The 272,005-nt window shown below is 36.5% G+C and overlaps 4 protein-coding genes and 3 pseudogenes across 6 annotated transcripts; 5 read left to right on the top strand and 2 right to left on the bottom strand.

The window, feature by feature from the left end:
* Positions 1-8,358: 8,358 nt before the first annotated feature.
* On the top strand, positions 8,359-9,397 carry LOC118536629 (cyclin-I pseudogene; annotated as a pseudogene).
* Positions 9,398-12,532: 3,135 nt separating this feature from the next.
* On the top strand, positions 12,533-34,397 carry CRISP1 (cysteine rich secretory protein 1). Its single transcript, XM_036093574.2, has 7 exons — positions 12,533-12,598; positions 17,728-17,865; positions 21,900-21,990; positions 23,130-23,278; positions 26,497-26,594; positions 28,834-28,922; positions 34,270-34,397. The coding sequence occupies exons 1-7, from the start codon at positions 12,533-12,535 to the stop codon at positions 34,395-34,397; spliced, it is 759 nt and encodes a 252-aa protein (XP_035949467.2).
* A 26,524-nt stretch (positions 34,398-60,921) lies between these two features.
* LOC118536626 (cysteine-rich secretory protein 2-like) lies at positions 60,922-170,768 on the top strand. 3 transcript variants are annotated; one of them, XM_036093569.2, is made up of 9 exons: positions 60,922-61,008; positions 143,301-143,337; positions 151,467-151,537; positions 154,792-154,908; positions 155,690-155,777; positions 162,099-162,244; positions 162,667-162,764; positions 165,513-165,601; positions 170,086-170,768. In XM_036093569.2, the coding sequence occupies exons 2-9, from the start codon at positions 143,310-143,312 to the stop codon at positions 170,211-170,213; spliced, it is 765 nt and encodes a 254-aa protein (XP_035949462.1). In that variant the 5' UTR covers positions 60,922-61,008; positions 143,301-143,309; the 3' UTR covers positions 170,214-170,768. The 3 variants fall into 3 exon arrangements, with proteins under 3 accessions (XP_035949462.1, XP_077911382.1, XP_077911381.1); XM_078055255.1 differs by lacking the exons at positions 60,922-61,008; positions 143,301-143,337 and adding exons at positions 144,273-144,302; positions 147,863-147,947; XM_078055256.1 differs by lacking the exon at positions 60,922-61,008 and having other exon boundaries at positions 151,437-151,537.
* LOC118536631 (mediator of RNA polymerase II transcription subunit 28 pseudogene) lies at positions 84,510-85,129 on the bottom strand (annotated as a pseudogene).
* PGK2 (phosphoglycerate kinase 2) lies at positions 103,031-104,284 on the top strand. Its single transcript, XM_036093567.2, has one exon. The coding sequence runs from the start codon at positions 103,031-103,033 to the stop codon at positions 104,282-104,284; it is 1,254 nt and encodes a 417-aa protein (XP_035949460.1).
* Positions 170,769-185,902: 15,134 nt separating the features above from the next.
* CRISP2 (cysteine rich secretory protein 2) lies at positions 185,903-206,429 on the top strand. The gene is made up of 9 exons (XM_036093566.2): positions 185,903-186,002; positions 188,294-188,330; positions 190,474-190,544; positions 195,476-195,592; positions 196,435-196,522; positions 200,477-200,622; positions 201,044-201,141; positions 203,796-203,884; positions 205,997-206,429. Exons 3-9 carry the CDS (start codon positions 190,476-190,478, stop codon positions 206,122-206,124), a joined length of 735 nt encoding a protein of 244 aa, XP_035949459.2. The 5' UTR covers positions 185,903-186,002; positions 188,294-188,330; positions 190,474-190,475; the 3' UTR covers positions 206,125-206,429.
* A 46,693-nt stretch (positions 206,430-253,122) lies between these two features.
* Positions 253,123-254,273, bottom strand: LOC144378925 (mediator of RNA polymerase II transcription subunit 7-like; annotated as a pseudogene).
* Between the last annotated feature and the right edge of the window lie 17,732 nt (positions 254,274-272,005).

A 272,005-nucleotide genomic window follows, 5' to 3' on the forward strand; every position in this document is an offset into this window, starting at 1 on the left:
CATATTTGAAGCTGGTTAGCAACTCTATATGAAGACATCAGTGATATAAATACGGACAGCATTGTGTTGGGTAAAGCAATGCCAGGAATTGACAGGACCAGCAGATAAAACCAAAGCAATTAAGTTTCCATAAACACTTGCCATTGAATCAACACTCTTCTTTATAAATAACAGTGTAGCAAGACATAAATGACAAATTATACATTTCCAATATATAAACCATGCTGGTTTGATGAAGCAGCAGAATTGTTTTCCAGCTTTCTTTTTACAATGTGAGAGAAAAAAAAAGTTGCTCAGTCATTTGTGAGCTTTACTTCAAAGTCATGTGAAATTTTCTGTCTGCAAAATGTTAAAGGATTTATAGATGAGCTCTGGCATGCTTCCAGCTTAATACCATCTCCCATCAACAGCAACAGAAATATTCTTATGGCCACAGTGAGCAATTTTTGAATGATGTTTAGTCCTCCTTTTCTGCAGACTGTTTTCCAAGTAGTCATTATGAACTCTTTGGCGAGACCAGAAAATTCTGTCTCAAGAGCCTCCAATCTCTTTTATTTTTTATTTCATAACTCCCACTTCAACACATAACACAAAATAACTCATGACTACCCACTTTTTACCTTATTTTGTTCTCTGTAGATATTCAGCTGACCTTTCTCAGAAAAGATCTGAGGAAAACATTATTATTAAATAATAATGTCTCCTTTCTTCTAGAGAACAAAGGCAAAATCCACAATGGGGAGAAAAGAGAAAAAAGAAAAAGATACCAGTCAATCATGTAGATAGAGACTTCAGTATAAATGGCCACACACTCATAAATACAGACATTTCCCAAGTTTTCAGAATAATAAATCAAAAACATCTGATTATACCTAGTTTCAGAGTGGTTTTTCTACAATCGTAGATGATTTCTGCCTGTGCCATCCTTCTTTGCTGTTAAAGTCCTATTTATTTATTGTCATCTAGCTCAAATATCTGAAGCATTTCATATTTTACTATTTAGTATGTAGTATAATATGACTTATTATATCCAGACTTTTCAGTTAGTTGTTTCCACATAAATTCTGGGCAAACTTCTAATAGAATGCTCCCATATTGCTGGTGGTTTTCCTATTGAACAAGAAGTTCCTGAAGAAAACAGGTTATCTTTTCATCCACAGAATCTCAAAGTGCCTGGCATTTATAGTGCAGTTGCCATAAACACACTGAATGTACCACATGCAGGGGCTAGAGTGCAAACTTCATAAGATTGTGCAGTTTAAATTCGGTTATTCTATGTGCCCTCAGTATTTACAAGAAGGCGTGATTACTAGTAATACCTCAATAAATATGTATTGAATGATTCCATGTGTGCATGTAATAAGGCTGATAAATTGCCTCCCTTACTGGGCCATGGGGCCACTTTCCTTTTCAGTGTTCTTGTTATCTGATTGTAACTCCACTGAATCATGCAGCTGATCTTTGCAACTTGTTCAGCATGTGGAAATTTAAGACTGGTGAGGTCCACTGATGACGTTGTCCGGATCCTAAACTAGAAATGCATCCACAATCATGACTTGCAATCTTTTCACAGTCTTTAGATTTGTTCTGATTATTATGCACTCATGCCCTTTGCCTGCTGTAAATTCCTGGATCTCTTGTAAGCATTTTCTTTGAACTGACTTCCTCGTAGAGCAAATCTTCCCTGCAGAGTATTGTTTGAAGGCAAGAGCACACCACAGAGCCAAATATCTGGTTCTCGTTCAGGACACTGAATTTTACAAACTGTGTGAACTTGGGTAAGTTGTATAATGTTTTATGCGTCAGTTTACTTATTTGAAAAGTGAAGTTAATGATAAATGAGTACCTAATGCTATTGTCACAATGTTAAATAAGAGATTATATACGGTCTTACCTTAACACCATCCATTATAACCTAAAAGTAAATGCTTGTTATTTCCGTGCTTTTAATAAGGGAATTAATAAACTTAGACATACATTCAAATGTAAGGTTATATTAATAATTTAGATCATTCTCATAAACTTCTTGTAGTAGGGTGAAGAAAAACTATTTTTCATGTAGGTCCGATTACCATGTGGTTACATAGATTCTAAAGTACCAAGATAGGTATCTTCTATTTCAGAAATTATATGACACTGCTACCAAAATAACCAGCCAGTCATACTCAGGCAGGCAGTGGCCCTCTCTCTCTCTTCTAATTGAAGGCAGGCTAGTTTCAGATTTTACTTTGGGGAGTCACCAGGCATTTCCTGGGTTGTCATAAATCAGGTAAGTATATACATGAATCTGTATGTGTATTCCACTATATTACTTTGGTCCATATCTGTACTTGGGCCTCTAGTACTTTGTCTTAATTACTACAGCATTATAGTAAATCTTAATATCTGATAGTATAAATCCTCCAGTTTGTCTTCAATATTTTCATCAGTGTTGAATCAAGCTTTTAGAAGAAAATAGCTTCATGACTAAAGACTTTGGGATGATGAAAATTTCTTAAATAGGATCTCTCTTTTTCTCACATGTGTGTGCATGTGCACACACACACACATGCACACACACGAACCATAAAGAAGAAAAAACAAACTGGACAGATTTAAATTGAGAACTTTTGTTTAACAAAAGATACAATTAAGAGTTCAAAAAATAAGCCACAGACTAAAAGAAGATATTTGCAACACATACATTTGGCAAATACTTCATATCAAGAACATATAGAGAATTCTTACAAATCAATCATAATAATAATAAAAAAGACAGTCAACCTAATTATAACAGCAGGCAAAAGATTTGACAGAGACTTCACAAAAGATAATATAAAAATGATATCAAAGTTGCTGATAAACATAAAAATGTGTTCACAGTGAATATTGTTCTCAATGGGGAAAAACTGAGAGCTTTTCCCCTCAGGTCAGGAACACAACAGGGATGCCCATTCTCACCACTGTTGTTCAACATAGTACTAGAAGTCCTAGCCTCAGCAATCAGACAACAAAAAGAAATAAAAAGCATTCAAATTGGCAAAGAAGTCAACTCTCACACTTCCCAGATGACAGGACACTTTATGTGGAAAACCCAAATACTCCACCCCAAAATTGCTAGAACTCTTACAGCAATTCAGCAAAGTGGGAGGATGTAAAACCAATGCACAGAAATCAGTTGCATTGGGGCGCCTGGGTGGCTCAGTTGGTTAAGCGTCTGCCTTCGGCTCAGGTCGTGATCCTGGAGTCCCAGGTTCGAATCCCATATCGGGCTCCCCGCTCAGCGGGAGTCTGCTTCTCCCTCTGACCCTCCCCCTCTCATGCTCTCTCTCTCTCAAATAAATAAATAAAATCTTAAAAAAAAAAAGAAATCAGTTGCATTTCTATACACTAACAATGAGACTGAAGAAAGAGAAATTAAGGAATCGATCCCATTTACAAGTGCACCAAAACCCATAAGGCACCTAGGAATAAATCTAACCAAAGAGGTAAAGGATCTGTACTCTAAAAACTACAGAACACTTATGAAAGAAATTGAGGAAGACACAAAGAGATGGAAAAACATTCCATGCTCATGGATTGGAAGACTAAATATTGTGAAAATGTCTATGCTACCCAGAGCAATCTACACATTCAGTGCAGTCCTTATCAAAATACCATCGACGTTTTTTCACAGAGCAGGAACAAATAATCCTAAAATTTGTGTGGAACAAGAAAAGACATTGAATAGCCAGAATAATGTTGAAAAAGAAAAGCAAAGCTGGTGGCATCACAATTCCAGACTTCAAGCTCTATTACAAAGCTGTGATCATCAAGACAGTATGGTACTGGCACAAAAACAGACACCTAGATCAATGGACCAGAATGGAGAGCCCAGAAATGGACCCTCAACTCTATGGTCAACTAATCTTCAACAAAGCAGGAAAGAATATCCAATGGAAAAAAGATAGTCACTTCAATAAATGGTGCTGGGAAAATTGGACAGCAAAATGCAGAAGAAAGAAACTGGACCATTCTCTTACACCATACACACAGATAAATTCAAAATGGATGAAAGACCTCAATGTGAGACAGGAATCCATCAAAATCCTAGAAGAGAACACAGGCAGCAACCTCTTTGACCTCGGCCTCAGTAACTTCTTTCTAGACATGTCTCCAAAGGCAACAAAAGCAAAAATGAACTATTGCGACTTCATCAAGATAAAAAGCTTCTGCACAGCAAAGGAAACAGTCAATAAAACTAAAAGGCAACCTATGGAATGGGAAAAGATATTTGCAAATGACATATCAATAAAGGGCTAGTATCCAAGATCTATAAAGAACTTATCAAATTCAACACCCCAAAAACAAATAATTCAGTCAAGAAATTGACAGAAGTCATGAACAGACATTTCTCCAAAGAAGATATACAAGTGGCCAACAGACACATGAAAAAATGCTCATCACTTGTCATCAGGGAAATACAAATCAAAACTACAATGAGATACCACCTCATACCAGTCAGAATGGCTAAAATTAACATGATAGGAAACAACAAATGTTGGCGAGGATGTGGAGAAAGGGGAACTCTCTTACACTATTGTTGGGAATGCAAGCTGGTACAGCCACTCTGGAAAACAGCATGGAGGTTCCTCAAGATGTTAAAAATGATCTACCCTACAACTCAGCAACTGCATTACTAGGTATTTACCCCAAAGATACAGATGTAATGAAATATATATATACACAATGGAATATTACTTAGCCATCAGAAATGATGAATACTTACTGTTTACATGGACATAGATGGAACTGGAGGATATTACGCTAAGTGAAATAAATCAATCGGAGAAAGACAATTATCATATGGTTTCACTCATATGTGGAATATAAGAAATAGTGCAGAGGACCATAGGGAAGGGAGGGAAAACTGGATGGGAAGAAATCAGAGAGAGAGACAAACCATGAGAGACTCTTAACTATGGGAAACAAACTGAGGGTTGCTGAAGGGGAGGTGGGTGGGTGGATGGGGTATTTGGGTGATGGGCATTAAGGAGGGCACTGGATGGGATGCGCAGTGGGTATTATATGCAACTGATGAATTGTTGAACACTACATCTGAAACTAATGCTGTACTATGTGTTGGGGAGTTTAATTTCAATAATAAAAAAAAGTATTGCAAGGTGCGGGGGTGGGGGGCGCCTGGGTGGCTCAGTTGGTTAAGCATCTACATTTGGCTCAGGTCTTGATCTCAGGGTTCTGGGATCAAGCCCTGCATCAGGCTTTCTGCTCAGTGGCAAGTCTGCTTCTCCCTCTCCCTCTGTGATCCCTCTCACTTTCTCTCTCTCAAATAAATAAATAAAAATCTTTTAAAAATAAGTAAATAAATAAACAAAACAAAAAACTGTGTTCAATATCATTAGTAATTAGACAAATACAAATTAAAAGCTCTGAAAAAATACCATTACAAAACCATAATGGATAATTTTTAAAAAGGGTTAAAATACTGAGTATGGATGAGGATATAAAGTAGACGGAAGTATAAAAGTATAAATTTCTAGAACTCCTTTGGAAAAATATTTGATAGTACCTACTAAAAGGAAAACACATGTATACCATACAACCCAATAATTTCACTATTGGGTATCTATCAAAAAAAAAAAGTGAATAATAATATGCACCAAAAGACCCATGGACAAAATGTTTATATAAGTTTTACTCATAAATAGATCTAAACTGAAAATAAATGAAATGTTCATCAATAATAGAATAGGTAAACACATTATATTGTCTATATACAGTAGAATACTGCATAGGTGTTAACAAAAATAAACTTTCCATGCAACATGAATGAATCTCATAGGCATAATATTAAGGGGAAGAGGTTAAACACCAAAAATACAAATGCTACCCATATGAAATTTCAAATGGATAAAATTAACCCCCAGTTATGGAAATCAGAATGGTTTTTACTCTTGGGACTTACTGACTGAACGGAGGAATGAAGCATCCTCTTGGTTGTTCTGGTTGTGGTTGCACACGTATATACATATTCATAAATTTATCAATTTGTATACTTAAAATTTATGGACTTTAGTAAATATAATTTTTACTTTAGTAATTTTTTTTAAATTGACAAATTCACAGAGGCAAAGAAGTAAAAAAGACTGATGATATATTCCTTATAGAATTTATTCTTATGACTTTTTTGGTTCAGTCAAAGAAGGGACTTCATGTAAATGTTTTCTGGGAAGGTCTTGGTCTAACCAGTTAATATGTGAGAATGTCTTCCCAAGGGCATGCTAGAAGGCAATAATCAATCCTCAGTCTTCTCCTTCATTCTTGATCTTTCCTCCTGCTAAATATTAACTTGTAAATATCCGTGTTCTGCTCATATATTAAGATGAAATACAATCGAAAAACAGAAATGTAAGGAAAATAAATTTAAGTAATCAGTGCATCAAGTTTCTGGTATTATTATCTGAATGTATTTTAAGAGCTTTGGCTTAGAATTGCCTATTGCATGTGAAATTATTGTGATAAATAAGTACTGATACTGAAGTCAGTGAGGTGATATTTCTACTGCTCCCATAATACTTCTGTTCAGAAAAGCTGCCCTTCCCTGAGTATATGCATCTATAATTCCTTGGTTAAAATGACCTATTTGGTTTCTAGGTTTGCAGTCCCCCAAGCAATGGAGAATCATTCAGACCATTCTGGAGGTTTAGCTCTGGTCCAGGCCTTGGGACCAATTCTGTTCTAATTCTCTAGTGAAGATGCCTCAGTCTGGGTCCCCAGAACCTCTCACCCTGGACCCACTTATTTTTCCACCCCTACAGCCTCTACTCTACCTCTGAGTCATGCTCTCCAATGCTAACCTCTATGTCTGCACCTTTGTGTAGGATTACTTCTGCAGGATTCCCTGTTTGCCCAAATCTCTGCCTATTGCCTGTTATTTTCATCCCTTCAACATGACCCTCAAACTCTATCTCTGAGGACTAGCCCAGACCCCAAAGTCTGTACTTCATAATAATTCTTGGCCAACAGAGATACCTTCATAATAACCTGGATTCAATCCTCATTCAAAAATGCTTAACATACTACTGTTGCCCAAGTGTTAACCTTTACTTTCATGTTTTGATTCAGTTGCTCCAAGTGTATGCTTGACTCTTAAATAAACAAAGGTATCCTCCTATTTTCCTTATAGCCTCTGTTCTCTGAGGAGTTTTTGGTTGAGTGTGCACATTTTACCTGTTCATAAACCTCAAGCCAAAACTTGGACTCAAAGAGCTGAGGGTTCTATTTTAGCACTTACCCTCCAGCTTAGTTGTCCTTAACTTTGAGTTTGTCCTTAGTTTGCCCTTAACTCTGCTAAGTAAAATAAGTCAATAAATAAATGGAAGATATTTAACACAGAGCCACCAAGGAGCTTTAGCTAGTTATTAATAAATTATATGCTACTGAAAAAAAAATCAAAGTTCTTTGGAGGAGCCAAAAATGCTAGGGTAACTATAATCCCCATTGACAGTAATTGTCCTGTAATCATTCTCAAGAGTTGCGATAGTTACTTGGTGATTGTTTTCAATTCTTGCATAGAATACAAATCCTAGCATTAAATCATCACTACACAGGATTGTATCAAATTCGTTATGCATCTTATGTCATAAAATAATGATTTTTTACCCGTTTATGACAGAAGAAAGATATTATATTTGTATGTAAAATTTCCAGGGTGTATTTATATATTTACAATAATATGGGCAGTACTGTATGTTTTCAAAGGACTTCTACCAGAATTAATTAGATTCCATTTATAAAATATGATATGCTTTTAAACTTGGATTATGAAGCCCATTAAGCAGATTACAGCATTTTGAAAAAAAAAATTAAACACTAAAGATCTGATTGTGTTATATATTCCTGATATGCCATTTGTATCTCCAACATATTGGACTTCATTCTAAACAAAAGGAAGTTGATTTTCAGAGAACTTGTGTATTTGCTAGCATCATAGATAATAGGACAACCTAGGATAAAACGGTAGTGTTTTAACTCCAGGATCACTATGAGTTTTATTATATCGCACTATAATGAATTAACAGATTATGTGCATGTACATGTGAATGTGTGTGTGTCTGAATTAACCAATTATTTCAACTGTACAAAAACTAATTCATTTATTAAATATTTATTAAACACTATTATATATCAGGTACACTTAGAAATAAAATTACATTTATGTCATCTTAAGAAAAAGTCTAAAGATTTCAATTGATTTCAATTTTGAAGCACAAATCCTATAGTTATTCATGAAAAAAATCCTAAAAATGGCTTGGTGTTTGTGTTAAAATATGCATAAGTAATAATAATGATGAAGTACACTATAATAATTGAAATTAAATGTCTACAAATCAGAATGTTTCTCCATCCCAGAGAGATGAAGTGATTCAGTGGCTGGCCAAACTCAAGTACCAATTCAGCCTTTACCCAGAAACATTTGCTCTGGCTAGCAGTCTTTTGGGCAGGTTTTTAGCTACTGTAAAGGCCCATCCAAAATACTTGAGTTGTATTGCAATCAGCTGTTTTTTCCTAGCTGCCAAGACTGTTGAGGAGGATGAGAGAATTCCAGTACTGATGGCTTGGCAAGAGACAGTTTCTGTGGATGTTCTTCACCTGAAATTCTGAGGATGGAGATGATTATTCTGGATAAGTTGAATTGGGATCTCCACACAGCTACACCATTGGATTTTCTTCACATTTTCCATGCCATTGCAGTGTCAACTAGGCCTCAGATACTTTTCAGTTTGCCCAAACTGAGCCCCTCTCAACATTTGGCAGGCCTTACCAAGCAACTCCTTCACTGGATGGCCTGCAACCAACTTCTCCAATTCACAGGATCCATGCTTGCTCTGGCCATGGTTAGTTTGGAAATGGAGAAACTTATTCCTGAGTGGCTTCCTCTTACAACTGAACTGCTTCAGAAAGCACAGATGGAGAGCTCCCCGCTGATCCACTGTCAGGAGCTTGTGGTGCATCACCTTTCTTCTCTGCGGTCTTCCCTGCCTCTAAATTCCGTTTATGTCTACCGTCCCCTCAAGCACACCCTGGTGACCTGTGACAAAGGAGTGTTCAGATTACATCCCTCCTCTGTTGCAGGCCCAGATTTAGATTTCTCCAAGGACAACAGCAAACCGGAAGTGCCGGTCAGAGGTGCGGCAGCCTTCTGCCATCAGCCGCCAGCTGCCCGTGGGTGCAAGCATACCTCTGCTAATCGCGAAGTGGAGGAGATGGAAGTGGATGACTTCTATGATGGACTCAAATGGCTCTGTAATGAAGATAATGCTTCGGAAAATGTGGGTTCTGTATGTGGCACTGATTTATCAAGGCAAGAGGGCATGCTTCCCCTTGTCCACCTTTGCAGCCAGTTTCTGTCATGTAGCTTCCAGTGTTACCTTCAAGTGCAAACTAAGGTAGACTACTCTGGGAATGGGAACATGGGAAAACCAGGAAAGGCTATATACAGGTGAATACCTTAGCAGGCCAATTTGAAGTGAGCCAGAAAAAAAGCCCGTTTACTTGTGTGGCAAATTATAATCAACATTATTTAAGCATTTAAAGACCAAAAAAAGTGTGAAATTCAAAAGATCCAAATTTTTTTTAAAGTAAAAAAAAATTTTGTAGTGTTTGTCAGTTCCACCCTTTTCTCTGCTAAAATGCAATCGAGATTGACCCATCTCAAAGATTCATATTCAGTGTTTTTTTTAAAGTTCCAAAATTCATAGCTGGCACACACTCTGACTCCAGCATCCTGATTTAATTTTCCTTGTTTTTGCTTGCTTCTTTATTGAATACTTAATGAACTTTATGCATGTGGATCTATAGCCTGACTTCCACTGATTAGGAAACCCTCAAAATCATTTTTTAGCAATTTAGTGAATAAATTATTTCAGTGTGACAGCCATGTTTAATCCAGGATTCAGATTAATCCAAAAAGGGTACTTCAGAATTGCCCCATATGAATGAGAGGTGGTAATAGAAAAAGGACTGGCATTACCACATTGATTTTGTGTTTGTCTCATTTCAATTCTTGGAGGTTGGAAACAAAATTATTGTTTTCATTTTTGTTTATCTTAAATTGGAACTTAAAAGTGGCATGTAATTAGGACACTCTGAGATTTGTTGAAAGCATTTTTGACTTTTGTATAAAAGAATTTGTGTTAGGTATATCCAGGTGCTCACCAAAGAAACATGTAACAACTAAGGTTTTGGTTTTTTTTGTTTTGTTTTTGGTAACTGATCAGTTTTCACTCATTTATAATCAGTAGGAGAGACTGTCTAGATGTTGGGGCAGCTCTATGATTGGGGTCTGTAACGTGTAATAACTGAATTCAGTACCCTAGATTTATGTGAAGCTATTAGTATTTTCTTGATGAAAGTTATTTACCCTACCTGTATTTCTCTTAATGACTGATGGCTCCTGAGCTCCCTGTGCAGTCTGAAGAAGGTATTGCAGTCAGAACCATGTACTGATAAAAGCCTCTGGTAGCAATAAAAGTTGTCCTTAAAAAAAAAAAAAAGAAATTCTGGGAAAAATAGGATAAAATATTTTATATAAATTATTTGTTTAGGTGTAAATTTAAGTACTAAATTTGGATATAAGGAAAAAAAATACTTGAAAGACAAAATCTAAATTTTTAGTGCCAGTTGTTTGATTCATGTGAAATAGGTAACTCTTTCTATTTCTTAAACCTTTTATAACAGATTTTTTGAGGTATAATTAAGGTACATGTTAGTGTATACTCAGGAAAGCATTGTAACCATTAAGGCAATGAACATACACACCATCACCCCATATTTCCGGTCAGAAAGTGCAACAACAGAGGTTATAGACAGCTTCATAATGGGGAGGAACTTGAATAACAACACTTCAGTGTGAATGGGTATAAATATTAATGTGTGTATGATAAATATATATATCAATCTACTATATTGCAGAAGCTCTTTTTTATTTTATTTTTTTCTTCAGTTAACTCAGATGGAAAATATCTGTTTTACTGGATTTTTTGAGGATTAAGGAAAAGAATGGAATTCATATTTCATCATCTATGTTGCTATAGTACTATAAATCTGAAGGTTTGGGGGTATGTGACATTTTGGAAGGAGAAAGAAAGGAAGGGAAAGAAAGAGTTGAAAAAAAAAAGTGATAAAGAAGAGATTGTTTGCATGTTCATGTTTCCTGAAAGAATTGATTTACAGAATTGCCCTCTTTGGCAGTGGGCAGGAGAAGCTTGAGAGCAACGGCAAATCACATTACGTGTATTATTCAGCACTAGTCATTTAACCAGTTCTTTGAAATTTTTCTTTAAAATAAGAACTAAACTGTTGGCTTTTAATGCTTTCCACTCAGCCGGGATGAATTCAGAAATAAGCATGGCAGATTGTTAAAAGAAGGTGCTAACCAAATTTAATAACCTATACTTAATAAATTGAATACCCTAGAGTCAGCAACCTTATCAAACAGAAATAAAGGAGAGGGTATATTAGCTCTGATTTGCCTGACTCACAATGACAACCATTCTTAGCAGAGTGATCATATATACAGAATATCTCTAAGTCATGTATATAAATTACTAGGGCTATGATCACATGTCTTCTCTATAGGCAATAGAGAACTCAGATATAATCTTGTGTTTTTATATAAGTTTTCTGTTGCTACTGTAACAAATTGCTATAAACTTAGTGTCTTAAAACAACACAAATTTATTGTCTTATAGTTCTGGAGGTCAAAAGTCCAAATGGATCTCACTGAGTGGGCTAAAATCAAGATTCAACAAGGAGGCACCAGAGGAGAATCCATTTCCTTGCTTTTTCCTACTTCCAGAGATTGCCCACATTCTTTGGCTCATGTTCCCTTCTCTGTCTTCAAAGTCAGCAATGATAGGTCCAGTTTTGCTCATGATCCTTCACTGACATTGGTTCCCTTTTCCACATTTAAGTACCCTTATGAACTTGCATGGATGATCCAGGATAATCTCCCTTTATTTTTTTACTTTTTTAAAGATGTATTTATTTTAGAGAGAGAGTGTGTGTGTGTGCGTGTGCATGGGAGTCAGGGGAGGGAGAGAGAGAATCTTAAGCAGACTCCCCACTGAGCATGGAGCCCAAAGTAGTGCTCTATCTCAGGACCCTGAGATCATGACCTAAGCCGAAATCAAGAGTCAGACACTTAACCAACTGAGCCACCCAGGTGCCCCAATCTCCCTACTTTGAAGCCAGCTGATTAGCAATTTGAATTCCATCTGCTACCTTAATTCTCTTTTGTCATGTAATGTAACATATTCAAAGGTTCTGGTGATTAAGACATGAAATCTATCTTTCTTCCAATTACAGTTCTGTCTTCCTTTGTTGGTTCCACTGACTAACATATTCAACTTTGTTTTGATCCTGCAGGTCTCTTTTTGCAGAAAATGTAAATATATATGCAAAAGAGGTTTGAAAACAGGGTTATAATAAAACAGGGTTATAATAATCCCAGGAGTTGATAATAATCTAAATTTATGTTTTCTTTTCAGGGATGACAATGAAATACTTCTTGTATTTGGCCGCTGCTGTTGGTTTCCTGCCTATTTTGATTATAAGAGTATGTGAGGATTGTATGTTTCATAATTACTTTCCGGAAAAAGATAAGAGCTACCCCTGTAGAACTCATTTTGTTACAGACACTGTTGTGAGGACTCAATGCCAGTTACTCACCTTGGTCTCACCATAGGCTCTAGTAGGCGAGTACTATTCTTAATTTCACATTGCAGAGAAAAGAACCAAAGCATAGGGAGGTGAAGTCATGTGGCCAATGTCAGATAACTGGGAAGTGGCAGACCCTGGAAGTAAACCTAACCAGTTTGGCTCCCTGGGCTTATGCCAATTTCATTATAGCTCCTCAGGATAATTCAAAAAGCTGAGAATGTAGAGCAGGAATTACTAAGCTCCAAACACAAATTCATTGCATAAAATTTAAACATGAATCCTAGTTAAAGGAAATAATAAACTGTTACTATTTGTCCAATAAAAATAAACAGTATGATATATTCTCTTTTTAGATTCCAGGTAGAAAGCAAATGGACTAATGACTAGGCTTGAATCTTATTTTAATCTCCCCTTCAGTGTTACAGTTTACTGAGCTACTAGGCATCTAATTGGACAGAAATCACTTTTTACTGACATATAGAATTTTCCATGAGAATCTAGTAGATGTTACACAAAAAGATCTTTGAAGGAAAAGTACAGGGAGTTGCGATCAGGTAATAACAGGATTTGATCTTGTCTGAGGTAATTAGAGACTTCTCTGGTAAGGAGGACATGATAGATCTGAGATCTGAAGGATAAACTGGAATCACTTGGTAGAACAAGCTGACAGAGTATACTAATGAAGAGACAGGCTTGGGCAAATATTCTAAGGCAGAATAAAAACAGGCTCATTGCAATGATTAAAAGAAAATCATTGAGACCAAAGAAGAGAAAAGTAAGGGAGCATATCTTAAATAGAGGGTGAGAGGTCAGCAGGGTCTTCACAGGCCTTGTAAAAAATATAGTTTTTATTTCTAAGAAATTGTTGAAAGACTTTTAACAGGAAAGGGACTCCATTGTGTCAGTGTTTTGAAATGTTTACTCTGGTGGATGACTGGAGAATGGATTGTAAAAGACTGGATGGGGAGTGGGAGGGGAGAAATAGAGGTGAAAGGGTGTTTTGAAGGCTGGGAGGTCAGTAGGAGGCCAGGCTATAGCCATAGTCAGTCCAGGTGAAGAAAGAGAAGTCTGAGAGTTCAGAGAAAAATGAAGAGAATGTGTTGTCCCTTACACGGAAAGACTATTTCTACACTGAGAGTTTAGTCAGGGGAGTTGGCAGCCAATAGATCAAGTAGAATGAAGACACTAAAAAAATATTGAATTTACAAATTAAGCTTGTTAGTGACCTTAATAGGAGTTGTTTCAAAGTAAAGTATCTCAACTTCAGAATTACTTACATTTTGTTATGGAATAATTCTTTGTCAAGAGGGTCTGTCCTGAGCCTTTTTAGGATGATTAACAAAAATCACTGGCCTCTATCAACAAGATGGCAGAGCATGCCCTCCAACTCATTCATGACAACCAGAAATTTTTCTAGACATTGTTTAATGCCTGGGGAAAGAAGGGGGGACTTAAGGAAGGGGTATATCATTCCTGGTATAGAACCCTTGTTTTAGTGGAATAAATGGGGGAAAGGTGAATGAAGACTCTATTGCTTAAAGGGTGGGAAATTATAGACATCCAGTACTGGCAACATTTTTAGGAATTTTGATAGGAAAGGAAAGTATAAAGCACAATGATTGAATGGGGAACTGAAATAAATGAAAAGTTTTGTTTGTTTATTTTAAGTTACAAGCAACATGATTATGAATAAATATCAGTGGGAAGGACAAAAGAATTGGTTGAAGATACAATGGAAAGATAATGAGTAATGTGAGATTTGGGGAAATGTGGAAGAGAATGGAATAATGGAATAAATAACAGAATGGGAGAAATAGCTTTTGAAAGAATGACCTGTTTTTAATTTTTTGAGGAACCCTCATACTATTTTCCATTATGGATTTACCATTTTACATTCCCACCAACAGTATATCAGGGTTCCCTTTTCTCTACATCCTTGCAACACTTGAAATCTTGTTTTTAATAATAGCCATCCTAACAGGTATGAAGTGATATATCATTGTGGTTTTGATTTTCATTTCCCTGATGATTAATGAGGTTAAGCACCTTTTCATATACCTGTTGGTCATTTATATGTCTTTTTTGGAAAAATGACTGTTTAGGTTCTTTGTGTATTTTTAAATCAGCTTATTTGTTTTGTTTTGCTTTTGCTCGTAGGTTATACAAGTTCCTTCTATATTTTGGATATTAATTGCTTATCAGATATATAGCTTAAAATGTTTTTCCATTCATTAAGTTGCCTTTTCATCTTTTTGATTATTTCCTTTGTTGTGCAGAAATTTTTTAGTTTGATACAATCCTACCTGCTTATTTTTTCTTTTATCGTCTGTGCTTGCCAAGACCAATGTCAAGGAACTTTTTACTTATGTTTTCTTCTAAGAGTTTTATGATTTTAGGTCTCATATTTAAGTCTGTAATCCATTTCAAGTTGATTTTAATGTATGGTGTGATATAAGGGTCTAATTTCATTCTTTTGCATGTGGACATCCAGTTTTAAATCCAGGGTAAATCCAGGGTAAATCTTATGTTAAATGCTTTTACAAGATACACAAAATAATAACAATAGTAACAGTAAAGGGGGCAGGAGGAAACTTTGAGAGGTGATTGCTATGTTTGTGTTCTTTTGTTTGTTTGTCTTGATGGTGGAGATGGTTTCACAAGTGTATACTTACCAAACTCATTGAATTGTATACATTAAACATGTATAGATTTTACATGTCAATTATACCTCAATAAAATGGTTTAAAAAAACCAGGAAAGTATGATCTGTTCAGTAGTACCACAAGAGATAAGGAGTAAAGAATGAGAACAAATAGAGGCAGATAGGTAGACTGACCAAGAGAAGCTGAAATAGCTGCCTCTTTACTGAGGAAAGTAGGACATACCAGATTCTATTGAGAGAGGTCAATGTGATTGGGGTAGAGTGCACAAGTTCTGCAATAACATTATGAAGAAAGACAAAGTGAATTAACCAGGTAAATTAGTAGAATTGATGAACAAATTAAAGCACTATTTGAGATTAGACATCAGGATTTTGGATGATACCAATATCTGGGATTTTGTGGAGTATTTTTCTGCTAATGTTCATCTGACTCTGTGCGGGCAGGGAAATTTTTGGTCCCACCCAAAGTGGGGGGGTTCCTAAATGACGATGGGGGGAAAGGATTCAATATTTTAGCAAGAAAGTTGTTGAAATAAGAGAACATGAATAGAAAAGAAAGAAAAGACAAGAGAGGGAAAATAGAGAAAATGAAGAATGAGCTAAAAGACTAGATTGTGTTGAAAATAGTCAGAGTGATTGACCTTAACAATCTGGAAGAGCAGGAAATCCTGATCAGGCAGGGAAAAGTTTGACCAGATGATTTGGCATTTGGAGTGATTATGAGATATAGACTGTGACCATCATCGTGGAGACTAAAGAGACTTGGAGGAGAGGTCTAAAAGAGGAAGAATTCAAGGGCCTGAGATATCAGATGTTTGGAACCATCCATGTGAATGCTGAAGTCCTTTGAGCTGACTGCAGAAGTTGGGGTGGACAGGATGAATTTGTTTCAGAAGGCCCTTGAGAGCTTGTTGGAGGCCCAGTTTCAGGGCACCTGGATGGCTCAATCAGTTAAACATCTGCTTTAGGCTCAGGTCATGATCTCAGGGTCCTGGGATCAAGCCCCTCATGGGGCTCCCTGTTCAGCAGAGAGTCTGCTTCTCCTTCATCCTCTGCCTCTCCCTGCCCCAGCTCGTGCTCTCTCTATCTCCCCTAAATAAATAAATAAATAAATAAATAAATAAATCTTAAAAAAAAAAAACAAAACCCAGAAGGCCCAAATTAAATGAATGAGAGGAATTGATAGGAAAACATTATCAGAAAATGAATGTTCAGAAATGAGATGGTAGAGCAATATGTCTTGAGTTTTACTGGAGCAGAGTTCAGAGGAGCAAGGAAAATTAATTTGGCTATGATAAAGGAATTCTGGTGGCTCCCCACCTCTCCTCTAGCCTAGACAAGAGCTACCTGAAGTATGGAGGAAAATAGCACCACATGAGTGGGCTTTTGAGGAAATGATGTCCACAGGGGACAGTCTCTGGAGGGGTCTTCTGGATTCCATATCTAGGCCTTTGCCCCATTCCTATTTTATGTTGATATAAAATAAATGAAATAACTACTAAATTTGAGCAAGGTATGGTGTTGGATCCTATCCATTCAGAAATTGCTAATAGTCCTGTGGTACTTGAGGAATAAAGAGATACTACTCAAATTATACTACATATGTTTTGCCACTTTTTAAACAAAAGGAATGAAGTACATGTGATAGATAATACACACACAGAAGAAGCCGCTCTTTATAGCAATTAATGCTAACCTAAAATATTAAAGCTGTTTAGTTTCTTCTTAGTTGCAAGATAAATTAAAAGAATAGTCATTAATTCTGGATTGTAGCTGATTTTAATTATATGTTATACTTACATATATGTATACAAATGCTAATGTTTTTTCATAAGCATAAGACGAAAAGGTAGAATCTGAGTTGAAGACACTGGAGGCTTTGTATTCAATAATTAATATCTTAGATTAGACACATCCTTTAGACAGCATTCAAGTGCAAGTGGTTTATTTAAGAAGCAAAGAGAACACTTGCAGGAAGTAGGGTGGGATAGGAGCCAAGGAAGAGAAGTCAGTCAATAAAGGTGTGATATCAAGATATCTTCCACTATGGTTTATATTGCCTGATAAAAAGTACTTTAACATGGCCCAAAGTACCAATCATAAATTTGAAAAAACCCAATCACAGGATATCCAGGGCATTATGCTATACACTTGTATAATGTCAGATGACATTCAGAAACCCACAAGACTAGCACTGGAGAAATGGAAACTAATCTATTGAGCAATTGTTAATTTTAAAATGCTGTAGATCATTGTCTATTCAATATAAACTACAAATTCATATTGCTATAGGTCTGCAAGTAATATACATGATGAATTACACATCAAAGAAGTAAGACTAATTAATAATTTTCTGATCACAGGCAAAACCAGCTCCAGTTCCATATGTTCCATATAATACACTCCTCACTGAATTGGCAACTGTCCAAGAAGAAATCGTTACTGTACATAACACCCTCAGGAGAGGAGTAGTTCCATCAGCCAGAAACATGCTGAAGATGGTAAGATTAATTAAACAGCAACAACAACGATGTTAATAATAGTAATAGTGTTTACTGAGTTTTTATTAAGTCCTCTTCACTTTCAGTATACTAAAAGTTTGGTCTTCCCAAACAAACCTATGACTTAGCAGAAAAATGGAGGCATAGGGGTACCTGGGGTGGCTCAGTCAGTTAAGCATCTGCATTCAGCTTAGTTCATGATCCCAGGTTCCCGGGTTAGAGCCCTGAATTAGGCTCCCTGCTCAGCGGAGTCTGCTTCTCCCTCTCCCTCTGTGTCTCTGTGCTCTCTCTCTCTCTCTCTCTCTCAAATAAATAAATAAATCTTAAAAAAAAAAAAAAAGAGAAAGAAATGGAAGCACGGAGGAGGCAAGGAACTTTCCCAAAATCAGTTATTAAATGACAGAGCCACAATTCCAACTCAGACAGTCTAATTTCATTCATAATGTACCCTAGGACAGTGCTTCTCAATCTTGAACAAACTGCTTGAAAAACTTGGTAAAACACAGATTCCTGGGCCCCACTCTCTGAGATGCTGATTTGGAAAGTCTGGGGTGGAGAGCCCTGCAAGCTCCCAGCTGAAGCTGAAGCTGCCAGCCAGTGTTGTCAGCATAGCGAGCTTTAAGTTATAGAGGCAATTCATAACTGTCTTCATTGGGCAGCAGCCCAGAGGCTAGGCACTCATCTGGGAATCGAGATGTCCAGATTCTAAGTCAGGTGGTGCTGCCAGATAAGCCAATATTGTCAAACCTATTTCCCAGTTCCCTTGCATCCCATAAAAAGAGAATTGTCTTTCCACTATAAACCTGGTGTGTGTGCACACTAGGTGCTATAAAAAAACAAATTTGGGGCAGTCTCAGATGTACCAGGTGATTAGCTGTGTATGTATTATCTCCCAGAAGTATCACTCAGGTTTTTGTGTAAACTTATCCTGGTCCCTTTAACCTTGGACTGGTCTAGAGTGCAAGAATTAGAAATAGCGCTGGCTCTGGAGAATGATTCTAAGGGACAGCTTCCTCATACAAATGACAAAGGGTGGGAAGCAAGTGAATAAAAACATTATTTTGAAATTTATCTCTTGGTCAGCTTAAAATAGAAAATGTTGTTTAAACAACACAATAAAAATCAGTAGCTGTCATAGGCCTTCTTGCATTGAGTGTTGTGCCTGAAATGTAGATTGTACTTACTGTTGACAGGCACTCTTTTAGAACTTTATTACATTAACTCATTTAAATCAACAGTTCGGTGATGCAGATAATACTGTCTTCTCCATTTTACAGATAATGAATCTGCACCTCAGAGAAATTAGTTAAAATCCAAAGTAATAAGTACTGAATAAGTGCAGATTCAAATGCAAATGGCACAGCTCCAGGCAGCTGCTCTTCACTATATACCTCCCTTAGTACAAATAGGGTCCAAACTCACTGGACTCCAATAGGGTCTAAACTAACTTGGTTTCCAAAAGAGCAAACACATTTAGCTAGGAGGTTCTAAAGAAATTTTAGAGTAAATGGAAAATACAGCCTCTGATTCAGAGATTTTATTATTGTGGGTTAAAGGCAAATACAAAGGGAATTTTAGAACGTAATGTAAGAATGAATACATTCAAGTGCTAAAGTGTAAAGGTACGAGAGATCAACAAGACTATAAATTAGGTGACCGGTAAGACTGAATCATATTTTCAAAGGAATATGAGAGTTGAGCTGTTCCATAAACAATGCATTGGATGTGGCTAGAAAGGAACTGATAGAGTTACAGCAGGGCTGAAGGGCCAATCACAGCTGTCAGGCAGAGATTTTCTGAAAAAGTTTCCATGCATAAGGTTAGAAACCGATTAAATGGAACCATGTATTAAAGCCAGAATTCATAGCTTTGGTGTAATAACCATGAATACTCACTTGTGATTTTAATCATGGATCTATCACACACAAAAAAAAAGGAGCATCTTACCAATATGAATCAGAGGTAATATCCCAGACAGCTTCCTCAAAGAGGTCTGAACCACAGACTGTATGTAATGAATGTTGCAGGTAGTTTATGCGACAAGATAAGCATACTCAGATGGAGATTAGCACGCACAATGTTTATTGGAGAACAATCCCCAGATTGACACCTACCTGTGGAGGTAGAGAGAGAAGCAGCAGTGGACATATGGAAAAGTTGGATTATGATGTAGTCACAACAGAGGGCTCAGATAATTCTGGAAGCTGTACAACTAAGACAACCCTTTGAAGCTGTCCTGAGTAGGAGGGAAGTGGCTTGGAATTTACAGTTCCCACATTGACCAGATGTTGGGTATGGATTACCCCAGGGAGGGGATTATGCTCCTGGATGCAGGACAATTTTTAGAAAGGACATACAGTAGAGCTGTCAGTGGACATGACTCTCAGCTTAAGAGGAAATAAGTGCTTCAGTTCAGAAAGTGACCTGGTAGTACATCACAGCATACACAACAAGCAATGAGCTGTAAATTACCCAGATAAATTCTAGTCCTAATCACTTGGTAACCCGGTCATAATAGGCATGGTTTTTTTACTAAGGTTTTTTTTACAATGATGATATTCCCACTGCCAGGAGATCCTATGTCCTAACGGGATGTGTTGTATCATCTCTACTACCTCGGGTAGATGTATCCACTACTAAAATACAACTTTTCTTGCATAAAACAATCAAACCTTACAAAACCATGTTTTGTTTTGTTTTTTTTTAAGGTAGACAATTTTTTTATTATGTTATGTTAATCACCATACACTACATAATTAGTTTTTGAAATGAAATCTTGCCATTTGCAATGACGTGGATGAAACTGGAGGGTATTATGCTGAGTAAAACCATGTTTTTGCTTTGAGCCTAGGTTAATGACTTACTTAATTCATCTCAAGGTTTAGTAAATTCCTTCAACCTGAAGGGCAATTCTGTAAAACTAACACAGATGGAAGCATACACATATAACAGTTAAACTTCTTTGCCACCAAGAAAAATGTTGAAAATCTAAGTCAGGTGTCATCCAAAACTTATTCTAAAGAGTAAGTGAATGATTTATGTCAAAACCTGTAGTAAAAAATGAAGTCTACAACTTTTGTTGGTGATGTGTTGCATTCAGATATTGGGAGTCTTTTAAGTGGATGTACACAGTGTAAGGATTAAAGAGTGTTAGGGAGAACATTTGTCAAATCCCATAATTAGTGATATAGACTTTCTGCCTCCTTTCAACTTACTTGGAGATACACCTGACAAAATGCTTCAACTCAGCACAATTGACACACATTAAGAGTTAAGAGCACACATTCTGAAGACAGAATAACCTGGATTCTAATTCTTTCTTGGCTATTTATTGGTTGTGTTATCCTGAGAAATTATGCAACATCTCTGTGCCTCAGTTTCCCCATTTGCAAATGGGGATAATAATAGTACTTCCCTTGTAGGGTTGCTCTGAATCAAAATGAGAAAATATACATACAGAACTGGTAACATACCCTGGCATGTGGTTATTAGCTACTATTTTTTAGTATTATTTATAATTTTAGATGGAGATGTGTGACACTGTACATAGCCATTATTTATTGAGCACATAGTATAAGATTTGTCATGTCACAATTGTATTGCATGAATTACTACATTAAAACTTTAGAACAAACTATTAGGCATGAATGATGGGTCACATTTCATAGATGAAGAACATATTCAAAAAGATTAAATAATGTGTCAGAGATAAAACTACTAATAAATAATGGAATGGATTTCTAACCCTGATCTGTTTTACTGAAAGCATTTACTTGAACCTTTCACACTTCTGAGAGAGAAGCTACATCTGAACATTATTACCAAATTTTGATTTTGTTAATTCAAGGGCTAACACAGTGAATCAAAAGTTTTGTCTTCCTTTTCCAACCAGAATATTTAATATTATTGTTTAAATTGTTAGCTTATAAAATTGAGGATATTGCTAGCTTTGGATTTTTAGAAACAATAAACTAGAATATTATCATGGAAATGCCAATAAGACCACGTGCTTATATTTTACTCTTCCACTGTAGGATTGGAGTGAAGAAGCTGCACAAAATGCCAGAATGTTGTCAAAGCAGTGTGAATTAAGAGAGAGCAACTCAATTAAGAGACGAATTACAAGTAGGTATACATCTGAATGACTCACCTCTGTACTCAAAAGTCCTTAGGAATTGTTAAGTAACCTGACAAGGGTAAGTTAAGTCATTCAGTCTATGATATGGCCCCATAAATGACAGTGGATGGTGGCCTACCACACTGTTTTCTTATTATTAATTTTTAAATTTGGATATTCAAATTTCAAATTCCAACTGCTGATCATCAGAAATAAGAATCATTAACATAACAATAAAAAATTAAAAAAATAAGAATCAAAGTTCTCAATATTACAGAATAGTTGAGTAATACAGTGATAACTGGATGGAGAGCTGGATAGCTAGAAGCTTTCCACTCTATGTAGTTATTTTAGCTACACACAATATCACCCTAGGGATATCTTTGGCTTTGAAATACTAATACAGTTGAGAGGTGAGTTCTATTCAACTCTACTGAGCTATACATGAGAACAAATTTAGGTGCTCATAAATAAGTCCATCTCATGGCATATATATTAGGTGGATCACAGCTAGTTTCCAGAAAATCTATTAGTACTTCCTATACAAGTAGACATTATTAACATTTATGAGATGCTTGTTTATTACAAAATAGTTTTAAAATACTAATGAAACTTCCATATTTACAGATTATTGGGCATTTTTGCCCAATGTTTTGACCCATGAATTAGCAGTGTGAGTCTTTCCTGCCCCAGAGAAAGGTAGATCACTCCTAAATTTCATTTTTGACCAAGAACCCATATCACAAGTGGATGGCTAAATGAGCAAATGTTTATTTCAAGGTCCTTGCATAAGGAATACCTCTGTGGCTGTTTGCCAGTCATGGGTCCTGTTACAACCCATTGGCTACTTGGATTGGTTTCACCCTTCTCAACAGCTCAGAAGTGGCAGAGACTGAAATGTTGATCTGATTTCCAAGCTTGTACATCATCTCCTACTGTCAACTTCTCACCAAACCTAAGTACCACAAGTTCACTCATCAATGAAAAAGATGATTGCCAGCAGAGATACAGCTGAGTTTGTTTTCTTTTATAAGACATTGCTTGGATGACCAGTGGAATATTTGTAAGATGAAAATGAGGAAAATATCCTTGTAATATATTTCGAAGTTTCTTCAAGTATGACTCAGACTTTTTTTCTCCCTTTCAGATACTTTTTGTGGAGAAAATATGCATTTGACAACTTATCCTATCTCATGGTCAAATGTAATTAAAATCTGGTACAATGAATCTAAATATTTCAAGTACGGGGAATGGACATCAACGGATGATGACATAACATTTGAGCATTACACTCAGGTAACCTGCGTACTTGCAAATATACACATTGTTTAAATGACTATAAGCATGTGTGGAAAATAGGTGACTGAGAAAATTATTCTACCCACTTTTCGCAAACTTACACTTGACCCACTGAGTTCCTATTATAATTTGAAACATAAGGAAATGTGATTCCCTCAACAGATAGCTTAGAGAAGCTGCTTAACTGTTTAGTCTCCTTTTTTATACATTTGGACTTTTGGGAATTAACAAAATCATAAAACATCAATGTCACTTATAAATTACATTTCTAATATGTGTAAAGAATGAAAATAATAGTACCTTGGGGCGCCTGGGTGGCTCAGATGGTTAAGCGTCTGCCTTCGGCTCAGGTCATGATTCCAGGGTCCTGGGATCGAGCCCCATGTCGGGCTCCTGGCTCAGCAGGGAGCCTGCTTCTCCCTCTCCCACTGTCTACCCCCCGCTCATGCTCTCTCTCTCTCTGTATCTCTGTGTCTCAAATGAATAAATAAAATCTTTAAAAAAAAAAAAAGAAAAGAAAATAATAGTACCTTATAATACAGAGAATCCTCTTCTTCCTAGTTTATTTTTATTATGGTAAAATTATATGTATATATGTATATATGTGTAAAATATATACATATATTATTTTTATTTATCATATATAATTATTTTCATATATATAACACATAATAACTATTTGGATATGCACATATGAATATATTTTATAAAATTTTCCATTTTAATCATTTTAAAATTATGTAGTTCAGTAGCATTAACTGCATTCAAATTGTTATGAAGCAATCACTACCATACATCTTCACAACTTTTCACCTTCCCAAACTCTGTACCCATTAAACAATGACTTCCCATTTCCCCCCCTCCCCAGCCTCTGGCAAGCACCATTCTAGTTTCTTTATCTATGAATTTGATTACTCTAGATACCTCATATAACTGGAATCATACAATTTTTGTCCTTTTGTGTCTGCCTTATTTCACATAGCATTATATCCTCATCTGATGTTCATCCATGTTGTAGCACGTGCCATAATTTTACTCCTTCTTAAGGCTGAATAATATTCCATTGTATGTGTATATCACCTGTTTTTTATCCATTCATTCACTGATGTGTATTTAGGTTGTTTCTACTTTTGGATATTGATAATAATGCTGCTATGAACATTGGTGTGCAAATATCTGTTCATATCCTGCTTTCAATTCTTTTGAGAAATGGAATTTCTGGATCACATGGTAATCGTATGTTGAATTATTTGAGGAACTGGCATACTGTCTTCCACAACAGCTGCATTATTTAACATTCCCAGCAGCAATGAAATTTCTGATTTCTTCACATCTGTGCTGTATTGGTCTGCTTGGACTTCTATAACAAAGTACCACAGGCTGGATGGACTAAACAACAAACTTATTTTCTCACAGTTTTGGAGGCTGGAAGTCTATGAACTTCTGCAGCATAGTTGGTTTCTGTGAGAGCTCTCTTTCTGCCTTCTTTTCATTATGTCCTTGCACAGACTTTCCTTTCCTTTTGTCTGTGCGGGCTTGCAGAGAAAGAGCGAAAGAGAGTGAGAGCATGAGTGTCAGCACTCTGGTGCCTTTTCTTATAAGGACATGAGCGCCATCAGATCATGGTCCCACCCTTAGAACTTCATTTAACCTAAATTACTTCTGTAGAGGTTCCATCTCCAGTTAGAGTTGCTGGGTTATATCAGATTATTTGGGTTTTTGTTGCTGAGTTGTAAGAGTTCTTTATATATTCTGGATATCTATGCTTTAGCAGGTATATGATTCCACATATAAGTGAGATCATTAATTCCTATTACATAGACTGCCTATTCACTCTGATGATAGTATCCTATGATGCACAAAGGTTTTAAATTTTGATAGAGTCCAATTTATCTATTTTTTTTTCCTTTTCTGTCTGTGCTTTTGGTGTCATATCCAAGAAATCACTGCCAAATTCAATATCATGAAGTTTTTTCCTTATGTTTCCTTCTAAGAGTTTTTTTATGGTTTTAGCTCTTACACTTAGGTATTTAATCCATTTTGAGTTAATTTTTTATATGGTGGAAGGTAGGACCCAATTTCATTTATTTGCATGTAGATATCTAGTTTTTCCAACTTTACTTGTGGTAAGGCAGTCCTGTCCCCACTGAATCATCTTGGCATCCTTGTTGAAAATCATTTGACCATATATGTGAAGGTTTATTTCTGGACTCTATTTTATTTCTCAGGTTTATATGTCTAATGTTATGCCAGTACCACTGTTTTAATTACTGTAGCTTTGTGGTAAGGTTTGATATTAGAAAGCATAAGACTTCCAACTTCTGTCTGCTTTTTCAAGACTGCCTATTTAAAAATCATAGACTTAATCATTTATGGGTAGCAATGCAGATATTCTAAGTAAAAGACTAGCAAATAGCATTCTGATTTTAAAGTTGACACCCTTGGACAAAAAGGATATGTTCTAGGAATCCAAGAATGTTATAACATCAGACTATTTATTCATATAATTTGCCTTATCAAACAATCAGAGGATAAAAATAGAATGATCACCCATGGAGCTAAAAATCTGACAAATTTGTGATATCAATTCCAACCTTATATTTCTTTCAGATAAAGGTAGTCTAGACCCACTATTTACATCCAAGACCATTAGGGCCATCACACTCAGATAGTAACTTAATATTTCCTCTTCCAAACACTTAAAAAAATTATTATCCAATTCCCACGATACACCTATGAGGTAGAAGATAGTATTATTTTATCCCATTTTACAAATAAAAAAATAAAATTTCAAAACGTAAACTGGTAAATACCATACAACCAGGAAGTGGTAGAGATAGAATTTGAAACCAAGATGTTTGGTCTCAAAGGCCAACTCTACTCTATGCCGTGCTTCTGCTCTGATGATTAAGTAAAGCTCCTCCCATGGTTTGATTTTGATATAATCACCAACAAGCCTTCATCATGTTACCTGATTTTCTATATAGATTTGATAATAGAGTGAGCCAGGATTAAGGATGGCCAATAAGTGTGCATATGTATGTGTGCTATCCAGACACATGGAAATCTTTCTGTTTCTATGACGTCCTAATAAGCCATGCTCAAAGCATCCTAAAAGCAAACATGTTTATTTTCAACCATGGATAACAATATTCGTATTGTAATCATTTAGCAAAAGTCAAATTATTAATAAAATAATCTCTTTATCATTACAGATTGTTTGGGCCACTTCTTACCTCATTGGCTGTGGAATATCATCATGTGACAAAAGATTGTCAACTCAGTATCTCTATGTTTGTCACTATTGTCATGAGTATGTATTATACAGTTTGGTTTCACAAAGCCTTTAGAAATATATCCCTCTTACATAATCCAGTTTCTCAAACAATATAAAAGAAAGCTCAAATAAATATTTCATTTCAGTTAAGCAGAACTTTAGGGATAAAATGTCATTTAGCCAATACCTAAAAACATTACACACACACAATTTTATTTACATCATATTTTAAAAATAAATTTATATTTATATTTCATTAATAGAATGTCCAAATTCAAAGCTATTACCAGTAGTCTTGCTCTGTGTTATTGATTAGCATAAGCAAAAAAACAACGATATTTACTTCAACAATCTAGAGTATATTTAGAATGCAAGGGCAGAAATATAGTGGAGTATCAAGAATAAACAAATGGAAAAATTGAAGTGTTCTTGTTAGTCTAACTATTGGTATATGCCTTTTCTTTAGAAATTAAATTTACATGTTATCAAGGTGTGAGTAACAACTCTTAGAAGAGATAATCTGATTGCTTCAGTGAAAGGCAGGTGGACTCCTTTGCCCTACCAACTGCAATTGCTCTTTAAGCAAGATCAATTTCAGACAAAGATGATTGTAGGAGTCCACAGGAGCACACTGTGTGGCTCCAGTGGTAATCATGAGAAATTAGAGATTGTTCAAAACTTGATATACTCCTCTAATAGTTCACTACAAATGCCTGTTTAAATATACTCTGCTAAGGAAAGTTAATGAGTGGTTTGCATTTGTCTCCTTCAGCTAGCCATACTTAAATAGTTGAATATGCAAATTTTCCATCATACTATGAGCTCCAAGCATGGTGTTTAACTGCTATCCCCCATTATTTTGTGTTGCAAAATAAAAAATGTTCAATATGAACCAGTGAAAATTATTTATCTGTTAATAGGCTACAATATTTATACTTTAAATGAGGCCTCGAATATCAGTGTAGATTCAATAGATATATTTATATAAGAGCTCTATATATGACTTATTTTCTGATCTTATCATTACTTGATTTCAGTAGTTAATATTTGTTATGATTTTATCTATATAATTAGTACTGAAGACAGTAAGATCTCTTTGCATCTATAACACATCCATTGTACTAAATCTTTCAGGGGCTGGTAGTGGTTTCTGGTGAACTGACAATTACACAAAAGTAAAACACATAGAGCTGTGATAGAGAATATTCTGCAGCAAAGATTAGGCCAAGAGTCTGACAAAAGCCCTTACTGAATTAAGTAATAAGTTTCTTCTTTAAAGTGAAATTTTGGGGCACCTGGCTGGCTCAGTTGGTAGACCAGGTGACTCTTGATCTCCGGTTCATGAGTTCAAGCCCCACATTGGGCATAAAGCTTACTTTAAAAAAGAAATGGAAAAAAAAAATAAAATGAAATTCTAACAATTCACATATGAAAAGGAAAAATATCAACTAGAATGCTATTTTAACCAGAACATTTACTTTATTTTTCAAGCATATGAAGTAAGAATCAGTTATAATCCACATTGTTTTCTTAGATATCTGCAGGTAAAACTGTCTTCTCTGAATTTCGTATTAGCTTAGAACTAGAAATTCTCATCTACTCTCTCTCCCCCAAATCTACCACTTTAGATTTAGCCATACTGAGGAATTTTCATCTTTTATAATGCTCCATGTGTTTCTACACAAGAGTAACATGCATCAAGTTTCTCATGATACTGTGCAAGATGAATAGAACACCTCCAATTTGACTCACTTAAAATATTCTTAACATATCCTTTTACATGACTGCTTACCAAGTCCTTATGGGTATAAATAAAGAAAAATAACAAATTATAAATCCCTCTAAAGCTCTTCTGCTTGTTAAGACTTGACTGTTCATAGGTTCCAGTCTTGTTAGAACTTAACTGTCTGAATAGGGTAAATTCTTTCAAAATGTTCTTAGGACCCCACAGTTGCCTGATAAATTGTGATCATTGCAAGTCTAGAAATCTTAAACCTATCTTAAAGATAGCACGGTGATGGGTATTAAGGAGGGCACATATTGCATGGAGCACTGGGTGTTATATGCAAATAATGAATCATGGAACACTACATCAAAAACTAATGATGTACTGTATGGTGACTAACATAACATAAAAAAAGATTATCATCATTATCTAGAAGTGGTTTTCAAAAATTGTTTTCAAAGTTGATTATAAATGGTAAGTAAAATTTTATATGCATTGTCCAAGCATCAATTTTATTACATCACCTTTTCCTTTGTTCTTTTTCTTAAGGGGAAATGATCCTGCCAAAAGGGATAAACCTTATAATGCAGGAAGTCCATGTGGGGACTGTCCAAATGACTGTGAAAATAAACTTTGCAGTAAGTTTTGCATTCATTTTGCTTAATGTAGACCATTGACCCAGGAGCCATGTGTCCTTCAAATTAAGGATTTGACAATATTGCACTTTTCTATAACTTTTTTCTGAATCATCACCCAGAAAAAATCAACATTATTTCTTATTTCCCCTCCCTGAGTGACCAAGAAGATAATTGATTAAATCTATTGGAACGGATATTAGAATGTCTAGGCCTAAACTCAAGCCCCTCCCCCCTGCCGTAAAGTTTAATGACTTAATAGGGAAAACCCAGATAAGATGTTAATATAACTATACATTTTTCTCTGCTCTATAAAAAAGTTTCTGGGCTCTCTTATTGCAACCTTGAAATTAGTGTTCTTGGCTTCTTGCTGCTCCATAACTCTCTTACCTGTCTGACCACTTATTAGGGCATGTAATTTCTTACGGAGTAATCCTTATTCTCCCATGTTCCTACTGACACATCAAAAGATATTAGTTGATGGTCACACTGTCCCCTTACAGCATTTCCTTTTATTTCTTAAATAAACCTTACCTACAATGTAGTATTAACCAAATGGGTTCCAATTACATGGTCATTCCCTTAGATAGCAAAAGTTCCTTTTCCTAGAGCCTCCTGAAAACATAGCTCCTAATCCCTGAGTGTAATGTTGATAAGATAATTTTCAACAAGTTTTAGAGAAATAACTAACCCAGGAAAAATACCCTTTAACTTCAGACTTGGAAGATCAGAAGACTTATTTTCCTACACCTAACCAAGTCACTCTGTTTACTCTTAAAGTAAGGAAAATAGATTCTCTTTTTCAAAATCCCTCTCTTTCTAAGTAGAGAAATAGAGAGATATTCTTTTTTCTAAGTCTCATTTATTCTTTCTCTTTTTTTCTCCTTTTTCTCTTACTTTCAACCTCACTTTGTGCATACCATTTCTGAAAAGAAATTGTAGTTGGAGAAAAATAAAATATCTACTAATTACCTATGCTGGGTGGATGGGGTAGGTTTTTTTAATCCAAGATATAAAAGCAATGTTTATAATGCATAAAAAATGTAATTGAAGTAAAATGAGAGTAGGAAAGAGAAAGTATTACTCAAGAAGATTAAATCTATGCCATAAAAGATGCTTATCTTAAACTCTTTGCTCACCTATAAATGCACGAGAAGATGAGAAATATTAAAGAAAGATAGATTGGGCCACACTGGAATGGAAACAATGCTTAAAATATAAGACCTGGATATACAGATATAAGCAGTTTAGTGTAATTCAAATAAATCTTATAAAAACAAAATTCATATTATAAAATAGGGGAAATTATATATATTAATATAATTTATATACTATAATAGCAGTAAAAGTACTTCTAAGAGGGAAATTCATAGCAATAAATACCTATAATAGCAACAACAACAAAAAAGAGCTCAAAACAACTTAACTTTATTCTTCAACTACAAAGTGAGCAAACTAAGCTCCAAGTTGGTAGAAGGAGGAAAATAACAAAAATCAAAGTGAAAATAAATAAAATAAAGACTGAAAAGAAGATGAAAAAGATCAATGAAAGGAAGAGCTTTCATTAAAAGACAAACATAGAAAAATCTTTAACTTTAGCCACACTTACCAGAAGAACAAGAAGAAGAAAAAGAAGAAGAACAAGAAGAAGGAAGAGGAGGAGGAGGAGAAGAAGAAGAAGAAGAAAAGAAGAAAGAAGAAGAAGAAAGAAGAAGAAGAAGAAGAAGAAGAAGAAGAAGAAGAAGAAGAAGAAGAAGAAGAAGAAGAAAGAAAAGAAAATAGAAGATTCAAATAATTACAATTTGAAATTAAAGAGAAGACATTACACCTGATACCCACAAACAAAAAAGGGCATAAGAGTCTGCTATGAAAAATTGTATAGCAACAAATTGGACAACTAATTTGAAGAAATTATTGAAGGAATTTATCCTATTTATACATACAACTTACAAAACTAAACTTAAAAAAACATACAACTTACAAAGACTAAATTATGAAGAAATAAACATACAGCTCACCAAGACTGAATCATGAATAAATGGAAAATCTGAACAGACTAAGTAGTAGTAAGGAGATTGCATCAATAATCAAAACTCTCCCAACTAAGAAAAACCCAGAACCAGATAGCTTCACTGGTGAATTCTACCAAACATTTAAAGAATTAATACTAATACTTCTAAAACTCTGCCAAAAAAATAGAAGATAAGTGAACACTTCCAAACTCATTTTATGAGGCCAGCATTACCCTGATACTAATATCAGATGACACTGCAATAAAAAAAAAAATTACAGGCCATTATATCTGATGAACATAGATGCAAAAATCTCAGTGAAAGTTAGCAAACCAACTGCAACAATACATTGAAAAGATCATACACCACAATGAAGTGCGATTAATGCTAGGGATGCAGGAATGGCTCAACGTCCACAAATCAGACAATTTGAAGAATAAAAATCATATAGTCATCCAAATAGATACAGAAAAAGCATTTGACAATATCTGACATTCTTTCATGATAAAAAATGTCAAATTGGGTTCACAGGTATAATGTTACCTCAACATTATAAAGGCCAGATATGAGAAGCCCACAACAAGCATCATATTCAGTGGTTAAAAGTGAAAAGCTTTTCCTCTAAGACCATGAACAAGACAAGAATGCCTACCTTTTTTCCCCTTCCTGCTATCTTTTTTTTTTTTTTTAACATATAACATATTATTTGTTTCAGAGGTACAGGTCTGTGATTCAACAGTCTTACAAATGAAGGGGAGGAAATCGGAGGGGCAGATGAACCATGGGAGACTATGGACTCTGAGAAACAAACTGAGGGTTCTAGAGGGGAGGGGGGTGAGGGGATGGGTTAGCCTGGTGATGGGTATTAAAGAGGGCATGTAATGAATGGAGTACTGGGTGTTATACGCAAACAATGGATCATGGAACACTACATCAAAAAGTAATGATGTAATGTATGGTGATTAACATAACATAATAAAATTTAAAAAAAAAGAATGCCTACCTTTACCACTTTAATTCAACATAGTACTGGAAGTCTTAGAGTAATTAGACAAGAGAAAGAAATACAAGTAATTAAAATCAGAAAGGAAGAAGTAAAACAGTATCTACTTGCAGATGACATGATAATATATATAAAATACCATAAAGACTCCATCAGATCAGGGTGCCTGGATGGCTCAGTCAGTTAAATGTCTGCCTTCAGCTCAGGTCATGATCCCAGGATCCTGGGATTGAGCCCCACATTGGGCTCCCTGCTCAGCGGGAAGCCTGCTTCTCCCTTTCCTACTCCCCTTGTTTGTGTTCCCTCTCTCACTGTCTCTCTCTCTCTGTCAAATAAATAAATAAAATCTTTAAAAAAATTAAAAAAATAAAGACTCCACCAGAAAACTATTGGAATTAATAACTGAATTCAGTAAAATTGCAGGATACAAAATCAATATACAAAAATCAGTTATTTTTATATACTACCAACAAACTATCAGAAAAAGAAATTTTTTAAAATCCTATTTATAATTGCATCAAAAAAGAATGAAATACCTAAGAATAAATTTCACCAAGGAAGTGAAAGATCTATATAATGAAAATTATAAGATATTGGTGAAAAATATTGAAGATACAAATAAATGGAAATATATTCCATGCTCATGGATTGGAAGAATTAATATTTTTTTGAATTTCCATACTACCCAAAGATATCTACAGATTCAGTGCAATTACTATCAAAATTCCAATGGCATTTTTCATAGAACTAGAACAAATAATCCTAAAATTTGTATGGAATAACAAAAGATAGCCAAAGCAACCTTGAAAAAGAAGAATAAAGCTAGTGGTATCATGCTTCCTGATTTCAAACTATATACAAAGCTATATATAGTAATCAAAACAGTATGGTATTAGCATAAAAACAGGCACATAGATCAATGGAACAGAATGGCTAAATGAACATTATATATATATATTATATATATAATATATTTATATATATAATTTTTAAAAAAGAATGGAGAGCCCAGAAATAAACCAATACATATAGGGTCAATTAATTTATAACAAAGAAGCCAAATGCCAAATACATACAAAGGGAAAAGACAGTCTCTTCAGTAAATGGTGCTGGGAAAACTAGACAGACAGCCACATGCAAAAGAACGAAACAGGAATCATATATCACACCACACACAAAAATCAACTCAAATGGATTAAAGACTTGAACGTAAAACCTGAAACCATAAAACTCCTAGAAGAAAACATGGGGCAAACTCCTTATATCAGTCTTGGCAATGATTTTTTGGATTTGACACTGAAATCAAAAATAGCAAAAGCAAAAATAAACAAGTGAGACTGCATCTAACTAAAAAGCTGCACAGAAGGGAAAACCATCAACAAAATGAAAAGACAACCCATTAAATGAGAGAAAATATTTGCAAATCATATGTCTGATAAGGCGTTAATCTCCAAAATACATAAAGAACTTATAAAGCTGAATAAAAAAAATCCAATTAGAAAACTGGCAGAGGAACTAAACTGATATTTTTCCAAAGAAGATATCCATATAGCCAACAGGTACATGAAAAGATGCTTAATATCACTGATCATCAGGGAAATGCAGGGATATACTGCATACCTGTTAGAACGTCTAAAATCAAAAAGACAAGAGATCATAAGTGGGGGCAAGGGTGTGGTGAAAAGGAAACCCTTATGCAATGTTCATGGGAATGTAAATGGGTGCAGTCACTATAGGAAGCCGTATGGAGGCTACTCAAAAAATTAAAAATATAGCAGTTATATGATCCAGCAATTTTTCTTCTAGATAGCTATCTGAAGAAAACAAAAACATTAACTCAAGAAGATACTTACAATAGCTTAGGCATGGAAACAACCTAAGGGTCCATTGACCGATGAATGGATAAAGAAAGAATATATATATATATATATATAATGTACACTGTTCAGCTATAAAACAAATGGAAATCTTATCATTTATGACAACATGGATGTATATATATATATGTATATATATATGTATATATATATAATGTACACTGTTCAGCTATAAAACAAATGGAAATCTTATCATTTATGACAACATGGATGGTTCTTGAAGGTAGTATTCTAAGTGAAATAAGTCGGGCATAGACAAACACCATATGATGTCAGTTATATGTGGAATCTAAAAAAACCAAACTCACAGATACAGAAAACAGATTGGTAAATTTCAGAGGCACTGGGGAGGGTGGGGAGGGGATAATTCCATTGATGTCTTTAGGAGAGATTATCTCTTTCTTCAGTAATGGTGAATTTTCGAGATAATACTGTGTAAACATGCTTTTTCCTTCCAGCTAACCCCTGCCTCTACTATGATGAATACAGTAACTGTAAGACACAAAAACGAAGTTTTGGGTGCAGATCCCAGTCAGTTCAACAGTTCTGCAAAGCCAGTTGCCTCTGTGACAAGGAGATAAAATAATCTTTGTTATTTGCAACTATAATGTGCTGTTGGGGAAATGTCTGCTGGATTACATCTTTTACCTTACTTTGTTTCAGTAGCTTCTGCTAAGTTTCATTTGGTTTTAATTACACCTGAGATCCTAAATTTTACTAATCATATATGGGCATCTGTAGATTTACATCAATGCTACCCACTCCTGTCCTGATCCTTCCTGAAGCAGGTTGACAAAATTCAACTGACGGTATAACTGGCCACTTTGACAATAACCTCTGCTAGAGGAGGGTCTTTTTCCCTGTTAACTCCTTCCCCTGCTTTCCCATGTCTCCAACCTTCCTGATGTTGTCTTCCCTGTCCAACTAACATGGACTGTAATTCTTTATTCCATAACTTTACTTCTATTTTAAATTGGTCATTAAAATAATCCACAAAGCAAACGAAGAGTCAGTATTATTACTTGCAAGGCAAAGTGCTTAATTGGAGGAGGTTTAAATGTCTCATTGTTTCATTATTACATCTATAAACATTTGTAAAGTGGGGGGGAAATTTGTTTCCTTACTTTAACAAAATATGTACTCAGCACTGATTACATACAAAATGTAATGCGTAAATAGAGGATATTGTCTCCCGTATTTCAAATGAAGACATAAATATTTAGTGAATCTGAATATTAAAGAAATCTGGTGAAGTGTATGATGACACAGAGATCCCAGTACCTGTTGTTTTGTTTTCAGTTTCAGGTTTTTCTTCCCCTCATAATTGTGCTCTTTCTTTCTAAAAGTTTATGTAAAAGAAAATTCTCTAGGTTCTCATCAGTTGTCATATCATGTACAAGAAAGAAGCAGTGGAGGGGTGCATGGGTGCCACCGTCAGGTGAGCACTGGCCTCCTTGTTTTCAGCTCAGGTTGTGACCTTGGGTCTGTGGGATTGAGCCCACGTCAGGTTCCACACGCAGCAGGGAGTCTGCTTGAGAGTCACTGTCCCTCTCCCTCTGCCCCTTCCACTCATGTTCTCTCTCTCTCTAAAATAAATAAATAAATCTTAAAAAAATAGAAAGGAAGGAAGGAAGGACAGAAAGAAGGAAGGAAGGAAGAAAGAAAGAAAGGGAAACCAAGTTTTTACTTCAAGGATGAAAATTGTTTGTGTAACCCCCCCAAAAATTTCATATGCTAAGTATCTCCAAGGAAAGGTGACACAAATTATAATGCAACTTTTTGAATGCTTCATAACATTACTCCCATGACCAAAGCTTATCAGGAGGGTTTGTGCACACAGCAACACAAGCATAGAAAGAAATCTCATGCTAAGTTCAGAGTCACTGTCAGGGGAAGTGTCATGATTAGACTCAAGAGCTGGAACACACTGCTCCATTAAAAGTGTGTGTGTGCGTGTGTGTGTGTGTGTGTGTGTGTGTGTGTGTGTACATATACTAATACATGTCCACAAGACCTGTGAAGCAAAGACAGTAAGTAAAGAGCAGCTCTGACGACAGATCTGATTAAGTTGTAGGGTTCACAGTGGAAAACAAATGGGCACAAAAATGGATCCAGATTACAGGGAAACGTGAAGAAAAGCCAGACTGAATAACTTTTATTTGATACCAGGAGCAAAGATAACACACCCCTGATTCTCAATGATAAGAGCTCTATAATAAAAACTAGGCTCTATGCAGATTTATACGGGGGCATGGATGATAGAATGATCCAAGATGCGCAGACTGACAACTGGCGTAGATTAGAGGTCATTGTGAATTTTCAAAATGTGCTCAAGCCGTAAGCAGTTGGGACAGCATTGTCGTGATCTTCTTTCCCCTAACGTAGAAAGGTGTCACTGTTCCTTCACCAGCGAGCATACAGAGATCCTGGGGCAGTTCAGGGATCGTATACCCTGAACCTTTGAATAATAGGGGGATGTGGTATGTCTTCTCCTCTTAGATTAGCCTGTAATTCTCTCAGTTTTCCCAATATATTAAGAAATGGAAGGAAAATTATTAAACCTAATTAAGAGATCTGATAAACTGGTAGAGAATATAAAAAACTTATAACAAATATGTATAAAAAAATAAAAATATGCCTGTCATTATGGCTGGAAGTACTTAACAAAGAATGAACAGAGAATTAAAAGATAAAGACTGTGACACTGATTTTTTAAATTTTCAAAAAAATATGATCAGCCATGTTACTTTTATGTTTTTCTATTAAAATTTATATTTAAATTTATTAGGTAGTTCAGCAAGGAAGCCAGATAAAAATTCAGCAATCAAGAAAGGTGTTCTAATACATAGGCAATATCTCCATCAATGTTTCTTTTTAATAATTTATACTTTACCTACATTTGTATCTCATTCACTATGCAATCTTTCGAGTTTTCATCTCAACTATTTTTTTTATTTCCATTATCTCCAAGTGGTTACGATTTATAAACACTTGATTAGTCACTTTTCATTTTGTTTTTTTCTCTAATGATATTTGTTGTGTTTGTTTTAAATGTGTACTGACTTTTTAATAATTCAGTTTTCTGAGCAAATGCTCCATTGTTATCTTTCTCCCACAGTACTGAAGATAACTCAGATATACTGAAATTTTCCCCATGAATATATTTGTTAGCTTGTTAAGTCTGCAAAGATCAGATCGGGTTTTTGTCCTCAATTTTTTCGTGGTGTGTTGTGGTAGAGTTAGTAAAAGACATTTATTCTGAGAGGCTTTATGTTACAGTCAATGGTCATCTGCCCCCCACCCCCACCGCCGCCGCCATCCCTCCAAATAGACATTTTCCATCCACAATATAACATCTCTTCTGCTCTATTCCATAACTTCTCTTCCTGGCTGCAACACTTTTAATTAAAAAGGACCAGAGGCTGCCAGAGCTAAGTATATTTGTTGTTCTAGGTTCACTCTCCCTGCCCCAGGCATTGTTTCAACACTCAACATCACTCTGTAATTGGCAAAGGAAGAGCAACACATATTTAAAATCTATCTTTAGGACACTCATGGCTAGGGTACAGGTTTCTTCTTTCTCCTTTAATTTTGCAATTTCCTTTCATTTGACACCTTATTTTGCTGACTGCTCTGACCTAAATTCCAGGTTTGGTTAGTACTGATTCCATCAAAGTTCACACCCCTTCCAACTGCTACCCCAATTAAGCCAATCAGTCATGGGCTTGATCTTACAGGGCGTGAGGTAGGGAGAAACAATGTAACAGTTCTCTTCAGAAACCCATCTCTTCTCCTTGGTCTTCCAACTTCTAATACTGAGGCCATGTCTTTGTGACCCCTAAGAAAACAAAAGGATCCAACCATCTTAGGATCCATCAACATTACATCTGTTTTATAACTGCAAAAACAGGCTCTCAAAATTCCTGCCTTGTTTTTGTCATCTCTAGGACTAGAGGAGGGACAGAGAACAAGCATGTATTGTTTAAGTTTCTAATTTATAAGAAACTTTGTGTTATCTGGCCACTTTTTGCAGCCTATATATTCTTAGAGGGTATTTCTGTTAAGGTGGTTAGAGTTAATTTTCCTTGTCCCCTTCTTAATCTAAAAATTCTCAGTCTTACTTAATGCTGGAGATGCAAAGACACACAGTCTGATTCTTTGTCTTTCCTTTCACTAGACCTTATACAGACCACAACTCTCTCCTCCCACATCTTTACCTCTCCTCTATGGCAGTGTTATATTCAACATGTTATAATGGATGAATCCACATTTTATATCACAGTGGGAAAATCAGTCAATTGGATACAATTATTTTTAGATAAGTTCATGTCTGAACCAACTGTTGATGTCAGATAGGGGGTTCCCTCACATACAACACCAAGCAATTCTAAGACACTATGTTGTCTCAACTCAATTTTGCCACTATCGATTCGAATTAGTATCAGATTCCCCAGGTTAAGGGTTCAGTCCTGGAAGCCTGCCCCTCACCCCCAACTTCAGTTGCCAGAGGCAAGCCCTTGTCTGTTACCTGTGCTTCTGATCTACAAGCTACAGATTAGAGGTTCCAATGCCTTCTCCTTAGGTTTGATTAATTGCTAGAGCCTCATAGAACTTAGGAAAACACTTAATGTTTCAACAGCCAGATGAAGAGATACATAGGGCAAGGTCCTGGACAAAGTAGCTTCTGTCCTCATGGAACATGGGCCCTTGGCTCAGTGACACACGAGTGTTCAGGTTCTCTAAGCCTGGAAGTGCTTCAAAAGAGAAAGACTGAAAAGCTTTCCCTTTTGGGTTTTTATGGAGGCTTCATGAAAGAGTCATGATTGTGGCCATTGGCTTACTCAACCTTCAGTCCCTGTCCCTTCCCTGGAGGTCTGGGGATGGGACTGAAAGTTCCAACCTTCTAATCACAGGGTTGGTCCTACAGGCAGCCAGACCTCTGGAGGGTGCTTTCCAAAGGAAACCTCATTAACATAACAAAAGACACCTTTATCACTCCCAACACTTAGAAATTCCAAGGGTTTTGGGAACTGTGAACCAGAAACAAGGATGAACACCAAATATGTGTTTATCATAAATAAATTTTTATAATAAGTAAATACATTTCTTATTATACATTATAAAATTTATTATAATAAAGAATAATAAACAGCTATTTAATGAGAAAACATTTTTTACACTATGCAGACCTCTAGAAGATAAAGCATATCTATGATAGTGATGGAAAGATGTGTTTTATGAAAACTCAGTGAGAAATTGCCTCAGTGACATTTTTCTGTTTCTTATGGGAAGTTGTAAACCCTTCATTAATAAAAATTTATGCAAGAAAATAAGACTCCTGGGTGTGGATATTACAAGACATTTATACAGGCATGTTGAATTTGATTTCAAGTTTTTTTAAAGTTTACTTATTTTTTAAAATAATCACCACACCTAGTGTGGGGCTTGAACCCACAACCCTGAGATCAAGAGTTACAGGCTCTTCCAACTGAGCCAGCCAGGCACCTTGATTTCAAGTTTTGATTAACCAATTTATTACCTTGTCTTATGATAAAAAAAAAATGTTTAAAGCTACATTTTGAAAAATCTAAGTGTTTGAAGTATCATTAGAAAAATAACTTACTGTTTATTTGAACTTTATAGCTTCTAATCACTGTTTTGTTAACATTTTAATTAAAGGCTCACTTTTGAAATATTTCATTGAAACAAATATTTTTAGAACATATTTAGAACATTATTCATGTTTTCTGCAGCTACAATTTGGACTTTTAAGTGAATACTAAGCGCAAATGTAATCTCAGCAACCCAACGATTCTCTCATGGGTTTAGGTGGACCTGGAGATGATTTGTCCTGTTTATTTTTAAATGATTCTTGTTTACATCAATTTAATAAAATTCACATTCCCATTCAAGTTCTCACATCATGAACTTGTCCTATTTCATGCTTACCTAAGTTAATAACTATTAATAGAGTTTAGTAGGAACTCAGTATTGAAAGACCCTAAGAAAATATATATTTGTGGTTTGGATGGTTTAGTCATTTTATTTTGTCCCTCTACCTGATATCCTTTGGAGTCACTAACAAAACAACAACAGTCAATATTTGAAATATAAAAATGTGAAAATACTAAGTTGTCTTAATCTTTATGTGGGAGTGCTATGTTAGAGGTAAAGATAAATAGATGAAGAAATCAATAGAATACTAGGAGTCTACAGTTGGGTAAAATCATCTAACACAAAGTCTATTTTATAATAAATATGGTGACTTATTTATTGAATACTGCACTGAAAATAAGAAACAGAATGTTTGGGCACAAAATGGTAGTAAATGTATCATTTATTTAACCTTGTGATCACATGGCTGACTGGGAGTCACCGTGGCTGCCCAGCATCAGGAGAGATTATCATAGACAATATCATTAGCTCCAGAAAGGTCAAAATTCAAAATCAAAAGTACAGTTTCTACTTCATGCATTTTAGTTTTGCACCATCGAAGAGTCAAGAAAAACTGTAAGTTGAACCATCATAAATTGGGAACTCTCTGTAGTTTCCCTTTAAATTTTCCCTGTCTTCCAATGGAAGTGGGGAGCTGAAACATTTTGTGAACAGAAGTCAAAAGAGCCATGCCCATCTAGATTGAATGCAAATATTTCCCAACTCCTCATCAAATTTTTCTTTCAATTTGTTTCATTCGGCTGCAGTCTTTGATCAAACAGTAGTTTGTGTAATGATATTGACAGGAATGTGGTTTCCTCCTATGTACCTATTCTGTGTGGCAGAGTCAGGCAGGGGCTCCTACACCAAAGACTTTTCACTCAAGAACTGACACATGTGCAGGTAAGAACTCAGGGATTGTTATGTCAAAGACTCTAGAAAGGCATGTGGCCATGCTTGTGTGGGCTACATCATGATATGCTAGTTGGAAATTTCCATATTGAGAGATTCTGAGAAAATAGAACAAAAAGAGCTAACTGACCTTGGGGGGATCTGGGAGTGAAAAGATGCTCTGGGTAGGGGATGGGGTCTGGAAGCATCACAGAAGGGGTGCTTTGCAAGGGCTAGGAATTGTCTGCCCTGAGAATTCCTTCTCCTTAACCAAGTTTCTTCAGCTTCAAAGTCTTTGGTTCCCCAGAAACAAAAAAAGATTATAAAACAGCATATTTATATCTTTTCTATCTTGAAAACGAATACTCTTCCTCTTTCAGTGCTTGGTTTTGTTTTGTTTTTGACTTGTTAGCATTTCTTTCTGAAAGCATAGAATGTACAAATTAATATAATAGTAATAAAGTAGAAATCATTTCAATTGATTTTTTAAAAATATTATTTGGCGAAGATGCCAATGCTACCTAGAGCAATCTACACATTCAAAGCAATCCCCATCAAAATACCATCCACTTTTTTCAAAGAAATGGAACAAATAATCCTAAAATTTGTATGGAACCAGAAAAGACCCCGAATAGCCAGAGGAATGTTGAAAAAGAAAAGCAAAGCTGGCGGCATCACAATTCCGGACTTCAAGTTCTATGACAAAGCTGTCATCATCAAGACAGTATGGTACTGGCACAAAAACAGACACATAGATCAGTGGAACAGAATAGAGAGCCCAGAAATGGACCCTCAACTCTATGGTCAACTCATCTTGATAAAGCAGGAAAGAATGTCCAATGGAAAAAAGACAGTCTCTTCAACAAATGGTGTTGGGAAAATTGGACAGCCACATGCAGAAGAATGAAACTGGACCATTTCCTTACACCACACACAAAAATAGACTCCAAATGGTTGAAAGACCTCAATGTGAGACAGGAGTCCATCAAAATCCTAAAGGAGAACACAGGCAGCAACCTCTTCGACCTCAGCCGCAGCAACTTCTTCCTAGAAACATCGCCAAAGGCAAGGGAAGCAAGGGCAAAAATGAACTATTGGGACTTCATCAAGATAAAAAGCTTTTGCACAGCAAAGGAAATAGTCAACAAAACCAAAAGACAACCGACAGAATGGGAGAAGATATTTGCAAATGACATATCAGATAAAGGGATAGTATCCAAAATCTATAAAGAACTTCTTAAACTCAACACCCAAAGAACAAATGATCCAATCAAGAAATAGGCAGAAGAGGGCGCCTGGGTGGCTCAGTTGGTTAAGCAACTGCCTTCGGCTCAGGTCATGATCCTGGAGTCCCAGGATCGAGTCCCGCATCGGGCTCCCTGCTCGGCAGGGAGTCTGCTTCTCCCTCTGACCCTCCTCCCTCTCATGCTCTCTGTCTCTCATTCTCTCTCAAATAAATAAATAAAATCTTTAAAAAAAAAAAAAAAAAAAAGAAATAGGCAGAAGACATGAACAGCCATTTTTCGAAAGAAAACATCCAAATGGCCAACAGACACATGAAAAAATGCTCAACATGGCTTGGCATCAAGGAAATCCAAATCAAAACCTCAATGAGATACCACTTCACACAAGTCAGAATGGCTAAAATTAACAAGTCAGGAAATGACAGATGTTGGCAGGGATGCGGAGAAAGGGGAACCCTGCTTCAATGTTGGTGGGAATGCAAGCTGGTGCAGCCATTCTGGAAAACAGTATGGACGTTCCTCAAAAAGTTGAAAATAGAGCTACCATACGATCCAGCAATTACACTACTGGGTATTTACCCCAAAGATACAAATGTAGGGATCCGAAGGGGTATGTGCACCCTGATGTTTATAGCAGCAATGTCCACAATAGCCAAACTGTGGAAAGAGCCAAGATGTCCATCGACAGATGAATGGATAAAGAAGATGTGGTATATATATACAATGGAATATTATGCAACCATCAAAAGGAATGAAATCTTGCCATTTGCAACAACGTGGATGGAACTGGAGGGTGTTATGCTGAGCGAAATAAGTCAATCAGAGAAAGACATGTATCCTATGACCTCACTGATATGAGGAATTCTTAATCTCAGGAAACAAACTGAGGGTTGCTGGAGTGGTGGGGGATGGGAGGGATGGGGTGGCTGGGTGATAGACATTGGGGAGGGTATGTGCAATGGTGAGTGCTGTGAATTGTGCAAGACTGTTGAATCACAGATCTGTACCTCTGAAACAAATAATACAATATATGTTAAAAAAAAAACAAAGAAGAAGATAGCAGGAGGGGAAGAATGAAGGGGGGAAATCAGAGGGGGAGACGAACCATTAGAAACGATGGACCCTGAAAAACAAAATGAGGGTTCTAAAGGGAAGGGGGGTGGGAGGATGGGTTAGACTGGTGATGGGTATTAAAGAGGGCACGTTCTGCATGGAGCACTGAGTGTTATACACAAACAATGAATCATGGAACACTACATCAAAAACTAATGATGTAATGTATGGTGATTAACATAACAATAAAAATTTAAAAAAATATTACTTGGTAAATGATAGTCATTTAGTTACTTTTTGTCCTTTGGTACTGTAACAGACATAGAATTTTGAAATCAGTTAATTTTGAACATTTTGTACTTTATTCTAATCATGAGAAAGTGGATTTCCAGAAAATTTGTTATTTATCAATATCACAAATAATAGGAGAACTTAAGTCAGACTTCCGGTATAAATCTGTCCAGGATTAGTATTATTTTTATTATATTACACTTCATTGGGTTAATAGGTTATTTGAGTTGTTATTAACTGCAATGAATTAATTATTATATATTATTTAAACATTTAGTCATATATATCATATACATATATACTTTGTCTTTTGCATAACAAATTAATAATAAGGGAAACGTGGGTGGTTTGAAAAAACATGAGGAAACGTTTTATATGCATTGCATTTTCATTGGGTGAACAAACAAGCAAAGTATTGAACATATACTTAACAAAAATAGACTTGAAGGATATCAATTAACTGTCAACATGCATTTTGTTGGATGCTGAAAATACTGGTGAGTGTTATTGATATTTTAAACCTTTTATTAACACCTTTTTTTTGTTTAAATTTACATATAATAAAATTCACATGTTAAAAAGTACATTTTGAAGAGTTTTAATAGATGTGTGTATCATAAAAATATCATAACTACCAAGATAATCAATATATGGGAGCACCTGGGTCTCTCAGTTGGTTAAGCATCCGACTTTTGATCTCAGGGTCCTGGGATCGAGCCCCAAGTCGAGCTCCAAGTTCAGCGGAAGTCTGTTTGTGATTCATTCCCTCTCCCTCTGCCCCTCCTGACACTCTCTCTCTCCCTCAAATAAATAAATAAATCTTAATAAACAAAAAAAAGATAATCAACATATTTATCATTCAAATGTTTTCTTGGTCTTTTATTTCATCAGTTCTTCCCTCAGCTATGCCGAGAAAATCACAGAGCAGCTTTCTCTCCTGTACATTCATCAGAATTTTCAGATTTATGTAAGTGGAATTATATGTGCCTTATTTATCCTACTTTTTTACTAAAAAAATCAGATTTATGGGTGCCTGGGTGGCTCAGTGGGTTAAGCACCCAACTCTTGGTTTTGGCTCAGGTCATGATCTCAGGATCGTGGGATCGAGCCCTACATTGGCCTCTTATCTTAATCTGCTGATGAAGGAACCAAGGCAGAAAGAAGCTAAGTCATGTATCCAAGGTCACACAACTTTAGCAGTCTGGCTCTATGGATCCATGCCTATTTAATAGAGCTCCTCTGGCTAACACAAACATGCTGAAAAACTCAGAAACTACTTCATTACAACTGGTCCATGAATTTTCCATGTCTCAATGGACAAAAAATACTTCACTTTTTTCTTTCCTGAGAGGATAAGTATTTATCAGGTAAGTATATAATCCAGTGTAGATACATGATTTGGGATTATGACAGGAACTTTTTAATCAAATTTAAATATAAAATGGAAAATTATCCCAGATGGGGAGGGGTGTGACAGGCTGTTAGCAATGGCATCAACCTATGAACCTTGACTCTCACTACTCATTGAAGTCAAGAACATCAGCAATGACAAGGCAGAAGCAAAATGCTAAAAAGAATACTAAAGAAAATAACCTTAATAATTTGTGAAAATTCAATAATAACATTCACTTTGAATACTCTAAGGTTTGCTATAAAAAAAGACATTTTTATCATTTACAAAAGTGTGTTATCTGTTTTGTTGTACATTTATTTTATAATTTTTAATTGTGATAAAACTGTATAACATAAATATTTTAATTATATAGTTCTCCAGTGTGAAGTATATTCACATTATTGTGCAACAGCTCCATAGAACATTTCATCCTATTAAAATTGAAGCTATATACCCATTGAAAAAACACTGTCTTCATTTTGAAATCCAAACAAAAATTTTGGATTATTGTTTCTACATTGGCTTTCATATTTAGGCTTCAAAACATATATTTTTTTCTTCCATTTTTTTTCTTTTATTATGTTATGTTAATCACCATACATTACATCAATAGTTTTTGATGTAGTGTTCCATGATTCATTGTTTGCATATAACACCCAGTGCTCCATTCAATACGTGCCCTCTTTAATACCCATCACCAGGCTAACCCATTCCCCCACCCCCCCAGAGCCCTCAGTTTGTTTCTCAGAGTCCATAGTCTCCCATGGTTCTTCTCCCCCTTCCATTTCCCCCTGTTCATTTTTCCCTTCCTACTATCTTCTTCTTTTTTTTAACATATTATGTATTATTTGTTTCAGAGGTACAGGTCTGTGATTCAACAGTCTTACACAATTCACAGCACTCACCATTGCACATACCCTCCCCAATGTCTATCACCCAGCCACCCCATCCCTCCCATCCCCCACCACTCCAGCAACCCTCAGTTTGTTTCCTGAGATTAAGAATTCCTCATATCAGTGAGGTCATAGGATACATGTCTTTCTCTGATTGACTTATTTCGCTCAGCATAACACCCTCCAGTTCCATCCACGTCACTGCAAAAGGCAAGATTTCATTCCTTTAGATGGTTGCATAATATTCCATTGTATATATATACCACATCTTCTTTATCCATTCATCTGTTGATGGACATTTTGGCTCTTTCCATAGTTTGGCTATTGTGGACATTGCTGCTATAAACATCGGGGTGCACGTACCCCTTCGGATCCCTATATTTGTATCTTTGGGATAAATACCCAGTAGTACAATTGCTGGGTCGTAGGGTAGCTCTATTTTCAACTTTTTGAGGAACCTCCATACTGTTTTCCAGAGTGACTGCACCAGCTTGCATTCCCACCAACATTGAAGCAGGGTTGCCCTTTCTCTGCATCCCCGCCAACATCTGTCATTTCCTGACTTGTTAATTTTAGCCATTCTAACTTGTGTGAAGTGGTATCTCATTGAGGTTTTGATTTGGATTTCCTTGATGCCGAGCAATGTTGAGCACTTTTTCATGTGTCTGTTGGCCATTTGGATGTTTTCTTTGGAAAAATGGCTGTTCATGTCTTCTGCCCATTTCTTGATTGGATCATTTGTTCTTTGGGTGTTGAGTTTAAGAAGTTCTTTATAGATTTTGGATACTAACCCTTTAGCTGATATGTCATTTTCAAATATCTTCTCCCGTTCTGTTGGTTGTCTTTTGGTTTTGTGGACTGTTTCTTTTGCTGTGCAAAAGCTTTTTATCTTGATGAAGTCCCAATAGTTCATTTTTGCCCTTGCTTCCCTTGCCTTTGGTGATGTTTCTAGGAAGAAGTTGCTGTGGCTGAGGTCGAAGAGGTTGCTGCCTGTGTTCTCCTCTAGGATTTTGATGGACTCCTGTCTCACATTGAGGTCTTTCAACCATTTGGAGTCTATTTTTGTGTGTGGTGTAAGGAAATGGTCCAGTTTCATTCTTCTGCATGTGGCTGTCCAATTTTCCCAACACCATTTGTTGAAGAGACTGTCTTTTTTCCATTGGACATTCTTTCCTGCTTTGTCGAAGATGAGTTGACCATAGAGTTGAGGGTCCATTTCTGGGCTCTCTATTCTGTTCCATTGATCTATGTGTCTGTTTTTGTGCCAGTACCATACTGTCTTGATGATGACAGCGTTGTCATAGAACTTGAAGTCCAGAATTGTGATGCCACCAGCTTTGCTTTTCTTTTTCAACATTCCTCTGGCTATTCGGGGTCTTTTCTAGTTGCATACAAATTTCAGGATTATTTGTTCCATTCTTTGAAAAAAGTTGATGGTATTTTGATAGGGATTGCATTGAATGTGTAGATTGCTCTAGGTAGCATTGACATCTTCACAATATTTGTTCTTCCAATCCATGAGCATGGAATGTTTTTTCCATTTCTTTGTGTCTTCCTCAATTTCTTTCATGAGTATTTTATAGTTTTCTGAGTCCAGATTCTTTGCCTCTTTGGATAGATTTATTCCTAGGTATCTTATGGGTTTTGGTGCAATTGTCAATGGGATCGACTCCTTAATTTCTCTTTCTTCTGTCTTGCTGTTGGTGTATAGGAATGCCACTGATTTCTGTGCATTGATTTTATATCCTGCGACTTTCCTGAATTACTGTATGAGTTCTAGCAGTTTTGGGGTGGAGTCTTTTGGGTTTTCCACATAAAGTATCATATCATCTGCAAAGAGTGAGAGTTTGCCTTCTTCTTTGCCCATTCAGATGCTTTTTATTTCTTTTTGTTGTCTGATTGCTGTGGGTAGGACTTCTCGTACTATGTTGAATAGCAGTGGTGATAGTGGACATCCCTGCCGTGTTCCTGACCTTAGGGGAAAAGCTCTCAGTTTTTGCCCATTGAGAATGATATTCGCTGTGGGGTTTTCATAGATGGCTTTTATGATATTGAGGTATGTACCCTCTTTCCCTACACTCTGAAGAGTTTTGATCAAGAAAGGATGCTGTACTTTGTCAAATGCTTTTTCTGCATCTATTGAGAGGATCATATGGTTCTTGTTCTTTCTTTTATTAATGTATAGAATCACATTGATTGATTTGTGGTTGTTGAACCAATCTTGCAGCCCAGGAATAAATCCCACTTGGTCGTGGTGAATAATCCTTTTAATGTACTGTTTGATCTTATTGGCTAGTATTTTGGTGAGAATTTTTTGCATCCATGTTCATCAGGGATATTGGTCTGTAATTCTCCTTTTTGATGGAGTCTTTGTCTGGTTTTGGGATCAAGGTAATGGTAGCCTCAATGGAAGTTTTCCTTCCATTTCTATTTTTTGGAACAGTTTCAGAAGAATAGGTATTAATTCTTTAAATGTTTGGTAGAATTCCCCTGGGAAACCATCTGGCCCTGAGCTCTTGTGTGTTGGGAGATTTTTGATTACTGCTTGAATTTCCTTAGTGGTTATAGGTCTGTTCAGGTTTTCTATTTGTTCCTGATTCAGTTTTGGCAGTTTATACATCTCTAGGAATGCATCCATTTCTTCCAGATTATCCAATTTGCTGGCATATAGTTGCTCATAATATGTTCTTATAATTGTATTTCTTTGGTGTTGGTTGTGATCTCCTCTTTCATTCATGATTTTATTTATTTGGGTCATTTCTCTTTTCTTTTTGATAAGTCTGGCCAGGGGTTTATCAGTCTTGTTAATTCTTTCAAAGAACAAGCTCCTAGTTTTGTTGATCTGTTCTACTGTTCTTTTGGTTTCTATTTCATTGATTTCTGCTCTGATCTTTATTATTTCTCTTCTCCTGCTGGGTTTAGGCTTTATTTGCTGTTCTTTCTCCAGCTCCTTTAGGTGTAGGGTTAGGTTGTGTATCGAGACCTTTCTTGTTTCTTGAGAAAGGCTTGTATTGCTATATACTTTCCTCTTAGGACTGCCTTTGCTGTATCCCAAAGATTTTGAACAGTTGTGTTTTCATTTTCATTGGTTTCCATGAATTTTTTTTAATTCTTCTTTAATTTCCTGGTTGACCCATTCATTCTTTAGTGGGATGCTCTTTAGCCTCCACATAGTTGAGTTCTTTCCAACTTTCCTCTTGTGATTGAGTTCTAGTTTCAAAGCACTGTGGTCTGAAAATACGCAGGGAATGATCCCAATCTTTTGGTACTGGTTGAGACCTGATTTGTGACCTAGGATGTGATCTATTCTGGAGAATGTTCCATGGGCACTAGAGAAGAATGTGTATTCTGTTGCTTTGGGATGGAATGTTCTGAATATAACTGTGAAGTCCATTTGGTCCAGTGTGTCATTTAAAGTTTTTATTTCTTTGTTGATCTTTTGCTTAGATGATCTGTCCATTTCAATGAGGGCGGTGTTAAAGTCTCCTACTATTATTGTATTGTTTTTTATGTGTTTCTTTGATTTTGTTATTAATTGGCTTGTATAATTGGGTACTCCCATGTTAGGGGCATAGATATTTACAATTGTTAGATCTTCTTGTTGGATAGACCCTTTAAGTAGGATATAGTGTCCTTCCTCATCTCTTATTCTAGTCTTTGGTTTAAAATCTAATTTGTCTGATATAAGGATTGCCACCCCAGCTTTCTTTTGGTGTCCATTAGCATGCTAAATGGTTTTCCACCCCCTCACTTTCAATCTGGAGGTGTCTTTTGGTCTAAAATGAGTCTCTTGCAGACAGCATATCGATGGGTCTTGTTTTTTTATCCAATCTGGTAACCTGTGTCTTTTGATTGGGGCATTTAGCCCATTTCCATTCAGGATAACTATTGAAAGATATGAATTTAGTACCATTGTATTGCCTGTAAGGTGACTGTTACTGTATATTGTCTCTGTTCCTTTCTGGTCTATGTTACTTTTAAGCTCTCTTTTTGCTTAGAGGACCCCTTTCAATATGTCATGTAGGGCTGGTTTCATGTTTGTAAATTCCTTTCGTTTTTGTTTGTCTGGGAAGCTTTTTTTCTCTCCTTCTATTTTCAATGACAGCCTAGGTGGATATAGTATTCTTGGCTGCCTGTTTTTCTCATTTAGTGCTCTGAATATATCATGCCAGTCCTTTCTGCCCTGCCAGGTCTCGGTGGATAGGTCTGTTGCCAATCTAATGTTTCTACCATTGTAGGTTACAGATCTTTTGTCCTGAGTTGCTTTCAGGATTTTCTCTTTGTCTCTGAGACTCGTAAGTTTTACTATTAGATGTTGGAGTGTTGACCTATTTTTATTGATTTTGAGAGGGGTTCTCTGTGCCTCCTGGATTTTGATGCCTGTTTCCTTCCCCAAATTAGGGAAGTTCTCTGCTATAATTTGCTCCAATATACCATCTGCCCCTCTCTCTTTCTTCTTCTTCTGGGATGCGAATTATTCTAACATTGTTTTGTCTTATGTTATCATTTATCTCTCGAATTCTCCCCTTGTGATCCAGTAGTTATTTATCTCTCTTTTTCTCAGCTTCTTTATTCTCCATCATTTGGTCTTCTATATCACGAATTCTCTCTTCTGCCTCATTTTTCCTAGAAGTTAGAGCCTCCATTTTTTATTGCATCTCATTAATAACCTTTTTGATTTCAACTTGCTTAAATTTTAGTTCTTTTATTTCTCCAGGAAGGGTTTCTCTAGTATCTTCCATGCTTTTTTCAAGCCCAGCTAGTATCTTTATAATCGTCATTCTGAACTCTAGTTCTGACATCTTACTAATGTCCATATTGATTGGGTCCCTGGCAGCTGGTACTGCCTCTTGTTCTTTTTTTTTTTTTTTGAGGTCATTTTTTCCATCTTGTCATTTTGTCCAGAGGAGAATAGATGAATGGGAGAACAAAATGCTAACAGGGTAACAACGACCCCATAAAAATATACACTAAACCAATCAGAAGAGACCTGAGACCAGGGGAAAAGAAATGGAAAGAAAGGAAAAAGAAAAAGATTTAAAAAAAAGAATATGATCAAATATGATCAGGCTGGTGAATATATCAGTGCCACACACTAGATTTTGGGCATATTTTGGTCTGTTAGAAGAAACTGCCTCCCAAAATTTTAAAGAAAGAAAAGCTTATATATGCACAAAAAATAAGGGTAAATACAATGAAGGGATGGAATATGACTGTAAAGATGAAAATTATAAAAGATTTTATAAAAGGAATTGATAAGATAAGAAGTTGGTTGAAAAAAGAAAGAAGAGAAATTTAAAAAAGGGGGGGAGGGCAGAATGTGATCAGGCAGGAGACTAGAACAAAGCCATACACTAGAGATTTAGGTATATTTTGGTCTGTTGGAAGAAACTGTATCCCAAAATTTTAAAGAGAGAACAACTTATATATATACCAAAAATAAGGTTAACTACTATGAAGGGATAGAATATGACTCTTCCAGAAAGTGGTCACTTTTCTGTTCAGAGAGTTGCTGCTATTCTTTTCTTCCATCTCCTGTTGAGTTTGTAGGTGTTCAAGATGGTTTGATCCCTATCTAGCTGAATTCCTGGGACCAGACGAAATTTAGGTCTCCTACTCCTCTACCATCTTGCTCCTCCCCTCTCAAAACATATTTTTAAGAGAAGCTGCAGTCAATAGTTTTTTGGGTTTTTTTTTTAAGACTTTATTTATTTATTTATTTATTTGAGAGACAGAGAGAGAGCATGAGTGGGGGCGGGGCAGAGGCAGACGGAGAAGCAGGAAGAGAAGCAGGTGGAGAAGCAGGCTCCCACTGAGCAGGGAACCTGATACAGGGCTCGATCCCAGGACCATGGGATTATGACCTGAGCCAAAGGCAGACACTTAACCAACTGAGCCACCCAGGTGCCCTGCAGTCAGTAGTTTTAATAGAGAAATGGGTGGTATTCATATTTTCAAATGCCAAATAAAAAAGAATAAAGTAGAAAGTAGTTTAATTCTCTGAATGAAAGAAATCCACCATGTGTTAGGTCATCGGGTAGATTTCAAGGATTCCATCATTCATCCCTATTCCTAAAAGAGGTGGCTGGTAGAATTCTTGGCCGATGCCCCAAATCTTACAGTAATTGGAACAGGAGCCCTTGATTATGCATCTTGCTTCCAAAGAAGAAACAGAGGCCCAGAGGAGGTAAATGACTTCCCCGAAATTATACAGTAAGTAAAAGACAGAGCATTAATTCCAACTCAGACAGACTAGCTATATTCTTGATGAACCCTAGGACTGTGTTTCTCAAGCTTGAGTGTGTTTTAGAATCAGCTGAAGAACTTTGTAAAGCATAGGGTCCTGGGCCCCACCCTCTGAGGTTCTGGTTCAAGAGATCTGGGATGGAGACCACACCAAGGTCCCAGCTGATCCTGATGCTGCCAGTTAGTATCATCAATATAGCCAACTTTAAGTTATAGAGGTGTTTCATAGCTGTCTTCATTGGCAGATAAATATTGGCAAATCTCTATCCCAGTTTCTTTGTATCCCATACAATGAGAGAGAAATGGTCTTTTCACTGTAAACCTGCTGTGTGAGCAGAATAGGTGCTATAAAATAGAACACTTCAGGAAGCCTCAGGTGCATGAGGTTGATAAGACTACATTTATTTATCTCCTAGAAGTATCACTCAGGTTTTGGGGATCCTAAAGCTGGTTCCTTAACCCTAGACTGTCCTAAACTAAGAACGGTTAAAAATAGTGCAGGCTCTAGATGGTGACTGTAAGAGACAGCTTCCTCCCACAAATGACAAAGGGTAGAAAGCAAGTAAATAGAAAAATATTTCAAAGTTTGTTTCTTGGTTATCTTAAAAGCCAATATGTTATTAAGGGGCACCTGGGTGGCTCAGTCACTCTAGTATCTGACTCTTGATTTTTAGCTCAGGTCATGATCTCAGGGTCTTGAGATCAAGCCCAGTGTCGGGTTCTCCATGCTAGGTGTGGCTTAAGATTTTCTCTCTCTCTCTCACTCTGCCCCTCCCCCTGGCGCTCTCTCTTATTCTTCAATAATCCTGTAGGGTAGATAATATTATTGTCTCCATTTTACAGATTATAAATCTAGGGTTCAGATTTGCAACAATCGTGAATGTGGGTTTTCCCGAAGAAAGGTTTACTATCATATATATGGGCAATTTTTAGAGAAAATAGACAGGAGAGCTGTCTGTTGTCAGGACTCCCAGTTGCTGGGGAATAAATTTTTCAGTGCAGAAAAGGACTTGCGTAATACATCACAGCATGCATGGATGCAATCATTCTTGAGTTAGCCAGAAATTCAGATCTAAGCACTAGATCACCTGGTCATAACAGACAAGATTTCTTTACTAATGAGTGCATTTGTATAATTATTGCCAGGAGATCCTATCCCTGGATGGGGTGTGTTCTGTCATCTCTACTTTTCAGTTACATATAGCCTCGACAGAAATGTGTCTTTTTGTATGAAATAATTAAAAGCTGCAAAACCATGTTATTACTCTGTGCAGGGCTATTGAGATATTAATTCATCTCATGATTTATAATATTCAATACCATGAAGGGTAATCCTGGAAATGAGCACAAGATGGCAGCATATACATATGATAGCTACATTTTTATTTGCCACCAAGGAAAATAATGAAACTGTTAGATGAATATCCTAAACTTATTCTAAAGAGTAGATGGATGACTTACAAAAAAGCTTATAGTAAAACAACCTCCACACTTTGTTGGCAGTCTGTTGCAGTCCTTCAAAGGGACATACACAATGAGGGAACAAGAGTGTTAGGGAGATTATTTGTCTCACACCTTCTGATAGAGAGGTTCTACCTTTCATCTTACCTATAGAATAGTTGCTGCTGACACTCACCTGATAACATATGTGCCCCAGTTTCCTCCTTTGCAAATGAGGATAATAATATTAGCACTTCCCTTGTAGAGAAGCTGTGAGGATAAAGTAAAAGCAAATATATATCGAATCTGTAACAGATCCTGGTATGTTGTATTAGCTATTAATTTTTTATTACACACAATTTTCCAATGAGATGCTTGATACTGCACTTAATTTTAATCTAAACTGTTATTTATTAATTGTGCAGGTAGTACAAGATTTAGCATATCAGAACTGTATCACACAGGGTAACTCATTAAATATTTGGAAAAAATTGGGGGTGTGAAAAATGGGTCACATTTATAGATGCAGAAACTGAGATACAAAGAGACTAAATATTAACATGTCTGAGGTAAAACTGTTATAAATTACCAAATTTTGATTTTGTGAGTCAATCGCTGATACACTAAATTGAAATGTTGGCCTTCTTCTTCCAACCAGAATATTTAAGAATAATATCATTATTTGATGTTATTTTTATTTGCCACCAAGGAAAATAATCAAACTCTGTCAGATGAATATACAGTTGAAGATACAGATGTCCCCTCTGTTTGAGTTTTACACCACTTCACTTGTGTAAAAGACCTACATTAGTACCTGTTTTCACTAACTGAAAGAAATCCAGAAGATTTTTGCTTTTACAGAAAAAAAGTAAAAATAGCATTCGGTATTCATTTTGTATTAACCCTTTATGAGGCAGAGCCCACCCCAAGCAGTGAGAGTAACACTTCCAAGCTCCTTCCCAGGAAGAAACCCAGCATCCTAGCATCAAGCTCCCATAGCTCTGTTCTCTGAGCATCTGGGCTTTATCTCTGTTTATTTTGTGCATCCATTAGCAGATGCATCCTAACGTAGCAGAAAATCCTAAGAGAGGTTATTTTTTAGGTCTGGGGCTGGTCAAAAATTTTCCACAAAATTAATAGTAATGCTTCCTCCCTTTACACCATTCTGGCTTATGAAAGATTTCATAGAAACTTTCTGCTTTCAGAAATTGGGGGAAACCTGTATTGCTAGCACTGGATTTTTTTGGGGGGGAGCCCCTAGAATCTTTTGGAAATTTTAATATGACTGTGTGCTTGGTTCTTACTCTTTTACTGTAGAGTCCAGTGAAAATGCACAAACTTCCAGAATGTTGTCAAAGCAGTGTGGACTCACAGAGAACAACACAAAGGAGTGGCAGACTATTAGTAGGTGTATGTATGTCGTTTGAGCCAAGTCTGTGCTCAGAAATCACAGGAATTGAGTCACATGGCAATGATGATGTCAGCCATCCAGTCTGTATTGGTCTTTGCACCCATTCGTGACGGTGAATGTGACAGTGAATGTGACCACTGTTTCAATGTGTTTTTTTTTTTTTCCTTTATTTAAATCTGGGTATTTAAATCTTACAGATCTCGATCACCAAGAGAAAAGAATCTAAAAGAAAAAACTGAAAGTTGTAGAACACTTGAGTAATGCAATGATGACAAGATTGATGACAGATAGATGGTAGGTTTCCACTCTGGGTAACGTTCTCAGCTGCCCGCCATATCACTGCAGGGATTTCTTTTGCTTTGGAAATTGTGTGATATGCAACCATACTAAGCTGGCTATAAGAACAGCTTTCAGTGTTGTAAAATGAGCCCAGCTCATAGCAACATGAAGATCATATAAAAACAGGTGTTTGCTGCACATCATCAGTTTTTGATGTAGTGTTCAACGATTCATTAGTTGCGTATAACACCCAGGGCTCAGCACCACATGTGCCCTCCTTAATACCCATCACCCTGTTACCCCATCCCCCCACCCCTCTGGCTTCTGTAACTCTCAGTTTGTTTCCTGGAGTCCAGAGTCTCTCATGGTAGGCCCCTCCCCCTGGAAGAACAGGTGAATGATAAACACAAAAGAATTTTTTATATTGTATACTTTAACATAGGTCACATGTGAAGTGTTACTTTAAAATTTACTGTTGTATATAGGACATGCATGTCTTTCCCACTCCCTCATTTACTCACCTTATAAATACATAGCAGAAAAAAAAAAAAAAAAAGAGCTCTTACAGAACTTTAGAAAGTAGCATTATGTGCAGAAGCCAGAAGATTGATGTTTTTATAAGCACCAGGTTATTAAACCTTCCCACTGGGTAACAGTAATAAGACATAGCATTATCAACATTTCACCACTCCAGAATTTCAGCAGAAATATGATACTCCAAACCTCCCCAAAGCAAAATGCCTAGAGTCTGGATAAAAATGGACTCAACCTTAGTAAACCTTGAATCCACTTCCTGCTTTGTGGTTAACAGAAATGGTTAGGCTGTGTTTCCTTTCATCCATCTGTTTTTTTAAAACTGCATGTGTGGATATTTAACTATGCAAAATATCTCTGTTTATAACTGATATTAAGTGTATCTATAGAAAATTACATGCCTGATTATACAAACACTATTATAAATTCTATGATTTTTTAAGCTGTACAACTGTTGCCTTGATACGTGGTGTTTTTATTTTTTTCACATTTTTCCTGGTAATTCCGTCCTTCACCATTTAAATATTGAATACATTTACAGAAAAAAGTTTACTACTAAAATAACAAACATTGATGAAGTGGTTATTTTATATACTTTATTGGAAAAAATTTGGTATATACAGCAAGGGGAAACAGAAAACAATATCCCACAAATATAGAGAACTCAATACCCCTCACTCAAGACTTGACATAATATATAGAGAAAATAGTGTCAGTACAAAGTATATAACACTGTCAGTTGTCCAAACACATTGGACATTTGTTAGATCTCTTACCAACATCAGCAGAAAACATGATGCTGCTTTGTCATATGCCAACTTGAATAGACTGAAATACACTTCCAGTAGTGGTCATTCTTATGAATTTCTGGCTATTTGGGGACATGAAGATGATTCCTGTGCCAGATTTGGAAGGCAGAAGTGAAGAGGGAGAGATTTTGTAGCTCTGGGATGTTGTTGCTGATCCTCTGAGTCAACTTGTTAGGCAGAAGCAGCGAGTGTGGGGTGCCTGGGTGGCTTAGTTGGTTAAGCATCTGCCTTTGGCTCAGGTCATGATCCCAGGGAGCCTGCTTCTCCCATTCCCCCTGCTTGTGCGCGCTCTCTCTCTGTGTGTCAAATAAATAAATAAAATCTTTAAAAGAAGAAGAAGCAGCAGCAGCAAGTGGATGGCAAAATGCTCCATCTTCCACTGGATCTTCCTTCAACTTCTACAGTATCTGGGGTGGGTAGGCATAATTAACTCCAAGATGAAGGGTCTCAGTTCTGCCAGGCATCTGTAACACCATATGAGAGATAACAAGAACAGACATGATTTTGTGTCCATCCTGGTGGGTTTTCAGATCCTGATGCTGGCTCCAGTTTGTCCTGGATCTCTCTCACTCTTTAATCCATAGTTCTTCCCAACTGCCTCTCCAGTGGCCTTAATCTCCAGCAGGAGTTTTGAAGAATAAGCCTTACAGAATGAATCTTACAGCTAAAATTCAACCTTACAGCTGAAACCTTAGTCATCTTCCATAATTGTGTAAGATCAAATACCTGCAACAAATCTATCTATATATGGCTCTTTAAAAAAAAAAAAAAAAAAAAGCCCTCACTGGTATAGTACACACTTTTTTTCAGTATTGTCAGGGAGGAAGATCTTCTTCTCCCCTGTGGCCCTTCTAGCTGGACTTAGAATCAAATTAACATGAGACAGACTAACAGGAGAAAATCAAATTTAATAGGGGTACATACAGGGAATCCACACAAACATGGAATTCCAAAGACAGTGAAGGGATGTGAAGTTTATAGGAGCTAAGGAGAGGGGTAGAGCCTAAGGATACAAAGGGGAGAAGTTTCATTGGCAAGAAGGTGAAAGATGTTTTGAAAATCAAAGGTCGACCTATTATGCAGTTTCTTAAGTAAAGAGAGGAGTCTCTGATTTAGGCAGTTGAGGGGAGGCAAAGAGCTTTTCCTGCACCGACTGGGTTTTGTTTATATTTAACTCAAAATAATCCTACAGTACACAGAGATACTTATCAAGATGAAACAAATTCTGGTCCCTATAAGAAATTTGTTTTAAAGCTAATTCAAAGTTTACAAAGTACACTGATATCTAATATAAAACAAATTAAAATCAATTACACAAACGTATCTGGAACATTCTCAAATTTTTGTAATCTAAGCGGTGGATGCACATCTAAAAACTCATGGAGCCTAGGAGAATTCTAATAGAAAATTAGGAAGCATTTTTAATGAAATAAAAATATGTATATAACATTCAAATATCTGCAGGATAAAGTTAAAGAAGAGCCTATGTGGGCATTTATAAGATTAAATGCCTACATAAGAAAAGGATGAAATTATTATAATTATACTTCTAAGTAATCAAGACAGTATGGTATTTGCATCACGATAAAGAGATAATCAATGGAACCGAAGAGAGTCCAGAAATAGATGTAGATATAAATAATCAATTTATTTTCAACCTCATTGCCCTTAGTGGGGAAAGCACAGATCCTCAACAGAGGAGTTTAGGATATGCGCTTCTATAACAAAATTGAACTTTGATCCATATATGGAAAATTATTAAATTAACTCAAAATGATTGCTTGGTATAAATGTAACATGTGAAACTCTAAAATGTCTGGAAGGAAACAAAATAATACTTGTAACCTTTGGTAGGCAAAGATTTCTTAGAATCAATGCCAAGAACAAGATTTATTTTTAAAAAATTGATAATTTACTCTTTATCAAAATTAGAAGTGTTTGATTTTGGAAAGGCAGTATTAAATAACAGAAACACAGTTCAAAAATGTTATAAATTAATTCAAAATTCATGTGTAATACTGGAACTGTATCCAGATTTATATAAAAATTCTAACACATCAACAAGAAGACAAAAAAATATTATAATTTGCAAAGTTTTGAACAGACAATTCACCAAAGAAGATATATACGTGAAAAAAAAAAAACAAAACAGGAAAAGATGTTTTACAGCACTCACCATTAGAGAAATCCACATTAAAATCAAAACAAGATACAACTACACACCCATTAGAATGACAAATTAAGAAGACCACATGCCCATGAGAATGTGGAGTAACTAGAACTCCCATGCTTTGCTGATGGAAATGTTAAAAATGGTACAACCCCTTTCAAAAAAAATTTGGCAGCTTCTTAGAAGTTAAAAATTAACCAGCCATAGGACTTGACTCCACTCTTAATGTATTTAATGAAGAGAAATGAAATCATAGTCCATGCAAAGATTTTTACAGGAAATGTTCATAGCATTTTTATTCTATTGGCCCAAAACTACAAATCATTCAACTGTCTATCAACAGGTGAATAAGAGCCTTCAAATTTTCTACAAAATACAAATTTTCAGAGTTTTGAGATTTCTTTTAGTTTAATTGAAGAAGGATTTGAAAAATTTCTTGGTACCCAGTACTGTACTGGAAGCAAGGATAAGGACAAAACATCAGCCTGTCAAAACTCACTACAGAGCTATTGTTTGGGATTAAAATTGGGGTTACAATAGCGATGTAGCTAAGGCCATGAGTCTCGCCAAGAGTACAACATTGAAAGTGAATAACAAAAAAGCAAGCATGATTATCTACCCAGGTACACCTCGGGGATACTGTGGGTTTGGTTTCAGACCACTGTAATGAAGTAAATATAGCAACAAAGTGAATCAAATGATTTATTTGGTTTCCCAGTGCACATAAAAGTTATGTTTACACTCTAGTCTATTAAGTGTGCAATAGCATTATGTCTAAAAAAAAGTACAGATCTTAATTTTAAAATATTTTATTGCTAAAAATGCTATCCATCATCTGAGCTTTCAGCAAGTCATAATCACTGATCACAGATTACCATACCAAATATAATAATAATTAAAAAGTTTGAAATATTGCATGATTATCAAAATGTGACACAGAGACACAAAGTGAGCAAACGCTGTTGGCAAAATGGCACTGATAAGACTTGCTCGACACAGAGTTGTCACAAACCTTCAATGTGTAAAAAACATAATATTTGAGAAGCAAAATGAAGAGAAGCCCACTAAAAAATAAGCTTGTATGCAGAATACCAATTAGAATAAAAATGAACATGCTTACCACTGCATAATTATAACATACTCCATCAAAAGAGAGTGGTTCAAATAAATTTTTCATAAAATATCAGCAGAAGCAAGAAATGAGTATGAAGAGATTTGACAAGACAGGCATTAAATTCATATAGGATTGATTTTCATACATTTGTAGGCATTTTACATACTCACAGTTGTCTTACTTCACCTTGTGACTATATGAAATGTATGAAACATAATTCCATCTGTGATTACATTTCCTGACACCTTTCAATTTTCCTAGTTTTTAAAATATTGATCTCATAGGTCCAAAGGAAAACAGTATTGTCTTAACCAGAAATTTACTTTTTTCTGAGGATGTAGGGAAAGAAAAATTATGTTATAAAAATGATGATACATTTACTAGTGTCTGTTCTCAAGTTCTTGCATGGGGTATCAATCTGGAACTACATAAGCAATTCACCGTCATGTTACCTAGTGCTCTATGCATATTCTTAACCTAAATAATGGCTTTTCAAATATTCGTGACAGAAGAGAAAATTAACTTTCTGAAAAATAGCAGTAGCTAACAGTCTCTAGAGAGTTAATAGTGCCTTCTGTGGGTCTCTCCTGATCAGATGGGGGGCCTCCAAATGTGGGGATACAATTGGGCGGAAGCCAGTGGCGCGGGCGGCAAAAAAAAAAAAAAAAAATCACCTGAGGCAGAACAAAGGAGATAGAAGTTTATTGAATACACTGCAGGGGAGGGGTGGGCAGGACAGCAGAGGACAGGCTGTCTGTCTTGAGGCAGTGGTTTGGGGCTGTTTTTAAAGGGGGAAGGTGAGGCAGTGTGGGGATGTACGGAACTTTCCCTTTCTTGGTAACTGTGGTTAAGTAGCCCTTCGCTCAGTTAGAGCCTGTGGATACTGTGAGGCGGGTCGCCTGCTGAGCCCGTCTGTATTCAGCCAGGGGGCGCTATGAGCCCTTTTGCTTTGCTCCACATTCCATTGTTCAAGCCTGTTGTCTTAAAATGGGCTCTACACCTTCAACCCTTTTAAGACTGAATCTGTCGTCCAAAAAATCCCAAATTAACACATCCACAAATTTTCAACTTGGGAATATAAAAGAGGGAAACAACTACAAAAGGGTAAAGCAGATTCTTCATCTCATGAAGAATGAAAATTGTTGAAACGTAGTTTCTCAGACTGACTCTTGATGGCAGTATTTTCAGGGGCTAAATATTTTTAAGAGTGTCCCTTTAATCTTTGCCTGTCATTCAATGGAAGTGGGGAGCAGAAACATTTTGTGAACAGAAGAAGTCAAAATGTCCATCTAGATTGAATGCAAATATTTCCCAACTCCTCATCAAATTTCTCTTTCAGTTTGTTTTGCTTGGCTGCAGTCTTTGATCAAACAGTAGTTTGTGTAATGATATTGACAGGAATGTGGTTTCCTCCTATATATCTGTTCTGTGTGGCAGAGCCAGGCGGGGGCTCCAGCACCAAAGCCTTTTCACTCAAGAACAGACACATGTGCAGGTAAGAACTGAGGGATTGTAATGTCAAAGAGACCGTAGAAGGGCATATGGCCGTGCTTGTATGGGCCACATCATGATATGTTAGTTGGAAATTTCCGTATTGACAGAATTTGAGAAAATGGAACAAAAGAGCTAACTGACCTTGGGGGGATCTGGGAGTGAAAAGATGCTCTGGGTAGGGGATGAGCTCTGGAGGCATCACAGAAGGGGTGCTTTGTAAGGGCTAGGAATTGTCTGCCCTGAGAATTCCTTCTCCTTAACCAAGTTTCTTCAGCTTCAAAGTCTTTGGTTCCCCAGAAACAAAAAAAGATTATAAAAGGCATATTTATATCTTTTCTATCTTGAAAATGAATACTCTTCCTCTTTTGGTGCTTGGTTTTGTTTTGTTTTTGACTTGTTAGCATTCCTTTCTGAAAGCATAGAATGTACAAATTAATAATAATAGTAATAAAGTAGAAATCATTTCAATTGTTTTTTTTTTTTACATATTACTTGGTAAATGATAGTCATTTAGGTACTTTTTGTTCTTTGGTACTGTAACAGACAGAGTTTTGAAATCAGTTAATTTTGAACATTTCATACTTTATTCTAAATATGAGGAAGTTGATTTCTAGAAAACTTATGACTTATCAGTGTCATAGATAATAAGAAAACTCAAGCCAAACCTCTAGTATTTTAAATCCAAGATTCGTATTATTATTATATCACAACTGCATTGAGCGATAGTTTTATAAATATACGTGTATATACACATGCACATATCTATATGTATTTATACATATCTATACATGTATTATAGAGTCTAATTTGTTTTTGTTAAGTTTTACCTATAGTTGGTGAACTTTACGTGTTATAGTTAGATCTATGATGAATTTCTTTTTTTTTTTTTTCAAGTTTATTTTCATGCTTTGCAAAGTAAGGGATGGTGTATGACTAACCAATTGTTTCAGCTTCATTTGTTGAAAAGATAGTCCTTCCTTCATTGAATTTCCTTAATATCTGTTTTGAAAATCAATTGCCAAATATGTGTTCATCTATTACTGGACTCTGTATTTTGATTCATTTATCTATACAACTATTTTTATTCCAATAGCACACTTTCTTGTTTACACATCTTTATAATAAGTCTTGAAGTCAAGTAGTATAAGACCTCCAACTTTATTCTTTTATGTCAAAATTATCTTATCTTACTCATCCTTTGTTTTTCAATAGAAATTTTAAAATCAGGTTACCAATTTCTAAAAAGGAAGTACTCTCCTAACATTGGGATTATTGGTGGTGTTGCATTGAAAATATGCATGTATTAGTGCAATATTGAGTTTTACCTTCCATGATAGCTCATCTTCATTTAGGTCTACTTCAGTATCTCATAACAATATCTTATTGTTATCAGAGTACAGGTCTTGAATGTCTTTTGTTAAATTTATTAATAAGAATTTCATATTTTTATGCTATAATAGTTGGATTATAAAATTTCAATTTCTGATGGGTTGGTGCAAATATGTAGAAATACCATAAATTTTGTATATTGGTATATATTTTGTAACCTCTCTAAAATCGCTTATTAATTTTAGTTGCTTTTGTATACACTCTTTATAGGATTTTTTTTATAGATGATCATTTTATCTGCCAGTAGGTGTTTAACCTTTACATTTTCTATGTCTGTGCTTCCTACCCCTCAGTTTTATTGAGATTTAATTGACATATAACATTGTATGACTTTAAGGTGTACAACATAATTAGTTGATATGTATGTGCATATTTCATATACATATTTTTTCTTTTTCAAGTTTTTATTTAAATTGCAGTTCATTAACATACAGTGAAATATTAGTTTCAGGAGTAGAATTTAATGATTCATCACTTACATACAACACCCAGTGCTCATCACAAGTGCCCTCCTTAATACCCATCACCCATTTAGCCCACCCCCCACCCACTTCCCTCCATCAACCCTCAGTTTGTTCTCTATAGTTAAGAGTTTCCTGGTTTGCAGCTCTTTTTTTTCTCCTATGTTGATCCGTTTTGTTTCTTAAATTCCACATATGAGTAAAATCATATTTTATATATATATATATTTATAAATATATATTCACCACAATAAATTTAGTTAGCAACGATCACCTCACATAGTTATAAAGAACCAATCATTAGTTTAAAAACCCTGTTCACAGAATGTCCAGTGCATTATGCTTTGGACCAGTATAATGCCAGACAGATTCAGAAATTCTCAAAACTAGTACTGGAGAAATGAAAACTAATATACTGAGAAAATACTATAAATAAAATCTTAAAAAAAAAAAACAAAACGGAGCGCCTGGGTGGCTCAGTCGTTAAGCGTCTGCCTTCAGCTCAGGTCATGATCCCAGGGTCTTGGGATCAAGCCCTGCATTGGGCTCCCTGCTCAGTGGAGAGCCTGCTTCTCCCTTTCTCACTCCCCCTGTTTGTGTTCCTTCTCTTGCTGTGTCTCTCTCTGTCAAATAAATAAATGAAATCTTAAAAGAAAAACTATATATTACTATTTGTTCATTTTAAACTATGAATCCAAATTGCTTATAGGAATCCAAATTCTATATTTAATGTGATAAATTCTGTCTGAAGGAAGACTAATTAGCAATTTTCTGGTAACAGGCAAAATAACCAGAGACCTATATGATACATTGTCCACTGATTCACCAGTTGTCCAAGCAGAAAGTGCTACCCTACATAATATTGTCAAGAAAGAAATAGTTCCATCAGCCAGCAACATGCTGAAGATGGTAATCTTAATTAAACAGCAACAATGATGCAAATAATAGTAATAGTGTTTACTGACTTTTCAAGTTGTAAGCACTTTTAATATACCAAAAGTTTGGTTTTCGTAAACCTATAATGTAGCAGAAGACATGGAAGCACAGAGGTGGTAAACAACTTTCCCCAAATCACATAGTTATTAAATGACAGAGCAACAATTCCAAATCAGACAGTCTAACTGCATTCATAATGTACCCTAGGACAGTGCTTCTCAATCTCGAATGTACTAAGAATTGCTTGAAGAACTTGGTAAAACACAGATTCCTGGGCCCCACTCTCTGAGATCCTGATTGGAATGTCTGGGGTGGAGACTCCTGCAAGCTCCCAGCTGGAGCTGAAGCTGCCGGCCAGTATTGTCAGCATAGCGAGCTTTAAGTTATAGAGGCAATTCATAACTGTCTTCATTGGGCAGCAGCCCAGAGGCTAGGCACTCATCTGGGAATCGAGATGTCCAGATTCTAAGTCAGGTGGTGCTGCCAGATAAGCCAATATTGTCAAACCTATTTCCCAGTTCCCTTGCATCCCATAAAAAGAGAATTGTCTTTCCACTATAAACCTGGTGTGTGTGCATACTAGGTGCTATAAAACAAAACAAATTTAGGGCAGTCTCAAGTGTACGAGGTGATTAGCTGCGTATTATCTCCCAGAAGTATCACTCAGGTTTTTGGGCAACTTTATCCTGGTTCCTTTAACTCTGCATTGGCCTAGAGTAACAAGGGTTAGAAATAGTGCAGGCTTCTGGAGAGTGATTCTAAGGCACAGCCTCCTCATGCAAATGATGAAGAGGGGAGCAGGTGAACAGAAAAATGATTTTGAAATTTATCTCTTGAACGTCTCTGTGTAAAGTGTTACTGGAACAAAACATTTAAACTCAGTAGCTATCATAGGCCTTCTTGCATTGCGAGTGTTGTAGCAGACACACATACGGTGCTTACTATCGACACTCTTCTAGAACCTTCTTACACTAACTCATTTAACTTCTTCAGTAACCCTATAATGTAGATAATAACATCTTTATTTTAAAGATTATAAATCTGAACCTCAGGGCGCCTGGGTGGCTCAGTTGGTTAAGCGACTGCCTTCGGCTCAGGTCATGATCCTGGAGTCCCGGGATCGAGTCCCGCATCGGGCTCCCTGCTCAGCGGGGGGTCTGCTTCTCCCTCTGACCCTCTTCTCCTTCTGACCCTCTTCCTTCTCGTGCTCTCTGTCTCTCATTCTCTCTCTCTCAAATAAATAAATAAAATCTTTAAAAAAAAAATCTGAACCTCAGAGAAATTAGGTAGCTTATTTGAAGTTATAAGTACTGGAACCCACATACAAATGCAAATGGGCCAATTCCCAGTACCTGCTCTTGACTATTTACCCCCCTTAGAAAAAACAGGCCCCAAGCCCCTTGGTTTCTAGATGAGCAAATAAGTATGACTAGGAGGTGCTTAACAAGTAAAAGAGTGAATGGACAGTATAGCTGCTGATTTCAAAAATTTGAATGTTGGGGATTAAAGACAAATACCAAAATAAATAAATAAATAAATGAATTGATTAAATGCTAAACTGCAAAGGAATGAGATGGATGAGATGATACATTGTGTACTGGTAAAACTAAGTAACATATCAAAGGGAATATGGGAGTTGAGCTGGTCCATAAACAAGGTATATAGGACATGGATGCAAAATAATCAAATTAGCAGCAGCAAATTAAAGGAACAAGAATAAGTTTGAAGAGATAAACACAAATGCCAGGCAGAGTTCTTCAAATGAAAAAAAAAAAAAAAAAGGTCAAATCCACAGGATTAGAAAATGTGAAAATAGAACCACCTGTTAAAGCCAGATTTCATGGTTTACTGCAACAACAATGAATACTCACTTGTGATGAACCACAAAAAAAGGAGTATCATACGGACATTAATAAGAGGTAATGTCCTACAGAGCTTCTTCCAAGTTGTCTGAACTGCAAATAAAGATAATGAGTGTTGCAGTTAGTTTGCCTGATAAAATAAAAGACTCTGACATAGAAATTAGCATGCAGGATGTTTATGGGGGGAAGATCTCCAGATTTACACCTCCCTGTGTAGGTAAAGAAAAAAGCAAAACTGGCCATGCAGAGAAGTTGAGTTATGATGTAGTCACAACACAGTCTTAAAGAATCTCAGGGGAAGCAGTAAAACTCAGTCTCTACATACACACACACACACACACACACACACACACGCAGTTTATTATTTATGTAAAATCTAACTTTACACATCAAGGAACTAGAAAAAGGAAAACAAACTAAGCCCAAAGTTTGCAGAAGGAAGAAAATAATAAAGATTAGAGCAGAAATAAGTGAAAGAGTGAGCAGGAAAATAAGAGAAAAGATTAAAAAAACTAATAGTTGTTTCTTTGAAAATATAAACAAAATTGACAAACCCAGTCAACAAAATTATAAGCGAAAGAGGATACCACAGAAATACCACAGAAATAAAAAAGAATCATGAGACTACTATGGATAATTACATGCCAAAAAACTGGACAATCTAGAAGAAATGGATAAATTCGTAGAAACATACAACCTATCAAGACTGAATCAGGAAGAAATAGAAAATCTAAACAGGTTAATTGCTAGTAAAGAAATTGACTTGGTAAGCAAAAACCCCCCAACAAAGAAAAGCCCAGGGCCATATGGATTTGCTGATGAATTTACCAAATACTTAAAGAAGAATTAATGCTAATCCTTCTTAAATTATGCAAAAACAAACAAACAAAACAGAAGACAACCTAAAGAGGAAGGAACACTCCCAAACTCATTTTACCAGGTCAGCATTACCCTGATCCCAAAGCCAGATGTGGACACTACAAGAAAAGAGAACTGCAGGTCAATATCCCTGATGGATACCATGCAAAAGTTTTCAATATAACACTAGCAAACCAAATTTGGCAACGCATTAAAAGTATCATACATGTGGTCAAGTGGGATTCATCCCGGTGACGCAAGCATGAGTCAACATACGCAAATGAATAAATGTGATACATCGACACCAATAGAATGAAAGATAAAAATAATATGATATTATTACAACAAATTAGGAGAGAAGAAACATACCTTAACATAATAAAGGTGATATATGACAAACCCATAGCTAACATTTTACTCAGTGGTGAAAGGTTGGCAGCTTTTCTTTCTTTTAAGATCAGAAAAAAGACAAGGGCGCCCACTCTCACGACTCCTATTCAAAGTAGTGTTGGAAGTCACCTGGAGCAATCAAGAGAGAAAAAAGAAAATAAAAGGTATCGGAATTGGAAAGGAAGATGTAGAATTGTCTCTATTTGGAGATGACATTATTTTATATATAGAAAATCCTAAAGACTCCACCAAAACACTGTTGGGTCTAATCACTGAATTCGGTAAAATTAAGGATATAAAATTAACATTAAAAAATCAGTAGCATTTTTGTGCACTAACAATGAACTATCTGAAAAAGAAATAAAGGAAACTATCCTATTTACAATAGCATCAAAAACAGTTCAAGACAAGACTTCGGAATAAATTTAACCTAATAATAATAAATAATAATAATAAATTTTCTCTATGCTGAAAACTACAAGACATTGATGAAAGAAATTGAGGAAGACACAAGTAAATGGAAAGGTATCCTGTGATCGTGTGTTAGAAGAATAAATATTGTTAAAATATCCATATTACCCAAAGCCATCTATAGATTCAATGGCATTTTTTATAGAAGTAGAAAACATTCTACAATTAGTATGGAATCACAGAAGACCATGAACAGCCAAAACAATCCTGAGAAAGAAGAATAAAGCATTTCCTGGTTTCAAACTGCTACTATATTATAAAGCTACAGGAACCAACCAGGTGGTGTTGGCGTAAAAGAAGACACATAGACCAATGGAACAGAATAAAGAGGCTGTGGCCTGGGTGGCTCAGTTGGTTGAGCGACCGACTCTTGGTTTCAGCTCAGGTCATGATCTCAGGGTATCGAGCCTGTCAGGCTCCACACTCAGAGGGAGTCTGTTTGAGATTCTTTCCCTCTGCCCTTCCCCCTGCTCTCTCTTTCAAATAAATAAATAAATCTTAAAAAAAATAAAAAGAGTAAAGAGGCTAGCTATATACCCAAGCATTTGGGTCAATTAATATTTGACAAAGGGACAAGGACACTCAATGGAGAAAAGACAATCTCTTCAACAAATGGTGCTATTCACCAATAAAAAAATGAAACTTGACCACTGTCTTATGCCACTCACAAATATGAACTCAAAATGAATGAAAAACTTAAATATAAGACCTGAAACAATAAAACTCTTAGAAGAAATCAGGGAAACTTGACATGGGTCTTAACAATGATATTTGGACGTGATACGCCCAGCAACAAAATAAAAAATAAACAAGTAGGACTACATCAAGCTACAAAGCTTCTGCACAGCAAAAGAAATGATCAACAAAATGAAACGGAAAAATATTTACAAATAATATGTCTAATAAAAAGCTATTATCCAAAGTATACAAAGAACTCATAACACTGCTATAGCAAAAAAAAAAAAAAAAACAACTCATTAAAAAAATGAGCAGAGAATCTGAGTAGATGTTTTTCCAAAAAACACATGTAGAAGAACAACAAGCACATAAAAAGATGTTCAACATCACTAACCATCAGGGAAATGCAAACCACTACCACAATCAAATACCACCTTATACATGTTAGAATGGCTATAATCAAAAAGACGAAAGAGTACAAATTCTGGTGAAGATCTGAAGAAAAGGCAACCCGTATGCACAGTCGGTGGGAATGTAAATTGCTAGAGCTACTATTTGAAACAAATAGAGGTTCCTCTAAAAATTTAAATAGAACTACCATATGATCCAGCAATTCTTCTGAATATATATCTGAAGGAAAAGAACATGCACCTCCATTTCATTGCAACATTATTTCCAATAGCCAAGACATGGAGAAAACCTAAGCATCCATCTATAGCTGAATGGATTAAAAATGTATGGTATATATATACACCTAGAATACTATTCAGTCATAAAAAGAAGGAAATCGTGTCATTTGTGACAACATGGATGGGCCTTGAGGGCATTATGCTAAGTGTCATTAAGTCTGACAAAGAAAGACAAATACTGTCATATCTCACTTATATATAGAATCTAAAAAAACAGACAAAACAAATTCATAGAGAAAGAAATCAGAGTTGTGGTTACCAGAGGCTGGGAAGGGGTTGGGAGATTGGAGGAAGGTGGTCAAAAGATACAGACTTCGAGTACTGGGGATGCCATCCACAACTGAGGACGATAGTTAGCACTGCTGTTGGTATATTTGAAAGTTGCTGGGGAAGTGGGTTCTAAAAGTTCTCATCACAAGGAAAAAGATTTTAACCAGATGTGAAGATGAATGTTAACTGCACTTATTGTGGTGACATTCTATAAAGTATGTATGTCAAGTCATTGTGTGGTACATCTTAAACTGGTATAGAGTTGTGTGTCCATTTGGGCCTTAATAAAACCAGGGGAAAAATCTATATATATGATCTGGCATTTACAGTTACCACATCTACCAGTTCTTGAATAGAGAGTTTATGGACATGAATAAGGGCGATTTTTAGAGAAAACAGATAGTAGAGCTGTCTGTGGTCAGGACTTCCAGCCGCTGGGGGGGAGTAAGTCTTTCAATGCAGAAAGGGACCTACGTAATACATCACAGCGTGCATGGATGCAGTCATCCCTGAATTAGCCAGATAAATTTCAGATCTAAATACCTGGTCATAGCAGGCAAGATTTCTTTACCAATGAGTGCATTACTATTATCATTGCCAGGAGATCCCCTACCCGGATTGGGTGGTTGCATAGTTTTGATAGAATATGTATCTTTGCTATTAAATAATTAAAAGCTGCAACATTTTTTTTTTCCTCTGTGCCAGGCTATTACTTAATTCAACTCATGGTTCAGAAAATTCATTCACATGAAGGATAATTCTGGAAAATGACCACAAGATGGCAACATGTACATATGATAGTTAAACTTCTTTAGGAAACCAAAGAAAATTAAACTCAGACTAATAGCCTAAAATTATTCTAAAGAGTAGCTGAATGATTTCATAAAAACTTAAAATAAAAAAACAAAAAAAAACTTCCAACACTTTATTGGCAGTCTGTTGCAGTCCTTCAAGAGGACTTACATAATGAAGGGATGGGAGTGTGAGGGAGATTATTTGCCCCACACCCTCTGATAGAGAGGTGGTTTACCCTCATCTTACCTGTAGAATCACTACTGCTGACCTCCACCTGATAACAGATCTGTGCCTTGGTTTCCTCGTTTGCAATTAGGGATAATAATACTAGTGCCTCCTTGTAGAGAAGCTTGTGAGGATAAAGGGAAAATATATACTGAATCCATAACAGATCCTGCTATGTGGTGTTAGCTATTAATTTTTATTATTCATAATTTGTAATCGAGATTCCTGACACCGTATTTGCTTCTAATCTAAGTTGTCATTTGCTAATTGTGCATGTGGTAAAAGATTCAACATATCACATTTGTATTGCATGGCATATTAAATCTTTGGAACAAACTTTGGATGTGAATAATGGGACATATCTATAGATGCAGAAACTGGATACAAAGAGATGAATTAAATGTGTCTGAGGTAGGGGTGCCTGGGTGGTTCTGTTGTTAAGCATCTGCCTTTGGCTCCGGTCATGATCCCAGGGTCCTGGGATCGAACCCCACATCGGGCTCCCTTGCTCAGTGGAAAGCCTGCTTCTCCCTCTCCCACTCCCCCTGCTTGTGTTCCCTCTCTCGCTATGTCTCTCTCCATCAGATAAATAAATAAAGTCTTTAAGAATAAATAAATAAATAAATAAATAAATAAATAAATAAATAAATGTGTCCAAGCTAAAACTGCTAATAAATGCCTGGGCTGGGTTTCTAACTCTGCTCTGATTGACTGAAATCGTTTCTGTCACCTCTGTGCTGTATCTGAACATTATCACCAAATTTCAATTTTGTGAATTCAATGGATGATACATTAAATTGAAATATTTTTCTTCCTCTTCCAACCAAAATATTTAAGAATAATCTCATTATTTAAAATTTTGGGGCGCCTGGGTGGCTCAGTCAGTTAAGCATCTGCCTTCGGCTCGGGTCATGATCCCGGGGTCCTGGGATCGAGCCCCACATCAGGCTCTCTGCTCATCAGGAAGCCTGCTTCTCCCTCTCCCTCTGCCTTCCGCTCCCCCTGCTTGTGTTCTCTTTCTCTATCAAATAAATAAATAAAATTTTTAAAATAAATAAATAAATAAATAAAAAATAAAATTTTGGTTTACACAACCCTAAGAATGGGTCATGTGGAGCAGAAACAATTTAAAATGTAACACCTGGATATGTAGATGCAGTCAGTTTAGTATATGTGAAATAAAATTTATGAAAACAACATTCCTACATAAAAAATTGTGGAAATTATGTAAGTTAAAAGTAAATGATAAAAGAGACACATTAAAACACCTTAGAGAGCAAAGAAAAAAAATTGTTACTTATAAAGAAAAAAAAAAACTCATTTGACATTAGATTTTTCCAGAATACTACATAGCAGAAGATATTGGATGAATGATGGATAACTGACTTAAAAAAAAAAAAAGTGATGTCTGTGTGTGACTGTCCATGGGAAAGAGCCAGGATAGGAAAACACTGTAATGTTAAAGACACACCCGCAGTATATTATTAGTGCCAGACAAGCATCAGTTGCTTTTGAGAGTCAGGAAGTCACAGGTTAGAATGAGAAAGATTTTGTAAGTAAACAGAATTGCAAAGGGTGTGATTATTTGAGGACAATGGAACAGCACAAGGTCGACCAACTTAAGATGCACGGAAGGCTGAGGGAATATTGAAGATACTGATGTGGGGATAGTGAACGCTAGAAATGTTTGCTCCAATTTTAAGATTTTGAGATGAATCATTAATCCAGTCCTACTTATTTTTATATTTCTTTACTCATTTCAATTCAATATTTGGATAAAAGGAGATTCTGTGGCATCACAAAAGTAAGAAACACTTCTCTCCCATTCTGTGTCATACAAGCAATACAGTCCATGGATAGACTATTCATTGGTTGTATTGGATCTATTGATTGTATTTGGTTTATCCTTTATTGGTCTATCCATTGATTGTATTGATATTTTGAATAATCGTGAAGAGAGTCATCAGGCATATTAACATCAGAAGAACATTTATATTCATCCCTAGGACGCTATAAGTAGGATAGTACTTTACAACTGAAATATTTAATAATTGGAACTCATTACAAAAAACTTAACAAACTCGTAATAATTTGTTCTTAGAAATTAAATACATGTACAATAGGAAATCTTAACTCACTTCTGTATTATCAGGTGCTGTGATTGTTTTCAGCTAACAATGTTAACATTTGGTTATGGAAAGTTACAGCCCAGTTTCATACTGTATAAAAATTGCAGGTGTTGTAAGAGAAAACTCTCACAGTATGTGATCTTTGCAAATCAAGCTCTTCTCTCCTTTCCAATTGCTTTCAGAAAATTCTGAAATACTGAAGTCGCATATCAACTTTAATGATGGTACCAGTGGTATGAATATAGACATAGTATATTGGAAAAGATAATCTCAAAAGTGGTAGGATGCCACACACACACACACACACACACACACACACACACACACACACACACAAATGTCTTCCTTATAATCAAAACCAAGGCAATATTTTTAGCAAACAATATCTAATTATATCTTTTATATGCAGATATTGATATGACCACATGTGAATCATCTTGAATTTTTTTAAAAGATTTTATTTATTTGAGAGATAGCAAGAGAGATAGTGAGAGAGAGCACCAAAGGAAGAGAGGAGCAGAGGGAGAGGGAGAAGCAGAGCAGGGAGCCCAACGCGGGGCTTGGACCCAGGACCCTGAGAACATGACCTGAGCCGAAGACAGCCGCTTAACCAACTGAGCCACCCAGGTGCCTCATATTTTGTATGTTTTTCAAGTGAATTTTATATTTAAATTTATTGGATAGTTCATCAAGGAAACCATATGAAAAGATGGTTTTTCCTATGGCCTAATGTTGGTTTCCCAAAAAATTCATATGTTGAAATCTTAATGACAAATGCGATGGTGTTAGGAGATTGGATTTGAGGAGATGATTATGTCATGAGGGCAGACTGTTCAAGAAATGGAATTAATGCCCAATAGAAACTTACCTTGCAAATTCCATCATGTGAAAACATAGCAAGAAGTCAGCAGTCTGAGAACCAGATGTCCTTCACCAGGACCCAATAAAGCACACTGTGATCTTGGACTTCCAGACTCAAGAACTGTGAGAAATAGTTTTCTGTTATTTATAAGCCATCAGTCTGTGGTATTTTATTATAGCAATCCAAACAGACCAGGGCAGTATTCCAATAAATAGGCAAAAGCTACAAGGAAATATTTTTAAAATTTAGTTATATACCATTTACTGCATAAAAATTCTAAAAATTGTGATTGTTACTTAGATAGACAATGGTCTTTCTAAGATTTGTGTCCTTCTTCCTTCATATTGTTCATTGATTTGTTCTAAAAGTATAATTTTTTCCTGGTGAAAGAATCTACCCAGAGTTTGTTTTGTTTTTGTGTTGTTTTGTTTGTTTGTTAAAACAGTCGCAACAGAAATATTTTAACTTTTTCATTACTTAAAGTATCTTTATTTTATTCTCTCATTTAAATTGCAAATAAAAGACATAAAGTTTTGTTTAAAGTGTTCTTTTCCAAGGAGTGCCTGAGTGGTTCAGTCAGTTAAGTGTCTGACTCTTGATTTCAGTTCAGGTCATGATCCCAGGGTTGTGAGATCGAGCCCTATGTTGGACTCTGCCCTTAGCGCGGAGTCTGCTTGAGATTCTCTGTTTCCCTCTCCCTCTGCCCCTCCTCCCCCCACCCCCGCTTGCTCCCTAAATAAATAAATAAATAAATAAATAAATAAAATCTTTTAAAAATTAAAAATAAATAAAATGTACTTTTCCTTAAGTACCTTAAAGATATTTCCCCATTTCTCTCGGGGCGCCTGGGTGGCTCAGATGGTTAAGCGTCTGCCTTCAGCTCAGGTCATGATCCCAGGGTCCTGGGATTGAGCCCCGCATCCAGCTCCCTGCTTGGCAGGGAGCCTGCTTCTCCCTCTCCCTCTACTGTTCCCCCTGCTTGTGCTCTCTCGCTCTCTCTCTATATATATCAAATAAATAAATAAAATCTTTAAAAAAAAAGATATTTCCCCATTTCCTTATTTTTATTTTGAAAAGTTAGTTATCGATTTCAATCTATCCTATCATGTGATTTGCTTTTCCATTACGGAAATTTTAAACATTTTCTTCCTCCATTTGATTTTGTTTAAATTCACTATACTGTTTCTAAGTATGTGTTTATTTTAATTCATAGTTATTTTGCATGGTATATTATAAGCTCTTTTAATTTAAGAGCATATGTCACTCTTTTATTATATATTATTTTCTCCAATACTTTATCATATTTATTTATACCTTCTCTATTTCTATGACCTTCTACAATGGATATTGACACTCCCTTTAGTTTCATATCTTAACTTTGTTCTCATCTCTCTAACACTTGGTCCCTTTCTAATTCATTCTGAGTTTCTCCACCAATATATCTACTCACTAATTCATTCCTGACTGATTTTTATATCTCATTTACTATGTAACCCCCTTCTTTTAAGTTTCTCATTTCAACAGTTTTTTTTTTATTCCCAGTATCTCCAACTAGTTATGTTTTATAATCACTTGATTGTCATTTAGATTTTCATTATACTTATTTCCCTTAAAGGTATGTGTTGAGTTCATTTTAAACTTGTATTGACTTTTTAATACTTCAGCTTCTTTTAGTGTATTTTGTATTTTGTCACTTTATTGTCTTTCTCTCATTATACAGGGGATACTCAGATATATTGAATTTTCCCTAGGAATATACTTGTTAATTTAGTTACTTATATCTCCAGGGATCAGAAGACTTTATCCTGACTTTATTTTTTGTAGTGTGATTGGTGGAGTTGGAAAAAGACCTTCATTCTGACAAGCTTTATGTTACAGTCGATGGTCATCTATTCCCTACCTTCTGTCCCCACAAATGGAAATTCCCTGTCCTCAAAATTACCTTTCTGCAGCTCTATCTCACAACTTCTCTTCCTGGCTGACTTCATCTCTTTTAATTGCCAAGGATTGGAGGCTGCCAGAACTAAGTATATTTGTTTTTCTGAGTTCTTGGCTCTCCACCCTACCTGCCTCCAGCATTGTCTCAGCATTATCCATAACTAGCAAAGGAAGACCAGCACATATTTAGAATCTATCTCTAGGACACTCTTCTTAGGATTAGGGTACATGTTTCTTCTTTCTGCTTTAAGTTTTTGCAGTTTCTTTTCATTTGGTGCCTTATTTTGATGACTGCTCTGACCTAAATTCTAAACCTAATCAGCATGAATTTCATCAAACTTCACACTTCTTCCAGCTGTTACCCCAGTTAAGCCCATCCTTTCTCAGTCACTGGCTTGACCTCCACAGGATGTGAGGGGGAGAGAAACAATGTAACAATAATCCTATACAGCAGCCCATTTCCTCTCCTTGGAGTTTCAACATCTCCTGCTCAGGCCATGTTTTTGTGCCCCGCCCCCAAAAGGGATCCAACCATCTTAGGATCCATTTACATTACACCTGTTTTACTGCAAAACACTGCCAAAAAAACGGCTCTCTTAAAATTCCTGTCTCATTTCTGTCATCTCCAGAGCTAGATGAAGAACAGAGAACAAGCATCTATTGCTTGTTTCTCCATCTTATAAGGAATTTGGTGTGTCTGACCATGTTTTGGAGTGTATATCGTTTTAAGGGATATTCCTGTTCAGGTTATCAGAATTAATTATCCTTGTCTCCTTCATGGTCTAGCTAGTAACTCTCCTCAGTTCCTCTACTTAATGCTACAGACACAAAGACAAACATTCTCATTCTTTGTCTTTCGATTAGCTAGATGTTATGTTTTGCAGACCTCTAGAGGATATAACATAATTGTGTTGAAAGATGAAAAGATTTGTTTTGTGAGAAGTCAGTGACTAATTGCCCTAGGCACAGTCTTCTATTTCCTATCGGAAGTTGTAAACTCTGCAGTAATAAAATTCAAGTAAGAAAATGAGATTCCTGAGTGTGTATATTAGAAGACAATTATGCAGGCTTTTTTTTTTTTTTTAAAGATTTTACTTATTTATTTGATGGGGGGCGGGCACAAACAGGGGGAGCGGCAGGCAGAGGGAGAGGGAGAAGCACGTTCCCCACTGAGCAGAGAGCCCGATGCAGGGCTGGATCCCAGGACCCTGGGATCATGACCTGACCTAAAGGCAGACGCTTAACAGACTGAGCCACCCAGGTGCCCCTATGCAGTCATTTAGAAGGTGTTTTCAAGTTTTGATAACTAATATATTACTTTACTTCATGACAAAAACAATCTTAAAGCTAAATTTAAAAAATCTTACTAATTGAAGTATCATTAGAAAAATAACTGTTAGTATGAATTTGAACTCTTTAGATCCTTACTTTTTTAAAGATTTAATTGAAGGGATCACTTTGAAACACAAATCAAAAAGTTTAGATCACAATTTTCTTTATTCTGGGGATGAATCTACATGTCGGACTCTTAAGTGAATATGAAACACAATCTAATCTCAGCAACACAGTGATTCTTCCTTAGGATTATTTGAGCTGGAGATGTTTTGTCTTATTTATTTTTAAATGATTCTTGTTTACATCAATTTACTAAAATTAAAATCCCCATCTTAGTCTTCATATTATGGGTTTGTCCCATTCCATGCTTACCTGAGTTAGTAACTAATAAGAGAGTTCAGTAAGAATTTAGTGTGCAAAGATCCTATAGAAAATATGTATTTGTGATCTGGGTGATTTAGTCATTTAGTTTTGTCCCTGTAGTTATCTGAGGCCCTTTGCACTCATTAAGAAAACAAAAACAGCTCAGGCACCAAATTTCAAACCTGAAAATAATAGAAATCATCAGTGCAATGTCATAAATTATGTTGGACCTTTCCCTGGTTTCCTCTTTGCTTTTGGGAGGTCATGATTAACTGATCTGTACTGACAGTGGGGAAATGTGTCCTTGTGGTTTGATGTCTAACAGGTGAGTGCCTCACAGTCCTCAGTTCAAATTCCAACTCTGCCACTTCTGGAATGTACCCTTGGGAAATTGCTTATCCTCCGTAAATCTCATCTCTCTCAGCTGTAGGAAGGGACAGTGGACAGATTGCAGCAGTTTCAGTGTGAGGATTAGATGAGAGCTCACATGTTAAACTGCTCTTATGGTGCCTAGAACATCAAAGTTGCTCAATAAATGATAGTTGTTGGTATAAACATTTTTTTTTAAAGAAAATAGTCTATATTTGGCAAAAATTAAACAATACTAAATTGCCTTAAAATTAATTTGTCCTAATATTTATGCAATAGAAGTATGTTAGTGAAAAGCATAAATAGATAAATCAAAAAATATTTGGAAGATAAAACTGGTACTTTAAAATGTTTGCATTGTTCATCTATCCACAGTGTTACTGTATGATTCTTCCAGCTTGTTAAAATTAGTTCTGCTTGAATAATCAAGAAAGAAGTTTGCATCACCAAGTTTTTACCTTTAATAACAATAATAAAAGCTCATGGAAAATTTTTATAATGCAAGATTAGTAGCTCATGGGTAGTTTCCTAATAGAGATTATTGCTTCATAAAAAGGAAATGTTAATATTTAATAAGCAATTGATTCATTTTGTTCATAAAGCAAATGATTAAATTTGCTTATAGGCATATAGATTATTGGTCATTTCCACACCCAGGCCCTGTACATAGCATAATGGAATGCACATTCCATAAAAATTTTCAACAGAAATGTGAATTGAAGCTAACCTGCACTAAATTTTCAACCACTTACTAATTGGACAGATAATAGATTATTTCCATTTCTTATGTCCTATTTCAAAGTTGATTTTTATGCTATTTTTTAAAATGAACCCTCTCTGGTACAAATACTATTTTTCGGTACACACAGATATTTATTAAGATAGAATATATCCTGGTCCTTCTAAGACATCTCAGTGTTTCAAAACTAATTCACAGCACACAAAGTATACTGATCTCTGACGGTGGAAATAGATTATAAATCAATTACAGAAATATATCTGGAACATTTTCAATTTTTTTTGAAACTAAATAACTCACAACTAAATAACTCATGAAACCTGAGACGACAATGGAAAATTAAGAAACTACTTGCACTAAATGAAAATAAAAACAAATATTCAATAATTTTGGATAAAATTAAAGCAGTGCTTACTTGGAAATTTATGTTACTAAATGCCTATGTTAGAAAAGAAGGAAGTTCTTATTTTGTAATTCTAGGTAATCAAGACAATATAGTATTTTCATCAAGATAAACAGTCCATGGGACACCTGGGTGGCTCAGTCATTAAGCGTCTGCTTTTGGCTCAGGTCATGATCCTGGGGTCCTGGGATGGATCCCTACATCGGGCTCCCTGCTCCGCGGGAAGCTTGCTTCTCCCTCTTGCTCTTCCCCCTGCTCGTGTTCCCTCTTTCGCTGTTCTCTCTCTGTCAAATAAATAAATAAAATCTTAAAAAAAAAAAAAAAGATAAACAGAGTCCAGAAGAGACAGACATAGACATAAGTGATCAATTTATTTTCAACAAAGTTGCAGAACATTCCACTGAAAAAAGAAAGCCCTTCAACAAATAATGTTGTGACAGTTTGGTATCCACGTGCATAAAAACTGAATTTTGATCCATACATTGAAACTTATACAAAAGTTAACTCAAAATGGATCTTTGACATAAATGTAACATCTAAAATATCTGGAAGAGACAAGCAAAAATATTTGTGACAGTTGGTAGGCAAAATTCTCTTAGAGTCAATGAAAAATAAAGTTCATAAGTGAAAAAGATTGATAATTTGGCCTTTTGTCAAAATTAGGAATATGTATTTGATATCGAAAAGATACTGTTAAGCAACAAAAACACAATTCCAAAACTTGTAGAAATTACTTCAAAATTGCATATGTGATACTGGAATTGTATCCAGATTTACATAAAAATTCTGACAACAACAAAAAGACCAAAAATATATATATAATTTGCAAAGTTTTGAACAAATGCTTCACCACAGAAGACACAGACAGGAAAAAAAACACATAAAAAAGATGTTCAGCATCATTTATTATTAGAGAATTCCAAATTAAATGATGAGTTACAACTATAACCCATTCGAACAAAAATTAAGAAGACTAAGTGTCTGCAAGAAAGAATAGCAATTGGAACTCGAATGCACTGCTGGTGAAAATGTTAAATGGTGCACCATAATTGAAAACAGTTGGTAAGTCTTAGAAGTAAAAAAATTAACCACCAACAGACTTGTCCATTCCACTCCTAATAATTTAACCAAGAAAAATGAAATCATACATCCATACAAAGATTTGCACGTGAATGTTCATGACAACTTTTTAAAAAGCCAGAAACTACTCTAAATACATCAACAGGTGAATAAGAGCCATCTGATTTTCTAAGTAATATAAATAATTAGAAGTAAGTTTCCCCTCTGTTCAGTTGAACAAGAATTTGAAAAATTACTAGCTACACCTAGCTGTGATTGGGAAGCATGGGTAAGAATACATCAGCTGGTCAAAAAATAGCCATAGAGCCCCTGTTTGTGACTACAGTTGGAGATGCAATAGAAGTGTTGCCACAGCCAGGAAATCTTTGAGTGTCTCCTAGATTAGGGTGTAGAAAGTGAGTAACAGAAAAGTAAGCATGACAGTCTATATTCGGAACAATGATTAGAATAAAAATCAACCTATTATCACTGCAAAGTTGTGACACACCCCACCAAAACAGAATGACTTAAATAAATTGTTGTTAGAACATTAGCAGAAGCTGGAGTTGAACTTGCATAAACAATATGTAGTAATGTTATCTAATTCCCTATGCATGCTCTTATCCTAAAATAATAGTTTTTCAAACAATTGTAAAACATAATTATATGTGTATGTAAAACTTGCAGATACCTAGATTCTTCCCAATAATAGAGAAAGTACTATATGGTGTCAAATAAATTCCTTTTGAAATAATTAGAGCTCATTTATAAGATATATTTTAAATTACCTGTGGATTCTTAAATTCATTAAGCAGAATAAACTTTCTAAAAAATAATGCCAATAGATAACTCTCTTTAGAGAGTTAGTGGTTTTTCCTAATCCTTGGACACTGAATCCATCTATATTCCATAAAATTCCATATTAACTTATCTGCAGATTTCCAGTTTGGGAATGTATTTCCAGATTGATATCCTATACAAGAATTTGAGAGGAGACAAAAGAAATTTTATTATTATCTCTATAAAATAATTTTTCCTTTCCCTACATACTCAAATAAATTCAATTTGAGAATAATTTCTGTTTAAAGCAACATTGTTTTCCTTTTGACCTACTCCTTGAAGTTTTAGCTCTAGCAAAATCTTTATTTGTAATTGATGAGTATCAATATTAAAAAATAGCAAAATTAAAAGGTGTCAGGAAATGTAATTGTGGATATTCTCATACATTTCATAGTCACAAAGAGAACTGACAGAACTCTGTCAATTTATTTATTGTAAAATCTCTACAAATCGATGAAAATTAGTCCTGCATGAATTAATGGAATGTGTTTTCCTTCTTTATCAAGTCTCTTTGTACTCATTTATTGCTTGACTTCTGTGCTCTGTCTTCTCTTCTCTTTAGGGACAGAATGTGCTCCCCTCATGCTTTTTAATTATTCAAATTCATGATGTGAGGCAGAAATCCAGGTGGCCTCGATTACTAAAGATTTGTATTGCCTGCCCTAGAGAAGCAGCTCAATACCTGAGCTGTCCAATGCTGATGTTTAATGTGGCAAGGACCAGAGATGAATGAACTTTCCTGGGTTTTCCTAAACTGCTTTAATCTCCTTGGTGTGGAAAGTTCGGATAAGGGTTGAGGCGTTTTTGAGAGGAGAAACACAAAATACAATGCAGAGGAAGGCAGGCACGACCATCAGTAGGACCCCCTTTGATTTCCACATATTTTGGGTCCCTCTGAACTAGAATTCATGGCCACTCTACTGTAAGGAACTGAGATCCAGGAGGGGGCTGGGTTTGGAGTGGATGTGTGAGTAAGGGGTACGCAAGTGTAGATGTGGGGGAAAATGTGGAGGCTCAGAGCAGTGAATTAGCAATGTGACCTTCTTTGTCCCAGGGCAAGGCAGATCACTCCTGAATACCAGGCTTGATCAAGAGCCCACACCATGAATGAATGGCTAAATGAACAAATGTTTATCTCAAGGTCCTTGCATGATGAACACCTCTGTGTGGTTGCTTTAAGGCACCAACCCTGTTACAACCCATAGGCTTCTCTGATTTGCTTTCACCCTTCTCCATCAGCCTATTTTAACACTAGAATTGTATCTTTTCTTTTGATAACTGACTTCATTTAACCCATCTCATATATTCAATTCAGATTTAATTAACTCAGGCAAATCAGATTTAGTTAGCTGCTGTTAATAAAATTAAAGTTTATCTCTTTAAGAAGATGTGTCTTTTCTTAGTGACCGTGGCTCTTTAAAGACAATGTTGTATAACCATGCTAATTTCCTTCAGTTAGCTCCTGCACTCATGGTAATGAAGTCATCAGCTATCATGAAAAAATACAAGGTCTTGAATGCAGTCACATGATGGTTGAACAATTCTGCAAATTTACTTATTTTACTGAGATAAAATAGCTTATTGATCATGTACTGTGTTGTGAAGATGGAGAGATGCTTATTGGATCATATCTTTTACCTTATTTTGCTTCAATAGCACATACTGAAGTTTATTGGTTTTAATGGTAGCGGGAATCCTAATTTATAGCAATCAATAGGGCCTCAGTTTACTAACATCAATATCACCTATTCCGGTCTCAATACAGCCTGAACTAACATTGTTGTAACCTTTATCAATGCTAGAGCTAAGGATGGAGTTCAACATAGCCTCATATTTCAATCATGTGATTTATAGCTGTTAAGGTTGACATAATTCAATTGATGGCATAACTGAATCCTTGCACTAAAACTTGTCCTAAAGTAGAGTCTTACTGTGTTTAACTCCCTCTCAAGCTTTCTCATTGTCCCACCATCCCCCAGCCCTGATGTCTGTCTTCCCTACATAGCTAACATTTACTAAGCCTCACTGTTTCATTTACTTCTATTTTAAATCAATCATTAAAGCAACCTATAAAACACAGTCCAGTCTCATTACTTGCAAGATAAATATTAATAAATTGGAAATGGTTTAAACATATCATATATTGATTGTAACTTCTATAAACATATGAGAACAGGAATAAAAAAACATCATATGTACCTAATTTAAAAATATTTATTCAGCAGTGACTACCAACAAAATGTGATGCATATATATGGGAGGTAGTCCCCTTCACTTCAAAAGAATTACAAAACATACACGAACAATATGACATAATATTAAAAATAAGTTCCAAAAGGTATACAGGTAATATAGGATAAGTGCCAGAGCAGCATAAAATTGCTCCTGTTTAGACACTTGGTGAAAATATAACAAGTAGCCTGCAGGATGTAAAGGATGTGACTGGTTCAGGGTGTGAGGGTAATTCACAATCATTTGGTTAAAAAAAAAAAATCTATAATTCTATAGAATTCTATATTTCTATCAAATCTGTGTTCATTTTATAGAAATGTGAATGGCATGGTAAATAAAATTCTTTTCACCGTCATCTAAAAATTAAAATTGACATTTGTTTATTTCCTCAAAAATATTTGTGTTGTGAATGCAATTGAGATCACATAAAAATAGGATGCTTGCTTGCACACAAGGAATTGCCTAAGAAAGGAATTCAAATAAGGAAATAATGAAAAAATCAAGAAATCTAAAATTGCCAATCAGAGCTTCTAATTAGCATGATAGGACCAGGTTAACAACCTTGAAGTCATAGAATGTGAGTAAAAACAACTTCTAAAATGTCTGTTTAACCTATACATTCTGACTGAGGGGATTCATTGGCCTCAGGCTGTGTACCCCCCTCCACATACACACAAACAAAAAAAAGAGTAGTAAGTATTAGGTATAAAAGATAAATAATATGTGGTCTCAGGATATTCAGAGGGGAGCAATGTTTTATGCTCATGAGGGGAAAGAGACAAATACAAATCACTAACACCAGCCCCCCACCGCCCCACCTCCCCCACTCCCCCACCCTAAACCCAGGGAGAACCAATCAAGGTTGGTAGAAAGACAGGAAGTCCTGTGTCCTGGGAGCGCAGCGGAGAGAGTGTTAGGAGGCTTAAGGGACCAGACACCTCCAGGTCAGACAGAACTGTAAATGGATGTCAATGCGTGTGGGGAGGGGCCTTCAAGGCTGAAGAAAACAAGAGTCAGGACACAGGACACAGGACACAAGACACAGTCACAGAGGTAGTGCCAGCTCAGAAGACAGTGGAGTGTCTGTTTTGAATAAAGGGATGTAATCTAAGCCAAGACTGTAAACAAGAAAGAAAAATCTCATCCAATGCGAGCCAGACACAATGCCAGTCTGTATTTCTCAACAGCAGTTCAACAGAGAATCTCATTGGGCTGCATAACAAATAAGAGGGTAAAACATCTTCACAAACACTGAGGCCCACTCCCTACCCTGAGACTCCAGTCCCTTGAATCAATATCATCCGTTAGCAAGCACTTGCCTTAATGGAAAATTCTGCCCCGGAAAAGGAAAACAAATTTGACACAACCGAATAAAACTCAAAACTGAAGGAGACAACCACAACAAGCTTGTATTTCCCCTAGCCTCAGTGGTCGTGCTGCTGAGAACAGGGTCTGTCCTGTTACTTGAACTGATCCTTCATTGCAGAACATAACGCAATACAGCATATCGCTGCTCCTACTACATCCTCTCCTCCAAAAAGTAAATAAACACCCCCAAAATATAAACCTACTCCAAATAAAAGTCAACATCAGTTTAAATATCCTACTGTAATATTACTGCTCTACCCTAGGATATTGTAATCCTCTTCTGGCCTATTTAACATCCTAATTCTGAGTGCTCTGGAAGTATTACAAACATTGTTACACTGGATTCTTCTTGTGGTAGTACAAAGTCTTGAAACTCCACACATTTAACCATTTTTCTACACTACCACTGATGGGCAACTGTCGTAAAAGGCCTACAACCAAAATCCTCATCCTTTGATTCTCAGATCAGATCATACAAAATTTTTTCCCTCAGAGCCATACAACTGAATCTGAAACTGGAAACACAAAAAGATTAAAAGTCATAAAAAAATAAAACAGGAAACACAAAAAGGAATCTGTAAATGGCGTCACACTAACAGTCTAAACTTTGCTAAAGACAAAAAAAATTTTACTTGATTTACCAAAGATACAAGAATTTTCTAAAGTACTCAAAAAATAATGTCTATAAAAATAGGGGGAATTTTTAGGTAGGAGCATCAGATGAAAATCATCTCCCTGTCTGGCAAGGAGTTCTTTAAAAATGTCACGTCTACGTGAACTGATGTTGTCAAAACTGTTTAGGCTGACTCACACATCAGATCGCTTTCAGGCCAGTTTTCATTCAGGTTTGTTTCATAGAGGAAGGGATATTAGTGAACACCTGGTCGAGGTAGACCAAGAGGCCCTGAAAGATTTCAGCTGGATGTCCTCCAGTACCTGCTGCAAATACCTCAGTTTTGTCCAGTGCCTCTGGACCACAGCACCTTTACATTGTAATTCACTCCTTAGTTCTGAGACATCCTGTTTGATAATTGGCTCTGGTTTCTGAACAGATGACCGCAATATTTTGCGTAGGAAAAAACATTGTGTCCATCTTGCAATATCCAGAAATTTCTGGATAGATTCATCAACACCAGTTCAAATTTCTTCCTAATCCATGCCATTGGTACAGTTCTGACTCAGCAGGGAAGCAAAGCAAGCCTCAAAAGATGACTCCACCTCTTCCATCAAGGTACTGTTAGAAGTTCTCGGAGCACCTGGCACAAACTGAAGCAGTGAAACCTGTCTGGGGAGCCCAGGTGGGGAGTCAAGGTGAGGGTCCAGGTGAGGGTCCAGGTGGAGAGTCCAGGTGGGGGTCCAGGTGGGGAATCCAGGTGGGGGTCCAGGTGGCTGCTTGGAGAACATACCACCCAGAGGAGCTGCCTTTTCTGGAATGATGGTACTTTCTATTTTAATTTCCATTCATGATGGCTATGTTTACTAAAGGAATTCTTTTTTTTTTTTTAAAGATTTTATTTATTTATTTGAGAGAGAGAGAATGAGAGAGAGTGAGTACATGAGAGGGGGGAAGGTCAGAGGGAGAAGCAGACTCCCCGCTGAGCAGGGAGCCCTATGCAAGACTCGATCCAGGGACTCCAGGATCATGACCTGAGCCGAAGGCAGTCACGCAACCAACTGAGCCACCCAGGCGCCCTACTAAAGGAATTCTAATTCCCTGTCTTACTATTGGTCTCCAGGGCTAGATGAGGAACAAAGGATTAGCACCTATTGCTTGTATCTCCAATATATAAGAAAATTAGTGATGTCTTGCACACTTTTTAGAACATATATACTCTTAAAGGATATTTCTATTAAGCCAGCTTATCGGAATCAAATAGCCTTGTCCTTTGCCATGAATCTGTGTAATAACTCTCCTCAATTCCTCTAGTTAATGCTGGAAGCACAAAGGCAGACCTTCTCATCATTCCTTTCCTTTCCCTCAAACTCTGTAGATTACAACTCTCTCCTCCTCTCCAACCCAAACCTCTTCTCTTTGTCAGCATTATCTTCAACAATATATGAAACCACATGGAATATTACAGTGCAAAAAATTTTGAAGACATTGGAAATGCATTAATTAAATGTACTTATTTAATGATAAAACATTACAAAAATTATATGACATGGTTTTCATTATGGAGATTGCTACCAGATATAACACAACAGGGATTAAACATCAGCTTTAAAATGATGAAAAGATTCATTTTACAAAAACTGAGTGACTGGTTGCCCTCCTCACCTCTTTCTTTTTTTAATTTCCTGTTGAAAGTTGTGAGCTCTGTAAAATAAAAAGTCAAACATGAAAATGAGACTCTTACATACTGCAAGAACAATGATGCGGGTAGGTAGGAGTTATGCTCCTTTTGATCAACTGACTCTTACATACTGCAAGAACAATGATGCGGGTAGGTAGGAGTTATGCTCCTTTTGATCAACTGATTCATTACTTTATCTTGTAATATCCTCTTAAAGCAAAAATTTTTAAATCTTGCAATAGACATGAATTTGAGCCTTCTAGCTTCTAGGCAATCTTTGGTTAAAATTTTAATTGCAAGGGTCACTTTGAAACACCATTTTGAAGGAAATGTTTTTTAGAACACAATTTTCTTGTTATATTTGGTGACTATCTACAGTTTGGTGCCTTTGGGGAAAGTGCAACCCAACCTAACCTCAGCAAGATATCAGTCCTCTCCTAAGATTTGTTTGAGATGGAGATGTTTTATCTTATTTTATTATGATTCTTATTTACCTAATTTTAATAAAATTATAGTTCCCAATTCCTTACATCATATATATACACACACATTATATACATTATATAATACACACACACACACACACACACACACACACACACACACACCCCTATAATGGAATATTACTCAACCATCAAAAAGGATGAGATCTTGCCATTTACAACAACATGGATGGACCTATAGGGTATTATGGTAAGTGAAATAAGATATAGAAAAACAATTATTATATGATTTCACTTATATGTGGAATCTAAAAACCAAGACAAATAAATGAATAACAAACACATGAAAAGCAGAAATAGACCCATAAATACAGAGAAAAATATGATGATTGCCAGAGGGGAGGGTTAGGGATGGGCAAAGTGGATGATGGGGCATGGGAGATACAGGTTTCCAGTTATGAAATGAATATTCATGGGAATGAAATGTTCAGCAACAAGAATATAGTCAATGGGATTGTAATTGTATGGAGACAGAGGGTACTACACTTCTGGTGAGCATAACATAATGTATACAGTTGTCAAATCACTATGTTGTATACCTGAAACTAATGTAATATTGTGCATCAACTATATTTCAATAAAAGAAACAAATTTAAAAAAATAAAATACAGACTGCTATAGAAGCTTCCTTGTCTAAAATGTAGTCTACAGCTTCCTTAAGATCACTGGTAAAGCACAAATACAAAACAAAATTTTTTCAATTAAGAAAAAATAAAACTGTGATCATCACTTATTTAGAAAATGAGTTTTACTAAAATTTTAAGCTGTACTTAGCTCCACAAATTCATTGCTTTGTTTTAGACTTGAATTTCTCCCTGGTAGAATAAACCTACCCAGAGTTGTTTTTCTTTTTTGAAAAAAGTCAGCCTCACTGATATTAACATTCTGATATTTTTTTAATGACTTAAAATAGCTTTAAGCCTTCTATTTACATTATATGTTAGCTAGATATAAAGGTTTCTGTAAAAAATGGTGAGTTTTTTGTTTATTTTGATAAGTGGGATCTTAATTTCTTTTGCATTTCATCATCTTTTTCCGTTCTAGAAACTTAAAAAAATATATTTTCTTGGTGTGAATGTTGCTAAAATTCAGTATGTTATTTCTAGGATGTGTGTTTGTTTCAAATCTTGGCTATTCTGCATATCATGTTATAACTTCTTTAAACCCAAGATCTTATGTCTTTATTCTATCATAGGATATTCTTTTTTCAAATGTTTTATCACCTTCATACATTTTCTCTCCCTTTATGACTTCTCCGAGATGGATATTGTCACTATTGTTAGTTTCCACACCCCTTGGCTTTGTCCTCACTCTCTTCTTGGTCCTTTTCTAGTACACTGTGTCAACGTTCCTTCACAAATTATCTGATCACTAATTCATTCTTTAGTTACTTGTATGTCTATTTTATTATACAGCCTATCCCTTTGAGTTATGTGCTTCAATTTTTTTCCATATTTAATATATTCCAGTGGTTATGCTTCCTAACTGCTTCATCTTCCTTCATATTTCCATTATTTTAATTTCCCTCAGGTTATTTTCCCATTTATTTTAATCTTGTGTTGAATTAATTTGGCTCCTTAGATATATTGTGCTGTTTGTTACCTTTCTTTCATAAGGGGGGAAGCTCCTCAAATATACTGATTTTTCCCCCTTATAATTGTTTTTATTGCCTTGGTTGCTAATGTCTGTAAGGTGAGCCAAACCTCAGGCACTAACTTCACGTGTGTGTGTGTGTGTGTGCACGCATGCATGCGCGCGCGTGTGTGTGTGCGTGTGTGTTACAAATGGACAAAAATATCAGTTAAGAGACCATGGATGTCATCTATCCTCTAGGAAATATTATAGCTCATCTACTTCAATAAATTCTCCTTTCCCAGATTATTTGTTGAAAGACCTCAGAGCCTGCCAGACTTAAACATAATTGTCCTTGGCTCCACACTTCAGCCTAGACCGGTGTTGGCTTTACATTACTCTACAATTGACACACTTAAAAAAAGAGAGAGAGAGAGATTTAGAACCAATCTTTAAGGCACTGTTTTCATGCTTTTTGTGCACATTTCTTTCTTTCTTTCTTTCTTGCCTTTTCTTTTTATTTTCCTGTTCCTTTTTTGCTTGACACTTTATTTTGCTTAGTTGTGAAACCAAAATTTCAGGACTATCCAGCGCTTATCTTATTAGATAAAGTTCACAAGATGTACCCCTCCCAACTGCTACTCCATCCTGATTGTACTCACTGGTTTGATCTCAACAAGACACAAGGGAAAGAGAAACAGTGCAACAAAAATCCTCTTCAGCAGCCCAGTCTCTCCCTCTGCACTTTGGACTTCCACTGAAAGCCATTTCTTTCTGCACCACCCCTCCCCAAGAAATGCAAGAACTCAACAATCTTGAGCCCTCATAAGACTCCCCTGCACCTGGTGATTACTAGCCCCAGCATCCCACTCCTCCCTTGTCTCATGACTGCTTCCCTGCGTGCCTAGGCATAGGGGAGAGTGCAGGCTGCTTTACCACTTCAAGATATTTGCCATCCCTTTGTACTCCTTTCCCACATTTTGAGGCATCTGTCCTTGCTTTTCTGATAGAAAAACAAAATAAAAGCTATGTGCAGAATTAGCTGTGGCTGCTCTCCCTTGCTGAGGCAGCCCTGCACGGCTGCTCAGATTGGTGTCTGAGAATTTTATTTCAGTGCACCACGATAGGGGATGTCAGTTTGCAAAAAATTCCCAGAAATATATCCTGCACCGGTGAAGTGGTTTTGTCAGAGGAAATCACGTTTCACTGTGGGGGGAAGTTTAGAAAATAAATTTGGGGCTGGGAGAAAAGAAGCTCTGTGTGAGATTGAAGGAGTGAAAATGCCGGGAGGCCTCCCCTGGGGTCTCTTCCACACACTGGCTAGACTTTTTCTTGTTTCTAAAAATACAGACTCCTTGCTATGTACTGTTAACGTCTTCCACAAATAAAACATGGAAAATTCAAGTATTTCAGTGTGTAAGCTAATGAAGCCTGGTAACCTTGGAATGGTATCAACCATTCACTAAATTTCATCTAAGTTATACTACTTTTTGTCACTAAAAAGAAAAAAAAAACCAAAACAAAACTATAAAATACTATCAAAGCCAGAACCATACAGATTTAGAAGTTAAATGATGACAAAATTAAATATGTCCAAGTATTAAATACAATGAACTCTGCATGTTCTGATTCAACATTTCTATTTATTCATAGTAGCTATTTATCTTTAGCAAAGCATGACTTTCCTTAAAAGCGAATCAGCCTAAGAAAATGATGTTTCAGGCTTCACCGGGCACTGTTTCCTTCTTTCAGCCACTCCAGAAATAGGACTCAAGTCTTCTGCTCCATACCTTTCCAGTGCAATTTTTCTTTTAGTTCCAGTTGAAAATGGATAAGGCCTTGGGGCACCTGGGTGGCTCAGTTGGTTAAGCGTCTGCCTTCGACTCAGGTCATGATGCCAGGGTCCTGGGATCGAGCCCCGCATGGGACTCCCTGCTCGGCGGGAAGCCTGCTTCTCCCTCTCCCACTCCCCCTGCTTGTGTTCCTTCTCTCACTGTGTCTCTCTCTGTCAAGTAAATAAATAAAAATCTTTAAAAAAATAAAAGTAAATAAAAAACTTGAAAAAAAGCAAAGAAAATGGATAAGGCCTTAGTAAACATATCAAATCCACTTCCAGCTTCTGAAACTTACATTTAAAGAGCACCAACTGTGTATCTTTCTCATGAAACTACAAACACAATATATTCAACTGTGCAAATCTTCCATGTTTGCCCCTGGGATTTAAGTGTAACTCTAGAAAATTACATAACTGCACACACAGTACTACCATAAATTATAAAACGTATTATAAGCAATCTTAATTTAATTTAAGAAAATTAAAAAAAAAAACTTGTACTCTTTTTGTAGTCCTGTTCTTCACCATGTAATATAAATGTAAATATAAATATTTAATGACTTCAGGAGAAATTACTGATAAACAAAATAGACAACATTAAGAAGTTATTTTATTTTTTAATCATGTAATTTTTCAAATAAACAGTAAAATTGAAGAATTTCACAGAAAATGCCCATATACACAGCACCTAGATTTTATCATTAACATTTTTCTACATATGTTTTACCATGTATCCATCCACATAGCCGTCCTTCTATCCATGCATTACTCCAAGTTATACTTGATGCATTTCAAAGTATTTTGCAGGTTTTTGAGGATTTTTACAAATACATCTGTGTAACCCAAACTATTATTAACATATAGAAATATCATCCCAGAAATTTTCCCCATGTCCCTTCTATTTCCCCTACTTCTACTTCAGAGGCAACTACTCTTGTAATTTTTATTCACTATAGATTAACTTGTTTGTATATCTTCATATGGATGGAATCACACAATACACACTCATTTATGGAAGAATTCTTTTAACACCATGATGCTTTTTGAGTATTGTATGTAGCAGAGTTTGTAAATTTTATTTCTAAGTAGCATTCCAATTTATGACGATTCCTGGCATATTTCAAGTTTTTACATTCCTGTACAAGCCTTTTCATCATCATATATTTTCAGTTATCTTGGATAAATATATTAGATTAGAATTGATGGGTCACAGGGTAGATGTAGGTTTAGTTTCATAAGAAACTGCCAGATCTTTTTTTCAAAATGGTTGTAATCCACTAACACTGTGAGAATCAGTTTCTCCACAGTTTCGCTAATGTTTGATGTTAATGTAATAGTAATAGTTTCTCATTGTGGTTTTATTTTTCACTCTCTTGATGGTTACTGAAATTAAGCACTTTTTCATGTGCTGACCAAATATATATATTATACACACAAACACACACACACACACACACAAAACACACAATCTTATTTGGGAAATGTCTGTTCACATTTTTACCTCTTTTAAAGTTGGAATGTTGTCTTTTTTTTTTTAATTTTAAGTTCATTTTATGTATCTTGGATAATACTGTCATTAGATGCATGTTTTATGAATATGCTTCCCCCAATATATGCTTCCCTATTCATTCTCTTGATGATGAGTTTGATTTAAAATGTTTTTATTTTTTCCTATTTTTTAAAATTTTTATTATGTTATGTTAATCACCATACATTACATCATTAGTTTTTGATGTAGTGTCCCATGATTCATTGTTTGCATATAACACCCAGTGCTCCATTCAATATGTGACCTCTTTAATATTCATCACCAGGCTAACCCATTCCCCCACCCCCCTCCACTCTAGAATCCTCAGTTTGTTTCTCAGAGTCCATAGTCTCTCATGCTTCATCTCCCCCTCCGATTTCCCCCCTTCATTTTTCCCTTCCTACTATCATCTTCTTTTTTTTTTTTTTAACTATAATGTATCATTTGTTTCAGAGGTACAGGTCTGTGATTGAACAGTCTTACACAATTCACAGCGCTCACCATAGCACATACCCTCCCCAATGTCTATCACCCAGCCACCCCATCCCTCCCATCCCCCACCACTCCAGCAACCCTCAGTTTGTTTCCTGGAAATAAGAATTCCTCATATCAGTGAGATCATATGATACATGTCTTTCTCTGATTGACTTATTTCGCTCAGCATAATACCCTCCAGTTCCATCCACGTCATTGCAAATGGAAAGATTTCATTCCTTTTGATGGCTGTATAATATTCCATTGTATGTATATACCACATCTTCTTTATCCATTCATCTGTCGATGGACATCTTGGCTCTGTCCGTAGTTTGGCTATTGCGGACATTGCTGCTATACACATGAGGATGCATGTACCCCTTCACATCACTACATTTGTATCTTTGGGAAATACCCAGTAGTGCAATTGCTGGGTTATAGGGTAGCTCTATTTTCAACTTTTTGAGGAACCTCCATACTGTTTTCCAGAGTGGCTGCACCAACTTGAATTCCCAACAACACTGTAGGAAGGTTCCCCTTTCCCCACATCTTTGCCAACATCTGTCATTTCCTGACTTGTTAATTTTAGCCATTCTGACTGGTGTGAGGGGATATCTCATTGAGGTTTTGATTTGGATTTCCCTGATGCCGAGAGATGTTGAGCACTTTTTCATGTGTCTGTTGGCCATTTGGATGTCTTCTTCGGAAAAATGGCTCTTCATGTCTTCTGCCCATTTCTTGATTGGATCATTTGTTCTTTGGGTGTTGAGCTTAAGAAGTTCTTTATAGATTTTGGATACTAGCCCTTTATCTGATGTGTCATTTGCAAATATCTTCTCCCATTCTGTCGGTTGTCTTTCGGTTTTGTGGACTGTTTCTTTTGCTGTGCAAAAGCTTTTTATCTTGATGAAGTCCCAATAGTTCATTTTTGCCCTTGCTTCCCTTGCCTTTGGCAATGTTTCTAGGAAGAAGTTGCTGTGGCTGAGGTCGAAGAGGTTGCTGCCTGTGTTCTCCTGTAGGATTTTGATGGACTCCTGTCTCACATTGAGGTCTTTCAACCATTTGGAGTCTATTTTTGTGTGTGGTGTAAGGAAATGGTCCAGTTTCATTCTTCTGCATGTGGCTGTCCAATTTTCCCAACAACATTTGTTGAAGAGACTTTTTTCCATTGGACATTCTTTCCTGCTTTGTCGTAGATTAGTTGACCATAGAGTTGCGGGTCCATTTCTGGGCTCTCTAGTCTGTTCCATTGATCTGTGCCTGTTTTTGTGCCAGTACCATACTGTCTTGGTGATGACAGCTTTGTCATAGAACTTGAAGTCCAGAACTGTGATGCCGCCAGCTTTGCTTTTCTTTTTCAACATTCCTTTGGCTATTCGGAGTCTTTTCTGATTCCATACAAATTTTAGGATTATTTGTTCCATTTCTTTGAAAAAAGTGGATGGTATTTTGATAGGGATTGCATTGAATGTGTAGATTGCTCTAGGTAACATTGACATTTTCACAATATTTGTTCTTCCAATCCATGAGTATGGAATGTTTTTACATTTTTCTGTCTCCCTCAATTTCTTTCATGAGTATTTTATAGTTTCCTGAGCCCAGATTCTTTGCCTCTTTGGTTAGATTTATTCCTAGGTATCTTATGGTTTCGGGTGCAATTGTCAATGGGATTGACTCCTTAATTTCTCTTTCTTCTGTCTTGCTGTTGGTGTATAGGAATGCCACTGATTTCTGTGCATTGATTTTATATCCTGCCACTTTACTGAATTCCTGTATGAGTTCTAGCAGTTTTGGGGTGGAGTCTTTTGGGTTTTCCACATAAAGTATCATATCATCTGCAAACAGTGAGAGTTTGACTTCTTCTTTGCCGATTTGGATGCCTTTGATTTCTTTTTGTTGTCTGATTGCTGTGGCTAGGACTTCTAATACTATGTGAATAGCAGTGGTGATAGTGGACATCCCTACCGTGTTCCTGACCTTAGGGGGAAAGCTCTCCGTTTTTCCCCATTGAGAATGATATTCGCTGTGGGTTTTTCATAGATGGCTTTTATGATACTGAGGTATGTACCCTCTATCCCTATACTTGAAGAGTTAATCAAGAAAGGATGTTGTACTTTGTCAAATGCTTTTTCTGCATCTATTGAGAGGATCATATGGTTCTTGTTCTTTCTTTTATTAATGTATTGTATCGCATAGATTGATTGAACCACCCTTGCAGCCGAGGAATAAATCCCACTTGGTCATGGTGAAAAATCATTTTAATGTACTGTTGGATCCTATTGGCTAGTATTTTGGTGAGAATTTTTACAACCATGTTCATCAAGGATATTGGTCTGTAATTCTCCTTTTTGATGGGGTCTTTGTCTGATTTTGGGATCAAGGTAATGCTGGCCTCATTAAATGAGTTTGGAAGTTTTCCTTCCACTTCTATTTTATGGAACAGTTTCAGAAGAATAGGTATTAATTCTTCTTTAAATGTTTGGTAGAATTCCCCTGGGAAGCCATCTGGCCCTGGGCTTTTGTTTGTTGGGAAATTTTTGATTACTGCTTCAATTTCCTTAATGGTTATGGGTCTGTTCAGGTTTTCTATTTGTTCCTGGTTCAGTTTTGGTAGTTTATACATCTCTAGGAATGCATCCATTTTTTCCAGATTATCTAATTTGCTGGCATATAGTTGCTCATAATATGTTCTTATAATTGTTTGTATTTCGTTATTGTTGGTTGTGATCTCTCCTCTTTCATTCATGATTTTATTTGTTTGGGTCATTTCTCTTTTCTTTTTGATAAGCCTGGCCAGGGGTTTATCAATCTTATTAAAACTTTGAAAGAACCAGCTCCTACGTTCGTTGATCTGCTCTACTGTTCTTTTGGTTTCTATTTCATTGATTTCTGCTCTGATCTTTATTATTTATCTTCTCCTGCTGGGTTTAGGCTTTATTTGCTGTTCTTTCTCCAGCTCCTTTAGGTATAGGGTTACGTTGTGTATTTGAGACCTTTCTTGTTTCTTGAGAAAGGCTTGTATTGCTATATACTTTCCTCTTAGGACTGCCTTTGTTGAATGCCAAAGATTTTGAACAGTTGTTTTCATTTTCATTTGTTTCCATGGACTTTTTTAAATTCTTCTTTAATTTACTGGTTGACCCATTCATTCTTTAGTGGGATGCTCTTTAGCCTCCACGTAGTTGAGTTCTTTCCGACCTTCCTCTTGTGAATGAGTTCTAGTTTCAAAGCATTGTGGTCCAAAAATACGCAGGGAATGGTCCCAATCCTTTGGTACCAGTTGAGACCTGATTTGTGACCTAGGATGTGATCTATTCTGGAGAATGTTCCATGCGCACTAGAGAAGAATGTGTATTCTGTTGCTTTGGGATGGAATGATCTGAATATATCTGTGAAGTCCATTTGGTCCAGTGTGTCATTTAAAGTCTTTATTTCCTTGTTGATCTTTTGCTTAGATAATCTGTCCATTTCAATGAGGGCGATGTTAAAGTCTCCTACTATTATTGTATTGTTTTTTATGTGTTTCTTTGATTTTGTTATTAATTGGCTTGTGTAATTGGCTACTCCCATGTTAGGGGCATAGATATTTACAATTGTTAGATCTTCTTGTTGGATAGACCCTTTAAGTAGAATATAGTGCCCTTCTTCATCTCTTATTCCTGTCTTTGGTTTAAAATCTAATTTGTCGGGCGCCTGGGTGGCTCAGTTGGTTAAGCGACTGCCTTCGGCTCAGGTCATGATCCTGGAGTCCTGGGATCGAGTCCCACATCGGGCTCCCTGCTCAGCAGGGGGTCTGCTTCTCCCTCTGCCCTCTTCCCTCTCGTGCTCTCTGTCTCTCATTCTCTCTCTCAAATAAATAAATAAAATCTTTAAAAAATAAATAAATAAAAATAAAAAAATAAAATCTAATTTGTCTGATATAAGGATTGCCACCCCAGCTTTCTTTTGGTGTCCATTAGCATGCTAAGTGGTTTTCCACCCCCTCACTTTCAATCTGGAGGTGTCTTTGGGTCTAAAATGAGTCTCTTGCAGACAGCATATTGATGGGTCTTGTTTTTTTATCCAGTCTGGTAACCTGTGTCTTTTGATTGGGGCACTTAGCCCATTTACATTCAGGGTAACTATTGAAAGATATGAATTTAGTGCCATTGTATTGCCTGCAAGGTGACTGTTACTCTATATTGTCTGTGTTCCTTTCTGGTCTATCTTACTTATAGGCTCTCTCTTTGCTTAGAGGAACTTTTCAATATTTCTTGTAGTACTGGTTTTGTGTTTGCAAATTCCTTTAGTTTTTGTTTGTCCTGGAAGCTTTTTATCTCTCCTTCTATTTTCAATGACAGCCTAGCTGGATATAGTATTCTTGGCTGCATATTTTTCTCATTTAGTGCTCTGAATATATCGTGCCTGTCCTTTCTGGCCTGCCAGGTCTCTGTGGATAGGTCTGTTGCCAATCTAATGTTTCTACCATTGTAGGTTACAGACCTCTTCTCCCGAGCTGCTTTCAGGATTTTCTCTTTGTCTCTGAGACTTGTAAGTTTTACTATTAGATGTCAGGGTGTTGACCTCTTTTTACTGATTTTGAGGGGGGTTCTCTGTGCCTCCTGGATTTTGATGCCTGTTTCCTTCCCCAAATTAGGGAAGTTCTCTGCTATAATTTGCTCCAATATACCTTCTGCCCCTCTTTCTGTTTCTTCTTCTTCTGGGATCCCAATTATTCTAATATTGTTTCATCTAATGGTATCGCTTATCTCTCAAATTCTGCCCTCGTGATCCAGTAGTTGTTTATCTCTCTTTTTCTCAGCTTCTTTATTTTCCATCATTTGGTGTTCTATATCACTAATTCTCTCTTCTGCCTCATTTTTCCTAGAAGTTAGAGCCTCCATTTTTGATTGCACCTCATTAATAGCCTTTTTGATTTCGACTGGGTTAGATTTTGGTTCTTTTATTTCCCCAGAAAGCGTTTCTCTAATATCTTCCATGCTTTTTTCAAGCCCCGCTATTATCTTTATAATCGTCATTCTGAACTCTAGTTCTGACATCTTACTAATGTCTGCATTGATTAGGTCCCTGGCAGCTGGTACTGCCTCTTGTTCTTTTTTTTTTTTAGAGGTGATTTTTTCCATCTTGTCATTTTGTCCAGAGGAGAATAGATGAATGAGAGAACAAAATGCTAACAGGGTAACAACGACCCCAGAAAAATATACACTAAACGAATCAGTACAGACCTGAATCCAGGGGAAAAGAAAGGGAAAGAAAGAAAAAAGAAAAAGAAAAAGAAGAAAAGAAGAAAAGGAAAAAAAAAGAAAAAGAAAAGAAGAAGAAAAAGACAAAAAAGAAAAAAGAAAATGATCAAATATGATCAGGCTGGTGAATAGATCAATGCCACAGACTAGATTTTTGGCATATTTTGGTCTGTTAGAAGAAACCATCTCCCAAAATTTTAAAGAAAGAAAACTTATATATGTACAAATATAAGGTAAATATGATGAGGGGATGAAATATGACTATAAAGATGGAAATTATAAAAGATTTTATAAAAGAAATTGATAAGATAAGAAGTTGGTTGAAAAAAGAAAGAATTAAAAAATTGAAAAAATAAAAAAGAGAGAATGTGATCAGGCAGGAGACTAGACAAAGCCATACACTAAAGATTTAGGGTATATTTTGGTCTGTTAGAAGAAACTGTATCCCAAAATTTTAAAGAGAGAACAACTTATATATATATATACACCAAAAACAGGGTTTACTACAATGAAGGGATAGAATATGAGTCTAAAAATGAAAAATAAGAAAGATTTTTAAAAAAGGGATTGATTAGATATTGGTAGAAAAAGGGAAAAAGAAAAATTCAAAAAAAAATAGAAAAAGAAAATAAGAAGATTAAAAAAATAAACTTTGAAAGACTAAAGAATCAGTGGGAAAAAAGCAATGAATTCCATGTGCTGTATTCCCCTAGTGCTGGAGTTCTGCAGTTCTCATTGATCGGTAAACTTGGTCTTGGCTGGCTGTTCTTGCTGATCTTCTGCGGGAGGGGCCTGTTTCAGTGGTTCTCAAACGTCTTTGCTGGAGGCGGAATTGCCCCACCCTTGCCAGGGTCCATGCTAAGTAATCTGCTTGGGTTTGCTCTCCATAGCCTTTGTTCCCTGCAAGCTTTCCCTCCAACCTTGGAGGATGAGTGTGAAAATGGTGGCCTCCCAATCTCTGCCCCAGAGGAGCTGAGAACTTGGGGCCCCACTCCTCAGTGAGCCCCCAGAGAAAAGCAGTCAATCACTCCTCTCTCCCCAGTTTCAGGCCTCACTCTGTGCTCACCCAGCCTGTGACAGAGCATTTCTATCTCTGGCACACGACCCTATGTGGAGTCTCCAAACCCAGCAGATCCCTGCGGTGCGCTCCCGTCTCGCTCCTCCTGGGGAAGGAAGGGGAGTCTCCCTGGATCTGCCGCTTGTTGGGTCCCCGCTGGAGGAACAGAGGCCCTACTGTGCCGCGGATCACAGTTTATGGCAACCCCGAGCTGAGAGCCCGCTCCTCGGCTCCATCTCTGCAGCCGGTTTCCCCGCTCCAATACCTGGGAGCTGTGCCGCACTCAGGCACCCCTGGTCTTTCTGTGACCCCAGGGTCCTGAGACCACATTGTCCCGGAGAGAGTTCCAGCCCCCCAACCCCCACCCCACCCTCGCTTAGCCACTGGAGCGACATCCCTCAGTGGAGCCGACTTCTAAAAGTTCTGATTTTGTGCTCCCCTGCTCTTTCACTTGTGGGTAGCGGCTGGCTGAGGCCCCCTCCCTCCGCCATCTATCTTCCCGAATATCACCTTAGATTCACTTCTCTGCATGTCCTACCTTCCAGAAAGTGGTCGCTTTTCTGTCCAGAGAGTTGCTGCTATTCTTTTCTTCGATCTCCTGTTGAGTTCATAGGTGTTCAGAATGGTTTGATCCCTATCTAGCTGAATTCCTGGGACCAGACGAAATTTAGGTCTCCTACTCCTCCACCATCTTGCTCCTCCTCCTATTTTTTCCTAATTTTTATGGCAAAATACAGATAGTGTCAAATTTGCCATCTTAACCATTTTTAACTGTACAGTTCAAGTGATATTAAAATACATCCATCATGTTGTACAACCACCACCATCCATCTCCAGACTTCTTTTCATCTTGTAAAACTGAAACTCTGTACCCAGTAAACAATAACTACCCAACCATCTCTTCTTTCAGTCTTTGGCCATCACCATTCTACTTTCTGTCTTTATGATTCTGACAACTCCAGGTACCTCAGGGGAGTGGAACTATACAATATTTGTCTTTCTGTGACTCACCTTTTTCACTTAGCAGAATGTCCTCAAGTTTCATTCATGTTGTAGCATGTGTCAGAATTCCCTTCCTTTTAATTTCATTATATGTACATACCACATTTTATTTATTCATTTACCTATCAATGGACACTTAGGTTGCTTCCATATTTTGACTACTGTGAATAATGCTACTATGAAAATAGATGTACAAATATCTCTTTGAGATCTTATTTTCAATTATCTTGGATATATACCCAGAAGAAGAATTGCTGGATCACATAGAAATTATATGTTTAATTTTTAGAAGAACCACCATACTGTTTTCTGCAGGGGGTGTGTCATTTTGTATTCCCACCAACAGTGTGCAAAAGTTCCATTTTCTCTACATTGTTGCCAACACTTCTCCCTCCTTGCCTCTCCCCCTTCTTTCCTTCCTTCCTTCCTTCCTTCCTTCCTTCCTTTTTCCTTTTTTCCTTTCTTCCTTTGATAGTTGCTCTCCTAATGGGCTAAAGTGGCACTTCATTGTAGTTTTGATGTACATTTCCCTAATGATTAGTGATGTTGAGCATCTCTTTAGGTGCTTATTGACAAAGTGGGTATTCAAGTCTTTGACAATTTTTATAAGGTTGTTTTTTTGTTGTTGAGTTTTAGGAGTTCTATGTATATTCTGGATATTTACCTCTTATCAGATACTTGATTTGCAAATACTGTCTATTTTGTGGATTACATTTTTACTGTGTTACTGTGTGGTAGTGTTTTTTGATGAACAAACTTCTTTAATTTTCGTGAAGTCTAGTTTATTCTTCTTCCTTTTTTGTCTATGACTTTGGTGTCAGATCCAAGAAATTATTGCCAATTTAGTATCATGATACTTTTGCCCCTGTGTTTTCTTCTAAGAGTTTTATAGATTTAAATTTTGCATTTAGGCCTTTGACCCATTTTGAGGTATTTTTTTTTTGTATACAGTGTTAGATAAGGGTCTAACTTGATTCTCTTGCATGTGGATATTCAATTTTCCCAGCATATTTATTGAAAAGATTGTCTTTTCCACATTTAATGGTCTTGATACTCTCGTCAAAAATTACTTGATCATACATGTGAGGGTTTATTTCTGGGATCTCTATCCTAATCCGTTGGCCTATATGTCTGTCTTTATGCCAGTATCACAGTGTTTAGATAACTATAGCTTTGTGGTAATTTTGAAAGGAAGTGCAATTCCTACAGCTCCATTCTTTTCAAAAATTGTTTTGGCTATCTGGGGTCCCTTGCAATTCCATATGAATTTGAAGACAGGTTTTTCTATTTCTGCAAAAACATCCTTGGCATTTTTATAGGGATTGTTTTGAATCTGTAGATAACTTTGGGTAGCACTGACATTTTAATGACATTAGAATTTCTAAACTAAGAACACATAATGTGTTTCCATTTACATTTATTTAAGTCTTTTTAAATTTCTTTCAGCAATGTTTTGTATTTTTTTTTTTTTTTTTGTACAAGTCTTTTACTTCTTTGGTTAAGTTAATTCTCAAGTATTTTATCTTATTGATGCTATTATAAATGCAATTATTTTGCAATTTCCTTTTCTGATTGTTTATCATTAGTGTATAAAAATGCAACAGATTTTTGAGTGTTGACTTTATATCCTGCTACTTTGCTGAATTCATTTTTTTGTTCTAATGGTTTTTTGGTGCAATATTTAGGGTTTTCTGCATCAGAATGATATCCTCTGTAAACAGAGAGAATGATACTTTTTCCTTTCCAATTTAGATAACTTTTATTTCTTTTTATTGTCTAATTTCTCTAGCTAGAACTTCCAGTAAAATACTTAATAAAATGTTATATCAGATATTAGAGAAAAAGCATTCAGTCTTTCATTATTGAGTATGATGTTTGCTGTGAATTTTTCTTTTTTTTTTTTTAAAGATTTTATTTATTTATTTGACAGAGAGAAAGATAGTGAGAGCAGGAACACAAGCAGGGGGAGTGGGAGAGGGAGAAGCAGGCTTCCCGATGAGCAGGCAGCCCGATGTGGGACTCGATCCCAGGACGCTGGGATCATGACCTGAGCCGAAGGCAGATGCTTAATGACTGAGACACACTGTGAATTTTTCACATTTCACTTTTATTATGTTCAGGTGGTTTTCTTTCTATTCCTAGTTTGTTGAATGTTTTTATCATGAAAGGGAGATGAATTTTGTCAAATGCTTTTTTCTGCATCAACTGAGATAATCATGTGTTTTCTTTTCCCTCTTTCTGTTAATGTGGTGTATTACATTGATTGATTTTCATATATTGAACCATCCTTGTGTTCCAGGAATAAATCCCACTTGGTCATGGTGTGTATAATTCTTTTAATATGCTGCTGAATTCTGTTTGCTAGTATTTGGTTGAGGATTTTTGCTTCAATGTTCATAAGAAATATTGATCTGCAGTTTTCTTTTCTTAAATTGCCTTTGTCTGGTTTTGGTATCAGAGTAATCCTGACATCATAGAATGAATTAGAAAGTGCTCCCTTCTCTTCATTTTTTTTTTTAAGTTAGAGAAGAATTGGTATTAGTTGTCTTGTAAATGTTTGGTAGAATTCACCAGTGAAGCCATCAGGTCCAGGGCTTTTCTTTATCAGAAAATTTTTGATTACTGATTCTAACACCTTACTAGTTATAAATCTATTGTTTTTTTGTTTTTTTTTTTTATTTCTTCATGATTCTGTCTTGGTAGGGTTTGTGTTTCTAGGAATTTGTCCATTTCACCTAATATATCTGATTTGTTGCTATGAAATTATTTATAGTACTCTCATAATCATTGTTCTTTCTGTAAAATCAATAGTAATGTCTTCACTTCCATTTCTTATCTTAGTAATTTGAGTCTTTTTTTTGTTAGTCCATTTAGATAGAGGTTTGTCAATTTTGTTGATCTTTTCAAAGAACAAAATTTTTTTTTAATTTTGTCTATTGTTTTTCTATTTTCAATTTCATTTACCACTGTCCTAATCTTTACTATTTCCTTTCTTCTGCAACCTTTGAATTTAGTTTGTTTTTCTTTTTTCTAGTCCCTTAAGTTAGGTTGTTAATTTGAAGTCTTATTTAACTTCATTAGAGCAAGAAATTTCCTCTTTAACATTACATTTGTTTGTGTCCCATAAATTTAATTGTATTATTTGTTTGTATTTTCTTTCTTCTGTAAGCATTTTCTAATTTCTCAGTGGTCTGAGAATAAAATAAAGTCATAAAAACAGGTCATTCCCGCTTACCCTAGAATATATCTAAAGCTAAAGGCTGACACCAAGCTATGTTGTTAACAGAAATATTTATAAAGATAAAAACAGAAGCATACTACGATGCCTCGAATAAACAAGGAGTCATAGAACCATTTTTACAAATCACCTCTTTATTTGGTACTAGTTTTTATATCTTAATATAATTAAGATTTGCCCTGGCTGAGGGTTTTTGTTTTATTTTGTTTCATTTTGTTTTAAGAATAAGAGAAAGTGCCAAAAGAGAGGTGGAAAAAGAGAACCTGCAGGAGCCTTTGCCCTCAGAAACATTCTTATTCCAGGGTTTCTTCACTTCCCCAGCTCTCACTCCAAGCCAGGTACCACCACTCCGGGTTCACACTCAGCACTGGCAGTTTGAATGTGCACGGGCAACACATTCCAAATCCAGATTGACAAGACCATTAACCAATCACAGAGCCAGATTTCCTTTTCCCCTGTGCAATCACGTCTGCCCTATGGAAGACAGTGATGAGAAGAAGGGGGCGGGCCAAGGGGAAAGGCGTTGGAAAGTACCACCTATCCAACCTCCGAGCAACAGTAAAGTGATTCTTCAGCATTGAGATCTAGCTGTCAGCTTCTGTCTTTGTATTGTCAAGATGTCTCTTTCTAAGAAGTTAACTTTGGACAAGCTGGATGTTAAAGGGAAGCGAGTCATCATGAGAGTAGATTTTAACGTTCCCATGAAGAAGAACCAGATTACAAATAACCAGAGAATCAAAGCTTCCATCCCAAGCATCAAGTACTGTCTAGATAATGGAGCCAGGTCAGTAGTTCTTATGAGTCATCTAGGTCGACCTGATGGTGTTCCCATGCCAGATAAATACTCATTAGAGCCTGTTGCTGCTGAGCTCAAATCCTTACTGGGCAAGGATGTTCTGTTTCTAAAGGACTGTGTGGGCCCAGAAGTGGAGAAAGCCTGTGCCAACCCGGCTGCTGGTTCAGTTATCCTACTGGAGAACCTACGCTTTCATGTGGAGGAAGAAGGAAAAGGCCAAGATCCTTCTGGAAATAAGCTTAAAGCTCAACCAGATAAAATAGAAGCCTTCCGAGCATCACTGTCCAAACTAGGGGATGTCTATGTCAATGATGCTTTTGGCACCGCTCACCGGGCCCACAGTTCTATGGTGGGAGTGAATCTGCCCCAGAAAGCATCTGGATTCCTGATGAAAAAAGAGCTGGACTACTTTGCCAAAGCCTTGGAAAACCCAGAGAGACCCTTTCTGGCTATACTTGGTGGAGCCAAAGTGGCAGACAAAATCCAACTTATCCAAAATATGCTGGACAAAGTCAATGAGATGATAATTGGTGGTGGAATGGCTTTTACCTTCCTTAAGGTACTCAACAACATGGAGATTGGTGCATCCCTCTTTGATGAAGAAGGGGCCAAGATTGTCAAAGATATCATGGCTAAAGCCAGTAAGAATGGTGTGAACATTACCTTTCCTGTCGACTTTGTCACTGCTGACAAGTTTGAGGAGAATGCTAAGGTTGGCCAAGCCACCGTAGCATCAGGCATACCTGCTGGCTGGATGGCTTTGGACTGTGGCCCTGAGACCAACAAGAAGAATGCTCAAGTTGTGGCCCAAGCCAAGCTAATTGTGTGGAATGGACCTGTAGGGGTATTTGAATGGGATGCCTTTGCTAAGGGAACAAAAGCCCTCATGGATGAAATTGTGAAAGCCACTTCCAGGGGCTGTATCACCATTATAGGAGGTGGAGACACTGCTACTTGCTGTGCCAAATGGAACACTGAAGATAAAGTCAGCCACGTGAGCACTGGAGGAGGTGCCAGTCTGGAACTCCTGGAAGGTAAAGTCCTTCCTGGAGTGGAAGCCCTCAGCAACCTGTAGTTGACTTTTCCTTTCCACTATTTCCTGTCCATAGGCTTTAATTCAACTTAGTGCTCTACACTGCAACTTGACTTTTGTTATAGTTTACCCCTATACCAAGGCCTAGGCAATGACTAAAGGATCAGTTATCAGGAACTCTTATCATCAATACAACAATGCAACTCATTTTAGTTCTGTCATGCATTTGCCTGCTCTCTTCAAGATCTCAGTTAAACTTGTTGTGATTCATAGGAAGGATATACTCTTACATTGCATATTAAAGTGAGTTGAAGAAGCTTAATCTCTCTCTTTTTTATTTTACTCCAGCTTTGTTATTGTTTTAGTACTTGAAACATGGAAAACAAGACAAAACCCAAGTTGTTGGGGAAGGGTGGGGTAGAAGCTAACGAACATTTAAACAATAGAAGTGCTCAAATAAATCAAGAAAAATAATAATTTCATTTAAGAATTCATGGGTAACAAAGCTCTGCTAAAAGGAAATTTCTTGCTAAATAAGGAAGAAGATAAATGAGAGGTATTTATCAAACTCAAGAAGTTAAAAAAAAGGAAAGAAATTAAACCCAAGAAAGGAATTATGTCTGTGTGTGAATACGCAAGAGCATATACATATGTGTCTGTTAGAATGGGAGCTACAAATTAAATCCAGGCTTTAAATAAAGAAGTAATTATTTTATTTTTAGAGCAGATATTGTTTAATAAATAGATAAAACAACTACTAAATCTTAAAACTGGATTTTGAGATAAACAAAAATATGTATGCGAATAGTCATAAAAAAGAGATATAAAAACTTCTCCATATTTGAAAATAGAATAAGAAAATACTCAAAAATGTAAAAGAAATTAAAACACTTATTGGAAAATATTTTGCCTAGTTCTGTAGACGAAGAGCTGGCATAGGGCAATGCTGTTAAGAGCAAAAATGCACAACTAAAAATCGAGTCTATTACTAAAAGGAAGTGGAGGGGTGATAAATACTGAGGGGATAGCAATGGCTTCTGATAGACTGTCACTCTGGCCCCCCTAGTACCCATGTACAAGTATCCATGTATCCTTCCTACATAAAGAAAGCATCCTTTCTCCAACAGGTATAATCAAATGTCTTATCCAGTTACTGCATCCCACTCAAAATTGGGTATCTCTGGGTGATGCACAATCTTTCCATGTGATCCGATGGGGAGTCCAACAGTCCGGTGAACAGAAAAGTGCAGTCATTTATTTCTCTCCTACCTCTGACACCTTTATGCACTCAATATACAACGGTGGAAAAGAAATAGAAAAGTGGCAATTAAAAACCCTGACCTAAAAAAGTCATTAATTCATTGCAATTATGAAATAAATGGTGCTGGCTCAGAATTTCAAAAGCTCCCTGACCCGACAGTGAAAGAATTTCTGTGGTTAGACTGGCTTTGTTCTCTGGGAGGAAGTTTCTTATTAGTTGTCCTTTTTTGGCCTCCATGTTTGGTCACCTGGGAAATTTTCCTTGTTTCCTCATCTTCCATGCCATCTGTCGAAGCAGATGTTGGGGAGTTGGGCCACATTAGGCCACTGTGCAGCTTCCTTGGCTTCCTCTCTGCTGGGGCAGTGTTAAGAAATCAAGGATTTCTTCATATATCACACAGTTGAAAACCTTGAAGTCCAGGCTAGTGACTTTTCAACTTTCTGAAGAATCAAGATCTCTGTGTAAAGTTCACCCAAAAATGTCTTCTAGTGATGTCTCTTCATCCTCTGACTCTTGCTTTTAATTAATTGGTGGCTTTGCTGGGCTCACTTTCCTTTTCTTCATTTTAAGACCCGTGGCCCTCTAAAAAAGTAGGCAGGACTGGGAAGGCAACACCTATAACTTGATTATTTGCCTGTGGCCTCCTCATATTTTTGGCTGAGAAGTCCAAATGGGAGGCCTTTGAGTAAAACTGTGATAGTCTTTCTTTTGCTGTTTGCGAGATTAAGAGGGTTAGCTTTTCCAACCCTGAGAGAACTCACTTGCCCGGTATATTAGCCAATTTAGGTCTCAGGCACCAAGGAGATTGTCCAATATTTCCTGGATTTCCCCTTTTTTTTGTTGTTGTGGTATTTTGCTTAAAACAGCATGTAACAACCCAAACATACTGATATTCTGCGTCTTTCTAAACACTTTTCCTGTAGCTTTAGGCTCTGTAGGAATGTGTTCTGTCTACTACAGTACCATAAGCAGCAGCTTTACCAAATGCCACAGTAGAAAATGATCAGCACCTCCCAGCCTTCCATGTTACTTTACTCACTTCCTTCCACATGACACCTAAGCGAATGCCATGTTTTATGAGTTGTTTTTTTTTTTAAGGCAGCATCTCACTTACAGGTAGCAATTTCTACATTAGTTAGTCTCTAGACTAGTGGTCTCCACCAGACACAAGTTTTCCTTGTAGAAGGCATTTGCCAAAGAATGGAAACATTTTTGTTAATCACAACTGGGATAAGAAGAGGTGCTATAAGCATCTTGTAGCTATGGCTAAGGAAGCTACAAAACAACCTACAACACACAGCACAACCTTCACAAAAAGAGCATGATCTAGCCCAAAATGTCAACACAGAAGTTTCTTTCTTTCTTATGTGACATTCCAGAGTCATTATGCGTAAGTAGCCACTTCTTGAGCTTATCCAAGGACTCAGGCTAGCAAAATGGCTCTGTTAGCACCAGCACCTGACTTTCATCTCTACAAGCAGGAAGATCTATTCAATCGTTGACATTTTCCAGCCAACTGCAGAGAAAAAAATCCAGAGCAAGCGTCATGTCTTTGAGAAAGAGAACTGTAAGTTCCTATGGCCTGAACTTAGCAATGTGATCATATCTAGCTCACAAGGAATAAGGGTAATGCATTCTTTGACTGGGTGATCATGGGCCCCGTTAAACCTATTACTAAAAAGACAATACAAGGTGAATTTAAGACAGCATCAAACAGAAAGACCTATTACAAAAATCTTACAAGACACCAAAAGATCTTGGAGATCATGTTTTTGTATGTGATTTTTTTAAAGATTTTATTTATTTATTTATTTATTTATTTATTTATTTATTTGAGAGAGCAAGAGAGAGCATAAGCGGGGTGAGGGGCAGAGGGAGAAGCAGGTTTTCTGCTGAGCAGGGACCCCGATGTGGGGCTCAATCCCAGGACTCTGGGATCATGACCTGAGCTGAAGGCAGATGCTTAACTGATTGAGCCACCCAAGCGCCCCTTTTGTACATGATTTAACCTAAGATAAAGAAGAACATTTAGAGAGCAAGTACACTTCATGGGGGGAAAAAAATTATGAAAGAAATTAGAATGAATTAAGAAGATAATAACATAAGACTGAAAATAAGCTGACAAAAGGTAAAAAAAGAGGTGACAAATTCAAGTACTGCTAGTACAAAATATCAAATGGTGTTAGAGCAGTTAAATAAAAGAACTGAAACTGCAGGGAAAAGAATCAGTACCTTGAATTAGAAGATTGAGGGGGTGGAAACTGAATTCAGTGAAGACCTAGAAGGTAAGATATCATTGTGTGTGTGTGAATATATATACACATACTTACATAACACATACATACATATATGACATATATATATATGCACACAAAAATAATATTTTGGGGGCGCCCAGGTGGCTCAGTCAGTTAAGCAGCTGACTCTTGATTTCAGCTCAGGTCATGATCTCAGGGTTGTGAGATCGAGCCCTGCTTCAGGCTCCACACTGACTGTGAAGCCTGCTTGAGATTCCTTCTCTCCCTCTGCCCTGCCCGCCCCCCACCCCTGCTCGCATTCTCTCTTTCTCTCAAAAAAAAAAATATTTTATTTAGTTGTAATTGAAATTTTATTTTATTTTATTGTTTAAACTTATTTTTATTTTTTAAAGCTTAAAAAGTTTTAATATTAGTTTCAGGTATAGAATTTAGTGATTCAACACTTCCATATAGCACCCAGTACTCATCAGAGCAAGTGCATTCTTTAATCCCCATCACCTATTTAACCCATTTTTATAGTCACATTTTGTAATTATATACATTAAAAATACTTAGTTTTCTACTTGTTAAAACCAATTTAAAGAAGACTTAAAATCAAGGTGTTACCACAAGATGGTGGGATTGCCTTGGGTTTTTGGTTCAAACTGAAAATGTGGGACTTACTTGTTTCCTCCAAGGTTGTAATTTGAGTTATTTAACTCACATGCTTGGAGATTACTATTCACTTATTTTCTGTGAATTTTTCATTAAAAAAAACTTATGTAGGGACGCCTGGGTGGCTCAGTCGGTTAAGCGGCTGCCTTCGGCCCAGGTCACGATCCCAGGGTTCTGGGATCGAGTCCCACATCGGGCTCCTTGCTCAGCAGGGAACCTGCTTCTCCCTCTCTCTCCCTCTGCTTGTGCTCTCTCTGTCAAATAAATAAAATCTTAAAAAAAAAAAACTTATGTATAGGTGATTTCAAGCAACATTAGGTAATAAAGCTGTGAAGAAATTTTTTTTTTTTTTAAAGTGGGTACTATATTTCATGGCTTTATGCTTCTGTTAACTATGCTTTTAGGTAATTTCATATTTTAATTAGGTATTAGAAGTCTAGTGATTGTAACAAAGCTTATGTTTCCTAATTCAATGTGTGTTAGTAATAAACCGAGAAAGGTGGAGATGTCTGATAAAAAAGTAAGAGTGAAATAATTGGAAAATGACAAATTAGAAAAGCATATGATTGTATATACAAAAGAGAATATTTTAGTTGGTATCTCTTTACCTTGGAGACCCCAAGATTCCTTTCCCTACTTTGTGGTCTGGAAAATTTCTCTAAACAGTAAACAGGGCAACTGTGGGGTCACCTTCTTTGTTCTTCTCCCTTAAATGTTGTTTCACAGATTCTGCCCGGTTTTCAGTAGTTCAGATGAGAGGGTTTATCTACTCCCTGCTAGTCTGTCTTCATTGGAAGTAAAGTCTGAATCATTTATTTTCAAAGTTTTACACTAATAATCTTTTTAAGATCCAGCTGAGCTGTAGATATGTTAACTTATTTTTAAATTTGTCATCCTTTCTTTTCTAATATTGGTAAGAAAATATTTTTCTTCTTGATCAGAGTCACTTGTTTTTTTTTTTGGAGGGATGTTAAAAATATACTTTATTTTGTAGAGCAGTTTTAGGTTTATAGCAAAATGGAACAGGAAGTGCAGAGTTTCCATGTACCCTTGTCTCCACACACACACAAACTCCCCCACTATCAATATCCAACAACCAACTGGTCCATTTGTTACAATCAATGAACCTACATTCAATGAACTTAAAATCAATGAACCTACACATTATTATTTTCAAAGTTTTATTACATTATGGTTGATTCTTTTTTTTTTTTTAAGATTTTATTTATTTGACAAAGAGAGACACAGCAAGAGAGGGAACAAAAGCCGGGGTACTGGGAGAGGGAGAAGCAGGCTTCCATGGAGCAGGGAGTCTGATATGGGGCTCAATCCCAGGACCCCAGGATCACGACCTGAGCCAAAGGCAGCTGCTTAACTGACTGAGCCACCCAGGCGCCCCCATTAGGGTTCATTCTTGGTGTTGTACATTCTAAGGGTTTTGACAAATGTGTCATCATATGTACCCAACATTATAGTATATCATACTGAATAGTTTCACTGCCCTAAAAATTCTCTGTGTTCTGACCATTCATCTCTCCCCGCCCTCTAACTTCTGGCAAACATTGATCTTTTTACTGCCTCCATAGTTTTGCCTTTTCCAGAATGTCATTGTATATACATACAATCATACATACATACAAGACATACAATACATACAATAATCATGATGTATTGGCTTCTTTCACTTAATGATATGCATTTAAGTTTCCCCCATATCTTCCCATGGCTTGATAGGTCCTTTCTCTTTAGCTTTAAATATATTCTATTGTCTGGATGTATCACAGTTTATTTAACCATTCACCTACTGAAAGACATTTTGGTTGTGTCTCAGTTTTGGCAATTATGAACAAAACTTCTATAAACATCTGTGTGCAGATTTTTGTGTGGAAAGACAGACATGATGTACTAAGTAAAAGGAACTGTGGTGAATAGGCCTTTAGTAATATACTGGTAAGGTGTGGGGGTAGAGGAATTATTCTATAGTCCTATGATTCAATGTCAGTCTTTTACTGAGCCTATGCCCCTGAACTGTTTTGTTTTCAACCCCTTTGGTGGGACAGGATGGCTAGAGGGGACTGGAGTTGGTATATAACTTACTGTATGTGGAGGGCTAGAATAAGTTTAAATTGGGTTTGGGTATTTCCCTTCCCCCAAGTCAGTTAAATTCTGATAAATCTCCAGTAAATTAGGTCTGGTAAAATAGTTTTCTTGAAGGCAGGCTTTATTAAGTGGATCAGAATAATCTATCCTATTTTTGAAATAGCTACTTTCCTTTTACCTCCAGCCAGAAGCCTGAGGGATTTTTCTCCGATCTTTACTGTGAGAACTTGATAAGGCTTCTGGAGTTAAAACACAGAAGTGAGTGTGGGGACTCCTAGCCACTGGGTCCCCCTGAAGTCTTCGTCTTTCAGGCTTGTGTACACTGAGCCTCTGGCAATTCCTGAGGTCCAGTCCCAGTTTTGCTATTGTGGTATTCGTTTCTGTGGAGTTCTTTGCTAGTGGATTTTCACTCTGTCTTCTCTGCCCAGTTTTGGAGGCAGCAGTTTGTCCTGTGGCTTAACATCTCTGACAGATCTATTTTTTTTTTTTTTAAGATTTTATTTATTTATTTGACAGAGACAGAGACAGTGAGAGCAGGAACATAAGCAGGGGGAGTGGGAGAGGGAGAAGCAGGCTTCCCGCTGAGCAGGGAGCCCGATGCGGGGCTCGATCCCAGGACCCTGGAATCATGACCTGAGCCGAAGGCAGATGCTCAACGACTGAGCCACCCAGGCGCCCCATCTCTGACAAATCTAAAAAGAGTTTATTTTTCAGTTTGTTCAGCTTTTTACTTGCATTAGCACAGACTGACAACTTCTAAGTTCTCTCCATGCTGGACAGGAAACTGAAGATTTGGGTTTGTTTTTATTTTTGTTTGCAGATTCAAACATTTTTTAAATTTTTTTATGTATTTTATAGATATTATAGTATGGAATCTATTACAACTAGGGATATGGAAAAATAGGCTCTAAGTCTGCTAAAACTACCCTTCAAACAAAATCCATCCACTGTCAATTTCATGCATGGGATTATTTCGCTCAGGAGATAGCTACCTCCCAGTCCAATATATAACTCACGTGTGGAACCTTGTTATTTCTACAATGCCAGGCTGACCTTGCACCTTAAATTTGAATTGGAATCCCATGATTTTCCCAGATAGTTTCTCTAACGGCATGGGCTATGTGAGCTTTCTTATACGGAAATAAATCACTCCAAGTCCAAATGTTCATACTGAATCTTCCTTGATTGAAACTATAGGCCATTTTTTTTTTCAGTAGGAACCTAAACCAAACCACTGAGTTTGTTTTCATTTTTGTTTAGCTTCTTGGCTGTTGTTCTTGTATTTTTGTTTGTTTGTTTGGTTTGGTTTTCGTTTTGATAAACTAATTCATTATTTTGTCTTAGGATAACAAAATCTACTTAAAATGAAATTGAAAAGAGAAGGAAAGGAAGGTGTGGAAAAGATATGGGTATCCCTGGCTTCACAGAGTATTGGCAAACAACAGTGATGGATTTTCACCAGTTTTTCTGAAGCAGTTTCAATTTATGACAACAACAGCTTTCAAGTGTTTTTCTGGGTTTCTATGAAAGCAGACTGAGGCACAGACAGGCTAACTGAGAAACAGTGGATTTGAGCCTTGTCTGCAATATCAGTTACGTAAAAGCCAGTATCACAGTTATGTTTGCAAAGCCAAAAAGAACAGCAATCTAAACACTTGCCTTTGCCTTTTCCATTACAGCCAATTCGGTTTCCCAAAGGCTGTAGTGTAATTTTAAATCACTACAGGGATGCCCTTTGCGAATGAATTTTTAGTTTTAATTCCTACGGTTTCCTTTAAGGACCACACATGAAGTCCTGATGAGTTGTGCTAGACCCTGGGGCCATGGGCAGCTTCAGGAGTACTTAGACAATAGCACAGGTAACTCAGAGGGAATGAGGGGCAGAGCCACATTATGGGTGCAACCTGTCATGCAGGAGGGAACCAAGCTTGAATTCAAGGGACATAAGCAAAAGCATTGTCTATTAGGAGTAGACATCACTGGTCTCATTACTTATATGGATGTATCATGTGTGTAATAAAAAAAGAAAGTTTTCCTCCTAAAGATTAAAACTATTTGTGCACATTAGATGTGTCCTATACGTAATAACCTTGTTCTGAGGGTGGGTTCATTTACTCACTCACCCATTCAAGTATTCATTCCTCAAACATTTCTTGAGCAACCACTCTGTACTAAACTCAGTATGAGTTTTTGATGTTATAATACGATAGTCAATTCTTCCAAGAATTCACAGATCTATGAGTAGGAGAAAAAATAAGCAAATGCTTTTATTTCATTATGATAAGTGTATTATTTGAGTTACCAAATAATATGCTGATGAGGTGCAACCCCCTTCTTTATGGGATTATGTGGGTAATATGGTTTCCAAAAGACCTTATTAGATTTTATTTTAATAGAATCATACTTTGCTACTTCTGTTAGTCTCCAAATATTCATATGAATTTTCTAATAGAGAAAAACTTTTATCACTAAGGTACTTCTCATTCATACCACATATACCATAATACATCACTTAATATATTTGATTTGCCAAAAGGTACAAGCCCATGCTCCATATACACCTTTTACTCTCACGCAGTTTCTGCTCTGAATCATCAGATTCTTTTTCTATGAGGATAAACTGAGCTTTGCAACCAGGAGGGAAACCTGAGGCCAGGCTCAGAGTCACAGACCTGTACCCGTGCAGTCAGCCACACAGGGCCCCCCTCTCAGAAGAGCCCCATTTTTGCTTTCATGCTCTACCATCTTGTAATTCTTAATACTTTTGGACATGGGGCCTAGCATTTTCATTTTGTACTGAATCCACTTCCCCATCCCCCAAAATTAGGTAGACAGGCATGCTGAAGACTTCTCTCAGCCCAGAGCTGAGCCTAAGAAGCTGAATCTTCAAGTTCTGTCCTTGGATGCCCTCAGGTTCCTCTAACTCTTCAGAATCATACAGAAGCCCTCCTGAAGACTGACTGAAGAGTTAAACCTAGTAAAATGCTTCAGAAGATGCAACCTCCCACCCCACCAAAATAAACCTCGTTTCAAAATACATCTCTACCCAAATATGGTTTCTGAATATGTGTGTGTTTAAATGTTCCAGAAAAAAAATCAGTTTTAGCTTTCATAATGGCTCTGCTCAGCTCTAAAATGTGTTCATGTGGTTCTTTGTTATCTTTACCAAAAAAAGAAGAAAAAAGAGATTAAAGAGAACATGATGCCCTTCAATGTTCCCAAGATGGGTTACTACATTGTCTTATAATAATTCTTCATTTTTCATGTTTTTTACATGCCTGTCCAGAAGTAAGCAGAGCAGGTAGTTGATTCAGAATATTTCTGTCCAAAAGTCCTAGTTAAATTTTGTCTAAATGTTAAGGGTTTTTTTTTTTTTCGCTCTGAAAACATACATGATTCCTTTACTAGAAAGCAATTGACCTAAGTTAAATGTGTTATTTATAGCTGTTGATTACAAAATCGCATTTTTAGAAAAGTAAAAATTACCTAATGACGTTAAAACTAAAATAAGGCACTTACGTTTGCTGAAAGCATTTAATTTTTCTTATTATATTCACAAAGCCCTGAAATTATTTAGATACTGAATTCTTTTTTTTTTTAATTTTATTATGTTATGTTAGTCACCATACAATACATCATTGGTTTTTGATGTGGTGATCCACGATCCATTGTTTTCGTATAACACCCAGTGCTCCATGCAGTATGTGCCCTCCTTAATACCCATCACCGGGCTAACTAATCCCCCCCTCCCCCCTCCCCTCTAAAACCCTGTTTGTTTCTCAGAGTCCATAGTCTCTCATGGTTCATCTCTCCCTCCAATTTCCCCCCCATTTTTCCCTTCCTTCTCCTAATGTCCTCCATGCTATTCCTTATTTCCACAAAGAAGTGAGACCATATGATAATTGACTTTCTCTGCTTGACTTATTTCACTTAGCATAATCTCCTCCAGTCCCACCCATGTTGATGTAAAAGTTGGGTATTCATCCTTTCTGATGGCTGAGTAATATTCCATTGAATATATGGACCACATCTTCTTTATCCATTCATCTGTTGAAGGGCATCTCAGCTCTTTCCACAGTTTGGCTATTGCAAACATTGCTGCTATGAACATTGGGGTGCATATGGCCCTTCTTTTCACTACATCTGTGTCTTTGGGGTAAATACCCAGGAGTGCAATTGCTGGGTCATAGGGTAGCTCTATTTTTAAATTTTTGAGGAACCTCCACACTGTTTTCCAAAGTGGCTGTACCAACTTGCATTCCCACCAACAGTGTAAGAGGGCTCCCTTTTCTCCACAACCTCTCCAACATTTGTTGTTTCTTTCCTTGTCCATTTTGGCCATTCTAACTGGTGTAAGGTGGTATCTCAATGTGGTTTTGATTTGGATTTCCCTGATGGCTAATGATGATGAACATTTTTTCATGTGTCTGTTAGCCATTTGTATGTCTTCAGAGAAGTGTCTTTTCATATCTTCTGCCCATTTTTTGACTTGATTATTTGTTTTTTAGGTGTTGAGTTTGAGAAGTTCTTTATAGATCTTGGATACCAGCCCTTTATCTGTAGTGTCATTTGCAAATATCTTCTCCCATTCTGTGGGTTGCCTCTTTGTTTTGTTGACTGTTTCGTTGCTGTGCAGAAGTTTTTATCTTGATGAAGTCCCAAAAGTTCATTTTTGCTTTTGTTTCACTAGCTTTTGGAGATGTATCTTGAAAGAAATTGCTGTGGCCGATGTCAAAGAGGTTACTGCCTATGTTCTCCTCTAGGATTTGGATGGATTCTTGTCTCACATTGAGGTCTTTCATCCACTTTGAGTTTATCTTTGTGAATGGTGTCAGAGAATGGTCGAGTTTCATTCTTCTGCATGTGGTTGTCTAATTTTCCCAGCACCATTTATTGAAGAGACTGTCTTTTTTCCATTGCATGTTTTTTCCTGCTTTGTCAAAGATTATTTGACCACAGAGTTGAGGGTCCATATCTTGGTTCTCTATTCTGTTCCATTGGTCTATACGTCTGTTTTTGTGCCAGTACCATGCTGTCTTGGTGATCACTGCTTTGTAATATAGCTTGAAATCAGGCAACGTGATGCCCCCAGCTTTGTTTTTCTTTTTCAACATTTCCTTGGCGATTCGGGGTCTTTTCTGATTCCATACAAATTTTAGGATTGTTTGTTCCAGCACTTTGAAAAATGTCATTGGAATTTTGATCGGGATGGCATTGAAGGTATAGATTGCTCTGGGTAGCATAGACATTTTAACAATGTTTATTCCTCCGATCCATGAGCATGGAATATTTTTCCATCTTTTTGTGTCTTCTTCAATTTCTTTCATGAGTGTTCTGTAGTTCCTAGAGTATAGATCCTTTACCTCTTCGGTTAGGTTTATTCCAAGGTATCTTATGGTTTTGGGTGCTATTGTAAATGGAATCATTTCTCTAATTTCTCTTTCTACAGTTGCGTTGTTAGTGTATAAGAAAGCAACTGATTTCTGTGCATTGATTTTGTATCCTGCCACATTACTGAAATGCTGTATGAGTTCTAGTAATTTGGGGGTGGAGTCTTTTGGGTTTTCCACATAAAGTATCATGTCATCTGCAAAAAGAGAGAGTTTGACTTCTTCTTTGCCAATTTGAATACCTTTTATTTCTTTTTGTTGTCTGATTGCTGTTGCTAGGACTTCTAGTACTATGTTGAACAATAGTGGCGAGAGTGGGCATCCTTGACGTGTTCCTGATCTTAAGGGAAAGGCTCTCAGCTTTTCCCCATTGAGGATGATATTTGCTGTGGGTTTTTCATAGATGGATTTTATGAACTTGAGGAATGTTCCCTCTATCCCTATACTCTGAAGAGTTTTAATCAGGAAAGGATGTTGTATTTTGTTGAATGCTTTTTCTGCATCAATCGAGAGGACCCTATGGTTCTTCTCTCTCCTCTTATTAATGTGTTCTATCACATTGATTGATTTGCGAATGTTGAACCCCCCTTGCATCCCGGGGATAAATCCCACTTGGTCGTGGTGGATGATCCTTTTAATGTATTGTTGGATCCTATTAGCTAGGATTTTGTTGAGGATTTTGGAATCCATATTCATCAGGGATATTGGTCTGAAATTCTCCTTTTTGATGGGGTCTTTGCCTGGTTTGGGGATTAAGGTAATGCTGGCCTCATAGAATGAGTTTGGAAGTTTTCCTTCTGTTTCTATTTTTGGAAACAGCTTCAGTAGAATAGGTACTCTTTCTTCTTTGAATGTTTGGTAGAATTCCCCAGGGAATCCATCAGGCCCTGGACTCTTGTTTTTTGGGAGGTTTTTGATCACTGCCTCAATCTCGTTACTGGTTATTGGCCTACTCAGGTTGTCAGTTTCTTCCTGTTTCAGTCTTGGCAGCTTATAGGTTTCCAGGAAGGCCTCCATTTCATCCAGATTGCTCAGTTTCTTGGAATATAGTTGTTGATAATAATTTCTAATAATTGTTTCTATTTCCTTGGTGTTAGTCATGATCTCTCCCCTTTCATTCATAATTTTATTAATTTGGGTCCTTTCTCTTTCCTTTTGGATAAATCTGGCCAGTGGTTTATCGATCTTATTAATTCTTTCAAAGAACCAACTTCTAGTTTCATTGATCTGATCTATTGTGTTTCTGGTTTCTAATTCATTGATTTCTGCTCTAATTTTAATTATTTCTCTTCTAATGCGTGGCTTAGGCATCATTTGTTGCTTTTTCTCTAGTTCTTTGAGGTGTAGAGTTAGTTGGCGAATTCGGGATTTTTCTGTTTTTTTGAGTGGGGCTTGGATGGCTATGTATTTCCCCCTTAGGACCGCCTTTGCAGTATCCCATAGGTTTTGGACTGATGTGTTTTTGTTCTCATTGATTTCCATGAATTGTTTAAGTTCTTCTTTGATTTCCTGGTTGACCCAAACATTCTTGAGCAGAGTGGTCTTTAGCTTCCAAGTGTTTGAACTTCTGCCAAATTTTTTCTTGTGATTGAGTTCCAGTTTTAGAGCATTGTGGTCTGAGAATATGCAGGGAATAATCTCAATCTTTTGGTATCGGTTGAGACCTGATTTGTGACCCAGTATGTGGTCTATTCTGGAGCAAGTTCCATGTGCGCTCGAGAAGAATGAGTATTCTGTTGTTTTAGGGTGGAATGTTCTGTAAATATCTATGAGGTCCATCTGGTCCAATGTATCATTCAAAGCTCTTGTTTCCTTGTGGATTTTCGGCTTAGATGATCTGTCCATTGCTGAGAGTGGAGTATTGAGGTCTCCTATAACTAATGTATTGTTATCAATATGACTCTTTATTTTGGTTAACAGTTGGCTTATGTAGATGGCTGCTCCCATGTTGGGGGCATAGATATTTACAATTGTTAGATCTTCTTGTTGGATAGACCCTTTAAGAATGAAATAGTGTCCTTCTGTGTCTCTAATTACAGACTTTAGTTTAAAATCTAATTTGTCTGATATAACAATTGCTACCCCAGCTTTCTTTTGAGGTCTGTTGGCATGGAAGATGGATCTCCATCCCTTCACTTTCAGTCTGGATGTCTCTTTAGGTTCAAAATGAGTCTCTTGTAGACAGCATATGGATGGGTCCTGTCATTTTATCCAATCTGCAACCCTGTGCCGTTTTATGGGAGCATTTAGGCCATTCACGTTGAGAGTGATTATTGAAAGATATGAATTAATTGTCATCATGTTGCCTGTGAAGACGTTGTTTTTATAGATTGTCCCTGTAAATTTCTGTTGTATATCATTCTTGGGGTCTTTCTCCTTTTATAGAACCCCCCCCTTAATATTTCTTGCAGGGCTGGCTTGGTGGTCACATATTCTTTCAGTTTCTGCTGGTCGTGGAAGGTCTGCATCTCTCCATCCATTCTAAATGAGAGACTTGCCAGATAAAGTATTCTTGGCTGCGTGTTCTTCTCATTTTGTACCCTGAATATGTCTTGCCAGGCCTTTCTGGCTTGCCAGATCTCTGTGGATAGGTCTGACGTTATTCTGATGTTCCTCCCTCTGTACGTAAGGAATCTCTTCCCCCTTACTGCCCTTAAGATGGTTTCCTTGGTTCTAAGATTTGCAAGTTTTACTATTACATGCCAGGGTGTTGGCCTGTTTTCCTTGATCTTGGAAAGGGTCCTCTCTGCCTCTAGGATGCAATGTTTGTTTCATTCCCCAGATTAGGGAAGTTCTCAGCTACGATTTGCTCAAATATATCTTCTAGTCCTCTCTCTTTCTCCACTCCATCCGGGATTCCAATTATTCTGACATTGGAACGCTTCATGGTGTCACTTATTTCTCTGCTTCTATTTTCATGGATTCTAAGTTGTTTTTCCCTGGCCTCCTCTTTTCCCTTTTTATCTATTATATTGTCCTCCAGGTCGCTTATTCGCTCTTCTACCTCAGTTACCCTAGCTGTTAGATTATCTAGATTGGATTGGATCTCATTGATAGCATTTTTAAGTTCTGCCAATTCAGCTTTCATTTCTGCCCTTAGAGACTCTATGTTGCCATTAATTGATTTCTCCATTCTAGCCATTGTCTTCACAATTGCTGGCCTGAATTCCATCTCCGACATCTTGGTTATATCTGCATCCATTTGTAAATCTGCAGCATAAGTCATAATCTCTGAGTCTTTTCTATTTTGGGGGCTCCTCCTCCTAGTCATTCTGTTGATGGGTGTCTGAGGGAATGTATAGAGTCCAAATTATTGACCAGAACCCAAGGAAGATGCACCTGTTTTCTTGGGACCTTAGGGTTGCTGGCCTCTTGTTTTCCCAGCCTGTCTTCTGCGGGAGGGGCCTGCCGCGCTGTTACTCAGTGAACCCTGTTTGGGCGGAGTTGCCCTGCCCCCCTGTGGCGGGGGATGGGCTCAGTGGGAATCAGTCTTTGGGGCTTTTGTTCCTTGGCGGCTTTCCCTGGCGGCTTTCCACGTCTCTTCCTCAAGTCAGAGCAGAAGAGACCGTTTCCAACCCTCTGCTTCAGAGCAGAGAGACCTCAGTCTGTTCTCCAGTGAGCTCTCCAGGCCACACTGTCTCCGTTTCTGTCCGTGCTGCTATAAACTGCAGCGGCCTGGGTTGTGCACCCCTCCGCAGTGCCCCCAGTCCTGCCTCCAGGTCAGGGCACGTCTCTGCCCTTTCTGCTTCTAAAACCGCCAGCCGCTCCCATTTCACGCACAGACGACCCCGCCGCTCTGGGTTTCCACCCCGGGGGCTGCCCTAAAGTCCTTTCCCCGCCCCTACCAGTCTGCGAGTCTGTGCCTGTCCCCAGTGCACGAGGCTGTCACTCACTGGCGGTGTAGGATCCCCATGGCCAGGCTCCCTCCCGCTGCTGTTTATCCTCTGATATCTGCCCACGGAATCAGGGCTCTTCGCTTCGTACCTCGAAACCAACCGCCTGCGATATTCTGCTTGTAGAGATCCAGATCTTCTTACATCTCAGGCTGATTTTGTGGGTGCTCAGAGTGGTCTGGTAGATATCCAGCTCAATTCTGGGGACCAGTTGAAATAGGGTCCCCTACTCCTCCGCCATCTTTCCCCCCAGTCTAGATACTGAATTCTTTAGAAGGATGACTTTTGTCAGTTTGTATCTGAAGCAAGAGAAAAGAAAAAGTATAATCCTTGCAGGTTAATGGAATACTTTTGGTAGGGCAAACTGAATTCGGGTAGTAAAAGAGGGTAGGAAAGGAAGCGGGAGATAGTAGGACTGATCAGGAGTGTAGAAATTGTGACAGAATAATCTGTAGACCCCACTGACCAGTTAGATAGTTATGGGGAAGTAAGCATGAATGGTGATGGAGAATCATTTTGATCAATAAAGAAAATGAGAGTGGTGTGATAAAAAAAAATCATTCTATATTTTAAGAAGCATGCATACATTAATTAGTCTATAATTAGATAAACAACTAATTGCTCAGAAAATCTTCAGTTCTTAGACCAAGCCATCAGCAAATAAAGCCTTTAGGTACGCTACAGAAAAGTATGTCCCATCAGGAGGAAAAAGGCAATATAGATTTTGTAGTGAGAAATGCCCAGTAGTAAGTTCTCCGAAGCTTGGGATTAAAAATACATACATCAAGTAGACTAGAGGCCCCAGATGCATCAAGTAGACTAGAGGCCCCAGATGCATCAAGTAGACTAGAGGCCCCAGATGTATCAAGTAGACTAGAGGCCCCAGATGCATCAAGTAGACTAGAAGCCTCAGATGCATCAAGTAGACTAGAAGCCTCAGATGCATCAAGTAGACTAGAAGCCTCAGATGCATCAAGTAGACTAGAAGCCTCAGATGCATCAAGTAGACTAGAAGCCTCAGATGCATCAAGTAGACTAGAGGCCCCAGATGCATCAAGTAGACTAGAGGCCCCAGATGCATCAAGTAGACTAGAGGCCCCAGATGCATGCTGTTAGAGCAAGGTTCTCAGTGTGTGCTTCCCAGCCAGCAGCAGCAACACCCAGAAACTTGTTAGAAACTTGTTAGAAATGCATATTGCGGGGACATCCACAAGACCTACTGAATCACCACCTCTGGGGGTTGTTGTCTGCTTTAAAAAGTTCTTCAATGTTTTTCTTTCAGTTAAAATTAGAGAACCACTGGTATAGAACAAAGATCACCTTAAAAAGAAATAGAAAAATGGGCAAAAGATGTGGACATTTTACTGTAAAGGGAAAAAGAAATGGCCAATAAACATGTGAAGACATTATAAAAAAAAATGAGGAAACGTTAATATCTAGCTTTAACTATGGCAAAACATTTCACTTCTCTGGGCTTTTTTATTTGAAAAATGATATCTATAAATATTCTGAGATTATTTCTAGCTCCCAAATTATGTCTCTGAAACCCTGATTGGCATACTTGAGACTATTGGCTACAATTTTTATCTATGGCTCTTGCCACATAGGGAAAACTGGCTCAGAAGCTAATAGACAAATGACAGAGGTCTAAATTGAAAGAAAGAAAAAAAAAAAAACCCAAGAACACCAGAACTTTAGCTCTCTGGCTATACATTCCTTTTGCAATTTGACTCTTACTTCCTATATATGAAAGCAGATTTCCCCAAAACTACAGTGTCTTAGAACTTAAAGAAATATAAATAGAATAAAATAGAATGAAATAAATTCAATTACTTGTTGCCTTATTAGAGTCATTTAGATAAAAAAGAAGGTAAATCCAAAGTTTGTGTCTATAGGAGAAAATTGATAGTTCAGAAAAGAGCTGAACATTTAAGGATTTGGTTTGTTTTTGTTTGTTTGTTTAAAGCTATGATTTGGTTGCTAGTGCAGATAGCAAAAAAAAAAAAAATAGAGTGAGGTAGAGGCTTACTTTTCATTGTATACTCTTGTACAGTTTAAATTGCGCATTGAACATTTTTTCAATCAAGAAAATTTATCTACACTTGAGAAGAAAGTGGATTTAATCAGATAGGCCCAGATATTACCCCTGCGAGAAGCTCTACTTCAACATCTGCCAATCCACACAATCAGACAAATGAATCACACCTTTAGGGTGTTTTCTTCTTCATGCAAACCTCTTGTTTTACTCTTTTACATTATTGGAATTCTTTGCTTACACATCCATCTCCTCCAGATCTCGAAGGTCAGAGATTACATTTTACTCAAGGCTCTATTCCAGGGCCTCGCTCAGTATTTAGCACATAGCACATAGGAGGATTTGTTGGTGATCCTGTGCTTTGTAAATTGAAAGTGTAACATGATATTCAAAGACAAACTGTAAAATACAAGCTATAAAATGAGAGCAGAAATGTACCGATGTCCATACTGCTACAAAGCAGGAACTTCATTCTCAAAACCATCAAGTTTCTTTTCCTGTCAAAATAAACTCAATATTCCGTTTAACATAACATGTTACAGAAAAGAAAGCAAGCTAGTCAGGATACAGGGTAATCAATTATTAGAGAAATTACAGAAAGTTGAATTTCTATAGAACCAGTGAGAAGTCTCTATGGACAGTCAGAGGAAGTTGATAATATTCTGCAAGCTTTACCAGGGGGAAGACATAGACATCCTTAACTCCTTGTCTACAAAATGGAAAAGGTATTAGGATATATCAGGGGTGTGTGTGTGTGTGTGTGTGTGTGTTTGTGAAGACTACAGGAGATAGTCTTTCTAAAGTGCTCGCCAGTGTTTGAGAAAAGTTCTAAACACTTATATCATTAAGAGTATGAGGGTGATTTATCTATACTACCACTTTTAGGATTAAGAACATTTTCACGAGATCAGAGTTCCATTGGAAAGAAGAAGTATTTCAAGTATATATTAAATAAATTCAGTCTGATGCCATAAAACATGTCAAACCCTTTGTTTACCTGTAGCCTTGCAATATCCTTGGCCATGTTTGGACTGGATATGTTCTGAAATACACTGAAGTATACTCTCTCAAGCTCCAGTCATCTGCTCAGACTTAACACCTGCTCTGTTTAACAGCTGCTTGGACTGTAAAGGTTCTAACACATCCTGTTCCGTAGGGATGAAAAGGGCCACTATATCACTACTGAAGTTTTGACATACACAGTCTTTTTTTTTTTTTTTTTGGTTTTATTTTTGTCTTTTACATGATACCTTGAAGGTATAGTACAACTTTCATTAATTTGTAGCCAACAGAAGAGCAAGGACTACTATAGTTTAGTAGAGAGCTGCTTACGTGATATCTTGCTGTACATTACTCTCTTTTTACCAGGTTTTGCATGTATTCCAAATAACTTTTTGAAGAGGAGTCTATGTCTTATTCATCTGGACATCTGCAACACATAAAACCTTCTCTGACACACTGTAGGAGCTCAACAAGTTCTTATTAAGTGACTCAACTAATTAAATGACAAATTATAACTGCCCTTCCTTTTCATATGGGTTAGTAATAAATTCAATTTATTGAGAACTTACTTTAACCCCTAGACTAAGCACTTTGTCAGGGGTAAGTCATTTAATCCTTAGAACTATACTGCAAGGTAAAGTTATCCCATTTACAAATAAAAAATGTTAAACAGAGAGAGAATGAGCATCTTGTCTAGGGTTGAGTACTGGAGACTATAATCTGTGCTCCAACCATTATGGAGCACCATCCCATAGGATCTTTATTTAAAAAAAAAAAAAACATTTATTTATTTAGTTAGTTTAAAAAAAAAAAGATTTATTTATTTATTTGAGAGGGGTGGGAAGGAGCAGAGGGAGAGAGAGAATCCTGAAGTGGACTCCCCACTGAGCATGGAGCCTGACCTGGGGTTCTGTCCCAGAACCCTGAGGTCATGACCTAAACTGAAATCAAGAGACACTCAACTGACTGAGCCACCCAGGCGCCCCTCCTAGGATCTTTTTCTCATTCAGGCAGGCTAAAACAATGATCCAGAAAACATTTCAGAAACATAAGAGAAAAAGTTAAGAAGTTATATTCTGGAAACTAATGTAACATCGTTGTCAACTATATTTCAATAAAAAAATAAAAATAAAACATAAAAAGAAGCCATATATATATATATATATATATACACATATATATACGGTTTTCTGATATTTTGCTATTAGTTTTGATAATAACTGATCATTTTGTTTGTATGGCTCCATCAAAAGAAAGGTTTTATTTTTTGTTCTAGGGGGAAAAATTACCTTAAAAGGAAATACCTTTTGAGATTGCTATTACACTTACAATTTTTTGAGAAGGGAGGCTTCTATTTTCTGTGAAAAATATATTTCTTGTTAAAAAAAATTCACAGACTAAGCCCCTTGAGGTTAATAATTTTTTTAAACATCACCACATGAGTGTGAGCAAGAAACTTGTGTGCAAGGTTTTTAATGTAGAAGTACCTGAAACTAATGTAACATTGTGGATTTTTAAACAATATTTATAGTATTTAATGCTTGAGTGTAAATATTGAAGAAAATATAAAATTTTACCTCCACACTTTTCCTTTTGGTGCCTTAATTAAAGAAGGCTTTCCCTGATACCTATAATTCAGATTGCCCTTTTGCTGAGTCCTTAGAGGTTCTGCATCTTGAAGCAACTCACCATTCAAGATGTGCAAGAGATGCTTTGCAGAAACTTTAAGGAAAGAAAATCAGCACAAACTTTCAATCAACACAAAATTGGCAAGAATCTGTAGATACAGTCTCAGAAAGATCATTTTAAGGAAAGAGTACGCACATGGCATTGAAGAATTCCCATAAAACTACCTGGACCTACATTTCTCTTGAAACTATTCATGTAGTCTGTTTTATTTACTGCATTTAGGAAAACACCATTGTCAATGGTCCAAACTGATCTATTTTTATTTCATACATGTGATTATATCCACATGTGTATCAGTAAATGTTAACAAACCACTTATTTAGCTTTAAGGATTTAGATTCAGAAATGATTGCAGAATGGCAGAGAATAAAAGCTATTTAGCAAACAGAACAGTCTTAGACTTAGTGAGCTTAGTGAAGATCTATAGGACCCTCCCAAGTAGAACTAACTAGAGAGAACATTGTGTTCCTCCCTCAAATTATGTTTGAGCAAAGGGTGGGAGGAAGTTCTGTGAGTAGAACTGGCCTAAAAGGGGTAATCAGAGAAAAAGCATAAGTCTTCTCAGAGGAGAAGACAATGGTCTCCTGAGAAATTAGAATTATTCCTCAAAACTGACATAAACTATGCCTCTTAATTTTTTGGAGTGCTAAAATACCCAAAGTAAATAACTAGTTGTCCCCTGGGAGTGTGTCCTGTGGTTCCGAGAACTTCATGATGATTGAGGCTTCCTAGGTTGGAAAGAACATTAGAACTAGTACAGGCTTGATTACATGTTTAGAGGACTAAGAATTTCAAATCTGAAGGTGAGACTTAGCAGAAAATCTTGCCAACAAGACAGAAATTATTTGAAAGGATGTGATCTGGAGTTATTATTTTGCAGAAGATATTCCAAACAAAAATCCATACTTCTACTATCCCACTCAGGGAGGGAGGTCAAACTGAGAAGGTGAGTCAAACTTCGTTCAATATACTGAGATACGGCAGACAGAGCAAAGACGTTAGTGGGAACAACATAATAAAATATCCGGGAAGCCTGAATGATAGGACTAACAGTGAAGTTAGAGCATTTACTCCTAATGTGTCGATATTTGGGTTGTGAACATCTTGGAGGCACCCAGTGGTGTTTCAGAACCCATTCTTGCAGTAACTTATAATAATATAAGCAATTGCTTGTTAGTTTATATTCCAAACTCTTGATACGTGCATATCCATTACAGTATTACATATGTATAGAGTCATTAACGTTGGTATCATTTCGTCCCATTTCTTAGGTATGGAGATAGTCTCTATTTCAGCAGTGGAAAGGAAAACAGTGGAAAGGAAAACACTGTGTTCCTTCCTAAGTCAACCACACTGTTTAAGTACTAGTACAATGATTTTACAGGACCGCAGTATTACACACATCTGAAAACATGTTTATGCTAAACTAGGAAGTACCATTTATGCTTCCTTTCCTTCTTTCTGTACGATTTGCATTATATAACCAAGGCTGGAATGCAGTAGATGGTATAATGTCAATTCTATAGGTTGAGCCAACATTTCTGTCTGCAGAAATGCAGCATACTTAAAAGTATAGGTGTTTGTACCTTCTATTTTTCTATCTAAACAGAAACAAAATAATCTAGAGAAGTAATGCCAGTAGTTCTTTAGAAGACATACCAAACTTGGAAAGTCCCAAAATAATGGCAAAATTCATCCAAGTTCACAAAACACATGGGGAATGCCAGAAAAAAATTTATAAAAGTGTATTTTTTGCAAGAATACGACTTACTATCATACATGGTCAATAATTAATGATTGTGGTTCAAAGAATCACAAGGCTTCCAGGCTGAAGGACATTTTCAACAACTGGGATAAGAATGAGACTAAATAGAGAATCAAATCAGGCAATTATTTGTTTAGATCTTTAGATTGACATATATGAAGAACGTTTTATTTCATTTATTTCCACACAATTTTCAATAACTGGAAATTTTCCTTATCTAAAAGTAGAATAATTAATATCATGAAGAAAATCATATCCTGAAGACAAAACAAATCTTCATTTTTTCTTTTGTGTTCTACCAATGGTTCTTAAAATATTTTCATTTGAGTAAAAACAAATTATGCAAATAACACTTTTTTCTGATTTTAAAAATAATGCATATTTTCTTTAAAATGTGTAATGACTACAATATGCTAATAACATGCTAATAATTAAATAGTTCTCAGGAGAACTCAGGGTTTAAAAGCAAAATATGAAATGATTTAGTAGACTAACTGTGAGTTAGGCATTCCTTGGCCGAATCTCTGATTCTACTGTTTACATAGGGCCACAATGAACAAGAAAACTGGGAGATATTTGTACTTTTGTCCCATACTACCTCTCCTTTAAAATCATTAGCCTCTGTCAATTTTCCAATAATACAACACAGGCAGTCTTGCTGGAGTCAGAGATCATACTCAATCTTATTTGCATACCATCTCAAGCAATGTGTCACACAAATTCTCCGTAGCCTTGTGAATTACTGTTTATTTTTCTAACTTGTCCTATGGTCCCCAACACCTCCTCAAGACTATGGCCTGCAAGGGTGTTTAAAACACCAGAGACTGAGAGTGTGCCTGGACATGTGCTGGGATTCCAAGATAAGTGGTGAAAGTATTGGAACCCTTCATCAACTCCATTCCATATGTAGAGGATTGGACAGCAACGCAAAGCAGAGAATGGGAACTGGGCCCTTACAGGTACTGGTCTGGCTTGAGCACTCTTCCCAAGTGGTGCAGACCCTAGTCCATTCCAGGTGCAGGAAGGAGCCTTAGAATTTTCACTTCAAAGCACAGTGGTCCCCTGAAACTTACGTCACAGCACAGAGTTATTTTAGCAGTGCATTTACAAATAATGCTGAGTTCATGTATAAGAAATTCTTACTTTTTTATTTCTTCAGTTTGCCAGTCTTTAATTTTTCTTGCCACATAATCTCAAATTCATTAAGGTTATTTACCTTTTTTTTTGATCATGTACTGATATATCAAGTTCCTCATTAATTATCCTAACTTTATTTTTTCTGGTGTCCTTCTGTACATCTGTTCTTTCATTGCCTGTACTCCTTGTACAGAATGGCTCATGACATTCTTATTCTTTTAACCACAAGTGTATTCATCAAAAGAGGCTGAGATCATCTGACAATTTCATTAACTCTTCTGGTATATCAGTGCATCAAAATTTTTGTATTGAAATATGTGTAATTTATTATGAATATTTTATTTTCCTATTACATTATACATGGGCATTACTAATAACAATCTTTTAAAAAATTATGCTTAGAAATATGTTTATACTGTTTTTAAACATGGGCTGGCAAGGTTCCTGTCCCATGGATGTATTTTAATTGGGTCTCAAGGGTGCTCCTGTGCTATAGAGTAACATCCTTGAAAATATCTAAGTTTCCCAGAAGTGTGGGCCCCAGTACCTGTTACTCCCCTATGGGCCACTCTCCAACCCTCAGCCCCCTAAGAGCCCCCTAAAGCAACACAATTGAACCCATAGGGTGCCTCATGCTCAGCGGCAAGGCCTTAGTTCCAGGTGGGCGGCCTGGTGAAGAGATAGCTCTCACTGGTCAGTGTAGTACTTTTTTTTTTTACAGGATCAAATGATAGTGGGCCAATAGAATGGTGTTTACATGCTGATTTTAGGTGAGATAAGTGGTTTATGTGGAAAGGGGTCCCACACAAAGTATTTTCTCTGGGCTTCACATACTCTAGGGGAAAACCTGGATATGTTATTCTCTGAATTTCTTTTGGAATAATAAAGGAGATGTTAAAAAATATTTTGTGATAAAAGGGAAGCATTGGGAACAAAGGGTACAGTGCTCACTTCGGCAGCACATATACTAAAAATGGGAACAAAGGGTACAAACTTCTAGCTATAAAATAATAAATAATGGAGATGTAATGTTCAAAAAACAAACGAAATGGAAGCATTGGGTCCAATAGGGTTGAGAACCATTGTATCAGACTATGCATTACTGAAATTTCTATAGGAAGGCTTTGATTCTTATTTCTGCAATCTTATTAAATATTTCAGGGAAGGTCAGAGCATGAGGAAGAAGTTTCTGAGTATAGAGACTCTAAAGAGAACATAATCACTGCTCTTCCCTTCATACCAGGAATCCTAGCAATTCCCTTGCAAATAGAGTCGAATCATGGAAATGGACCAAGAGTTCTTTCTACTAGGTACAGCATTGGCATCTGCCAGCAGACTCTATTCTCCTGGTTGGGGGCTTCAATATTCAAAATGGAATTACATGTTAGTGAAATCCATCAGCAAGATCTACTTTGGAGCAGTGTGAAGAGAGAAAAGCAAACATAATCCTAGTAAAACAAATTATGAAGAGTTACAAAACCCACACTGTATTGAATAGTTCAAAGAACAAAAAATTTCTTGTCTCTGTGTTTACTGAAAAGGGACATGAAGGACTGTGTTTACTCATGCTAAGGAATTCGGTTAGAAATCAAGTGATACAACAGTCTTACACAATTCACAGCGCTCACCATAGCACATACCCTCCCCAATATCTGTTGAATCACAGACCTGTACCTTTGAAACAAATAATACATTATATGTTAAAAAAAAAAAAAAAAGAAGAAGATAGTAGGAAGGGAAAAATGAAGAGGGGGAAATCTGAGGGGGAGACGAACCATGAGAGACTATGGACTCTGAGAAACAAACTGAGGGTTCTAGAGGAGAGGAGTGTGGGGGGATGGGTTAGCCTGGTGATGGGTATTAAAGAGGGCACGTATTGAATGGAGCACTGGGTGTTATACGCAAACAATGAATCATGGAACACTACATCAAAAACTAATGATGTAATGTATGGTGATTAACATAATATAATAAAAAAAAAAAAAGAAATCAAGTGATGGGGGCACCTGAGTGGCTCAATCGGTTAAGCATCTGCCTTGGGCTCAGGTCTTGATCTCAGGGTCCTGAGATTGAGCCCTGCATCGGACTCTCAGCTCAGCGGGGCATCTGTTTCTCCCTCTCACTCTCCCTCTGTGTCCTCTTTCTCTCTTAAACAAATAAATAATCTTTTCAAAGAAAAAAAAATCAGATGATAGTTAATGCCCCTTTTTTTAAATGTCCTTTCAATCTCTGAAATATATGATTTTACTTAAGTTCTGATGTATTTCACAGTGAGACCTTATTCTTTTGTAATTTATAGTTGCAAAACAAATCAGGATCAGTTAGATACATTCTAGCACTTCCTGTTTAGGGTTGGCTGGAACCTCAGAAGAAAAGTGCCAAGGGTCAAGCCACGTTCAACCAAAGGTCTGAAGATTAAAATAAAGAACTCTCCTTTCATGCAATTAATGATGGAAGTCCTGAAAAATTAATTACAGATAAAACTGTCACATATTTTGTACTTTCAGTGTTTTCTCAAGAAGAAGGAAAGTCTTTATTAAACATATAAAATTGTACTCATAACAATGATGACAATAATCATAATAGGAGTTTTCATGTTTTAAGCGATGTTCTGAAAAAGATTTAATTCTCACAACTACCCCATGAAATATGTACATAATTAACCCCAGTTATATAGAAAGAAAACTAAAGCATGGAGTTAGCAGTTGGTGGTAGAACTGAGAAGATGTTACACCAGAGCTTCACAGAGGGTTGAATATAAGGTGTTCTTCAGCAGGAAAGGTATTTGAATATTTACCCATGAAAGTGTGCAACTTGTGATAGTTGCCATTCACCTAATCTTGCTGATATTTCACCTACAAATCTCACAATTTAAGTCAGGGGATTCCAACATGTCACAGAAGACAAAGCATTAAATTTGGGGATGAGAGTATAGTTTAACTTCCAACTTCTATTTATTAGTAGATGATATTAAGATTTTATTTTACTTTTCTAAAACTCATTCTTATGAAATGGAGACAGCAACACTTTTCCATCATGGAGGTTCAAAAATTCAGATGATGTATGTGAGGTGCTTTGTGAACTGTAAAGTGAGAAACAAATGTGGAAAATCAGTATCTATTTCTGGCCTTCTCATCTCATCCATACATTTCCAGTACTTTCAACATCTTTTCATTTTCTCAAATATGACATTTATAATATCAGATTTGTCCAGTCACTCATCCAACAAATTTGTATTGAGCTTATATGTGTGGAACAGTCTAGAGGAGTCAGGAAAGGCCTTTCTAAAAAACTAGTATTTGAGCTAAAAGCTGAAGGACATGAGGCAGGTTGTCATGAAGCTATGACTAAGGTGTAGGTCCAGGCTAGAGAAATCCATGCAGAGAGCCCAGAAGTGTCTATCGTGGAAATGAGCTTTCATCCCAAAGTGTTAGGAAGTCTCATGTGGCTGGAGCATCATCAGGGAGAGGGAGTGTGATTTTCATTGGAAGCACAATGTGCTATTAGTAGAAGAGAAGCCTTCCGAGTTTGGGGCTAATGGAGGGAAAGTCTTTAAAAAATCAGGTTAGGCAATAAAATGAAGAGGAGCAATGGGTGAGTTAAAAGCTAGCTCAGAACTAATCTTGAGAACCATGGGTAGAAAAGTAGTGTCCTACTCAAATATTTTCCTAGGCTGGGGTGGGGATGGAGGTGGTATCCCTCAAGCAGTAAAAACACATGGATAAATAACCAAGAATAGCTGGAGGCCCAACCCAAGACAGAGGGAAATTTAGAAAACTGGAGAACAGCATGTGGTAGTTATATCTAAAAACTTGTCCAGCAGGCAGAACAGAAGTGTCCTTACCCCAGGTAAGAAGGAAATTTGTCTAGGACAATATCAGTTGAGTAAATAACATAATCTGAATCCACTCAAAGGGATTAGCATTAATTATTCATATGATAAACCTATAATTATAATTTGTTTTCTAATCCCAGTCTAGGATCCCATTGTCCTAAAAACTTCTATTTTTGCTTAAGATGAAATGAAATGAGTATAGGTCATTACAATTTTGTATAACATGGGAGAAATAATAAAATCTTGGGCTAGAATTTATTTAACCTGATCAACACTGGATTGCTTTCACTCTGATTATTCTAGAGACAATTACTAACCCTAGAAAGGTAGAAATAATAATACAGACAATTGCAATTATTCTATAAGCTTCATATTAAAGGCAGATGGGGTGTTTTCCTGAATGAGAGGCAAGAAATATGGTTTCACAATCATAAGAATTGGATTCTATTGAGTCATAGGTGATCTTTAAACACAAGTGAATTTTTAAAACTACCATAAAAAGGTCACATGGCAAAGAGCAAGGAACTATGCCAGGTGTAGCAAATCCACATAAATCACTAAATGGATTTCTTTATTTCTTGGGCCTTAATTTAGAGGGATTAATATTTGACAAAGGACCATTTGCTTAAGGAACAATGAACCAGCAGGCTCAAGCAGCCATCAGTTGACCTTTGAGTGAACATAATGAGTTCAGGGAAAGTACATGCACAGAAAGTTTAGTTAATACTTAACACGGATTTGCATCCTTCTGGGACACAGATGATGACATTGTATGGAGTTGGAACCAAGCCCCAGGGAAGAACAAACTTCCAATTGTTACAAACTCAAGTCTATAGTGAGGAAATAAAGCTTTGGATTTACTGGTTCCAGTAGTATGGCTCTAAACTCCTCAAACTGGTGTATGATGTGTTGAGATAATTCTCTTCCTTCTCTATCATTTGCTTATTAACCCAGTGTTGCCATTCTCTACTCACATATGTCCTCAGTTCTCTTCCTGTGCTTTGCTTTTGTTGGTGGCCTCACCAGGAATGTGAATCACCCTCATCTCCAACCCACCATGTCCCTTACTCCTTCAAACTTCAGCTCAACTGCATCACATTCATGAAGACCTCACTGACTAATCTTAACCAACTTTTAAAAATTTATGTATTCTTTCTAGTAAGCATTCTTGATTTATTAATTCTTTATTTGTTATATGTCAATATATGTTGACATATACTACATGAAGGAAAAGTGCTAAGAACTGGGGATAAATATATTTGAAAATCCAAGGGTGAAGATTATTACTGTTTAGAAGGGAAATGAGCATGTATTTAAAAAGCCACATTTAAAAACTATTGCGTTAGCAATATGTACAAAATAAGATGTGAGCTTGGGAAACATATTCAAATATGCCTACAGGACCTAAGGAAGACCATCATGAAAAAAAAAAAATTAAGCTGGGACACAAACAATAAATAAGAGTTTGAGGAGAAGGAAGGTAGGGAAAGAGAGTGGTCCAGAAAGCAGGTGCACAAGTATGAGGACATGGGAGAAGATGTGGTTTTTCAGAACAGTGAAGCAGAGTGGGAGAAGTTGGACCATGGAGCACATGAGGTATGAAGGAGCCAAATCATGAAGAATTGTATACCATGAAAAGGAGATTATTCTAAGTGTACCACACAGTCACTGACCTATTAGAACTCTTTGAAGCCATAGCAGGGGAGCTGGGTGCAGGAGGACATTGTCATGCCAGGCCTAGCCTTGTTTATCACCAGATTATGGGAATGTCTGTATGGGCTCTGAAGGCAGAGGCTAAGGAAGTTCTGCAGTGGGGCAAGGAGCACTTGAAAGGGTAAGAGAAGTGGCAATTTGCTAACTGGTATTTTTAAGTATTGGTTTACAATGGCTAAATAAGTGTTCCGTTTACCCCTATGTAACTTTTTGTTCATGTCAATATTATTATGGCATGTATTTTATTGTTTATTCTGTTTATTATTATAGTTTAAATCGTATAGAAACATGAACACATTTCAAGCATGATAATAAAATGATCATTTATGCATCATTACTGTGATATCAGATGGGAAGAAAGAATGGAAGAAAGACAAACATGGAAAGCAAGAGCCATTATAAAGCCAACACCATGATCTAGAAGCTAAATGAGGACTCAATCTAGGACAGTGGTTCTGGGAATGTAATAGATGAGCTGGGAGTAGCAATAACTTGGAGAGATAATCTGCTGTTCTAATTAGATATGAATCAGGATAATATGGAGCCAACAGACCAGGATACATTGCAAAATTTTTAGTCTGACCTGGATTTTATATTCAAAACATGTGCCTTAGTATTCAGCTCTTACTAGAAGAATAATACTTCTTGGTCTAGGAAGTCCCTGATTAGATAGGTTACCCCGAACAATAATTTTTAATAGTGTCTTCTTTCAGCTTCAAAGTATCATAAGTTAGATGGCCATTTTAACCAGCTTTAGAAAACTTTTCAAGTGACTCCCCATATGTATGGCTTTTAAAAGAGTTCCCCAAATGTAAGAATCACTTAGGAAGCTTATCAAAAATGCTGAAATCTGAGCTCCACTTCCAGAGATTCTGATTCTATATTCTGAGGATGAAATAAAGCAAAACCAAACATAAAACAATACACAAATCCATAAGCTTTTTAAAAAAAAAAATCAAGTGCCCTTGTTAATTTTGATTATATCATTAGGAATACTGTATGAATATGTCCAAATGGATTGTCTACTATCTCTTCTCTTTCACCCCACAGAAAACAGAATAAATTGCACCTACAATAGGTGCTCACTAAATCATTTATTGCTTTTATTGCTTAAGTATATGTGTGTGTATTGAGCAAAATAACCTAGAATTGAAGTGTCCCTGGGGAAACGACTATGACCGACCAACCATGTCATGCCACATAGAAACCCTCAAGGACATTGTAATCATTCTCTTCTTATAGCTTGGGAAGATAAATGAGGACAACAGAAAAAATGACAATATAGAGTGGGGGAAACTCTAGGAAATGAAGAGATTTAATAGACAACGTGTGAATTGCAGACAATTCCACATGCACATTTTTTTTTAGTCGATTTGTAGAAACGGGCTAGAAAAAAAAATTCCCTTTAGGAAATTATTTGAAATTACTTTCATGTAGTTGTCATAGAAATCCACATGGCTATGACTGTTCATTGTCCTGCACCACTACCTGTGGTGACTAAATGGACTGGGACCATTGGAAAGAACACAAGATGTCAGGTCACCTGAGCACATTCTGAACATGACCACTCTTCCTCAGGAAATGTAACGAAGTGACATGCATCATAGCCAAAGGACCCAGGCAGGGAAAAAGCAGAACGTTGACTGTCCTTGACTGAAATGATGGAGGAGGCTTTAATGGCACTGGGGCAGTGTCTGAATTTTCAGAAATGTTCCAGAGGCCCCTGGGAACTGTTACTGCAGTCTAAAGCTCTCTATCCTAACCTAGCACTCCACTTAGAATGACTTGGATTTAACTGCATCTAAGGATAAGATGGGCATAAATGTGGGGGCTTTCAGGCAGAAGTAGCTGAAAGAGCAAACACTGTCGTGTCAAGATTGCACGCATTTTAATGTAAATAAAAAGAATCACCTGCAGATAAGATTACTCTCTGTAGGGTTTGCCTTTCTCCTTTTAGGGAAACATTAATTATCTGTAATTTTTACTCTGATGGAATAGTTTTTTATTGTGTAACACTGCCCAGTGGTACCTACCTTTCCTGATTTGAAATTATAGTTTTAGGAAATGCCTACTTTCACACATCTTTTTCCTTAGTGTGATAACCTGTGAAATTAGGAATACTATTCATAGGTAAGTGACTTAACTAGTCAAAATATATATATATATATAAGGAATGTCAAGCATCAATAAGTTAATATATTAGATGCTATAGAGGCCCAGTTAGCTTTTCTGAGCACTTCTGAAATCTCAAAATACAAAAAAGTTTACTATGGAATTAAGAATGTATAATCATGAAAATCTTTATAAATTGTTTGATTGCTATGACCTATGAATTTTTATGAAAAGAAGTATGCACTCAGCAATGGGGAGCCCATATATACTAGTGAAGAGGATAGAGGATGAACAAGCTATTTTCCTTTCCCTCCTCACTTTCTTAGTCTTCCTGTACACCAGCATAACCTTCCCTGGTATTCAGTTTGTTTATTTATCTTCCTCAACATCTTCTAAGACAAAGGAAAGAGTCACTACAGATGATTATTTGCAACATGTCTTTATTTATGAGAGAATGCTGATTTTAAAATGCACCTACGTCTACGGCCCTCAGTTTCTTGGCAAAGACACAAGAGATGATCATTCATTTTCCTACGGTCACCCTGATGGTCTCTAATAGAATTGGGCCTTAAACACTTGAACTTCTGACTAAATTATACTGATTCTTTCCTACGACATCTAAAAGAAGAAATTGATCTTATAAATACCCCTGAATTAACCATTCAGCCAAATGAAATGCATTAATGGAAATATTTTATGTGTTCAGCAAATAGCAGGCTTAAGAGGAGATAATAAAAATGTTCGTTTTATTTGTTAAGTATCCTATGCCAAGTATCATCTTAAAAGTTTTATGTACAATACACTTTTTAATCATCAAAGCAACCTATCATATGAAAACCTACATTTTGCAGAAGAGAAAAACTGAGGTTTGGAGAGGATTTCCTTAAGTTGAGAGTTTCCAAAGATTCTGCTTTTAGCCAGTAAGCTCTAGGTAGGTGGTTACAGGGAAGTGAAAGTCATAGAGATTTGGGCCAGGGGAGGTCAGCTTTCAGGCAGGAATCCTACCCATCTTGGCGGTGACTAGTTAGTTTCAGCGGTCAGCACAGAAATGACAAGAAGGCAGTATACAGTCATTATTGTGTCTAAGATGAGAGGAGGGCTGGTCAGGGAAGGAGGGAAGCTCTGCTTTATTTATTTTATGTTACAGCCAATCCAGGTAGAGTAGACTGGGTAAAACCCAAGAATAGAAGATTAGAAGTAAGAAATGCAACATTCTCTAAATAGGATGTAGTGTTTAATAACAATGGTCACTGAGATACTCCATCACATGTTCCAGTAAAATTGTTGGGATGGATTTAAAATCTAGACACAGGAGCAAATAACTTGCCCTTTTAAAATAAAGTTTGGATATGCAAATAAGAACAAGATGAAAGGTACTCACTGATAAAGTTGGGAGGCATGGGTCATAAAGGACCAACAATGACAATGGTGGATGTCAGTACAGAAAAAGACAAACTAATCATGGCAGATGAGGGAACAAAGGTGGTTGCAAGCAACCATTTTGGGAGATTAAGGTCAAACTGTCAATCCAATATGTGTATGGTATTTTGTGACCCAAAGTAACCACATTTTACAAAATATTTGTTTAACTTAATAATAAGGGTTCTAATACTTGATAAGCATATCAGATGCATATATATATATCATGGTGCACTTATGATCATGTAGTCATAACAATGAATATAAAGTTAGAGGAAATCTATCAAGTGTTAATTATGAGTCAAAAATATATTTTCCCTTTTTATGCCATTTTCTATCCAATTCTTATGGTAATTTCTCACATAACTACCTATACCTTCATAAATCAAACCATCTCTCACAAACTTCAAGTACAATCCCATAGCTTACAAGTGTTAGGGGCAGGTTTCTCCAGACACAGAGAGAAAAATACACATAAAATGGGAGGGAACTAACACTTTAGAAATTCTTACTACCTAGCAGGCAACTTAAACATATTTTCTCATTTTCTCACAATTAAATAAAACAATAATACTATTCCCATTTTGGGATGTGAAAAATAATTTCTCAATGCACACTGGTTTGGAAATATAACCCCTGTCCATCAGATCATAAATCCCAAGCTCTTAACAATATTATATACCATTAAGTGCAGAGGACAATGGGCTCTGGGTGTTTCTGGATCTGGTCTTGCCCATGAAACATTCTTCCACAGAAAATGGCTGCACAGATCTTGTTTCCAAGGTGATTTTATCCACGTGGCTGATTCAGCTTCTTGAGAGCTCTCACTTCACCTCACATTTACTTAAAATAAAATACATTTTAAGAACTAACTGGACACATGGCAGCCGAATGGTTAGCAGTGTTTGATTTTTATTTTATTTTATATTTGAATTTATTTTATTTTATGGTACAATCTATCTTGAGTTCTAAGTTCTCTTATAAAGAACATCTAGAGTAATGTTCAATTATGTAACTTACTGATGAACTGTAATTAAATGATATATCTATTGAGCAGGCACTAGTCAGTTCTAGTACATTTTAACCACATTACTCATAAAGCTAGCATACACATGAAAATGAACAGAAATTACTGAATTACTCACCACATTGTGCAATCTACATACTAACATGAGCACCCAGAAATGCCTGCCAATGCTAGGTATGTGTTATGTGATTTATTAATTCATACTTCCTCATTTATAAAAACTCGGTATTTGGAATCATGACATTTTGGAGGTAGAGAAAAACGGAAATTATTAGTCTGACTCTCTTCATTTTTGAGATATAGAAATAAGCCTGGAACCAGCTTGCATTCCCACCAACAATGTAGGAGGGTTCCCCTTTCTCCTCATCCCCGCCAACATCTGTCGTTTCCTGACTTGTTAATTTTAGCCATTCTGACTGGTGTGAGGGGATATCTCATTGAGGTTTTGATTTGGATTTCCCCAATGCCGAGCGATGTTGAGCACATTTTCATGTGTCTGTTGGCCATTTGGATGTCTTCTTTGGAAAAGTGGCTGTTCATGTCTTCTGCCCATTTCTTGATTGGATCATTTGTTCTTTGGGTGTTGAGCTTAAGAAGTTCTTTATAGATTTTGGATACTAGCCCTTTATCTGATGTGTCATTTGCAAATATCTTCTCCCATTCTGTCGGTTGTCTTTTGGTTTTGTGGACTGTTTCTTTTGCTGTGCAAAAGCTTTTTATCTTGATGAAGTCCCAATAGTTCATTTTTGCCCTTGCTTCCCTTGCCTTTGGTGATGTTTCTAGGAAGAAGTTGCTGTGGCTGAGGTCGAAGAGGTTGCTGCCTGTGTTCTCCTTTAGGATTTTGATGGACTCCTGTCTCACATTGAGGTCTTTCAACGATCTGGAGTTTATTTTTGTGTGTGGTGTAAGGAAATGGTCCAGTTTCATTCTTCTGCATGTGCCTGTCCAATTTTCCCAACACCATTTGTTGAGGAGACTGTCTTTTTTCCATTGGACATTCTTTCCTGCTTTGTCAAGATGAGTTGACCATAGAGTTGCGGGTCCATTTCTGGGCTCTCTAGTCTGTTCCATTGATCTATGTGTCTGTTTTTGTGCTGGTACCATACTGTCTTGATGATGACAGCTTTGTAATAGAGCTGGAAGTCCGGAATTGTGATGCCGCAGCTTTGCTTTTCTTTTTCAACATTCCTCTGGCTATTCGGGGTCTTTTCTGGTTCCATACAAATTTTAGGATTATTTGTTCCATTTCTTTGAAAAAAGTGGATGGTATTTTGATGGGGATTGCATTGAATGTGTAGATTGCTCTAGGTAGCATTGACATCTTCACAATATTTGTTCTTCCAATCCATGAGCATGGAACATTTTTCCATTTCTTTGTGTCTTCCTCAATTTCTTTCATGAGTATTTTATAGTTTCCTGAGCCCAGATTCTTTGCCTCTTTGGTTAGATTTATTCCTAGGTATCTTATGGTTTCGGGTGCAATTGTCAATGGGATTGACTCCTTAATTTCTCTTTCTTCTGTCTTGTTGTTGGTGTATAGGAATGCCACTGATTTCTGTGCATTGATTTTGTATGCTGCCACTTTACTGAATTCCTGTATGAGTTCTAGCAGTTTTGGGGTGGAGTCTTTTGGGTTTTCCACATAAAGTATCATATCATCTGCAGACAGTGAGAGTTTGACTTCTTCTTTGCCAATTCGTATGCCTTTTATTTCTTTTTGTTGTCTGATTCCTGTGGCTAGGACTTCTAATACTATGTTGAATAGCAGTGGTGATAGTGGACATCCCTGCTATGTTCCTGACCTTAGGAGGAAAGTTCTCCATTTTTCCCCATTGAGAATGATATTCACTGTGGGTTTTTCATAGATGGATTTTATGATATTGAGGTATATACCCTCTATCCCTATACCACTCTGGAAAACAGTATGGAGATTCCTCAAAAAGTTGAAAATAAAGCTACCATACAATCCAGCAATTGCACTACTGGGTATTTACCCCAAAGATACAAATGTAGGGATCCGAAGGGGTACATGCACCCCAATGTTTATAGCAGCAATGTCCACAATAGCCAAACTGTGAAGAGAGCCAAGATGTCCATCAACAGATGAATGGATAAAGAAGATGTGGTATATATATACAATGGAATATTATGCAGCCATCAAAAGGAATGAGATCTTGCCATTTGCAATGACGTGGATGGAACTGGAGGGTGTTATGCTGAGTGAAATAAGTCAATCAGAGAAAGATATATATCATATGACCTCACTAATGTGAGGAATTCTTAATCTCAGGAAACAAACTGAGGGTTGCTGGAGTGGATGGGGAGTGGGAGGGATGAGGTGGCTGGGTGATAGACATTGGGGAGGGTATGTGCTATGGTGAGTGCTGTGAATTGTGCAAGACTGTTGAATCACAGATCTGTCCTCTGAAACAAATAATACAATATATGTTAAAAAAAAAAAAAAGAAGAAGAGGAAGATAGCAGGAGGGGAAGAATGAAGGGGGGCAATTGGAGGGGGAGATGAACTATGAGAGATGATGGACTCTGAAAAACAAACTGAGGGTTCTAGAGGGGAGGGGACTGGGAGGATGGGTTAGCCTGGTGATGGGTATTAAAGAAGGCACCCTCTGCATGGAGTCCTGGGTGTTATACACAAACAATGAATCATGGAACACTACATCAAAAACTAATGATGTAATGTATGGTGATTAACATAACAATAAAAAATTAAAAAAAAAAAGAAAAGAAATAAGCCTGGAACAATTAAGTAAAGCCCTCCATAGATGAACAGAACCAAATGATGATAATTTAGTATGTAATGTAGGTCATTGTTATATACTGAATTTTATACAAACAGAAAGTAAAAAATTAATACCATAAGAACTTGGAACTTAAAAATACTGATGTTATGGGGTCTTTTGTCATTATGTTATGAAAGGCCCTATGTATTTCCATTTACAAAGATAAAAGACCAAAATAGTCTCCAAAATAAGGTCCAACAGATTACTACTTATTTTAGATCTCTATAGTTCACAAAAATAAGCTTAGCTTTACTCTTAGAGAAGTAATCTTGAAAACTCTAAAGTTGTAAAGAGAATACTTTGGGTAAGAATTGTCAAAGTATTTCATCGTGGTTTTTATTTGTATTTCCCTGATGGCTAGTGATGTTGAACATTTTTCATGTGTCTGTGAGCCATTTGTATGTCTTCTTTGGAGAAGTGTCTGTATTGATTGTGAAAAATGTGGATAAATTGTAAAAGAGCTCCAAAGAATAAATATACAATAGCTAAATTTGAAATAGCAATTCTGTATAAAGCCATGTACACAATTTGAACAGTCTTGAGAAAACATCTTGTACACAGAAAGTGTGTCTTTCCCATCATGAGGAGGATTCCATGGGCAGGGGACCACTCTGGGTTTAAGCATGGCAACAGACGTGCTGGCAGGAATAACTGACTCCCCATTGGTTTGTGAGCTTCCTCTTTCCCCTCCCAGGCTGGTGGGTCACATGTGAACTTGGGCCCTCTTACTGGCCCAAGGTATGGCCAGGAACAGTGCGAGCAAGGAATTTTTTAATCCATCATCCTGGGAAATTAAAGAACGCCACCCTTAAAAGGGCCCTACTGTTGGCAGACAGGATCCCAGTGGCCTCAGTTAGTCACAGTGAGTTGCCTGTTGAAACCTCTGGTTACTGTGGTTAGGGGACCTAACTGATTAAGTGTAGACAGAACTCAGGCAGCTGTTAGGAAAGAATGCCATCCCCGGTCCCACGCCCTCTGCCACGTGACCTTGGACAAGTCCCATAACTCTGTGTGCCTTTGTTTCTCATCTGTAAAATGAAGTAACAGGAGCACTCACCTCATATGGTTGTTAAGAGGGTTTAATGAGCCATTCCACACACAAATTTATGACTATCGCCAAAGTTCTAGGTACTTTTTAAACACAGAGAGAACAGTTTCAAAAGTTTGGATTTCAGATGTTTCTATAGAAAAGGGGCAATCTTGTGAAGCATACAAAAACACGACTCTCCCCAAACAAACAGAGCCACGTGGACAGTTTCTACTCTACCTGAATCTTTCATTAAAGAAGAATCCACTTTTGGAGAAAGTAAAGCTATGAAAAAATTTAGATGATAGATTCCCAAGGCCCAGATCATGACCCTGGAAGAGAAGGAAACATGGTCAATGATGTGCTTCAACCATGCGTCACCCTGAAACAATCCCTTGTTTTAACATTCCAGTAACTCTTGACCTCGTTGTACCTGAACTTAAGAGCATACAACTTACATATAGGACAGAGGTTATAAAAGCCACAAAGTACAGCAAACATCCATGGTGGTGGTTTATCTCAAATTACTTGGTGAGTCTTGATAGTGAACAAACCCTAGGCCCAAACAGCAAACTTCTCCATTGGTCCCATTAACTGCACATAATACCTGAAGCTACCAGCTCCCCATCAGGAATGCAGCAGAAAAGGAGGATTTTCTCAAAAACCATATTCCTGAACGTTGCTGAACCACTGGGCAGGTCCAGGCACTGAGGAACACTGGTGTACATACCTCGTCCAAAAGCCCTGCCTTACCATTAACCGTCTAAACCAGAATACGGGATCTGAGCCATTGCTCAAGACAGGCTGGTTGATATTCCCTCTGGGGCCCCGCCCCTCACATCACCGCCTACTTTGTCAGGACTCTTAATATTATCTGTTAAGAAGAAATCCAGAACCTGAAAATCAGGAAATCAAGAATGAGGTCTAAAAAATATTTTGGAGCAAAACCCTCCTAAGGAGATGCAAAAAGTGGGAACAGCCACACAGCGACTACGTGTAACACACATACTTACAACCAAATTCACTTTTTAAAAGCAGCAAGTTTATCCAATTAGAATCCGAATGCATTGCATTGTCTAATTTAAAGGCCTTAAAATTTTCATATGAAGGAGATAAAATCTTTCTGCCTTAAAATTTTTCAAATCAGAAAATTACAATCTAGATGTGAAAAGTTAGTTTAATGTTGACATAGCTTCATGTTACAGGGCCAACCCTGAAAGGATGCCAAAGTAGGTGTAATTTGCTTTAGAACACAGTAAAATCGGGGGCACCTGGGTGGCTCAGTAGGTTAAGCGTCTGCCCTTGGCTCAGGTCATGATCCCAGGGTCCTGGGATTGAGCCCCGGGTTGAGCTCCCTGCTTGGTGGGGAACCTGCTTCTCCCTTTCCTCCCCGCTTATGCTCTCTCTCTCTCTCTCTGTAACTCAAATAAATAATGTGTCAACTTATGGACTCATTCTGCTTCCTGAGAAATATCCAGAAGAAAGATATTTGCTTTAAATGAGGAAACATCTTTCCCAGCTCCATAGGAGAAAAAGCTCTGCACAGGGTCTTCAACCTGCCTTCCTCTGGCCCTGGGAAACATTAAATACCCTCTAGCCAAAGTCTACAGAGAATTCACTTCTAGGAACCAAAGGGGCACTTGAGAATAAATGCACAGCAAAGGTGACATCTAAGGACATCACTTGAGCTGAATAAAAGCCATTCAAAAAGAAAAAAAAAAAAAAACCTTAAAAAAAAAAAAGCCATGTGGAGAATCACAAGATATTGCCAAAACTGCAGTTAGACAATCAGCAATGAGACTAGTGGTATTACAAATCCTGTTTCAGACCTGTTGACTTAGATTTACTTGCACAACCATAATTGGCCAAAAACAGGAAATAAATGTAATGCATATATACTGCTCTAAACTTCTTTCTCTCCATCTTCCTTCTTCCTACAGATAAAGCTGATGCTTCACCTGATTCTGAGAATCAACAGTAAGTAATGTAATTTTTTAAAAGTGAACATTTTATTATGCAAATATATTTATGCTTTTTTGGTGTTAAATGATATATTGTAAAAATATCTATGATTTTCAAAACTCTGTTAATAACTTTTATTGAGAGTAATGAGTTTAACTTTTATACTCTTTTTAAGCTAAGAAAGTAACATGTAGCTCTACTATTCCAAACGCACTTTTACCGAATTTAACATTTAAATTAATTTTTACTTTTTATTGTAAAATAAGTAATATATTTTCCATATCTATGACTCTTGGAAACAATTATACTAGAACTTCCTTTAATAGAAAAATGAAAAACTAAGGATATATATGTCACATATTAAAAATTTTACTAATATTCACATATGTAGATATGTGTTGATAAAGACATTATTAAAACAAGGAGCAGAAGCTATTGCTAATAATTTTAAATCTATCAAAACAAAATTATAACACCAACCTAGAGATAAAAAAATTTCATTAGCAATTATCAGCATAACATACATTTTCCCTCATGAAACTCGAAAATAAGACAAAAGACGGAAGACTTAGAAGTTTTCTGATCAAAAGTTAATCTACACAAGCAGCTACATTTATATGAAGATTTGAATATAATATCTGCTGAGGATATTTTATATAAGGAAGCAGTTGCCACAAAGAACTTCTTTTGGCAAATAAGAAGTGATACCTAATAATATACAAGGAGTTATTTACCCTGCAGAGGGAAGATTTTACTTTCAAAGTATTTTATTAATGTTCTTCTTTATGGCTAAATGCCATCCAGGGAGCTTAGGGAGGATTTATACTGTTGCCAGAGAAGATCTGGTGTTGTGTCTTCTGCCAGTTAAAACCAAAAGCTACATCTGCCTGAATGACTCACCCTTTGGAGGAGCATCAAAGGAAATGAAAGCAAAGACAAGTTGCAAAGCCAGGAGCTATTCCATAATGTTGGGTAGTAAGGTCAGTTGGTGCCCCTGAACTGAGCTCAGATTTGTAAGAGGAAGAGGTAAATTAGGAGGAAGAGTGTCAGACCTCTAAAGTAAGGTCTCAATCAGATTGTGCTAAAAATTCCAGTAATGCTGTTTAGTAAATTCAAGTAAGGGGCAGGAAATCATATGTGGAAATAAAAAGAAAACAGAAGGAAGATTAAATATGACATCTAAAGTCTGAAAAGACTGAATCAAATACTGTTCTGTAGTGATTGATACATAGCTGTGTGGGTACCCATAATGCATACATTATACACATGTGTGTTGATGCTTTTATTTTTTAAAGATTTTATTTATTTATTTATTATTGATTGATTGACTGATTGATTGAGAGTGGGAGGAGGGGCAGAGGGAGAGGGAGACACTCTCAAGCAGACTCTGGGCTGAGCGTAGAGCTGGACACCGGGGGGCTAGATCCCACTACCCTGAGACCATGACCCCAGCCAAATGCAAGAGTAGGACACTTAATTGACTAAGCCATCTAGATGCCCCTGTGTTGATGCTTTTAATGGTATTTTTTTCTGGCCTGATTGTTTGAAACATTTACATTCCCTCCTTTCAGGAACTAGGGCATTGAGGCCAAACTGTCTGGGCTTATCCCTGGGTTCTTTTGCATGCAAGCACATGGCATTTCATTATTAAATATCTGATCCTGGGACTGCAGATCTGTAAAGTGGGGCATTGAGTAATATTATGTACTGTCTAAATTGTTAAGAGTTTTAATGAGCCCGTAAAGAGTGACACAGTGCTTCACACAAAACCCAGAATAACCATATGATGGCATTATTATATGGCTCACTTAAAGGCAAAGGGATATGGCCCTGAAAACTTGCATGTAAAGCATTTTATTTATTTATAAATTTAATCCCTCTACATTCACCTTTATAGGTAATGCTTAAGAAGGATCTGGTTTTAATTTTCCCCACATAGCAAGGTAATTTTCCCAAAACTATATACTAGACAATCTGTTCTTCCTCTAACGCTTTTTTATGCTACCTTGTTTGGTCTGTCTCTTATTAAATTTTCTATTTACCTTCATTGGCCCATTTATCCATTCCTAATATAATACTCAAATTTTGCCAACACAAGTTTGAAGCTTATTTTAATAACTAATATGAAAAGATACCCAAATTAATCCTTCTCATAAAAGGTATATTCAGTTATTCATGGGCCAATCAGAATTTTTATTGGAGTTATAAAGAATTTTCATATTAATTTAATTAGGATTGATACCTTTATTGTATTAACACATACCATTTAAAAGCATGAAAATCTCTCAACTTACGTATATCTTCTTTTATGCCCTTTACTAGGGTTTTAAAATTGTCTCCAAAAAAAGATTTTTTATTCTTGGTTATTTCATAAATAAACTATATTTTTTGTACCAGTGTGAGTTTTATATTTTCTTTTTAATCTTATTTTCTAGTTGAGTGTTGCTAGTATATGGCAATGGTATTTTTTATAAACTGATATTACATCTTGCAAACTTTTTTTTTTTAAGATTTATTTATTTATTTATTTGACAGAGAGAGAGAGACACAGCGAGAGAGGGAATAGAAGCAGGGGGAGTGGGAGAGGGAGAAGCAGGCTTCCTGCTGAGCAGGGAGCCTGATGTGGGGCTCGATCCCAGGATCCTGGGATCATGACCTGAGCTGAAGGCAGACGCTTAACGACTGAGCCACCCAGGTACCCCAGATCTTGCAAATTTTTGCTTATGGTATATTCTCTAGGTAAATGGCCATATCATTTTAAAATAACACTAATATTATCTCTTCCTTTATGAGACTTACAAATATGTATTTTTTTCTTTTCTTCATATTGGAGAGATCAGGACCTCTCCAATATGATGTTGAACAGTACCAGTGACATTGGTCATTCTCTTTTTGTTCTCAATATTAAATGAATGCACCTAGAGTTTCTCCAAAAACTATATTTGCTAGAGATATTTGGTTATATTGCCATTATCGAATTAATAATCTCTACTCTCCTTTTTCTTATTTTTAACTATAATAGGGGTTGAATTTCACAACATATTTTGCCACATGATTTTTCTTTATCCATTAATGTGATGAATAATATGACCAATAAATATTCTAATTTTGAATTATTCTTTTTTAAAATTTTGAATTATTCTTACAGCCCTGATATAAAATTTACTTGATCATAAAAATCCTTGTTTCCATAAAATAGACTTATCAGGCAAGGTATGCCTGTATAATTTTTGTGAATATATGTTTTTCATTAATTAATAAGCAGTGATATGATGTCATTAGAGAAAACAACTTATTTTTTTCCAAGTGAGTGTTTCAAACTTAAGGTGGTCCTAAAATTAAAGAAGAACTATACATATAAATTTATGCTTCAGAAAGACACAATTTCCTCTTCTGTTTATAATTAGCAGTAAAACATCAACACTTAGATTTGTAAATCTTTGAAAACCCTTTGACTTTTCTCTAGTCACACTTATGAGAAATTACTGATCTCTTGGAAAAGGGAAAATTACGAATGCCAGAGCAGAAAAACAGTATAAAAGAAGAGACGTGGTGACATGCATGTAGCAAAGTAACTCTTTTTAGAGAAATGATTTAAAAGGAATTTAAGTTTGTTCCTAAGGAAATCACAGAGGAGATGTGTAACGATACACATTTAGAAATTGTCTACATGCAAATAAATGACAGGAAAAAGCAGTTACTTTCCTAATTTGTCCGAATGCTTTCTCTGTGACTCTAACAAATGCAAGTGCAAATAAAACATATCCTATCTGCACCTGCTATTTAGGAAGTCCCCTGGGGGTGAGACATGAGGTAGAACTAAATACACTGGTCTTACAGCTGATAATAGGTTTTTATCATATTTACTGTATCTGAAATAGCCTTGTTTTATGCTAGGTCCTTCCCTGTCCTTCTCCAAAGTCCCAGAATGGGTCACGGCAAAGGAAAATAAAACTTCACATTTTACTTTTGCACACATGGGAAAATCCAACAAGCTCACAGTGTGGGCACTAGAATGATGGGCTCCCCTAATGATATGCTAAGACTGAGGGCGGGCGGGAATTCTGTCTCGTTCACTTGACCATGTTCACCAATATCTAGCATGCTATCATGGATAGAGTGTGTAAAACCTAATGGATGCCTGTTAAAGGAAAGAAGAGTACCTGATTGCCACTGACTTGCAAAAAAGGGAGGATCTTTTTTCTCTTTGGCTCTCACATTTTCTAGGAGGACCACTTGAGGCCATGACAGAGAGATGTGCATGCCCAAGGACACTAGTGTAAATGAGAGCCCCCTGGAGACTTCATAAGCTTCTGTCGCTCCATCACTGAGCAAGTACAGAATGAGCCATCTTTAGCCATAGCTACTCTCAATGTAGTTCAGAAAAAAGGTCAAATGTAAAGAAATTAATATCAAAGGCATAAAGGGCATACTATCAAAGGATAATGAGGTTATTAATGAGGAGCCCATCCTGACTAGACTTATGGGAAAAAAAAAAAAGGATTATTTAATGGATGATGTACCAGGTTGTGTTCCTCAGGTAACAAAATCTGAGACACAAGAAGTTGAAGAATACGAGCTCAATTCCCTAGGAAGGAAGGGGAGAGAAGCAAGATTACTTCAAGGTGAGGTGAACTGTGGTGTAGTCCTATGGGAGGCTTCAGCCAATCAACTGAAGTGTCTGTGAGCTGAGAGATTTCTGCTGGCAATGCTCCCAGCAGAGGGCACAAGCATCCCAAATGGTAATATAAATAGTAATGTTAATGCTAAGACAGTATGTCTTAATGTATGTTTATGGTGATTTTTTTTTCATATTTTCAAATTGCTCTAACATTACTTATCTCATTCACAAGAGCCATATGAAGTAATCCTATGTCACCATACTCTAACTTGATAAAGATTTTCAATTTCATATATCTCATTAAAGATAAAGCTGAATAAAACAGAATTAATGACAACAACAAAAGCCCAGGCTTCTTAACACTTGTAGTGCACTCTTTCCATTCTCACAATACCAGGTGCCAAGTTTAGGTGTTCAGGTTTTCTCAATATGGCCCCAGGTATCTCTGAGAAACAAAAATGGCTTTTTTGGACACTAGGTTTATGTATTTGTTTTATATATAATTAAGTTAGTTTTTCTTTCCATATTTTTTTCTTTTCTGTCTTCAGTTTTTCATTTTATTCTCCCACATCTTCCTCTGTTCTATGTAAAAATTACATATAAACAAAATCAAACTTTTCTTATTGTTAAAGTGACAGTATAATGATATGGAAGAGTTTAAATTTCCAAAACATTGTAGAAACACCTGTATAATTTGTATCCCTTATAGAACCCTTAGAGGAATATGTTGTCAATTTTGTGAAAAATAACTCATTAGGATGCCAATAAAATTCTCCATTATTTCAACAAAGTTACATATATAAAGTTTATCATATCAACATTTTAAACACAAGATGGATATCCTAAGAAAATATTATTTGAGCTCTCTAAGTTTTATGAGCTTTATTTTATATTTGAGGAACAACAGAAAAGGATTGACTTAATTGTTAATACTGTGTTAATTTTTTTTCTAATTTTCTCAAATGTGTTTAGTAACCTACCAGCAATTTAACAGCCACAAAAAAATTTATAGCAATGCATGACTTTTTTTATCAAGACAGAAAATTCATTAAATGCTTTCATTCTTACCTGGAACCCCATGCCCCAAAAAGTATAATAGAGTTTAGTGGGAAATGGATATTGCGGTTAAGAGAAATCTTGGGTTCTGTCCTAGCCATACATTACCTAGCAATGATACCGTCAGGAGGTCACTTAATACCTCTGTGCCTCTGTTCTTCTCCTACATGATCACCATAATGCCTAAACTGTTGGCTACACCAGGTTGCAAAAAAACAACTAATAGGTTTGACAAAATCAGAGCACTTTCCCAAGAGTTGATAATCTTTTTGCAATAAAGGGTTTTTCTTTTTCTGATTACTGTAATTACAGTACTACAGATTCATTTTAGAAAATTCAGAAAAGGATGTCTCACCACATGAAGATAAACTCATGCTCTTGTATTTCTGTTTAATCTCATTTGTTCTTTGCCTGGCTTTTTGTCTGATTGTTCGTTTTGTGAGAGAAGGGGATGAGGGGACTAGGTCCTGCTTCTGTTACTGTTCTCTAGGAGAATAATAATGTAAGCATTCTCAGATCTCCCTACACATCAAGGTTGTCAGTATCACTATGCAATAAAATTTCTTCTGTTACTTTATCTTAAAACTGGTCTAAAATACCTATGTCATAGTTTTGTCATATATCCATGAGAAAAGCAAAGCTCATTGAGATATGGATGCTGGATGGTAATCAGAGGTAACCCAATCTCTCAGTGTCTTTTTATTTTTTTTGAAAGAGAGAGAGAGAGTTCACAGAGGAATAGTGAGAGGGAGTAGCAGACTCCCTGCTGAGCAGAGAGCCTGATGGCAGGGACTCAATCTCAGGACCCCAGATCATGACCCCAGCGGAAGGCAGAAACTTAACCAACTGAGCCACCCAGGCGCTCCAATCTCTCAGTGTCTTGCTCACACATGTGCACCTGAATGCAGATCTGTAGCTTCAGAAGATTTCAAATTAGCACATTTTATGGACCTTCAGGTTCATTCAAAAATAACCTAACCCTCAAATACCAAATTTGGGAATGTGTGTGACGCTGCTTGGGCTGCCGTAACAAAATACTGCAGACTGGGTGGTGTGAACAACAGAAATTTATTTTCTCACAGTTCTGAAGGTTCAAAGTCTGAAACCAAGGTGACAGTATGGTCAGTTTCTGGTGAGGTTTCTCTTCTTGGCTTGCGGAGAGCTACCTTCTCACTGTGTTCTCACATGGTATCTTCTTGTATATATGGAGATGAGAGAGAGAGGACTCTCTGGTGTCTCTCCTGATACGTACACTAATCCTGTTGGATCAGGGTTCATTCTTATGACCTCATTTAATCTTAATTACTTCCTTAGAAACCCAATTACAAATGCAGCCACACTGGGGACTAGGGCTTCAACATATGAATTTTGGGAGGGCACAAACATTCATCCATAAAGGAAGATAAGGATTTCCCATATGCTGTGTTTTTAACTTTGAAGCATAAGCATTGTTTTTGTTAGAACACCATTGGAGACATCATTGCTATGTCTAATACACTCTAACAAGAGGATATATTCTAATTTATTTGAACATTGTATCTCCCTACAATTAAGCATTAATAAATTATAATATTTTTATCCTTATAAATATTAATGTAATGAAAATGTATGCCTAAAATTTTTCCAGTATATATTATTATTTCCTCAGAATTCCAAGAAGTTAAATTAGTGAGGCAAGGATGTGAACCTATTAAGGGTATTGATACAGATTGGGTGGGTAATCTAATTTTAAAAGTGAGAAATCTACCTTCTGTTTTTAGAACCAGAAGGAGAATATTGCCTTTGTGGGGGAGGGGCGGAGGAATTTAATGCATTGTAATAAAGGGCAAGGTTTGAATGGGAATGAATGAGGACACTGGCTGCCTGGGTGTAGCTGAAAGAGTGGTTGAAAGTATTAAAGAAAAGCATTTACTTCTTAGTGGACTTACCTATGGTTCTAGGAATGTCAAGTATATGAGCCAGACTCATGGCAGGTAAAAAATGGCAAATGATCATTAGTAATTTGAAAAGATCTTGATGAGGGTGTATTTATAAAAGATTAAGAAGGGTTTAAGGAAACCAGCAAAAACTAATACAGGAGCACCCCAGTATTACTAACAGTTGGGAGCTATGAATGGGCAATGTGAAGAACCCATTCCTAGAACCAGAGAGTAGCTACATGGACAAGAATGTGGAACTAGAGTGAAAATGGGTAGTATATACTTAGCATTTATAGGTGTACTTCAAAATCTTCAATCAAGTACTTCCTTTTGTTCTTTAAGTCCCCATTGGAGGGTTGCTTCTGGGTGAATCCATTATCATTCTAGTGGCATCATGTAACAAATCTTCTCTTGTTATATTACTAATGAATTTGGAACAACTGAGATCACTACATTGTTTTGTTTTATTTTTCCTCCTGTATTCCTCAGAAGTTCATACACTAAACAATCCAATGTAGGTCTTTGTTCCCTTTGTTTTGTTTTCCCAGCAATGGCCTTATTCCTGGAGTTGCTGTTCCTGGCTCTTGTGTTGCTTCCATTCTTTCCTGCAAATGGACAGGTATGGTGGAGGTTGAAAATATTTTCAGAACAGCTGAAGCAACTTATAAACAGAAATCTATTAGATCAATTTTCAAAAGTGAAAAGGAGTAGAGAGTCTGGTACATCACAAAGTACTCATTGGTTGCTCAAGTAGTTAACACAATTAAGTCTAAGGCTGTGGTGACCGGTGTTGTAGCCTCTAGCCACAGGAGGGTATTGAACACTGGAGATATGGATGGTCAGAATTGAGATCTGCATAATTACATAGCAGAATTCAAGACTTAGTAAAAAAGGAAGGTAAAATATTTCATTAATAATTTTAATACTGACTGCATGATGAAAACATAGTATTTTGAAACAATTAGATAAATAAATATATTATAAATATCAATTTAATCTGTTTATTTTTTCTTTTTCGAAGTGGCCACCCAGAAATTAAAATTACCTTTGATGCTATCATTATATTTCTATTGACAGCAATAGTCTACAGGTTTAAAAGCTAATGAAACTCACCCTGTCCAAAGATCTTTACTGATCTCCTTATATTTAATTCATTACAATGTGATCCTCACAGAAAATTAGCAATATATTTATATAATCGCAAATTAGCAAAACTTCTTCACATACATCACCACATTTATTTTCATAGTCAATGTGTAAGAATAATAATACCTATTTTTTAAGTTAAAAAAGAAACTTTAGTAAAGAGATTAAGTATTTGGATTTTTTCATGGTCTTACAATTAATATATAAAGAATAAGATGCTCTAATTATTTCTAATATGCTGCTTTACTTTAATAATCCTAAGAACAGGATCAATGATTCTCTTAAATGTTTGGTGGGTAGGTGTCTATATAAGGTGTCTATCTTCTGATCAGAAAAACTCTGAATGTGAAGTTTGGTCATTGCTGTCTATTTCCACATTCTCCTTTAACTCTGAGCATACAAGAATAGCTAGGACTCCACAGATCAGAGTTCAGGCAATAGGTCAAAACTCATGTGGCATTCAGAAATATAGTCATTATGTTACCATAATTAATTTTCAATCTGAAGACAATTTATTCATCACCTGGGTCTTATTCAAAAAGTTTGTTGCCTTCCCGATCTCTTTCCTAAAGATTTTTTTAAAATTTTATTTATTTATTTGAGAGAGAGAGCAAGAGAGAGAGAGAGCGCACCAGCGGGGGGAGGGAGGCAGAGGGAGAAGCAGACTCCCCGCTGATCAGGGAGCCCAATTGCAAGGGAGATCAATCTTGGGACCCCGGGATCATTACCTGAGACAAAGGCAGACGCTTAACCAACTGAGCCATGCAGGAGCCCCCTAAAGATTTTTTTTCATGGTCCTTTCCAATCCCCAGTTATCTCTCTGGTCCATCTCCTGGTCTTCATTATAAAATTATTTAAAAGAGAGATATATTTTGCTCTTTTGCACTGCTAAATGTTTGCTAATCAGATTTTCTGCATACCTTCTGCCTGGTATGGTTTTTTCTGCACCTTCTCAATAGAAAACACTATTCATCCTTTATAACCTCAATCCAGACCATCTTTTGCAAAGCTTTCCTAGCCTGAATAAGAATTGATCCCTTGTTTTTTATACATCTAGCAGAATCCACCTATCTTCAGTTATCATGTGGTATTGTAATTATTATTCATGTCATATAGTTTACCGAAATAAATTTCTTTTTTAAGATTTGATTTAATCATTTTAGAGAGAGAGAGAGTGACAGTGCACAAACAGGGAGGGGTAGAGGAAGAGGGAGAAAGAATCGAAATAAATTCTTGAAGGATAGATAGATACCTTATTAGATCCATTTTATGCTCAACACTCTTCATATTCCCTGTCACCTAATAAAAGCTTTCTTGAAGCTCATTAAAAAACAACAAAGACATGTCTTCAGTAGGACTTGTATCTACAAAAGATAGGATAAGAAGGAGGAAATAATTATTTCTTTCTCAGGGACCAAATTTTGATGTGTTTTGAAATGAAATTCTATGAAGCAGGTTTTTGAGAGTCAATAGGAAATATCCAAGGATGTTATTTTATGTCTTAGTGTGCAGCAGAAGTGGGCCACGGCTAATATTTCACATGTGCATCCTTTCTAGCTTAGGCATTAGTAGCTGGGAATGTGCCAAATCTGTGAGTACAATGAAATTCACTAAAAAAAAAAAAAAAGAAAGAAAAGAAAAGAAATTCGTTATTGGTTCCTGTCCTTAGGAACATAAAGCAAGTAGGAGAATGGATGCATAAATTAATAATGGCAATAAATGTGGTTAAACCTAAGTTTGCACTATTTGGAGGGCTTTGAGCAACTTCAGTATTGGGAGAAGAGAGAATAACTTACCCCAATGTGTCAGATAAAATCAACAAAGAGTCCTATCTATTTAGACTTAGATTTTAAACTCTTGGTCATGTTCATACAACATAACACTCATGTGTAATTTTAAGTCATCAAATATCTCAGACCTTGTGAGAACAATTCACACACCCTACTCTACCTCCAGGATAGACATCTCCTCCCTGCCACACACACAATGATAAAATATACCAAAAATTTCAGCAGCTGATTTAATACTTTATTCTGTTACTAAAAAGGAACAGAGTCAGCAATGGCCCATTAACTGGATGATTTTGTTCCCTCTAAATGGCCTTGGAAATTTTTTAATATTGCAAAAGTACCTTTTGAGTGATGCCATGAAATCAGATCATATAATAAAATAGATCATAATATCTATCATAATAGGAAGAATAATTTTATTAGCACTGAAAGCACTTTGAACCTGAACATCCCTTCCCTAGATACATTTTAAATACATTATTTCTCTAAATACAGACCATATCAGGTCAAACTTTCCTTAAAGTCTAGGATGAATCTTGAGGTCTACTCTCATCCCACCTGCTGCAGCCTGATCGAATGTGAATGAATATGTCTTAATGTTTCTATTGTGTACCTTTATGGTTATAAAATATTATCACTCATATGGCTAGAAAAGGCACAGTAAGAATTCCCTTGAAACTAGAAATTGGCATCTGTGGCCTCAGAGGAGATTTTAATTTGTCATGCCATGAATTTCATCCTCCTTCTCAAAGCTTCAAATTACTTCTTTCCTATCTGTCATAGCTTTGGCTCAGGTTCATTGGCAATGCTTAACAACTAATATTGATTTGAACTGAATGCTCTTTAAAATGATCTTTGTTCCCTCGACCGTTTATTCACTCTTAAATGCAATTTTAACAAATGTTAAGAAGATAACCCTAATTTTATCTCCCTTTAGGATCCATCCTTTACTGCTTTGCTAACCACTCGAAAGCAAGTCCAAAAAGAGATTGTAAATAAACACAATGAACTAAGGAAATCAGTCTCTCCACCTGCCAGCAACATGCTAAAGATGGTAAGAGGTAGTGATAAAGGCTAATGGTGTGAATCAGCAGTGATAAGAGCAGGGAGCTGGTAACTGGCATCTCTTAAGAACTTTGTTTTGCTTCCATTCTGCTATTTCATTTGAGCTGTATTATGGGCAGGGCAAAAATTAATTTTCCTTTATAATGGTTAAATAATCTAGCAAGGGTGCGGGGCTATTAAGTCGGGAAGGCATAATTAGAAGCCAAATCTTCAGACATCAAATGTGAAGCCATTGCACTTTTTGTTCACTATCTGCCCTAGTCTAAAATAAAGGAGTCCACTTTCCTTCAAAATCAGTGCCATTTAGGGTTAATAATAGTTCACTTTCCAAGACACAATCCATAAATGCTAGATATCTCCCATCTGAGTGCAGTGGGCTACAAGTGGAACTGGGAATAAACTAGGCTAGTTTATTACCATTGAAATATAATTTAAAGACTTCGCATATTGATGAGTGCTTAGACTAGCACTATTACTAAAAATCCTAGGTGTGGCTCCTGTGTTATCATAAATTGTCAGATACTGTATTGGATATTTCTGTCAGTAGACACATCATTTATGAACTTCTCTTCATGTGGAAATTGGCACTGGAGCAGATAAACACACACACACACACACACCCCTAACAAAAGATCTTATCATACCAATGACAATGAATATATCTATAGAAATTTTAAAGTAGTGCGAATCAACCTACCAATCAGATTATAAAGTATATGTTTCACTGGAGTTGAATCTTTAAGTGCATTTTTTTTTCTTGTGACATTTAGGAATGGAACCGAGAAGCAGCAGCAAATGCCCAAAAGTGGGCAAACAAGTGCACTTTAGAACACAGCATGCCAGAGGACCGAAAAACCAGTACGTAAATGAGTATTTTTTGAATAAATGAACAAATAAAATAATATTGGAAAAATCAAATAGAATGGAACATTCTGGGATGTTTTAGAAGACTTAATGAATAAATGTTGCTTATACTGCTCTATTTAAAATCAAGCTATCTGTAGAAGGAGAGAGAATTATAAGTATCATTTCGTGCTTGTTGACTGTTTATGTTATGCAAATAATTTCTGAAGCAATACTTCATTTGTTCCTCTCAACCAGCTCATGAGTCAACACGTCATGTATCATCATTTCTCCAGCTTCAAAGATTAGGGACATGGGTGAAATGACCTAGGAGCACATCCTGAAGTTGTGTCATGTACTGGAAAGTTAACCAGGCTTATTGATTTATTTTTTTAATCTTTTATTTAAGTTCAATTTAATTAATATATACTATATTATTAGTTTCAGAGGTGGAATTCAGTGATTCATCAGTTGCATACAATACCCAGTGTTCATTATATCATGTGCCCTCCTTAATGTCCATCACCCAGTTACCCCATCCCCCCACGACCTTCCCTCCAGCAACCCTGAGTTTGTTTCCTAGAGTTAAGAGTCTCTTATGGTTTGCTTCCCTCTGTGTTTTCATCTTGTTATTTTCCTTCCTTTCCCTTATGTGTATCTGTTTTGTTTCTTAAATTCCACATATGAGTGATATATATATATATATATATGATATATAGATATATAGAATATATAGAATATGTATATAGGAATATTACTCAGCCATCAAAAAGAATGAAATCTTGCCATTTGCAATGATATGGATGGAACTAGAGGGTATTATACTTAGTGAAATAAGCCAGTCAGAGAAAGACAGGCTTATTGATTCCTAATCCACTGCCCTTTTTCTATATTGTGCTGCTGTTTGGTGTTTAAATATCTCTTTTTTTATGTTTATAAATATACTGAATTATGTGAATAGTTCCTGAATTTTGCTGTAAAAATACTTAAACTTTTAATATCATCATGAATATTTTGTGTATGTTCACTCAGTTTTTACTTTTTGATAATAAATAGTCAAGTAGTTTGCATAGACTGTGTACCTATAAAGCATAGAATAATATATCACATGCAAAAAACTATAAAAGTTTCAAGAATTATAAAAATTATGAGAGAGAACTTTTATGCATAAACTTTACATAAAATATTTATTTACATTATCAAGCATGAAAGGCAAACTCAATTTGAAAGTAGTGAATAATTACCTATAATTTCAGTAGAATTATTATTTATATTGTTGATATTAACATTATAATGAAATTATGAAGAGAGATAACTGCATTCAGTAGAAGATTAAAACAAATGGTCTTAAGATCAAATTATGTTAGATTCTGAGTTTCTTTCCTTCCATATTAAAGAAGATATACAAGAATATTTTATATTCTCTTGAAGCAGCATGTAGACATAATATTTCAAGCCACCAAAATGCAAATATTATGTGAGAGCTGAAAAGATAGGCAAATGTTTCTGGGCTGCAAGACATTTATTAATGTTTTCATTTTTTTATTATTTTTTATTTTTTATTCTTATTTTTTAATTAATTTTATTGTAACAACAATGCTTTTTAAAAAATTTTATTGTAGTAAGAATACTTAACATGAGACCTACACTCTTGACCAATTTTTAAATATATTATACAATATTGTTGACTACATGTACATGTTGTATAGCAGATATCTAGAACTTATTCACCTTGCTTACCTGAAATTCATTGATTAGTAAGTCCCCATTTCTCCTTTCCCTCATCCCCAGCCGCCACCATTGCACTCTTTGATTCTGTGAATTTGATTCTTTTAGATATTTCACATAAATGGACTCGTTTAGTAGTCTTTCTGTGACTGGTATATTTTGCTTAGCATCATGTCCTCAAGTTTCACCCATGTTATCACATGTTGCAAAACTTCCTTCTTTTTTTAAAGATGAATGATATTCATCATATATATATATATATATATATATATGTCATCTTGTCATCCGTTCACCTGTCCATGAACATTTAGGTTGTTTCCAAATGTTGCCTATTATGACTAGTGCTGCAACGAACATGAGTGTACTAATATCTCTTCAAGATGCTGATTTCAATTCTTTTGGATAAATACTCAGAAGTGGTATTGCTGGATCATTTTGTAGCTCTACTTTCAATTTTTTGAGGAACCTCCATACTGTTTTCCACAGCAGCTACACTATTTTTTCATTCTCACCAACAGTGTACATGATTCCGATTTCTCTACATCCTCACCATTACTTGTTGTCTTTTTTTTTCTTTTTGGTAATAGACATCAAAACAGATGTAAGGTGATATCTCATTGTGATTTTAATGTACATTTCTCTGATGATTAGTAATGTCGAGCTTCTTTTCACATACCTGTTGGTCATCTGTATGTCTTCTTTGGAAAAATGCCTGTTCAAATCTTCTGCCCATTTTTTGAGCAGAAGAGATGAACAGGTATTTTTACAAAGAAGACCTACAGGTGGCCAGCACTGACATGAAAAGATGTTCAAAATCAGCCATCATCAGGGAAATGCAAATCAAAACTACAGTGAGGTATCACCTCACACTTATCAGCATGGCTAAAATTAAAAAAAAAAAAAAAACAATAAACAACAACTGTTGGAGAGGATGTGGAGAAAAAGGAACCCTCATGCACTCTTCGTGGGAATCCAAACTGATGCTACCACTGTGGAAGACAGTACAGAGGTCCTTGAAAAAGTTAAAAATAGAACTATCTTGCAATCCAGTAATTATGCTACTGGCTGTTAACCCCAAAACTACACAAACACTAATTCAAAGGGATACATGCACCTCTATGTTTACAACAGCATTATTTATAATAGCCAAATTATGGAAGCAGCCCAAGTGTCCACTGATAAATGAATGGATAGAGATGTGTATACACATACGCATATATATATATATATGATGCAATATTATTCAGCCATAAAAAAGGAAATTTTGTCATTTGGAACCACATGGATGGAGCTAGAGAGTATAAGGCTAGGTAAAATAAGTCAGAGAAAAACAAATTTTATATGATTTCACTCATATGTGGAATTTGAGAAACAAAACAAATGAGAGAAAAGAAAGAGAGAGAGACAAACCAAGAAAATTACTCAACATAGAGAACAAACTGATGATTACCAGAGGGGAGGTGGGTGGGAGGATGGGTGAAATAGGTGATGGGGATTAAGGAGTGCACTTGTGATGAGCACAGAGTGATATATAAAATTGTTGAATCACTATATTGTACACCTGAAACTAATATAACACTGTATGTTAACTGTATTGGAATTAATAAAATAAAATAAAATAAATTAAAATGCTAAATAAAAAGTGGTAAATAAAAAATATTCAGAAAAAACAAAACAAAACCAAATCTGCCCATTTTTAAATAGGGATAATTTTTGCTATTGGGTTATATGAGTTCTTTATATACTTTGAAAATTAACTCCTTATCAATTATAAGCTATGCAAATGTTTTCACCCATTCCATAAGTTGCCTTTTCACTTTGTTGATTGTTTCTTTTGTTGTGGAGAAACTTTTTAGTTTTGTTCAGTCCCACTTATTTATTTTTGCTTTTGTTGCTTATACTTTTAGTGTCCTATCCAGGAAAGAATTGCTAAGACCAATGTCAAAGAGGTTTTTCTGTATGTTTTCTTCTAGGAAGTTGTCGGTTTCAGGTCTTATGTTTAAATCTTTAATCTGTTTTGAGTTAATTTTTGTGAGTGTTTTAAGATAGGGGTCTAAATTAACTCTTCTCCATGTGGCTGTGCAATTTTCTCATCACCACTCTTTGAAGAGAGTATTTTTTGCCCATTGAGAAGAATTAATATTGTTAAAATGTCCATGTGACCCAAAGCCATTTATATACCCATTGGTCAGTTGTACATCTTCCTTGGAGAAATGTCTATTCAAGTTCATTGTGATCAAAAAAGATCTATAGTCAATTCCTCAGGCAGCCCCCTGAAAAAGATAGATCTTTGGGCATTTCATCCAACTCTTTCAGCTGAAACTTGGGTTTTTTATCTATTCACTCTGTGCTGAACTAGGAAGGGAAGCTGTGGCAACTATGAACCCAAATCTCTATCTATTCTCATTTGCCCCAGGCAGCTAGATTATGCTGGATCTTATTAGCATTCTCAGAGAGGAAAGTCAGAAGCCAGTCTTTGGGGCAGCCTCTGGAAAATTTGTGGCATTTGATACCCAGACCAAAACTGTCCCACTCCAGGGAGAAACAGGCAGCAGTGGTGTTAGTCAGCTTGCTCTGTGCTGAGCTGGGGAGAAGAGCCATGGCACCTACCAATCCAAACTACCATCTCTGCTCTCCCCCAGGGGGCAACACTGCGAAAAACTTCAGAGCTCCAAGACTGGCAAGACAGAAGTCAGTTCTTTAGGGACCCCTGGAGAAATTGGAGCGTTGGACACACTGATCAACTCTTTGCTTCCCCAGGAGGAAGCTGAGAACTAAGATTTTTCATTTGCTTGCTCTGTGCTGAGCCAAGGGGAGGAGATATGGTATCTACCAGCTCAAGCCACCATCTCCATTCTCCTACAGATGGCTAGCCTGTGCCTGACTGTCAGAGCTCCAAGACTACCAAGACAGAAGCCAGCCATCTGGGGAGTTTCCATAGGGAAGGTTGGGATGCTGGACACAAGAACCAACTCCTTCCTTCCCCTGGGAGAAGTTGGGGGCTAGGGGACCTTTTCCTGATCATATGGCAGGCACTGTGCTGAGGGTAAGCATTCTAGCAAGAGGGTGTCCCAGTTTCACTACAGACTTCAGTGAGTTGGGGTTCATATTCTCCCAGGGTCTAGGAGACTTTCAATTAGTTTTGGATTTCCCACCAAGGCAATTTTTTGGAAATTGTTGCTGGATCAGCGTGTTTGTTAAGGGAAAGAGAGTCCAAGGCTCCCTACTCCACCGTCTTGCTGATGTCACCTTCGGCAAGGCTCTTCTTGCCTAATTCTAAAGGAGGAAGATTTGGTCTTATGATATTCTGATTTAGTGATTAAGAGGGAATCCAAAAGCTTTGAAATCTGCCATCCCTCCTGATGTCAGTTGCCTGTTAATTGGGGCTCTTATAGGCTGCCTGTAGAACTCTTTTTCCAAGTTCACACAAAATCATAATCATAAACATTTAGACAGGGTCCAATATGTGAAAAATCTCTGGTGAGGGTAGACAAGAGGAGAAAAAGAATAAAAGTTGGTCACTGCCTTTTGCAAATTTACAGCACAAAGCTGAGAGCATAGGAGTCATTACAATGTGAAGAATTTAGCTTGAAAAAGAATGCATCTCTGAAACTCCAGAGGATTTTTGAATAATAACGTCTTCTTAACCTATTCAAAGTTTTGCATGTTGATGCCGACCGCCGTGTCCTAGACTGATCTGTCTTTTTTTTTTTTTTTTTAAGATTTATTTATTTTTGCGATGCCTGGGTAGCTCATTTGGTTAAGGGTCTGCCTTCAGCTCAGGTCATGATCCCAGGGTCCTGGGATTGAATCTGGCATCTGGCTCCTGGCTCAGCGAGGAGCCTGCTTCTCCCTCTGCCTGCAGTTCCCACTGCTTGTGCTCTCTTTCCCACAAATAAATAAATAAAATCTTTAAAAGAAAGATTTATTTATTTTAGAGAGAGAAATAGAGTGTGAGCAGGAGGAGGGGCAGAGGGAGAGAGAGAGAATCCTCAAGCAGACTCCCTTCTGAGTGAGGAGCCTGATCCAGGGCTTGATCTCAGGATCCTGAGACCATGAACTAGCCGAAATCAAAAGTCAGCCTCTTAACCCACTAAGCAACCTTGATGTCCCTAGACAGATCTGTCTTCTATTCAGCTTTAGAGCTGAGAAGGACAGAAGCCCTTTTATTATGTATTAACAGTTATAAGTATAGGCACTGTGTTTGAAGGTCAGCATCCTTGTGTTCGTATAGTTGATTTCTTTTTTTTTTATGTTATGTTAGTCAACATACAGACATCATTAGTTTTTGATGTAGTGTTCCATGATTCATTATTTGCATATAACACCCAGTGCTCATTGCAACATGTGCCCTCCTTAATACCCATCACCAGACTACCCCATCCCCTGACCCCCCTCCCCTCTGAAACCCTCAGATTGTTTCCCAGAGTCCATAGTCTCTCATGGTTCATCTCCCCCTCTGATTTTCCCTCTTTCAGTTTTCCCTTCCTTCCCCTAATGTTCTCTGTGCTATTCCTTATGTTCTACATAAGAGTGAAGCCATATAGTTGATTTCTTTTGCCATTGCATGTTTTATTGCTTCCTCAAGGATGATCTATTTCTATTTAGGTACAAAATGTGGTGAGAATCTCTTTATGTCAAGTTACCCTGCTTCCTGGTCAGATGCAATCCAAAACTGGTATGAGGAGTACCATAATTTTGTCTATGGTGTAGGACCTAAGAGTTCTGATGCAGTTGTTGGACATTACACCCAGGTAAGACAAACAAATGAAAATACTTCTACCACAAATGCTCTAATATGAAAGCATCTCTAAATTATGGCCAAGTCCGATGTTCAATTTGAGTAAGAGCCTGAATAGATGTTAATAGTCCTCGCATTGGGTGGTACTTCATCTAGAGCTGTCATTTTTTCCCATCACTTGAAAAACTCTTGGTAAGAAAGCATACTCTGTACTTTTTCAAACTTAGAAATGGATAAAATAGTGAAGGTACTTTAAGATTTAATACTTTAAAATTTGTGATTTTCTTCAATAATTGAACTAAATGTTTTCAAAAGGTACTTGGCTCCAAACTATAATAGTAACATTTTTTCAGTTTTACATTTGCTGTTACTATTTTTTTCAATATTTTCCCTCTTCTTTAATGTACTCTCATATATTCCTTTTTGGAAATGTAGGTCGTTTGGTACTCTTCTTACCACGTTGGATGTGGAATTGCCTATTGTCCCAACCAAGAAAGTCTAAAATACTACTATGTTTGCCAATATTGTCCTGCGTAAGTATATACTTTAGAATTTCATGCAATAATCCTATGTACAAATTAATATTTTTAAAATTCTTGTATAGAAAACAAACTAGAATATAAAATATATTTCGGTAAAGGGAAGGAATAAATCCTTTTTTCATTTTTTAAAATTGATACATAGTTCATACACAATGTCACCTTAGTTTTATGTGCATGACATAGTGACAGGTCTATACCTTGTGCTATGCTCACCACATGTGTAGCTATCAGCAGTCACCATACAATGCTATTATAACTATTTTTTATTTTTTTAAAGATTTTTATTTATATATTTGTCAGAAAGCACAAGCAGGAGGAACGGCAGGCAGAGGGAGAAGCAGGCTCCCCACTGAGCAGGGAGCCTGATGTGGGACTCAATCCCAGGACCCTGGGATCATGACCTGAGCCAAATGCAGACTCTAAACTGCATGAGCCACCCAGGCGTCCCATGCTATAATAACTATTACAATACTATTGACTCTAGTCCCTATGCTGTACTTTTTATCCCCATGACTTATTTATTCCATAACTGGAAGCCTGTACCTCCCACTCCCCTTCAAATATTTTGCCCACCCCCCATTGCCACCCCTCTGGCAAACATCATTTTGTTCTTGTACTTATGGTCTGTGTCTGCTTTTTATTTTTTTTATTTTGTTTTTTAGAATCCCTATATAAGTGAAATCATATGGTATCTGTCTTTTTCTGTCTAACTTATTTTACTTAGCATAATACCATCTAGGTCATCTAGAAGGAATAAATCTTTGGAAATGCCTTTTAAGTTGAGATACATTCAACTTAGCAGGGAAGAGACCAGGTTCTCAAATCCAAGTATAAAATCTGAAACTCTCTTCCCTCAGTTACAGAGTGACATCTTTTCTTTCAGTCGCCTTTCCCGTCAGCTCACAGCTATTCCATGAGCCTGGGCGGTGTGCATTTCTCTAGATTTGATATCATCAGTTCTCATCAACTTCACACTTTAGGAGGGTGGCAGCTTGATGGTTAAGCAAGGGATGGTAGTGGACTGGCAAGTAGGGGATGGCAGATTGCAATTTCACCTCGGCCTGCTAAAAAGTTCCTTGCCCTACTTATCTAAAAAACTCCCTACATTGTTACCATCACAGATGATTCATTCTTTTGCGTCTCAAAGATTTTTCAAGAGATTTTTAATGTACTTCAGAATCCAGAAAAGAACATCTTCAGTCTTTGCTTTTCAGAAGTTTTCACAAAATTTCCATAATGAATCAACCTTTAAGGTCTTGACCAGTAGCAGGAAATATGTTCTTTCATCAAGGATTATGTTTAAACTTACCTACAATAAATTCTGTGGATATACTGAAGACCTAATCTCAACTTACCTGTTAACCTTACTTTCTTTTAATGTTTGAAGTTTCTTGCCACTGGAGACAGGAGGACCCCTAGAACCAAGGCTCCTATAGGATTTATTTTGAGATTGTAGATAACCTGAGCATATGGATCTCCAGGGTGAGAAGTATGACCTCCAATGTCATTTTCCTGCAAGCACTTCTTAGGGTTTAGTAGAAAGAATTGAAAGGTCCTAGGAGAATGCATCCAAACTCACCGGCTGGCTGTAAGAGAGGAGGCTCTGGAACCAGGCATCTGAAGTGAGAGTTTGGAGTGAAAAATGAGGGAAAGCAGGGGCGAGAAAACTTCCAGAACATGTTTGTGTCTATTTCACATTTTTCCAGGGGCTCACACATGGTCAATTATATTCTGTGCAGGGAGTGAGATTCAGATGCATGACATTGTATTTTTGGCCCACTTGGTACAATTGAGACTTTGACTCTCTTGAAAAATATTCATCAATGAGATGTAGGCTAGATACTGTAAGACCAATATACCTTAGCGATTAGTGTTAATAAAACTGTTTTTTAACATTCCCATTTTTGTAAATATTAAAATCTCACACACAAAGCATCTAGACATTCAAAAACCTTTTAAGCATCCCTACTCCCAAAAACATACACCAAAAACTACTTTAAAAAATCATTACTTCCATCTTTTTTTTAATGTCTTATTTATTTATTTGAGAGAGGGAGAGCGCGCGAGAGAGAACAAGAAGAGGGGTGGGGCGAGGGAGGGGGACAAGCAGACGCCTCACTGAGCAGGGAGCCCAACATGGGGCTTGATCCCAGGACCCTGGAATCATGACCTGAGCTGAAGTCAGACACTTAACCACCTGAGCCACCCAGTTGCCCCAAATCATTACCTCCATCTTGAAGCCAAAATTATCCAGGGGCTTTACCTTCCCTAGTTCATATTATAGAGATTATCACTTTTTTAGATATAAAATTATATGTAACTTTAAGCATTTCCACACTGCAACCCTTTCTCTCCCAGTAACTTGTACAGTCTCTCTAAGGAATATGTTTTATCACTAGCCAGCACCTTAGAGTACACTACTTTAGCAATTTGACCAAGTCTTTTGGGGGAGAAAGAATGTTGTCATGTTGAAATGTACTCCGAATATTTTAGACCCTATTCATCCCATTTCAATTGTTCAGGCTGTGAAATAATGGTCAAGGAAGTCAGTGCATATGTATGTTATTTTCTTTACATTGATATCTGAGTACATTTTGGGAATTTTAGTTTGTCAGTTATTTGACATGATGAAAAACATTGACCAAATATTCAGGTACATATGGTGATAGATGCTACCCTGGGAGCATAAACTAAACTGAAAAATGAAAAATGTCTGACATTTTGTATTTCAAATTTCAGTGGCAATCTTCTTAGCAAGATTTATACCCCTTACCTAAAAGGAGAACCTTGTGCCCGCTGCCTTCATCACTGTGACAATGGACTATGCAGTAAGTTTGAAGTCATTAATTTGCTAGTATATATAATAGAATGACCTGGCTTTTTTTTTCCTTTGAGTATCTTTTATTTTTTAAAATTATTTATTTAAATTCAATTTAATTAACATATATTTCATTATTAGCTTCAGGGGTAGAATTTAGCAATTCATCAGTTGCATATAATACCCAGTGCTCATTGCATCAAGTGCCCTCCTTAATGCCCATCACCTGGTTACCCCATCCCCCTACCCACCTCCCCTCCAGCAACCCTCAGTTTGTTTCCTAGAGTTCAGCATCTCTTATGGTTTGCCTCCTTCTCTGTTTTCAACTTATTTTATTTTTCCTTCCTTTCCCCTATGTTCTTCTGTTTTGTTCTTTAATTCCACATGAGTGAAATCATATGATGTTTGTCTTTCTCTGACTGGCTTATCTCACTTAGCCTAATACCCTCTGGTTCCAACCATGTTGTTGTAAATGGCAAGATTTCATTCTTTTTGATGGCCAAGCAATGTGTGTGTGTGTGTGTGTGTGTGTGTGTGTGTGTGTGTGTGTGTGCGTGTGTATATATATCTTCTTTATTAGTTCATCTGTCGATGGACATCTGGACTCTTTACATATTTTGGCTATTGTGGATATTGCTGCTATAAACATTGGGGTGCATATGCCCCATTAAATCACAATGTTTGTATCCTTTGGATAAATACCTAGCAGTGTAATTGTTAGGTCATAGGGTAGCTCTCTTTTTAACTTTTTGAGGAATCTCCATATTGTTTTCTGGAGTGGCTGCACCAGTTTGCATTCCCACCAAAAGTGCAAGAAGGTTCCCTTTTCTCTGCATCCTCACCAACATCTGCTGTTTCCTGTGTTGTTCATTCTAGCCATTCTGACCTGTGTGAGGTGGTATCTCATTGTAGTTTTGATTTGTATTTCCCTGATGCCAAGTGATATGGAACATTTTTTCATATGTCTGTTGACCATTTCTATGTCTTCTTTTTTTTTTTTTAAGATTTTATTTGTTTGACAGAAAGAGACACAGTGAGAGAGGGAACACAAGCAGGGGGAGTGGGAGAGGGAGAAGCAGGCTTCCCGCCGAGCAGGGAGCCTGATGCGGGGCTCGATCCTAGGACCCTGGGATCATGACCTGAGCCGAAGGCATACGCTTATCTTTGGAGAAATGTCTGTTCATGTGTTCTGCCCATCTTGACTGGATTTTTTGGTTTTGAGGTGTTGAGTTTTATAAGTTCCTTATAAATTTTGATACTAGCCCTTTACCTGATAAGACATTTGCAAATATCTTCTCCCATTCCGTAGGTTACCTTTTGGTTTTGTTGACTGTTCCTTTGCTGTGCAAAAGCTTTTGATCTTGATGAAGTCCAAATATTTCATTTTTGCTTTTGTTTCTTTTGGCCTTGGAGATGTGTTTAGCAGGAAGTTGCTGTGGCCAAGGTCGAAGAGATTGTTGCCTATGTTCTCCTCTAGGATTTTGATGCATTACTGTCTCACATTGAGGTCTTTCATCCATTTTGAGTTTATTTTTGTGTATATGGTAGAAGAGTGGTCCAGTTTCATTCTTCTGCATGTGGATATCAAATTTTCCCAACATCATTTTTTGAAGAGACTGTCTTTTTTCCATTGGATATTCTTTTCTGCTTTGTCAAAGATTAGTTGACCATAGAGTTGAGGGTCCATTTCTGGGGTCTCTATTCTGTCCCACTGATCTATATGTCTGTTTTTGTGCCAGTACCATACTCTCTTGAAGATTACAGCTTTGTAATAGAGCTTGAAGTTTGGCACTGTGATGCCACCAGTTTTGCTTTTATTTTTCAACATTCTTTTGGCTATTTGGGGTCTTTTCTGGCTCCATACAAATTTTAGGATTATTTGTTCCAGCTCTGTGAACAATGTTGATTGGCATTTTGATAGGGATTGCATTGAAACTGTAGATTGCTTTGGGTAGTATAGATATTTTAACAATATCTTCCAATCTATGTGCATGGAATGTTTTTCCATGTCTTTGTGTCTTCCTCAATTTCTTTCATAAGTGTTCTATAGTTTTCAGAGTACAGAGCTTTTCTCTTTTTGGTTAGGTTTATTCCTAAATGTCTTATGGTTTTTTGGTCCAATGGTAAATGGGATGAATTCCTTGATTTCTCTTTCTTCTGCCTCATTGTTAGTGTTTAGAAATAGGGCTGATTTCTGTGCACTGATTTTATATCTTGCTACTTTGCTGAATTCCTGTATCAGTTCTAACAATTTTTTGGTGGAGTCTTTTGGATTTTCTACATAGAGCATCGTCTGAAGAACATGGATGTAAAATTCTCACCAGGGCACTAGCTAATAGCATCCAACAGTACATTAAAAGGATTATTCACCACGACCAGGTGGGATTTATTCCGTGGCTGCAAGGGTGGTTCAACATCTGCACATCAATCAATGTGATACACCACATTAATGAAAGAAAGGTTAAAAACTATATGATCCTCTCAGTAGATGCAGAAAAAGCATTTGACAAAATACAGCATCATTTCTTGATAAAAACTCTCTGCAGTGTAAGATAGAGGGAACATGCCTCAATATCATAAAAGCCATAGACTCCTTTTTTTTTTTTAAGAATTAGGAAATCTTCTGATTGCAACCTACTTAAGCAATGCCTTCATGCAAAAGACAAAAATAAAAGTATTCAATAGAGTGTGTTTAATAAAAAATTTTACACAGTATCTATGTATTATTTGCAATGAAAACCTCATTACCATGTGTAACCTAAAGAAACATCTACCATCAATGTATATGGACTTGTTACATATTGGCATATATAAAAATGTGTCTGTGGAAATAATTCATTGTAATTAAATATTTTTCCTATCAAAGTTAATGCAATTACATCAAAAGTGGCATTTTATAAAGAGAAAATATGTACAAAATATAAAGATGTGAGAACACAAACACAGTTCAGTTCAGACACCAAACAATCTTTATATATCAATGAGTTCATCATACTAAATTCTTCATTTTCCCCATAGTATAGAATAATCAAGTTTAATTTAATAACCACTCACACTTGTGTTTGCTAGTAATTTTTACATACTTTCAAAATGTCAATCAAATCGGCATATAACATTATTAGCTCACAGAAGTCTCAAAATATTTTAGCAAAAGGATTAAATTTAGTGTCATATAATATCTCATGTTTAGTATTGTTATGGATATAAATACAAAAAGTTGGTACTTTTGTTTAGTTGGGATATGTTATTAAAATTATTATGAACAAAACAGCTAACCACTAACAGAAATTTTTACCTTTCCAAATGCATTCAACAGATTGAACTGTACCATTCTTTCTGAGTGAATTGTATAGCTCTAATTCAGAATATCGAATGATATCAAAGCTATACATCCATTAAAGAAGAAAATATTTTCTCCTCTGCTGAATACTATTTGTTAAGGGATTTGGAATTCATCCTGTTAGCAATAAGCAACCAATTGAAAGATTTTTACAGAGAAGAGTGATGAGATCAGAATTGCTTTATAAAGATCTGGCAGTAGTATGGAGAGACAAGTGGATGAAAGCCAGCTTGGAGACTGTTGAAAACATGGGTTTGAAAAACAAATGAATGTTTTTACTGCATTCTGACAAAATGAATGAAGAGAAATGGACAGTAATGAGCAATAGGTAGGAAGTAGTAAAACCAGTGTTTGTTACTTGCACTTGGTAAATGCTGATAAAAAGTAGAGAGCAATGAGTTCATGTTGATTCCCAGTTCCTGATTTGAATTATTTAGTAGTTAGGAGTTTAATTCCTCTTATCCCAGGGGAATTGAGTTGGGAGTTGGGGAGTGACTCCAAAGAAATGCCACACTTGGAGGTAAAATGATGAATTTAGTTTGAGAGTTATTGAGTTTGTAACCACTGAGGAACTTCAAAGTAGAAATGTCCGATAATCATAGTGAAATTCCCTCTAGTTTTTACATCCACATCTTCTCATAATGATTTCTTACTCTTGAAAGAAAGACTAGTGGCACTAGAATCTGTATAGAGCAATAGTGTCTAATATAAATTTTTTCAATAACGGAAATGTTCAATATTTGCACTGTCATGTAAAGTAGCTCCTAGATAGACTGGTTATCGAGCATTTGGAATGTAACAAGTATCACCAATGACCTGAAAATTTATTTTTTAATGTTATGTGATTTTAATTAATTTAAATTTAAACAACCACATGGCTAGAGGCTAAAATTTGGACACTGTAATTGTAGAGAGACTCATTTAAGCTTATTTTATTTTCTGAGGGAAGAAAATAGGTCAATTCATTTTAGAAACATTCCAAAAAGCTCAAATTTTAAAAGAAATGATGGACTAATGTGTCCCTTTGTATCATAATGTGATACCAACTTCTTTGCTCAATTGTCTTCTCCCCACTTACATTGAATTTATTGTTTGCACTGCTGCTATGGAGGAAAACAATAATGAACTGACTAATTTCTTTGTTTTTATTCCAGCCAATACTTGTGAATATGAAGATCGTTATTCTAACTGTAATGCTTTGAAGAAAAGCTATACCTGTAGCCATAATTTTGTCAAGACAAATTGCAAAGCTTCCTGCGAATGTGAAGACAAAATTTATTAAATGCTCAATACAGACTGAGCAGGGCTAAGTGAAGGAGGACCACATCATCTACTTAGATTTGACATTAGCACAGATGTTGTAAGCATGTTAGCTATAAATTTTATTGCAAATAATGAGTCTTTTTCTCTTGGATCTACTTTTTATTTTACAGAAATCTCTTTCATACAAAGGATTAAAAAATGACATAATCTATGATTATCTGTTGCTCATGTAAAAATCATGAGCAAAAAGGAAATTCTGAGAAAGCATTATGGACCAGAAGAGACTAAGAAAACATGAGAATAAATGGAATGTGGTCTTCTGCGTCAGATCTTTGAACACAAAAAGGTCATTAGTGGAAAAAGTGGTGAAATCTGAATAGAATCTGAATTGTTTTTGATAGTAACATCCATTCTTAGTCTTGACAAATGTACCAGAATAATGCAAGATGATAACATTAGGGGAAACTAAAGCTGGGTGAAGGGTATATGGGAATTCTCTGTACTATCTTAGCAAAATTTCTGTAAATCTAAAAATACTTCCAAATAAAAGATGCATTTTAAAAAACAACAACAACATCTTTTTTTTCTTGGCTCTATAATGTTTGGAAAATTTTTCTCCTGATTCTCTGGTTATTCTTTCTCAGCCACTTTCCCACCCAGTGTCAATTTCTCTATTCCATTGCTAAATGTTTGATTTTATCTTTTTCATGGACCTTTCAGATATATCAATTACTGGACTGTCATATTAGTCTCACATCCTTATCCAGTGTCAAGATTCACAAATTATTTCAAGGACAAGTATAGTCATGGGGTAAAGGGAAAGCAAGGAGAGGTTCAAGACCACCAATGCAGCTCCTGGATGCTATTTTTGCAGCACATTTCTTAACCTCTAAAGAGAAAAACTTCTTACTCAGTCTACTTTCAAAACCTTTCCATAGACTTCTTAAGTACTTAGATAATATTCATACTCTTAAACTGATCTGCAAGAAGTTGAATGATTTTTTATACTCTCCTTTCTAATCTCACTTCATTCCACTTTCTTTTATTTCTTATGCTCCAAAAATGATCAGTGATTTTATTAAATTTTCTCAAGTTCCTCAAGATTTTCCTTATCTAAGGGCATTTGTGTTTGCTATTAGTTCTGTCTGGAAGAGTCATCCTTCTATTATTTGCTAGAATAACTCCTTCATATTAAATGCCATTTTATCCAAGAGATTCCTTTGAGCATTTAATATGAAGAACTCCCCCCATTCTCTCACAGCTCCTTTTATTTTCTTTCATAATAATCTTCACAATGTAATGCAATTCATTCCTGCATTCAACAAATATTTATTGAAAAATGTCTCAGGTATTTAATTAGGGACTTTGAAATAGGGTGATTAACAAGAGAAACCAAGTTCTGAACTTCATGGAGTTCACACTTTCATAGGGGAAATAGGAAGGAAGTTATTTTGCAAATAAACACTTAAGACAATATTGGAAGCGGTAAGTGCTATGAACTAAAATGGGCAACAGAATAGAGAACAGTGAAGATAGACTGGGAAAATGTTAATAGGATTGTCAAGTACATCCTCTCTAAGGATGGATTAGAATCACAATAGAAGTTAAGAGAACAATGGATAAGATGATTTGATGGAGAAAACAGAATAGTGAGTACAAAGCTGTTGAGGTAGGAATAAATTTGGCATATTTGAGGAAAAGCAAGAAACATAGAATGACTGGAGCAGAATGAGCAAGGTAAAGATCATTTTGAAAGCAGGCCAGAGAGTTAGGCAGAAACTTAGTCACATGATGTACTCTAGGGCACATAAAGAATTGGGATATTGTTATAAGTAGGATAACAAGCCATGAGAATATATTAAAGAAGATTGTGATATGATGAAGTATAAATTGTAAGAGAACAAGAGTGCAAGTAAGAAACCAGTTAAGAGACTATTGACTAGAAGAGAGATTGAGTTAAATTTCACTAGATTATGGATGGATGTACCTTAAATATACAAAGCATATTGTGCAATTTCAGGATAATATTTGTTTATGTCATGACAGAAAAGAGGACAACTATTTCCCAGCTAAGGGTAGCATTAACTTATGCCATAGCCAGATAAAGATATCACAAGAAAAGGAAACTAGACTATTATTTCTCATGAACATAGATGCAACATATAAAAAGATTATACACCATGACAAAGTGAGGTTACTGCAGGAATTAAATGCTTCAATATTCAAAAATCAATTAATGTCATATACCATATCAAAATAAAGATATCATGTGATCATCACAAAAGATACAAAAAAAATGCACTTGACAAAATTCAACACCTGCAATGAAAACAATTTTCAGAAAACTAGGAATAGAAAGTAACCTCTTCATCTTAATAAGAAATATTTTACAAAATTCTCCAGCTAACCTTTTACTTAGTAGTGAATGAATGTTTTCTCTTTATGTTATCAGGGAAAACAGTATTATAGTATTTTTCCAATCTGGAATCCCCTCTCAGGAATAAAGCAAAACTAACAGTTTGCACCACTTTGTTCACATTTTAAGTGTACTGCCAATGCAGTAAAAAAAAAAAAAAAAAAAAAAAAGGAAGAAGAAAATAAAAACGTTTAGGGTGGAAAAGGGCACTGGGTAAGTATTCAGAGACCTAGATTCCAATCTTGCTCCCCACTGGACTGCCTGCGTGTAACCTTGGGGGACCATGGCAGAGTAGGAGGAGCCTAAGCTTGGCTTATCCCACAGAAACAACTAAATAACACTCCCATCAGTGTAAATAACCCAGAAAATGATCCAAAGATTGGCAGAACAAACTCCACAACTAAAGAAGAAGCCATATGAAAGAAGGTAAGACGTGTGAAGACACGGTTTGGGAATGAAATGGGCCATGGCTGGCCACAATGGAGAGGAAGCTGGTGGCATGAAGAAAGGCAAAAAACAGATTTCACACTGGGGAGGCCATGAAAAGGGAGGACAAATCTCCATAATATTTGCCTTTGAAATCAAGAGGGGCTGAATTTCATGAACTCTTACAACCAGGAGAACTTAAAGTGTGGAATTTTAAAAATCACTGGGCTCTGGCTCTGGTAGAGTCTGGAGGTAAGAAGCTGAGTCTTTGGCCTTAAACAGACAGCACAACAAACAGGCCACGCAGATACTGCATGGAACTAGCAGTTTTGCTGGACCTCAGTTCCCACTACAGTGCAGGCAAGTCTCTTTTCACAAGCAAACCACTGCACACCTTGTTAAAACACACCTCACCCCTTCTGGGGACAAAACACTGCCATAATAGCCAAAGAGGATCTCTGCAGACAACTGGACTGAAGGAAAAAGAAGCCAAGACTCAACAGCAGAACACATGCAACACATGTAGGAGACACTCCCTGAGGCACCAGGCCTTGGGGGATAGGGAAAACTGCAATGCAGGGATCGATCTCCTCTTCATAAGGCTATTATTGTTAAGAGCAAGAGAAGTAGCTAACTTTCCTAACACAGAGAAACAGACACAGAGAGTTAGACAAATGAGGAGACACAGAAATAAATCCCAAATGAATGGAACATGACCAAACCACAGCAAGAAACCTAAGCAAAACAGATATAAATAATATGTCTGATAGAGAATTTAAAGTAATAATCATAAAAATACTCACTAGGCTTGAGAAAAGAGTAGAAGGCATCAGTGAGATCCTTAACACAGAGATAAAAAATAACCAATCAGAGATCAAGAACACAATAAATGAAATTAAAAGTATACATGATGGAAAAAATAACAGACTAAATGAAGCAGATGAACAAATTAATGAACTGAAAGACAGAGTAGTGGAAAGCAACCAAGACAGGCAAAGGAGAGTAAAGAAAATTATACAAATTGAGATTAGTCTTAGAGAACTCTGCAACTCCATCAAGCATAACATTTGCATTATAGGGATTTCAGAAGATGAAGAGAGAGAAAAGGGGGCAGAAAATTTATTTGAAGAAATAATAACTGAAAGCTTCCCTAATCTGGGGAAGGAACAGATATCCAGAACCAGGAGGCACAGAGATTCCCCCCAAAATTCAACCCAAGGAGGTCCACAACAAGACACATAATAATTAAAATGGAAAAAGTAGTGATAAAGAAAAAAATTTAAAAGCAGCAAGAGAAAAGAAGATAGTTACATACAAGGGAAACCCCATGATATATTCAAAGTGCTGAAAGGAAAAAATCTGCAGCCAATAATATTCCATCCAGAAAGACTATCATTCAGAATAGTAGGAGAGATAGTTTCTCAGATGAACAAAAGTAAAAGGAGTTCATGACCACTAAACCAGTCCTACAAGAAATATTAAGGGAGACTCTTTGAGTGGAAAAGAAAGACCATAAGTGAGAGTATGCAAAGTAAGAAATACAAAAGCAGTAAAAATAAGGTTTTCAGTAAACATCAGTCATTCATAAAATAAAAGGATGTAATATATGACACCATATACCTAAAACATGGGGAGGAGAGGAGTAAAAACGGGTTTAAACTTAAGCAACCATCAACTTAATATAGACTTAATATAGACTGATATATTTAGAAGATGTTATATACAAACCTAATGTTAACCACAAATCAAAAACCATAATAGCTATGCAAAAAATAAAGAGAAAGGAATCCAAGTATATCACTAAAGAAAACCAACAAAACATGAGAGAAAGAGAAGAAAGGATCAGAGAAAATATATAGATAAAAACACAAAACAACTATCAAAGTGGCAATCAATGCATATATATCAATAAGTATGTTGAATGTAAATGGACTAAACTCTCCAATCAAAAGACTAGGATGACAAAGTGGACAAAAAAAAAAAAACCCACCACCCATCTATATGCTGCCTACAAGAGACTGATTTCGGACTTAAAGATACATGCAGATTGAAAGTGAGGGGATAGAGAAACATTTATCATGCAAATGGATATCAAAAGAAAGCCAGGATAGCAATACTTATATTAGACAAAATAGACTTAAAAATTATTTATTTATTTATTTATTTATTTGACACAGAGAGAGCAGGAGTGGCAGAGGGAGAGGGAGAAGCAGGCTCCCCACTGAGCAAGGAGCCTGATGTGGGACTATATCCCAGGACCCTGGAATCATGATTTATTTTAAGCCTATTTTGATGGTATTTTCATAGGGATTCCATTGGAAGTGTAGACTGTTCTGGGTGGCATAGACATTTTAACAATATTTGTTCTTCCAATCAATGAGCATGGGAGGTTTTTCCATGTCTTTGTGTCTTTCTCAATTTCTTTCATTAGTGTTCTGTAGTTTTTAGAGTACAGAACCTTTACCTCTTCAGTTAGGTTTATTCCTAGGTATCTTATGGTTTTTGGTCCAGTTGTAAGCAGGATCGATTCCTTAATTTCTCTTTCTTCTGTTTCATTGTTAGTGTATAAAAATGCAACTGATTTCTGTGCATTGATTTTATATCCTCCCACTTTGCTGAATTCCTGTATGAGTTCTGGCAATTTTGGGGTGGAGTCTTTTAGGTATTCCACATAAAGTATCACATCATCCGCGAAGAGTGAGAGTTTGACTTTTTCTTTGCTGATTTGGATGCCTTTTATTTCTTTTTGTTGTCTGATTGCTGAGGGTAAGACTTCTAGTACTATGTTGAACAACAGTGGTGAGAGTGGGCATGGCATCCCTGTTGTATTCCTGATCTTAGGGGAAAATAGGTATTATTTCTTTAAATGTTTGGTAGAATTCCCTTGGGAAGCCATCTGGCCCTGGGTTCTTGTTTTTTGGGAGGTTTTTGATTATTGCTTCACTTTCCTTACTGGTTATGAGTCTGTTCAGATATTCTATTTCTTCCTCTTTCAATTTTGGTAGTTCATAAGTTTCCAGGCATGCATCCATTTCTTCCAGATTGCCTAGTTTGTTGGCATATAGTTGCTCATACACGTTCTTAAAATTGTATTTTCTTGGTGTTGGTTTGTAAAGAAATCAAAACTTACATATATATATATACACAAAACTAAGATCGAATAGAATGAAAGGAAGCCAAAAATGAAGAATATATCTATAAAATGTAAATGTAAAAATGATAGTTAAAAAAAAGACTTAAAAACAAAGAGTTGATAAAGTAAGAAACTAGTTGAAAAGGGGAAAAAGAGAAATGGAAAATTTTAAACTGAAAGATAAATGAATCATGAGAAAAAACCTTGTGTTCTATATACTATTTTGCCATAGCACTGGAGTTCTTCAGTCCTTTGAGGTCCATAAATTTGCTGTTCCCCTGTTCTTCCAGTTGCTCTTCTGGAGGAGGGGCCTGCTGTGCTGATTCCCAGGTGTCTTTGCCTGGGCAGAGTTGCACCACTGTTGCTAGGCAGCCAGGCTCAGTGTAAACTCTTTCTGGTTGCTCTGTGTGGATTTTGTTCCCTTGAAGGCTTTGTGCAGCACCTCTTTAGAGGATCAAAATTAAAATGGCCACGCCCCCAATCTCCAGCCCCAGAGCCAAAAGACTGCAAACCCTCAGGGATAAGCAGTCTTCACTTTTGTGTGTGCCAAACTCTGCAGACTCCTGTGGTGTATACTCACTCCACCCCTCCTGGGGGAAAGCAGAAAGTCACCACATTCCTGTTTTTTGCACACACTGAGAGCTGTCTCCCAGTGGTACATCCAACTGCTCCGTGCCTCCCAGGGGAAGGTGGAAGGTCCCCACATTCCTGTCCTCCACTGGGTCCCCACATAGAGAGTGGTCACCTGATCACCCCGGCTCATGGTTTATGGTGAACTGACCTGAGACCTCCCCTTCCCAGGTTCACTAACCATAACCAGTTTCCCTGCTTCAATGTTTGGGAACTCAACCGGCCCAGGCACACCCATTCTTTCTGTGATGCCAGGGATCCTGAGACCACACTGTCCCACCTAGAATTCTGCCCCATTTCACCACCTGAGCATCTTTCAGGCAAGAATGTCTCTCAGTGGAGCAGATTTCTGAGGGGTCTGATTTTGAGCTCCAGGGCTATATCACTTTCCAGTGCCAGCTTATGGAGGCTCCCTCTCCCCACAGCTTATCTTCTGATATATCCCCTCAGATTCACTTCTCTGCACCTCCTACCTTGCAAAAAGTGGTTGCTTTTCTACTTGTAGTGTTCCAGATATTCTTTTCTTACATCTCAGGTTGAATTCATGGGTGTTCAGAATGATTTGATAGTTACCTAGCTAAATTCAAGGGACCAGATGAAACAAGGTTCCACCCCACTCTTCTGCCATCTTGCCTCTCTTCCAAAATAGACTTTTAAACAAAGAGTGTAACAAAAGACAAAGGACCCTATATAATAATAAAGGGGACAATCCAACAAAAGGATATAACAATTGTAAATATTTATGCACAAACATGGAAGACCCACATGCATAAAATAGTTAATAACAAAAATAAAGGAACTAGTTGGTAGTAGTACAATAATAGTAGAGGACGATAACACCCCACTTACATTGATAGACGGATCACCCAAGCAGAAAATCAACCAGGAAAGAGTGGCTTTGAATGACAAACTGGGCCGGATGGATTTAACAGATATATTCAGAACATTCCATCCTAAACCACCAGAATACATATTCTTCTCAAGTGTAGATGGAAGATTTTTCAGAATAGATCACATATTAGGCCAAAACATGTCTCAACAAATTCAAAAAGACCAAACTCATAACATCATTATGTTATATGACCATATGTTATATGTTATATGACCACAACATCATTAAACTAGAAATCAACCACAAGAAAAAAATCTGGAAAATCCACAAGTACATGGAAGTTAAATAACATGCTACTAAACAATGAATGGGTAAGCCAAGAAATCAAAGAAGAAATCAAAAAGTACATTGAAACAAACAAACAAATGAAAACACATGGTCCAAAATCTTTGGGATGCAGCACAAGTGCTCCTAAGAAAGAAATGTATAGGAATACAGGCCTATCTCAAGAAGAAGCAAGAAAAATTTCAAATAAACAACATAAGCTTACACCTAAAGGAGCTAGATAAAGAAGAACAAAAAAACCCAAAACCAGCAGAAGGAAGAAAATAATAAATATTAGAGCAGAAATAAATGATAGAGAAACTAGAAAAACAATTAAATAGATCAATGAAACCAGGAGGAAGTTCTTTGAAAAAATCAACAAAATTGATAAACCTCTAGTCAGACTTACCAAAAACACAGGGAGGACCCAAATAAATAAAACCACTAATAAAAGGGGCTCCTGGGTGGCTCAGTTGGTTGAGTGACTGCCTTCAGCTCAGGTCATGATCCTGGAGTCCCAGGATCGAGTCCCGCATCAGGCTCCCTGCTCAGCGGGGAGTCTGCTTCTCCCTCTGACCCTTTCCCCTTTCATGCTCTCTCTTTCTCTCATTCTCTCTCTCTCAAATAAATAAATAAATAAAATCTTTAAAAAAAAACACTAATGAAAGAGGAGAAATAACAACCACAGAAATACAAATAATTGTAACAAAATATTATGAAAACCTATATGCCAGCAAATTGTACAACCTGTGAGGAATTGCTAAGTTCCTAGAAACATATAACTTACAAAACTAAAGTCAGAAGAAATAGAAAATTTTAACAGACCAATAGCCAGCAATGCAATTGAATCAGTAAGCAAAAAACTCCCCCCAAAAAACAAAAATCCAGGACCAGACAGCTTCACAGGAGAATTTTACCAAACATTTAGAGAAAAGTTAATACCTACTTTTCCCAAACTATTCCAAAAAATAGAAGAGGAAAGAAAACTTCCAAATTTATTCTATGAGACTAGTATCACTGTGATACCAAAACTAGATAAAGACACCACAAAAAAGAAAACCACAGGCCAATATCTCTTATGAATATATATGCAAATATCCTCAACAAAATATTAGCAAACCAAATGCAAGACTTCATTTAAAAAACCATACACCACAATCAAGTAGGATTTAATCCCAAGATGCAAGAGTGGTTCAATATTGATAAAACAATCAACACGAATCATCACATGAATAAGAAAAGATAAAAATCATACAATCATTTCAATAGATACAGAAAAAGCATTCAAAGTACAACATCCATTCATCATTAAAAAACCTCTGCAAAGTAGGTCTAGAGGGAACATACCTCAACATCATAAAAGCCTTATGTGAAAAACTCACAGCCAACATCATACTCAAAGGTGAAAAAGTGAGAGCTTTCCCCCTTAGGTCAGGAACAAGACAAGGATGTCCACTCTCACCACACTTACTCAACAGAGTCCTAGAAGTCCTAGCCACAGCAGTTAGAACACATAAAGAAATAAAAGGCATCCAAATTGGTAAGGAAGAAGTAAAACTCTCACTATTTGCACATGACATGACACTCTATATAGAAAACTCTAGGGGCGCCTGGGTGGCTCAGATGGTTAAGCGTCTGCCTTTGGCTCAGGTCATGATCCCGGGGTCCTGGGATCGAGTCCCGCATCGGGCTCCCTGCTAGGCGGGGAGCCTGCTTCTCCCTCTGCCTCTGCCTCTCTCTCTCTCTCTGACTTTCATGAATAAATAAATAAAACATTTAAAAAAAAAAAAAGCAAAACAAAACAATGTTTAAAAAAAAAAAAAGAAAGAAAACTCTAAAGACTCCACCAAAACACTACTAGAACTGATACATAAATTCAGTAGTCATAGGATACAAAATCAATGCACAGAAATCTGTTGCATTCCTATATGCTAATAACGAAGCAGCAGGAAGTGAAAATAAAAGAATTCCATTTATAATTGCACCCAAAACAGGAAAATATCTAGGAATAAACCTAACCAAAGAGGTGAAAGGCCGGTACTCTGAAAACCATAAAACAGTAATAAAAGAAGTTCATGATGATGTCAAGAAATGGAAAGACATTCTCATGGGTTGGAAGAACAAACGTCTATACTACCCAAAGCAATCTACAGATTTCATACAATCCCTATCAGAATACCAACAGCATTTTTCACAGAACTAGAACAAAGCATCTTAAAATTTGTTTGGAACCACAAAAGACCTCAAATAACCAAAGCAGTCTTGAAAAAAAAAAAAAAAGAAAAAGAAAAAGAAAAGAGAAGCGAAACTGGAGGTATCACACTTCATTACATTACAAGTTACATTACAAAGCTATAGTAATGAAAGCAGTATGGTACTGGCATAAAAACAGACACATAGATCAGTAGAGTAGAACAGAAAACCCAGAAATAAATCCACACTTATATGGTCAATTAATTTTCAGCAGAGGAAGAATGAATATGCAATGGGAAAAGGACAGTCTCTTCAACAAATGGTGTTAGGAAAACACATTGCAGCCACATGCAAAAGAATGAAACTGGACCACTTTCTTGTACCATACACAAAAGTAAACTCAAAATGGATTAAAGACCTAAATGTGAGACCATAACAATCCTAGGAGAGAGCACAGGTGGTAATGTCTCTGACATCGGCTGTAGGAATATTTTTCTAGATCTGTCTCTGTTTTTTTTTAAAGATTTTATTTATTTATTTATTTGACAGAGAGAGAGACAGCAAAGAGGGAATACAAGCCGGGGGAGTGGGAGTGGGAGAAGCAAGCTTCCCGCTGAGCAAGGAGCCCAATGCGGCACTCGATCCCAGGACCCTGGGATCATGACCTGAGCCGAAGGCAGACGCTTAATAACTGAGCCACCCAGGTGACCCTAGATCTGTCTTTGAGAAAGGGAAATAAAAGCAAAAATAAACTACTGGGACTACAACAGAATAGAAAGCTTCTGCACAGCAAAAGAAACAACAACACTAAAAGGCAACTTCCTGAATGGGCAAAGATATTTGCAAATGATATATCTGAGAAAGAGTTAGTATCCAAAATATTTAAAGGACTGATACAACTCAACACCCAAAAACAAATAATCTAATTAAAAATGGACAGAAGACATGAACAGACATTCTCCAAAGAAGACATATGGATGGCCAAGGGACAAATGAAAAGATGCTCAACATCACTCATTATCAGGCAAATGCAAGTCAAAACTATGAAGAGATATCACCTCACACCTGTCAGAATGGTTTTAATCAAACACAAGAAACAACAACTTGTTGGCAAGAATGTGGAGAAAAAGGACCCTCCTGCACTGTTGGTGGAAATGCAAACTGGTACAGCCACTGTGGAAAACAGTGTGGAGTTTCCTCAAAAAGTTAAAAATGGAGCTACCCTAGGATTGTACTACTATATATTTACCCGAAAACTACAAAAACACTAATTCAAAGGAATACGCACATCTCTACATCTATAGCAAAATTATTTACAATAGCCAAACTATGGAAGCAGCCCAAGTGTCCACTGACAGATGAATGGATAAAGAAGATGTGCCATGTATATAAAATGGGATATCATTCAGCTATAAAAAGAATGAAATATTGCCATTTGCAACAACATGAATGGAGCTAGAGTATAAGGCTAGGTGAAATAAGTCAAAGACAAATACCACATGAATTCACTCATATTTGGAATTTAAGAAATAAAACAAATGAGCAAAGGGAAAAAGAGAGTCAAACCAAGAAACATACTCTTAAATGTGGAGAACAAACTGATGAGTACCTGAGGAAAGATGGGTGTGGAGAATGGGTGAAATAGTGATTGAGATTAAAGAGTACACCAACCAAGATGAAAAAAAAAAGTTAAGTGATTTTTTAAAAAAAGAAGAGAAAAGAAAGGTAGAAACTCTCTTTACAAATTAAAATATTTGTAGAAAATCCAAAGGAATCTATGAAAAAACCTATAAGAACTAGTAAGTTTAGTAAGGTCACTTGTTTATGGGTGGAGGGGGAAGGGAGCATCTTATATATAAAGGAGCAGGGTAAGAATTAGAGTGGGTTTCTCTGCAGAATCCATGCAAGACACTAGCCCCTAGCTCTCAGGCATTTTCAACACTGCACCTTTGAGCTCAGCACACTGCTAACTTTTGATTTTACATGAATATTTAGAAGTACCTGCACTGTTCCTTTCAATAGTGGAGATGTGCTTTCAAGTGACTCAAAACCTACAAGCTCTCTTCTATTCTGGATTTGCCCTCCATACCAACTTCATCATCAACACTGTCTTCTAAATCTCTTCAAATCCCAACTTTTGTTCTATTTCTACTGTTCTAAAATTAATATGGGAAATTGTCACCACATTCTTATTTTTTCTGTCACCAATTTCTCCACTCTGCAAATCACCCTGCACAGTATTATTGGGTGGAGTTTTTTTTTTTTAAGTTTTTATTTAAGTTTCAGTTAGTTAACATACAGTGTAATATTAGCTTCAGGTGTACAATATAGTGATTCAACACCTACATACAACACCCAGTGCTCATCACAACAAGAGCAATCCTTCATCCCAGTCTCCTGTTTCATACCTCCCCCTAACTCACCTCCCCTCTGGTAACATCCGTTTGTTCTCTATAGTTAAGAGTCCATTTCCTGGTTTGCCTCCCGCTCTCTCTCTCTCTCTTTTTTTTCTTTTGCACTTGTTCTTATGGCTAAGTAATATTCCATTTGGTAGCTTTTATTAAATAATATTTGATCATAAAATTTCCCAATTATCTAAACATCAATGAAATTATTTTCCCATGTTATACAAAGAAGCAAGTCTCCTTAGACTTCTATATAAAATTATCCCAACATTTTAAACAGCCTATCATACTGACTTACATACACCTTGTGATACATTGATTTGTCTGTTTCTGCCCTTCCAAACAAGTGTTCAAAACTTTTTTTTTCTGATCAAGTCATATACATTTTTCAAAGGAATTCAAATGTCATTTTCCCCTGGCAATGTTAAAATTCTAATTTTTACCCAGATAATATTAACTCAGAATTCCCAGTTACTGATATTTCCTGTTCCAACTACTTAGCACTAAACTACACTACCTGGTAATGATCGTATGTGTGCATTTTTCCTCCAGTACTATAAGTCTTAGAGGAAAAAGATGTTTGTTTTTCTCTACATTCCCTAAGAATCTAGGCCAAGTCAATATTTATTCTCTCAACAAATATTTATAAACTATTACCTAAGTAATTCGGATCATGCTAGGCTTTTGACATATAGCAATAATCAAAAGAGATATAGCCCACTTCTCAAATATATATTTACTCACAATATCTACCACTACAACACTCAAGTTGTTCTCATTCTGACATCATCTATGGAAACAAGTAATAATTATAGGTATGGTGTCTCCCAGAATGAAAAATGGGATATTCATAGTAAATTATAGACTGCTACAGGATGATGATTGTGTTGCACTAATAAAAAAATAATGTATGAAGCAATTCTATTTATAAATAAGTGAGTAGCAATTTTGTGGATATAAGTATTTGAAATATTAAATTAATAATCTAAGGAAGATACAGTGAAAACATGAATATAGCATTGAGAAAGACAGATCCGGGGATGGATTTTGTAAACTTTCAGAAAGGCAAACTGTCAGAAGTTAACTTGATTGAATGGAACCATAAGAGTAAAGCAGGCTAGGAGGACTTCTAAATTCCAATTTTTTTTTTAGTCAGTGGTATTTGAACTGAAATAGCAGTAAAAAAGAACTAAAATAATATCTGTGCATTGGTCTCTTGGAATTTTAACATTGCCAGGGGAAAATGACACTCAGTACTAGGAGACAGTGTTTGTTAGAGTTAACAATTGTGCATAGGTGAGTCTCAAATGTTGGAATGAAAAATCCAAGCCTCTTTGCATGGGGTAGAGAGAGTTAATGTGTGATGGGTGTTTGTTGATCCTTGGTTCGTCATCTTTTGACCAAACCTGTCTTCTATGTGATGAATTAATTCATTCCTTTAAATCTTGAGAACAACTAAGCATAGGAGGAAATGCATCTATTACTCATCTGCCCTCTGTGAAGACAGGCACTACATCTTCAACCAACGCCAGATGTACCCGCTGACCTTGAAGTCACCAGCCTTGGATCAGGAATTCTGGGCATTTTCCTAAGACCTGCTCTTGTTACTCTTATTGAATTTCTTAACCACAAAACCACAAAAATTGGAAGGGAAGAGGGGCAAGAACGTCAATCTTTAAAAATTAAAAAAAAAGTGGCGTAAGGATTTGGGATTTGGGAGTCTGGAAAATATGCTGTGATATTCTAAGGAAGTCAAGTGAACTTCTTTAAAAAGCCCACTTCTTTATGAGCAAAACTACAAAATGCCAACTTTATGTAACCTTGAATGCACTTTTGGCACTAACTAGCATTGCCTTGCGAACTTAATTATCTGTGGACTTTACCAATCCGCTCTTTAAATTCCGACCTGTGTTAATTCAGGAATTCTTATCTGAAAAGGAACGCCTCCTTTTTCAACCACCCCCTGTGCATTTCGAATCCTAGTATTATCTCCATCTTCTTCCTACTGTTCAAGTGTGTGAGCAGACATTTCCTTTCCTCAAGGGAAGATGTGTAGGATTTTGTCAGCGCGGCGTCACAGGGAGATGAGGCAGTCGTGGGAATTCAGTAAGCTGACGACTGCGCTGAAGGCACAAAGCCGCGTGTCGTCGCTCGTCGCTCACACCTGCTTGGATGGGTATTTTACTCTCACTGTCCAAGCAGCCGGCAGCAGCCAGTCTCTGGCTCCGTCCCCGCTGTAGGAAGATCTGGGCTCTGGAGCCAGGGTAAGAATTGGAGCAGTCTGGGAAAGGAAATGACCAGGGCCTGGGAGGTGGGGTGAAGGTGATAGAGAAAGATCTGTGAGGTGAGGGGTCTTTAGTCCTCCGTGCCTCTTCTGACACTCTGGTGGGCACATCGGGGGGCTGGTTCAGCGCGGATGGACAGCTTTCAGTTTTGTGGATTATTTCCGATCCACCAAAGTCTTTCAACGTGCCTCTCGTCGATGTTTATCTTATTGAAACTCTGTCTTAAAAGATTAATCGTTAGATTTACATGAAATGCTCTGATTCATAGCAGAAGCCTGAAGTCATTTGTAAATGAGGACTTCATGAAGTCAAATTAAGAACTTTGGTTACTTTCTTGTGTTTTGAATGCACAGTTATTAGAAACTGTGTATTGCAACCAATTAGACTTATAGCTGTTGACTCTTCTGGACTATATGTCATCTACTGGCTTCCAGGAAAAGACGTGAAGACATATAGGTGTGACCCCAAATCCATGGAGTAAATGCTTACTATGTGGGTGACTACTTATAGAAATTATCTTCTAAAGAGTGTATATATACGGGGGGCACCTGGGTGGGCTCAGTCCCCTAAGTGGGGATTCTTGGTTTTGCTCAGGTCATGAACTCAAGGTTGTGGGATGGAGCCGGTGTGGGCTTCATGCTCAGTGCTGGGAGTCTGCTTGTCCTTCTGCCTCTGTTCTTTCCCCTACCCTCATCGTGCTCTCTCCCCATTTTCTCTCCTTCTCAAATAAATAAATAAATAAATAAAATCTTTAAAAATTAAAAAAAAAGAGTGGTATAAGGATTTGGGATTGGGGAGTCTGGAAAATATGCTGTGATATTCTAAGGAAGTCAAGGGAACTTCTTTAAAAAGCCCACTTCTTTATTATTTGAAGGAAATATCAAGATATCAAAACATAATCTGATCTCAGAAGGATATTATGGTCTTAATGTGTGAGATCAATAAATACAGGAAAATATTGTGGTAATACTAAAACACAGTTAAGTTTGTGACAGAGATTATTGATACTGTCTATTTATTCTTCCCATCTTTATTTTAAATATTATCTTTTTCCTTGTTCTAGGATTATGAAACGCAACACCATGATCTTCCTACAGACACCTTAGAACTATGTCATCTCAGTCTTAAAAAACCTGCAAGAAAGGGCACAGTACTTTTCCATTAGTAAGTAGCAAGGAAAAAAATGGCAGCAGACTTTCCAACTATGTATGAATGTGGGTTTTGTCATTGCTTTCACTGATGAAACAAAGATGATTATAGGTTGGGTGAATGAGGGTAGGGAGGAATATGTGGCATCTTGGTCTATTGAATTATGGAATTGTGGGTCATCTAATGCAATCCCATTGAATGACTGAGCTATACAGAATTATCAGGCTTATGTGTATGTTTGTCACTGAGCTGGTAAGGATACAACAGCCCAGATGTTAAATCATTTTCTTAAAAGTTAGCCAGAAGATTTCCAGTAGAAGTGGGCCTTGAACATTTGAATCTCTGATTAGATTATGCTGATATTTTTTCCTATGATACCCGGAAGTAAAAACAGGTCTTAACCCTTCTAAAATTAGCAATTTAAAATCAAACAACATGCATTCATGGAAAGATCTTATGAACTCAGTAAACTACCACACATTGTAAAGGATTATAGTAAAAAAATGAATAATTTCCATTTATTATTATTTGTCAGGCATTGTATTAGGGGCTTGATGTATATGTATATGTTTATGTATATCAAAGCAAAGTTCTTGATATGATAATCCACATTTTACAGAAGAGAAAATTGAAACTCAGGATTTCCCAGAACTGATGGTTTCCAAAGATTATGCTCTTAAGCAATAAGTCATAGAAAGTTGATAAGTGGAAAGTAAAAGAAAGCTGAGCCATAAGAATTCAGCTGTAAGGTAGGATCCTGGTTTCCTTCACAGTGATTAACCAGTCTTCAGTGGTTATTAAAAAAATACTAAGCCAAAAAAGCAATACCCAGATTTTAATGTGCTTGGGAAGGGGGGAGGGCTGGTTAGGGAGGGAAAACATGCTGTATTAACTCATGTTAAAGAGATACCACCTCACACAGGTCAGAATGGCTAGAATGAACAACTCAGGAAACAGCAGATGTTGGCAAGGATAGGGAGAAAGGGGAACACTTTCACACTGTTGGTGGAAATACAAACTGGTGCAGCCACTCTGGAAAACAGTATGGAGGTTCCTCAAAAAGTTAAAAAGAGAGCTACCCTGTGACCCAGCAATTGCACTATTAGGTATTTATCCAAAGGCTACAAACATAATGATTCAAAGGGGCACATGTGCCCCAATATATATAGCAGCAATGTCCTCAATAGCTAAAATATGGATGTTGATCGACAGATTAATGGATAAAGATGTGATGTGTGTGTGTGTATATATATATATATATAGAGAGAGAGAGAGAGAGAGAGAGAGAGAATATTACTCAGCCATCAAAAAGAATGAAATCTTGCCATTTGCAACGACATGGATGGAAGTAGAGGATATTATGCTAAGCAAAATAAGTCAGTCAGAGAAAGACAAATATCATATAATTTCATTCCTATGTGGAATTTAAGGGAAAAAAAATCAGATGAACATAGGGGAAGGGAAGGAAAAATAAAATAAGATAAAAACAGAGAGGGAGGCAAACCGTAAGAGACTCTTAAGTATAGGAAACAAACTGAGGGTTGCTGGAGGGGAGATGGGTGAGGGGATGGCATAACTGGGTGATGGACATTAAGGAGGGCACGTGATGGAATGAACACTGGGTGTTATATGCAACTGATGAATCACGAAATTCTACCTCTGAAACTATAATACAGTATATTTAATTAAATTTAATTTAGATAAAAAGTTAAAAAAAGAAAAACGTGGTATATGTACCAGTCTTTGGAAATGCTTTTCTAAAGGATAAAAAAGAACCTGCTAGTGTTGTGAAAAAAGTAAATGGTAGAATTGAGACTAAGTTAAATGTAAAAATAAATGTGAAGAATGACTGAAGGTAACTGATGAAATCTATTGCCACTTTGACATCACAATTTCAAATTCTTTTCATAGTATGTTCTAAAATTATTGATTGTTCTTTTGCTTGTGTTTTAATGCAGTGATTGAATAAACATGATCTACTTTCACAAAAAAGGCAGTTTGTAACAATTAATGTAATATGCAAAAACTATTGAATTGTGCACTTTAAATGAGTGAATTGTATGGTATGTAAATTAGATCTCAATGAAGTTTGTCTTTTTAAAAACTTTTAAAAAAACGTTATATGGAAACCAAATAATGTCAAAAGACATGTCAGACTACTAGCAATGAAATTTGAAGATACTGGTGTGGAAAATTCTGTTTCAGAAATTTATTGACTTAGATCTACTTATACAAGCAGAATTTGCTAAAACAGAATAGATATATATTGTGCTCTAACCTCTTCTCTACCTTCCTTCTTTCTACAGATAAAGCAAATACTTCCTCCTGCTCTGAGAACCAACAGTAAGTGATAACTCATTTATTTTAATGTGAACACTTTGTCAATCATTTTTGTTTTGCCAATGGTAAAATTGTATATTCAATACATTTATCCATGATTTTCCAAACGTTATGGATACATTTTTATTAAGAGAATCAAATTAATTTTACTCTTTACTCACTTTATCAAGTTGAAACTTAAATTAATTCTTTAGATTTCATCTTAAAATAGATAATATAATTAATTCTCAGGTTTATGACTTTGAAACAATTATTCTAGAACTATCTTTACTAGAAGAAATGTAAAAGAATGACAAATTGTATATATTATTGATGATTTTTACTATGAACATCTATGATTATGTATTAATACAGGGATTGTTAAAATGAGGATAGGAATGCCTCCAGTGTACTCCAAAATGATTGCTTTTCTCAGATGAAACTATGTTCTTTTCAGTGTGCTTTGACTTTGATGTTATACTTGGTGGGAGGCTAATTTCTGAAGTTACTTAAGAACTTACCATTGGCATAGGTAAATTAACTGTTCTAACGCTCAATTTCTTCAGCTGTAAAATATAGTCATACCCACCAAAGTATGATGATGAAATTAGACAGCAAATTTTGCATTACATGGTCAATAAATGTTCAATCTTCTCCCTTTTATGAGCACATTATTGAGGATAAAGGGAATCCATGGAACAATTATCGTCTACTATTTACAAATCAATAAGGCCTAAGAAGTACCACAGATAAATTGTTTCGAATATTCTTTCTTTTCAAGAATTTCAGAGTACCAATATCACACAAAGAAAACAAATCAATGCAACATCCCTTTAGTTTACAGAGTGAGTAATTTATATGACTAATGGCCAGAAGATGAGTGTTTTTTTTAAACTTAGTGGGCTTGTTGCTTCATCTAAATGACCAAGAATTTTTTTGACACGTTGAGAAAGGACAACACCATGTCTTTTAGAAGTTAGTGAGAATATTAAACAACTTTTGTACCAAATCATAGATTCAGCAAATTTGAACAGGCTTGATTTTCAATATATTACTTGTATTTTATTTTTTTATACTGGGAAATTTGAGATATAGACAAGTATAAGTAATAAAATCAAAATAACTTTTAATCCCTCTGCCAGGGAAATAACCACTAATAAAGTGTTTGTTTATATATATATACATATACGTTATGGATACATTTTTATTAAGAGAATCAAGTTAATTTTACTCTTTACTCACTTTATCAAGTTGAAACTTAAATTAATTCTTTAGATTTCATCTTAAAATAGATAATATAATTAATTCTCAGGTTTATGACTTTGAAACAATTATTCTAGAACTATCTTTACTAGAAGAAATGTAAAAGAATGACAAATTGTATATATTATTGATGATTTTTACTATGAACATCTATGATTATGTATATATATATATATTTAGATTTATTTGTTTATTTTAGAGAGAGAGAGAGAGAATGCATATGAACATGCACCCGTGGGGCAGAATGGCAGAGGGGGAGGTAGAGAGACAAGCAGGTTCCACGCTGAGCACAGAGCCCCACGTGGGGCTCAATCTCATGACCCTGAGACCATGACCCGAGCTGAAATCAAGAGTTGGACGCTTAACCGACTGAGCCATCCAAGCTCCCCTGTACATTTATTTCTGTGTAAACATAACCTTGGAATCTTGATTAGAACCATGTGTAAATAAAAGAACAAACAGTTCTACTATTTATAGAGCAGAGCAAAACAAGAGATAGTGTATACTGAAAATAACCTTTTCCCCAAAATTGGGATGAATAATCAATGCAGTACCATAATTAACTCTGAAGAAATCTATTTTTTCCACATTTTTAATGAACTTAGAAGCAATAGAGCTGATTAGAAATATGATGACATGTCCCTAGCCTTTAGATGTATACTTTAAGAGCATCAGTCAAGTGTTTCATTTTATTTTTTATTGTCCCTATCAGTGACAAAATTGGTTCCACTATGATTCCACTGACACCAAATAACAATCTCCTCTTGCCACATTTTTTATGAATGTGGGAATTACAGTGCCTTTAAACTAACCAAGATCACTACATTGGCTTTTCCTTATAGTCTGAGGTCCGTGTACTACATGTTTTAATGCAGACCTTTGTTCTCTTTGACTTATTTCCCAGAAATGGCATTATGCCCACTAGTGGTGTTTCTGGCTGCTGTGCTGCTTCCATCTATACCCACAGAAGGAAAGGTAAAGTTAAATTGGAAAACCTTTCTAAAGCTATCCAGGCAACTTTGTGGGATGGTTAGGTCCTTTGAGAGTAGAAGGGGAAGAGTGTCTGGTACATCACAAAGTACATCACAAAGGAAAATATCTAGGAATAAACTTAAGCAAAGAGATCACTTAACACAATTATCTAGATGGCAGTCTAAGGCTGAGCTCTCCAGTAGCCACTAGTCACATGTGGCTATTGAACACTTATACAATGCGGCTTATCCAGGACAAAATATACTGTAAGTGTAAAACACACACTAGATTTCAAAGATTTAGTACAAAAAAAAAAAAAAAAGAAGAAGAAGAAGAAGAAAATATGTCATTAATAACTTAGATATTCAATACATGATGAAATGATATTTTGGATAAATAATTAAATAATGTATTAGGTTCTCAAGGCTGTTGTAAGAAATGAATGCAAGTTGGGTGACTTGGAACAACAGAAATTTATTCTATCACAGTTCTGGTGGCCAGAAGCCTAAAATCTAGGTGTCAACAAGGCCACACTCCCTCTGGAGGATCTAGGAGGGAATGTGTTCCATGTCTTTTAGCTTACGGTGGCTTTGACAAATCACTGTGATAAGTAGGCTTGTGGCTACATCACCTATTCTCTGCCTCCCTTTGCACATCACCTTCTCCTCTCTGTGTCTTTTATAAGGATACTTGTCATTGGATTTAGGTCCTACTTGGATAATCTAGGATGATTTAATATTGAAATCCTTAACTATATCCAGAGAAGGTCACATTGGCAGAAATTGGGGATTAGGATGTAGACATATTATTTTTGTAGATTATTAGTCAACCCATTAAAAGTAAAATTTATTACTTAAAATAATGTCAATACATTTTAAAAATCAAACATCATGATCAAGTAGGATTTATTCCCAGAATGCAACAGTGGATCAATATTTGTGAAACAATCAATGCAATATGTCACATGAATAAGAGAAAGGATAAAAACCATACAATCATTTCAATAGATACAGAAAAAGCATTTGACAAAGTACAATATCCATTCATCATAAAAAGCCTCTGCAAAGTAGGTCTAGAGGGAACATACCTCAACATAATAAAGGCCTTATGTGAAAAACTCACAGCCAACATCATACTCAATGGTGAAAAAGTGAGAGTTTACCCCCTTAGGTCAGGAACAAGACAAGGATGTCCACTCTCACCACACTTACTCAACAGAGTCCTAGAAGTCCTAGCCACAGCAGTTAGAACACATAAAGAAATAAAAGACATACAAATTGGTAAGAAGTAAAACTCTCCCTACTTGCACATGACATGATACTCTGTATAGAAAACCCTAAAGACTCTACCAAAACACTATGAAAACTAATACATAAATTCAGTAGTCATAGGGTGCAAAATCAATGCACAGAAATCTGTTGCATTCCTATATGTTAATAATGAAGCAGCAGGAAGTGAAAATAAGAAAAGAATTCCATTTATAATTGCACCCAAAACAGGAAAATATCTAGGAATAAACTTAACCAAAGAGGTGAAAGGCCAGTACTCTAAAAACCATAAAACAGAATAAAAGAAGTTCATGATGATGCCAAGAAATGGAAAGACATTCTCATGGGTTGAAAGAACAAATGTCTATACTACCCAAAGCAATCTACAGATTTCATGCAATCCCTATCAAAATACCAACAGCATTTTTCACAGAACTAGAACAAAGAATCCTAAAATTTGTTTGGAACCACCAAAGACCTCAAATAACCAAAGCAGTCTTGAAAAAAAAAATGAAAAAGAAAAGAGAAGCAAAACTGGAGGTATCACAATTCATTACATAACAAGTTACATTGCAAAGCTATAGTAATGAAAGCAGTATGGTACTGGCATAAAAACAGACACATAGATCAGTAGAATAGAACAGAAAACCCAGAAATAAATCCACAATTATATGGTAATTAATCTTCAGCAGAGGAGGAATGAATATGCAATGGGAAAAGGACAGTCTCTTCGACAAATGGTGTTAGGAAAACACATTGCAGCCACATGTAAAAGAATGAAACTGGACCACTTTCTTGTACCATACACAAAAGTAAACTCAAAATGGATTAAAGACCTAAATGTGAGACCTGAAACCATAAGAATCCTAGGAGAGAGCACAGGAGGTAATGTCTCTGACATCAGCTGTAGGAACATTTTTCTAGATCTGTCTGTTGAGGAAAGGGAAATAAGAGCAAAAATAAACTATTGTGACTACAACAGAATAAAAAGCTTCCACACAGCCAAAGAAACAATCAACACTAAAAGGCAACGTCCTGAATGGGCAAAGATATTTGCATATGACATATCTGATAAAGGGCAAATATCCAAAATATGTAAAGGACTGAAACAACTCAACAGAAACACAAAAATAATCCAATTAGAAATGGACAGAAGACATGAACAGACGTTCTCCAAAGAAGACCTACAGATGGCCAATGGACCCATGAAAAGATGCTCAGTGGCACTCATCATCAGGGAAATACAAATCAAAACTGTAATGAGATGCCACCTTACACCTGTCAAAATGGCTAAAATCAACAACACAAAAAACAACTTATTGGCAAGGATGTAGAGAAAAAGAAACCATTGTGCACTGTTGGTGGAAATGCAAACTGGAGCAGCCACTATGGAAAACAGTATGGAGGTTTCCCCAAAAAATTAAAAATAGAATTACCATATGATCCAGTAATTTCACTACCAGGTATTTACACAAAGTATATGAAAACACTAATTAGAAAAGATATATGCACCCCTATGTTTATTGCAGCATTATTTACAATAACCAAACTATGGAAGCAGCCCACATGTCCCCTGATAGATGAATGGATAAAGAAGATGTGATATAGATAGATGATAGATGATAGATAGATAGATAGATAGATGATAGATAGATGATAGATGATAGATAAATGATAGATAGGTAGAATAATGTATATATATAATGTATATAATGTGTGTATATATATATAATGAAATATTATTCAACCATAAAAAAGAGTGAAATCTTGTCATTTGCAACAACATGGATAGAGCTAGAGAATATAATGCTAAGCAAAATAAGTCAGTCAGAGAAAGACAAATAGCATATGATCTCACTTATAAGGGCAATTTAAGAAACAAAACAAATGAGAAAAGGAAAAAAAGAGAGAGAGAGAGAGAAACCAAAAAACAGACTATTAATTATACAGAACAAATAGATGGTTACCAGAGGGGAGTAGATGAGGGGATGGGGGAAGTAGGTGATGGGGATTAACGAGTATACTTATCATGATGAAATAACATTTAAAAAATTATAAAATAAATTAATATCACTGGATTCTTTTACTTTTTTAATGTGACCACCAAAAAGTTAAAATTACGTGTCATGCTTGAATTATTTTTTTATGGACACACTGGTCTGTGATTTAAAAAGCTAATGATACAAACTGAGGGTTCTAGAGGGGAGGGGGGTAGGGGGATGGGTTAGCCTGCTGATGGGTATTAAAGAGGGCACGTATTGAATGGAGCACTGGGTGTTATACACAAACAATGAACCATGGAACACTACATCAAATACTAATGATGTAATGTATGGTGATTAACATAACATAATAAAATAAAATTTTAAAAAATGATAAAAAAAAGCTAATGATAGTCCTCTCCCCATGAGATCTTTTCCCATTTATTTTATTTAATGTGCTTCAGTGTGATCTTAAAGAAAATTAACAATAACATAACCTTAAATTAGCACAGCTTCATATATTGCCATGTTTAATTTTCATCATTTCTATATGATAAAGTTTTACTTATTTTTTACATTAAAAAAATCTACCTCTAAAAGTCTTAGTGTTTGTTTTGCTTTCTTATTCATGTGCAAAAACTTGGTATGTGAGAGCCCAACTCTTGAATTCAAATCTTCTAATTTGAATAAACTACTTTGCTTTAAATAATCCCAAGACCAAGATCAATCATCCTCTTCAATAATTGGGGGTTGGTTCCCATATATGGTGTCTATCTCTTGATCAGAAAATCTCTGAATGTGAGGAGCTCTGGTCATTGCTGTTTCTCCATCTCTAACTCTGGGCATACAGGAAGACATCCCAGGACCAGAGACTACTAGGACTAGAACCTATCAGACTAGAGAATTCTGATACTGGCTGAAAACTCATTTGGCATTCAGAAATACAGATTGTAATATAATAGATCATAATATCTACCATAATAGGAATAATTTTACTAGCATATTGAATGAACTTTGAACTCCTGAACATTCTTTCTCTAAATATATTATGAATACATTATTTCTCTAAATACAGACTGTATCAGGTTAAATTTCCCTTAAAGTCAAGGGTGAATCTTGAGCCCCACCCTCATCCTACTTGCTGCAGCCTGATCAAATATGAATGAATATGTTTTAATGTTCCTGTTGTGTGTCTTTGGGGTTATAAAATATTATCACTCATATGTCTAGAAGAATCACAGAGAAGGTGCAGGAAACCATATGGGGCAGAAAGTAGAGAATCTGATTAACAAACATGTAGCAGTGCAAAAGAGCAAAATATATTTCTTAAATAATTTTATAAATGAAGACCAGGAGATGGACCAGAGAAATAACAGGGGATTGGGAAGGGCCATGAAAGGAGAAAAAGCACATTAAGAATTACCTTGAAACTAGAAATTGGCATCTGTGGCCTCAGAGATTTTAATTTGTCATGCCGTGAATTTCATCCTTCTCAAAGCTTCAAATTACTTCTTTCCTATCTGTCATAGCTTTGGCTCAGGTTCATTGGCAATGCTTAACAACTAATATTGATTTGAACTGCATGCTCTTAAAATGATCTTTGTTCCCTTGAATTCGCTTATTCACTTTTAAATGCAATTTTAACAAATGTTAAGAAGATAACCCTAATTTTATCTCCCTTTAGGATCCATCCTTTACTGCTTTGCTAGCTACTCAAACGCAAGTCCAAAAAGAGATTGTAAATAAACACAATGAACTAAGGAAATCAGTCTCTCCACCTGCCAGCAACATGCTAAAGATGGTAAGAGGCAGCGATAAAAGCTAATGGTGTGAATCAGCAGTGATAAGAGCAGGGAGCTGGTAACTGGCATCTCTTAAGAACTTTGTGCTTACAAAGTTTTGCTTCTATTCTGCTATTTTATTTGAGCTGTGTTATGGGCATGCAGAAATTAATTTTCATTTTTAATGGTTAAATAATCTGTCAAGGTTACAGGGCTATTAAGTCGGGAAGGCAAAATTAGAAGGCAGATCTTCAGATACCAAGTGTGAAGCCTTTGCATTTTTGTTCACTATCTGCCCTAGCCTAAAATAAAGGAGGTCCTTTTCTTTCATGTATTTTATTCTTTTTAAATAATCTCTATGACAACGTGAGGCTCAGACTCAGGAGCCGAAGAGTCCTGTGGGTAAATACGAGCCCACTTTCCATAGCATAGTTCATAAACACTAGACTATCTTCCATTTGAATGCAATGGGCTGCAAGTGGAATTGGGAATAATCTAGGCCTGCTTATTACTAAGGAAATATAATACAAAGACTTCACACCTTGAGTATTTAGAGTAGCCCCATTACTAAAAATCCTACATGTGATTCCTGTACTATCATAAATTGTCAGATATTATATTAGATATTTCTATCATTAGACACATCATTTATGAACTTCTCTTCATGTGGATATTGGCACTGGAGCAGATAAACACACACACACACATATATACCCCTAACAAAAAGGTCTTTTCATATCACTAACGATCAGATACTATATAGAAGTTTAAAGTAGTGCAAATCAACCTACCAATCAGATTATAAACCATATGCTTTGTTGGAGTTGAATCTTTAAGTGTATTTTTTTCTTGTGACATTTAGGAATGGAACCGAGAAGCAGCAGCAAATGCCCAAAAGTGGGCAAACAAGTGCACTTTAGAACACAGCGTGCCAGAGGACCGAAAAACCAGTACGTAAATGAGTATTTTTTGAATAAATGAACAAATAAAATAATATTGGAAAAATCAAATAGAATGGAACATTCTGGGGTGTTATAAGAAGACTTCGAGAATAAATGTTGCTTATACTGCTCTATTTATTTATTATTTATTTATTTTTATTTTTTAGAGAGAGAGAGTGTGTGAGCGGCGGGGGGTGGGGGGAAGGGGCGGGGGGAGGGGCAGAGGGAGAGAGAGAGAATCCCAAGCAGGCTCCATGTCCAGTGTGGAGCCTTACACCTTACACGGGGCTTGATTTCACGACCCTGAGATCATGACCTGAGCTGAAATCAAGAGTTGGTTGCTTAACCGACTGAGCCATCCAGGCGCCCCTATAGTGTTCTTTTTAAAATTAAAGTATCTGTAGAAGGAGAGAGAATTATAGGTACCATTTTGTGCTTGTTGATTGTTTACATTATGCAAATGACGTCTGAAGCAATACTTCATTTTGTCTTTCAACCAGCTCATGAGTCAACAGGTCATGTATCATTATTTCTCCAGATTTAAAGATGAGAAGATGAGGACTGGGGAGGAATGACTTCCCCAAGACACAATCTGAAGTGTGTCATATACTGGAAAGTTAACCAGGCTTAATTATTTCTAATCCTCTGCTCTTTTTTGTGATATTGTGTAGCTGTTTGAAGTTTTCATATCTCTTCTTTTGTATTCATAAGATACTAAATTATGGTGATTTTTTCCTGAATTTTGTGACTTTTGCTCTAAAAATACTTAAATTTATAAAATCATGATAAATACTTTGGGTATGTTGGTTCATTTTTTAATTTTTGAATCCTTATCAAGTATTATACTATGAAAGAAAAAATGTTTTATGCATAAATCTTTACATCAAATATTTATTTATGTTATCAACCATAATATACATATAGGCAAGCTCAATTTGAAAGCAATGAATTTTTACCTTTAATTTCATCACATTATTACTTATATTGTTGATGCTGTTCTATTAATGAAATTATGAAGAGAATGACTGCATTCAGTAAAGATTAAAACAAATGGTCTTAAAGATGCAAGTCTACTATTAGATTCTTAGTTTCTTTTTTCCATATTAAAAGAGATACCCAAGAATATTTTATACTCTCTTTAAGCAGCAGGTAGACATTATATTTCAAGCTACCCAAATGTAACTCATAATTGAGAGCTTGAAAAGATAGAGAAAAGTTCCTGGGCAACAAGTTACTTCTTTTATTGTGGTAAAAACACTCCATGAGACTTACACCTTTAACAAATAATTAACTGTACTGTATGATATTACTGACTAGGTACAACATTGTATAGCAGAATTTATTCATCTAGAACTTATTCATCTTGCTTACCTGAAATTTTATGCCCATTGATTGGTAATTCCCATTTCTCCTTCCCCCCATCCTTATCTATCACTGTTCTATTCTTTGATTCTATGAATTTGGCTATTTTAGGTACTTCATATAATGGAATCATGAGTAGTTATCTTTCCGTGACTGGATTATTTCACTTAATATCATGTTTTCAAGATTCATCCATAGTGTCCCAACCAACTGCTGCAGAATTTCCTTCTTTTTTAAGGATGAATGACATTCATTGTATATATATGTGTGTCATTTTGTTCATCCATTCTTCTGTCCATGGATTTTAGGTTTTCATATATTGACTACTGTGAATAGTGCTGCAATGAATATAAAGAATGCTAATATCTCTTCAAAATCCTGATTTCAATTCTTTTGGATAAATACTCAGAAGTGATATTACTGGATCATTTGGTAGTTCTACCTTTAATTTTTTGAGGAACCTCTATGCTTTTTTCCACAGCAGTTACCCCATTTTTTAGGACCAACAAAAGTATCCAGGATTCCAGTTTCTCCACATCCTTATCATCGCTTGTTGTCCTTTTTATTTTCCCCATAATAGACATCCTGACAGGTATAAGGTGATATCTCACTGTAGTTTTGATTTGTATTTCCCTGTGATTAGCAATATTGAGCACCTTTTCACATACCTGTTGGCCATTTGTGCATCTTTGGAGAATGTCCAATCAAATCATGATCAGAAAAGATCTCTAGTCAGTTCCTCAGGCAGCCTCCTGAAAGAGATAGATCTTTGGGCATTCCATCCAACTCTTTCCCTACTCAGGAAGAGGCTAGAAGCTCAGGTTTTTTATCTGCTCACTCTGTGCTAAACTAGGAAGGGAAGCTATGGCAACTATGAATCCAAATCTCTAGCCTCATGAGCTCCACATCTTAGTTATGCTAGATCTGTTAACATTTTCAGAGAGGCAAGTCAGAAGTCAATCCTCTGGGCAGCATCTGGAAAATCTGTGGCACTGGATGCCCAGGCCAACTTTTTCCCACTACAGGGAGAAACAGGCAGCTATGGTATTTGCTTGCTTGCTCTGTGCTGAGCTGGGGAGATGAGCCATGGCATCTACCAATCCAAACCACCATCTCTGTTCTCCCCCAGGAAGTAACACTGTAACTGTGTCAAACCCATCAGAGCTTCAAGACAAGCAAGACAGAAGTCAGTTCTTTAGGGACCCCTGGAGAAATTGGAGCATTGGATACACTGATCAATTCTTTGCTTCCCCAGGAGGAAGCTGAGAACTAAGATTTTTCATTTGCTTGCTCTGTGCTGAGCCAAGGGGAGGAAATATGGTATCTACCAGCTCAAGCCACCATCTCCATTCTCCTACAGATGGCTAGCCTGTGCCTGACTGTCAGAGCTCCAAGACTACCAAGACAGAAGCCAGCCATCTGGGGAGTTTCCATAGGGAAGGTTGGGATGCTGGACACAAGAACCAACTCCTTCCTTCCCCTGGGAGAAGTTGGGGGCTAGGGGACCTTTTCCTGATCATATGGCAGGCACTGTGCTGAGGGTAAGCATTCTAGCAAGAGGGTGTCCCAGTTTCACTACAGACTTCAGTGAGTTGGGGTTCATATTCTCCCAGGGTCTAGGAGTCTCAATTAGTTTTGGATTTCCCACCAAGGCAATTTTTTTTGGAAATTGTTGCTGGATCAGTGTGTTTGTTAAGGGAAAGAGAGTCCAAGGCTCCCTACTCCACCGTCTTGTTGATGTCACCTTCGGCAAGGCTCTTCTTGCCTAATTCTAAAGGAGGAAGATTTGGCCTTATGATATTCTGATTCAGTGATTAAGAGAGAAGCCAAAAGCTTTGAAATCTGCCATCCCTCCTGATGTCAGTTTCCTGTTAACTGGGGCTCTTATAGACTGCCTGTAGAACTCTTTTTCCAAGTTCACACAAAATCATAATCATAAACATTTAGACAAGGTCCAATATGTAAAAAATCTCTGGTGAGGGTGGACAAGAGGAAGAGAAAAAGAATAAAAGTTGGTCACTGCCTTTTGCAAATTTACAGTACAAAGCTGAGAGCATAGGAGTCATTACAATGTGAAGAATTTAGCTTGAAAAAGAATGCATCTCTGAAACTCCAGAGGATTTTTGAATAATAATGTCTTCTTAACCTATTCAAAGTTTTGCATGCTGATGTCAGCCTCAGCATCCTAGGCAGATCTTTATTTTTTTTTAGATTTATTTATTTTAGACAGAGAGTGTGTGAGCAAGAGGAAGGGCCGAGGTAGAGAGAGAGGTCGGGGGGGGGGAGGGGGGAGAGAGAGAATCTTCAAGCAGACTCCCGGCTGAGTGGGAACCCTGATGCAGAGTTTGATCTCAGGACCCCGAGATCATGACCTGAGCTGAAATCAAGGGTCAGCCACTTAACCCACTAAGCTACTCAGGTCCCCCTAGACAGATCTGTCTTCTATTCATCTTTAGAGCTGAGAAGGACAGAAGCCCTTTTATTATGTATTAACAGAATAGGCATTGTGTTTGAAGGGCAACATCCTTGTGTTTATATACTTGATTTCTTTTGCCATTGCATGTTTTATTGCTTCCTCAAGGGTGATCCATTTCTCTTTAGGTACCAAATGTGGTGAGAATCTCTATATGTCAAGCTACCCTGCCCCATGGTCAGATGCAATCCAAAGCTGGTATGAGGAGCGCCATAATTTTGTCTATGGTGTAGGACCTAAGAGTTCTGATGCAGTTGTTGGACATTACACCCAGGTAAGACAAACAAATGAAAATACTTCTACCACAAATGCTCTAATATGAAAGCATCTCTAAATTATGACCAAGTCCAATGTTCAATTTGGGTAAGAGCCTGAATAGATGTAATAGTCCTCGCATTGGGTGGTACTTCATCTAGAGCTGTCATTTTTTCCCATCACTTGAAAAACTCTTGGTAAGGAAGCATACTCTGTACTTTTTCAAACTTAGAAATGGATAAAATAGTGAAGGTACTTTAAGATTTAATATTTTAAAATTTGTGATTTTCTTCAATAATTGAACTAAATGTTTTCAAAAGGTACTTGGCTCCAAACTATAATAGTAACATTTTTTCAGTTTTACATTTGCTATTACTATTTTTTTCAATATTTTCCCTCTTCTTTAATGTACTCTCATATATTCCTTTTTGGAAATGTAGGTCGTTTGGTACTCTTCTTACCACGTTGGATGTGGAATTGCCTATTGCCCCAATCAAGAAAATCTAAAATACTACTACGTTTGCCAATATTGTCCTGCGTAAGTATATACTTTAGAGTTTCATGCAATAATCCTATGTACAAATTAATATTTTAAAATTCTTGTATAGTAAACAAACTAGAATATAAGTCATATTTCAGTAAAGCGAAGGAATAAATCCTTTTTTTCATTTTTTTAAAATTGATACGTAGTTCATACACAATGTCACCTTAGTTTTATGTGCATGACATAGTGACAGGTCTATACCTTGTGCTATGCTCACCACATGTGTAGCTATCAGCAGTCACCATACAATGCTATTATAACTATTTTTTTATTTTTTTAAGATCTTTATTTATTTATTTGTCAAAAAGCACAAGCAGGAGGAACGGCAGGCAGAGGGAGAAGCAGGCTCCCCACTGAGCAGGGAGCCTGAGGTGGGACTCAATCCCAGGACCCTGGGATGATGACCTGAGCCAAATGCAGACACTAAACTGCATGAGCCACCCAGGCGTCCCATGCTATTATAACTATTACAATACTATTGACTCTAGTCCCTATGCTGTACTTTTTATCCCCATGACTTATTTATTCCATAACTGGAAACCTGTACCTCCCACTCCCCTTCAACTATTTTGCCCACCCCCCATTGCCACCCCTCTGGCAAACATCATTTTGTTCTTGTACTTATGGTCTGTTTCTGCTTTTTATTTTTTTATTTTTGTTTATTTTTTTAGAATCGCTGTATAAGTGAAATCATATTGTATCTTTATCTAACTTTCTCTATCTAACTTATTTCACTTAGCATAATGCCCTCTAGGTCCATCCAGAAGGTATAAGTCTTTAGAAATGCCTTTTAAGTTGAGATACGTTCAACTTATCAGGGAAGAGATCAGGTTCTCAAATCCAAGTATAAAATCTGAAACTCTCTTCCCTCAGTTACAGAGTGACATCTTTTCTCTCAGTCACCTTTCCCTTGGGCTCACAGCTATCCCATGAGCCTGGGCAGTGTGCATTTCTCTAGATTTGATATCATCAGTTCTCATCAACTTCACACTTCAGGAGGGTGGCAGCTTGATGGTTAAGCAAGGGAAGGTAATGGAGTGGAAAGTAGGGGATGGCAGATTGTGATTTCAGCTCTTCCTGCTAACAGGTTCCTTGCCCTGCTTATCTAAAACACCACCTACATTATTACCATCACAGATGATTCATTCTTTTGCATCTCAACGTTTTTTCAAGAGATCTTTAATGTACTTCAGAGTCCAGAAAAGAACCACATCTTCAGTCTTTGCTTTTCAGAAGTTTTCACAAAATCTCCATAATGAACCATCCTTTAAGGTCTTGACCAGTAGCAGGAAAATGTTCTTTCATCAAGGATTATGTTTGAATTTACCTACAATAAATTCTGTGGATATATTGAAGATCTAATCTCAACTTACCTGTTAACCTTACTTTCTTTTAATGTTTGAAGTTTCTTGCCACTGGAGACTGGGGGACCCCTAGAACCAAGGCTCCTATAGGATTTATTTTGAGATTGTAGGTAACCTGAGCATATGGATCTCCAGGGTGAGAAGTATGACCTCCAATGTCATTTTCCTGCAAGCACTTCTTAGGGTTTAGTAGAAAGAATTGAAAGGTCCTAGGAGAATGCATCCAAACTCACTGGCTGGCTATAAGAGAGGAGGATCAGGAGCAAGGCATCTGAAGTGAGAGTTGGAGTGAATAATGAGGGCAAGCAGGGGTAAGAGAACTTCCAGAACATGTTTGTGTCTATTTCACATTTTTCCAGGGGCTCACACATGGTCAGTTATATTCTGTGAAGAGGTGAGATTCAGATACATGGCCTTGTGTTCTTGGCCCACTTGATACTACTGAGATTTGGATTTCCTTGTAATTCAAATAAATTAAATGGCCAATAAGTAATGATCATCAGCAAGTTATAAGTTAGTTACTATAATGTGATTACACTCTGGATATTCATGCTTGTCAAAATTTTTGAACGAACATTCCCTTTTTGGTAAGTTTAAAAATCTCTCCAATACCTCTAGAAACTCACAGATTTCTTTTTTCTGCCTGTCCCAGAAACACACACACTAACTACTTAAGTATCACTACCTCCATCTAGAAGGTAAAATACTATATATATATATATATACACACACACACACATATATGTATGTATATATTAAAGCTATATATATATATATATATACTAGAATTTACTGTTTCTAGATTATATTAGAGAAACTTGGTATTTTATTATCTTTCAAATATAAAATGATATTGTAACATCAAATATCCTTTTCCAAACTGCAACCTTCTGCCTCCCAGGAGCTCTTTTGTCTCTCTAGGGAACATACTCTACCTCCAGCCAGCACACTGGGCTGTACGGCCGTACCAATTTGATGAAGTCTACTAGGAGATGAAGAGAGTGTGGCCACATTGAAATATACTCTGAAAACTTCAGACTCCATTTAATCTGATTCAGTTGCTCAGTCTGAAGAATTATAGTCAAGGAGATGGGTCAATATGTGAAGTATTTTCTTAATTTGAATGTTACCTGAATTACTCACTAGGAATTGTAATTTTTCAGTTTTTTAACATAACTGAAAACATTTGTAGTTATGTATATTTGTTAATTTATACTGGCCTTGGGGAATATAAACTAAACTGTAAAGTGAAAAATATTTGACATTATGTATTTTAAATTTCAGTGGCAATAATGTGAGTAAAAAGAATACCCCTTACCAACAAGGAACACCTTGTGCTAGTTGCCCTGGTAACTGTGACAATGGATTATGCAGTAAGTTTGGAGTGATCACCTTGCTATTATAATAAAAAGTTGATATTTTATTTTCTTTTTATGGGTTAAGAAATCTCCTAAAGTAACCAATTCAAACAATATCTTTATGCAGAAGACAAAGATGTTACTCAATATAGTGTGTGTTTATGTAAACATTTTACACACTTTAGTATCCTACATATTATTTGTAATGAAAAGAATATTACCATATGTAAGATAATGAAAGATCTTCCATCAATGTATTTTTAAATTATTATTTTTATTATTTTAGTATTATTTTAGTATTATTTTTAATTATTATTATACTACTTTTGTGCTAATGAGTTCATTATGCTGACTACTTCTTTTTTTCTATAGTATAATTGGAATAGTGTTTAACTTAATAAATAATTACTTTCCCTATAATTTGATAGTATTTTACTGCACATTTTTAATGACAAAATCAAATCTGTATATAGTGTTGGCTCACAGAACCCACAAAAATATTGTTGCAAAAGGAGAGAAAAATAAATGTCATATATATAATTTCTAATGTAATGAATAGAAGTAAAAATAACTCTTATATTTTTATAGTTGGGATACTTGTATTAAAATTGTTATGAATAATAGAGTTGAATGAATCTCATTCATTGAGATTTTTACCTTTCAAATGCATTCATCTTTAGTTAGCATTCTTACTGACTGAATTATATACCTACAATTCAGAATATTGATTACATTAAAGCTATAAATCAGCTAAAGAAGAAAAAAAGTTACATATTTATAGCTCTGCTGAATGCTATTTGGTAAGAAGCTTGTAATTTATCCTATTATCAATAAGCACTCAATTGAAAGATTTTAAACAAAAGAGTGACAGCGTTGGAACCGTGTTTTATAAAGAGCTTTCTAGCAATAGTATGGAAAAACATATGGGGAGGGGGAATTGGAGGGAGAGGTGAACCATGAGAGACTATGGACTCTGAGAAACAAACAGGGTTTTAGAGGGGAGCGGGGAGGGAGGATGGGTTAGCCCAGTGATGGGTATTAAGGAGGGCATGTACTGCACGGAGCACTGGGTGTTATACGAAAACAACGGATCGTGGATTACCACATCAAAAACCAATGATGTATTGTATGGTGACTAACATAACATAATAGAATTAAAAAAAAAAAAAAGTATGGAAAAACAATTGGATGGAAGCCAGCTAGAAAACCATTGAAAACCATGGGTTTAAAAAAAAAAAAAATCTTTCTACTGCATTACTGACAAAATAAATGAAGAGAATTGGACAGGGTTGGAAAACAAGAAATAGAATAACCAGTGTTTGTTACCTGTGCTGATTGATTGCTGGTCAGAAGCAGGGAAGAAGGAATTCAAACTGATCCAGTTCTTGGCCTAGGAAATCTTGGAGAGCCATTTCTCTGAGATTGTGGGAGGGGGTACAGGGAGACCATACCCAAGAATTGTCAGCCATGTGAGTAGTATGATGAGTTTAGTTTGATATTTGTTGAGTTTGTGGCCCCTGGGGAGGATCCAAGAAGAAATACCAGAAGGAAAGGGGGCATATTATCATTGTTTTGCATCTTTATCTTCCCATAGAAATTCCTTTCTCCAGAAAACAAGCATTGGAGTCTAAAGCAGTGCTATTCCACAGTATGAAATGAAGGAAATGTTCTCTATCAGCATGTGTCTTACAAGTAACCACTAGTCACATGTGACCTTTGAATATTTGAAATGTGGCCAGTAAGATTAAGGAACTAAATTTTTTACTTTATCTAATTTAGAATAATTTAAATTTAAATATCTACATGTGACTAGTTGTTCCCATATTAGACTCTGCAGGTGTAGAGAGATTTATTTATATTTATTTAACTTTCTTGGCTAAGGGAGAAAAATAGGCCAATTTATTTTGGAAACATATTGCCAAGTTCAAAATAAAAAAGTGATAGTTTAATCAGTGAGCTCAACTAAGGCACCTGATATGTCCCTCAAGAAAAGGAAAGCCCATCATTGCATAAGTGATGTTGACTTGTTTTGTCCAGTCCTACCAGCCTCATGCACTTTTGAATGTACGATTGTTTTGCTGCTGCTGAGGAAAATGATAATGAGAAATTAATTTGTTTTTGTCACAGCCAACAGTTGCGAGTTTGAGGATCTCCTTAGTAACTGTGATTCCTTGAAGAAAACAGCTGGCTGTGGACATGAATTGCTTAAGGAAAAGTGCAAGGCTACTTGCCTATGTGAAAACAAAATTTACTGAGATGCCCAGTGTGCATTGCACAGGACTAAGTGAAGAGAGCTGCATCATCTTATTGACACATACCACAGGGGAAATTGTAGGCATGTTAGTTACAAATATGGTTCCACTCCATAATTCATCTTTTTCTCCTGGATCTATAGAAATCTCTTCCATACAGCAATTGACACAAGCAGCAAAGTCTATGAGGACAACTTTGGACTTCGATAGAAATTTGGTACTTTAAACTTAACAAATTGAATCAAATTGACAATTTTGAAAGTTGTAGAACCATAGACCTTCGGTCCCTAGAACTTTGGATTAAAAGGGAGAAGTACATGTTTCCTGAAACAACAAACCAAAAAAAAAAAGAGCAAGAGAGAGAGACACTGTAACATCACTGTCATTCCTACTAGATGAGTTTTTACTTGAATAAAAAATAAATTCAAAGATTGACAGCTACCTTTGTCTCATGGCTCTTTAAACAAAAGTAATCATCTTTTAGAATAAAAAACTTATGTAAGCAACCACATGAATGATTCTTGTGTGATATTTTCTAGTATTTATAATTCATCCCAGCTAGACTCGGCCCAGATAAATGATAATGTGGTGCAAAATTTCCAAAATATTTGCCTATAAAATTAAATTTTAACAAAAATAGGAATCAGCTTTGTTCTTACTTATTTTTTGATATTTTGATCTCCTCCCTATAGGTTTGATTGATAAAATAAAAGAGGGCATTATCTGACAGCATATACAATATAACCTTCCAAGAAAAAAAAGTAATGATATGTCAGAGAGATTTATCATTTAAGATTGATAACAACAAAGTAAAGTAGGCCCATTTTATAGATGAGAAAACATACACACACACACACACACAAATCTAAAAAAAAGTGAAGGAAGTGTTGAAAGTAGTCAAGAAATAGGTCTGGCCAGAGAGATGGAGAACAAGCATTAACTACTGATGCCTCCAAGATGAGACAGAGTATATGTATCATCCTATCTTCATTAAAGAAATTAAATTCACAATTTTAAAGCTTCCCAAAGGGAAATTTCCAGGCCTAGATGATTTCAGGGAAGAATTATACCAAACATTTAAAGAACTCATACTGAGTTTACACAATCTCTTCTAGAAAATTATGTAGGAGGAAATACTCTTCAATTTATTCTTTGACACTAGTATTATCCTCCTCCTAAAACCAGAGACACTGCAAGAGGAAAACAAACAAACAAAAAACCCCTACAAATCTATAGCTGTCATGAGCATGGATGAAAATATTCCAAATAAAAATTTAATAAATTAACCCAGCAATATAGTAAAAGGATAATATACCCTAACCAACTGGGATTTGCCCTATGGATGCAGGGTTCAGCTAACACTTAAAATCAAACTGTGTTCTACTATATTAGCAAACTAAAGAAAATCATATGTTTACCTCAATAGATAAAAAGAACAAGCATTTGACAAAATCTAATATCCAATCCTAGTAAAACTCTCAGCAAATAAAAAAGAGAAGGGAAGTTTCTCAACTTGATAAAGAGAAGCTATAAAAAATGTATAGCTAACACTGTAATGGTGAAAGACTTGATTTTTTCTCCCTCTAAGATCAGAAAAAAAAGGCAAAGATGTCCACTCTCATCACCAAGCATTGTACGAGATCTGGCCAGTCAATCAGATAAGACAAAAGGCATCTAATTAGAAAAGAAGGAGTAAAACTGTCCTTATGCACAGAAGAAATGACAGACAAAATCACCACTCTAGAAATAGACATACATATAGAGTTGACCCTAGAACAACACAAAGGGGTCAGGGGAACTGACACCCTGCACAGTTGAACATCTGTGTATAGCTTTTGGTTCCTCCAAAACTTAACTACTAATAGCCTATTGTTGACCAGAAGCCTTACTGATAACATAATTAGTAGATTAACACATATTTTGCATTTATGTGTATTATATACTGTGTTCTTACAATAAAGCAAGCTAGAGAAAAGAAAATTTTGTTAAAATCATTTCTGTATAGTCCTGTACTGTGCAGTACTGTAAATGTATTTATCAAAAAATCCATGTATAAGTGGACTCACACAATTTAAACTTCTGTTGTTCAAGGGTCAGTCATATATGGAGAGCTGATTTTTGACAGTGGTGGGGAGGCAACTCAATGGAGAAAGAATAGTCTTATCAACAAAGGGTGGTGGACAAATTGATGTCCATGTGTTTAAAAAAATGAAGTTTGATCCAGGCTTTTGCAGTGTATACAAGAAGTAACTCTCCAATTTATCGCAGACCCAAATAAAGAAATTAGAAAATGTTTAGAAGATGTGAGTATCTGCAGACATATTAAAAAGTTATACACCTACTCCATGATCCAGCCTTTCCATTTCTATATGCCCATGAGAAAAGAAAACATATATCTCTTCAAGACTTATACTTCAGCATCCATAGTAGGTTTATTTGTAGTAGCTAAAACCTAGAAACAATCCAAATGCTCATTCACTGTAACTGGATAAACCAACAGCATTGATTTCAAAATTATTAGTCTGAGTGAAAGAAGACTTAGAAGTGTACACACTATGTGATTCTATTCATATAAATCTAGAAAATGCAAACTAAACTATAGTGACAAAGCAGATCAGGCTTCAACTTCCTCCTTTATAAAATGACTATAATCATTATATATGATAAAAAATCTAATGATATAGGTAAGAATTTAAAATGTCAGTGTTGGTTGCAGGGTGATGTCAGCAAAATGGCGGCATAAGAATTTCAAGCACTCATCCCCCACCCAAAAACATCATTTACAAAAATACCTTTGCAAGAGCCAAGGATTCTAGGTGAGGGATACAGCAACTGGGTGAAGCACAGAAATAAGAGAAGACTCAGTAAAGATTCACACTCAGCCTCCTTCACTTCCCCCAGTCCTGGGCAGCCCAGCATGGACCATGGGGAAAGTAGAGTGAAGTGAGCACCTGACTTCACCACAGATCTCAGAGTTGGCCCACCTCAGCACCAGGCAACCTCCTGAGGACTAGGGAGCTCCTTATGGACTCTTGCAAACCCAGCCCCCAGCTCACTCCAGTGTTGCTGGCTCCAGAGGCCCCAGGTAGATCTCAAAGCTCGAGGCAGCTTCCTTGGCTTCAGGCTCCCCGGTGGGCCCCCATGAACCTAGCCTGCTGATCTACCCTGGCTTCTGTTGGCTTCCACAGCTCCAGGCAGCTCCTATGGCCCCAGAATCCTGGCAAGCTCCTTTGACCCTATGCAGCTCCTGGGGCACCAAGCTTCCAGAAAGCTTCCATGAATTTAGGCTCCCAGTTCATCCCAGCAGCAGCTTCTCCCGAGGTCTGGGCATCTCTTTTGGTACCAGGCTCCCTGACAGCCTGGCTAACCCTGGCTCCAAACCTTATCTTCATGGAGTTCACATTCTAGTGGAATCTTGCCTCTCCTGTTCATTTCAGAGATGTATTCCCAGGCACCCAGCAGAATGTTTCACACATAGGAGACCCTCAAATATTTGTGTCATAAGTGAATTATATCAATGAATAGGCCAACAAGTAAACTATATATTATACACTATAAGTGTCATAAAGAAAACAAGCAAGAACTTATAATGGAAAAAAAGAGAAAAGGGGGGCTATTTAAATATCATTCTGTCTTTGAAGGCTTAAGAAGCAGTGCTAGGCTTCATAACTTCGTTTGCGGGATGCATATACTCCATGCAGACTCCAGCTATTTATATTGTCGTCCTACCACATACTAAAACAGACAACTGAAAATGAGGGGGAAAGATAAATTTTAAATTTTAAGTTTACTTGTGAATTTTTGTGGAAATTAATAGACTATGTAGGCATATAATGAAAATATTGGAAGTACAAAAATAGATTAAATATGCAAAATATATAAATATTTAAAATATTTTTACCTGATTTCATAAAATTATTTAAATGAAAAATTTCCCAAAAGCATAAAACTTAACCCACTGAGTTTAATTAAAAAAAAAAGAAAAAAACTGTTAAACTGATGGTTAAAGGGCAGGGAGGGGGATGAGTGAAATAGGTGATGGGGATGAAGGAGGGCACTTGTCCTGATGAGCACTGGGTGATGTATGAAGTGTTGAATCACTGTATTGCACACCTGAAACTAACATTACACTGGTATGTTAACTTATTAAGATTAAAATAAATTTTTTTCAAAAATAAAAATAATAAATAAACGTTCTAAAAGAGATAAATTACCTAGTTATGTAGAAACTAGACTGGAAATACAAAACTAATAAATACTAGACTCTAAGGGCACCTGAGTGGGTCAGTCAGTTAAGTGTCTGCCTTTGGCTCAGGTCATGATCCCAGAGTCCCAGATCAAGCCCCTTGTCATCTGGCTTCCCGCTCAGCAAGGAGTCTGCTTCTCCCTTCTTCCCCTCACGCTACTCGTGCTCTCTCTCATGTGCGCTCGCTCTCTCTCAAATAAATGAATAAAAATATTTTTTAAAAATACTAGACTCTATAAATACTAGACCATACAGTCAACATTTAAAATAGCAATATTTTGGGTCTATAAAAACAAATTATATTTCTTATTTTCAACTAAATTAGATTTGTGGTTTCAAAAGACAGTGAAAAAGGACAATCAAATCATTGTATCTTTTACTGGAAATTCCCAGGTCAAAAGTTAATTTTATCTGTACAATTAAATATTTAGAGAACTCTGAGAACAGAAATAGACCTAGTGCCTGCAAAATTAAAAAGCAAATCTACACATCATACACTTAAAGAAACAAAACTACACACATGGATCCACAACATATGCAGAATTTGCTGAAAAATGCATCACATTGATGCCTCCAGTAATGTAAAAACAATCAGAAAGGGAGAGATAATATTACCTCTGGCAGAAAACCACATAAGGAAAAGGAAATATTAGCAGCACCACAAGGATTCATGGTTTTCAAAGTTTTTTATTGCATATACACTATTCAATACATTTACTGAACATATTCAATATTTTATGCATTATATTTTTCATTAAATATAAGTTTTAGACTTATAGTCATTGCTGATAATTGCATTTATAAATTAAATAAAGGCCTTTATTGCTATTTTCACTTTGAAAACAGGGAGGGGTTGGCGAATTGAAATGATTTCTTCTAGAGTCCATCGTCTAGAGGGGAGGGGAGTGGGAGGATGGGTTAGCCTGGTGATGGGTATTAAAGAGGGCACGTTCTGCATGGAGCACTGGGTGTCATGCACAAACAATGAATCATGGAACATTACATCAAAAACTAATGATGTAATGTATGGTGATTACAGGTCATGATCTTGAGGTGGTGAGATAGAACGCTGTCTTGGGCCCAACAGGGAGTCTGCTTGAGATTCTCTCCCTCTGCCCCCCTCCTCCCTCAAATTAAAAAAAAGAAAAAAGTTAGGATATTAGATCAACACAACAAAAAAAATCTATAAGTTTGATGAAACAGAGGTATAAAAGTATTTTATCATTATGTAATGAAACCATAAATTATGAATAAAATCAAAATTCCAAAGGCCTTTCTACCTGAAAATTTATTTTATTTTTTAAGACCTTATTTATTTATTTGAGAGAGAGAGCGAGAGAGAGCATGAGCAGGGTGAAGGGCAGAAGGAGAAGCAGACTCCCCAATGAGCAGGGAGCCCAATGTGGGGCACGATCCCAGGACTATGGGATCATGACCTGAGCCAAAGGCAGACGCTTAACAACTGAGCCACCCAGGTGCCCCTCTACCTGAAAATTTAAAAACCCTCTATTAAATAAATCTTGGGTGACAGGAGAAATATAAATACAAATTATAGAATTTCTGTAAACAAATGATAGTAAAAATGTTATCTATCTGCATTTGTGGAATATACTTAAAGCAGTGATAAGAAAATTCATTGCCTTAAACATTTTGACCAAAAAATAAAAATAATTAATTCCCCAATTCAAAATACTGAAAGTACATGTGCATTCCCCCTTTAATCCAGCAATCCTTCTAGGATTCATCCTTAAATCACTTCTAGGAATTTCATGTTGTTCTTCCCACAATATAAAAATAGATGTGTGCATATACTGAGGCCTTAGCACTCTAGATATGTGAGAAGCTGAAGAGGAGTCAGAAAAGAGTGGTACTTTAGGGGAGGTGACATGAGCTGTTAAGACATGAGAAAATCTCTAGCGGTCTAGGGCTGCCCAGTAGTAACTGGGTGTAAAGTTTAGGCTTTATGGCTCTTTCAATGGCAGGTGGAAGGGAAAACTACTTCTACCAGTCACACACATACATGCAGATGCATACATGAAAACAATTAATGAGAACAGTCTGAAAACAAAAACCCCTAGGGTTGAGAAATATGATTATAAAATGCACTCTTGCTTTGCATATAGCATTTTAAAATGTCATCAGATATTATTTTAAATTGAAATGATTTTTCTTTTGTTTTTGCAATCAAAAGAAATGCATGAAATAATGCATGCAAGATATTTAGAAGTAAGAGATACTGGGGATGCTTAATAAATTCTAAATTTCTTCTTGGTTTCCCCTTAGAGCTACCAAAGTTAATGAGAAAACATACTACATTCCAAATGCTGTGCTGAGTTTTTTTATATGCATTTTTGCATTTTATCCTCACAAAAGTCTTTTGTCTGCGTTTCGCAGGAGAGGAAACAGGGGTAGGAGGGTTAAGTACCTTTTCCAGATATAATCAGCCAGCAAAGGTCAGGGCATGGTCTCAACCCAGATACAGCCTGACAAAAGCCTGATGCTTTTAAGCACTGCACAATGCCGTTTCCTGATCTATTAAAATTAACTGACATTTTGGATTAAAAATGTATTCATGGGCGCCTGGGTGGCTCAGACAGTTGAGCGTCTGCCTTCGGCTCAGGTCATGATCCCAGGGTCCTGGGATCGAGTCCCGCATCGGGCTCCCTGCTCCTTGGGAGCCTGCTTCTCCCTCTGCTTCTCTCTCTCTCTGTCTCTCATGAATAAATAAATAAACGCTTAAAAAATAAATAAATAAAAATGTATTCATGTTGAGTATTTATTTGAAAAGAAAAATTTCCTTTCTATAAAGTTCTGTTCTATATTCATGAAGATTTTTTTTGACAATGTAACATTTAAGACTTGTAGTTCCATGATAACCAGGCATAGAATACCTTCTCATAACTTCACAAAATTGCATAGTGACTCAATCCTACTGACTTGCACTGCTATTATCTTAAAGACCTGTTCTGTAATTATAAAAAAAGGTGACAAGAAATAGACTAAATGTAGTGAACTGATGGTTGAGGGAATGAGGGAGTCCTCTGGAGTCCTGGTTACATAGCTATAAACATATGTAAAAGTTAAGCTGGCTGTATGTCCTTAAGATTATGTGCACCATATTGTAGATAAGTTATGCCTCAACTTAAGCAGATGCAGAAAAGAAGGAAAGAAGAAGGAAGAAAGTAAGGAAAGAAGGGAATAAAGAAAAGAGAAAAACGGGAAGTCAAGAAAGGAAAGGAAAGAGAATAGATTATCGTGACATGACACGGAGGCACAGGTTTGGGCAGAAAGTCAGGTGTTGAGTTTGAGGCAGATTACAGGTGGAGGTATGGAGTGGCAGTGGAGTCTGGGACTCAGTCTAAAATGAAAATAAAAATTGGGGGATCATCATCACTGTGTAGATGATATTTAAAGTTATAATACTACATGAGATTCCTAGGGAATAAGTGAAGTAATGTGCTAAATCCCAGAATATGCTGAAGTTTGTGAATATAAGATGTAAAGGTCCACCAAAAGTGTCAAAAACAGAAGAATGAGAAAGGATTAAAGAACATAATAAAGCGTATTGTGTAAATGAATGCCACAGAGACAGAGTACTGTATAACTTTTTTACTTTTATTTTTTCTATTAAGAGATGAATCTTTAAACTCTATAGCTCCCTGCAATTATCTGAAGGAGGAAAAGAATAATTTAATCTGTGAGGAGAGAGTAACAAATCTTCTAATGCTTGGGGGATATTGAAAAGCTTTTCCAAGTGACTATAGTATCACTATAAGTTAGCCTTGAAAAATGATGAAGGAGATGAATATTAGGTGAAGGAGAACTATTAATATAAGGTGCCTGACATATGACAAATGGAAGGTACAAAAATAATCTTGAACTCTTGACACCAACCATGGGAAATTCTTATTATTTGAAATATTTTTCTTTTATATTTTAGCATCTTGAACCATGGTTTCATATATAGAGTAATATTAAATACACATTTTTTAAACATAATAAATACACATTTTAGAAAATTTTGCTAAACTAAATTTGTTTCTCTTTTGATAGTTTGTATATATAAATCAAGATTGATCCCATTTTATAGAATTATGTTGTGTGCGTGCCCACAATTCACCTAAATATTTGGCAGAATTCCATTAAATTCTTATTAAAGCTTGGGGACTATTTGCAAATACTATTATGGATATTTAGAAATGGTTGAAAAAATGCTAAGTAGAAGGAAAATATCAATATCTTGTTCTCTGTATTTGTTTAGCACAAGATTCTGACCTTGACTGGATGCTACTAATCAATGCTTCCAGTAACTTCTATGCAACGAGGCAATTAGGCAGAGCATTGGGTCAGAAATGACCAACCTCTTAGGAATTTATAAAGACAATTTTACTTCTTAGTCAAACTAAGTGAACTTGGTTAAACCAAGTTAAACCAATTTCAGTTGAACTGTTTGGGAAGTCCCAAAACTCCAGTCAAGATAACCCAGATTTACTCTCCTGAAGATAAGATTAGAATGTAATTGTAATTTATTAAATTGCAAGTTAATAAGGAAAGACTATAATTAGACAGGGTGTGTCAGTGTAAGACAGTGGCTCTTAATGAGTCACCCTCCCAGTCAACTTCACCTGGAAGCTGTGTACTGTATTTTGCGATACTGACATAGATAATTTAAGAAGGATGAATTGCCAAAGAAATCCTTAATGTACTTCCTGTTATATTAAAAAGAACACTACCTTTATCAAAAATAAAGAATAGTTGACATCTCCACCTCTTTGGTAAACATGGAACATCCCTTCTATTTCTATGAAGAGGAAGGAATAAGAGCCAACTTCCCTTTGAGACATAATAAATACATACAAGGAAGGAAAATTTTTAAAGGAATCATGAAACTTCAGTTTATTCTGAAGTTAGTTCTCTCTCTTTAATACCATGTTTATTATTTAAAATGGTAAGCTGATATACTGGTTCCTTGGTGCATGTAAAATTGAAATAAAAAAGAAAAATAGCTAAAAATGTAGTGTAAAGGAACATACCACAATATATTTGATGGAACAAGAACATTAAAATTAAAAGGCAACTAAGGGTTTGATATATCAAGATATATCTGTCATGAAATATCCACTGGGAATCCAGCAACATTTGCCTATGTCTGGCAAGCAAAACTAGTTGTTAGTCTGTCATTCAAACATATATATATATGAGGATCTACTATGTCCCATATGTGCTGATTAGCTGCATTGGGAAATCCTGATTTCATGGAAGGTATGGATTTCCTTCATCTTAAAACAATATGGGCAGATTTTATATTATTTACTAAATATGAAGAACTCCATTACTGTGTAGGTTATCATTATTATCAGGGATGCAAATTTGATTCAACTTTTTTATTGGCAACTTGGAGATAAGAGTTAGGGTACTGACTTGCCAAATTTTAGGTTGAACTACAGCTTGCAAGGATAACAAATAAGTCGAGAAGAAAGTGATCAATGAGATGAAGCCAACCCACTCTACCAAAGAAAGAAAGAGAAAAAGAAAGGAAGGATGGAAGAAAAGAACAGCAAGCAAAAAGACTTTGATTCTGGTATACTCTTGGATCACTGAATCAAGGTGAGGTAGCTGAGAAACTAAATTAATTTCAATCTCCTTTGGTGGAATAAAGTAGGTGTTAACCCATTCTGCCCACTATGAAGCTGTGTGGAGAAATGAGAAGCTAAGAATCTCTAGAGAAAGATGATCTGCTTCTGCTCCCACTCTCTGAACTCATACATAACACAATTACTTAACTCTCTGAGCTGCAGTTTTTCTAAGTGTCAAAATAAAAATTCTTGCCCAATTACCTCACAGTCTTGTTCTGATATCACAACAAATCACACAATATTTGTGAACATTTCATGACAGTAAAAAAAACATTATACAAACATTAAATACATTATTGTTCTGCTCAGACTACATGAGGAGCATTATTTTCTCATGTATGATTCTGTATAGGAACCTTCAGTAAAGGAGAACTTAAAGGAAAAATCCCTGAAAAAGAATGACTTATTATAAACTCTTGAAACAGCAAGAAAAAAAATGAGTTTGTGAGGATATGAAACCACCCTTAAATATCATGAAATCCCATTCCCTGGGCTATTAATTTTGAATGTACTAACATCAAAACCAGTTCACCATGTACACTGCCACCAAAGTATCCCAGAGCATACTTTTGATGTATTTCCCTTCTGCTTAAAAATCTTCCAACCGATGCTCTTTCCTATAAATTAAAGCATTTAGTTGAAATGTTATGACTTTTCATAAACTGGCTATAAACTCAATTCCCAACCCCATTACTTTTCCATAGTAGGATAATGTAGCTATTTGCAAGTCCCTAGAAAACAACATGGTAGGAATAAGTAGAGTTCCTTCCCAAGGCTCTTCTCCCTCATCTATGAAAGGAAGAATGTGATGTCTTATTTTCCTCTTTATGGCACCAACATCACTAGTATATAGAACAGAACTTGCATTTAATGCATTCATGCTAAATCCAATATATGTAGCCGATAGTCTATGAATCTTGGTTCTTTTCATCAGAGTGCACAATTTCAATGTATCCACTCTTATGTACATCCCTAATTAACTGCATAAATATAGTAGTACTCTTTTGTTGCAAAAATAAGAAAATCCAATCCAAACTAACATAAACATTACAGGAGATTTTTCTTAATTGTATGACTAAATAAACCCAAAAGTGGGCACACTGCTGGAGCCAAAGGCTCTCAATGTCTTTAAGTTACCAGATTCATTTCTCTATAGTCCTCTCAATTCTATTCTCCGTGTATCAGCTTTACCTACAGGTTATGTCACAATCCTATTAAAAATCAAGCTGTAGTTTAAACATGGAACTAAAAGCAAGGTATTTATCTCCTCAGTGAATGGATTTTTAACAACAGGGAATGAATAAAAAAGTGAGATTAAATGTCATCTCCCAGCTTCCTTAGGCAAAATTTCAAGGAATAAGAACATATGTTACTCAAGGAGAAATAATGAGGTACAGCTTCTCACCACTCCAGGTAGGGCATAGGACTGATGGCAGACAACCAGGTAGGTTGGTGAGTATTTGTACTGGTTTTGAGAAACTTGGGCTTCTCTGTCAAGTCAAGGGACAAAAAAGAAATTTCATTAGTGGATGTTAGCAAACGTAACAGCACAGGCATGGGACTGCATGTTCTTTCTGCTGCCTCAGACCTCCTAGGAATGATAGTCATGGGGCCATGGGGGCCAAGGAATAAGGGGGCAATATCATCTAATGACTAATTACATATAGTCACAGCTCTTACAAAGAGTGGCTTGGCATTAGCAATGTAGGCTGTCCATGAACATATGACCCATTCATCCTTCCAAATTATTTTTAAGAATCACATTACATTATAAACAGTATTTGATTGTCAATTATAATTGTCAAATTACAATGAGTATGTTGGCCTCTATTCAATTTAAGACCCAGCAATTTCAAATAATTGAAGGAACACATTGGTTAATCAAAGGAAAGTTGTTTCCTACTGAAGTTATACATAATAAGCAAAGCAACAGTCATAAGGAGTTTTCTGTTGTTTTATGTTTGCTTTACTTTAGACTCCTCATTTCTTTTTTTTTACTGTTTTTAAATTTATTTATTTTTTTAATTTTATTATGTTATGTTAATCACCATACATTACATCATTAGTTTCTGATGTAGTGTTCCATGATTCACTGTTTGCATATAACACCCAGTGCTCCATTCGTACATGCCCTCTTTAATACCCATCACCAGGCTAACCCATCCCCCCACCCCCCTCCCCTCTAGAACCCTCAGTTTGTTTCTCAGAGTCCATAGTCTCTCATGGTTTGTCTCCCCCTGATTCCCCCCCCCCTTCATTTTACCCTTCCTACTATCTTCTTTTTTTTAACATATATTGCATTATTTGTTTCAGAGGTACAGATCTGTGATTCAACAATCTTGCACAATTCACAGCACTCACCATAGCACATACCCTCCCCAGTGTCTATCACCCAGCCAACCAATACCTCCCACCCCCCACCACTCCAGCAACTCTCAGTTTGTTTCCTGAGATTAAGACTCCTCCTCATTTTATTCACTCAATAAATACTTATTTGTACTTACTATGTGTCGGGCACTGTTATCAGTGCTAAAAATTTATAACAAACCTACAAAAATCTTTGCCCTTATGGAGCTTATATTCTGGTAGAGGAAGACAGACAAGTATGAGGATAAATTAGGAAAACATATAATATGATTCATAGTAACAAACCCGGAGTTGAGCAAACAGGGTGGAAAATACTGGAAAATGGGATCAGAGAAGTAAAAGGCAGAAAGCCCATCATGTAGGGCCTTGTGGGCTCTTGTATGGACTGTGTCTTATTTTCAGAGTGAGAAGGAAGTTGTTGGAGGAGCTACGGGAGAAGCCGCTAGAGGGTTCAAACAGAAGAATGACGTAATTGGACTGATGTTTTAACAAGACTATTCTACTGCTGTGGGGTTGGACTAAATGTGAACAGTTATGAAGCTGTGGTAAATATTAAGGACGGAAGATGAAGATAGTTAGGCCAAAATGGTTACTGTACAATGCTGAGAAAGTGTAAGATTCTGGGTATATTTTGAATGGAAGGCTTATCAAGATTTGCTGATGGATCTGAGGTGTGAGTAAGAGAGAGAGAGAGAGGAATCAAGAGTATCTATGAGGTTGGGAACTGAACAACAACTAGAATTTGGGTATTGCTATTTCATGAGATGGAGAAGATTCAGGAGGATCGTGTTTCAGTGGAAAGATCAGGAGTTCAGTTTTGGATAAGTTGTGCATGCCTTTTATGTAAGCAAGTAGGAATATTCAGCAGGTAGTTGGATATTTGAATCTGGAGTTCAGAGGAGAGCTCCAGAGTAGGATATGAAGTTGGGAATCTTCAGGATATAAAAATAGATATTTAAAGACATTAGAGGGGCACCTGGGTGGCTCAGTTGTTAAGCGTCTGCCTTCGGCTCAGGTCATGATCCCAGGGTCCTGGGATCAAGCCCCACATCGGGCTCCCTGCTCCGCGGGAAGCCTGCTTCTCCCTCTCCCACTCCCCCTGCTTGTGTTCCCTCTCTCTCTGTGTCTCTCTCTGTCAAATAAATAAAATCTTTAAAAAAAAAAAAAGACATTAGATTGGATGAGATCATGGAGTGAGTGTAAATAGGAAAGAGAAAATGTCTAAAGAAACCCCTGGGATACTAATACATTAACAGTTCTGGAAGAAAAAAAAAAAAAAGAGCGGCCTTTCAGGTATGAATTAATTTCACTCCACTAGAAGCCATGTGAAAAAAAAAAAAATGTTTTAAAGATGAGGGCTAAGCTGCCAATACATTAAATAAGAGAGGAGGACGAAGAATTGAGTCATCGATGCCCTTGAGAAAGGCAGTTTTCATGGAGTCATGGGGGCAAAATTTTTATTTGAAGCAGTTCAATAAAAAATTGAAAGTGTGGTTATAACAGTGCCAACCATGACCATAGATTTTCGAACTACAGATCCAGATAACACACCATCCAAGGGAGGGAAAAGTAAGTAAAATCTTTATACTAGCATGTAAATATCTATCCTGAGGTTCATTTGAACTGGGCCAGGTTAGGTCACATGTTTTTTTCAATCACTATGGAATAAAGTGGCCTGAATTGTGTTCTGAATTAGTTTAGCTGAAGTCACATGTTCTCTCCTCCTGTGTCAGGAGCCAGGTGTGGAGTCCTATTTCTCAGAAGCACAAGAGTCCGCAAATAGAAATGAGTACTGGTGGGAAGAAGGAAGGCAAGCATGATGTTTTCAAACATTTCAAACTCAGACAGCTGGAATTCAGTGGTCCTGTTTTTGGCTTTATACTGACCAGATATTGTACAAAATGCAAATAAAGGCCCAGTCCTTAATCTCAAGAATCTTAATGTTTTAAGTGCTATAATAGAAGAGTAAGGTAAAGACAGCCCAGAGAAGGAAATTCTAACTCTGCTCGGGGAGCTTAGGGAAGATGCCACAGCTAATATTTATAATTAATTTCTTTGTTTTACATAGCCATTAGTAATCCAATTCTTCCTAATTAAGCCAATCAAATTAGAGCTCCTTAAGCAAATATTTCTTATAAGCTGATAAGTTTACTTTTTGTAACCAAATATTTTCATATCAATTTAGCAAAAATGAAGTTCAGGTAAACATTGTTAACACTGTAAATCTTTTCAAATAGCTAAAAATTCAGTTCAAAAATGTTTATTTCCCCTGTTATATTTTTTCTTTTAAGCTGACATGCCTTTCAACAGATGAATGGATAAAGAAGATGCGGTCCATTTATACAATGGAATATTACTCAGCCATCAGAAAGGATGAATACCCAATATTTGCATCAACAAGGATGGAACTGGAGGAGATTATGCTAAGTGAAATAAGTCAAACAGAGAAAGACAATTATCATATAGTTTCACTTATTTGTGGAACATAAGGAATAGCATGGAGGACATTAGGAGAAGGAAGGGAAAAATGAAGGGAGGGACATCAGAGGGGGAGATGAATCATGAGAGACTATGGACTATGGGAAACAAACTGAGAGTTTCAGAGGGGAGGGAGGTGGGGGGATGGGTTAGCCCGGTGATGGGTATTAAGGAGGGCACGTATTGCATGGAGCACTGGGTGTTATATGCAAACAATGAATCATGGAACACTACATCAAAAACTAATGATGTACTGTATGGTGACCAACATAACATAATAAAATTTAAAAAATAAAGTATCAAAAGCTTATTTTAAAAACCAATTAAAGAGAGATGGGGAGAAATAAGCCAATGTGTGTCTAGAGAGACAGAGATGCAGAAAATAAAAAGGCATGACTCCAAAGAAACTCTCAGCATCACATCTCAGAAACATAAAGGATAAGCCAGTTTCCCAAAAGCATGTTGTGATTTACTCAAAACCTTCCCCCTCTATCTCCTCTCTGCCAATAGCCATAAGGTTTCTGCAAACTCAAAATACATTCTCATCAGGAGAAAAAAAAAAAATGGCAGACACTTTTGATCTCATGATGGCCAGTGCCTTTCTCCCTAAATTAGGCATTATATCTTCCAGAAATTTCCCCATTACCCAAGCCTGGATAAATCCTCCCTCCTAGATATTCTCCAGCACACTGGCTTTCCATATGGTGGGATAGCATGGCCTTTTTATTGCTCTGCATCTCCCATTCATCCCTAACCTCCTGAAAAGAGTCTGTGTGCTGTCATCAGAGTTATGGTCACAGTGCCTAGTTCAGTATAAGGCCCCCTAAAAGTTTGATAAATATTTGTTAAATACAGAATAAATAGGTGAATGTGAACTAGAGTGGGGTTGCTTTTGTCTTTTGAGATATTTCTATCTTCATTTCTCACTAATAAGCAAATTACTAAACTTTAAAAATAAAATAAAAATAAAAACCAATTAAATCTTCACATGTTTAGAAAATTCAAAAAGAAAAAAAAACTCTAATTGCACCTATAATATCTCCATCCAGAAATAACCTCTGATATTCTCTTAGTCTATATTGTGTCATAAATTGCCCTATGGCTCTATTTATATTCAATGACTTTTAGTTGTATACTTGGGACCCCTCCATTCTTGTCTATCCCAATGCTCACAAATTTTTAATAACTAACTAAATTACAATGAAATATCTTCTAATAATGCTTTCTAGTGGCATTATTGAACTAGACATTTGAGCTTATTTAATACTGAATTAATGTTTATTATCCATCAAGTACTGTATTCAGTACTTCAAATAAAATGGTGATCAAACACAAATGTGATTTTTCTCTCATTGAATTACTATTGCATGGAACAGAAAGCTATAAATCAGATAGACACATAAGTGGATATTGTAACTGTGATAAATGTTAGGATATCAGGATGTTGAATGAGACTTTTCATTTTGCTATAAATAGGTGACCAAGTCCTTAGCCAAAAACAAGTGGGATTGAGTATTCCTCTTTCTTTTTTTTATTTTTTTTATTATGTTATGTTAAACACCATACATTACCTCATTAGTTTTTGATGTAGTGTTCCATGATTCATTGTTTGCGTATAATACCCAGTGCTCCATGCAAAACGTGCCCTCCTTAATACCCATCATTCTAAAGAGATTTACCAACAGCTGAGACCTTATTAAGAGGGGCAAAACTTATCTTGATGTTGTTAGCTATTACATCAAATTCTGGGCTTGCTTCCTTGGGGGTCTGAGAAGGAATAAGATAGTAAAGAGAGTCAGAAGACATCCATTTTGTGGAAGATTAATGCTTGTGGGGAGAAGCTTCCTCCAATAACTTACAGAGATAGAAATAACTTTAAGGATAGTGATGGCATTACAGATTCCTTGGTTAGACATTATCAAGCTAGTGGATGTGCTGATCTTCCTGTAAGCTTATCTGAGCAGGAAGAAAGAATTGAAAAAGTGGGCTGGCAGTGTAAGAGCCTACATTGGAAGCATTTGGCATCACAATGATGCATGAGTTTCTTTGGGGAGCAGTTGGACTCAGGAGAGGTAGTTAGGCTTCAGGTATCTTTTTTTTTTTTTTAAAGATCTTATTATTATGCAATCCCTACACTAATGTGAGGCTCAAACTCAAAACCCTGAGATCAAGAGTAGCATGCTCCACCAAGCCCTAGGCTTGAGGTATCTTCTGAAAACTCCCAAACAAAAAGTCTGTCTCTGAGGCCAGGGTACATCAGAAGCAGGAAGCTATAAGCTATATCTACCTAAAAGTGTTGTCATAACAACTAAGGTATATAATGTCTAAAAACCATTTAGTAGCATGTCTGGCATATAATAAGTGCTCAGTAAATGTTGTTATTGTTGTTATTACAATAATCTAGTTCTAATTTACTTTTCAGCATAATCTGACTTATTACTGCTTGTTATTCACTGATCATGACGTGCCCTTTCGGAGTACTTTTTTATGGAATATATTACTTGTCCCTCCTTGCTCTCCTGAATAATAAATTCAGGAAGGGAAATATAATATAATCTGTAAAAATAAAAAAAAAGGTCAGTGGACTAGGGCATACAGATAAAATAGTGAAAGATTTTTTTAAATTTCCACCTGCATGGAATAATTTTTTCCATCCCTTCACTTTGAGTTTCTGTGTGTTCTTAATTCCAAAGTGGGTCTCTTACAGCAGCATAGAGTTGGGTCATATTTTTTATCCATCCAGCCACTCTGTGCCTCTTGACTGGTAAATTCAATCCATTTAGATTTAGAGTAATTATTGATATGTAAGGATTTACTAATGCCATCTTATTAATTTCTTTCTGGTTGTATTATATTTCCAATGTTTCTTTTTCCCCTCTGTGTCTGCCTGTTTTTTGTAGATCGGTTATTTTCCATGGTAGTATGTTCTGTTTCCCTCTTCTTTATCTTTTGTGGATCTACTCTAGGCTTTTGTTTTGTGGTTACCAGGGATTTACATAAAACATCTTATAAATAAAGCAGTCCATGTTAGCCTGATAGCAACTTATCTTCAATCTCCTATAAAGGCTTCAGCCATGTACTCCTCCCTTTTATAATATTGATGCCACAGTATACCTCTTTTTATGAGGTAAATTCATTAACAATGTATAGTGACTATAGTTTTTTGTTTTGTTTTGTTTTGTTTACTATTTTTTTCCTTTAACCATTATACTATAGTTGTCAATGCAAATTGAACAAATATTTTAGAATTTTTAAAAGAAAGAGAGTTTTATTTGAGCCCAAATTAGGACAGCTGCCTGGAATATACAATCTTCGCAAAGAACAGAGTGCTCCAGGGAAGGAACATTTGGGGAAGGATTATATACACTTTTTTTTACACAAAAAGTTACAAATCATTAGACAAAGGACATTTCAGAAAGTTGTGGACCTTATATTAAGCTGTTAGTATATGCAGGGCTATATGACTTTATCTTATGGGAACCAGGGAGGGTTTTTTCCTTTTTCTTATCTTCATGTTTGGAATGCTTCTTTTTGGTTATTTTTTTAATGAAGCATAATGTACAATATGTGCTCAGGGCAGAAACAGAGCCCCTAACAGGTTTTATTGAGTCATTTTGACCTTGGTAAATGTTAAAGTATAGCTTCTCTCGGACTCCTGGAGCAGGGACCACAAATATTAAAAGTTGAAAATCATATCTAGCAATGAAGGACTTGATGGATCCAAGGCAGAATACATAGATACATAGACACATAGATAGATTTATTTACAAGGGGTTCCTCATTGGAGAGAAACTTATTGTAACATAAATGTTGGGAAGCTTAAAAATAATACATGTTATCTATTAAGTCCAACTGACAAGTAAACGTAGTGGGTATGCTTGGTTTAGATTTACATTTGATGTAACATTTATGACAAAGATATATGTACAGTAAATGAATTCCAGTAAGTACAGTTTGAAGGAAACAACTTGGTGTTGGAATAGACTTAGGAGAAAAATCCAAAGTATCCTTTATATACATCTTGACAAAAGGGCCAGGAAACATGACTATTCATGAGGAAAGATGGAGCATGCTCATTGAGCAAACATATATGTAGCATATATCCCATGTTCACTTTGGTGTGGAAAATTAACATCAGAATGAGGCAAAATTTAGCCCCTGACATTAGGAGGTTATCTTAGGACAGGGAGAAGGGGCAATGACTATGCTCTGAGAGCTGGCATTAATTGGACGGGGTCTTGGGTTCATTATCTTGGGTAAGGAGTGCAGGGACTTGCTTGTTCATAGGCTGGAACCATATCAGTTGACGTTGAGTCCAGGCTTCTGCAGACACAGCTAGTGTTTTTAAGTGGGGTCTGAAAAGACACAATAGCTGATTGGGTACAAACAGTTCTCTGAAAAACAAGCTTTAAGCTTTCTACTAGTTTCAACCTCATTAATCCTATGGGCACAATTTCAATTCCTCCCTGAGTTATGATCATTTCTCAGTCTTGAGGAATTGGGATGATAACCGCTCGGGCTACTTCCTGCTGAAATGGGGTGCAGTTTTGGAGTTTGATTCTTCTGTTCTGAACCTTAGGTAAGAAGTTTGTTTCATACCTTATGAACCAGTCTTAGTCTAGTTCAGTTAAACAGTTGTCTCATTTTAGGAGGTAGTTCTATAGGTCTGCTCTCAAAGGTAGCCCTATGTTGTGTAAGCAATCAGATAATTAATAAGAGGCATTTCCAGGGAAACAAAAGAAAAACACAGGTTAATGTTTGGAACAAATGATAAATCAAGTGTCTGAGTCCTGAAGGGTGCCAGGGAGAAGATCTTTAGACGTCAGGCTCAAAGCACCCTCAGACGGAGTGGGAGCGGACAATGGCAGTCTGATGGATTTTTCTGGTTTGTACTTCAAATGTCTCCTTTTGAGTGGCCCATAAAGCCACAGGCATGAAGACTGTCTATACATGAATTATTGTGGCAATTTCTCTGAAGTTTACCTCAAGTTGTTTAGCTTCAGTCTGCAGGCCTTCAGGAAAAAAAGAACAGTTTTAGTTCTCAGTGGTTTTGAGTCAAGAGAATTGGAAACCTTAGTTTGGAGAGTCATAGGCAGATATTGAGGGAAACCAGAAGAATTCAGGGTCTAGCCCAGTTTTATAGGTAAACAACAAACATTCAAAGAAAATTAATCGGAACTAGAATCCAATATCTAGAGAAGTGTATTATTGGAACTCAATATCTCTCTAAAACCACCCTCATTTCTGTCAAGGATAATCAAATCAAGACTAATTTGTAAAACAAATAGCTTTAACAAACTTTGCCTTATTATTTACATAAGCACAGCATGAATAGCAATTGACCATATAAGTTCTTTTAAAACTGCTTTGCTGGAACTTGTTATAAGGGATTTTATATTGAACGTTTAATAGCCTCTCAAGACCAGAAGCCAAGCCAAATACTTGTCATTAGACTTGCCTGTAATACCTCTAAATTTGGGTGAACTCCTCTCTTCCTAAGGTCCCCAAAATATCCTGAAGTTCTTGCACCTGCCAGGAAATAACATTCTTTACTCACCTGGTAAGGCTGCTAGGAACTCTGTAAGTCATCAGACCAACATTTCCAAGGGGCTCTATTAGTTCCATAAAGTCAGTCTTAGTTCCTTAAAGCTGTCTGGTCATGTCTGAGTCTATGCATGTCTCTCTCAAATATGACATTCTAGTCAAAGACTTGGTAAAATAACCAATGTTTCCAATTGTGTCCTGTTAACAAGGAGAACAGATTCTTACTGAACTTATGCAAATAAGTAATTGCCATGAAAGTACTCACTGAGAGTTTCTGAATTCTTGAGGGATCAGTTAGGGAGAAAGATAAATGCTCCAATTTGTTTACAAAGAAATATTTTATCAAATTTCTGTAAGTCATAGATAGCTTAAGAGAAAAAGTTTCCTCAAATCTGGAAGAACAAACATTAGAGAACCAGCAATGTTTTAAACAAGAGTCAGTAAAACTACAATCATCTTTTTCAATTCATTTAGTCCCATCTTATTAATTCTTGTTCTATTTGAATGCAGGTTTTCCATTAGTTCTGGAAGTTCTTATCCAGTTTAGTTTTATAATCTTAAAGATATCAGAAATCTGTATTCATCAAAAGTCCTTTTCATGAACTCCTTGATGTTGCAAGAGCCTCAGAATAATGACTGTAAATAGCAGAAGACTCAGAAATGGCCATGGTTAAAAAATCTGATGAGAGGTCATTACATGCAAGGCCATTCGGGTATTTTTGTGAAATGCATTTCAATATTTAGAATTTCAAATGATGACATTATACCAGCACATATTAAGACTTTAGAAACATTATATAATTTCTAGAACAGTTATATCATTCACCCATACAATATAACCTAAGAATGGTTATCACCCCTTATCTGAGAATGCTTCTCTTGTAGTTTAACATACTGAATAAATATCAAAAAGATTTCATTTAAAATTTGAATATTTGGGAAGTTTGTTAAAAACCTCAGATTGTTCTAAATCACATGCCTAAATAGGGTTACAGATCATTACAAAACTTAGAACTTAATTATCTGTTTAAGCAAGGTCCCATAAGAGATTCTACAGAAGGTTATCTAGTTGTTAGCAAAACTTAGCTCCTTTAATATTGAGAAGATTTAGTTTTCTTAAGTAATCAAATACCTGATAAAAACAAATATAAAAGCCTTGTTTTTATGGACAAATAAAGAAAAAACTTTGCTTATGATTTCTTATCAAGGGCAGACCAATAATCCAAGAAAACATTGCCTTTTTAACAGAGAGAAAAACCAAATTCCAATCTTATACTAGTGTACTTTTAAAATTTATGTCTTAGCTGGTCCTGACCATGAGGAAAATTCTTTTCCAAAAATTCTCCTTCCCAAACCTTTTACCACTTTGTTTTCATTCAGATTTTTATCCTAAATTTTCCCTCTTTAAACATCTCATTTCAAGACAAAATTCCTTTTTTTAAATCAACAAATATGTATTCTCATTCTTTATACATTTCTTATACATCTCCTATTTTCCTACATACAGAGTTGTTTTGTTTGTCATTTCCAGCATTCTCAATCACATTTATCAAAATTTTAATACTTCAAAACTTTAATTTCCAATGAAAACTAAGTAGTAACCAGCTGTGAACTATCTATTACACCAGAATTCTTTAGATTGGCAAATTTATGATTATATTTCTAGAAACGTGTTTTTTTCATAGTACAACTTTCAGTAAAGCATGAAACATGTTTACTAGCAGACCCAAATTTATCTTTACTTTCTCTGTAATAATGCAAAAGCAGACAAACCTATATTTAGTACTTAATGTTTCAGTACTTTATCTTATTTGGAAAGGACATAGATATCCAATGAATTTAACCCAATTTATTATTTAACTTAGGAAAACTTCAAAGTTTCAGGTTACCAAAGATTTTGGAATCTATTTAAAAGTTTGCCTATAAACTTTTTATTTATTCAAGCTATTTGTTCTTAATAATTACCCATGAATACTGCATGAGACAGACAAAATCAACCATTATTTTAAGTCATCGTTGCTAATAAATTGCAACAGAAATGAAATGAGCTTATTTGACCTTTAGTAAACCTTGGTAAAATAAAAGTTTTATATTTAATGTTGATAACTCTAAAGACATGGCTAGTTTAATTAGACCAACAACTTGATTTTAAATTTATCAAAGATTATCCCTGAGCACATGAACTTGAAAAACATTTTAAGTGGGAGACATCTCCTTAACTCTTTGCCCCTTGCCTTTGAAGTGTTATTTCTATAGAACTGTTATTATCTGAGAATTTTTTGTTTGTCCTCTGCCTGTGAAAGTGTGTTCACTCTTCTTTCCTCTTGTGGGGAAATTTCCAATCTAATCTTTTGTATCTACTCTGGTTCATATAATTCACCCAGCTGGCTGTTAGAAACCTCTCTTTTGTTTTCTAGAAGGCGGCGCTATTGCTCAAATGTATCGTTTGTCCTTTGTCTACCAACTGTGGCCTGTTTTCTCACTAAGTATGTTGAGTTTACTGAGCTCCGTCTCACAAGTTCACGCAGGAGCACGCAAACAAAGTCAGCAGCAAAATGGAGGCTAGGTATAGGTTTAGCACTAAGTGCATTGAGGATGAACGTGGACCTGCTAGGGAGAGCTCCACTCCCAGAAGTTCATGGTTCTGCTGAATGCAATCCCTTTTTTGAGGGATTTTGATGGGTTCCTGTCTCACATTGAGGTTTTTCATCCATTTAGAGTTTATCTTTGTGTGTGGTGTAAGCGAATGGTCTAGTTTCATTCTTCTGTATGTAGCTGTCCAATTTTCCCAGCATCATTTATTGAAGAGACTGTCTTTTTTCCATTGGATATTTTTTCCTGATTTGTCTAAGATTAGTTGACCATAGAGTTGAGGTTCCATATGCTCTCTATTCTGTTCCATTGATCTATGTGTCTGTTTTTGTGCCAGTACCATACTGTCTTGATGATTACAGCTCTGTAATAGAGCTTGAAATCAGGCAACGTAATGCCCCCAGGTTTGTTTTTCTTTTTCAACGTTTCTTTGGCCATTCAGGGTCTTTTCTGGTTCCATACAAATTTTATGATTGTTCATTCCAGCTCTTTGAAAAATGCGATTGGTATTTTGATAGGGATTGCGTTGAAAGTATAGGTTGCTCTGGGCAGCATAGACATTTTAACAATGTTTATTCTTCTGATCCATGAGCATGGAATGCTTTTCCATCTTTTTGTGTCTTCTTCAATTTCTTTCATAAGTGTTCTGTAGTTTCTAGAGTGTAGATCCTTTACCTCTTTGGTTAGGTTTATTCCTAGGTATCTTATGGGTTTTGGTGCTATTGTAAATGGAATCAATTCCCTAATTTCTCTTTCTACGGTTACATTGTTGGTGTATAGAAAAGCAACTGATTTCTGTGCATTGATTTTGTATCCTGCCACATTACTGAAATGCTGTATGAGTTCTAGTAATTTGGGGGTGGAGTCTTTTGGGTTTTCCACATAAAGTATCATGTCGTCTGTGAAAAGAGAGAGTTCGACTTCTTCTTTGCCAATTTGAATACCTTTTATTTCTTTTTGTTGTCTGATTGCTGTTGCTAGGACTTCTAGTACTATGTTGAACAATAGTGGCGAGAGTGGGCATCCTTGACGTGTTCCTGATCTTAAGGGGAAGGCTCTCAGCTTTTCCCCATTGAGAATAATATTCACTGTGGGCTTTCCATAGATAGTTTTTATGAAATTGAGGAATGTTCCCTCTATCCCTATACTCTGAAGAGTTTTAATCAGGAAAGGATGCTGCATTTTGTCAAATGCTTTTTCTGCATCAATTGAGAGGGTCATATGGTTCTTGTCTTTTCTTTTATTAAGTGTTCTATCACATTGATTGATTTGGGAATGTTGAACCACCCTTGCATCCCAGGAATAAATCCCACCTGGTTGTGATGGATAATCCTTTTAATGTACTGTTGGAGCCTACTGGCTAAGATTTTGGTGAGAATATTGGCATCCATATTCATCAGGGATATTGGTCTGTAATTCTCCTTTTTGATGGGGTCTTTGCCTGGTTTTGGAATCAAGGTAATGCTGGCCTCATAGAACGAATTTGGAAATTTTCCTTCTGTTTTTATTTTTTGAAACAGCTTCAGGAGAATAGGTATTGTTTCTTCTTTAAATGTTTGGTAGAATTCCCCCTGGGAATCCATCAGGCCTTAGACTCATGTTCTTTGGGAGGTTTTTGATCATTGCTTCAATTTTGTTACTGGTTATTGGTCTATTCAGATTGTCAATTTCTTCCTGTTTCAGTCTTGGTAGTTTATAGGTTTCCGGAAGGCATCCATTTCTTCCAGTTTGCTTAATTTAATGGCATATAATTGCTGATAATAATTTCTAATAATTGTTTCTATTTCCTTGGTGTTTGTCATGATCCCTCCCCTTTCATTCATAATTTTATTAATTTGGGTCCTTTCTCTTTTCTGAATGCAATCCCTTTAACACCATTTGAAATTCTTATCTTCCTCTTCCCCACTGTCCCTTCTCCACCCCCACAGCCCCTCCCACGCCAACCCTCCTCCTTCCCATCCCCCCGCATCTCATCCAGGCTAAAAGCTCCCACCTTAGTACTGCAGGTGTTGGTGGGAGAAAATGATTTTTCCAGCCTCCTTCCACCCAGCTGGGGTAGCAGATTGTCGCATACCACTTCATTTTTCCCCTGCAGGAAAGATCGCCTTTGCTGGGTAGATCAGCCCCATACAGTGTTTCCTTGAGGGACCAAATTCCTGTTTTCCTCCCTCCAGTGGTGTGCTGGAGTTTCCTAGAGGAAGTCTGGACTTCTGCAAGTTCTCTCTTGGGCCTCAGCACCTGCCCCAACATAAAAGTCACCTGTTTTTTTGCTCAGCAGCAGCAAGAGGCGTCCGCAGCTTTTCTGGAGGTTTGTCTGTATCTTACCAGCTGCACTGGTAGGTGAAATTCCTCAGTGGATCCTTGGAGTAAGTATATTCCTTTGGATATAAAGCATCTTATCTTTCCCATCTGCTTATTTCAGGTAAAACATTTGATGCATTATTTAATAAAAAGAGTTATCCACAGTGGGAGGAAAACCTTTTGTAACCTTTAATTTTATTCTCATATTTACTAATAGATGGGAGTCTATTAATTATTAGGATTTTTAAAATTTTCTCAGCATGCCTTAGTCCAATATGCCAAATAACCCAAAAGATAGATCATGTATGGAATAGTGTGTTTTTATTTGGCATAACATTTTTTAATAGGTGTTATAGATAAACTGGAGTACATCAGAACAAAGCTACTAGGATAACAATACCCAAAACTACATTGTAGTTAATTAATTATAATTAATTGAAGGAAGCTGGCTATCCAGCTTTTCAGATAAGAACGCTAACTGGACAATGATAGCCAGCTTTAATAGTTAATGGTCATGAGAAAGAAGTAGAACAAAATTTAATGGGGAAAAAAAAAGATGTTCAAGAAATAGTTTTTAAAATAAAAGAGGGAATTGTTATAAAAGTACCATTTGGCAATTGTTTAATAACATAATAATAATAATGGTGGAGAATTATCTGAACTTAAAGTGTAATGAAATTATAAATCCATCACTCTTTAGAAGTATTCACTATTACTACTTTGCTATATAACTTTGCAGATCTGCGACTTGCTTTTTTCAGTGGTACGTTAAAGATTATCATGACCAAGAGAAATTTTGAAAGAGGTTTTTTTAATCTATGTAGAGTAATTTTTTTTTTATAATTTCATTTGATTTGAATATTATGGACACAGTATTACATTATTTTCAGGTGTACAACACAGTGATTCAACTCTGTACAGTGTGCTCTGCTCACAAGTGTAGCATCTGTCACGATACAAGGCTATTACCGTATCGTTGATTATACTCCCTCTGCTGTGCCCTTTTATCTGTGACTTATTCATTCCATAACTGGAAGCCTGTATCTCCCAAACCCCTTCCCCCAGTTTACCCAACCCCCACCCCCAACATTTCCCTCAGGCAACCATCAGTTTGTTCCTTGTATTTATAGGTCTGGTTCTGATTTTTGTGAAAAACGTTTTAAAGATTTTTTTTTTTTTTTTTTTATTTGAGAGAGAGAGAATGAGAGAGAGCACATGAGAGGGGGGAGGGTCAGAGGGAGAAGCAGACTCCCTGCCGAGCAGGGAGCCCGATGCGGGACTCGATCCAGGGACTCCAGGATCATGACCTGAGCCGAAGGCAGTCGCTTAACCAACTGAGCCACCCAGGCGCCCATTGTGAAAAACGTTTTAAACTAACTTCCTTGCAATTAGAGATGCTCCTCAGTGATATGAATTATTACAGATTAAAGTTTTACTTTTCCCATGGAGAATGGGCTCAGTGGTCCACGAGGTACAAGTACAAACATTGGCTCTGTCACTTGCTAGTTGTGTGGCCTTCAGTTCACCAATGGCTTTACAACACGGAGTTCCTTGTTCCTTATCTATAAAGAGGTAGTAGCAATACATTTCTTGCAGGGATTTTCTAAGGAGTAAATATGATAAGCTATTGTAAGCACCTAGCCTGGTTCATAGGACATAATAGATTCTCAATGAAAGCAAATCTATTCAATAAAGAATTAAGAAATATTCTGTGAGTTGCCAGTCCCCAAAATTCTTAGGAACCCTACCACAAACCTGTCTTCTGGTTGCATCCCTTTGGTGTACCTGTAAAGGCAGTGGAACACCATCTCCTTTTTCTCTATATACTTAAATCCTAACATTTACCTTGAAATTGTCTTTGTGGTTCCAATCTTGAGAGATCTCTCTTTCCTTTTTTGGAACTTCTGTGACTCTTGTTGTGTATTCATTCACATGGCACAACCCTGTATTCCTTACTGTTGTCATTAATTCTGTCCCTTGAATATTCCATTGCCAGTAGAAGCATCGGGAAAATCATGAAGACCCCATATAAGAGAGGAAAGCCATGTGGAGACTGCTCTCATCGTTGTGATAATGGGCTTTGCAGTAGTTAATACCCATTCTGCATCTTTATGTGGTGATGTCTACAGGGCACTAACCTCACAGAGCATGACAGTCTCAGAATCTGTCCTGATACATGCGTGTCCCCATTCTGCCTCTGGGTCCTTTTTCCTACTTCAGCCATATTGATCTTGGCAATAAAAACATAACTAAAAATGAAATGTTATGTTCAGCTGTCATTTGAGAGTGATGGTGACTAAAATAAGGTAGGCATTGAGGTAGTCATGCAGAGCAAAGTTAAGCCAAAGTAGAGATGAGGTTTCCCTTTAAGTTCTTTATTCTGTTAGCACCTTTTTCTCAGGGAGGCGAAAGGCAAAATGATAGAAACTGACTGACTATACAATCTCAGATAGGCTTGATTGGCTTTGGGCCCTAAATAAAAGCCTGGGAACATATGAAAGAGAAACTTGGTGGTGTTCTGCCCAATGTGCCCACCTCCCCTGCCACACACATACACACACACACACACACACACTCAGACTCACAAACACACTCTGCTGACTACATCACTTGATTCTTCCCTAACAGCTGCACTTCATGGGAAGCAGTCACCTGAAAAAGAACTTTGGGCTCTTCTAAGCACCTATGTTGAAAGTTCCAGCTAGTCTTCTATTAATCCCTAGATGCTACATATATACACAAATATACATACCAGAGCCACTGCTAGCAGAAGATACTAGTCCTTTGTATTTTTGTTGAATGGAGCATGAGCTGGATTTGTGTGCCCTGTTTGCTGCCCTTGCCCCTTTGTACAACCTGCTCTGAACACATACTCACACGTACATATACTACTGGGCTGAATAAGTAGCACCTGAAATATATTGGGAATTAAATTTATTTGTATTACTCTGACCCTTACTGGAACAGAATAGAGGGATTTATTTGATTTCATAAAGCTGTGGGTTGTGTAAACTGTGTATCGGCTACATCAGTATGTCTATTCAGTGGTTTAAGACTATTACCACTTACGTATGTAGTGAGCTTTGACTAATAGAATATATTTAAAAAATAAATGGGTTTTCCCTAAGATAATATAGTTTTGGATAACTAATACTTTAAGTCAGGGATCAGCATTGTATTTGCCTTTTATTTCATCTTAGCCAGGCCCTGCATGCATGTGGATAAGTATGCAAATTGTGCCTATTTAGTCAGGAAACATGGGTGTGGTACGGAAAACAGGAGAGAAAGCTGCATGGCTTCCTGCAAATGCCCTTTGGAGATAAAACAAAACACTCTTTAATGGTGATGTTTCACCTTTAAAAGTGGACCAAAGTGACTTCACTTAAGTGACTAAAAATGTCATTGCCTTTTTTAGATGATCACACAAGTTTTGAAAAAGTCTTCAATTGAGTACACCCTCTTTCATTAACTGAATTTGATATCTGAATAAGAAAATCATACACTAAGAAATAGTAAATGCAATAACTGTGAGTTAATCCACTCCCCAACATTGTGTATTCACTCCATTTGTGGCCCTTTAGATTGTTTCCAATTTTTCACCATTACAAACATTGTTATAGTAAATATTTTTATACATGTCCTTGTAAACATACACCAGCATTCTCTGGGACTAAAATTGCTGAGCCAAAGATAATTTGCATTTTCATTTTTACTGGAAATTGCCTAATTACTCTTCAAACTAGAAGAACCAGTTTACACACTGCCAACAACAGAAACAGGATTTTCGACTTCTCCATATCCTTAAAACACTTGGTTTAATTGCATTTTTAAAAATTTACAAATATGATACCCTGTATGTTTACATTTTTATTCCTTTAATTATTAATAAGGTGGCAAATATTTTCATACATTACTTGGCCATTTGGCAATTCCTCCTTAGTATACTGCCTGTTCTCATTGTGTATTTATGGCAGCAATGTGAGTGGGGGGGGTTTTTTTTTTTAAACAATTCATAGGAGTTCTTTATATATTTTATATAAAAATTCTTTGTAAGTTATATGTTTTGAAAATACTTTCTCCTTGTATGTGGCTTTCTTTTTTTAGTGTTTAAGTAATGGATTTTGATACAAACAATTTAAATTTTGATACATTCCAGTGTATTGATTTTTGTCGCTTTTTTGTCTTTTGTGTTACTTAAGAAATGCTTTTTTACACTGCTTTTGTAAGATACTCACCTATTGTCTTTCAAAAATATTAGAAGTTTAACTTTTCGTAAGAAGTAGATATTGTAGTTTTTTTTCACTTTTCATGATGATGTGCACTGGTATAGATTCTGCTTTTTCAATCATTGAGCAGCTATTCAGTAGAGTTTTTTGTTCTTAAGATTTTATTTATTTATTTGAGAGAGAGAGCAGGAGCAGGGGGAAGGGGAGCGGGAGAGGGAGAAGCAGGTTCCCCACTGAGCAGGGAGCCCAGCTGGGGCTCCATCCCAGGACCCTGGGATCATGACCTGAGCCAAAGGCAGATGCTTAACTCACTGAGCCAGTCAGGTGCCCCTCAGTAGAGTTTCTTAATCTTAAACTCAACCCTTTAATTCTGGGAAGTTTTAAAAATTATTTCTTTGAAATTTCCTCTCAATTTTCTGTTCTTTCTTTTTGCAAATATTCAGACATTGAACCCCTTGATTGTCCCTCTTATTTCCTTTACTTTTTCTTTCATTTGCATTTCCCTTGTTGTCAATGTTTTTCCACTTCCAGAGAGCTTTCTTCAATTTTATCTTCTGAAGCTCCTGCTGATTTTTTGAAGGTTCTACTATCATTTATTAATTTCTAAAATTCTTTTTGTTCTCTCAATATTCTTTTTAATATCTTGTTCTTCCCACTAACTTTATTGAGGTAAGATTGAGAAATGAAAATTATATATATTTAAGGTATACAAATTGATGTTTTGAATACATGTGCACAGTAAGATAATTACAACAATCAAGCTAATTAACATATTTATCACTTCACGTAGTTACCATTAGTATGGTAGTGAGAACACTTAAGATCTACTCTCAGTAAATCTCAGATATACAATATTGTATTGTTAACTGTATTCACAATGCTGTATATTAGATATGATATTCATCTTGCATAACTGAGACTATATAACATCTACTCATTTTGCCTTCCCTTCAGCTCCTGGCAACCACCATTCTACCCTGCTTCTGTGAGTTTGACTATTTTAGATACCACGTATCAGTGAGATCATTCAGTATGTATCTTTCTGTATCTAGCTTATTTCACTTAGAATAATGTCCTTGAGGTTTGTCCATGTTGTCAGAATTTCCTTTTTTAAGCCTGAATAATATTCCCTTGAGTGTGCATGTGTGTGTGTGTGTGTGTGTGTGTGTGTGTGTTTATCCATTCATCTGTGGAGGGACATTTAGTAGCCTGTTCTTCCATTATATCTTCTCTCATCTCTCAAAGGATAATAATCATAACAGTTTTAAATTTTTCTTCTGATCCTTATATTGTCCCTATTACCTCTGAGTTTCCTTATATATATTTATTTTTGTTTCTTTGTTTAAGTTTTATTTTAATTCCAATTAATTAACATACAGTGTTTTATTAGTTTCAGGTGTATAATATAGTAATTCAACAGTTCCATACCTCACCCTGTGGTCATGATGACAAGTGCACTCTTAAACCCCATCACCTATTTAACCCATCCCCCCACCACCTCCCCTCTAGTAACCATCAGATTGTTCTCTATAATTAAGAGTCTGTTTCTTGCTTTGTGTCTCTCTCTTATTTTTTACCTTTGCTTGTTTGTTTTGTTTCTTAAATTCCACATATGAGTAAAATCATATGATATTTGTCTTTCTCTGACTGACTTATTTCATTTTGCATTGTACTCTCTACGTCCATCCATGTCTTTGCAAATGGCAAGATTTCATTCTTTTTTATGGCTGAGGAACATTACATTGTGTAGATATACCATAACTTCTTTATCCATTCATCAATTGATGGACACTTTGACCTCAAATGGTATTAGGTTTCATCCAATTCCTGTTGATTCTGGTTATGTAGTCACACGTAACAATGGGACACTAAAATGTGCACTTTTGGTGTGTATGCATGACTGCTTGACAGGAGAGCATTGTATTGGGGTAATTTTGCAAGAACTCAGCTATATAATTAGAACATTGTTATCTGTTAATTTATATAGATATATTCTTTTTTGCTGCCTAATTTATCCAGAAAGAAATCTTTTAAACCTCTGACTGTGAAGCACACACCACCTTCTAGAATTCCGGAGGCTGATCAGAGGAAAGGAAACAGAGGTGCAGTCATCCATGTAGTCCTTGTGTGTTTAATATGGCATCTCTCTGGTTTGGTCTCTCTTGGTTTCCCTGAATGTATACTTCTTGGTTTGACCAGTCTAAAGACTAAAGCGTTAGTCTTCTATTAAGAGGAGGAAAAGGTAGTTACCTGGGTGATTATAATGGAAGAGGGATTTCTCTAAATAGTAGACTTAACCAATTCTCATTTTTCTATCCTATCCACACTTGCAATTTCAGAAGTACTTAGTGTTAACATTTCCTGAGACTTCCTTGGGTTCTACATCATGAATCAGCTGCTTCTTAGCTTTTCCACTGTTAGTGTTCAACTTTTTTCTGTTCTACTAACTCAGTTACTTCTTATCCAATGAGTCTCCAGATTCCAAAGTTTTTATGCTCTCTCCCTTTTCTATTTTTACCCAAATATTGTTGGGTTTGGGGAATCGAGTGGCAATAAAAACCTGTATTCAATCTGTCATATTAACTCTCCACTACTTCTTGCCTGTGAAAAAAATAAATCACCAGTAACAATAATCATAGTCCAAACAAATATTGTGTATACTATTTCTGTATCTCCTTTGATATTTGAACCACAATACATTTATGTCTAATTATAGATATTAGAAAATTATAGTCCCAAAATGCAAATTCTAAAATATATTCTGTTATGTTAACTAAATATCCCCAACAAAGTACAGTAAAAAAAATGAAGCAACATTACTAGTAGTTTATCATTAGGTGATAAGGATGGCAACAATAGAAAACCATAACCAACCAAGACAACATTTTTGTTAATGTACCCATAACAGTATCTTTCCCTAATATTGTAGGTATTACTAATTAAAATGTAGGCACATGCATTATAGGAATTTGGCAGTATTACAAACATTTCATGGCAGCCAATCTTTATAACAGAATGCTGAAAGTTCTTTTGTGCTTAATTTTAGCTTATCGATATAAATTTTATTAACACTTAAAAACTTGTTTTCCACTGTAGTACCAAGGGAACTTTCACCATACTTAAAAACAAAGTTCTGTGTAATTGTTTGCCATTTATCTTTTATAAATTAAGGAGTGAATCAGCCCATTAGATGGACCTTTAAAGTATATCATGGGCAGTAGATTCTAATTTGATTATTGTCCTGGACATAGCTCCTTGATTAAAAATAGAAAACATGGTATTTAGATTTTGTTCATCCAACTCTGTGCCACCAACCAATTTCACCATTATAGACATTATAGACATATATTTTTGAGAAGCCCTGACTAGTTGAACCTTGGATCTTTCCAAGGATAACTAGAAATAGTTTTCTCTAGAAAGCAGAAAGTACAAGTACATGGGCTCGATGAGGTTGGTCAAGAGCAATACCAAGCATTATCTGAATATTGTAATCTCCTGGCTGATTATAACCTAAGACAATGACACTTAGTAAGCACTTATTATATGGAGTTTCTATGGCAAAGTCTTTTTACAAATCATTAATTTAACAACAAAAACTCCTGTGAGCAGGTATTGTTATTAACCCATTTTAAAGATGAGGAAACTGAGGCCAGTAATTTTCCCAAGCTACGTTTATTTAACTACAGAGCCCATGATTTTAAATACTACAAAAATCTGACTTCATCTATAAGATTAGCAGTATTAGCATTATGAAGATCTCAGAAGCTGGTACATCAAGTTACCGTGGTAATATCTATTGTGTATAGAGGGAAGAAAAATTAAAATTAAGAGTGTTGGGGAGGAAAAATTTTTCTTTACCCTTCAAGATTCTTTTAGTTGGTCTAAGAAACTGACATGAGAGAAGATTAACAAGACTTTAAAAAAATAGGTTATTTACATACACACAGAGGGCTAATAATGCAATAATACAATTGAGCCCTATAAGAATGACCAAGTCATGCAGCTTTTATATATTTTAGACAAAGAAACATAAATCTGTGAGGAATTAACAGAAAAAAGAAAACTTATGTTTGGGAGCTTCAATTTGTAAAGAATTTGGGTTGGAGTAGTAAGTTAGCAAAAGTAACAAGGTTTGTGTATTTAGCCTTCTTGGTCCTGAATTCCCTATGCCTGGTGATAAGGATGTCTCTTTATCTCCTAGTACAGAACAGGTACCCTTCACATGGGAGATGTATCTCCTACCTTCAGAAAAACAAAGAGGAGTGAGGTCTTCTTGCACTGGCTGTATCTTAAGTCACTTTAATTAAATATAATTAATTAATCATTTTGGCATATTTTAGGGTGGTCTGCCCAGACCCCCCACAAGGGTACCATAGAAATGAAGAAAAGGTAATACTCCTCATTGAAATTGTAATTGCATCCAATTAAAGAAGAGTTCCCTCTTCCCCTAATAGTTTTATGACAAGAAGCAAATTATTTAGATTCTCTGAGCCTTAATTTCATCTTATGTAATATAAGCTCCAACTTATTCAGTTACTATAAAGTTTAGATGAAATACTGGATTTAAAATGCTTTGTGCATAATATGTGATAAAAAATGTTTCTTTTTTATTCAATATAAATTTTTGAAAATTATTATATAGTAAAAGCCTTTTCCCTCAGCCTTTTCTCTTGTAACCAGAGTCTTTATACATACATGCATATGTGTGCATATGTAAATGTCATGATTATTCAGTAAATGCAAATACTGAATACCCATTTGAAAAGAAAATATATATAAATTCTTACCTCATCCTAGCCCAATGTAAAAAAATTCCAGATGGCTAAAAGAATTAAACCAAATTGAAATCATAAATTTATTAAAAGAAAACATGAAAGAATGTTTTAATAGTTTTGATATAGAGAAAACCCTTCAATTATGTAATAAAACCCAGAAATATAAAAGAATGCAATGATACATTTAGTAACATAAACATTGATCACATAACTCAGTAATAAAAGAAATCATGTGAAAAAAAGACAAGGGATACCTAATAAAATTATATCACCATCAAAGGGATAATTTCTGCAATATGCTGAGACTTATTGCAGAACAATACAAACAAGAAAATCCAGGGCGCCTGGGTGGCTCAGTCGGTTAAGCTTCTGCCTTCTGCTCAGGTCATGATCCCAGGGTCCTGGGATCGAGCCCCGCATCGGGCTCCCTGCTCGGCTGGGAGCCTGCTTCTCCCTCTCCCTCTGCCCCCCCCCCCCCGGCTTGTGATCTCTCTCTCTCTCTGTCAAATAAATAAAAAAAATCTTTTAAAAAAAAAAAGAAAATCCAATAGAAAGATGGGCAAAAGTCTTTATCAGATAATAACAAAATAAATACAATTGCTAATAAAATATGTAAAGAGGCCCAGTTCTCTACTTAATTGCAGATATAGAGAATGAAAAGTTATCATTTTTCAGTTGTCAGACTCGTGAGGAATTAGTTTAGTAGCATCTAAGGTCAATGAAAAAAATCACTCTTTCTTAAGGGAATATAAATAAACACAAATTTGAGGAGAGCAGTTTGATGGTTTTTAAAATGCACATATTCTTTGATTGGCAACTTCACTTTTGAGAAATTGTTCCATAGATATATTCACTTATGTGTATGAAAATGTTTGTACAAAATCGTATAACTGCAGTATTGTGTAGAATGATTTTTTTTTTTAAAGTTGAAAACAGCATACATGCTTAAATCTACATCAAGAAGGAATGATTAAAGACATTATGGTCCATTAAAGATATTATGGTCCATCTCCAGCAGGAGTCGACAAACTTTTTGTAAAAGTCAAGATAGTAAATATTTTAGGCTTTTGTGGACCAAATACACTCTCTGTCACATATTTTTTTTCTTTAATATAGTATTGGCATAAACCTCTGATCTAGAGAATGGAATACTAGAGCCAATAAAAATTATTCATGTGCAAAGATGGAAAATTCATGTGAAATACTGTTTGGTAAAACCAAAAAGAACAAAACATGTTTGTTTTTTTTTTATCTAATGACCTTTTTTCTTATTATACTGGAAAATTGGTATTCATTAGGTATATGTACCACGTTTACCTATCTTCCTTCCTGTTCAAATGGAAAATTTGCCCTCACTTCATCCTCGGTGAACCATTATACCCATGCTCTGGATAACAGTTCCTTTTGCTCTCATTAAAAACTTTTCTTTACCTTTTTCCCTTCACAGAAAAATTTCAAATTGCTGTTTTTTTTCATTTCTTCTCCTCCTTTTTTTCACTCCATTCCAGCTTTCATCTCCTCTGCTCTTTTTTTTTTTTTTTTTAAAGATTTTATTTATTTATTCATGAGAGAGAGAGAGAGAGAGAGAAGCAGGCTCCCAAGGAGCAGGGAGCCCAATGTGGGACTCGATCCCAGGACCCTGGGGTCCTGACCTGAGCCGAAGGCAGACACTTAACCATCTGAGCCACCCAGGCGCCCATCTCCTCTGCTCTTCTGAAATCATTCTCATTGAGGTCTGCAATTACCTTCTTGTTGCCAAAACCAATGTTCAATTCTCGCCTTAAATTTTTCTTATCCAGCATTTGACATAGTCTCTTACATTGCTGACTTCTCCTTCACAGATGTCTTTCCTATAGAATCTTACTCTTCCCACACTCAAAAAATTGGAGTGAAGTCAAACTATATTTAATAATCATATGTTGCATATTGGAAAGCTGCTAAGATAGTAAATCTTAAAATACATCACAAGAAAATAATTGTGACTGCATGGTAATGGATATTAACTAGACTTACTATGGTGATTATTTCTCAGAGTATAAAATATCAAACCATGATGTACACCTGAAAATCATGTTATATGCCAATTATACCTCCATATAAAAATAAAATAAAAATTGGAGTGACCTCAGACCCCAGACTTCTGTTCTTCTCTTATCTATATTCACTCTCTAGAGAGGATCACTATCTATATGCTGATGTTCTCAACTTGGTATCTTCAATGCAGGCCTCTGTTGCTCAATCTAAAATACCCATCAAACATATGCGCTTGAATATATAGTAATCTCACACTTAACGTGTCCCACAGAGCTCTTTTGATTCTCCAACCCAACCTCTTCTCTCTTCTTGATGTCTTGCCCTAATGCCTCCACTAACCGGGCACCCTCCTTCCATCTCTAATGGCTTCCCGTTATATTTAGAATAAATTCCAAAGTCTTTACTATTGTCTCCCAGGCTCCACATGCTTTGGAACCCTATTACCATTTTGACCACATCTCCTACTCCTCTTACCCTTCTCACCCTGCTCCAGCCACCCTGGCCTCTTCTAAACCATCAAGCATAAGACCACCCCAGAGCCCTCGTGGTAGATAGTCTTACCATGAATGCTCTTCCACCAGATGTCCACATTGTTGACACCCTCATTTCATACATATCTCTGCTAAAATATCACCCCTTCAATGGGAACTTCTTGTCTGCATTATTTAAAATACCACCTTTTTTTTTTTTTACTATCTCTTTAATGTGTTTTTCTTTCTCATAGCACTTACCATCATCTGATATTATAAATCTATTAATGTATTATTTGCCCACCTACCCAGTAAAATGTAAACTACATGAGGACCAAGAGTTCCTTCATTTTGTTCACTGCTCTATTCCTAGTTCCTAGAATAAGGCCTGAGACTTAAGAGACAATAAATAAATCTTTTTTGAGTGAATAATAAATCCTATTTGTGTAAAAAACAGTAGTGTTTACATTTAGTACTTTTGAACCAAATCTTTTGTTTTTAGTTTTGATTAAGGTTTTGTTCCCTTCAATTATGATTTTACTATCATTCTAAAAAAGGAAAAAGTTGGGGGGAAGGAGTGGAAGAGGATAAACAAAGTTTCTGAGAAGTCGTCTTGGATTTTTTACATTACACTGAAATAATAGGTCAGTTTTAGATTCAACTACTAGTTGAGCTTCAAATTAAAGTTTTTATTCTAAATATTCTTGCAGTTATATGCAAATTTCCTAGGAGAATACACAAAACTAAAAAAGTACCCCTGAGATTTGGAAATAGAGTGGCAGTTTAGAGTGGACGAAGGAAACTTTCGCATTTCATTCACTAGCCATCTCTAATAACATTTACTAAACCCAGTTAGTAGTTTAATGATTTTTAAAAGACATTTAACTCTTAAATATAGATAAAGCTGATAATATTTGAAGATAATAAGGTATCTTATTATATACCTGAAATTACCTTATTATATATCTGAAAGGACCCAGCTTTGTGGCAGGCCTTCACTACAGTGGACATGATCTTGGTTAGATGTTATACAACTGAAAGATGTTCAAGCTTTACAAATAAAGGGCCTGTAATGGCAAAGAAAACAATACCAAGCTCTTATTCTTCTGCTTTTACATTCCTTCTTGAGATGTCTAAATTTAAATGAGATGCATATATTACCTTTGTGTTTCTAGGTCACAGACTGAAGTAAAGCCAAAGTGACTGATGGCCCTTAGGAAACCTTTGTACATATAACACATGACTTCCATCATATTATACAGATTTCTTTTTTAAATCTGTCTCAGCCTTAAGTAAAGCAAATTTAGGATGGCAGGGCTATATGTAGTGTGTGACTTTAATTCCTCATCAGGCAGAATCACAAGGAAGGTAACCTCTTTCTTCCCCTATAAGGGTGACTTTTATGTTTCTTGGAAGTCACTAAAGAACTTCAACCTCAATCTTCTTTCCATCTCAAATTTGACCACGACACTCCCACTTATTTGCTTATAGCCCACGGAGGTAGCTTTTGATTCTTAAAAAGCCAATATATGGTTGATATTACAGCTATTACCCAGCAGAGGGCAATCCTTGCAATAGAACAAATATTAAGATCAAAAAAGAATCCACGGGAAATTTGGCATTTTGTCATTCAAGTTTATTAAGCTACATTTTGCCAAACCAACATAACAGCTTAGAATCAGGCTTATTGTGACTTTTCAGTTGATTAAACATTGGTAAATAAATGAAATTAACAAACTTCACCAGTACAAATTAAATTTATGATTGAATTTGTTTCCTTAATTCAAGATATTTCCTTCACATACCTAAAGTTCTAGTATTTGTAAGATTACTGATCACTTCCTTTCTTCTTAAACCTCTGCTATCTCCTTGGCTTTCAGAACATCAATCTCTCGTTTTTCCATGTTTATCTCATTTTTCTACTTCTGCTTTACCCTGTAAAAATAGTTCCCTACCTCTTTTCAAAACATATATTGTGTTGGGGCTACCTTCACCACCTGCATAACCTCAACTAATTGCTTTAAGTCTCCAAGTTTTCATCCCTCCCTGAAATGCAAACTCCTAATGCCCATTGGACAGTTCTACCCAGATATTTCATGGGCATCTCAGACTCAAGCCCATTGTCTCCCTTCCCTAGTTAATACCTCTCTCCATCTGTCTTGCTTATCTCAATGGTTAGCAGTAGGCATAATATACTCTGGTTACCTCCTTCTCATTGCCACTCATCTTCCATATACAACAATGCCCACATTCCATTGAATGTCCTTATTGTCTTATTCCATCCCCTGAGTTCCATCCCCAATAACAAACAGTTTAAGCATTCATATTTTCTAATCTAGACTATTGAAATATTAAATAACTTGAATCTTTCTTATTTGTCCCCCATAATTCTGCTAAAGTGATTTTTCCAAGACATACAACTCATATTTCTTCTCAGATAAAACCATTAAAACCTCCTTAAAATGACATGTAAGTCTATGATCTAGCTCCTGACCATCTTCCTAAAATGATGTCTCGCATCACACATGCACAAACCACATCATGCTGCAGCTTGTTAAACCACTTGACTTTTTCAGTTCCTAAGCACATTATTTTATTCCCTCTGATTTTGTCAATTTTTTTTTCCATCTCCTTCCCTCACACAAAATTCCTTCCAGGAAAGTAAACTCACTTACAAATATTAAATCGTAAATAAAATACTACCAAATCAAAGCAAAGAATATGTTAAACAATTACAACACTGAAAAGGAGGCATTTACACCAGGAGAAAAAATAAAGATGGTTTATTATTAAAAAAACAATTAACATCACATAATGGGTCAAAGGAAAATACAGATATAATTCTAAAAGATAATTTAATGGTATTTAATATTCTTTATTAGCAAATAATTTTACTGTTACCTGTGCATTTCACTTCTATTTCACCCACTAATCTGTAACTTTAAGAGGGGCAGTCGGTTAAGCATCCTACTCTTGGTTTCGGCTCAGGTCATGATCTCAGGGTTGTGAGATCAAGCCCCACTTTGGGCTCCCTGCTCATAAGGGAGTCTGTTTGAGATTCTCTCCCTCTCCCTCTGCCCCTCCCCGCCTCTCCCTTCTAAAATAAATAAATAAATCTTTAAAAAAGGGGGGGCACACAAAAGAATGTCTTGTTCATTATCCCTGTTTTGTCCAGCAGATAAGGGGCACTTAATATTTCTGAGACGTCCAGTAGGTACATGAAAAGATGCCCAACATCATTAATCATCAGGGATTTGAAAATCAAACCCACAGTATTACAATGAGATATAATCTCACACCTGTTAGAATATATTATCGAAAAGAAAAAAAAGCAAGCGTTGGCAAGGTTGTGAAAAAAAGGGGAACCTTGTGCACTGTTGATGAGAATGTGAATCAATGCGGCCACTCTGGAAAACAGTAGGGAGGTTCTTCTATTATGATCTAGTAATTCCACTTCTGGGTATTTATTCAAAGAAAATGAAAACACTAACTTGAAAAGATATATACACCCCATGTTTATAATAGCATTCTCTATAATAGCCAAGGTACGGAAACAACCGAAATGTCCACTGATGAATGAATGAATAAAGAAAATATGGCAAGTATACACAATGGAATATTATTTAGCCATAAAAAAAGAAAGAAATCTTGCCATTCTCAACATCATGAATGGACTTTGAGGGTATTATACTAAGTGAAATAAGTCAGACAAAAAAAATACAAATACCATATTATCTCACTTATATGTAGAATCTAAAAAAATTTTTTTAAATGAGCTCATGTATATAGAGAACAAATTGGTGGTTGCCTAAGGCAGGGGTAGGTGTGGGCAAAATTGGTGAAAGGGGTTAAAGGTTCAAGTTTCTAATTGTAAAATGAGTAGGTCATGAATGGGGATATAATGTACAGCATGGTTACCATGTATTGCTTATTTGAAAGTAGCTAGGACAGTAGATCTTGAAAATTCTTATCACAGAAAAAAAAAATGTGTAACTGTGTATGGTGACATACTTAGTGTGATAATCATTTTGCAACATACAATTATCAAATCACTATGTTGTGCACCTGAAACTAACATAATGTTATGTTAATTATACCTTAAATAAATAAATAAATAAATAATATTTCTGGGTGAATAAATACCTATCAAAATGTTAATCAAATTTATGAGTTCAACATATTAGAAAGAAATATAATTTTAACTAAGGCTTGTCACGTACTTTTCATATTATATACTAAAATACATTCTAGAGAATTTAAATGTTGTAACTAAAATAGAACAAATGTATACATTATGAATATGTGCCATAAAGTCAGGAAGATGTTAATAAGCATAAAGTTAACGGAAGAAATTAAAATAGAGAAGAACATTATATTTGACCATGTGAAAGTTCAAGGTTAATTACTAAAAAAAAACAAAAACAGAACACAAAAATTATATAAACTATAAAAAACTATTTCCCTGCAAATACTAAAAAGTTTAGATATCTTTAATATGTAAATCATTCAAACAAATAATAAAAGCTGATCAAATAAGTGGAGGGGGAAAAGATGGCGGAGGAGTAGGGGACCCTATTCCAACTGGTCCCCAGAATTGAGCTGGATATCTACCAGACCACTCTGAACACCCATGAAATCAGCCTGAGATGTAAGAAGATAAATCTGGATCTCTCCAAACAGAATATCACAAGCAGTTGGTTTCGAGGTATGAAGTGGGGAGCCATGATTCTGTGGGCAGATATTAGAGGGAGCCTGGCCCTCGGGATCCTACACTGCCGGTGAGCGATAGCCTCCCGTGTTAGGGTTGGGGCACCGACTCACAGACCAGTAGCAGGAGGGAGAGGACTTTAGGGCAGCCCCCCAGACGGAAACCCAGAGCAGCGGGGCCAGGTCTGAACTGGGGGCAGCTGGCGGTTTTAGAAGCACAAAGGACAGAGTCATGCTCCGACCTGGAGGCGAGGACTGGGAGCGCTGCAGAGGGGCGCACAACCCAGGATGCTACAGTTTATAGCGGCACGGACAGAAACAGAGATAGTGTGGCCTGGAGAGCTCACTGAATGGATAAAAAAGATGTGGTATATATATACAATGGAATATTATGCAGCCATCAAAAACAATGAAATCTTGCCATTTGCAATGACGTGGATGGAACTAGAGGGTATTATGCTAAGCAAAATAAGTCAATCAGAGAAAGACATGTATCATATGATCTCACTGATATGAGGAATTCTTAATCTCAGGAAATAAACTGAGGGTTGCTGGAGTGGTGGGGTGTGGGAGAAATGGGGTAGCTGGGTGATGGACATTGGGAGGGTATGTGCTATGGTGAGCGCTATGAATTATGTAAGACTGATGAATCACAGACCTGTACCTCTGAAACAAATAATACATTATATGTTAAAAAAAAAAAAAAAAAAAAAGAAGCTAGTAGGAAGGGAAAAATGAAGAGGGGGAAATTGGAGGGGGAGATGAACCATGAGAGACTATGGACTCTGAGAAACAAACTGAGGGTTCTAGAGGGTTCTAGAGGGGAGGGGATGGGGGGATGGGTTAGCCTGGTGATGGGTATTAAAGAGGGCACGTATTGAATGGAGCACTGGATGTTATACGCAAACAATGAATCATGGAACACTACATCAAAAACTAATGATGTAATGCATGGTGATTAACATAACATAAAAAAAAAAAAACAGATGGCAATCTCTCTGCTCTGAGGCAGAGGGTTAGAAATGGTCTCTTCTGCTCTGACTCTTGGGAGAGAGGCGGAAAGCCACCAGGGAAAGCCACCAGAGAACAAAAGCCCCCAAAAACCGGCTTTCATTGAGCCCATCTCCCACCACAGGGGGCAGGGCAACTCTGCCCAAACAGGGTTGCCTGAGTAACAGTGCGGCAGGCCCCTCCCCCAGAAGATAGCCTGGGAAAAAAAGAGGCCAGCAACCCTAAGGTCCCTATAAAACAGGTGCATCTTGCTTGGGTTGTGGTCAATAATTTGGACTCTATACATTCCCTCAACGACCCCTCAACAGAATGACTAGGAGGAGGAACACCCAAAATAAGAAAGACTCAGAGATTATGCCTTATGCCCCAGATTTACAAATGGATGCAGATATAACCAAGATGTTGGAGATGGAATTCAGGCTAGCACTTGTGAAGTCAATAGCTAGAATGGAGAAATCAATTAATGGCAACGTAGAGTCTCTAAGCGCAGAAGTGAAAGCTGAATTGGCAGAATTTAAAAATGCTATCAATGAGATCCAATCTAATCTAGATAATCTAACAGCTAGGGTAAGTGAGGCAGAAGAACGAATTAGTGACCTGGAAGACAATTTAATAATAAAAAGGGAAAAGAAGAGGCCAGTGAAAAACAACTCAGAATCCATGAAAATAGAATCTGAGAAATAAGTGACATCATAAAACATTCCAGTGTCAGAATTATTGGAATCCCGGAGGGGGTGAAGAGACAGAGAGGACTAGAAGATATATTTGAGCAAATTGTAGCTGCGAACTTCCCTAATCTGGGGAATGAAACAAACATTCATGTCCTAGAGGCAGAGAGGACCCCTCCCAAGATCAAGGAAAACAGGCCAACATCCCGGCATGTAATAGTAAAACTCGCAAATCTTAAAACCAAGGAAACCATCTTCAGGGCGGTTATGGGGAAGAGATTACAGTTGCAGAATATGATTTCCTTTTCCATTTTTTAGACTTCTCAACATACCCAACCTGGACCATAAATCTTCATGTCTCCTCTGTCACCTACTCACCACAAGATTTTTTATGGGAGCACTATGGTGTCCCTATACTACTTATAAAAACATTAAACCTATAGCACATGATGCTTTTCAAAAAAATTGTCTTCTCACAACATTATAAGTACTATTATCTATACTTAACAAATTAAAAAATGAAATAAAATGAAACTAGGAACCTAAAGTAAGAGTATAATACAAATAGCATGAACCATAAAATCAGACACAAGGTCAGAAATCTTACGCTAAATTATAAGTCATCTGATTTTAGACAAATTGATTTCTATTAGCTTCAATTTCATCTTCAGGGAAAGAGATGGATAACAATAATAACACCACCCTTGTGGGATTGCTGCAAGAAATAATAATAGCATAAGTAAGGAGAGTTTTCTACCAATTATATTATCACAGTCCACAAATTGTAAATACTCACTGGGCTTTAAGGATTTGTCTTGAAGCAAAAGTATGAAAAAGGAGAGAAATCTTCTATATGTTATAATTTAATGGTCATAAGGAAAGGTCACTCCTGCTCAAAAATTTGCCATGCCATAACTCGATTTTTCCCAATACTTAGTACTTTGTCTTCAAATATAGAAAGCCTGGCCTCTGGGGCCCCTGGGTGGCTCAGTCGGTTAGGCATCGGACTCTTGGTTTTGGCTCAGGTTGTGATCTCAGGGTCGTGAGATCAAGCCCCACGTCGGCTCCCCACTCAGCCAGTAGTCTGCTTGGGATTCTCTCTCTCCCTCTGCCCCTCCCCACTGTGTGCTCTCTCTCTCTTAAGTAAAATAAATAAATCTTAAAAAAAAAAAAGAAGAAGAAGAAAGAAAGAAAGCCTGGCTGCTAAAACACAGATGATATTTAAAGATTTAAACCAAGGGAGAAAGTGACAGGAAGAAGAAAGCTGGCAGATAGATCTTCTTTCTCTTGGATATGCTCTTCTGATGTGGTGATTCGTATAGTATCTCTTTGCAGATACCGCTCAAAATCAATCAACCGCCCTCACCACAGAGCGCTTGCCAGCTTAGTGAGGCACTTGTTCACATGTGCTTTCCCTCCCTCCTTGTCTCACTCCTTTCTCCCTCATTCCTACTTCTCTGGAATTGTACTCCACAATCAAGTTAACACATAAGTTCTTGCCTCGGGCTCTGCTGGCCAAAGAACCTGAGCAAAGACCATACGTTAAAATAGAATCTACAGAGAAAATATTATGAAGTGGGACCAAAATGCACTTAAACTGTTTATAGTAGGACTAGGACTATATATTTCTCAACTTTATGTTAATTATTACCTGTCTTTCCAAACTCCTACGAGTTCAGTCTTCAGTTGGGTAGAGACCTCAGGGTACTCATCTTTCTCAGTCATGGTAGGTGGGATCTTTGGAGACTAGAAAACTAGATTCTATCCTAGTACCATAGAGTAAGTGTGGTTAAACATAAGGAGGATACAATTATTGATTTCCCATCCTTAATTTTCTGCTATATTAGTTAACTACTTCATTATTCACTCAGCTTCTCACACAGAAAGCATCCTTTATTCTTTTTGTTTTTCTTTTTTCTTTTTTTCAAATATAAAATTCCTCGTGGAATTTTACCCCCTTAATCCACCCCCAACACAAACTCATAAATCCATATACAAATGATACTTTGACTCCAGTAACAATGTTATGATTCACTTCATTTTTTACTGCACAAGGATTTGCAAAGCAGCCAAAAGTTGGTTTTTCACCTCTTAGCCCAACACCTTCCTCAAAGCTATAAAAAGGTAGAGGTCAAAGAAGGGAAGATGTTTCTCTGGATAGTTGCTTACGTGTTATACGACATCCAGCTTGCACCACCCCCCCACACACAAAAGGATGAGGTGGCTTCCCTCCCCCTTCAGTTTAATCTTAAGAGAGCCTGGACTGTGTCCTCTGAAGGTTCTGGAGCTCAAAGATCTATACTAGACACATGCCAGAAAAAAACAAAAGATATGACTGGCCAGCTGGCTGCCTGTCTAATAAAGAGGGCTCTACTTGGGAACTCCCATGATTTATAAAGGAAAAGGATACATGACTGTCTCTAGGGAAATTGTCCTGTAGCCATTATAAACTAACTTGGTCAGCTCTGGGGCTGGAGACCTTAATAGAGCAAAAGGATGGTTATACTGAAAACCAGAGACTGAGAGAAGAATCAAAACTGGACATCTGGGAAAAAAAGCGTTATCTTTACCAGCAATTCTTAATCTTGAAAATGCATCAGAATCACCTGAGTGAGGACCTGTTAAAACCACAGCTTGCTGGGCCCCACCCTTAAAGTTTGATTCAATAGGTCTGGGGTGAGGTCTGAGCATTTGCATTTCTAACAAATCTCCAGGGGATGCTAATGTCGCTAGTCCAGGACAACACTTGGAGAACCACTGACCTACTTTAAAAGAAAGACTGAGATCCTCAAACACAAGGCAGGCTCCTCACCAAGACGGTGGGGGCGGGGCTGAAGAGAAGAAAGAACAAAGATAAAATCTCAGTGTTCAAAACATGTTGATTTCTTGCTCACATGAAGTCAAATCAGATGGGGTCGAATGGGTGAAGGTAATGAAAAGAGGGCCTAGTCTTCACAGTCATTAAAGGACCCAAACTGACTGACCCTTTGCCACCTTCAAGTGGCTTCCAAAGTTGTTCTGGGTGTTGCCATCCAATTAGCAGATGAGAGAAGAGATCGGAGGATCAAGCAAGACATTTTTATGGGGCAAGCCTGGATTCCTATACCCATTGCTGAGAATTTAGTCACATGACCTTATCCAGATGCAAGGGGGCTGGGGACATATCGTCCCTGGCAGGGCAGCCACATCTCAGCAATGTATGTCCAGAGAGCAAGAATCTCCAGAGGACATCTAGCGGTCTCTGCCACCAAACCCCCTTTCCATTGCAGGCTTCTAGCCTTCAGCAAGTCTGAGTTCAGCTTTAAAGGAAATGTATAGTTAATTACTAAAATGAATGTAACTAAAAGTAACCCAAGGACTTATCTGAGTGACCCCAAAAAAGTTATGAGACCCATTCAGGATAGGGACAAGAGGATGAGGGAGTGTGTTTGCAGGGGCCGTCATGAGGGAAAACAAAGTTGCTGTTTTAAGATCACAGAGTTCCTCTCTTTTAACATGTTACACTGCTTTTTTAAAGTAAGCAAATTTTTAAGTGAAATAAATAAAGATTTCATAATTTCACATTTATATAGCTTGATATCCTTTATTTATCTCTCATTCTGAAAGCAAATGACAGATCTACTTTTCAAGGATGAAAGCTTGCTATTTTTTGAGGATATCTTTAATGTGATACTGCAACTCCAAAAACAGAAACGTTCCACACAATAGCTGCAAATACCTTGTTTTTTAAGGTGATTACACTTAATGCAGGTGCACTAGTCTGCCTGTTTGCCATAAAGTGCAATTACTGCCTGTGACATCTCATAATTCGTAAGGTTGGAGAGTAAAGACATTTACGTGACTTCTAGTGATAGTTCTTTGAAGGCTGTCCAAAAGCAAATTAACTGATACATGATGCTACATACTTAAAGAGTGAAAGAAAAGCGAGAAGAAAAAGAAACATCCTTCACTGTCTTTCGTTCATTGCATCAATTAGGACACACAAGGCAGCATCTTTCTCTATCATCTGGTCTCTCCTACAAGCTGAATTTTCTTTCTGTAGTTCATTCTGATCAGTTCTATCGCCAGCATCCATTGCTTCCATTTTTACTCTCATCCTTTCTTCTACATGGGGCAAATCATCAGGCAAAAAGCCGAACAATTGTGAATCATCTCAATGACTCGTTGCAGATGCTTTTGAAAGACGTAACTATTTCAACACGTTAATATTTCTGCACCTTCACTGTGATTCTCAAGGTCTCTCTCAATGTGCTACACACCTACAAAAAGCAGCTTAAAATCTTCCAGGTTTCTCTTTTCATTTTATATTCCCAGGGCTCCTTATCAAAATATCTAAGAGGTCTAAGAAACCAATAAAAATAAGCATATTGAGTTTTCTCAGTTCATTCTCATGACCAAACTGCATAGGATGATGCTGTTTGACGTCCTGTCTGCAGGGCAGATGTTAAGATCACCACATTGGAACTGATGCCAAACATCATGTAACTCTTTTTTATTGGAGGTGTAGGCTTGACAGTTGGGCCTTCCTGAATATTTTTATCTGTATACTCCTTGATGTGCTGCATCAGAGGGGGTGAAAGGGCATGCACGTGCTGTGGCTCACCCGTTGTGGAAGAGCCAGAACCCCAGATCTCTGTCTACACTGGCAACCTCATTGACCACCACCACCAACAGACTTTTGGCCTCCTCCTCCAGGAAGAAGCCACTGATGCTTTTTAAAAATTCCTTTCTTGGGGTGCCTGGGGTGGCTCAGTTGGTTAAGCATCTGCCTTTGGCTAAGGTCATGATCCCAGGGTCTTGGGATCGAGTCCCACATCTGGCTCTCTGTTCAGCGGGGAGCCTGCTTTTCCCTCTCCCTCTGCCTGCTTGTGTGCACTTTCTCTCTCTCTCTCAAATAAATTAAAATAAATAAATAAATAAAAATTCTTTTCTTTTACTCACATGCCATATCCAGTCTATCAGTAAATCATGTTGGCTTTCCCTGAGGGATAATTCCCCATTTAATGCATTTTCTTCCATTTCTGCTGCTATAAACCTACACCAAACCATTATCATCTCTTGGTCTGTCACTGCAATAACTGGTCTCTCTGCTTTCATTCTTGGCCCCCACCTCCTGATTCATTCTGCGTATGGCAGTCAGACCTTAACTTAGTTAATATTGTGTTAATCCACTTTCAACAGTTGCTCATGTTTTATAGAATAAATCAAACCCCTCTTTCTTCTTTCCTTCATCTACCATGATTTCCTCCTCTAACTTAGGTCTGAGCATAGTGACCAAAGCCCACAGTAAAGCAATTTTATTGCAACTCAAACCAGTTAGGCGATTTATTCAAATTAAAGCAGAATGTTTTCTTATGGAATTCTTAATATCCAAGTGATCAAGCTTCATGAGATCAAGAATGAGAGGCAAATTTGAAAAAGTTTATTAAAAATGTTAGCCATTAAATTTCTAAATAAGCACATTTTAAAGTAATTGAATTATTAAGTTTGAATTATTCTAATAATTTCAATAATTATTTTAATTACTAACAAGATAACAATATGTATCAGGGCAGATAGTGTTGGGAATAAGAAAGTGATATGTGCTGAAGAGTAGACAGTGCATTCTCCCAAAATATCATTTTCTCAGTATATCTTTGCCTTCTTTCTGGCCTTTCCCCTTTTTCTCTTTAGTTCATTTTCCTCAAATGTTCTTCCTTTTCTTTGTTCCTTAATGACACTATTGTGACAAAAGAGTCTCAAGTTTTTGTGTGCAAATTTATTCACTCCACCAATATTTGTGGTTTCCTTACTCTGTGCCAAGCACTAGTTTAAGAGCTGAGATTGCTGCAGGGCCCATGTGGTTTGTAAGTAATCTTTTGAATGATGTCAGGCACATACTGACCACTATATTCATCAATTCATTCGTGGATTAATTTGATTGATAATAACTGCTGATTATAGAAATCTCTTTAACCTTAAAAAATAATTACTAATGCAGCATTTAAAGAGATTTATGACCATGAAAGTAGCTGAATAAATCTTGTTGTTATTACCAAGCATCAACTCTTATTGGCATTTAGTTGATCTTCAGAACTGGAAGCTTCAAATGAAAGTAAGGAGTAGTAATTTATGATCACAGGGAATGGGCATCACTAGGTAGGAGGCTTATAGTCTTACGGTCAAGGACACCATAAGTTTACATAGAAAAACAGATGGCATACAGCTGTTGGGTTAATGCCAATAGGAGAGGCAAACGAGTGTCAGATCAAACTCATCCTGGTCTTCTACCTTCTCCTTTATTCCCCCCATCTATCTATCTTTATCTCTATGTCTATGTAATTCTACCTCTGATTTTTCCCCTGTCAGCCCAAGGAAAAGCTTGGAATTATTATCAACTCACCTAGATATCTTCTTGTTTACTATTCTTTTTTTTATTGCTTTTTAACTTTAGGCAATTAACAGGCAATTTACAAAAAATGATAAAGACTAAAGAAACAGTAGAGCAAATTCCTACTCTCAAGATATTTTTTTTTCACTTTCTTCTAGGCTTTTTTGCCCTCAATTTCTCTTTTCTTCCAATAATGCAAATCGTCTGGCTGCAACTTTCTTGTCAAAGCACTACACAAGAGTGAAAATAAACAAATAGCACACCTTGCTTAAAGATTGCAAGCCTCAACTCCAGATGTAAAATTTGGCATCCAGACTGAGGTAAATTCAACCGTTGGAAGCAATCATGTTTTAAACTTCTTTGTATATCATATTAGGGAGTGAGGATTTTATAATTTTTTCTAGAAAGAACTCAAAAGAAGATGGATGTCAGGAGTCTCCCAGTTTTGCACAGAATCAAATTCTCTTAAGAATAAGGAACATAGGTATGTCACTTAACTCCCTTGTGCCTCAGTGTTTTCATACTTAAATAAAAGAGTTTGGACTTCATAATTAATATAATTATCACATGTTGGGGAAGAAAATTATCCTTATACCCTCCAGGTTCTTCTGGCTAGTCTAAGAATTGACATGAGACAGATTAACAGGAATAAAAAACAAATTTAATTATGTGTGCACAGAGGCCCAATAATGAAATTGAGACCTATGGAAATTAACAAGGCATGAAGTTTTTATACAGTTTAGACAAAGAAACAATAAATCTGTGAGAAATTGGCAGAACAAAGATAACTTATGCTTGGGAGCTGCGATCAGTAAAAACATCTAAAGAACATTTGAGCTGCAGTAATAAATTAATACAAGTATGTGGTTTGTTAATACAGCCTTCTCAGCTCTGAATTCCAGATCTGTGGTAATAAGGATATCTCTTTATCTCCTGGTACAGGAATAGTTCCTTTGACATGGGAGATTTATCTCCTGCTTTCGGAAGACAAAGAGGCTGGCAGAGTGTTCTTCTTGCACTGGCTGTTTCTTAAGTATCTTTTATTTATTTTTTTTTTAAGATTTTATTTATTTATTTGGCAGAGACAGCAAGAGAGGGAACACAAGCAGGGGGAGTGGGAGAGGGAGAAGCAGGCTTCCTGCCAAGCAGGGAGCACGATGTGGGGCTCAATCCCAGGACCCTGGGATCATGACCTGAGCCGAAGGCAGATGCTTAACGACTGAACCACCCAGGGGCCCCTCTTAAGTATCTTTTAATTCAAAATAGTCAATATGCCCAAATGGGACACTTTGGGGCTGCTTGCCCTTGGTCCCAACATATGTGATGCTCTCGTCATCTACTAAGATGAAAACTGACTCTAAGCAACATGGCCCAGAACAACCTTAAAACAATAGCCAACCCTGAACAAAATTATAAAAAAAGAGCTATTTATATGTAGTTTTTCTTTTTAAATCAGTAGTCTCTGTATCCTTTCAACTGTATATAAATCAGTCCCTCTGATCTCTCTTAGGGGTTTTGTACTGTGAGAGACAAAACATAAAACCTCTCTACAGTATAACCTAATATTCTCAATAAAGAATCTAATAATCCTCATTCACACTCACATTTTTGGTACTGTGTTCTCTCTACATTTTACATTTATCTGCATTTTATTTCATCCTTCCCTCCTCCTCTCTTCATGTCACTAAACATTAATTCAACCAATGCTATAGGTCCGACAGTATGATCTGTGCTGTGGACACAAGGAGAAAGGAAATCTAGTTCCTGCCCTGGTGTTGTTCATGTCCTATAAGAAAGACAGTGTTTATTGTCAGTTAATGATATTAAAATGGGAAATGTAAACAGCGGGGGGTGTGCTTAGAAACAGAGAGGGATGACTAGCTTTATCTAGGAATTCTGGAGAGGTTGCACAAAGAAAACCATATTTAATAGTGAAGGGTGTGAGAGCGGTTGTTTACCAAAGAAAGAGAGTGTTCTAGGGAGTGAGAGAAGCGTTGCATCAGGGATAAATAAAACAGACCCTGATGGGGTTAGAACAAAGGTTTGATACAGTGCTGTCAAAGGGACTCCCCACTGGTCTCCTGATGTCAAAGGGCCCCAAATAAATAAGCTCTATTTATTCCTGTTTGAAGAAATTTTAAAAGGTGGAAGGTGGAAATTACTATAAGAAACTTGACCAATAATCACTTGGAGCAGTGAATAGGCAGATTAACTAAGTTAAGGGTTGATAAAAAGGCCAGAGTCACTTGGCTCAACCCCACGCTGGGGACTCAAAGCCTTTTGCACAAGATAGGTAAAATGGTCAGGGGGTGGAGAAGAGAAGCTTCCAGGATTCCTTGATATAGGAGTCCCATGAATCCGAAAGCCCATTGGTGAAGCCCTGACCAGGACTACAATTAGACTGAGAGAACATGAGAATATAATGATTGATAGGATTATGAAAATTGGAATGTTTAACAAACTTTATTTTATTTTATTTTTTTAAAGATTTTATTTATTTATTTGACAGAGAGAGACACAGCGAGAGAGGGAACACCAGCAGGGGGAGTGGGAGAGGGAGAAGCAGGCTTCCCGCCGAGCAGGAAGCCCGATGCGGGGCTTGATCCCAGGACCCTGGGATCATGACCTGAGCCGAAGGCAGACGCTTAATGACTGAGCCACCCAGGCGCCCCTAACAAACTTTATATAAAGAAGTTGTGTCTCTTTAGCTGAATGTCTTATGGGAATGGATATTATGTCATACGGGGCAACAGTTCCCTGACCTAGTATGGTAAAACCAAAACCTGTTGAAGTCCTAAAGGAGACTGTAGCTAAGGATGTAAGAGTTGTTGAAACTAAGGTAAAAGTTTGTAGGAGAATTGACATATTTGAACTGGCTTTATGTGAAGCGGTTGTGTATCTTTTACCTGAATAGATTATGGGGATGGACATTGTATCTGATTGGAGAATATTTCCCCCATCAAGTATTGTAAAACAGAAGGTATGTAAATCAGGCCCTCAAGCGATGCTTACTGGACATGCTAAATGAGAATTAGGAAGATTATGCAAGCCCACACAGTGTGGAATCATAGCTGGAGCAAGGGTGGAGACAAATTCTCTGTGTGATAGCTTATGTGGAGCCTAGACTGCAGTTTAGAACAAAGGCCCATGAGCACCTTCCAGCGATGGCCACTGGGGCTTTGAGGTTGAGAATTTCCACTTGAATGGCACTTACTACCTTGCTACCCCAGACTGAAGAACATAAAGTGATTTTGAAACGTGAATTAAGTTGATGATGTCAGAAAAACCTCTAGTGGGCATGGTGGTATCCAGTATCCTGTGTGAGGAGCTGCTGGATTCCATGGTCCTTTAGGCAATGTCTACAAAGAGCTCCTGACTGACTGACAGAGAGCTGCTTGGTTTGTGGATGGCAGTTCCAAAGTGAATGAACAACAGCATCCTGTTTATAAATCCACCACTCTGATCGAAGAAGATAAGAAAGATCAGCTTGATGATCCTAGCAGTGAAATCCTTGGTTTTCCTAGCAGTGATGGAAGAACCGAACAGTGGGAGAAGCCATGTTTGGGTTTTTACTGACTCATAGGCAGTGGTCAATGGCTTGGCCACGTGGCCAGGCAGAGACTCAATGGAAACCTGGCATTTTAAAGGGATGACCTTATGGAGCATGGCTCTGTGGAAATCAGAGGGCTGCATTTTCACAGGACATGTTGATGCTCATTAGAAGAACTATTTTCTAAGTCTGGAAAGTGACTAGAATTGACAGCAGACATTCCATGCGCTCCCCTGAGGTGGCCACGTGGGTCCATGAAATAAGTGAACATGGGGGTAAGGCAGTAGGGCAGAGATGGGCTGAATCTAGTCACAGTCCTCTTGCACCTCGAGGCACCAAATGCCACGAAGAACTGTTCTGTCTGCCAACAAGGGAGACAGAGACTGCGGTGGGCTGTGTGACAGATTCCCTTGTGGGAAGGCCCTGATCACAGCTAGCGTTACCGGTAGCCTTGGGGCTACAAATGAGTTTTGACAGGAATAGACATTGACTCTCGGCTGCACTTTGCTTACCCAGTGGACAGATTCAAATGCTCAGGGTGCTGTCAAAGAACTGACCAAAGGATATTGCACCCGTTTTGATGGGCATCTGTCATTTCCTAAGATCAAGGAACATGCTTTACAGTCCATGAAATCCAACAATGGGCAGAGAGATATCCCCCTCAGAGGTGTAAATAGAGAATTGGAATGAGCAAATAAAACATTGGTGGCCTAAAACAAGAGATACAAGCAAAGGGCTGGTTTTCACAAGTGTGTGCTCGCTAAAAGAGTGCCCCACCACCCAAGAGGGGAGGGGGTGGGGGAATGGGTTAGCCTGGTGATGGGTATTAAGGAGGGCAAGTATTGAATGGAGCACTGGGTGTTATATGTAAACAATGAATCATGGAACACTACATCAAAAACTAATGATGTATTGTATGGTGGTTAACATAACATAATAAAATTAAATTAAAAAAAAAAAAGAGTGCCCCACTAGATTTCTGTTTTTTTCTGGTGAATCTGAAGAAGAGGAAGTGGGGAAGAATGTTAGTATGACAATGCAAATCTTGCCAAAGGGGGAGGACTCTGGTATAACAACTATACTTTTGAAATTATCTTCCCCACATCACCTCAACCTTCTCCCCACCCCTGCCCTGATGTAGTGGTCACAGGACCAGGGCTACAACCACAGTGCTGGAAATAGGAATGATTCATAAGGAAGAAACGAATATATGGGTTATGTAATGAGGGAAATTCAATATTACACTATTGTCCCTTAATTCGTTATACCAGATGCCTGAATTGGTAAGCCGTATTATTACTGAGACCACTTTTGCTTTTGGAAGCTGACAAGATCAAATGGAAGCCTGCAAACCTGAGTGGCCCTGCCCTGGGCAGCATTTTCATATGATATGATGATGAACTGGAATAGTTATTAATGACTGAATGAGATTCTAGTAATGTGCCAGTATCTTTTAACTTTTATGACTGTTTTGCTATAAGGGATCTTTTCTCAAAGACAAGGGGATGGATTGTGGTATTATGACTTCTAATAAGAAATATGTATTTGATATTCAACCCCTTCCTGGCACAGACCTCCTAAAACCCTTGGAATTTCCTAAGTGATGAGAGACATCAATGTATCTTGTTACATAAATGAGGTGACTTTTGGACTGCCCCTAAGAATAGGGGCTGGCTGCCAGTGGAGTCATGTGATTAGAGGGTAGGAATTTGCAGTCTCACCCCCAACCTCCAGGAGGGGACAGAGGCTAGCAAATGGTCATTGATTTAATCAACCATCCCTATATAACAAAGTCTCCATAGAACCCTAAAGGAACAGGGTTCCGAGAGCTTCTAGGTTGTTAAGCATGTGGCACACACAGAGAAGCTTGGAAGCTCCCTGTCCTTTCCCCATATGTTACCCTATGCAGCTCTTCCATATGGCTGTTCCTGACTTATATGTCCTTTTATAATAAACCCGTGATTTAGGTGAGTAAAATATTTCTCTGAATTCTGTGAGCTTCTCTAGCATATTAATTGGATCCAAGGAGGGAGTCCTTGGAGGCTTCAATGTATAACTGGTGGTCAGAAACAGGTGATAACCTGGGCTTGTGATCAGCATCCGAAGTGAAAGGTGGTCAGTCTAGTGGCACTGAGCCCTTAATCTGTAGACTCTGGTGCTAGTTCCCCTAGACAGTAACAGAACTGAATTGAATTGTAGGACACCAGCTGGTATTCAAGAATTGCCTATTGGTGTGAAAAACCCACCACATATTGGAATCGGGTGTAGAATACAAACTTGCTCAAATATTGGTCACCTCACCAGATTTTCCCCAATATCTCTTCTCCCAACCCCACCAATCGCTCTCTCTCTCTCAAGCTCTCTCCCTCTCTCTCCCTCCCTCTCCCCACAACACACACATGCACACACGCATGCACGCACACATGTAAACACACTTACCCACTTGCTATTACTATTATTGCTAAAATAATATGATAAAATGTTTTGTTTGTTGTCTTTCCCATCAAAGTACCATGAGGAGAGCATCTCTGTCTTATTTCATATTGTATCCCTAGATCCTTGGTTTATAAGCAGTTTTTGAAAGAATGAATGAGGGAATGAATGAATGAATGAATACATTTATTGCATTTTAACTTCAAAGCTTCCCCCTCCATGACTTTCTAAAGACCATGGAAGAAGTAGGTTTATATTTGCACGATAACTAACAAAAACAGTTCTCTCCTCATTTTGCCTTTAAGTTGCCTTTAGATAAGTTCAATAACAAGCCCCACCTTTAGTAAATATGAACTGAAATACAGGACGTGTGCATATACTCCTATGATAAAATAATTAAATACAAGTGCACAGAAAAATGGAATGGAAGTCTCACTAGCTTTTTTATTATGCATCTTCTCACTGAATACATCCTAAAGCTACCAGATTGTATATAGTTTGGTGAATATTTAATACTAAGGACAGATCCTCACGCAGAATGGTGGTAAACAACTAATGATTTGTATTTTTAGATACCATGCAGTGAAGTCATATGAATAAACAATAAGCAGCTAAATTATTGTTCAACTAAGTCACCCGTCCACATGATTTTTGTTTGTTTTTGTTTCAACATTAATGTAGCTGAAAATGCCACACTGACCAATTTTTGGTTCAGTTGTTTGTTTCCAATCAAAACAGTCACAGCACCCATATATGAATGAATTAATAAAAATGGATCCCAGTTTCCATTATCCATTGATATATCAATCCAATATTAATTCTGGATCTCCAAAGCAGATTAATATATATTACAACTGGAATCATACAGTATTGGTCCTTTTGTATCTGGTTTATTTCACTAAGCATGATGTGCTCAAGGTTCATCCATGTTGTAGCATCTGTCAGAATTTTATTCTTTCTTAAGGTAATATTCATTTTGTTTATCCATTCATCCATGAATGGATATTTGGTTGTTTCTACTTTTTGGTACTGTGAATAATGCTGCTATGAACATTAATATGCAAATATTTGTTCTAGTCACTGCTTTCATTTCTTTGGGGTTTATATCCAGAAGTGGAGTTCCTGGATTGTGTGATAACAATATATTTAGCCTCTTAATTTTCAACTTAAATTGGAGATAACTGTAGATCTTCCGTGGTCAAGAAAAGGTCATTTCATGAATATCCATTTACTAGGCATAAGTCTCACAAATTAACTTTTAAAATACTCACGAATAGTACATATAAGAACAGTCTCTTCTTTATACGCTGTGTTCACGGTCTGATTTTTATCTGACTTATAAATTATTTAGGAACATTTTACTTTTCCACATCACTCTTCTATTTTTTTTCCCAAATACTTGACTGTCCCTTTAATAGCAGCTACAAGCCAAACAGAGATTGGCTCAAAATCCGAAAAAGCTTTCCATTAGGTTGATATTCCCATTTGCCTACATAATGGTACAGAGGATGATATAGATCTATTTTTCTGAGACAATACCATCTATCGTTTTATTAATGATGATTTAGTTACATTGCAACTGAAGAGTCTGTCATCAATGTATTAATGAACTGAAAACAATTTATTTCTCGGTCTAAATATTAAAGACTAAGTTTATGTGTTTACTTATTTGTATAACAAGTGAATTTTGTTATAGGACTAGAAATTAGATAATGAATCAAGTTATACTTTAAAGCACAGAATTGTTTCAAAGTTAGAAGTTATCCCCGAGCTAGATACGGTACATTAAGGTTTTTAAATATTTTTACTTGGCTTCAAGATTTAAATTCCAGGCCTTTTATCTTTTCCACTAATGAGAAATAAAAAATCATTTTGAGCTACAGTTTGCAAAGATTTTAACTTATATCCCTTCTTATCTCTATAACCTATCAATATTTTAAAATAATGTTTTTAGTTTTTTTATTACTGTAAAAATTCATAGTAGTCTTAGAAACTTTGGAAAATAGAAAAATATAGGAATCATATTTATAATTATACTTTATATTGTATAATATATACCAGTTATATTATAATTATAATTTACAATCATATAATTATATATGGTATAATGATAATTATAATTATAATTATATATATATGATATATATACAGTTTTAGAGTGCCCCAAGCTCTCAAGGAGGAATAAACCTCCCAAAGGAAAACAATCCTTATGGGTGAAAAGTCAATAAAAGGAACATTGTTTTAGATTAATTTAATGCCCATGAGTCTCCTTTTTTATGCTATATATTTGTAAACTTCCTCATTTCTTCCTGCTGCTTGCTTTTATCCATTGGCTCCCTCATAAAAAGTAGTCACCATAAGCCACAATATTATTTAAAAATTATGTTTATTGTGGGGGTGCCTGCATGACTCAGTCTATTGAGTGTCTGACTCTCAGTTTCAGCTCAGGTCATGATCTCATGGGTTGTGGGATTGAGCCCCTGCATTGGGTTCCGTGCTCAATGGATTCTCTCCCTCTGTACCTCCCCCTGCTCATGCTCTCTCTCTTTCTTAAATAAATAAATAAATAAATAAATCTTTAAAAAAAAAAACCCTATATTTATCGTGTATATTCAACATCGAACATCTTTTATTAAGCTGGCTGGCTAGTTCCTGATGGGCAGAAGTATAGGGGCTGTAAACTAGAGGCTGGTATCAGAACACCTTCAGTGCAATCATTTTCTGTTGGTCAGTGTGTTGTATCATCTCCATAGCAGCAGCATTTACATTCACTGATCTGAAAAAGAATCAAAATACAGCAGAGCCAAGAATCTAAAAGTCATGGACAGTTAAGAGCTTCAGACCACAAAGGGTCTTAATAAATGGGTCAAGTAGTTCCTGGAAGGCCAGGTGTTAAGTGAGCTAATCTTTAAAGCTGGGAGCTGACATAAAAAAGCAAAATCATATAAGGACATTTAACCTGAAGCTTCCTTTTAGTAGATGAGAAGTTGGGTTTGCTTTGGATCAGAGGGTCAGAGTCTTAGGCTGATGGTATGGCATGATGAGGCAGAAGGCATTCATTGGAAATAAAGAGATTGCCTTAGCCAAAAGAATAATCCAATGGCAGTTTGATAAGGACTTCCCATAAAAATTCAAACATGAACAGAAATTGCCAAGTTATTACACCCAGACAACACCTGCTGATACAACTTTTCCCACATGAAAAATAGTTGAGAAAAAAAAAATGTTGAATTCAAAAGACTCTTAGGAATGTTGATAAGTAGCCACTTAATTTCTTGGTTAGCTTAAAGTGACTTTTTCCCTCTAGAAGTGTGTGTGTTTGTAGATAAACAATCTCATGATTCAGACTTGTAAAAATGCCCCAAATCCAGTGATAGATCCAAAAACCCATTGCACTTTGGTCAGGGTATCCTAATGTGAATGTGCATTTCCTAAATACATTCTTGAATTTATTAAGGAGGAGCAATATCACATGTTCCAGCTTTACTGTCAATATATAAGAAGTCTTCAGTAAATGTTTTGAATGAATAGTGAGATTAAAGAAGAGTATAAAGAGAACTTTTACATCAACATGGATGGGACTGGAGGAGATTATGCTAAGTGAAATAAGTCAAGCAGAGAAAGTCAATTATCATATGGTTTCACTTATTTGTGGAACATAAGGAATAGCATGGAGGACATTAGGAGAAGGAAGGGAAAAATGGGGGGGGAATTGGAGGGACAGATGAGCCATGAGAGACTATGGACTCTGAGAAACAAACAGGGTTTTAGAGGGGAGCGGGGAGGGGGGATTGGTTAGCCCGGTGATGGGTATCAAGGAGGGCACATACTGCATGGAGCACTGGGTGTTATATGAAAACAATGGATTGTGGATCACCACATCAAGAACCAATGATGTATGGTGACTAACATAACATAATAAAATTTTAAAAAAATAAAAATAAAATAGAAGGGTAAAAAGAGGATGTGGAAACATCAAGTTTCTTAGTTGCAAACTACAGAAACTAAATCTTTTTTAAGGAGAAAATGGGATTCATTGAAAGAGTACTGAGCAGCTCACAAAACTAACTGAAGGCTGGAGACTAAAGGTCAGAAAACATGCCCCACCAAGGCAAGCTGATTCACAGGCAGAGGACAGCACAGGAACATTCTAGTTTATTCTAGTTAAAAAGCCACCATTTTTGCTCTTCACAACCAGCCCCCAGGGTGTCAATTCCTGTGCATTTTGCATAACTGTCGCCAAATTATCTAATTCCAGATATGAGGATCCAATTGACAAAGCCCAGGCCACAGGCTTAAACTGCCCAAGTGGGGTTGGGGAGAATCGGAAATATCCATCCTAACTTGAGTTTCCACAGAGGGAAGCAATAGTTAATAAGAGCAATAGTTACATTTATTGTGCCCATATTATGTCCTAGGCTTTGTTCTTTTTTTTTTTTTTTAGAGAGGGAGGTGGGGAGAGGGGCAGAGGAAGAGGGAGAGAGAATCTTAAGCAGACTCCACACAGAGCATGGAGCCTGACGCAGAGCTCAATCTCACAACCCCGAGATCATGACATGAGGGGAAACGAAGAGTTGGACACTTAACCGACTGAGCCACCTGGATGCCCCCCAGGCTTTGTTCTAAGTCTTTCATATGCACTACTTTTAGAACCCTCACTATAACTTCATTATGACTCTATGAAGTAATTATTAATCCACATTTTCCAGAGAACAAAACCAGTCACAGAATTAGACTTAACCCAAGTTCACATACAAAGTAAACATTGCAGCTGGGATAAGAAGCCAGGCAGGCTGGATTCAAGGCCTGAGGTACTGGGAACTGATCTATATACTATACTCTCCGAAAGGCTTTCAAGCATCTCCTTTCCCAGCTGGTTATAATGCTGAAGTTTCAGAGTATAGTTTTTATCCTTAGACTTGTAATCTTATACATCAACATGGATCTTTAGTGATCCTCTGTTAAAATATCAAAACATGGTTCATCTATACTATGAAATATTTTTTACCATCTTAAGAAATAAAGAGTTAAGAGACAATAGTCAATGGTATTGTAATAGTTGTGTGGTGACAGATGGGAGCTACACTTGGGGTGAGCACCACGTAACATATAGAGTTGTTTACTCACTATGTTGTACCCCTGAAACTAAGTACCATTGTGTGTCTACTATGGTTCAATTTAAAAAAAATAAAAATAAATTTTTTAAAAAGAGGTAAAACTCATACTCCAGGACATACGGTTAAGTTTTTAATAAAGTATATTATATTGTGATGCTGACATTTAAAAAATAAGATATGTGTATATAAAAACATAAATGTATAGAAGGAGACCAGAAGGATGAACACCAAACTATTGATATGGGAGTGGAAGTGAATCGGTAGATGCTCATTTTTACTTTATGTGGTTCCATGTGGTATGAATCATTTTTAAAAGGACAAATTTGTTTATAGCTTTTATAATTTAGAAACTAAAAATGAACATAAATGTACATACATATGCATATATACATATACAATTGTTTATATTTCTATGAAGGCGAGCATTTTTTCTAGGATGTGAGTAATACCTGAGAGAGTAAGTAGCAGAGAACCAAAATTGGTTAGCCAAAGAAAAAGAACAACAGTTTCAGAGTCAGACAGACTTGCATTTTAATTTGGGTCCTGGAATTTTCTAAATGATATAAGACTTCAGGGCACCTGGGTGGCTCAGTTGGTTAAGCGACTGCCTTCGGCTCAGGTCATGATCCTGGAGTCCCGGGATCGAGTCCCGCATCGGGCTCCCTGCTCAGCGGGGAGTCTGCTTCTCCCTCTGACCCTCCCCCCCTCATGTGCTCTCTCTCTCTCATTCTCTCTCTCTCAAATAAATAAACAAAATCTTTATAAAAAAATAAAATAAAATAAATGATATAAGACTTTGGAAGTCATTTCGTTTCTTGGTTTTCCTATTTGTGTACAATGATAATAAGAAACAAACTTACTTTGCTGGACTGTTTTAAGGATTATAATTAGCATGTGTAGAGAGCCTGGCAGGTATCAGGTGCCAGTAGATGTTAAAAAGGGCATCAAATACTTGCTCTGAAGACGCATTAGTGCCTAAAGCTCAGCAAGCTGACGCACATTGATAAAATGTGGTGGGGAAGGAGACCAAGTTCTGGAAGGAAAAAAAAATTAAAGGCCTGTTTTATTTTCTGGGAAGACCTTCGGTTCCAACCTTATCTTTGAAAAACAGCTTGCTCAAGACCATGCCTGCTCTACAAGACTTCCCTTTCATTTGAGCTGTGCACTCTCTTGGGCCCAACGGCCAGCATACTACTGGGGTGGGATCTCCCTGGAACCCAGATCCAAGTTTCTGTCCCCTGCCCTCCCCCTCTACTATCTCCTCTTTCTCTTTTGTTCCTTATTTTAATTTTGTACAAGGCGATAGCAACTACTGCACTCATTTTATTAGTAAGTTTAGGAAAATATATTTGGGATATAATCTTTTCTTGGCAAGACTGTGGGGAGTGAATATTTTTAAACATTAAAACTCTTCTCTACCTTAACCAAGTAACCAAGGTTAACATCATCCGTAATGAAACATATTGATATCATGTAAACTCTGATATAATAGGAGGAGAAGCACATTTCATCTCTGTAGTATTTAACCCTAAAATCCGTAACTCCAGATTAATCATGTACAAACATCAGAAAAATCCAAATTGAGGGGCTTTCTACAGAACATCTAACCGGTACTCCTCAAAACCATCAAGGTTGTGCAAGACAAGGAGAGACTGAGAAACTGTCACAGGTTACAGGAGACCAAGAAAGCATGATGACTTAATGCAACATGGATCCTGGATCGAACCCTGGAACAGAAACCGGGCAGGATACTAGGGTAAATGTCTGGAATTTAGTTAATATTGTACCAGTGTTCATTTCCTGGTTTTGGTCATTGTACTATGATTATGTTAGATATTAACACTAGAAAGAAACTGGATGATAGGTAATAAGGAACTCTGTTATCTTTGCAACTTTTGTAAACATAAAATCATTCAAAATAAACCATTTAAAAATATTTTCTGATTCTTAATGTTGATAGGATATAACCATTTTGATGACTTCATTATTTAAATAGTGTGTCTTCATTTTTACAATTTATTGTACTTTGATACAGAAGTTTCAAATTTTTCCAAGGAAAAATCCCTGCCCCCTATGTGTCACTTTCATAGCTCTTTAATAGCCTAGATTTCTCATCTCTTTATGATTTATAAAGTACTTTCATATATACTCTCTTGCCTGGTCTTTCAAACAACTGCTTGAGATGGATAGGAATCCTCACTGCTACATGAAGGATGAAAAAAAAAATGGTAACAGAGGCAGTTCGAGATTCACTTTATGGTATATGAGTTAGTGATAGAGTCTTGTCAAGAACCTGGATCAGAGCAATTCAACAACACTTTAAAAAAAATTACCTCATGAGCAAAGAATGTGAATAGACATTACTTGGAGTAGGAATTACAAATGGTCAAAAAGGCACATGCAAAGATGATCTACATCATTCATCATCAGGGAAATGCAAACCAAAACCACAATGACACAGTACTTTGCACCCACTAGAATGGCTAGATCAAAAAGTCAGATAACAGCAGGTATTGCTGAGGATGTGGAGAAATCAGAATGCTCATACACTGCTGATGGAAATAAAAATGGTGCAGCCACTTTGGAAAACAGTCTGGCATTTCCTCAAATAATTAATCATGGAATTATCATATGACTTAGAAATTCCACCTCTCAATGTATGAAATGAAAACATGTCGACACCAAAAATTCGTACATGACTATTCATAGCAGCATTATTCATGATAGCCAAAAGTTGGAAACAATCATAATGTTTATCAATGGACAAACAGATAAAATATGGTATAACCATACAATGGAATATTAATTGGTCATGGGAAGGAATGAAGTACTGAAATATACTATAGCATGGATGAAGCTTGAAAAAGTGTGCTAAGTAAAAGAAACCAGTCGCAAAAGACTTCATGCTATATGATTCCATTCATGTCAAAGTCCAGAATGGAGAAATCAATAGAGACAGAAAGTAGATTAGTGGTTGCTTAGGGAGTGTGGGGATAAGGGAGTGATTGCTAAAGGATACGGGATTAACCTCGGGGAGCAACAGGGCAGTGGGGGAAATAGCCATTTTTTAAATGTCATAAAAACAACAAATACCACAGAAACATAGCACATATAACCCACTATGAGAAGTCTTATGAAAGAGAAGATGACAATTCAATGAGAGATACTAGCAAGAACCTGGGTTCAAAAGGGAAGTCAAAGAAGGCTTTGCTGAAGAAGTGACTTTTTATCTGAGAAGTGAAGGCTGATGTGTATACAGTATGGGGGAAAAAAGTGTGGAAAGGGTGTCCCATTTAGAACAGTTTGAGTGAAGATCTAAAAGAAAGCAAATAACTATTTTCCCAGATTGTACATGATTCAGCTTATTTCAATGCAAATGTTCAGAAGGCCAGCAACAGATCTGAACTCCTCAGTGGTCAATACTCCAATATATCTACTGTATTTTATCATTTTTAAATAGTTTAAAGACAAATTGATTTATGATATTGTTTTTATTTTATTTTATTTTTTTATGTTCAATTAGCCAACATATAGTACATCATTAGTTTTTGATGTAGTGTTCAACGATTCATTAGTTGCATATAACACCCAGTGCTCATCACATCACGTGCCCTCCTTAATATTCATCACCCGGCTACCCCAGCCCCCCAACCCCCTACCCTCTGAAACCCTCAGTTTGTTTCCCAGAGTCCAGAGTCTCTCATGGTTTGTCTCCCTCTCTGATTTCTTCCCATTCAGTTTTCCCTCCCTTCCCCTGTGATGCTCCACGCTATTCCTTATGTTCCACATATGAGTGAAACCATATGATAATTGTCTTTCTCTATTTGACTTATTTCACTTAACATAATGCCCTCCAGTTCCATCTATGTAGATGCAAATGGTAGGTATTGTTTAGATCTTCTTGCAATATATGCTTTATTACTTTTTTTTTTTTCAGCTTGGTGAATAGTTTACCAAGATAAACACTTTGGTATTTATGATTCATTGGAATTCTCATGAACAATCTTTGGGCCACTGTAAAACCATAAATCAAAGTGTGGAAGGGATACATGCATTCCCCTAGCTAAGCATGTGAACCCACTCCTGCTGTGCTATCCTGTGAGGAACGATGGAAATAGCCATTTCTAAAATCTTTGGATTGTAAATTTAGAAAATGTCAAAGATCACCTAGTCCTAATATCATATATTCTATTGTGGACAAATACAGCAGAAAGACAAAAACAAAACAAAACAAACTTGCTGCTTTCTTTTATAAACATTTGTTGTGATATGGAATTTGGCCCAGCAATCATTCACACTTATATTCTGAATAGAATCTTTTGGAAATGGGACTTACTAAAGTAATTTTATTTAGGGGCGCCTGGGTGGCTCAGTCAGTTAAGTGTCTGCCTTCAGTTCAGGTAATGATCCCAGGGTCCTGGGATCAAGTCCCACTTTGGGCTCCTTGCTCAGCGGGGAGCCTGCTTCTCCCTCTGCCTGCTGCTCCCCCTGCTTTTATGCGCTGTCTCTCTCTTTCTGACAAATAGATAAATAAAATCTCTAAAAAAATAAAATAAAATAATTTTATTTAACTGATAGCTATAAGTTCTCAAAGTTCTCTGTTAGGCTATGAGAACAATTATAGGATGGAAGCAAGAACCGTCATGGTATTTTTTAAGTGTTTCGCATTTTATTTACAGGTGACTATTTGTCAAAAGTGTGGATTTACTATGTCCCTGTTTAAGTTCACTCTCTTTTTTAAGACTAAAATGTATATTTCAACATATTTGTGCATTCATATACTTACATTTGTGTAAAGCTGAGTATGGATTCAAGAAAAACATTATCCTAAATAAGCAAAACCACTTCTTACAGGGCTGTATTTTCCTCATTGCCCTTTGGCTAATATTCAACATCTAGTATCTTTAATATTGAATGCAAGGCCTTTTACAACCCAGCCCAGCTACCATTACAGCTTTATCCCCAGACACTTTCTTCTTCCCTCCCCATCTGTCTTATATTCTAGCTTTGCATAACTAATTGCTATTCCTCAAATATGCCATGTTCTTCAAAGCCTTATGCTAGTCCTTCTGTCTTACTCATAAAGCCTATTTATTTTTTAATGTCCCCATCAATATCATTTTATGTGCTAGTGTTCTTAGCCCGAGACAAAATAAATTGCTGCCTTATATATGTTCTCTAATACTCTTATAACCACTATTATATTACCTGTTTTTATACAATCATTTGTGTATATGTCTGTCTTCCCAGCTAGGTTCTCAACTTCTATATTTTGTTTAGTTTCATGTCTCCTATAGGAGCCTAGCTCAGTGCCTGCCATACAATAAACGCTCAGGAAGTGTCTGTTGAACTATGTTAA

The sequence above is a fragment of the Halichoerus grypus genome, chromosome 9, assembly GCF_964656455.1.
Source record: "Halichoerus grypus chromosome 9, mHalGry1.hap1.1, whole genome shotgun sequence".
NCBI classification, from domain to species: Eukaryota; Metazoa; Chordata; class Mammalia; order Carnivora; family Phocidae; genus Halichoerus; species Halichoerus grypus.

Coding starts and splice junctions, on each gene's coding strand:
- LOC118536626 (XM_078055255.1), top strand. Junction 151,538..154,791: donor TCTTTCCTGCAAATGGACAG/GTATGGTGGAGG, acceptor ATCTCCCTTTAG/GATCCATCCTTTACTGCTTT. Junction 155,778..162,098: donor GCCAGAGGACCGAAAAACCA/GTACGTAAATGA, acceptor ATTTCTATTTAG/GTACAAAATGTGGTGAGAAT.
- CRISP1 (XM_036093574.2), top strand. CDS start 12,533: ATGACAATGAAATACTTCTTGTATTTGGCCGCTGCTGTTGGTTTCCTG. Junction 17,866..21,899: donor CCAGAAACATGCTGAAGATG/GTAAGATTAATT, acceptor CTTCCACTGTAG/GATTGGAGTGAAGAAGCTGC. Junction 21,991..23,129: donor AATTAAGAGACGAATTACAA/GTAGGTATACAT, acceptor TCTCCCTTTCAG/ATACTTTTTGTGGAGAAAAT.
- CRISP2 (XM_036093566.2), top strand. CDS start 190,476: ATGGCATTATGCCCACTAGTGGTGTTTCTGGCTGCTGTGCTGCTTCCA. Junction 195,593..196,434: donor CCAGCAACATGCTAAAGATG/GTAAGAGGCAGC, acceptor TGTGACATTTAG/GAATGGAACCGAGAAGCAGC. Junction 203,885..205,996: donor CTGTGACAATGGATTATGCA/GTAAGTTTGGAG, acceptor TTTTTGTCACAG/CCAACAGTTGCGAGTTTGAG.
- PGK2 (XM_036093567.2), top strand. CDS start 103,031: ATGTCTCTTTCTAAGAAGTTAACTTTGGACAAGCTGGATGTTAAAGGG.